Below are 288,358 nucleotides of genomic sequence, written 5' to 3'. Positions count from 1 at the left end.
CTCAAAACTTCAACTAAATGGAATAAATGAATACGCCGAAGGAATTTCTAGAAATATTTGTTTTAAAAATTTTATTATTAAGATTTTAAATACAAAATGTTTTGAAATCTAAAGAAAAAAATATGTAATCCTTGAAACATTTTTGGAAAGAAATCTATCCATATAAAATCTCTTAAAATTAATGGAGTGTAAATTAATTAAAACAGTTAGTGTACGGAAGGGTTAGATATACTGCGCACAAAAAATTACAGTCAGAAGATCAATTATTTAAAGATATAAATTAATTACATTAAAAGAATTTAAAATAAATTAACATCTGTCCAAATGTCAATGCTAACAGCAATAGCACGAATGAAAGTTATTCTTTAAATTCCGAACTTAGTTCATCCGTCAGTACGCAATGATTGTGTCTTTGCGATTACTTTTCTTATAGATACTACAAAAGGCCGCCAACGATGTAGCGGTAAAATCGTTGAATACTAATAGTTTGAAGCGGATTCAAATCCTGATGAATGGATTGCCTGCATACCAGTTTTAGCGAATGTTTGTTGCGCATGTTTAATGTGAATATGAGACAATTTATTTAGCTTTTCATGATGACGTGCCTTGACTACGAGTCCTCGCTCGGGTTGTGTTTGGTTTGGCTTGTTAGAATATTAAGCACGTGAAGGCGATCTGTCTAAGGGGAGGTATGCTTTCGTGACAGATTTTCTAAGGGAAACAATCTCGCACTGCAAAAAGTTAAAACCATAAAAACGCCCATGCAATCAGCTTGTTCACGAGGGTTTGAATGCAGGTCAAACTACCAGTATGTTAAGAGAAGCGATTCCAAGAATGTTTAATTATTTTATTTAGTTTGTCATAAGCTAAATAAAATAATTAAACATTCTTGAAATCTCTTCACATTACTGAAATGGCAATAACTTCGAATTATACTATGCTACTACTTTTCCTCTAATATGAAATTTTTCGTTATCGGACAGCCCACCAGGGACTAAGCGGAGTGTAACGGAACAACTGGTGGATCTGTCCGGGGTTCGAATCCCGGGAAACGAGCTGGTTGCCAGGATGATATTCTTAGTTTTCCATATGTGTAACATGTATGCAAGCTAATTTCCGTTAGGCAGTCCTCGAACGAAGGCATCCTTCACCTTAGGCAAATAACCATCGAGTACTTTGCCATAATCAAATAAACCTTTCTTCATAACATGCTTCAAATATTTTTATGTTGAAAAGTTCATGCGCCAAAGTTGGCCCCCGTTGAATGAAATATGTTGTTTATTTTTTCTTTGTTTTTTATAACAACAATGTTCTTGTTTTCAGAATCTGAATTATCAATAAAATTCTTTTAATAATATGCGATTCTCTTTTGTTTTTTTTGTTTAATGAAAAATTAATTTAAGCGACAAATCTCTTACATTTAGGATTTAGGATTTAGGAACCGGGAAGACGGGCACCACGCCTTTACCATTTGGTTAATTGGTTTAGCGCCGTCTTCCCACTACGTGATCCCAGCAGTTTATTGATATTAGCAAACAGATACATAATTTGAAATGAATACAAAATTTGCAATGATACATAATTGAAATGAATACATAATTTGCAATGATACACAGTTTGGAAGGTAAAAAAAAAAAAAAAAAAAAAAAAAAAAAATGCATCTCTTACATTTAGAAAAATTTTCGATTTTCGAAACGAGTTGCTGTCAAAAGCGCATCTTCTCGTTGCTGCATATATTTATTTAAAGCAAACTGCTTGGCGCGTGTGCTTTTATATTTGAAGAGATTCAGAGAATTTTCAACATGGAAATAAAGTTATTAATTTTACTGAATTTTGTGGATTCTTTGTGTTTTGAGGTAAAATTCAAACCATCAGATATGTGATAACCTGAAAATAAGGGTATATATAATCAGGATTTTGCGGCCAGACATTCCCAGCGAAATAAATTACAAAAAATTATCTATGTAGCATTAATGTATATTCCCTTTAGTATTTTAATTTATCAGTGTTATTACACATCAGTTTATCAGTGTAAGTTATATCGAGTTTTAGTTGTGTTCGATATAAGAATTTTATTTGGTTTATATAAATCCGATTCGTTTAATAATATTATATTTATTAAATACTATTTATTAGGTTTTCAAATCTGTCAAACCCAATCAATGGCCTCCTGGCTAAGATATCTGATTATTGCTATTTCGACTCGTATTCGAACCCAAACAAACGAACTGGTTGAATTTTGTGATTTCCCCTATGTGTAACATGCACATGAGTACGTTTTACTTAGAAAGTCGTCCATGGAGACATTCATTGCCTTCGGCTGATAGATCTCGTTTCCTTTGCCATACTCAAAAAATCTAAAACTTTTTCAAAAACACTAACAGATGCATATAACAAAATAATGTTTAGTAAATGCATATAAGAAAATAAATTAAGTAAATGCATATAAAAAAACTGAAGTAAATGTATATAACGAAAAAAAAAATGAGGTAAAAACAAATTTTCAATAATTTTTCAATACAGTAGTTTTTAAATTGCTTGTTTTCAAATTTTATTTCATTTTTATGTATGTACTAATATACAGTGTATGTGTGCGAAAGTGTGCTTGTTCGGCATATCCATATATATTAATTAAATAAATCTGATTTGAAAATGCATGCACTAATGCGCTATTCTCGTAATTTGAAAAACACTAAAGTATTGTCTGAGAAAAATATTTATAAAGAAAATTAAATTTCGTCTCCTTACTCGGTGCCGTGTAAAAAATTTAAGTAAGCTTATTAATTTTTTCTTCTTTTTTAAAAACAAATTAGTTTCTTTTCATCTATATATGAAAAATAACAAAATCTTGTTGTCAGAATGGAAATTCTTAAAAATATGAAGTTCGTTTTTTTCGAACAAAAGTTTCTGAGAAATTTCTCTAGGTCAGCAGGTAGTAACAGGACCACTGACTGCTTTGTTTGAAAAACCCGATGAAGTGGATGATTTTACCCCCAAAAGGTTTTCTTTAACAAAGCAGATGCGGTCCAAATGGCTTTTCTGAGAAGCGTTCGTATTTGAATAGCTTGAAGCATGAAAGCTTGAGTTGGAAGATGTTCCCGAAGTCAGACAGCAATAAAATTTGTTATAGATATTTCTCTCTCTCTCTCTCTGTGAGTTCTTGAAATCTTGGAATGGGTGAAAGTTTATTTTGTTTTACATATATAAGGAAACTGCATGTAAAGCAAAATAATTCAAGGCACCCATTGTATGTTAATCATTGTACGTCTCCTCAGCTCTTCGGTTGGGTATTAAGAAAAGAAATTCCTATACTGCTTTTGTATTACTTGTATAGTGAAAGATTTGAAAAAAATAGCTTCATATGAAAAGTTTTTCTCCGATGAACGAATACAGCTGAAACATGTTTCTGTCTTCAAGTATATCCACAAAACATGAAATAGTATTGTACTCTTTTGTATTCTAGTGCATTTTTATATTACTTCGTGGTAAATTTTTTTATTCTTAAATTTCTTTCTTTCTTTTCTTATAATACACAAGTACTCTTTCAAATATGGCTGACCTATGAACCTAAATTTTTATACTATAAAATTTTATATAAAAATTAGCCGTAATCATTAGACACAGCTTTGTGTATATTATATTCTTGAATACATGCCTGCAATTAATACTAAGAATACTATTGATAAAATTCGTGATATAATTAATAATGAAAATACTGTTTAAGCTAAAAACCGATTTGAATCTTTTTTTCATTATACGGTAACATGAGCCAAACAATTTTCGTTAGAAATATACAATTATGCTAACTTGACACATCAGAAAGAAAATATTTTATCGTCATCATCGGCTATGATAAAAGATTTATACGCTTAAGATTTTGGATTATGATAAAGCACACAGGACCTATTTGTCTTGTAGGGTTTATATTTAATTTAACTAACATTTATTTTAAGTTTAAACTATCTTTCCTGTCAAGCCTTACTTTCCCCTGGAACTGCCAATGCCAGAATATGTAAATTTTAGTAGAACGCGCAAGGATTCAAATTATCAGCGGAAGTATTATGATTTAAATAGAAGGAAACGAGTTCGGTGTGATATTCTTACTTAGCGAGCGCGGAGGTAGTTAGCGAGAATTGAAGAACCCCGCGTTGCGGCCTATGTGCTTGGCGGGAAGTAGTGGTAATCGTTCCAGTGAGCTTCAAGTCTGCTGAATTAGCAGCGGTATTGTAAAACGCGGTGAGTGAGTTATTTTAGAGAGCCTCGTAGTTAGAATCTTGTCTTTAGTTTCTTTTCAGGTTATTATTTTTATTTGACTGCCAAGTTGGCACCGTCTGTAAGCGTCAAGAGGACACAATTGTAATTTATTACGTTGAATAAAAAGGGACTTAAACCCTTTACAAGACTCTGTGTTTTATACAGCTTTCACAGTCACCTCTTGGTTGCGTGCAAGTTGGAGGCGCGCAACGTTATATTGGCGCCCGAACAATTATCGAACTGAAATGGCCGAAAATTGGATGGAAGCCGCTGGACAACACCAAGAAATGACAACTCAGTTAGAAGGATTTGGATACCTGGTCCAGACTTTGAGAGCATCAATCAAGCCAAACGTCCATTTCGACGGAAAAAATTCGGTGGCGGTATTTCTAGAAGGTCTAGAAAACCACTTTCAGCTCTACCCTGTGCCTGAAAGACAAAAAGTTGCCATCGCCACATCAGCACTAAGAGGACAGGGCGCGCTATGGTGGAAAATCATAGGCAAATTTTTACTAGGTGAATTTGGAAGCCAGACATATACATTTAAAAATTTCAAAAAATCGTTAGTAAAGGCCTTCCCCATAGTGAAAGATCGCGCACGGCTGGAAGCCGAGCTATATAGTTTCTATCAACGGGATACAGCAGAATTGACGGACTTTATTTTACGAAAAATCAAGCTAACGGATATGCTGTATGGGAAGAAACCCGATGCGGAGATTATTGAAATAATATTACCAAGATTGTTACCCGCTGTTCAAGACTACTTTGAAATTAGAAACCCAAGCACATTGCAGGAACTCTTCGAATTGGCGGTGAAGTTTCAAAATCGCAGAATAGCGGAAAAAGCGAGAGGGGAAACATATTCTCAAAGTACCCGAAGGAAGGAGGAAACCAGAAATGGAAATCGCTCTTATGGGGGAAAAAGCTATCAAGCTAACGCATCGAAACTCGAAGGTCAAGGCCCAAAAAGAAAATTTGAAAATAAGCATCCGCGTACCCAGAAGACACAGATTGAAAGGAAAGCTTTAAACGAGTAGAGGGGCCTGTGAAAGGGAGGGTCCAGACCCCGGAAGTTTTAAAAAAACCCTCAAATAGACATTTAAACACGGTCATCGTAAAAAACTCACAGCTACCAATTATACAAGTCCTGGTTGGCGATGTACCAGTAGAAGCCCTCATTGATACAAGAGCAGAAGGAAATTTTATGAGTGAAAATTTCTTCAAAAAGAATTTTTATAGGATACGACTATTTAAAACCAAAAATACGGAAATTATAGCGGCGCAAGGAAAAACATGTCACTGCATCGGGAAATTATCATTAAACTTACAGGTAAAAGAGGAAAGTCTCAAAGTATTAATTTTTGTGGTGAAAGACCTGCAACACTCTCTTATTTTAGGTATGGACTTTTTAAGGGCCACGAGGGACAAATTAAATTTTCAAGATAGTTCCGTGGTGTTGGAGATGGACCAGAGGGTGGTGGAACTTGTGGAGACACCTCAATTGGACCTTAGCCATCTGAATGACCATGAAAGTAAAGCAATACAGCAAGTGGTAAGTAATTTTTCTCATTTGTTTTCAGAAAAACCAGGAAACTGCCAAATCGTGACGCACAAGATTCAATTAAATGCCGAAAAACCTTGTAGGACTAAACCTTACCGCTATGACAAACAAAAAGACGTAATCATCGAGGAACATATTCAGGAGATGTTAAAGAATAAAATAATAACGCCCATAAATAGTGAGTACGCGAGTCCAGTCGTACTATGTAGGAAAAAGAACGAGTTTCCTCCTTCGGATAAAAGGGCTTGGAGGTTTGCTATCGATTACAGAAAACTAAATAGTATTACTAAATTTCCAGTTTACCCTTTGCCGGTTATATACGAGATCATTAGACAGATCAAATCAACAAGATATATGTCTACTTTGGACTTAACGTCTGGCTACTATCAAATAGCTATGAGACCCGAAGATATACATAAAACCGCGTTTATAACAAAATCGGGCACTTATGCATTTTTACGCATGCCTTTTGGGTTGTGTGGGGCCCCATCAACATTCCAGAGAGCTATGGACATTGTTATAAAGCCTGTCCTAGGAAAATCAACTTTAATTTATCTAGATGATATAATTATAACGAGTAGTACGTTGGAACAACACATTAATGACCTCGAACAAGTTTTTAAATTATTAAAAGAGGCCGGTCTTACAATTAACGCCTCAAAGTGCAAGTTCGTAACTAAGGAACTTAAATATCTCGGTTATAAAATTTCGCAAAAGGGTATAGAAACGCAAGATTCAAAAATAAAAGCTATTAAGAATTTCCCACCGCCCAACACCGCCAAGAAACTTTCTTCTTTCCTTGGGTTATGTTCTTACTATCGATCTTTCATAAAAGATTTCGCTAATATTGTTGAACCACTCTTAGTAATCAAAAGAAAAAAGGGTAAGTTTACGTGGACAGCGGAAGCTAACACAGCTTTTGAAAGATTAAAAGAAGCGCTTATTAATGCCCCTGTTTTAAAATTCCCTGAGGGGGACCAAAACCTGGAAATTGCAGCAGATGCGTCAGACTATGCGGTGGGAGCGGTTCTTATGCAAAATAACCATCCGCTGGCATTTTTTAGTAAAACATTGAATCAGACACAAAGGAATTATACAGCTACAGAAAGAGAAACATTAGCCGTATTAATGGCTGTACACAAATTTCGAGTTTATTTCGGCAAATCGCCAGTAACAGTCTTTTCGGATCATGCGGCTGTTGGTAGACTTTACTCGGGGAAAAACCTAACGCCCAGGTTAATAAGATGGGCTTTAAAACTCCAAGAATATAATATCACAATAAAATATAAACCGGGTAAGGAAAACAATGTAGCTGACGCACTTTCTCGTATAAAACTGGACGATGAAGGAAATGAACTTAAATGCGCTGTGTTGACTTCAATAATTTTAGATTCTAGAGATACGGTTATTACTGAACTGAAAGCTGATCCTGAATTTGGAAATATCTATGCTTATTTGAAAGACTCCGAAAGCTTTGAGCATACAGATATCGATGCGATAAGAAATAGAGCAAAAAACTATGAAATAATAGATAATTTATTATTTTATACGAAAACAACAAACGAAAATCTTGAGTATAAGCCAGTCATCCCAGCCTCGCTCCGATTAAGCATTTTGAAGGAGTTGCACGAAGAAAAAACAGCGGGCCACCTCGGGGTCAGAAAGACTATAAAAAGGGTACGCGAGGCGGTATATTTCCCGCAATTATACAAAATAGTAACGGCGTATGTCAGGTCCTGCAATCAATGTCAGTTAATAAATGATATTAATTACAGCCCGGCCGGGTACTTAAATAGCATTCGCGCTACATTTCCGAATGAAATTTTAGGCATAGATCTCCTTGGTCCCTTCCCCCAGAGCGAGTTAAATAAAAATCGTTTTCTTTTAGTAATAGTAGATCATTTTTCAAAATGGATAGAAATTGTTCCTCTTAAACGCGCGTCAGCCAAAACAGTCGCAGATGCATTCTTACACAGATACATTTTAAAATACGGTGCACCGATAAAAGTCATTAGCGATAACGAAAAACAATTCATTAGTCAAATATTTGAAAACATATGCAATGGACTTGGCATACGCCATATCAAAATGGTTCCGTATAGACCACAGGCTAACATAGCAGAAAGAGTTAATAAAAACATAGTAAAAATAATTCGCAGTTACGTGAGCACACATCACAAGCGCTGGGATGGCTACATAAATGAATTAGCTTATGCTTTAAGAACGGCACATCATGATACTACAGGAAAAACTCCAGCAGGATTATTTTTAGGCAGAAAGTTAATTACGCCTTTAGATAAATTATTCTTTGTGCAACAAAGAGAGCAGGAGTTTAAACAAAAAGATGTGCAAAAGTTGATTGATCAGGCGCTTAAAACCTCGGATACGGCAAGAAATAGGCAGAAACTATATTACGATAGAAAACGCCGGGAAGCAGATTTTAAAGTTGGGGATAAAGTATTGAAGCGAAAATTTTCTTTATCAAGTGCCCCAGACAATTTTATGGCAAAGCTAGCTCCAAAGTTTGAAGGCCCCTATGTAATTCAGGAAATCAAAGGAGTAGTCTTATATCTTAAGAACGAGAGAGGGGAAATCTGTAAAGCAAGTCCCGACCAGGTGAAAAAATACTATAATCCAAATGATTTTGAAATCCTTAAATGTTTCTTGCAGGACTCAAGTCTAAACGAAATAGAAGGGCCAGAGACAACAACTATTCCACCACCCAAGAAACAGAGAACTGAAGAGAGACCTAGCACTTCTACAACCCGGACGTCGGTATCAAAAAGAAAAAATAATTTTCAAACTCCAGCGTTTAAGAAAAACAAAAATACAGATGCACCGGGTAAAGAAACCGTGGTAAAGAGAAAAACACCACCTACAAAGGATGGCAGGAGAAATTTCACATCAAGGAGAACGCGCACACGGCCACAGAGTCAGGTGCCAGCAAGGCCATCGTTCCGGAAACTGAAACGCCAACAGGAGGCACAAAAATACGAGGAACAGAAGAAATTCAAGAAGGACTCCAGACCGGAGGACGTCAAGACCAGCCGTCCCAGGGAGAAACGGAAAGGCCAACAACCAGACGATTACTCCGTCAAGAGGCCAGCATGTAGAGGACGCAAAAGAAAAAGTCAGGTGGACGACACTCGGAGGGCAGTAAGGAGAAGATTAACATCCATGAAACTTCTAACTTGGGACCAATTCTGCCAAAAACGAATGACGGAGTTTCAAGCATCGAAAACTCAAAGATAAGTTAAAACCTTCTATAATTTTTTTTTTCTTTTGTTCCGAAAGGTTATGCATAAGTACGAAGTTCTATGTTTTGACGAAAGTCAATATGTCTCGGTTGAGACTTAGTTTTGTTTTACTTTATTTAGCTAAGGCAAAAGTATTATTTTCTTTACGTGTAAAAGCTAAAAACAAGCATTTTCTGTTGGTCGAAAGACTAATTCTGTTATGTTAAAGCCAAAATTTGGCCGAAGATAAAAATAACTTCGTATTCTTGTACTAATAAGAATTTTAGTTTTAGTGCCGCCAGCTTGGCGAAGAATGAGTAAAGTAAAAATTTATTTTCTCTTATTCATTTTATGGTAAATTGTAAAAAGCATATGTATTAAAATTTTGTAAATGTACGTAAATACTTGAATGTTATGTAAAAGTAGAATTTAGTCTAGAAGCATAAAATTGTAGATGCTAAAAGTGAATGCTTAAAAGCAATGAAGTCAAAATTTAAGTATTAAATTGTAGATAAAGTCATGCTTTAGAGCGAAAGCCTGCATGTTTAAAGATGAATGAGGGGGAAGTTAGAATGAATGTGTTTTGTAGGGTTCTCCACCTACATTTGAATTTTTAAGACTATTAAAGTAGCTCATTGAGTGGTAGAATGTCGAGTAAGGTGTGTCTATTTGGTCGTTGAATTCTAACAAATCATGGTGGTTAGGGGAAGTGTTGTAAGACTAAAACACGAATATTCTCGTTTGACACCACACATGGTGGAGAGCCAGGGTAAAGTTAAATTAATGCTTGAAAAATTGAATGAATGTGAAGTAAGCAATAACTAAGAAAAACGAATCGTTTAAAAACAAAAATTTATTGTGTCAAGAAAGTGTAAATTATAATGTATTTAGAAAGATACTGATACTTATTCCTTCCAGATGCTGGAAGGAAAGACCAAGATTGATTGATGAAGTCCAGGAAAATTTGCTGTAAGAAGAGAGAGTTAAAACGAGCAACAGAATACAATTTGTTACATAAGATTTTTTTTTTTTGTAAACGAGGTTCTCGCCAGTTAGTTCAGAATTAGAGAAACTTACAACAGGTCGTTTGTAGGACCTGCTTCCAAGTTTTCCAAATTCTGGCAGCGGCAAATGTAGGGTTTATATTTATTTTAACTAACATTTATTTTAAGTTTAAACTATCTTTCCTGTCAAGCCTTACTTTCCCCTGGAACTGCCAATGCCAGAATATGTAAATTTTAGTAGAACGCGCAAGGATTCAAATTATCAGCGGAAGTATTATGATTTAAATAGAAGGAAACGAGTTCGGTGTGATATTCTTACTTAGCGAGCGCGGAGGTAGTTAGCGAGAATTGAAGAACCCCGCGTTGCGGCCTATGTGCTTGGCGGGAAGTAGTGGTAATCGTTCCAGTGAGCTTCAAGTCTGCTGAATTAGCAGCGGTATTGTAAAACGCGGTGAGTTAGTTATTTTAGAGAGCCTCGTAGTTAGAATCTTGTCTTTAGTTTCTTTTCAGGTTATTATTTTTATTTGACTGCCAAGTTGGCACCGTCTGTAAGCGTCAAGAGGACACAATTGTAATTTATTACGTTGAATAAAAAGGGACTTAAACCCTTTACAAGACTCTGTGTTTTATACAGCTTTCACAGTCACCTCTTGGTTGCGTGCAAGTTGGAGGCGCGCAACGTTATAGTCTAAGGGAAAGGAAGTTTTCAGAGTAGATTTTTTTTGTGGGAAACAAACTGTTAATTCACAATCCATTGTACTTATCAAAAACCCCTAAGCCTCCCATGCAGCCGGTAGAATTTACCGGTGCTCAGCTATCTTACCGCTTGGAGACTAGTTGGCTTTCTGAACTTACGCAATACCTATCTGAATTTGAATATTTGCATAAAAAACGAGCAAAATAAAATGACACATTGTAAATAGTACATTTTACTGAAATCAAACTTTCTTTGAAAAAGGAAAATTAATTGTAAGGAATAAGATGGATGCATTTAATTAAACGGCGGGCAATAACAGCGCTGATCATATGTTTCGTATAGGAAATCATTTTCTTCGTGTTATCGTATAACGGAAAATATCCACAGATTATATTTTACAGTTTTTAAGAAGTCATGGGTTATCTGCTTTAAGAGAACACCTTCGTGGGCAATTTTCTAAATAAAATTGGCTTGAATTCACGTTACGCATCGAGAAAATCATAAATACCACAAGCAGCTAAACTGGTCGGTTGCCAACAACAAAATACCAACATCCAGCAATCTTATTCACTCAACTTAGTGAACTTAAACTAATGTTTGTATATTATTAGTAGTATTAAAATAACGAAAATATTTATTCTAATAAAAATTTTTGTTTGAATATTCTCCCTAGTAAGGTATTTCCTTTGGTTGGAGATTTGTCAACAATAAATGCTATGTTTAAACAAGACATTTATTTAGAGCATAATGCTTCAAAAATGTATGCTGGGATCCCTAGAAAAAAAAAAATATATCTCCGAAAAAATATTTAATTATTCATATTCTTATGATTAATTATTAAATAATTAATAACTTTTATAATTATTAAATGAAATGCTTATTTATACTTTACCAAATGTACAGCAACACTCTTTCTTTATAAAAATACCATATTGAATAAATTATATTGTAAGCTAATAAGTAACAACATTGCTTTGTTTAATTAAGATACAATAACAAGCCGAACAAACATTAAATTGGAAGTCAAACAACAAAAATCAGCGTTATATTTTCAAATTTTCACAATCTAATTTTCATTATATCTTATCTCGTTTATTTGCGCTTTTGCAGCTGAAGATGATGGTTCTGTAAAACCATAGAAACTAGTCCTGTGAAAATTTGAAAATATAACGCTGATTTTTGTTCTTTGACTTCCAAATTAATTGCTTTGTTTGTTATTAATATGTCTCATCCTTCCTATTTCAGATAAAATTTACTAGTGTTCCTTGGACAGGAAAGCAAGAATTTTTAATTTGAATCCATAAATTTATGATACACTGAAAACGGTTTCATGTTATAATTCCCTTTCTGAATATCTTGAATGTATATGAAAAAGTAAAATGCAAATTTAATATTAATATTACCACCCTTAAAAACACCCAAATATTTCGTTTATTACTCTCTTAAAACTATGTAATAATTAAGGAAAAAAGAAATTATTTAAAATAATTATTAGTTGCCTGCAGTTGAAGAATGTAGGAAAATGCAGAAGGTTTTAAAGATTTTTAATTAATGACAAAAATACAAAAAATCGGAAATAATACGAAATGTTTCAGCAATATCTCAGAAGGAATGAACATTGCACCAGATATTTGTCAGATTATAATTTTAGTGACAGCAGTTTAATCAATCTGCATTGAAATTCCTGTGATAATCAGTGACATACAGATTTATGTTACTTAGGTTAAAAATGCGTAATAATTTAAAATTTAACCGGGTAAATTTTAAAACTAATTTATTTGAAAACTATCAGCTTCGCTGCGAGCCTTCGTCTGGCTTTTAAATGTACCGGAAAAATGGCTGAAGGGAACTCCAAACGTTAAATTTAAAAACTGCGTAGGATTTTACTCTGCAGAACAACTTCATAAAAAAAGTTATTGCGTATAACAAAATTACAATGAAATAAGCAATGTCCCTTAATACAAATATTAATTATCCTAATAAATAAATTAACCAAATTCCCTTTGCAAAATCTTAAGAACTCAAATGGTATAAAGGAGGTTAATAACTTTGTTTCCTAAAAAAATCAGTCAAAACTTTTCAATATCTTAAAAACAGTGAAATGAGCAATAAATAAAATCAAGGAATGCAAAAAGTAAAAAATTCTGAAAAGCAAAGTATAATTAATGATATTTTATCTTATGTTTTCAAGAGAAAAAATTACAATGAAATAAGCTATATCCCTTAATACAAATATTAATTAGCCTAATTAAAAAATTCACCAAGTTTCCGTAGAAGAACAAAAATCATGTAAAACTTTTCAGTATCTTATAAACAGTGAAATAAGCAAAAAAATGACATGAAAGCAACTCAAAAAACATAAAATTCCGCGCAGAATTTTACTCCACAGAACAACTTTATCCAAAAAAAAAAAAAAAAAAAAAAAAAAAAAATCAATAAGAATATATTATTAGTCCAAAAGGATTTGAATCCCGAAGGACTATTAGTTTCGTTTTGGCATTTTGCGTCGGACTCATAAATGTCGGTTCACTTTTCAAACTTTTGCCACAAAATGTTAGAGTCCTGCATTATATTTGAAGAAATTAAATAATGAAAAATCTGCATAAATGTATGTATATTTCTCGTATTGTGATAAAACAACGGTACATAGAGTCATTGAATTTTGAATAACGTAATCCTCCAACGAATATGAGCATGTGGAAGACCAAATTTGAAATTTGAAATTTGTTTTATGATCGATTTCCTATTTTTTAAAACTTTAACGAATTTTTGATTAACAAACTCAAGGATTTCAAAGCGAGCAATGGCAACGTTGTGCAGAAAAAACATTTTTATCTCCAGCGCGTGAGTCTCTGTATCGGAAATTCTAAAGATATGCTCGCTTTAAAACTATTTTGCGATATTGCTGTTGCACTGGATCTTATGGTTTAAGTGCGAGGAACATGATATTTAATAAAGAAAGGTAACACACAAAATGTTAAAAACGCCCCTTTGGACGTAATTTAAAATCTGAAACATTTCAGATTTTTTTTTTATTTATATAAAAATGACAATGAAATATGCCAATCTCTTAAAAACAGTGACATAAGAAATACGATGAAAAATTGTTGCCAAACCCATATTTCTAAAAGAATGAAACTATTCAAAATGATGCGATTTCATCAAAAATCTATCAACAACAATAAGACAGGAAAATTGTTGCCCAAATCACATTTTTAAAGATGTGAGATGTGAGAAATGTACTCGGAAGCTTCATTTAAAAAATCTTTTAAAAATACAAAATATTATCATTTTTCCAAAATTCTTTTTGTAAAAGCATTCGCAAGGATGAAAGTTTAACGTGTCCAAAAATCAAAGAAAAATAATCTGTACATTTTTAAAAATAAACTTTTTTAGAAAAAATCCCATTGAAAAAGTGTTAAGCTCCCTTTGTTAAATAAATTCGTATTTAATCGATTTATTGAAACACGAAATTTATTTTAAGTTCGTAAAATAGCTAAGTGCCTACGTTTCATGACAATGTGAAAATGGAGTGTGTAGAGTAAAATCTCACTTTCCTATAGCACATTATGTTTCAAAATGACACGATTTCGTTACAAAACATGAAATAAAAAAATTCGAATTCGAATTTCGAAAAAATCGCTTCGAAGTGCACTGGCTCTTGTGTAGATGTGCCTATGTACCAAATTTCGTAGCCGTGGGTCTATTAGCTTACGCGCAGCGCGAACGAAAGGCGCGCACACACAGACAGACTCTTTCTTTTATTATATGTAGAGAAGATATGTAGAGATAAGATTGCTTAAGAGAAGGAAACTTTCAAGTTTCGCAGCTGTACCCCCTGCGGCATTAAGACGATCATCACGGAGAGTCTAGCCTTTTGCAATTCTCTTGAGAGCTCACAGGTACTGAACAATATATAGCAATCAATCTCACTTAGCGGAATCATTGAAGTAAAATTCTGGGAGGGATGGGAAAAAACAAAAGAACTGCTTGACAATTTTCAGAGGTTTAGGGTTATTTTCGCGACATTTTACGGGAAGTTCGGTCCAAAACTAGCGACAGTTTTAAAGAGATTCGCAGATAATCACTCGACAGGCTAAGGGTTAACTCTTTCGCATCGAGAGACGACCAAATCTATTTTCAACAAACATCAAAAACCCCCGTGTTTACGAATTTGTCTTGGAATAGTTTTCCTTTCCCCCTGAGGTTTCATCCATTGTGTACAGTTTCAGCTTAGGGTCGGACTGTACCTGCGAATGTCAATACCTTTCCGTATTTCTCCTTTATTTGCTTCAAAAGAATGATTGACATGTCTTTTAACAACTCGCGAAACCAATGAGCCATACACTAACGTGGAGGGGAAAGAAGTAGGTAGAAAATAAATGAGGCGTTGAGGCGGTTTGCCGTTCCCTGAATGAACGGGCGTTAAGGGCGACTTCGATGCAAAAGAGTTAATCGTTTAAGAAATTTAAAGTTTTTTAGATCAGTTTGTCCGATGAAGATAAAAATATTAGAATTAAAACGTATGTTTGTAATCTATTTGGAAATGGTAAGTTCTTAAAAAAATTTATATTTCTTCCGGATGGGCTTGGGTCTCGAGTCGGAAAAGGGATCTCGAAGGCTGGGGAAAAAATCTTTCCCTTTTCCGAAAGAACATTTGGAGGGGGAACGAGGGAAGGGTCCGCAACACCCCTGTTCTTGAATAGCCTACGGGTAGCCGGTGAAATCTCTGGAACGAGTAGGACGACCCGTTGTTCTACCTTTCTATGCCTAAAGGGAATGAAAAATCACTTTCCCCATGCTTTTCCTATGGGCGAAGAACGGGTCGTGAACAGAACAACATGACAACCCGTTGTTCGCTCATAGGAATAACATAGAGAGTACGAAAATTACTCCCCATGTTAAGTCTATGGGTGAACAACAGGTCGCGAACACAACAGAAGGAAAACCCGTTGTTCTATCCTAGGAAAAAGGTGAGAGAAAATGAAAATCGCTTTCCATGTTAAGTCCATGGACGAACAACGGGTCGCGAACACAACAGAATGAAAACCCGTTGTTCGCCGATCTGAAAAGCATAGAGGGAAGCAAGATTGCTACCCGTGTTTTTGTCTAAGATAAAAAACAACGGGTTGCCGTGTTTTCTTTTTTTTTTTTTTCAGTGGACAACCCGTTCTTCGCCCTAAGAAACGTATCGAGAAACAAATGATTCATTTCTTCCTCCTAGAAAGAGATTCTGAGAAGGTATGCGAGCATTTTTTCTCAGCTCCTAGAAATGTTTTCCAGCCGACGTGATCGACGAGACGTCAGCCGAATTTTTTTAAGAATAGACTCTCTGATATCGATGGAGGATTTTTTTCCCTGTTTCCCTTTCGTCGAGTCCCTGTTGTCCACCCACCTGGGTACAAGTGTTCACCCCTCTCAACGAAGCTTCCCTAGATCGTGTTGAGTGGATTCCTGAACCCTTTCTAAAAGATCTCAGAGAAAAATTGGAAACACTCGTGAAGAAAATACAAATGAGTCGTCTTTCGGAAAGGATGAAGGAGGATCATGTTGAAAGGTGTGAACACTTGTCTCCTAGATGGGTGCACAAGAGGGATTCGAGGAAATCGAAACGCGAAAATCCTCCATCGATATCTGAGGGTCTTTTCTTAAAAAATCGGCTGACGTCTCGTTGATCACGTCGGCTGAAAAACATTTCTCTAGCAGCTGAGAGGGAAAAAATGCTCGCATACCTTGACAGAATCACTTTCTAGGAGGGAGAAGTGTGTATCTAGGTAAAATACACAGCACAGACTGATTGAAAGTCGAAACTCGAGTGGTTTAAATAGATAAGTGTGAATTCTTTCTAGAAAGAATTTTGTATTGTCTTGCGAATAGGAAATCGAGACGGCTGGGAAAAAATTTCTGAGGGCTGGAAAAAAATTTTCTCTGGCTCAGATTATTAAAAAAAAAAAAAAAAATTTGTTAATTTTTATTATGTTTTTAGACATAATAAAAATTAACGATCTCCCCTATTTTGGTTCGTATCAGGTCTCAACATGTTTCAACATGCTTCTAAAGCAGATTTCCAAGAAAGCGATGCCCCATTGTTTTTCTAGGAATTCTATTTTTAGAAAGAGTGAGACATCATACTAAAAAAAGGGTATGCAGTTAATTTTAATGATGTCCTTAGACATCATTAATATTAACAAAAAGTTTTTTTTTCTTTAATAACTCAGCCAGCCAGAAATTTTTTCCTAGCCGACTCGATTTTCGATTGGCAAGACAATACAAAATTCTTTCTAGAAAGAATTCACACTTATCTATTTAAACCACTCGCGTTTCGACTTCCAATCAGTCTGTGCTGGGGGATTCGACCTGGATACACACTTCTTCCTCAAAGAAACACATTCTGTATAGGCATGCTAATATATTTCTCACCTTTTAGAAATGTTTTTTTCCAGCCGACTCGATCGACGAGACTTCAGACAATTTTTTATGAATGGATTCTCTGATATGTCTGGAGGATTTTCCTGTTTCGCTTTCGTCGAGTCCCTGTTGTGCACCCAATCTCTCTAAAAATAATTTTTCAGCCTATCTCAAAAGGATCCTCCCAGCCGACGTGATCATCAGCCGATGGAGTCCCTGTTGTGCACCCAATTTCTTTAAAAATATTTTTTCCAGCCTATCTCAAAAGGATCCTCCCAGCCGACGAGACATCAGCCCATATTTTTTTATTCCAATCTCTCAGAAAATATTTTTCCAGCCCCCATCTCAAAAGGATCTTCCCAGCCGACAGCATTCTAGGTGAAGAATGCAGTCCATTTTTGATTCCAATCTCTCAGAATATATTTTTTCCAGCCCATCTCAAAAGGATCCTCGGTTCAGGAATCTACTCAACAGGATCTAGAGAGAAGTATTCTGAGCTTCGTTCCAGAGGGCATGCGCTGCTGAAGATACCTACACAACATGGATATAATCGTTTCCTAGTAGTAGAAATAATGTTCCTGAACCCTTTCAAGAAGACTCTTCGACAAGTTTCGCGTGATCGTTTTCAAAATAGAGAGAGAGGAGGGATATTTGTTATTTTTTTTCTCTTTACAACTCCGTGTGGTATTCACGTAATGGAGCATCCTTTCCGAAAGACGACACATTTGTATTTTCTTCACGAGACGAGACATCAGCCCATTTTTAATTCCAATCTCGCAGAAAAATATTTTTTTTTCCAAAGTTGGGGGAGGAAATCTTGAAAAATATCCTCTATCCGAGGTCGAGTCTGTTTGAACGCAACGATGAAGTCATTTTATTTTGCATAGAAATAGTCTAGAATCTAACTCAAATGCCCGTTTTTTTTCAGTCTATTTCAACACCCATGAGTGTCAATGCATTCTATTCCTTCCGAGATCCATTTTTTGAGAACACTCTCTCATCCAATCTTGGAAAATCTAAACTCACCTCTTGATGAGTCCCAAATTGGGGATAGAAATCTTTAAAATTATCCTTTCCTGTCCGGGGTCGACTCTGTTTGAACGCAACGATGACGTCATTTTATACGGTGGAATTTGTATAGAAATAGTCTAGGAACTATCTCAAATGCTCGTTTTTTTCAGTATATTTCAATACCCATGAGTGTCAACGCATTCTATTTCTTCCGAGACACATTTTTTAGGGTCACTCTCTCATCCCATCTTGGAAAACCTAAACTCACTTCTTGATGACTCCAAAATTGGGGGAGGAAATCTTGAAAAAGATCCTTTTCTGTCCGAAGTCGACTCTGTTTGAACGCAACGATGACGTAAATATCCTCCACTTTAAACAAATTCAAATCGCTCTCCAGAAAATCTTGTATGCGGATCTGCATACTTGAACAGCTCACAGTCATCTGATGCGAAAACTGGGAATGTTGAAAAATGTAAAGAAGAGTCCATTCTTAAAAAAAATAGTGCTGTCTTGCCAATCGAAGATCGAGTCGGCTGGGAAAAAATTTCTGAGGTCTGTAAAAAATTTCTGGCTGGCTGAGTTATTAAAAAAAACTTTTTGTTAATTTTAATGATGTCTTTAGTCATCATTAAAATTAACTACATAGCCTTTTTGTTTAGGATGATGTCTCACTTTTTCTAATAATAGATCATGACTCACCCTTTCTAAAAATAGACCGGGACTCATTGTTTTTCTTGGAATTCTATTTTTAGAAAAGATGAGTCATGATCTATTTTTAGAAAGGATGAGACATCATTCCCAGACAAAAGGGGGAGATCGTTAATTTTTATGATGTCTAAAGACATCATAAAAATTAACAAAAAGGTGTTTTTTTTTTAAATCTCAGCCAGAGAAATTTTTTCCCAGCTCTCAGAAATTTTTTCCCAGCTGAACCGATTTCGTTTTTTTACTTTCACTTTCAATTCTTCTCTTTTCTATAAAAACATTACACGTTTTTGTTCAGAACAGTGTGGGCTGATGGAGATGTGACATCTCTCTCTCTCTACCCAAATCTGATGTGACCCGCGATGATCTTAAGAAGAATTCTTTGAGAATCTATTACCATTTCGGAACAATACAAAATTCTTTCTAGAAGGAATTCACACTTATCTATTTAAACCACTCGCGTTTCGACTTCCAATCAGTCTGTGCTGGAGGATTCGACCTGGATACACACTTCTTCCTCAAAGAAACACATTCTGTATAGGCATGCTAACATATTTCTCAGCTTTTAGAAATGTTTTTTTCCAGGCGACTCGATCGACGAGACGTCAGCCAATTTTTTAAGAAAGGATTCTCTGATATGTCTGGAGGATTTTCCTGTTTCGCTTTCGTCGAGTCCCTGTTGTGCACCAAATCTCTCTAAAAATAATTTTTTCCACCCCATTTCAAAAGGATCCTCCCAGCCGACGTGATCATCAGCCGATGGAGTCCCTGTTGTGCACCCAATCTCTCTAAAAAATATTTTTTCCAGCCCATCTCAAAAGGATGCTCTGTTCAGGAATCTACTCAACAGGATCTAAAGAGAAGTATTCTAAGCTACATTAGCCCATTTTTTTATTCCAATCTCTCAGAAAAATATTTTTCCATGCCATCTCAAAAGGATCCTCCCAGCCGATGTGATCGACCCGATCAACAACCGATTTTTTAATTCCAATCTCTCAGAAAATATTTTCCCAGCCCATTTCAAAAGGATCCTTCCAGCGGACATGTTCGACGTGGTTATTAGCCGATTTTTTAGTTCCAATCTCTCAGAAAAATATCTTTTCCAGCCCATCTCAAACTTATCCTCCCAGCTGACGTGATCGAGGAGACATCAGCCGATTTTTTTTCTTTACAACTCCGTGTGGTTTTCATGTAACGAAGGGGTGAATCTGGATCTGTAGAACGAAAATCACTTGAATAAAAAAAAAAAAAAAAAAAAAAAAAAAACAATAACCGTTTCGCTGGAGACCCATTTCAACGACTATGGAATGTTGGCGAGAAGAATAGCGGAACAGTCTCTCGTAACAGAAAAAAAAGCTAACGATGACACACATTTCAGCGACCACGAGATGTTGGAGAAGATATCCAAGAGAAACATCACATAGAGAGAAGAATAGAGGAAGATTCTCTCGTAAGAGAAGAAAGCTGACTATCCCACACATACACACACGCACATTTTTTTTAAGTCATTAAGCCTTTCGGGAAACGTATTTTCATTATTTATAGAAAAACTCATGTTTAAGATAAGAGGGGGATCTCATTTAAAATGTATAGGAAAAAACATACGAATCATGCCAAGTTTAGCCATCATATGACGAAATAAATTTTTTTTTAAAAGATTACACAAAATCATAAAATATTTTACTCGAACACTATATAAACTGAAAACATTTTTGACTACCCACAGAAAAACTCGAAAATGTTTAAAAGAATACTTTGAGTTGTAGGGTTTATATTTATTTTAACTAACATTTATTTTAATTTTAAACTATCTTTCCTGTCAAGCCTTACTTTCCCCTGGAATTGCCAATGCCAGAGTATGTAAATTTTAGTAGACCGCGCAAGGATTCAAATTGTCAGCGGAAGTAATCTAAGTTAAATAGAAGGGAAACGAGTTCGAAGGTGTGCTTTCTTGCTTCACGAGCGTGGAGGTGGCTAGTTAGAAATTGAAGAACCGCGCGTTTCGGCCTGTGTGCTTGCCTCGGCAGATTGTTAAATCGTTCAACGTAATATTCAGAAGTTTGCTGAATTATCAGCGGTATTTTAGAACGCGGTTAGGTTAGTTACGTTTAGAGAGCCTCGTAGTTAGTCATTTGTTATTATCTCTTTTTAGCTTCTTATTTTTATTTTACCGCCGTGTCGGCGTAGTTTCTGAGCGTCAAGAGCACGCATCTGTAATTTCTAAAGTTGAATAAAAAGGGATTTAAACCCTTCTCAAGACTTTGTATACTTTCCAGTTCATAGCAGTCACCACTATTGTTGCGTGCAGGTTGGAAGCGCCCAACATTATAGAGTCATTATTTTAAAAGCGAAATGTAAAAGCTGACTTACCTTTCATGAAAGGTATTTCTGTGTAGACGAAAGCGCGAAGAGATCTTGAAAAAACATTCTTATCCTAGAACGATGTCGGCTTTTGGGGCGCTCTGATGTTGGCTCAAGGGATAGAGTTTCCCCCAAAATCTTGAATGGGTGACATGTTCAAAATTCATAAGCCATTCCATTGGAATCTCCTCCTTTGATTAATAAATAGCTTCGAAATACGAAAAAGAAACATCCAGTTCATCTAAGGTTCCGAAATGGTAAGAGATTCTCAAAGAATTCTTCTTAAGATCATCGTGGGTCATCTCAGATTTGAGTAGAGAGACAGATGTTGTATCTTCAACAGCTCACTCTGTTCTGAACAAAAATGCGTAATGCCTTTATAGAAAAGAGAAGAATTGAAAGTGAAAGTAAAAAAACGAAATCGGATCGGCTGTGAAAAAATTTCTGAGAGCTGGAAAAAAATTTCTCTGGCTCAGATTTAAAAAAAAAAAAAAAAAAAAAAAAAAAAAAAAAAAAAAAAATAACGATCTCCCCCTTTTGTTTAGAATGATGTCTCACTCTTTCTAAAAATAGATCATGACTCATCCTTTCTAAAAATAGAATTCCAAGAAAAACAATGAGCTATTTTTAGAAAGGATGAGACATTATTCCCAGACAAAAGGGGGAGATCGTTAATTTTAATGATGTCTAAAGACATGGTACAAGCAGTATTACCAATTTTCACTGCAAAGATTCTGTCTTGGAGAAAGAAAGCAATGAGTCTAATACAATGATTTAGGAAATTCAACTTGATAAGTTTGCAAATAAGTCCCCGGTATTATACCTTATCAAAAGCATTCACAATATCAAGGAAAATGCCTTCGGTAGGGAATTTACAATGGAAACCGTCAGTAATACAGTTGATGACAGGAAACATCTGGTTATTAGTATTATGGAGATGACGGAAGCTAAACTGTTCTCCTGGAATGTAGGAGCTCTAGGGAATAATTTGATTAAGATGATATAGAATAATTTTTCAGCTATTTTAGAAAGTTGACTGAAAAGGAATATTGGGCGGTAGTTCTGCGGAAATGTGGAATTTTGATGCAGTTTTGGGAAGAGGACGATGATGTCATGTTTCCATATATTTGGAAAGTAAGTGAACTTGATGATAGAGTTGATTATTTTAGTAAGAAATGTGATAGCATTGATAGGAAGATGTTTCAGAGCTTTGGTAAATATACCATCAACACCTGGAGCTTTTTGGGGATGTAAGGAGCTAATATAATCAACAACTAGCTTAGATGTGGCGAGGAATGCAAAGTTCAAAAGACTTGGGATTTTTAAGAAGGTATTAACACTATCATTAACTTTGGAGATAGTTTGTTGTCCTAAGGGGTAGCATTGGGAGTAAACGTTTCTTCTAGTATATCAGCAAAGGTGTTAACTTCATCTTCGTCTGAATAAACCATTGTTTGCCAACAATTTTAGAAAAAATTCACTTTCAAATGTAGGAACATCAGCTTGGCGTCTCCTTGATGCTGAGCCCGCCACCTTCTCCCTTCCCCTTGGACCAGCTAGGTTTGTATAGCTTTCGGCTTGTGTTCGAGAACATTCTGGGCTAAACCGGTAAGAATTCGTTCCAGAAGGTTCTCCATCAGACCATGGCAGATCACCAAAGGTCGCCAAATTGTCGATTTCTCGCCAAATGTGACAACCCTGTCTTCCTTTGTCATTTTATGGCAACCCTAAAACTGCTTTGCGGGGAAGCCATCTTATCGCGCTTTGACATATCGTTACAGTATTTCCCACTAGGTAATCATAGATTATTCATAAGTTGCAACTGTATATCAGTATTGTGATTGACATGATAATTATAGAAATAGATTGTTTGAACTTTTCAATGAGTAGTGGCATCTGCAGTACTAAAAAAATCATAAAATTGTGAGGCAGTTGAATGCGAGGACTAAAGAAAGCATCCATGTATCTGATAGACAGACAGAAAAATTTTATGAAATGTACTTTATAAAGTATTAACGTTAAAATATTGCTGAAAAATTGAAAGAATATTTTCTTTCATAGATAGTAACCAATCAAAGCAGAAATCTAGGAGACAATAAAAGCTATGTTATAATTTTATATAAAACCATGACATAAAATGGGAGAAGCTGAATCATAATATTTAGAAAAACCAAAATTCTGAGGAAGGTAACCTCGGAGGAATATTCATAACATAATTCAGGGTTAAACAGGGTTCACCTCGAGTATAATTTTTCCTCACAATTTCTCTCCCTCCCCTGTAACTTTTTTGCGTTAGGTTCTGAAAATTAAAAAACAATATTTACACAATTTTCACCTTGATCTATTGTAAACAGTTTTTTATTCTGAGGGCTAGTTTGTTGGTAAATTGTATTCACTTGATTATTTTTGTTTTTACTCAATTTGTATTTATACTTTTGTATTTTATACCTTTTATTTTCTTTGCATTATTTAAAGCACAGTTTGTGCAGATTCTTTTTTAAGCGACAGATGCTCTCATACTTAATAAAATTCTCCAACATGTGATTGCACTTTACTTCTGTTATTTACGTTCTAGCTAATTGTAGCCCGATCTACTGTCTGTTTAGTCTTTCGAAACGCAAGTCTTTTGTTCTCTACCTTTCTTCTTCGTTATTCTGATGCTTCTCATTTAATCTGCCATCAAGAATCCTTCATGTGAAATGCCTCTAAAGCCTTTACAAGGTAAATGAGGCGGAGCGCAGCGTGTCCAGTTCAGTTACTTTCAGATATCGATTCAATATCCGTCAGATATTCTAATGCTAATACAACTATGTATTCTCATCGTAATTATATGTAATCGCAGTCTTTGCAAATTAAATTACTCGTATAAATTTACCCTCTCAATTTTAGGACGATAAAATTGGTTTAAAAAGGGAGAAAACGGGAAAAAGTACGGTAAGATCGCCTATATTTTCATAAGTCCTCTGGGATAAGATTCAGAGAGCAGTCTTAAAACCGAAACTAGCGAGATACAACTCATTATGTTACATCATATATTCCGTTCAATGGTTGTTATCGGAAGACGTACATCCCAGATGAAGAAAATATCTCCTGAATCAACCAGCGTTGACAATATTCTTTGCTCTACAAAGAAGCTTTTAAATTTATAAAGCAATATTATTGTAATCATTCCAATTAGAATAAATTTACTGGAAAAATTGGCATCTTAGGAATAAAATTCCATCAGAAAAAGAAATATTGAAATATCAGCATTTTAACGATAAAATTAATTCACTTGAAACTTCCAAGATCAAAAATATGTATAAATTTCGTTGTATTGATATCATCTTCTTTGAATTTAATTAGAATAAATTCATTGGGAAAATTGGTTTGTTAATAATACAATTAATTCTGTCAGTACTTTCAAGACCCTTAATGTTATAAAAATAACAAATATAGCTTTGAGTAAAATGTAAGCATAAGCATCTTAATCAAGCAAAATCATCTTAATTCTAAGTCTTATCATTACTAAATCTATTGTTGAAAACATTGCATTTAAGTAACTAGAAAAACAATTAGTCTTTCGAGAATTTCGTTAAAAGGATTTCAAAAAGATAAAGATTGGCTAAAATGATATCTTTCTGACTATATTGCCTATATCAAGAATTCTTAGCGCGGTAATTACTGACCCCTGGGGATCGATGAAATTTTAAAGGTGGAAAATGATGATCATGTGGTTGATTGGTGATCGATAGCCGAATATTTACTGGCAAGTAACTGATAACTGATATAAATCTAATCCATAAATTCATGTCTTATTCGAAATACAAGGTAAGCTGAGTTTACAATTTAAAAGTTATCCGCGAGAAACATCCCCAAATAAAAGTTATTATCGAATCAGCATTATTAACTTTTCCTTCTTTTTTACCTAGTAGAAGCTTCAGTTAATCAATAATTGACTGCGGAAAACAAGAAACTCGTTGGAAAATTTCTAATGGGCATATAAGGTATTTCTCCGGCCTTCTTAGCATGCATTTGTGGTGTAATGGTCAGCACGCTCGGCGCGTATCGTTTCGAGTTCCGACGAGGGCATTGCTCATTTTTCATGTCTCCTGCTTCGAAATAACCTAATATCTCTACAATGGCGCCCGAACTAAAGAAGGTGATGGATGATTCTCCACCATCAGAATCCCCTAATCCCCAGTCTCCCTTTAAAAGAGGGCGTATATAAGGTATTCCTCCCGCCTTCTTAGCAAGTATTCGTGGTGTAATGGTCAGCATACTAAACACGTATTCGAGAGGTCCGAGGTTTGAGTCCCTGCGAGGGCACTGCATATTTTTCATGTGTACTGCCTCGAAATAACCTAATGTGTCTACAAGCTTATAAAATTTGACCTATTTTGGTAGCATAAACTAAGTCCAAACGGGTAACAGAGTTGGAGAGAATTTCGCTTCATCTGAAAAAGAACTACAAAATCTTAAGAAGGTTTTAAAACAATTTTTTTTTTATTAAATCACAACTCGTTCTCAACAGGATCATCCAGCCACTTATGGCGATATAACTTAAGGTAACAGTAAATTCAAATTTAAAATTAAAACTAAGTTTAGTAGCCAAAGATTACACAATTTCTTTAACACGAAGTTGGCTCAAACTTCTCACTGGCGAAACAGTTTAACGACCGACAACTATATTGCACTGCCGTATAATACAATCTTTGCTGAGCTAGCTAATCTAGTAAACGTGGTATCCCGTCTTACTTTAGTGGAGATTAGTGTTATCATTCCATAGCACATAGACATGTGTTAATGCAAGAAGGAAAATGATATGCCTGGCTTAACTTTAATTAAATTAGAGAACTATATTAGTTTATTATATATGCACAAATAACAAAGATAAACATCACATATAAGTCAGCATAATCATAGAAAAATTATAGGTGGAATTCCACAGTGGTACTAAGCATGCTGGTTCGAAGGTCAGCCAGTAATATATGACATGAGCGACGTTACTTCGGTGCTTCACTAATACCTGCCACCGCCCAGTCACAAATTCACCCGTACTGGAGGAGAGGGAAAAGCTCGTAGCGCCATTTTTTGGATGTTACTGCTAAGAGTTCTCCATAGTGGCATCGAGAAGCAGAAACACGCGTTCTCTCTTAGAATTTAACATCCTCAATTTAAATACTCAGTCTAACTTCACTTGACGATAAAACGTAAGGAAGAAGTGACAGTAAAGATCCAAAACATAAAATAACTAGTTAATGAGAAATAGTAACTTTGCAAGGTGATTTAGGAATTAATTTGAGTAATTTTATGCCACATATTAAAAAAATAACCTCAGTACATCAAGCGCAGGCATGACGTTAATTATAAGAGAACTTTATAAAGATATATAATAGAATTCTAATGGAACTAAGCATATATCTTTTAAACCACTTTGTTCCTATTTTTAATTTAATTGTTATCTTTCATTTATTTACGTGCGAATACTTACGTTATGATTATGTTGTTAATAATTACTCCTGAATAGTACAGAGAAAAAAGTAAGGAGTCAATGATGAAAACCATTCTTTTAAAAAACCTTGCAAAGACATTAGGATTTTTTGGGGGAGGGGTAAGCCGGAGAGACGAAAAATTAGCAATCGCCTTCGCCGGGAATCGAACCACGGACCTCTGAAATACCGGTTCAGTGTGCTGACCACTACACCACGAAGGCAGGCTAGGAAGGCGGGCGAAATGCCTTATATACTCTCCTTTTAAAGGGTGACTGGAGTTTTTTAGGCGAACCAATTGCCAAATGCTGGATGTGGAGATTCATCATCCACGACCCTTTTAGTTTGGGCGCCACTGTAGAGACATTAGGTTAATCGGAAAAGCTGGAGAGATAAAAATTTAGCAACTGCCTTCGCCGGGAATCGGACCACGGACCTCTGGAATACCGGCCCAGCGTGCAGAACCACTACACCATGAAGGCACGCTAGGAAAGTAGGAGAAATACCTTATAATGTGTAAGGGAAAGATTAGGGATGCCCACACGGTACTTCATGTAACTATCTATCACTAATGCTTATAACCATTTACTGACTGTACTGTATGCACGAAAAGCTATGTACGGATTGTTTCGAATATTGTATATACTCTCTGCATTATCGGATTACACACGGCACTTCTCTGTATGTAATTACTCACCACTAATATACTACCATCTACGGATTGTTCTATAAGCACAAATAGCAATATACAGTTTGTATCGAATATTGTATCTACTCTCTACACTTGTTTGCACACGGTACTGTACTATATGTAATTTTGTAATTACTCTCTACAATTGTTTGCAGACGGTATTGTACTATATGTAATTTTGTAATTACTCTCTACAATTGTTTGCACACGGTACTTTACTATATGTAATTACTTACCACTAATATTTATCACTACTTTCTTATTGTAATGCATGCACAAATAGCTTTGTACAGATTGCTTTGAATATTATATCTAATCACTGCATTTGATTATACACGGTTTGTACTAATGTCAAACTTTACTTATCCGCTACTATTATACCTAATCAAGTACTTATGCTTAATGATCCACTTTTACATTATGCAATTATGTTCTATAACTTCTGAATGCACACTGTAGCACGAAAGTGCAAAGACGTTTATGTATACAAAAATTGTGCCTCTGTAACATTTTAAAAATTTTTTATGCATTAATTAAAGATTTTTTAAATTTAATTAAAGATTTTTTATGCGTTCCCGGGCTGCGTAATGGAGTTCTGTTTCCGCTGTATGAGCATTATTCTGATAGGTTTAACCTTAGGTCGGATGAAGCCCTTACAGCTGTGATCGGTCTATACTAAGCCAATCATCAATCGACACTTTTTGTTGTATTCATTTTTTATAATAAAATTAATCACGATGCTTTGCATGTTTTATTTCTTGATTATTTATAATATATTAAAATTTAGAGATGCGTATAAAAGTTGTTATACAAACATCCTGACCCAAGTTTTCCTCGAAATAAAAACATGTGTGATAAATCCTTAAACCTCTTTTTTTTTTCTTTTTTTTCCCACGTTTCTATTTTTTGATTTGTTATGATGCCAACAATATTTTAAAATAGTTAATCAATTGATATGGTATAGTATCAGTTTTATTAACTTGGAATGTTATTCCTTCATGTGAAATTACAACATATTTTAGACAATGAATTCTAAATTAGTTATGACAACTGAACTTCTAAATTTCGAACGGTAACCATTTCGAATATCAAACGTTTATATTTGGATTCATTAGATTACAGCAAATCACATTAGGATAATCTACCTAAGGGAAGGAGTGCTTTCGTAAAGGGCGCTTTAGAGAAATTGGCTAATATTCACATTATGCACTGGGAAAAACCCCAAAATAGCGCATGCAGCCAACTTATTAGGGAAGATTCGAACTCGAGTCAATTTACCAACGTTCAACGGTGGGGCACTTGATGGTTTCAATATAGTATATTTCTCATGTACGAAAATACACTGAGATCCAAAAATATTTTAATCAATTACGCAACTCACTGAAGGGGTTTACATATGGGAGAAGTATGTTCGAAGAGGCGTTTTAAAGTGAAACTGAATCCTGAAGGACGAACTTCATAAGAGAAGCAGGCTCGTATTCACATTAAACAAGAAGAAAGTCATGCAAAATCCCATGCAGACAGCTCGTTTATATAGATTTTGAACCGAGATCGAACCTACCAATGTCCAGTGCTCTAACCGCTCATCCTCTGTCGATACATTATCGTAAAGGATTCCTAAATTTCATCAATTTAGATAGGCCGTTCACATGAAGTATTAAAATAGTGTTGCGTTTGAAACAGATTGAATGCACAAGTGTTGTGTACAAAATTTGTCTGATAGCGTTATAAAAACTATGTGAATGATTTTATGATTTATGGAAATCTTAATTTTTATTTGATTATGAATTATTTATTTTAAGGCTTTAATTTTGGGGAAAAACAGATGCTTCTGGAAATATTATTTAGTTTAAATGAATGTTATTTATTTTCCTCTATTTGTAAATCTTGTACAAACTTTGATTCATTGTGAAAGAAGCAGGGAAAGGGAGGCAATTTTTTGCCAAGTCATGATTTCGCGCGCTTTGTCCTTTAGAATGTTCGAGAAAGAATTTTCATTGTTAGTTGACCTTAAGAGAGGAAAGTACGTGACAGAAAGGTCAAAGGTTGCTACTTGTCTTTCAATGTAAGTCATTCAGGTTTTTGGCGATTGAGGGTCCGGTTGTTGGCTAAGTGAAGAAAGGCGAGCATGCGCGATCACCCTTATTTCCGCATTCAGGGGTTGAAAACGAAAATTTTGCCAAAATTAAGGGGGCGATAAGTGAAGCCATAGTGGGAGCCCGCGTTTTGTGAAGGAGACGAAGGAAATTCGAGTTGGATTCACTTTTTTGACTCTCTCACTTCTTGGACTCGCTGACTTTCGGGCTTGCTGGACTTGTGGACGTTGCTCTTGAAAACCGGCTGGAAGGAGATAGACATCATGTAATTGAAGACAAGAAATGTTTTCCCGGCGGGGAGCGGCAAATATGCTCCCCGGCCGCGTTTTGGGTTAAGAGGCGAGACTCTCTTACTGACTGGGGACTTGTGGACGTTGCTCTTGAAAACTGGCTTGAAGGAAATTCGAGTTGGATTCTCTCTCTTACTGACTGGCGGGTGGAACTTACTTGAGACGTTACTCGTGAAGCTTGCTCTTGGAATGAGTAAGAACAGGCGAGCCGTAATTGCCTAGAAAAAACGTTTCTGGCCTGAAGCTGAAAACACTCTTCCTTGCGGCGTGCTGGTAAAGAGGCGAAATTTGAACGAGTTACCTGCGTGTTGACTTAGGACTTTCAGGACCAAGCGGATAGCCGTCCTGGGCAGCAGTGCTCCTGTTTCTGTTCTACAGTGGGAAGTGGCGTCGACATTTTTAGAACCAGTGTAAAGATGAGCCCGGCCGACGTCAACGCTTGTTAGGATACGAGTCCTCCACTTCAAGATGTCCACTCAAGATAAGTTTTATTTTTTTTTGGTGTGTTTGAACTTTAGGCAAGTTTTTCAAAAATGTCCTTAGCAGTAAAAACAACGTCGAATCTAAAATTTAACTCTCAGGCCTTAAATTGTTTCCCTTTCCTTTTTTTAAATTACCAGACAAACCTTAAGTTTTTTTATGAATTTAAATGAAAAAAAAAAGTAAATGACAAATTGATGACTTCTCCTTAGACTCTCAGATGAGGTTCAGATTTTTCTTATTGTGATGTAATTGAATAAACTGATATTTAATCTGGAAACCTATTACAGTATGTTTTCTTTATATATTTAATATGATCCTTTCCTTTATATCTTGTACATGTTTTTCTCATGTTTTCGATCCTCTCACGGCGCGGTCCCGGGATGCATTTTTTTCACAATGCAAAAATGCTGGACACGTTTCACTGTACGATCACTAAAAGCTTGTTAGTTGGCAAATTCTTAAGAGTTTAGTTTTCCTCCCTAAGAGGAAGTAGAAACCTTTCACGGCAAGTAGTTTCCTATTTAACATTTAACATATAGGAATTTCAGATATAACGTGGTACCTTGAAGTAAAGCTATTTAACCTTGGTGTCGAAACTTTAAGATATAACATTGGTGCCAGACGTCTTTACCAGATAAGTAAATTATTTTTTTTTGTTTGAACTTTAAATCCTCTCATGGCAGATATAACATTTGATGCCGAGAGCAGATAAGTTATTTTTTTTTTTTGTGTTTATTCGATCCTCTCACGTTGAAGTAAAGATTAAAATTTATTCTTCTCAAAAGAAATATATCAGAACTCTGTAATTTTCCTCAGTGTTCACAATCTCATGCAATATAATCAGTACTTATACTTGAAACTACTAAAAAGAATAAACGCAATGAAATCTCATCTGAAGAGAAAGCTAACTCGATTTCTCAATTCACGCGGAAGTAACAACTCCCAACAGCAGTAATGTTGCTTGCGTACGGGTTCGTTATGAAATCCTAGAACGCCCGGCGGTCATACGAAATAACCGCTGTTCTAGATATTATAAATTGTAATTGAAATGATTTATGCAAAGGTGTCTGCTAATTTAAACTGAATTACCCATGGCAGGCGGCGAGGACGACCCTTTGCTTCCTGCCTCACGGGATTTCCTCCTTCTACTTGCTTAATTGCTTAACGTAGAGTGAAATGAAGGAAACCACTGGCGGTACATTTCTTAAGAGCCACCGCGAGCTCAATCAATAAGGGTGATTTAACCCTTTAACTGCTTAACACGTGTTTAAACGTTTTTGGAATTTCTTTAAAAATGCTTAAGACGTCTTTACACGAATTTCAAATCGCACGAAAAATGCTTAAGACGTGTATACACGAAGCCCGAATTTCGCGAAGATTGCTTAAGACGTGTTTAGACGATGCGATCTGGTCTTCCTTCCCCTACCTTTCTGCAGGCGGCTGTCAGTTGACACAAAGCTCTTAATAGGGTGTGAAGTCTCTTTCAAAAGACCACTTTAGGAAAAAGTCCTTAGAGTGAAGTATCTTTGACAGACAACAGGTATGTATTATCTGTGTGCCGACTAATAGTTTGCGAAAAAAGATAAATCGTTTTACAACTGTTTGCCTTGTGGTACTTTATACAAATGAAAGTCAAACAGGATCCGACGTTGTTATAGTACATTGCCGAATTTTAGTAGAAACAAGAAAAAATAAGAATTGTAACGGAGGACGCCTTTATGCCTATATGTTATAGAATCAAATATTTTATTTTTGTATTGAAAAATGATTACAATTTCTGATTCGTCAGGAAAAAATATAAAATGTCGCAACCAGCTTTCTTGTTTGCCTTCGTATTTCAAATGCGCGTTATTATAATGGTATATTCTTCTTTTTACATTCTTAAATGTTAAAACTGTGCTTTCAGCATGCCTGAGTTTTGTACTCGTATGTGTGGCTCTATGCTCCGTAGAAATGGCGAACTGACATATAAAAATTATATGAATGTTGAAAGGAAGATATTCTGCTCGAAACTTCAACTAAATGGAATAAATGAATACGCCGAAGGAATTTCTAGAAATATTTGTTTTAAAAATTTTATTATTAAGATTTTATATGCAAAATGTTTTGAAATCAAAAGAAAAAATATGTAATCCTTGAAACATTTTTGGAAAGAAATCTATCCATATAAAATCTCTTAAAATTAATGGAGTGTAAATTAATTAAAACAGTTAGTGTACGGAAGGGTTAGATATACTGCGCACAAAAAATTACAGTTAGAAGATCAATTATTTAAAGATATAAATTAATTACGTTAAACGAATTTAAAATAAATTAACATCTGTCCAAATGTCAATGCTAACAGCAATAGCACGAATGAAAGTTATTCTTTAAATTCCGAACTTAGTTCATCCGTCGGTACGCAATGATTGTGTCTTTGCGATTACTTTTCTTATAGATACTACAAAAGGCCTCCAACGAAGTAGCGGTAAAATCGCTGAATACTAATAGTTTGAAGCGGGTTCAAATCCTGATGAATGGATTGCCTGCATACCAGTTTTAGCGAATGTTTGTTGCGCATGTTTAATGTGAATATGAGACAATTTATTTAGCTTTTCATGATGACGTGCCTTGACTACGAGTCCTCGCTCGGGTTGTATTTGGTTTGGCTTGTTAGATTATTAAGCACGTGAAGGCTATCTGTCTAAGGGCAGGTATGCTTTCGTGACAGATTTTCTAAGGGAAACAATCTCGCACTGCAAAAAGTTAAAACCATAAAAACGCCCATGCAATCAGCTTGTTCACGGGGGTTTGAATGTAGGTCAAACTACCAGTATGTTAAGAGAAGCGATTCCAAGAATGTTTAATTATTTTATTTAGTTCGTCATAAGCTAAATAAAATAATTAAACATTCTTGAAATTTCTTCACATTACTGAAATGGCAATAACTTCGAATTATACTATGCTACTACTTTTCCTCTAATATGAAATTTTGAACTTTTCCGTTATCGGACAGCCCACCAGGGACTGAGCGGAGTCTAACGGAACAACTGGTGGTTCTGTCCGGGGTTCGAATCCCGGGAAACGAGCTGGTTGCCAGGATGATATTCTTAGTTTTCCATATGTGTAACATGCATGCAAGCTAATTTCCGTTAGGGAATCCTCGAACGAATGCATCCTTCACCTTAGGCAAATAACCATCGAGTACTTTGCCATAATCAAATAAACCTTTATCCATAACATGCTTCAAATATTTTTGTGTTGAAAAGTTCATGCGCCGAAGTTGGCCCCCGTTGAATGAAATATGTTGTTTATTTTTTCTTTGTTTTTTATAACAACAATGTTCTTGTTTTCAGAATCTGAATTATCAGTAAATTTCTTTTAATAATATCCGATTCTATTTTGTTTTTTTGTTTAATGAAAAATTAATTTAAGCGACAAATCTCTTACATTTAGAAAAATTTTCGATTTTCGAAACGAGTTGCTGTCAAAAGCGCATCTTCTCGTTGCTGCATATATTTATTTAAAGCAAACTGCTTGGCGCGTGTGCTTTTATATTTGAAGAGATTCAGAGAATTTTCAACATGGAAATAAAGTTATTAATTTTACTGAATTTTGTGGATTCTTTGTGTTTTGTGGTAAAATTCAAACCATCAGATATGTGATAAGCTTAAAATAAGGGTATATATAATCAGGATTTTGCGGCCAGACATTCCCAGCGAAATAAATTACAAAAAATTATATATGTAGAATTAATGTATATTCCGTTTAGTATTTTAATTTATCAGTGTTATTACACATCAGTTTATCAGTGTAAGTTATATCGAGTTTTAGTTGTGTTCGATATAAGAATTTTATTTGGTTTATATAAACCCGATTCGTTTAATAATATTATATATATTAACCCTTAGCCTGTCGAGTGATTATCTGCGAATCTCTTTAAAACTGTCGCTAGTTTTCGACCGAACTTCCCGTAAAATGTCGCGAAAATAACCCTAAACCTCTGAAAATTGTCAAGCAGTTCTTTTGTTAATTCCCATCCCTCCCAGAATTTTACTTCAATGATTCCGCTAAGTGAGATTGATTGCTATATATTGTTCAGTACCTGTGAGCTCTCAAGAGAATTGCAAAAGGCTAGACTCTCCGTGATGATCGTCTTAATGCCGCAGGCTACAGCTGCGAAACTTGAAAGTTTCCTTCCCTTAAACAATCTTATCTCTACATATCTTCTCTACATATAATAAAAGAAAGAGTCTGTCTGTGTGTGCGCGCCTTTCGTTCGCGCTGCGCGTAAGCTAATAGTCCCACGGCTAGGAAATTTGGTACATAGGTACATCTACACAAGAGCCAGTGCACTTCGAAGCAATTTTTTCGAAATTCGAATTCGAATTTTTTTTTATTTCATGTTTTGTAACGAAATCGTGTCATTTTGAAACATAATGGGCTATAGGAAAGTGAGATTTTACTCTACAGACTCCATTTTCACATCGTCATGAAACGTAGGCACTTAGCTATTTTACGAACTTAAAATAAATTTCGTGTTTCAATAAATCGATTAAATACGAATTTATTTAACAAAGGGAGCTTTACACTTTTTCAATGGGATTTTTTCTAAAAAAGTTTATTTTTAAAAATGTACAGATTATTTTTCTTTGATTTTTGGACACGTTAAACTTTCATCCTTGCGAATGCTTTTACAAAAAGAATTTTGGAAAAATGATAATATTTTGTATTTTTAAAAGATTTTTTAAATGAAGCTTCCGAGTACATTTCTCACATCTCACATCTTTAGAAATATGATTTGGGCAACAATTTTCCTGTCTTATTGTTGTTGATAGATTTTTGATGAAATCGCATCATTTTGAATAGTTTCATTCTTTTAGAAATATGGGTTTGGCAACAATTTTTCATTGTATTTCTTATGTCACTGTTTTTAAGAGATTGGCATATTTCATTGTCATTTTTATATAAATATAATATATTTTTATTGATTTTTTTTTTGATAAAGTCCTTCTGTGGAGTATAATTCTGCGCGGAATTTTATGTTTTTTGAGTTGCTTTCATGTCATTCTTTTGCTTATTTCACTGTTTATAAGATATTGAAAAGTTTTACATGATTTTTGTCCTTTTACGGAAAGTTGGTTAATTTTTTAATTCGGCTAATTAATATTTGTATTAAAGGATATAGCTTATTTCACTGTAATTTTTTCCCTTGAAAACATAAGAGAAAATATCATTAATTATACTTTGCTTTTCAGAATTTTTTACTTTTTGCATTTCTTTATTTTATTTATTGCTCATTTCACTGTTTTTAAGATATTGAAAAGGTTTGACTGATTTTTTTAGGAAACAAAGTTATTAACCTCCTTTATACCATTTGAGTTCTTGAGATTTTGCAAAGGGAATTTGGTTAATTTATTTATTAGGATAATTAATATTTGTATTAAGGGACATTGCTTATTTCATTGTAATTTTGTTATACGTAATAACTTTTTTTATGAAGTTGTTCTGCAGAATAAAATCCTACGCAGTTTTTAAATTTAACGTTTGGAGTTCCCTTCAGCCATTTTTCCGGTACATTTAAAAGCCAGACGAAGGCTCGCAGCGAAGCTGATAGTTTTCAAATAAATTGCTTTTAAAATTTACCCGGTTAAATTTTAAATTATTACGCATTTTTAACCTAAGTAACCTAAATCTGTATGTCACTGATTATCACCGGAATTTCAATGCAGACTGATTAAACTGCTATCACTAAAATTATATTCTGACAAATATCTGGTGCAATTTTCATTCCTTCTGAGATATTGCTGAAACATTTCGTATTATTTCCGATTTTCTGTATTTTTGTCATTAATTAAAAATCTTTAAAACCTTCAGCATTTTCCTATATTCTTCAACTGCAGGCAACAAATAATTATTTTAAATAGTTTCTTTTTTCCTTAATTATTACGTAGTTTTAAGAGAGTAATAAAGAAATATTTGGGTGTTTTTAAGGGTGGTAATATTAATATTAAATTTGCATTTTACTTTTTCATATACATTCAAGATATTCAGAGAGGGAATTATAACATGAAACCGTTTTCAGTGTATTATAAATTTATGAATTCAAATTAAAAATTCTTGCTTTCCTGTCCAAGAAACACTAGTAAATTTTATCTGAAATAGGAAGGATGAGACATATTAATAACAAACAAAGCAATTAATTTGGAAGTCAAAGAACAAAAATCAGCGTTATATTTTCAAATTTTCACAGGACTAGTTTCTATGGTTTTACCGAACCATCATCTTCAGCTGCAAAAGCGCAAATGAACGAGATAAGATATAATGAAAATTAGATTGTGAAAATTTGAAAATATAACGCTGATTTTTGTTGTTTGACTTCCAATTTAATGTTTGTTCGGCTTGTTATTGTATCTTAATTAAACAAAGCAATGTTGTTACTTATTAGCTTACAATATAATTTATTCAATATGGTATTTTTGTAAAGAAAGAGTGTTGCTGTACATTTGGTAAAGTATAAATAAGCATTTCATTTCATAATTATAAAAGTTATTAATTATTTAATAATTAATCATAAGAATATGAATAATCAAATATTTTTTCGGAGATATATTTTCCGGCGATATTTTTTTTTCTAGGGATCCCAGCATACATTTTTGAAGCATTATGCTCTAAATAAATGTCTTGTTTAAACATAGCATTTATTGTTGACAAATCTCCAACCAAAGGAAATACCTTACTAGGGAGGATATTCAAACAAAAATTTTTATTAGAATAAATATTTTCGTATTTTAATACTACTAATAATATACAAACATTAGTTTAAGTTCACTATAGTTGAGTGAATAAGATTGCTGGATGTTGGTATTTTGTTGTTGGCAACCGACCAGTTTAGCTGCTTGTGGTATTTATGATTTTCTCGATGCGTAACGTGAATTCAAGCCAATTTTATTTAGAAAATTGCCCACGAAGGTGTTCTCTTAAAGCAGATAACCCATGACTTCTTAAAAACTGTAAAATATAATCTGTGGATATTTTCCGTTATACGATAACACGAAGAAAATGATTTCCTATACGAAACATATGATCAGCGCTGTTTTTGCCCGCCGTTTAATTAAATGCATCCATCTTATTCCTTACAATTAAATTTCCTTTTTCAAAGAAAGTTTGATTTCAGTAAAATGTACTATTTACAATGTGTCATTTTATTTTTCTCGTTTTTTATGCAAATATTCAAATTCAGATAGATATTGCGTAAGTTCAGAAAGCCAACTAGTCTCCAAGCGGTAAGATAGCTGAGCACCGGTAAATTCTAGCGGCTGCATGGGAGGCTTAGGGGGTTTTCATAAGTACAATGGATTGTGAATTAACAGTTTGTTTCCCACAAAAACAAAAAAGAAAACAAAAAAATCTACTCTGAAGACTTCCTTTCCCTTAGACAAATAGGTCCTGTGTGCTTTATCATAATCCAAAATCTTAAGCGTATAAATCTTTTATCATAGCCGATGATGACGATAAAATATTTTCTATCTGATGTGTCAAGTTAGCATAATTGTATATTTCTAACGAAAATTATTTGGCTCATGTTACCCTATAATGAAAAAAAGATTCAAATCGGTTTTTAGCTTAAACAGTATTTTCATTATTAATTATATCACGAATTTTATTAATAGTATTCTTAGTATTAATTGCAGGCATGTATTCAAGAATATAATATACACAAAGCTGTGTCTAATGATTACGGCTAATTTTTATATAAAATTTTATAGTATAAAAATTTAGGTTCATAGGTCAGCCATATTTGAAAGAGTACTATTATAAGAAAAGAGAGAGAGAAATTTAAGAATAAAAAAAATTTACCACGAAGTAATATAAAAATGCAATAGAATACAAAAGAGTACAATACTATTTCATGTTTTGTGGATATACTTGAAGACAGAAACATGTGTCAGCTGTATTCGTTCATCGGAGAAAAACTTTTCATATGAAGCTATTTTTTTAAAATCTTTCACTATACAAGTAATACAAAAGCAGTATAGGAATTTCTTTTCTTAATACCCAACCGAAGAGCTGAGGGGACGTACAATGATTAACATACAATGGGTGCCGTGAATTATTTTGCTTTACGTGCAGTTTCCTTATACATGTAAAACAAAATAAACTTTCACACATTCCAAGATTTCAAGAACTCACACAGAGAGAGAGAGAAATATCTATAACAAATTTTATTGCTGTCTGACTTCGGGAACATCTTCCAACTCAAGCTTTCAAGCTTCAAGCTATTCAAATACGAACGCTTCTCAGAAAAGCCATTTGGACCGCATCTGCTTTGTTAAAGAAAACCTTTTGGGGGTAAAATCATCCACTTCATCGGGTTTTTCAAACAAAGCAATCAGTGGTCCTGTTACTACCTGCTGACCTAGAGAAATTTCTCAGAAACTTTTGTTCGAAAAAAACGAATTTCATATTTTTAAGAATTTCCATTCTGACAGCAAGATTTTGTTATTTTTCATATATAGATGGAAAAAAACTAATTTGTTTTTAATAAAGAAGAAAAAATTAATAAGCTTATTTAAATTTTTTACACAGCACCGAGTAAGGAGACGAAATTTAATTTTCTTTATAAATATTTTTCTCAGACAATACTTTAGTGTTTTTCAAATTACGAGAATAGCGCGTTAGTGCATGCATTTTCAAATCAGATTTATTTAATTAATATATATGGATATGCCGAACAAGCACACTTTCGCACACATACACTGTATATTAGTACATACATAAAAATGAAATAAAATTTGAAAACAAGCAATTTAAAAACTACTGTATTGAAAAATTATTGAAAATTTGTTTTTACCTCATATTTTTTTTCGTTATATACATTTACTTCAGTTTTTTTATATGCATTTACTTAATTTATTTTCTTATATGCATTTACTAAACATTATTTTGTTATATGCATCTGTTAGTGTTTTTGAAAAATTTTTAGATTTTTTGAGTATGGGAAAGGAAACGAGATATATCAGCCGAAGGCAATGAATGTCTCCATGGACGACATTCTAAGTAAAACGTACTCATGTTCATGTTACACATAGAGGAAATCACAAAATTCAACCAGTTCGTTTGTTTGGGTTCGAATACGAGTCGAAATAGCAATAATCAGATATCTTAGCCAGGAGGCCTTTGATTGGGTTTGACAGATTTGAAAACCTAATAAATAGTATTTAATAAATATAATATTATTAAACGAATCGGATTTATATAAACCAAATAAAATTCTTATATCGAACACAACTAAAACTCGATATAACTTACACTGATAAACTGATGTGTAATAACACTGATAAATTAAAATACTAAACGGAATATACATTAATTCTACATAGATAATTTTTTGTAATTTATTTCGCTGGGAATGTCTGGCCGCAAAATCCTGGTTATATATACCCTTATTTTAAGGTTATCACATATTTGATTGTTTGACTTTTACCTCAAAACACAAAGAATCCGCAAAATTCAGTAAAATTAATAACTTTATTTCCATGTTGAAAATTCTCTGAATCTTTTCAAATATAAAAGCACACGCGCCAAGCAGTTTGCTTTAAATAAATATATGCAGCAATGAGAAGATGCGCTTTTGACAGCAACTGGTTTCGAAAATAGAAAAATTTTCTAAATGTAAGAGATTTGTCGCTTAAATTAATTTTTCATTAAACAAAAAAAAAAAAAAAAAAAAAAAAAAAAAAAAATAGAATCGCATATTATTAAAAGAATTTTATTGATAATTCAGATTCTGAAAACAAGAACATTGTTGTTATAAAAAACAAAGAAAAAATAAACAACATATTTCATTCAACGGGGGCCAACTTTGGCGCATAACTTTTCAACATAAAAATATTTGAAGCATGTTATGGATAAAGGTTTATTTGATTATGGCAAAGTACTCGATGGTTATTTGCCTAAGGTGAAGGATGCATTCGTTCGAGGATTCCCTAACGGAAATTAGCTTGCATGCATGTTACACATATGGAAAACTAAGAATATCATCCTGGCAACCAGTTCGTTTCCCGGGATTCGAACCCCGGACAGAACCACCAGTTGTTCCGTTAGACTCCGCTCAGTCCCTGGTGGGCTGCCCGATAACGGAAAAGTTCAAAATTTCATATTAGAGGAAAAGTAGTAGCATAGTATAATTCGAAGTTATTGCCATTTCTGTAATGTGAAGAGATTTCAAGAATGTTTAATTATTTTATTTAGATTATGACAAACTAAATAAAATAATTAAACATTCTTGGAATCGCTTCTCTTAACATACTGGTAGTTTGACCTGCATTCAAATCCCCGTCAACAAGCTGATTGCATGGGCGTTTTTATGGTTTTAACTTTTTGCAGTGCGAGATTGTTTCCCTTAGAAAATCTGTCACGAAAGCATACCTACCCTTAGACAGATCGCCTTCACGTGCTTAATAATCTAACAAGCCAAACCAAATACAACCCGAGCGAGGACTCGTAGTCAAGGCACGTCATCATGAAAAGCTAAATAAATTGTCTCATATTCACATTAAACATTCGCTAAAACTGGTATGCAGGCAATCCAATCATCAGGATTTGAACCCGCTTCAAACTATTAGTATTCAACGATTTTACCGCTACTTCGTTGGCGGCCTTTTGTAGTATCTATAAGAAAAGTAATCGCAAAGACACAATCATTGCGTACCGACGGATGAACTAAGTTCGGAATTTAAAGAATAACTTTCATTCGTGCTATTGCTGTTAGCATTGACATTTGGACAGATGTTAATTTATTTTAAATTCTTTTAATGTAATTAATTTATATCTTTAAATAATTGATCTTCTGACTGTAATTTTTTGTGCGCAGTATATCTAACCCTTCCATACACTAAGTGTTTTAATTAATTTACACTCCATTAATTTTAAGAGTTTTTATATCGATAGATTTCTTTCCAAAAATGTTTCAAGGATTACATATTTTTTCTTTAGATTTCAAAAAATTTTGTATTTAAAATCTTAATAATAAAATTTTTAAAACAAATATTTCTAGAAATTCCTTCGGCGTATTCATTTATTCCATTTAGTTGAAGTTTCGAGTAGAGTATCTTCCTTTCAACATTCATATAATTTTTATATGTCAGTTCGCCATTTCTACGGAGCATAGAGCCACACATACGAGTACAAAACTCAGGCATGCTGAAAGCACAGTTTTAACATTTAAGAATGTAAAAAGAAGAATATAACATTATAATAACGCGCATTTGAAATACGAAGGCAAACAAGAAAGCTGGTTGCAACATTTTATATTGTTTCCTGACGAATCAGAAATTGCAATCATTTTTCAATACAAAAATAAAATATTTGATTCTATAACAGATAGGCATAAAGGCGTCCTCCGTTACAATTCTTATTTTTTCTTGTTTCTACTAAAATTCGGCAATGTACTATAACAACGTCGGATCCTGTTTGACTTTCATTTGTATAAAGTACCACAAGGCAAACAGTTGTAAAACGATTTATCTTCTTTCGCAAACTTTTAGTCGGCAAACAGATAATACATACCTGCTGTCTGACAAAGATACTTCAGTCTAAGGACTTTTTCCTTAAGTGCTCTTTTGAAAGAGACTTCACACCCTATTAAGAGCTTTGTATCAACTGACAGCCGCCTGCAGAAAGGTAGGGGAAGGAAGACCAGATCGCGTCGTCTAAACACGTCTTAAGCAATCTTCGCGAAATTCGGGCTTCGTGTATACACGTCTTAAGCATTTTTCGTGCGATTTCGTGTAAAGACGTCTTAAGCATTTTTAAAGAAATTCCAAAAACGTTAAAACACGTCTTAAGCAGTTAAAGGGTTGAATACTATTTATTAGGTTTTCAAATCTGTCAAACCCAATCAATGGCCTCCTGGCTAAGATATCTGATTATTGCTATTTCGACTCGTATTCGAACAAACGAACTGGTTGAATTTTATGATTTCTTCTATGTGTAACATGAACATGAGAGCGTTTTACTTAGAAAGTCGTCCATGGAGACATTCATTGCCTTCGGCTGATAGATCTCGTTTCCTTTGCCATACTCAAAAAATCTAAAAATTTTTCAAAAACACTAACAGATGCATATAACAAAATAACATTAAATAAATGCATATAAGAAAATAAATTAAGTAAATGCATATAAAAAAACTGAAGTAAATGTATATAACGAAAAAAAAATGAGGTAAAAACAAATTTTCAATAATTTTTCAATACAGTAGTTTTTAAATTGCTTGTTTTCAAATTTTATTTCATTTTTTGTATGTACTAATATACAGTGTATGTGTGCGAAAGTGTGCTTGTTCGGCATATACATATATATTAATTAAATAAATCTGATTTGAAAATGCATGCACTAACGCGCTATTCTCGTAATTTGAAAACACTAAAGTATTGTCTGAGAAAAATATTTATAAAGAAAATTAAATTTCGTCTCCTTACTCGTGCTGTGTAAAAAATTTAAATAAGCTTATTAATTTTTCTTCTTTATTAAAAACAAATTAGTTTCTTTTCATCTATATACGAAAAATAACAAAGTCTTGCTGTCAGATTGGAAATTCTTAAAAATATGAAATTCGTTTTTTTCGAACAAAAGTTTCTGAGAAATTTCTCTAGGTCAGCAGGTAGTACCAGGACCACTGACTGCTTTGTTTAAAAACCCGATGAAGTGGATGATTTTACCCCCAAAAGGTTTTTTTTAACAAAGCAGATGCGGTCCAAATGGCTTTTCTGAGAAGCGTTCGTATTTGAATAGCTTGATGCTTGAAAGCTTGAGTTGGAAGATGTTCCCGAAGTCAGACAGCAATAAAATTTGTTATAGATATTTCTCTCTCTCTCTCTCTGTGAGTTCTTGAAATCTTGGAATGGGTGAAAGTTTATTTTGTTTTACATATATAAGGAAACTGCATGTAAAGCAAAATAATTCAAGGCACCCATTGTATGTTAATCATTGTACGTCCCCTCAGCTCTTCGGTTGGGTATTAAGAAAAGAAATTCCTATACTGCTTTTGTATTACTTGTATAGTGAAAGATTTGAAAAAAATAGCTTCATATGAAAAGTTTTTCTCCGATGAACGAATACAGCTGAAACATGTTTCTGTCTTCAAGTATATCCACAAAATAGAAGGAAACGAGTTCGGTGTGATATTCTTACTTAGCGAGCGCGGAGGTAGTTAGCGAGAATTGAAGAACCCCGCGTTGCGGCCTATGTGCTTGGCGGGAAGTAGTGGTAATCGTTCCAGTGAGCTTCAAGTCTGCTGAATTAGCAGCGGTATTGTAAAACGCGGTGAGTGAGTTATTTTAGAGAGCCTCGTAGTTAGAATCTTGTCTTTAGTTTCTTTTCAGGTTATTATTTTTATTTGACTGCCAAGTTGGCACCGTCTGTAAGCGTCAAGAGGACACAATTGTAATTTATTACGTTGAATAAAAAGGGACTTAAACCCTTTACAAGACTCTGTGTTTTATACAGCTTTCACAGTCACCTCTTGGTTGCGTGCAAGTTGGAGGCGCGCAACGTTATAGTCTAAGGGAAAGGAAGTTTTCAGAGTAGATTTTTTTTGTGGGAAACAAACTGTTAATTCACAATCCATTGTACTTATAAAAAACCCCTAAGCCTCCCATGCAGCCGGTAGAATTTACCGGTGCTCAGCTATCTTACCGCTTGGAGACTAGTTGGCTTTCTGAACTTACGCAATATCTATCTGAATTTGAATATTTGCATAAAAAACGAGCAAAATAAAATGACACATTGTAAATAGTACATTTTACTGAAATCAAACTTTCTTTGAAAAACGAAAATTAATTGTAAGGAATAAGATGGATGCATTTAATTAAACGGCGGGCAATAACAGCGCTGATCATATGTTTCGTATAGGAAATCATTTTCTTCGTGTTATCGTATAACGGAAAATATCCACAGATTATATTTTACAGTTTTTAAGAAGTCATGGGTTATCTGCTTTAAGAGAACACATTCGTGGGCAATTTTCTAAATGAAATTGGCTTGAATTCACGTTACGCATCGAGAAAATCATAAATACCACAAGCAGCTAAACTGGTCGGTTGCCAACAACAAAATACCAACATCCAGCAATCTTATTCACTCAACTATAGTGAACTTAAACTAATGTTTGTATATTATTAGTAGTATTAAAATAACGAAAATATTTATTCTAATAAAAATTTTTGTTTGAATATTCTCCCTAGTAAGGTATTTCCTTTGGTTGGAGATTTGTCAACAATAAATGCTATGTTTAAACAAGACATTTATTTAGAGCATAATGCTTCAAAAATGTATGCTGGGATCCCTAGAAAAAAAAAATATATCTCCGAAAAAATATTTAATTATTCATATTCTTATGATTAATTATTAAATAATTAATAACTTTTATAATTATTAAATGAAATGCTTATTTATACTTTACCAAATGTACAGCAACACTCTTTCTTTATAAAAATACCATATTGAATAAATTATATTGTAAGCTAATAAGTAACAACATTGCTTTGTTTAATTAAGATACAATAACAAGCCGAACAAACATTAAATTGGAAGTCAAACAACAAAAATCAGCGTTATATTTTCAAATTTTCACAATCTAATTTTCATTATATCTTATCTCGTTCATTTGCGCTTTTGCAGCTGAAGATGATGGTTCGGTAAAACCATAGAAACTAGTCCTGTGAAAATTTGAAAATATAACGCTGATTTTTGTTCTTTGACTTCCAAATTAATTGCTTTGTTTGTTATTAATATGTCTCATCCTTCCTATTTCAGATAAAATTTACTAGTTTTTCTTGGACAGGAAAGCAAAAATTTTTAATATGAATCCATAAATTTATGATACACTGAAAACGGTTATATGTTATAATTCCCTTTCTGAATATCTTGAATGTATATGAAAAAGTAAAATGCAAATTTAATATTAATATTTCCACCCTTAAAAACACCCAAATATTTCGTTTCTTCCTCTCTTAAAACTACGTAATAATTAAGGAAAAAAGAAATTATTTAAAATAATTATTAGTTGCCTGCAGTTGAAGAATATAGGAAAATGCAGAAGGTTTTAAAGATTTTTAATTAATGACAAAAATACAGAAAATCGGAAATAATACGAAATGTTTCAGCAATATCTGAGAAGGAATGAAAATTGCACCAGATATTTGTCAGAATATAATTTTAGTGATAGCAGTTTAATCAGTCTGCATTGAAATTCCGGTGATAATCAGTGACATACAGATTTAGGTTACTTAGGTTAAAAATGCGTAATAATTTAAAATTTAACCAGGTAAATTTTAAAACCAATTTATTTGAAAACTATCAGCTTCGCTGCGAGCCTTCGTCTGACTTTTAAATGTACCGGAAAAGTGGCTGAAGGGAACTCCAAACGTTAAATTTAAAAACTGCGTAGGATTTTACTCTGCAGAACAACTTCATAAAAAAAGTTATTACGTATAACAAAATTACAATGAAATAAGCAATGTCCCTTAATACAAATATTAATTATCCTAATAAATAAATTAACCAAATTCCCTTTGCAAAATCTTAAGAACTCAAATGGTATAAAGGAGGTTAATAACTTTGTTTCCTAAAAAAATCAGTCAAAACTTTTCAATATCTTAAAAACAGTGAAATGAGCAATAAATAAAATAAAGGAATGCAAAAAAACAAAAAATTCTGAAAAGCAAAGTATAATTAATGATATTTTATCTTATGTTTTCAAGGGAAAAATTTACAATGAAATAAGCTATATCCCTTAATACAAATATTAATTATCCTAATTAAGAAATTAACCGACTTTCCGTAGAAGAACAAAAATCATGTAAAACTTTTCAATATCTTATAAACAGGGAAATAAGCAAAAAAATGACATGAAAGCAACTCAAAAAACATAAAATTCCGCGCAGAATTTTACTCCACAGAACAACTTTATAAAAAAAAATCAATAAAAATATATTATATTTATATAAAAATGACAATGAAATATGCCAATCTCTTAAAAACAGTGACATAAGAAATACGATGAAAAATTGTTGCCAAACCCATATTTCTAAAAGAATGAAATTATTCAAAATGATGCGATTTCATCAAAAATCTATCAACAAGAATAAGACAGGAAAATTGTTGCCCAAATCACATTTTTAAAGATGTGAGATGTGAGAAATGTACTCGGAAGCTTCATTTAAAAAATCTTTTAAAAATACAAAATATTATCATTTTTCCAAAATTCTTTTTGTAAAAGCATTCGCAAGGATGAAAGTTTAACGTGTCCAAAAATCAAAGAAAAATAATCTGTACATTTTTAAAAATAAACTTTTTTAGAAAAAATCCCATTGAAATGTGTTAAGCTCCCTTTGTTAAATAAATTCGTATTTAATCGATTTATTGAAACACGAAATTTATTTTAACCCTCTGAGCGTTATGACCGGGTTTAGGCGGTCAAGACGGCCTACCTCGAAAGCGTTACGGACGCTTCTAGGCGGTCACTGGAAAAGTGTTGGAAAGCGTTACTGACGGTTCTAGGCGGTCAGTGGTGAAGATTCCGAAAGCGTTATGACCGCCTTAAAGCGGCCGTGCAGATGTCTCCTGCCCCCCTTATTTCTGGAACCCTGGGGATCTCTAAATGACAGTTCTCAGTAGGAGGCAAAGAGGGTTGCTCTTTTTCGTTTTAGACCGATATGTTTAATTGCCAGGAAAACGCTTGAGCATGTAGTGGTTTATAAAAACAAACAAACGTGGACATTCTTGGCGAAATAAAAAAGTAGCATGTAAGCATGTTTTTTCAATACTCTCTTTAAACAGATAACATTTTCATAAGATATCCTTTAGTTTTTAAATTGAATGTTCAGAAATATGCGAAATGCTCGTGAATTCAATTAAAAAATAACATTAGGAAATATTTAAACAAATTTACTTATGGATATATAGATACATAATTAAAACCGATAAGTTATAAATTTTAATTATTCGAGCGAAACGAAGCGCATTTAATTACAGCGTTTAATGTGAATTATATATAATTACATGTAAAGAATAACATAATTAAGCAATAATTCAAATAAAAATTAGCCATCAACAGTAATTTATAATAAGCGTATTTTGAACGGGTTTATGAAGCATAATCTAATTTGATAGTAAAAATAATAATGGCGAATTATTTATTTATTTTGGAACAATATTCGTGGCTTATACTGGTTTGATGAAGTTCTGTTCAAATTCATTTCAAATATTTCAAATCTTTTTATTTACATTGATTTCAATGCGATTTTTATTAGAAAAAAATTCAATGAGTTTGATTTTCTTACCTAATTGTAATTACATTGTTCAACGTAAAATAACTACAAGCAGAAAGGCAAAGGTGTGTTAAAATTTCTGTATTTTGCTATATAAATTATTAAAATAACCAACCTACAGCCTAACAACTGAATGTCCGAAATATAACCCGCAACTTTTCTAAAAGTAACAAATTTCAGTTAAAAAAAACCGCAGTAAATAAATAAAACGAAATACTATTAAGAAAAGAAGTACGAAAATTTATTTTTTTATATTTACTTACTTTATTTTTAGTTCAAAGGGGCAATTTGCCCTGAAGGACTTTTAATTTCGCTTTGGCATTTTTCATTGAAAACTATAAACGGCGAATCACTTTTCAAATTGTTGCCACTAAATATTATCGCTCTGTATTATACTTAAAGAAATTAAATATTGAAGAATATGCATGAATGTACGCATGTTTCTCGCATTGTGATAAAACAACGGTACCTAGAGCTATCAAAATTTAAATAACGTAATCTTCCATACAATATGGGCATGTGGAAGCCCTAATTTGAATTTGAAATTTGTTTTATTATCGATTTCATATTTTATAACACTTCAACGAATTTTTGATTAAAAAACTATAGGATTTCAAAGCGAGTAATGTCAACACCGTACGAAAAAAATCCTATTTTTATCTCCAGCGCGAGAGACTCTAAGATACGGTCATTTAAAAATAATTTTGAGATATTGCTGTTGAACTGAACTTTATGGTTTGAGTACGTAGAACATGATATTTAATGAGGTAACACACAAAACGTTAAAAACGCTCCTTTGGACGTAGTTTAAAATCTGAAACCTTTCATATTTTTATTTATTAGTCCAAAGGGACGTATTAGTATTTAAAACGATAGTCCGTGAGAGACTATTGTTTTAAATACTAATACAGTTTTCGTTTTTGCGATTTTGCGTTGAGTCACTAGAAACGGCGAATCACTTTCAGACTGTTGCCACCAAATGTTATTAGTCCTGCATTACATTTGAAGTAATTAAATAATGAAAATCTGCGTAAATGTATGTATATTTCTCGCATTGTGATAAAAAAAAGGTTTGAAAAAAGGCCATCCAAGTTTGAATGACGTAATCCTCCTACGAATATGGGCATGTGGAAGACCAAATTTGAAATTTGGAATTTGTTTTATTATCTATTTCATATTTCGTGAAACTTTTTTTTTTTGAGTAACAATCTCAAAGATTTCAAACCAAGCAATAGCAAAAATCTACGGGGGTGGAAACCTTTTTATCTCTAGCGCGCGGAATTGTGTACCGGAAATTCTAAATATATGCTCATTTTAAAATTATCGACATTGCTATTGAACTGAATTTTATGGTGTAAGTGCAAAGAACATTGTATTTAATAAATAAAGGTAGCACACAAAACGTTAAAGAAATGTCCTTTTGGACTTTTTTTTTTTTTTTTATTGTTTTTTGAATATATGTTGTTGGCGAATGACGCAGTAGTCGTGTATAATCTGAATATATAATAATTATTTGTGCTATTTTTTATTTGAAATGCATAGAATTCTCTAAAATAGTAGCATTCTTAGATTGAATATTGTCTAAGCAGGTGCAATGGTATTTTAACTTCATTACCATATCAAATACAGTTTCTTAATTTAAAAACTTCGGTCTGAAGCACCTTTTTGAATCATAGTATGAGTTTTAATAAAATTTGTAGTAGTCCAAATTTTTAAAAGTATTTAGAATTACTGAAATAAAAAAAGCTAACCTTTTTAGAATTTCTTTATCAAAGTATTACATCTTAGGCCAGCAAGACTTGATTAGTAAAATCTGGGAAAGGATCTATGATTGTTTAGTAAGAAGTAAAAAAGAAGTACTCTAGGTCTAAGCAGTAAAAAAAAGCTTGTCCCTCTATAGAAAATTGTCACGTATGTTAGAAAAGATTTTGCAAGACATTAATATTTTAGCTTAAACATGATTTTTTTTTTAATTTAGTCTCTTGTTTTGGAGATGGTGTTCAAGCATTTTACCATAATTTTATTTTCACATGTGCAGAATTTTTATATTTTTTATTGATTGCTGTATTTTTAACTTCCATAGCATAAATTAAAGAAATACACATAGCAACTTCAGCCATAAACAGATGACTTAAGAGAAATTTGTTTTGACATATTATGTGAAAGACTAAATAAATATTAAATGCTTTTGCATTTATGTTACATGACAGTAATTAGAAAACAATAACTGTAGATGCGCAAAAAACCTGTACTTATAACCTTCTGCATTTTTAAAGAAAGTACAAAATAGTTCAGAATAGCAGATGGCTTTCAGATCATTCAGTAATGTCATCGTAAGTATATTCTCTTCACGTTTCGGAAGAACTGCAGTAGTTCAGATTTGTCGTAAAAGACTAATTACACCCCTGGGGATTGGCGTACTTAGGGAACAGAAAAACAAGCTTTGAAACATACTCATACAAAAGTCCTACCTTTTCTTCCACAGATAAATGACAGATGTGATATTTGAACACACGCTTTCAATCAGTTGTTTCCTTCTAAAAAAGCGTCTTGCGCGGCTAGCAGGATCCTAGCAAAGTCTTGTAATAGTCTCTTGTTTTAAATATGCTGTGTTCGAACTCAGACTCAAAGACAGGCATTTAAAGATTTTATTAATGCTTTCTTTTACATTCGGCGATTCAATATTTATTAAAAAAAATAAACACATAAATAAACTTGCATAGCAGATCAAAATTATGTTGCTGTGGAAATGTTTCATCAACAGTTATTAGTAGTTATAACAGCATAACTAAATAAGCCCATTTCGAAATATGGAGATATTGCATTCATTATTTTTAATCTGAAACAATATCATGTTGTTATTACAAGATAAAATGGATTAAAATAAGCTGACACATTATAAGAAAATTTTTTAAAATGAAAATTGGATTCACTTTCTTTCACATAATTTATGACCAGCTCTTCCAAAATATTTTAAAGCTTACTTTACTACATAATAGAAATGTCTCCACGTTCGTTGTTTTTAGTTAGTTAGCAATTTTAATTGGGGCTGTTATATAAGAAGGCTATTTATCGTTGTTGTTGTGTTACAGTATTTATTTTATTGTATAATGCAAATTTTGATCAATTGGTTAATTTTATAATGTATAGAGGAACTTCAAAAAGAAAAAAAGTAATTTCCACCGTTATAATATGTCCTTAAATGGTTCCCCCAATAAAAACATAGTTAACTAAATAGTATACTACATTATATTAATTAATTTACTAACCAAATAGCAAAAACATTTCAAATTCGAAATTCATCTTTTTACTAAGTACTTTTTGCAAAGTAACAAAAATTCTAATCCCTTTGCTGTTTAAATTAAAGATAAACAAAAAATGTTTTTTTTTTTTTCCATGAAATGCTAATTTTATGTTATTTGATAAAAACTGGGAAGTGCAAAATCAAAATCCTGGCGAAATACATATATTTATGAATGAACACAGCACACAAACATTTCTTCACCCTAAGCACGAACACAAATAATATTTTAAACAGCTTAAAATGAATCCAATTTCAAGGTATTTAATTTGTGATAGATAATGACAGCTGAAAACATTTTCCAATATTACAAGATAAAATGAGGTTATTTCTCACATAGTTTCACAAATAAACTCACAAAATAAAGAACGCTTTTTTAAATTTTTAATTTGCAGTATGTTAAATGCTTTATTGAAGAATTTGCAATAATATCGTTCTGATTTTCATTTTATCCAAGATTGCCATTATTTTTTCCTGATGAGCAACTTGCTAATTATTAGTCCAATGTAGAGTCCTCCTTCTGTTTTCTCATAAAATCGCCTTTGTAAATTTAGAGTTTAATTTAGCAAAACGTTTTCCACCTAAGTGATAAAATGTCTTCGTAAAGGATTCCCTAAAGAAATCTGCCTTGTATTTATGTTGCATTTAGGGATATTTTCAAAAACACACGCTGTTAATTGTTATTTTTAATAGGTGAACAATAGAAATATATTTTTAAGAAAGAATATAACTTAACTGCAGCGCTATATCTTATTCCTAGATAGCGAAGCTTGATTACGAACTCAATTTTTAAAATACATTTAATTATCTTTATGCTTTAAAAAATGCCTTGTCTGGTAATTGTAAATGCATAAATCACTTGTTTTTTAAAACTAAGTGATTCACTCTAAGTTGAATAATTACAAATAGCATAATGTGAACGATTAATGAAGCTAGAACCGCCAGTTTATTCTTATGTAATTAATAAAAATTTCATTGTTTCAGCATCCTAGTATCTTTCTTGTTCCATACTAAAACTCACATTTAAGCTTTAGAAAGTAATCATATTTCTTTCAATTACCATCCCTCAGTGAAAACTGATGAATAATAGTTTTCATGCATAACAAAGGTGTTTTACTGGGTATTCGGATAGAAAAAAAAATTCTCGAATAATCTGAGTTGTTAATATATTTTTGGATAACATCCTGAGTGGAATTCATTAATAATAGTAAAGCCATGAAACAGGTAAACTCAAAACGTCCTTGGAAGGATCAAAATCATGATCGATTCAGTTATTTAAATAACGCAAAGCTGCGAGGGCTACCTGCCTATGAGAAAGGATGCCTTCGTGGAGTACATTTTGAGAGAAACTAGCATATTATACAGGGGGAAAATCACAAGAACCAAACATGCAGCCGGTCAGTTCGCTTGTGATCGAACCCAAAACAGGTCGAACTGCCAGTATTCAGAGGTGTATCTTAACCACTGATGAGGCTTGGATCACAATCATGATTCTTCAAACTTATTCATCTAGACGTGCTGTCAATTTACCTTACAAGGGCACCCTCCAAAAAAAAGATTATTCCTTATATTCTCCTCCCTTAAGGACCGGGATTCGAACCACAGATATTCCAATTTTACTAGCTGGATCTGCTACTACTTGCACCACCACAGGACGCAAGGTAAACCAGTAAGTCTTTATAAATGTACTAGCACGACAGCATTAATTATATGAATTGTTGGGCATTTTAACTTCGAAAATTAGATAGAATAGTATTTGAAAATGAATATTATGTTCAATTATTTTTAAGTTTGTTTGTAAACTGATCGTTGCCTTTCCAATTCAAAAAAATTTTCGAATCATATCTAGATGCTAGATATATCATTAAAACATTTACTTGATTTGGCCACCCACTTAACTTACACGTTGACCATTTAAATAGAGCACTACCAATTGGCACATTCGCATCTCTTTTCTGTTTCGCATCTCTTTCTCGGAAACAAATATACCTCTGTAGTAGATTAATGTATAGGTAGCAGACATTCTGTCACTGTCAGCCGAACGGTAAATTCGCTGAATAGTCGCAGAATACCGAGTTCTGACTTAAGTTCGATTCTAGGAGGACGGGCTGGCTGCAGGGGCGTTTTCATAGTTTTCCGCATATATAACATATATACGAGCAGTTTTTTTTAAAAAAGTCCTGGGGCCCACCAGCGGCCGAGCGGTAAAGTGCTGAACAACACTGGTAGTTCGGTCCGAGGTTCGAATCCCGCGAACGGGCTGGCTGCATGGCTGTTTTCGTGGTTTTCACCATGTGTAACGTGTATACGAGCCAGTTTCCCTTAGAAAGTCCTCCACGAAGCCATCCTTCCCCTTAGGCAGATAGCCCTCGAGGCTTTGCCGTAATTAAATAACCTAACCTTTAAAAAGTCCTCCACGAAGAGACCCTCCTCTTAGGCAAACAGCTCTAGCATGCTTTGATGTAGTCAAATAAGCCAAAACATTCTGTTGGCGAAAAAGCAAGATTGCATTTATCGTGAATAATTTCTAATGCAAAAGTTATACTTGTTACTAAGGAAAGAATTTATTTTTGTGTAAAATTCAGATTGCCTAAATTTTAACAATTCTCAGAAACGAAACACAAATAACAAAAAACTAAAAAAATATTTATAATTAATTAGGATATATAAACGATGTAATCATTAAGCATATTTTTAGCAAGAAAGAATATTTTGTAATAAATAAATGAAAAATATATTTAATATTAAAGAATCCTCTATATATCTCTACAAAGTATAAAAATTACAAATATTTTTCAAGGTGCATGTGTATATGTACCTGATAAAAAGATTTACATTGTTTATTATTCTAGCGATATTTTTAACCAGATGCATATTTTCCGTGAGGCATTTTCCGGAGATTTTTTTCACCGATATACATTTTCAGGATATTTTCTTGGCATTCGTTTTACTCAAGTGGTTAGATTAAAGTGTTATTTTGTATGCCGTGAAACCTAACTAGAATTTATTTTCATTCCATAGTTGCTTCACGTAAATTTTCGATTTCATGTAATATTCAGTTTCATAATGGCATTTTGAGATTTACTATACTTTTCAGTTTTTTTTTATTAAATGTCGTCTACAACTACTTTCAATAAAATACTGATATATAATAGGGAAATATAACATACACGCGCACTCATGCTCACAAACATACATCACCATATGTATACACAGTGTTTTGTTCTGTGTGTTTACATATATATATATAGTTTACATACAAAACCGTTTTAATAATTCCTACGAAAAATGTGATAAATTTTCACGAAATAAACTGCTTGCGCTTTCTATAGTTTAACATAGATGAAGATTTTAAAGTCTGAATTTAAATAATGATATTGTGTTTATATGTACTGTAATTACTGATGAAAGGATGTTTCTGAATTTAAAGCTAGGGTAGCTTAAATTACTAACAGACGGCAAATACACAACTTGAAATCAGAGTCTTTGGAAGAAGCAATAAATTTAGAATTTACGGTAGCTCCATTTCTCCTCATAGTTAACAAAAGGAACAAACTGAGAAAGATCAGAATTATAGATTGTCCTTGCACAAAGGTAATGGTCTCCCATACAAAGTAGAAAATGTACAAAGGTGGTAAGCTTTTAGTTCAGTACCCCCTGGAGGTATATTTACGTTGAAGTCAATTTGAAGATTCCGTTATTAGGTGTTTTCTTTGAAAAGGGTAATATCTTTTTCAGCACATAACCAGAAATAAGAGTTTATGTTTTCATTACTTAATCTTCAAAGCTGTATAATTTGGAGCATCTGCTTAGAAAACTGTTAACTTATTTTTCATCATTCATGAAAAGAATACACACCTGCGTAAATGTCTTGGAGAAATAATATCGTTAACAATTTTGCTACAAAGAATTTTTTTTTTTTTGGTTTCTATTAGCATCTCGATAATGCACGTAGTATATAAATACTTACATTGTAACTCTTATATAGTTAATTACAAGGAAATTGCATTGTAACTCAAACTATAAAATTCAGTTCAACAGCAATATCTCAAATTACATATCTTTAGAATTTCCGATACAGAGCCTCGCGCTGGAGATAATTTTTTTCCCCGTACAGTGTTGCTAATGCTCGCTTTAAAATCGTTTCGTTTTTTTAATCAAAAATTCGTTGAAGGGTTACAAAATCTGAAATCGATAATAAAATAAATTTCAAATTCAAATTAGGGCTTCCACGTGCCCATATTCTATGGAAAATTATGTTATTCAAATTTGGGTGGCTCTAGGTACCGTTGTTTTATCACAATGCGAGAAACATACGTACATTTATTGAGATTCTTCATTATTTAATTTCTTTAAATATAAGACAGAGCGATAATACATGGTGGCAACGATTTCAAAAGTGATTCAGCCTCTTAGCAAAATGCCAAAACGAAATTAATAGTCCTTCAGAGCCAACCTGTACTTTTGGACTTGGGGGGGGGGGAAACGACCGAATGGATGTAAAATGCACAATTTAAGGGAAATTTCCTTGCGTGACAAGGTATTCCAGATTACCTAAGCTTAAAGGTAATAATTTTATCAGATTTTAAATAATGAGAAAAGGGAATTTAGACTCCCAGGTATATGATATACCGATGAGACAAATAATATGTACGTATGTCTGATCTGTAACAGAACTGCTATAGGCAAATATTAAGTTGCATTATACATAAAGTTTTGCTTAATTTAATAACATATATAGTGAGACATCAGATAAATAAACAGCTAATGAGCAATATATCGAACAGCTAAGCAGTGAAGAAAATCACGTCATATCATATGCTCCCTTTTTAGAAGGTGGCTGAAAAACCGGCAAAAATATTTTGTAATTATGTTATTACATTAAAATTGCATAATTGAAACGGCGATAACCGAAGAATCGAATTATCGCAGTTAATTTTATATACACTTTTAATTTAGCTGTATTAAAATTTTTAATACTTATAAATTTCATTACATTATAAGATATTTCTCCCGCCTTCGTGGTATGGTGGTCTGCACGCTCAGCGCGTAATTGAGAGGTCCGGGGTTCGATTCCCGGCAAAGGCGTTGCATATTTTTCATCACTCCTGCTTTCCAAAAATTACCTAATTTCTCTACAGTGGCGCCCGAACTAAAAGGGTGTTGGATGATGATTCTCCTTCCCCTGGATTAGGCGACCTAAAAACCCAGTTGCCAAATCCCACCTTCTTGGTTGCCTTCGTGGTGTGGTAGTCTGCACGCTCAGCGCATAATTGTAAGGTCCATGGTTCGCTTCCCGTCATTGCTTATTTTTCATTTTTTCTGCTTCCAAAATACCTAATGTCTCTAGAACGTAAAAAATAACAAAAATTGTGTTTATGATTTCTCATTCATGAATAAGTTTTTTGATAAAATTATTCAAGCTAATTTGTTTTAAGTGCATTCTGCACTCTGATTTATCCCAGTTTGGAAAGTGTGTCTATAAGCAAAATATTGTTTGCATTTTATTCTCCTTCGAAAAAAGTTTCAACACTTCAAATGTATTTACTGCCTTTTTTATGTCATACTTTCTCTGTATATGTATATCGTACTTCCTCAGAACGATATATGTATATAGAGGACTGTCGTACTTCGTCGGTCCTACTTTTACATCGCACTTTATCGGAAGCTCATTTGATTTAACTGTAAGCGATGAAAAATACTAAGGTTATCTGCCTAAAGAGCGTAATGCTTTCGTGAAGGATTCTGTAAGGAAACCTACCTCACATTTGTACTCCCTATGTAGAAATCCACAAATGCAGCCAGGCATTTGCCATGATTCTGGCCCAGGTCAAAAACTCAAATTCTTTGGGCTTATCCAATCGGCCACCAGAAGGCCCAGTTTTATAGAAAATTACTTGAATCAAGTCATTGAGAATTTAGTAATTTGTTGTTACATAGTATCTGCTAAATAACTTAAAGATGACATAGATTTAAAATTCTAACATAGTACAGCGGTAATATCTCTGAACACTAGTACTTCGAGCCAGTGCCTAGTTCTGGCGAACAGGCTGACTCCATGGAAGCTTTCATGGTTTTCCTTATGTGTTAACGTCAGTGCCAACCAGTTTTCCTTAAGCAGTTCTCCACGAAAGCATGCCTTCATTAGGCAGATAATACTTACGAATACTTGTTTTGCCGCAATCAAATAAATAAAACTAAACTTAAAACCCTTATGTGTTTTTGCCACCTTTTAAAGGACGTTTTACACACAACATCCTCCTGTAACAGCAATGAGATAATTTTACTTGATCGCATATTTCATATTGATATATTTTACCCGTTCCAATATTCAAAAGGATAATTATAACACTATTTTGGCTGATTATAGAGTTAGAAATAGATTATAGAACAGATGGACATAGATGATAGAAATCGATCTTTACACAGAGCTTGTATCATTGTTACATTGTAGTTGAACAGACTGCTTATATTATATACAGGTAGATAACACAAATTTAAGCATACCAAATTTATGAGTAAAAATATTACTTTAGAATGAATATTACACAAATATTTTTCAGAAAAACAATTTAAGGTGGAAATATTATGCGATATGCATTCTAAAACAATATTTTCCTCCTTAAATTGTCTTTCTGAAAACCGTAACTGGTTTTATATGTAATATTTTATAAAAGGATTTAAAGAAAATTTAATCAGTTATTCTTTCAAATTTCAACTTTCCTTGAAAAGAAAATGTATTTAATATATTTCTTCTCAAGGTATGCTATTTAGATTATTTCTTGACTTCCTTGTAGAATATTTACAAACAAATAAAGCTGATACATTTGAGATCATTTGATATTCAAACCATATATTTATTTATTTTGAAACATCTTAAAAAATCTGATGCGGACACCACATGACTTCCTTGTACGACAAATAAATGAAACTCAATTTTTGCTAAACTTCATTTAAACCTATTTCGTTTGAAAATGAGATATGATCTTCCATTTCAAAATGCCCCTTTGGCACTGGCGAAAGCAATAAAAAAAAGAGGTGCACAATTAGATGTTATACAGATGCCCCATACAGAAACTTTCAACATTCTACGGTTAACCGTTTTTGAGTTATGCGATATACATGCATACATACGTACAGACATACGTCGCGCTAAAACTAGTCATAAGTCCCAAACATAAAATTTCAACATTTTATGTTAAGTTATGCGTCATACGTACGTGTAAACGTCATGATGGAACTATTCAAAATGGAAATTTCCTTTGAAATATGAAAATCGAAATGTTTCGCGATTACAATACTTTATTTATTTCTCACAAGTCAAAACGGTGTCATAAATAACTAACTACTAATAAATTTATGATGCAATCTAAAGAATCATTTAAATCTAACACTTTAAACTGGAATAAACTTATAATATTTGAAAATTAAATATAAACATAATACTAAAATAAGTTGCGAAAAATTTGTATTCGAAAAATTGGAACACGAGAGAAAAAAATTCTCACAAATTCCCTTTGTATATTAAAAAGTATTTCCTCAGAAAATAAGAATAAAAAAAATGCAAGATTAATTTTCACCATTATCGAAGCAATTCCTTAAAGAAACTGAAAATTTAAAGCATTTTACGTAGTTTCTCTTACTGATGTATATTGACTAACTTTCTGTATTCGGCACACATCTTGATTTAAGGTACGAGTAATATATAGCATATGTGTTAGTGTGCAAATTATAAAGTAGCCAAATAGAAGATAAAATACTATTTTAGCAACCAGTCTCGTGACGAAGATACCATAGGGAAAAAAACTAATTTCACTCGCTAAATTCAATGGAGGAGAGAATTAGCTTAATTATATCCACATGGTAAGGGGGGCCCGCTTTTGAAGCAGTTTGAGTAAAAATGCTTGAACCTTTTGCGACAGTCCTGGTAAGAAAACACGATTATTTTTACGTCGTTTTCTGAAAAAACCCGTAACGCTCGGGGGGTTAAGTTCGTAAAATAGCTAAGTGCCTACGTTCAATGACGATTTTAAAATGGAGTCTGTAGAGTAAAATCTCACTTTCCTATAGCCCATTATGTTTCAAAATGACACGATTTCGTTACAAAACATGAAATAAAATAAATTCGTATTCGAATTTCGAAAAAATCGCTTCGAAGTGCACTGGCTCTTGTGTAGATGTACCTATGTACCAAATTTCGTAGCCGTGGGTCTATTAGCTTACGCGCAGCGCGAACGAAAGGCGCGCACACACAGACAGACTCTTTCTTTTATTATATGTAGAGAAGATATGTAGAGATAAGATTGTTTAAGGGAAGGAAACTTTCAAGTTTCGCAGCTGTAGCCTGCGGCATTAAGACGATCATCACGGAGAGTCTAGCCTTTTGCAATTCTCTTGAGAGCTCACAGGTACTGAACAATATATAGCAATCAATCTCACTTAGCGGAATCATTGAAGTAAAATTCTGGGAGGGATGGGAAATAACAAAAGAGCTGCTTGACAATTTTCAGAGGTTTAGGGTTATTTTCGCGACATTTTACGGGAAGTTCGGTCCAAAACTAGCGACAGTTTTAAAGAGATTCGCAGATAATCACTCGACAGGCTAAGTGTTAAATGACCAGTTTTTAAAGCCTTATGTACCAATTGAATTTGCAAGAAAACCAACGAACCAACTTTAAAAGAATTGAAACACTGGAAAGCTACAGAATACCGTCAATTTTTACTGTACACTAGCCCACTTATTTATTTATTTATTTTTTTAATTTAACAAAAAGCTACATGACCATTTTTTACTACTTCATATTTCGATTAGACGCTTATGCAAAATACAGAATCAGACGGCAATTGATGAATACGCACAGTCTCTATTAAAACTCTTAGTAGTAAATTTTGGGCTTTATTATGAAAAACAGTATATTGCTCATAATGTTCACGGCCTACTGCATATTTGCGAAGATGTAAAAATGTTTGGGCTGTTAGATAATTACAGTGCATTTAAATTTGAAAGCTATATATCTTCTATAAAAAAATTGACTAGAAAATCTTCCGCTCCGTTACAGCAAATAGCAAGACGAACTCATGAACTGTTCAATCATATTATAGCCATGAATAATGATTCAATCAACGTAACGAGTTCAGAATTTCAAAACTTACACACATCTGGTCCACTACTTAAAGATAATTAAATGCTTAATTTTATTATTGAATTTTGAATACAAATTAAGTGAAGTCAGAACTGAATTTGTAGAATAATTTAATTATGAATATATCGAAGAATTCAGTTTTGGGCTATTGAATGTTAAAAATGATCGAAAGATTTTTAATATTTTAAAGTAAAATTTTCTCTTATAATATTTTGTATTAATAATTCACTTCAAGTCTCTTGCTCCGTTTTAGATATATTTACAAATTATTAAATAAATTCAAATTCAAATTCGAAAATAAATTGTATAAATATTCTTAAAATTTCTTATTTTTCCATAGTAACCACAGATGGAGGACTTGAGACTGTCTGTGGAAAATAAGCAAGTTTCAGGTTATCACAACACCTTCACACACTTTCACTGGAATATAAAAAAGATTTCTGGGGATATACTGGGATGTAACATTAAGCAGTTGAGAGTATGTATTTAAGAGGTTAAAGGGATATTGTAACTAGTATTTCAAATCCTGATAACATCCCATACGCTGTCGGTGGGACCTAGATAGAATGTCCTGAGGATATACTGGGATGTGACATTAAGCACTCGGGAGGATGAGTTTAGGAGGAAACTGGGTTATTACGGGATGTCCTGAGGATGTAGTAAGTAGGACATTAAATCCTAATAACATCCCATACGCTGTCGATGGGACATAGATAGGATGTTTTTAGGATATAATGGGATGTGTTTAGGAGGTTAGTGGGATATCCCGGGATGTCCTGAGGATGTAGTAAGTAGGAGTTCATATCCTAATAACATCCCGCACGCTGTCAATGGGACTTAGTTAGGATGTCCTGAGGATATCCCGGGATGTGACATTAAGCACTCGGGAGGAGGTGTTTAGGAGGTTCGCGGGATATTCCCGGATGTCCTGAGGATGTGCGCATATCCCGCGAGCAACATCCTCGGGATATCCCAAGGATGTTTTTGTGCTATGTGGGTCAGCTGACACTTCGTATCCTAGGAATGCAAGTTTAGTTTGACCGAATTTGCACTTTGCTGCATTAATGCACATACCATACTCGTTTAGTCTCTCAAGGACTGTTCGTACATGTTGTCGATAAGTTTCTTCATGGGAAGAAAGTATGAGAATGTTACACAAATAGCAAAATACGAATTCTAGTTCATTCAGCACCTTATTCATGAAACGTTGGAACATTTGGACCGCATTGCGTAAGCCGAAATTATGAATGGGAACTCCAATAAACCGAAAGATGTGAGAATTGTTGTTTTGGGTATGTCTTCCTCGCAAACCGGAATTTGTTGGTACGCTCTGATGAGGTCTACGGATGAGAAAACTGTTGTTTCCGCTAAAATGTAGTTGCAATCTGTTAAAAATGAAAAAGGATATCTTTCAGGAATCGTGACGTTGTTTAACGCCCGGTAGTCCCCGCAAGGTAACCAATTGCCCGATTTCTTCTTAGCAAGATGTAGAAGGCTCGACCAGTTACTCTCGGACGGTCTGCATAAACCCATTTGGAGCATAAATTCAAACTCCTTTTTAGCTGCTTTGAGTTTATTTTTGTTTTTATTTTATTTTATTTTATTCTTTTATTTTATTTTATTTATTTATTTATTTTTGTTGATAGGCTCCAAGCTTTAGCAAAAACGTGTGGACCTCTGGTTTCGATATTATAATTTTTAACTTTATTGTTAACAAAGTCCAGTTTTAGCAAATCCGGGAAATCGTTAATAATATTTTATATGGATCATGCACGTCAAGGAGTTCAAGTAATTGTTAACGATGTAGTGCCATTAATCAGCTTTCAATGTTTCGAATTTACCGAAAAGATAAAATTTGCAAGAAAAATCTGTACCCGTTATCGGTTTGTTCACTTTCGCAATTGTAAAGGGCCAACTGAATGATCGGCTATGTCCAATGTCAAGCTTGAGTAGTTTGCGTCCACATGTTTTGATTTTTGTGCCATTCGTAGCGAACAGTTCTAATTTTCTGACGATTCTCTTACCTGCAGATGATGGAGGAATAATGGATAGTTCTATTTATTCCTGTATCGATTAACCCTTAGCCTGTCGAGTGATTATCTGCGAATCTCTTTAAAACTGTCGCTAGTTTTGGACCGAACTTCCCGTAAAATGTCGCGAAAATAACCCTAAACCTCTGAAAATTGTCAAGCAGTTCTTTTGTTATTTCCCATCCCTCCCAGAATTTTACTTCAATGATTCCGCTAAGTGAGATTGATTGCTATATATTGTTCAGTACCTGTGAGCTCTCAAGAGAATTGCAAAAGGCTAGACTCTCCGTGATGATCGTCTTAATGCCGCAGGCTACAGCTGCGAAACTTGAAAGTTTCCTTCCCTTAAACAATCTTATCTCTACATATCTTCTCTACATATTGTTGCGTGCGTACGGGTTCGTTATGAAATGAATGCACAAGTCCGATGAAAAATGAACAAAAATTTATTATTATCACAACAAAAATGCTTAAATTTTCTCAAATTATCATGCAGAATTACAATATCTCACAGTAGTTATCTTTTAACTACTCAAATATCCAATAGAACGTAATTCAAAACAGCTAAAGAACGCTAATCGCGAATTCGCTACAATCAACAAGAGCAGTTTTCTAAGCAACAACAAACTAAGCAACTGCTACAAACTGAGATGTTTTCTTCCTTTTATAAGATTTTAAAATCACGCGCTAGAATTTTACAGTACTTTCTCGAAATCAAAAAGAGATATTTATTTATTTAATGCACGCGCTCTTGTATTTTCAATTTTCCGGCTTAGCTTTCTTTTAATATTCGTCACGCGCTGCACTGCGCGAGAAATAAAACCATTTAATTTATAATTGAACTAACATTAGCTTTTTAAATACTAAATTCGTAACACTGCCCCCTTCCCAAGGACTGCACGTCCCGGGCAGTACAATCCCTGAACAGGAAGCTAAACTTACGACTGTGGCATAAATGCAACTGAGGCATAAACATTACATTACAATATCAAACAACATGAACAATAAATGCAATAACTAACTTAAACAAATCAAATACTATCAAATACTAAATACAAAACAAATCAATTACACATTTAAAAACAAAAAAGGACCATGGTCTGATACTATTTACAATTATTTACATTATGTACTATGGCCATAGTAATGAGCTAACCTGTCGTAATGAACGACTTTAGGTTTAGAGTTCGAAGACTTACAAATCCGAACCACGACGTCATTCAGCCTGTTCAGGACTGTGTACGGCCCATCCCAAGGTGACTGTAATTTCGGACAAAGTCCTTTCCGTCGAGTCGGATTCCACAACCACACCTTGTCTCCTTCGTGGAATTGATGTTCAGTAGCTCTTGTGTCGTAGCGGGTCTTCATCTTCTCCGTCGCCAAGTTGACTCGCTCTCGTGCAAAATTGTGCATCACTTCAAACCGGGCCTGGAGATCTTGAATATATTCCTCAGACGATGAAGGAGCATCCGGAGGGCGGCCAAACAATAGATCACAAGGCAGACGAAGGTCACGACCGAAGAGCATCTGTGATGGAGAATAGCCGGTAGTCTCGTGGACAGCACTGCGGTAAGCCAGTAAAAAGAGTGGTAATTTCTTGTCCCAGTCCTGTTGGTTTCTGGAAACCACTAATGAGAGGTTATTAAGGATGGTTCGATTGAACCTCTCTACCATGCCGTCCGACTGGGGATGCAATGGCGTCGTTTGAGTTTTGTCAATGCCAAGTAGTTTGCATAGTTCTTTGATTACTGCCGAGGCAAAATTCCTTCCCTGATCGGAATGTAACTGAAGAGGCATTCCGAACCTGGAAATCCAGTGCTGTATCATTACCTCAGCTACTGTGACTGCCTCTTGATCAGGAATAGGATAAGCTTCAGGCCACTTGGTGAAGTAATCAATGACAACGAGTATGTATTTGTTGCCATCAGCAGTTCGTGGCAGAGGTCCCAGGATGTCAAAGGCGATACGTTCAAAAGGCGCACCTACGTTGTAACGTTGCAGTCTGCCTCGGCTGCGTTTCCTCGGTCCTTTCCGACCTGCACAGGCATCGCAAGATCGGCACCACTTTTGCACGTCATTCTTTGCATTATTCCAGTAAAAGCGCTCAACTCTCTGTAAGGTCTTCATAATTCCAAAGTGACCTCCTGTAGGGCTGTTATGTAGTTCTTTGAGGACATCAGGAATCCGGGATCTTGGAAGTATCAGTTGCCATCGGAACGTCTTCCCATCATCCGACTCGAATTTCCGGTATAAGACGCCGTTTCGAATGTGAAGTGAATCCCAGAGTGCCCAGTATTGTTTTGTTGTAGGACTACAGATAGAAATGTCCTGCCATGTAGGTTTTCTGTTTGATGACTCTATTAAATCAAGTATGGGTTTAATGTCGTGGTCTTCCAGCTGGTCTTTCCTGACTTCATCATCACTCCACGGGTCTCGATCAGCCGATGTTGATAATGTAATTTGTCTTGCGACCGGAGTCAGCAACTCGTATTTCGCTTCCACCCTGGAACAATATCGGCAGCTTTCTTGGCAAGGTCTTCTAGACAGGGCGTCGGCGTTTCCGTGTGATGATCCCTTACGATGACGGATAGTGATGTCATATTCTTGGAGTCTCTGTATCCACCTGGCTATTTGACCCTCAGGAGTTTTGAAATTTAAAAGCCAGGCCAATGAGGCATGGTCCGTGCGGAGGAGGAATTTTCTCCCGTATAGATAATGATGGAAATGTTCTAGAGCTTTGACTATGGCGAGCAACTCTTTCCTTGTGACATAGTAATTCCTCTCCGGTTTAGACAGGCACTTGCTCCAGTAAGCTACTACACGTTCTTGGCCGTCTATTTCTTGGGACAAAACAGCACCGACACTTTCATTGCTCGCGTCGGTGTCGAGAATAAATGGTCTGTCGAGCTGAGGATACGTCAGGATTGGAGCAGATGTTAAAGCTTCCTTTAAGTTGTTAAATGCATCCTCGCATTCCTTTGTCCACAAGAATCTTTGCTTGCTCTCTGTCGGCTTGTGAAGTGGTCTTGCGATGGAAGAAAAGTTCTTCACGAATCTCCTATAGTAGGTGCAAAGCCCTAGGAAGCTTCTCAGCTGATGGACATTTTCGGGACGCGTCCAGGATTTAACCGCTGATACCTTTTCAGGATCCGTGCGCACACCTTCTGCAGAGATGACATGTCCCAGGTAAGTCACTTCCTTTCGGAACAATTTGCATTTAGCGGCAGTCAGCTTCAGATTGGCCTCTTTCAGTTTCTGAAGCACCTTTCTAAGATTTTCTAGATGCTCTTCAAAACTCTTTCCGACGATGATGATATCGTCCAGGTATATCAGACAGGCTTCATAGGAAAGTCCTTTCAAAACAGTCTCCATAAGACGTTCGAATGTTGCCGGCGCATTACACAGTCCAAACGGCATCACTTTGAACTGCCAAAGTCCTTGTCCCGTAGTAAATGCCGTCTTTTCTCGGTCATCAGGATGGATTTCTACCTGCCAATACCCACTCTTTAAATCAAGTGTTGAGAACCACTTGCTTCCAGAAAGAGTGTCTAGAATGTCATCAATTCTAGGAAGAGGGTAACTGTCTTTCTTCGTAACCTCATTCAACCGGCGATAGTCAACGCAAAATCTTGTTGAGCCGTCTTTCTTTCTGACGAGAACGATGGGAGATGCCCATGGACTCGCTGAAGGCTCGATGACATCGCCTTCTTCCATATCTTTCAACAGTGTTCGCACTTCTTCCTGTTTAGCAAACGGTAGACGTCTTGGATGTTGCTTGATCGGGGGATGATCGCCAGTATCTATTCTATGTTGTGTCAAACTAGTTCGACCCACGTCAGAAGACGAGCGGGAGAAAACAACTTGAAGATCTTTAATGACGCGATCGGCAGCATTTTTCTCTTTATCGTTTAATTGTGCATTCTGCAATAACTCCGATGTAATGCTCTCTGGGGACACGGATTCTGGGATGTTACTCTTTCTTTCAACGCTGGTTACTGGAGTACATGTTGCAACCACTTCACCTTTCTTAATAACTCTCGACTTTTCAGTTACATTGGCGACTCTCACCGGGATAACCGTTCTGGATAGGTCGACAAGTGTTGAGGCTACTTGTCACATTCTTGCCACTAGGTGGCGGGCATCTCTTCCTTTTACTTTTGCTGTAATTAAGTTCCGAGAAGCAGTGGAGATTGGAACCGCTCTGAGGAGCGTAAAGACTCAGAACTAAAAATGTACTGTCTTAAAATAATTATCACCTACCTTGTAAATAGTGTATATTAGCTTATTATTTCAATAAATAATTAAAAGACAAGATGGCTTGTTAGCAGTAATAGAAACTCTTACTGAAAACGTGATTATTAGAAGCCTGGCGTCGTGAACACTGAAGATGCAGCAGGTAAGGAATTTTACATTAATTTTATTGTAAATAGAAGAACCTGATGCAACATTTTTATGGCGCCCGAACAGGGACGCCAGGTTTTTTGAAAAGTTCTAATACAGTGAATTCAAAAGCTGAATATTAAAATTGAAGATTTTAATACTTGTTCTTGAAGTATTCAGCAAAAGAATAATTTTCTTTTCTAAGTAAGAGTTAAATATTTGTTTTTCATGAGACGTATATTTTTTTGTGTAAATGTTTGAATCTAAGAAAGATAATGGCTGAAGTAGATAAATTAAAAAAGAAAAGAAGTATCTTAAGAACTGCCGTTACAAAACTATTTAAGAAAATCGAAAGTGAATTAAATAAATCTGAAGGTAGTATTAATCAGCTCGAAGAATTGTTAGAACAGCTTAATGCTAAAACCGAAACGCTATCTAATGCCGATGTGGAAGTTGAACCAATTCTGAGTGTAGATGAATTCGAAAATGAATTCGAAATTACAGAACAATATCGCGAGAAGATAACGTTATGGAAATTCAGGCTTAAGAAACGGATTAAGGAACTTAATCATGACTTAAATGCACCGAACACACAGCAAAATATACGAGACCTCGTAAAAGATACACCTAATGTTAAATTACCAAAACTTTCGATTCCCGTATTTTATGGGAACAGTAGTCAATGGCTTACTTTTTGGAATAGTTTTGAGTCCTCAATACATAATAACGAATCATTGAACAAAGTAGACAAATTTAATTACCTGAAAGCATATTTAGGAGGAACAGCTGCTAGCTGCGTTCAAGGATTTCCGTTATCGCCAAAACATTATGATTCAGCAATTCAAATCTTACACGACCGTTTTGGAAGGAGAGACATTCTTATTAATGCGCACATGAATAATTTGCTGAATATTGAATCATTAAAAAATGCGAATGACATAAAAACATTTCGTAACTTGTATGATAAAGTACAAACACAGATTAGATGTCTCGAAGCGTTAGATGTTGTATCGGAATCTTACAGTGCTTTGCTGTGTCCGATGATTTTGAAGTTATTGCCTTCAGAATTAACGCTTGAATTTCATAGAACACAAAATGTTGGCACAGATTATAACATAAAAGATTTAATGTCATTTTTACACGCAGAACTTTCATCCCGCGAACGCACAAGGTCAACGCTTTCGCAACAGCAAAAAGTATCCGATCGGCGACAGTCTTCTTTCCCCCCTGCAACGAAAAGCGCATATGGTCTCTCAAATAGACATAATAAACCAAAGATTCCGACCGCTACGGATTTGTTTACAAAATCCGAATGCAGAGAGGAAAATATGAACTGCGTCTTCTGTAATCAATTTCACAAGACTTATGACTGTAGTTTAGTTTCCGGCTTATCATTACAAGAAAAAAGGGACATTTTAAAAAGAAAATATGCTTGCTATAAATGCCTAAAATTACACCATTTGGCTCAAAACTGCAGAACAAAAATAACTTGTTCTATTTGTAAAAAACAACATGCAACTATTATGTGTAATAAACAAAATCCTTCTGTCGAAGTTTCGGAAATTAAAAAAGACAAACAGATAGAAAATAAAGTACTTTGAAATCAAGCAGGATGTTCAGAAGTATATTTGCAAACTTTAATTGTTCGCATATATGGAAGAGGGAATAACCAATTTGTTCGAGCGATAATTGACACCGGAAGTCAAAACTCATACATAAGCAGGTATGCAGCAGAAAGGTTACAATTAAGAAGCTTAGGTGAACAAAGTGTAACCCACGGACTTTTCGGTGGCATAGAAGTTTCGGAAAAACATAAACGTTATAGAATAAAATTGGGTAGCGTAGATAAACGGTATAATTGCGAAATCAATGTATTGGATGAAAGAAAAATATGTTCTTCGGTCCCTAAAATCAAAAATATACACTGGGTTAGGGAACTTAGAAGAAGAGGAATTTACGTCAGTGATGTTTTTGAAAATTGCAGATTATTTCAGGAGAACCCCCAAGAGATTCATTTGTTGTTAGGGGCAGATGTTGCTGCAAATTTATTTACAGGTAAAATCGAAGTTCTTCCTTGGGGAAGATTAGTTGCTGTAAGTACAAGACTTGGGTGGATAGTCATGGGGAAAGCGAACACTGACAATTATGAAATAGAAAATTCCTTTTCCACGCTTTCGTTATCTTTACATATTTCTGATGCCACGCTGTCAGAACTGTGGAGGCTTGATGCTATCGGAATAACAGATCCAGTTACAAAAAAGGCTAGAGAGGAAAGGGATTTGCAAGCAAAATTGCATTTCGAAAATTCTGTATCTCTAAACGAAGAAGGGCGTTATGAAGTCGCACTTCCGTGGGCGGAGAATCATGTACCACTTTCCACCCACAAGGATTTAGCGTTGAAACGTCTACAATCTACCACCCAGAAACTTTTATCTCAAAATTTATTTTCTACATACAATGCAGTTTTTAATGACTGGTGTAACTTAGGAGTGATCGAAGAAGTTAAAGAAAATATTGCGGTTGACTATGGACATTATTTGCCACATAGACCGGTGATCAAAGAAAATAACTCAACACCAATTCGACCGGTGTTTGATGCGTCTGCGAGGAAACAATCGTCTCCTTCTCTAAATCAGTGTTTGGAGTGTGGACCAAATTTGATAGAACTAATTCCTTCTCTTTTGTTGAGATTTCGGGAAGGCAAGTTTGCTGCTATAGCAGACATTGAAAAGGCTTTCTTACAGATGAGTGTAAGGCCTCAAGATAGAGACCGGCTTCCGTTTTTCTGCTGGAATGATGTGGAAGAAAGGAAAACGAAAATATTTCGTCATACTAGAGTAGTATTTGGGGTTAAGAGTAGTCCTTTCCTTTTGGCAGCTCTTATAGAATTCCATCTACAAAAGTACATGAAAAATTCTTCATATGATACAGAGATAATAGCTAAACTCTTGCGTAGCTTCTACGTAGATAACGTTGTTGCCAGTTTTGACAAAAAATCCGAGATGATCCAGTTCATCGAAAAATCTCGAGAAATAATGTATGAAGGAAAGTTTAATCTTCGAGATTGGTTACATAACGGAGATAACTTGAAACATGAAACTATTTCACCCGTATTGGGTCTGTTATGGAACTCCCAGAAAGATAATTTAACTTTGAATCTGAATTGGCTAGAAGATTTTGAAATGGGTATAATAACGAAGAGAACAATTCTCGCTGTAACACACAAAATATTTGATCCTATTGGTATTGTTAGTCCTGTTCTCTTGTATCCTAAAGTATTGTTGCAGAACCTATGGAAAACAGGAATTTCTTGGGATACTGAAGTCGACGAGAGTACAAAACAAAATTTTGTGAATTGGTATAAAAGCCTTTTTCTCTTAAAAGAAATATCCCTCCTACGTTGGATACATTCCAGCAAGGACAATAGGAAGTTCTGCAGCATTCACACATTCTGTGATTCCAGTAGTAATGTGTATGCTGCTGCAGTTTTCTTGAGAACTGTGACGAATTCTGGAGTTGAAGTTCATCTGTTGGCATCGAAGTCTAGGGTAGCTCCCGTGAAATCTATTACGATCCCTCGTCTGGAATTGATAGCTGCCACGATAGGTGCCAGACTATGCTCTTCTGTTTTAAGTGGTTTACAATGGCAAAATGTGGAAACGCATTTTTGGACGGATTCTACAACAGTTTTGACATGGATTCAAAGGGAAGAGATTGTCTGGGCTGTCTTTGTGGAAAACAGAGTCAGGGAGATTAGGAAACTGACGGATCCAAAAACGTGGAAACATATTGCTGGAACAAAAAATCCAGCTGACCTCCCATCAAGAGGTTGTACCGCTAAACAACTTTTAGTAGTTAGATGGTGGGAGGGCCCCGACTGGCTGAAGAAAAATCAGGAAGAATGGCCTAGACAAAGGGAAATACCGGACATGGAAATAGTGAATTCAGAAAAAAGGAAATCAGTCATTTCTGCACTAAATACGCAAAGGGTAGAACATGTTTTTGAGAAATATTCATCTTACCATAAAATGTTAAGAATAACTGCTTGGATATGCAGATTTATCAACAACTGCAGAAGACCAGATTCTAAAAAATCAGGAGAACTCACGGTCCCTGAAATAGAAACTGTAGAAAAGAAAATATGCAAGATAATACAAATAGAAGCATTTGGCAAAGAACGTAAAGTTAGCAACCTTTGTACCTTTTTTGACTCAGATGGCCTTATTCGGTTAAAGACCAAGATTACTAGACGAGAGGAAGAAAAACAGTACGTAAAGTTCTTATGAAGTGTGTTCGTTGTAGAAGATATAGCGCAAAGAATATAGAGACTGTTCCAGCACCTCTTCCTGAAGATCGAGTTCGAGATGCTCTGGTATTTAAAGTGACCGGAGTCGATGTAGCCGGTCCTCTTTATTTAAGAAAAGGAAAAAAGGCATGGATCTTGCTCTTTACTTGCGCGGTCTATCGCGCGATACATCTTGAACTGATAGAAAGTTTATCAACAAATGCGTTCATCTTGGGATTAAGGAGATTTATTGCCAGAAGAGATCGTCCAAGTATTATTTACAGCGACAATGGCACTAATTTCGTTGGAACTGAAAATCTGTTAAGATCGATAGATTGGAAAGAAATAGAATGTCGTTCAACTAGTATGAGAATACAGTGGAAGTTTAATCCCCCAACTGCTTCATGGTGGGGCGGTTGGTGGGAGAGGTTGGTACAAACAGTGAAGAAGATGTTGAGAAATGTTCTCGGCAAGTCCTGTGTCTCTTACGAGGAAATGTTGACTATACTTTGTGATATCGAATCAGTAATCAACTCAAGACCCCTTACGTACCTTTCAGAAGATCCAAATGATCTTACGGCACTAACTCGTTCAATGTTTCTACAAGATGTGCACGACGTCGGAGTGCCTGACTTAGACTACCTGGATACCATTAATCTGACAAAAAGATACAAGTTCTTGCAGAACTTAAGAGAACACTTTCGCAAAAAATTTCGTGATGAATATTTAGCTATCCTAGTGCAAAAACCATCTAAACGATCTACTCGGACTATCAACAAAAATGACTTGGTGTTTGTCGGCAGCGACAAGAAGAAGAGAATAGATTGGCCAATAGGTCGTGTTGTAGAACTATATCCTGGGAAAGACAACGAAGTACGTGTTGTCAAAGTGAAAACTGCAACGGGTGAACTCCTAAGACCTGTGAAATGTATTTATCCTCTCGAACTTGATAGACCTAACTTGTTTAGTGACTTCACCATGAACAGAAAAAACTCTGCCGATAAGTGTGACAGTGATATGAACTATCAAACTAGATATGGACGTAAAACTGTAAAACCTGTTACATATTTTTAAATTGCTATACTAATTTTTGTTTCTTTTCAGTATTTTAGAAATTTAATTGTCCTAACAGTAGTCAATTGGAACATGTTATCTGGATATGGTATGAATGTAATGCAGAAAATGTTTAGATGTGTAATCCTTCTTTGTAAGTATTAATTTTAGAGCATTAGTTACTTTTCATATTTGTGAAAGTTGTACTTGAATTTTTGTTTGATTATTGATACATTTTGTTTTGATTTTCCCATCTTATCAAGGTAAAATCAAAAGGTGGGAGGATGTCACATTCTTGCCACTAGGTGGCGGGCATCTCTTCCTTTTACTTTTGCTGTAATTAAGTTCCGAGAAGCAGTGGAGATTGGAACCGCTCTGAGGAGCGTAAAGACTCAGAACTAAAAATGTACTGTCTTAAAATAATTATCACCTACCTTGTAAATAGTGTATATTAGCTTATTATTTCAATAAATAATTAAAAGACAAGATGGCTTGTTAGCAGTAATAGAAACTCTTACTGAAAACGTGATTATTAGAAGCCTGGCGTCGTGAACACTGAAGATGCAGCAGGTAAGGAATTTTACATTAATTTTTTTGTAAATAGAAGAACCTGATGCAACACTACTAGTACTCCTTTTGGGATATTACAGTTATTGGGATATTCTATGATGCCGTAGCGGAAATTTCTGTTTTCGGCTATGGATCCAGGAAGTAAAATTTCTGTTCTTGCCGGTATTGCGATATAGTCTTGTGCTATGATTTTATGGACAGATTTAACTTCTTCATCATTAACGAGAAATAACGCTATGTCCTCAGATGTAGAATGCAATTCGTTATTTTTAAAATCCAAGGAAAAATTGTATTTCCTTAGAAAGTCCAATCCGAGTATGCAAGAATCAGTGATCTCTGCTACATATGCCGTGTGATGGTAAGCGGCACTTCCAAACGTGATGTTAACATTTACTTTTCCGACGATGTCGATCTTCTCACCGGACACAGTCTGGAGGGTAACGCAGGGCGGCGTCCAGATAAGTTTGCTTCCTCGTTGTTGAGCCAAATCTTTTCGGATGATGGTGACGTTGGCTTCTGTATCTATAGTCATATTGCACGGAACTCCATTAATATGTCCTATTATGAAAAGTCCATTACTGCCGCCTCTCACTGCAGACATCTGAAGCGCTTTAAACGGGGGCTTTTCATTATCTGGCATCCTCCGCCCCGCGAGATGGCCACTAATTAGTTTCCCTGCTGCTTGTTAGAAGCGGTCTTAACATCAGTACCCTGGGGTGTTTTGCAGTTTCGTCGTATGTGTCCTTCAGCACCGCAGTTCCAGCACTTAACGGTCGGTTTCTTCTCACCAATATTCCAACTCAAGGCGTTCAGTTGTCTAGTTAAATCGTCAAGTCGAGCGGTGACTTGATCCCCTGGCTCCTGGACTTGAGCAGCTCTGACTGGGTGGCGGTCTCGACGAGTGGCTTGCTGGGCTGCCTCAAATTTCATGGCGTACACTAGAGCACTTTTTAAATCTTTTACATCCGCCATTCGTAGAGCTTTCTGTATTTCAGTATCTCGGATGCCGTCGATAAAGTATTGCAAGGACAGGATTTCCCTTGTTTCTATCGGGCATTCCGAAAAGGCGAGATGGGACAGCCTTTCAACATCCGCGGCGAGCTTCTGAAGTGTTTCGGTAGGCTTCTGTTTACGAGATTTTAATTGGAGCCTGCTGTAGTCTTTTAAACACTTCTCCCCAAAGCGCAACTCCAAGGCGCCGGACAGAGCTTCGAAATCTAACCTTTTGTTTTCGGGAAGAGTCTGAAGGATATCCGCTGCGTCGGCTCTTAGAGAAGCGGCGAGATGACAGGCCTTAGCTTGGGAATCCCATCCATTCGCATCCGCCACGATAGAAAATTGTGTCTTATACACCTGCCAGGAGGTCTTCCCATCATATGTGGATTGCTTCAGAGGTGGACGAGCAGGCATTGGTAAGAATTTAAAATCATCACTCCTGCTCCCTGCCGACGATACGAATTTCTTTAAAGTATCCATTTCTTTGGCAACTGCAGAAACTCTCTCATCAATTTGTTGTTCGATTTGGTGTTGGACGGCACAAACTCTTCCTTCAATTCGTTCCTCCACAGCAGAAACTCTCCCTTCTATATGTTCTTTTACAGAAGAAACTCTTTCTTCTATTTCTTCTTTCACCGAAGAAACTCTTTCTTCAATATGATCTTTTACGGAAGAAACTTTTTCTTCAATATGTTCAACTTTATTTTCAACTGCGTCAATTCTGCCTTCCATAGCTTCAAATTTATTTTCTATTATGCAAGTAATTTCTCTTTTCATTTCTTCTTGACCAGATTGAACGGCTTTCATTTCGTCCTTAACGGATTCTTGGCCCAATTTTATTTCTTCCTTAACGGATTCCTGGCCCAATTTCATTTCTTCCTTAACGGATTCCTGGCCCAATTTCATTTCCTCTTTAATTTCTTCTTTAAAAGATGTTTGGCCAGCTTCCATCTTTTCTTGTACAGCTTTTATATCTTCCTTAACGGAGTTGACGGCTCCTTCCATCTTTTCTTGGAAAGCAGCAAATGCAGTCATCATTTGCCTGAATTCTTCTTCCATCGCTCTTGTTATTGGCATTCAAATCCCACTTCTGACACCAAAAATTGTTGCGTGCGTACGGGTTCGTTATGAAATGAATGCACAAGTCCGATGAAAAATGAACAAAAATTTATTATTATCACAACAAAAATGCTTAAATTTTCTCAAATTATCATGCAGAATTACAATATCTCACAGTAGTTATCTTTTAACTACTCAAATATCCAATAGAACGTAATTCAAAACAGCTAAAGAACGCTAATCCGCGAATTCGCTACAATCAACAAGAGCAGTTTTCTAAGCAAAAACAAACTAAGCAACTGCTACAAACTGAGATGTTTTCCTCCTTCTATAAGATTTTAAAATCACGCGCTAGAATTTTCCAGTACTTTCTCGAAATCAAAAAGAGATATTTATTTATTTAATGCACGCGCTCTTGTATTTTCAATTTTCCGGCTTAGCTTTCTTTTAATATTCGTCACGCGCTGCACTGCGCGAGAAATAAAACCATTTAATTTATAATTGAACTAACATTAGCTTTTTAAATACTAAATTCGTAACAATATAATAAAACAAAGAGTCTGTCTGTGTGTGCGCGCCTTTCGTTCGCGCTGCGCGTAAGCTAATAGACCCACGGCTACGAAATTTGGTACATAGGTACATCTACACAAGAGCCAGTGCACTTCGAAGCGATTTTTTCGAAATTCGAATACGAATTTATTTTATTTCATGTTTTGTAACGAAATCGTGTCATTTTGAAACATAATGGGCTATAGGAAAGTGAGATTTTACTCTACAGACTCCATTTTAAAATCGTCATTGAACGTAGGCACTTAGCTATTTTACGACCTTAAAATAAATTTCGTGTTTCAATAAATCGATTAAATACGAATTTATTTAACAAAGGGAGCTTAACACTTTTTCAATGGGATTTTTTCTAAAAAAGTTTATTTTTAAAAATTTACAGATTATTTTTCTTTGATTTTTGGACACGTTAAACTTTCATCCTTGCGAATGCTTTTACAAAAAGAATTTTGGAAAAATGATAATATTTTGTATTTTTAAAAGATTTTTTAAATGAAGCTTCCGAGTACATTTCTCACATCTCACATCTTTAAAAATGTGATTTGGGCAACAATTTTCCTGTCTTATTGTTGTTGATAGATTTTTGATAAAATCGCATCATTTTGAATAGTTTCATTCTTTTAGAAATATGGGTTTGGCAACAATTTTTCATTGTATTTCTTATGTCACTGTTTTTAAGAGATTGGCATATTTCATTGTCATTTTTATATAAATATAATATATTTTTATTGATTTTTTTTTTTGATAAAGTTGTTCTGTGGAGTAAAATTCTGCGCGGAATTTTATGTTTTTTGAGTATCTTTCATGTTATTTTTTTGCTTATTTCACTGTTTATAAGATATTGAAAAGTTTTGCATGATTTTTGTTCTTCTACGGAAAGTTTTTTAATTTTTTAATTAGGATAATTAATATTTGTATTAAGAGATATAGCTTATTTCATTGTAATTTTTTCCCTTGAAAACATAAGATAAAATATCATTAATTATACTTTGCTTTTCAGAATTTTTTGTTTTTTGCATTACTTTATTTTATTTATTGCTCATTTCACTGTTTTTAAGATATTGAAAAGTTTTGACTGATTTTTTTAGGAAACAAAGTTATTAACCTCCTTTATACCATTTGAGTTCCTAAGATTTTGCAAAGGGAATTTGGTTAATTTATTTATTAGGATAATTAATATTTGTATTAAGGGACATTGCTTATTTCATTGTAATTTTGTTATACGTAATAACTTTTTTATGAAGTTGTTCTGCAGAGTAAAATCCTACGCAGTTTTTAAATTTAACGTTTGGAGTTCCCTTCAGCCATTTTTCCGGTACATTTAAAAGCCAGACGAAGGCTCGCAGCGAAGCTGATAGTTTTCAAATAAATTGCTTTTAAAATTTACCCGGTTAAATTTTAAATTATTACGCATTTTTAACCTAAGTAACCTAAATCTGTATGTCACTGATTATCACCGGAATTTCAATGCAGACTGATTAAACTGCTATCACTAAAATTATATTCTGACAAATATCTGGTGAAATTTTCATTCCTTCTGAGATATTGATGAAACATTTCGTATTATTTCCGATTTTCTGTATTTTCGTCATTAATTAAAAATCTTCAAAACCTTCTGCATTTTCCTATATTCTTCAACTGCAGGCAACTAATAATTATTTTAAATAATTTCTTTTTTCCTTAATTATTACGTAGTTTTAAGAGAGTAAGAAACGAAATATTTGGGTGTTTTTAAGGGTGGTAATATTAATATTAAATTTGCATTTTACTTTTTCATATACATTCAAGATATTCAGAAAGGGATTTATAACATGAAACCGTTTTCACTGTATCATAAATTTATGGATTCAAATTAAAAATTCTTGCTTTCCTGCCCAAGAAACACTAGTAAATTTTATCTGAAATAGGAAGGATGAGACATATTAATAACAAACAAAGCAATTAATTTGGAAGTCAAAGAACAAAAATCAGCGTTATATTTTCAAATTTTCACAGGACTAGTTTCGATGGTTTTACCGAAATATCATCTTCAGCTGCAAAAGCGCAAATGAACGAGATAAGATATAATGGTGTTGGTGTATTTAATTACGGCAAAGCACACTAAGGCTATCTGCCTAAGGGGAGGGATGCCTTTCGTGGAGGACTTTCTAAGGGAAACTGGCTCGTATACACGTTACACATGGGGAAAACCACGAAAACACCCATGCAGCCAGCCCGTTCGCGGGATTCGAACCTCGGACCGAACTACCAGTGTTCAGCGACTTTACCGCTCGGCCGCAAGATATAATGAAAATTAGATTGTGAAAATTTGAAAATATAACGCTGATTTTTGTTGTTTGACTTCCAATTTAATGTTTGTTCGGCTTGTTATTGTATCTTAATTAAACAAAGCAATGTTGTTACTTATTAGCTTACAATATAATTTATTCAATATGGTATTTTTGTAAAGAAAGAGCGTTGCTGTACATTTGGTAAAGTATAAATAAGCATTTCATTTAATAATTATAAAAGTTATTAATTATTTAATAATTAATCATAAGAATATGAATAATTAAATATTTTTTCGGAGAAAAATTTTCCGGCGATATTTTTTTTTTTTTCTAGGGATCCCAGCATACATTTTTGAAGCATCATGCTCTAAATAAATGTCTTGTTTAAACATAGCATTTATTGTTGACAAATCTCCAACCAAAGGAAATACCTTACTAGGGAGAATATTCAAACAAAAATTTTTATTAGAATAAATATTTTCGTTATTTTAATACTACTAATAATATACAAACATTAGTTTAAGTTCACTATAGTTGAGTGAATAAGATTGCTGGATGTTGGTATTTTGTTGTTGGCAACCGACCAGTTTAGCTGCTTGTGGTATTTATGATTTTCTCGATGCGTAACGTGAATTCAAGCCAATTTTATTTAGAAAATTGCCCACGAAGGTGTTCTCTTAAATCAGATAACCCATGACTTCTTAAAAACTGTAAAATATAATCTGTGGATATTTTCCGTTATACGATAACACGAAGAAAATGATCTCCTATACGAAACATATGATCAGCGCTGTTATTGCCCGCCGTTTAATTAAATGCATCCATCTTATTCCTTACAATTATTGTCCTTTTTCAAAGAAAGTTTGATTTCAGTAAAATGTACTATTTACAATGTGTCAGTTTATTTTGCTCGCTTTTTATGCAAATATTCAAATTCAGATAGACATTGCGTAAGTTCAGAAAGCCAACTAATGTCCAAGCGGTAAGATAGCTGAGCACCGGTAAATTCTACCGGCTGCATGGGAGGCTTAGGGGTTTTTCATAAGTACAATTGATTGTGAATTAACAGTTTGTTTCCCACAAAAAAAAAAAAAAGAAAAAAATCTACTCTGAAGACTTCCTTTCCCTTAGACAAATAGGTCCTGTGTGCTTTATCATAATCCAAAATCTTAAGCGTATAAATCTTTTATCATAGCCGATGATGACGATAAAATATTTTCTATCTGATGTGTCAAGTTAGCATAATTGTATATTTCTAACGAAAATTGTTTGGTTCATGTTACCCTATAATGAAAAAAAGATTCAAATCGGTTTTTAGCTTAAACAGTATTTTCATTATTCATTATATCACGAATTTTATCAATAGTATTCTTAGTATTAATTGCAGGCATGTATTCAAGAATATAATATACACAAAGCTGTGTCTAATGATTACGGCTAATTTTTATATAAAATTTTATAGTATAAAAATTTAGTTTCATAAGTCAGCCATATTTGAAAGAGTACTTGTGTATTATAAGAAAAGAGAGAGAGTTATTTAAGAATAAAAAAATTTACCACGAAGTAATATAAAAATGCAATAGAATACAAAAGAGTACAATACTATTTCATGTTTTGTGGATATACTTGAAGACAGAAACATGTTTCAGCTGTATTCGTTCATCGGAGGAAAACTTTTCATATGAAGCTATTTTTTTTTTCAAATCTTTCACTATACAAGTAATACAAAAGCAGTATAGGAATTTCTTTTCTTAATACCCAACCGAAGAGCTGAGGGGACGTACAATGATTAACATACAATGGGTGCCTTGAATTATTTTGCTTTACATGCAGTTTCCTTATATATGTAAAACAAAATAAACTTTCACCCATTCCAAGATTTCAAGAACTCACACAGAGAGAGAGAGAAATATCTATAACAAATTTTATTGCTGTCTGACTTCGGGAACATCTTCCAACTCAAGCTTTCAAGCTTCAAGCTATTCAAATACGAAGGCTTCTCAGAAAAGCCATTTGGACCGCATCTGCTTTGTTAAAGAAAACCTTTTGGGGGTAAAATCATCCACTTCATCGGGTTTTTCAAACAAAGCAGTCAGTGGTCCTGTTACTACCTGCTGACCTAGAGAAATTTCTCAGAAACTTTTGTTCGAAAAAAACGAATTTCATATTTTTAAGAATTTCCAGTCTGACAGCAAGATTTTGTTATTTTTCATATATAGATGAAAAGAAACTAATTTGTTTTTAATAAAGAAGAAAAATTAATAAGCTTATTTAAATTTTTTACACAGCACCGAGTAAGGAGACGAAATTTAATTTTCTTTATAAATATTTTTCTCAGACAATACTTTAGTGTTTTTCAAATTACGAGAATAGCGCGTTAGTGCATGCATTTTCAAATTAGATTTATTTAATTAATATATATGGATATGCCGAACAAGCACACTTTCGCACACATACACTGTATATTAGTACATACATAAAAATGAAATATCTTTTTACTTAATTTATTTTCTTATATGCATTTATTTAATATTATTTTGTTATATATATCTCTTAGTGTTTTTGAAAAATTTTTAGATTTTTTGAGTATGGCGAAGGAAACGAGATCTATCAGCCGAAGGCAATGAATGTCTCCATGGACGACTTTCTAAGTAAAACGTACTCATGTTCATGTTACACATAGAGGAAATCACAAAATTCAACCAGTTCGTTTGTTCGAATACGAGTCGAAATAGCAATAATCAGATATCTTAGCCAGGAGGCCATTGATTGGGTTTGACAGATTTGAAAACCTAATAAATAGTATTTAATAAATATAATATTATTAAACGAATCGGATTTATATAAACCAAATAAAATTCTTATATCGAACACAACTAAAACTCGATATAACTTACACTGATAAACTGATGTGTAATAACACTGATAAATTAAAATACTAAAAGGAATATACATTAATTCTACATAGATAATTTTTTGTAATTTATTTCGCTGGGAATGCCTGGCCGCAAAATCCTGATTATATATACCCTTATTTTAAGCTTATCACATATCTGATGGTTTGACTTTTACCTCAAAACACAAAGAATCCACAAAATTCAGTAGAATTAATAACTTTATTTCCATGTTGAAAATTCTCTGAATCTTTTCAAATATAAAAGCACACGCACCAAGGAGTTTGCTTTAAATAAATATATGCAGCAATGAGAAGATGCGCTTTTGACAGCAACTGGTTTCGAAAATAGAAAAATTTTCTAAATGTAAGAGATTTGTCGCTTAAATTAATTTTTCATTAAACAAAAAAAAAAAAAAAAAAAAAAAAAAAAAAAAAAAATAGAATCGCATATTATTAAAAGAATTTTATTGATAATTCAGATTCTGAAAACAAGAACATTGTTGTTATAAAAAACAAAGTAAAAATAAACAACACATTTCATTCAACGGGGGCAAATTTGGCGCAGGATGCCTTCGTTCGAGGACTGCCTAACGGAAATTGGCTTGTATACATGTTACACATATGGAAAACTAAGAATATCATCTTGGAAACCAGCTCGTTTACCGGGATTCGAACCCCGGACAGAACCACCAGTTGTTCCGTTAGACTCCGCTCAGTCGCTGGTGGGCTGTCCGATAACGGAAAAGTTCAAAATTTCATATTAGAGGAAAAGTGGTAGCATAGTATAATTCGAAGTTATTGCCATTTCAGTAATGTGAAGAGATTTCAAGAATGTTTAATTATTTTATTTAGCTTATGACAAACTAAATAAAATAATTAAACATTCTTGGAATCGCTTCTCTTAACATACTGGTAGTTTGACTTACATTCAAACCCTCGTGAACAAGCTGATTGCATGGGCGTTTTTATGGTTTTAACTTTTTGCAGTGCGAGATTGTTTCCCTTAGAAAATCTGTCACGAAAGCATACCTCCCCTTAGACAGATCGCCTTCACGTGCTTAATATTCTAACAAGCCAAACCAAACACAACCCGAGCGAGGACTCGTAGTCAAGGCACGTCATCATGAAAAGCTAAATAAATTGTCTCATATTCACATTAAACATTCGCTAAAACTGGTATGCAGGCAATCCAATCATCAGGATTTGAACCCGCTTCAAACTATTAGTATTCAACGATTTTACCGCTACTTCGTTGGCGGCCTTTTGTAGTATCTATAAGAAAAGTAATCGCAAAGACACAATCATTGCGTACCGACGGATGAACTAAGTTCGGAATTTAAAGAATAACTTTCATTCGTGCTATTGCTGTTAGCATTGACATTTGGACAGATGTTAATTTATTTTAAATTCTTTTAATGTAATTAATTTATATCTTTAAATAATTGATCTTCTGACTGTAATTTTTTGTGCGCAGTATATCTAACCCTTCCATACACTAAGTGTTTTAATTAATTTACACTCCATTAATTTTAAGAGTTTTTATATCGATAGATTTCTTTCCAAAAATGTTTCAAGGATTACATATTTTTTTCTTTAGATTTCAAAACATTTTGTATTTAAAATCTTAATAATAAAATTTTTAAAACAAATATTTCTAGAAATTCCTTCGGCGTATTCATTTATTCCATTTAGTTGAAGTTTCGAGTAGAATATCTTCCTTTCAACATTCATATAATTTTTATATGTCAGTTCGCCATTTCTACGGAGCATAGAGCCACACATACGAGTACAAAACTCAGGCATGCTGAAAGCACAGTTTTAACATTTAAGAATGTAAAAAGAAGAATATACCATTATAATAACGCGCATTTGAAATACGAAGGCAAACAAGAAAGCTGGTTGCGACATTTTATATTTTTTCCTGACGAATCAGAAATTGTAATCATTTTTCAATACAAAAATAAAATATTTGATTCTATAACATATAGGCATAAAGGCGTCCTCCGTTACAATTCTTATTTTTTCTTGTTTCTACTAAAATTCGGCAATGTACTATAACAACGTCGGATCCTGTTTGACTTTCATTTGTATAAAGTACCACAAGGCAAACAGTTGTAAAACGATTTATCTTCTTTCGCAAACTATTAGTCGGCACACAGATAATACATACCTGCTGTCTGTCAAAGATACTTCACTCTAAGGACTTTTTCCTAAAGTGGTCTTTTGAAAGAGACTTCACACCCTATTAAGAGCTTTGTGTCAACTGACAGCCGCCTGCAGAAAGGTAGGGGAAGGAAGACCAGATCGCATCGTCTAAACACGTCTTAAGCAATCTTCGCGAAATTCGGGCTTCGTGTATACACGTCTTAAGCATTTTTCGTGCGATTTGAAATTCGTGTAAAGAACGAATGCAGCTGAAACATGTTTCTGTCTTCAAGTATATCCACAAAACATGAAATAGTATTGTACTCTTTTGTATTCTATTACATTTTTATATTACTTCGTGGTAAATTTTTTGGTTCTTAAATTTCTCTCTCTCTTTTCTTATAATACACAAGTACTTTTTCAAATATGGCTGACCTATGAACCTAAATTTTTATACTATAAAATTTTATATGAAAATTAGCCGTAATGATTAGACACAGCTTTGTGTATATTATATTCTTGAATACATGCCTGCAATTAATACTAAGAATACTATTGATAAAATTCGTGATATAATTAATAATGAAAATACTGTTTAAGCTAAAAACCGATTTGAATCTTTTTTTCATTATAGGGTAACATGAGCCAAACAATTTTCGTTAGAAATATACAATTATGCTAACTTGACACATCAGATAGAAGATATTTTATTATCATCATCGGGGCTATGATAAAAGATTTTTACGCTTAAGATTTTGGATTATGATAAAGCACACAGGACCTATTTGTCTAAGGGAAAGGAAGTCTTCGGGGTAGATTTTTTTTGTGGGAAACAAACTGTTAATTCACAATCAATTGTACTTATGAAAAACCCCTAAACCCCCCCTGCAGCCGGTAGAATTTACCGGTGCTCAGCTATCTTACCGCTTGGAGACTAGTTTGCTTTCTGAACTTACGCAATACCTATCTGAATTTGAATATTTGCATAAAAAACGAGCAAAATAAAATGACACATTGTAAATAGTACATTTTGCTGAAATCAAACTTTCTTTGAAAAAGGAAAATTAATTGTAAGGAATAAAATGGATGCATTTAATTAAACGGCGGGCAATAACAGCGCTGATCGTATGTTTCGTATAGGAAATCATTTTCTTCGTGTTATCGTATAACGGAAAATATCCACAGATTATATTTTACAGTTTTTAAGAAGTCATGGGTTATCTGCTTTAAGAGAACACCTTCGTTGGCAATTTTCTAAATAAAATTGGCTTGAATTCACGTTACGCATCGAGAAAATCATAAATACCACAAGCAGCTAAACTGGTCGGTTGCCAACAACAAAATACCAACATCCAGCAATCTTATTCACTCAACTATAGTGAACTTAAACTAATGTTTGTATATTATTAGTAGTATTAAAATAACGGAAATATTTATTCTAATAAAAATTTTTGTTTGAATATTCTCCCTAGTAAGGTATTTCCTTTGGTTGGAGATTTGTCAACAATAAATGCTATGTTTAAACAAGACATTTATTTAGAGCATAATGCTTCAAAAATGTATGCTGGGATCCCTAGAAAAAAAAAAAAATATCGCCGGAAAATATATCTCCGAAAAAATATTTAATTATTCATATTCTTATGATTAATTATTAAATAATTAATAACTTTTATAATTATTAAATGAAATGCTTATTTATACTTTACCAAATGTACAGCAACGCTCTTTCTTTACAAAAATACCATATTGAATAAATTATATTGTAAGCTAATAAGTAACAACATTGCTTTGTTTAATTAAGATACAATAACAAGCCGAACAAACATTAAATTGGAAGTCAAACAACAAAAATCAGCTTTATATTTTCAAATTTTCACAATCTAATTTTCATTATATCTTATCTCGTTCATTTGCGCTTTTGCAGCTAAAGATGATGGTTCGGTAAAACCATCGAAACTAGTCCTGTGAAAATTTGAAAATACAACGCTGATTTTTGTTCTTTGACAAATTAATTGCTTTGTTTGTTATTAATATGTCTCATCTTTCCTATTTCAGATAAAATTTACTAGTGTTTCTTGGACAGGAAAGCAAGAATTTTTAATTTGAACCAATAAATTTATGATACACTGAAAACGGTTTCATGTTATAATTCCTTTTCTGAATAAGGCCCACCAGCGGCCGAGCGGTAAAGACGCTGAACACTGGTAGTTCGGTCCGAGGTTCGAATCCCGCGAACGGGCTGGCTGCATGGGCGTTTTCGTGGTTTTCCCCATGTGTAACGTGTACACGAGCCAGTTTCCTTTAGAAAGTCCTCCACGAAAGGCATCCCTCCCCTTAGGCAGATAGCCCTAGTGTGCTTTGTCATAATTAAATACACACACACACACCTTTTCTGAATATCTTGAATGTATATAAAAAAGTAAAATGCAAATTTAATATTAATATTATCACCCTTAAAAACATCCAAATATTTCTTTTTTCGTCCTCTTAAAACTACGTAATAATTAAGGAAAAAAGAAATTATTTAAAATAATTATTAGTTGCCTGCAGTTGAAGAATATAGGAAAATGCTGAAGGTTTTAAAGATTTTTAATTAATGACAAAAATACAGAAAATCGGAAATAATACGAAATGTTTCAGCAATATCTCAGAAGGAATGAAAATTGCACCAGATATTTGTCAGAATATAATTTTAGTGATAGCAGTTTAATCAGTCTGCATTGAAATTCCGGTGATAATCAGTGACATACAGATTTAGGTTACTTAGGTTAAAAATGCGTAATAATTTAAAATTTAACCGGGTAAATTTTAAAACCAATTTATTTGAAAACTAACGCTGCGAGCCTTCGTCTGGCTTTTAAATGTACCGGAAAAATGGCTGAAGGGAACTCCAAACGTTAAATTTAAAAACTGCGTAGGATTTTACTCTGCAGAACAACTTCATAAAAAAGTTATTACGCATAACAAAATTAAAATGAAATAATCAATGTCCCTTAATACAAATATTAATTATCCTAATAAATAAATTAACCAAATTCCCTTTGCAAAATCTCAAGAACTCAAATGGTATAAAGGAGGTTAATAACTTTGTTTCCTAAAAAAAATCAGTCAAAACTTTTCAATATCTTAAAAACAGTGAAATGAGCAATAAATAAAATAAAGTAATGCAAAAAACAAAAAATTCTGAAAAGCAAAGTATAATTAATGATATTTTATCTTATGTTTTCAAGGGAAAAAATTACAATGAAATAAGCTATATCTCTTAATACAAATATTAATTATCCTAATTAAAAAATTAAAAAACTTTCCGTAGAAGAACAAAAATCATGCAAAACTTTTCAATATCTTATAAACAGTGAAATAAGCAAAAAAATTACATGAAAGATACTCAAAAAACATAAAATTCCGCGCAGAATTTTACTCCACAGAACAACTTTATCAAAAAAAAAAAAAAAAAAAATCAATAAAAATATATTATATTTATATAAAAATGACAATGAAATATGCCAATCTCTTAAAAACAGTGACATAAGAAATACAATGAAAAATTGTTGCCAAACCCATATTTCTAAAAGAATGAAACTATTCAAAATGATGCAATTTTATCAAAAATCTATCAACAACAATAAGACAGGAAAATTGTTGCCCAAATCACATTTTTAAAGATGTGAGATGTGAGAAATGTACTCGGAAGCTTCATTTAAAAAATCTTTTAAAAATACAAAATATTATCATTTTTCCAAAATTCTTTTTGTAAAAGCATTCGCAAGGATGAAAGTTTAACGTGTCCAAAAATCAAAGAAAAATAAACTGTACATTTTTAAAATTAAACTTTTTTAGAAAAAATCCAATTGAAAAAGTGTTAAGCTCCCTTTGTTAAATAAATTTGTATTTAATCGATTTATTGAAATACGAAATTTATTTTAAGTTCGTAAAATAGCAAAGTGCCTACGTTTCATGACGATATGAAAATGGAGTGTGTAGAGTAAAATTTTGCTTTCCCATATCCCATTATGTTTTAAAATGACACAATTTCGTCACAAAACATGAAATAAAAAAAATTCGAATTCGAATTTCGAATTTGGAAAAACTCGCTTCGAAGTGCACTGGCTCTTGTGTAGATGTACCTATGTACGAAATTTCGTAGCCGTGGGTCTATTAGCTTACGCGCAGCGCGAACGAAAGGCGCGCACACACAGACAGACTTTTTCTTTTATTATATGTAGAGAAGATATGTAGAGATAAGATTGTTTAAGGGAAGGAACCTTTCAAGTTTCGCAGCTGTAGCCTGCGGCATTAAGACGATCATCACGGAGAGTCCAGCTTTTTGCAATTCTCTTGAGAGCTCACAGCTACCGAACAATATATGGCAATCAATATCACTTAGCGGAATCATTGAAGTAAAATTCTGGGAGGGATGGGAAATAACAAAAGAACTGCTTGACAATTTTCAGAGGTTTAGGGTTATTTTCGCGACATTTTACGGGAAGTTCGGTCCAAAACTAGCGACAGTTTTAAAGGGATTCGCAGATAATTACTCGACAGGCTAAGGGTTAAGTGGTTCCATTTGTTAAATTCAGAACTACTCAATTTTGCATTGCTGAAACTGTTAAAAAATTTTCAACAAAAACAATAAACATAATTTTTTTCAGCAGAATTTAGCAACCTTTTAACTCTTTCGTTGTTTGGCAAGATTCCACAAAAATCTAAAAAAAAATCACAAAAAAGATAAATGTTGCACGAATTACTACGATTGCAACAATAGACACAAGATAAGGACTAAGCAATTTGTCGATCGCCTCTACGGCGCCGGCGTCTACCCTTACATATGCATCGGCATCACGTATTTTCGTTCACATAATATTTAGAAGATCTACTCAACTTATGTTAAAAACTGCAAAAAGCATTTACTGATAAAAATCAAAGCGATATAAATAGTATAGATCTTATGCATTAGGTGCAAGTTTTGCAAACTTTTGGAGGAAATGTGGCATTGACGGTTGAAAGTCTAAGCTACATTGTTGTCAACAACATAGCGGTGTGCAAAAAAGAATTTTGGATATATCCCTAGAGCATTTTTTTAATCACAGTTTGAACCTTGTAAACTATGCTGCGAACAACAATTTATTCAGGGCAAACTTATTAGATATCTAAATTAATTTGTTTTTAATTTTAAGATAATAAATAGTGTTCAGCAATATGTTTGGTATCTAATGAGTTTAGTGTACTGTTTCGCATCGCTTACAGTGTTACGTTTTCATAACATGTTATTATTGTTGCTGACTCACTTGTCTAACCTATAGTCAGCCCAAGCCCCCGAAACTCCTCGTGGCAAGGAACTCAAGATACGCCTGTCGTTGACAACAACCTTGAGCATCTTACAGGTGACAGTGCGATTTAGCTCAGTTTCGCCCCCAATTTTGATGGAGAGTATTCTGGGGGACGGGTTCGAGCGTCTCCTAATCCCCTCTTCCCCTACCACCGACCTTTTCAGAGGACTTTTGCCTTGCATATTTAGAGTGCCCACAAGCTACACGGACATAATACATTTGCAAACATCCATACCTCCTCCGAGATTTGAACCCGGGCCCTTCGGCACGGCAGTCAGCAACGCTAACCTCTATATCAGCTGAACGGCTTTTTATAACATAAATACTCCTGTCGGAATCTTCAATAAATATGTCTGAGTGTTGGTTTTAAGAAAGCACAAAATTAAGATACAATAACACGCCGAACACATATTAACTTAGAAGCCAAACAACAAAAAAATCAGCATTATATTTTCAAATTTTCACAAGACTAGCTTCGATGGTTATACCGAACCACCATCATCAGCTGCAAAAGTGCAAATGAACGAGGTAAGATATAATGATTAGATAAGATAAGAAAGCCTGGACAGGAAATAAGCTACTGACGCCATCTGTTGATGAAACCAGAAATAAAACGGAATTTCTTTAAAGGCTGAAGGCAAAGATGGATTGGAATTAGGGTCGTTAACTAGAACAGAAAGAATTTTTTGAATTTGAAATGCCTCTAGAAAATCCATTTCACCAATGGAAGAGATTTTTTTTAATAATTTTGCAAGCAGAAAGATTGAAAGTGTGGTTTTCGGACCAATAATGTTGGGCAACAGAAGACTTATGTGTTTTTTTTTCTAGCATATGCCTCATGTTCCTCAACGCGAAATTTTTAGGCTCTCTTAGTTTGGCCAATGTAAAATAAACACATTGGCAAGGAATCCTGTAAATCATTCATTCATTTGCAATTTTGCAGCTGAGGTTGATGGTTCGGTAAAACCATCAAAACTAGTCCTGTAAAAATGTAAAAATATAACGCTGTTTTTTTTTTTTTTTTTCCCATTTGGCTTCTAAAAAAGCACAAAATGTTTGCATACTTAGACAAATTAAAAGATAAAATGTAATTTTTTCCATTTTTCATATTATTATGCTAATAATGCTTCATTTTAAATGTTAACCATAAGCAATGTCCTTTTAATATCGTCACTGCATAAAGGCGCTCTCTAGACATTTGTACGACGGCACCGATTAGGCTTGGCACAGACCTGACTCTATCGGAAACAAAATGATGACTCAATAAATCGATGTTATCGAAGCGACACTACACCACTAATTCCAGATTTTTCTAATTTTCGTCGCAACTGTTGCAGTTAGGATTATAAAGATTATGGCAAAGTATTCAATGATTAGCTGCCCAAGGGAAGCGTTTTCGGAAAAACGGTTTGCATTCGCTTTACAATGAGAACTTTCATATAGTCAGCCTGTTCGTAGAGATTTGAGCTCAGATCAAACTATTAGTATTTACGATTTTAGATATTATGTTAGTTATCCAATGAGGGCAGATTTTAGTTTCATGTTAACCGCTTAGAAAAGTATAGTCTGTTCAATATCATTTTTAAAAACGTAACCTTTAAACATACTCGGTATGATGATACTTTCAGAAAAAGTTATTTGTGGCCTTTTTTAGTTCTTCAGTCTGATAAGGCTCTACCCTCTCTGATACGAAACGTCTAACAGGTAAGCTCCTATGACAACTATAAATAAAACCCATTGCTTTATCCTTTGATGTTATATAAACAACAATTTTTTCTGAAGTACTCAGGAAAAGTAGGTTGTATTTTTATGAATAGTAAATTCAAGATCATATCCCAGTTGTAAATAGTTCAGATGGTTAGTTTTTAATTTTACTGCAACATTTTATTAACTTATCATTATCACCGACATGGTTCTTCAGACACTGAAGTATGATCACTCTGTTCGCTAATTCATCTCTGACGCAAATACAAAAATACTACTGAATTTAATTTTATTCGTGAAAGTGTACTATAAACCATCTAAGTTTCATTTCGCTTGCGCGAACCTAAGTACTGTTTACCTACCCCCGTGTCTTTTAAAACCGCAATTTTTGTAAAGTGAAAAACTCATCCGTCTATTTCGATTCAAATATTTAAAATACCGGTATGTTAAAGCAACGTCCTAAAAATTGTTCCTTATTTATTTGTAGATTCATGTGAGCAGATTCAAAGACGGTACTTCTGGAATTTGAATAAATAATTATGATCCCACTCCTTAAGAGCGAATTTTGAGAAACAAATTTGGCAAATTTGGGTTGGAATTAGGATCGTTAACTAGAACAGAAAGATTTTCGGCTTTTAAAGAAATTATATTTTAGTTCTGGTTTCACCAACAGATGGCGCCACTTGCTTATTCTTGTCCAGGCTTTCTTATCTTATCTAATCATTATTTCCTATCTTGTTCATTTGCGGTTTTGCAGCTGAGGATGCTGGTTCGGTAAAACCATCGAAACTAGTCCTGTGAAAATTTTGTAAATATAACGCTGATTTTTGTTGTTTGACTTCTGAATTAGTATTTATTCGGCGTGTTATTGTGTTTTAATTAACGTTAATGGGTTGGAAGGCATTTTATTCACCTATAAAACGAACATCTGCATTTTTATCAAACTGAGTACGTAACTGAGTTATTAGAAAATGTAAGGAAATAATTCTTTTAATACTTATTATATAGATATATATATATATTACTCTTAATTTCAACACTACATATTCTAAAAACTCTTCTTTACTACTTCCTTACGTACGCATCTCATACAATTTGCTTTACAAGACCTTTTAACAGATTGCTTTTCAGTACGAATAATTCTTTTTAAAAGAATTTTATAAACATATTTGTCAACAGAATTTCAATTTATGCTTACAATTAAATGTTACGTTTAGATAATATTTATAATCGTTATAAATTTAGATGTATTTAATAACTAGATTTCTTCACAGTAACTTTTACAGGAGTGCCGCCAAGACGGTACAGTAGTTAGGGGAGCCCGACTGCGATACCGAAGGATCTGGGTTCGAATTCCAGAGAAGGCATGGTGGTAACTGTCCGTCCCTTCATAGGAGGCAATGGTGTCCCACCTATTAGGTGCCTCCATAATAAAGAGACCACCACATCTGCCCTTAGTATAGAGTAATGGAATCTGTTACAACTGTATCTTTTCACATTTCTTCCCGGGGATTGACTCAGGCGAATGCTTGGGAAGTACTGGTTAGGATCTGTACTTAGGCAGTCTGAATCACGGGGGCATATAAACACTCTTCACAGCAGGTCTGAGGGCTCTCGGGACAAAGTAAGGCTCGGCAGGGACCGTACCGGTACGCATATTTCACAAGTGCACATCTGTGTAGCCACCGAGGGTGTGGCTTGTAGGATGGACCAATGGGCATCCAGTAATATTTCTGTCATGTCCTTTCGCGTGCTTTAAGATTTAAGCAAAATGGTGTAAAATATTTTGCCACGCAATTTTCTGTACAAAATAATTAAAGTATCGTCGATTTCTTCTGAAAATTTTCATTGCGAAGTTAGATCAAATATAAGCAAATGTGAAGATTTCACTGCCTAGTTGAAAGAATTTGAAATAAATACAAACACATTTTGGATACTCCGCAAAAATATCCATGCGAAATATTACTCAATAAACGGTAAATAAGATGAAGAAAGGAATATGTGATAAACATCTGAGCCCAAATGCTATCTTTACCTAAAACTATGCATATGAGAAAAATATTTACACCAATTATATATGTAAATAGAAGTCAACACTTTTTATTGCAGTCTATATGAAAAATTATTTAAAAAAAAACCATACACTCGAATTTCCTTAATCCACAGGTGTTAAGTAAATGCATAATATTCGAAGCTAATTATATAGCTTGAGTCTTTTTTTCGATGTAAAGAGCCGTGAACATCAATCCAAATATTGTGATAAAAATCGTGAAAGTGAAATGTCAGCGATTAATTGAACTCGTGAAACGAATGCACTACAAGATTTTCTACTATGTCATACATTTTTTTACAGCGAAATAAATGCAAATTTAAACGTAAACGACATACGCTCACATGCATGAAGATTTAGCGTCACAAGAGCAATAGAAGCTCATTGGTCCATTTTCGAAACCCCTCCCTCAGTGGCTACGCTGATGTGCGCTTATGAAATATGCTACCGGTACTGCATTGTCTGGCCTTGCGCTGTGGGTCAAAACATGGTTGATTGATCACGGTGGGGCGGCAGTAATCCCGTTTGGAGCCACAATGGTTGCATAAGGTCGGCAGCCGTCTCGCAGCGTTGTATCTGTTCACAGTGGTCAATGGCCTGGCATTTGTTTAATAATTAAAACAAGTCTTAAGATCCATTCGCGGCCAAACGGTAAAATATCTGAAAATTGCTAGATCGAGCATTGTTCAAATCCTCAAAGAAGTTCCTGCATGGGGGTTTTCGTGATTTTTCCCATGCATAATGTGGATACGAACCAGTTCCATTGAGAAAGCCTCTCAGGAAGGCATTTCTTTCTTTAGATGAACAGATTTCATATGCTTTGCCGCCGTAACCAAAATAATCCAGTCCAAAGCAATGTTTAAAAGCTACAAACAGACAAGAAACAGTTTCACAGGCGTGAAAAAATTCGCCAAATTTCCTACTTGGCGAAAGAGGCAATGACGTTTTCGGAACCTTTCGGTTTGCAAAATATTTGAATATAATGGATGTATATGCACATTTTGTGCTGTAGAAATAACATTGTGATGAATGAATCATGTCATGGTGAGTCTGTAAATGTTACTGTGTTTCCTGAGGTAAAAAAATTAACCATTTTAATGCAGAAAAATTAAATGTTTTCCCCTAACGGATCCCTATCCTCCCAAATGGAGTTGTGGCGCCTCTATTTTTCAATATTCACACTAAGCGAAAAAGTGCTAATAAAACAAAAGTGATATTCAGCAAATATTTATTAATAATATGATAAAGTATGCCATTTTGTTGATTCATCATAATTTTGAGGATGTATTTCATGTAGCAGCAGACTTTCTCAGTACTTGACTACATTTTTTATGTGATAATACGTGGCTAAATTTGCTTATGTTGAAAGAATAGGCAGACATTCGTCAACAAACCGCCTTAATAACTGTTCCAGTTCTGAAACAGATGCCTCAAATAAACCATACGTTTTAACGTGTTTTAGCGTGGAAATACTCAACAAATCCTTGTATCTAACAGGTTGAAGGAGTTTAGAACGGAGCAAGATTTTGTTTTCATAAATGGCACCTACTTCAACTTTAACTATTAACCTTCGGGGAAAATCGTAATTCCGCAGATATTTATTTATTAGTATTTTGTATACGTGTATGACGGTTAAAAATAAGATAAGCTAAAAATTATTTTAGTATTTTTTCTTCAGTGTATGCAACTCCGTTAATAGCTATTGACCATTTTGTAGTTGGAGGTAATTAAATGACGTTTACAAACTGTACTCAGCGCTAACGAACATAGCATTGCACAGTTGGATGTTAAACATGGAGGTGCGAAATTTAATGCACTTGCGTTGATAGTGTACAGTCAGTGTGTGGTTTGTTTGTGCGAAGCTGTGTTTTATATCGCCTTGCATTCGAAAATTTATATGCTTTTGCTTTATTATAAAATTTCGCAATGAGTGTCGATGCATATGGACCTAGTTCTCAAACATTAACTTTCTTAGATCCTGAAGAAGGAAATGATCTTTTGGGTGCTGATACCCAGGGTTCAGATTTTGAATTCACTGATTTTTCGTTACCTTCGCAAACCCAGGCTTCACAAATCGAGCAGACTCAGAGTCAGTCTTCAAGGAGCCAGGTGAGTGATGAATACTCGATTTCTTTTACTTATTTGATTAATTTATGCAGATGTAAATAAATAGGCTTAAAACTATCATCTGTGCTAAAGTAAACATGGTTTATAAAATTGGAAGTCTGTGTTTACTTATAGCACGTACATTTTTAGAATTGTTGCAGACTTATCAATATAGGTTTAGCCGTCTCTTTAATATCTGTAATATTAACAATAATGTTTTTCTAAATTGGCGTTTAATATGTTTTTCTTCGAAAGTATTTTGCTGTAAACAAGAAGGATGATTCACGATCATCCTTTATGTATGTAATATGGCTGCATATGAAACACAAAATATTACATTATTTATTGTAATCACATTTGCACAGTGTAAAAAAACAAGGTACTTTTGTATTATATAACCTTGAAAGAAAATCGAATAGAAGAACTTAACATCCATAGATTATGAATTTCTGAATATTGCTAGAAGTATTAAAAAAATGTAGAAAGAAACAACTGTTGAATAGAAATATGTAAAATATCTGTTCAAAGCATTTAATAAAGTAATCTAAAGAACCACTTAGTGGTGAAGGCAAACAAAAGAAATAAATGAAAGTTTCTTTGTTTGGTATGAAAGTAACATTGGAAGGATTTACAGATTCAGCAAAATGCTGGAATAAGAAGCAAAGCAGCATAGCATAGAGTTGTACACTGCAAAAAAAAAAGGGGGAGGCAGTTCAATATCTCCCGTTCTACTGGGCTGGTTAATGGAATTCTACTTGCGTTTTTCGTCTCGAAACCATGACATAGGATATGTATTAGATTTATATATAGCATTGTTTTAATATAGGTATTTTGACACAAAATCTGACTATTCCTGAAATGACATGCCAATTTTTTTTCATTTTTCAATTCTGCAACTAAAATTATGCCAAACTGCCAAGTTGTGTAAAAATTGTGCGATTAGTTTTTTTAAAAAGTCAGCGTTCAAAATTTATTGAATTTGGTATATATTTGTTATCGGTAAAATCCTAGTATACGGTGCAGCCTTGGCGCGATTTTGAAAATTATCGCCAACACCAAAAATGATCCAAAGAACGTCTATATACTATACATTATGTGTGTAAATACATGGTAAAAGTTTACAATTGGGTGCCCCTTGTTTTTTGGAGATTCTTTTTTGACGGCAAGATCGGCGTCAGGAAGACACAATTTCAAGTTGGCCGCTACACAAAACCAAAATAAAAAGTCAAAGAATTGCATAAACTGTGTGTCCATGTACACATCGATCTGTTTTCACTTAAAAAAACATCCCAGAATTGCACAAACTAGGCATTGCGCACTGTTTAAATTTGTCCATGTACACATCAATCTATTTTTATTTTAAAAAAATCAGGATGCTAAAGCAAAGTTACACTATCATGGTAACCAGAAATACGATTTCATCGCCAAAATTTTACAAAAAATTGTTGCTAATCGAAGGGGCACCCAATTCTACACTAGAACCAAATACATAATATATACTATATATAACTATATATATTTTTGAATGACTCGTTTACTACTCATCGTTTATGTCCCGTTTTTACTGCTCATCATAAAGTCGCCAAAAGCAGCCAAATCCCGTGTGCACCGGATACTAGGATTAAACCTTGTTATCTCTTTTGATTAAACTTTTTTGAGTGTTACTTTCACATCTCGAAATTTAGGTTCATTCCAAATAAAATTTGTGCATTTCTCATGATTTATTTTTTAAATAATTTTTTGAAAATATTTTGAATTATAACCTGTAAAATATTTACCATCATCTTAAAGTAGATGCATTTCTAAGCATACCTGCAAAAAATTAAGAGATTTTTTTATTCAAAATATCCTAAGATATATGTGAATTTATATATATTGCCACGTTTTGAAATTTGGCATATTTATTACAAGTGATAACAACAAAAATGTAGTTTATGCACTTAAAATTTTTTAAGGAGTGACTTTTTTTCTGCTCAAGGACAAGGGAAAAAAGGAAAGGAAAATAGGTTGCTGTAGATTGTCACAAAGTGAATTGTTCTTGGCCTAAACTGAAAAGAATTGCACCGAGATAAATTTTTTAATTTCTCACCAAAAATTGCAAAATTTAATATCTAGGCATAATTTGAGTTGTAGAATCGAAATATGGAAAAGAATTGGTATGTTATTTCAGAAAAAGTCCGACTTTGTGTGGAAATACACATGTTAGAAGAATGCTATATACAAATCTAATATATATCCCAAATCATACTTTCGAGTCATGAAAAACACAATTTTATCAATTGGTCCTGTGGAGATATAGCACTCTTTTATCTTTTGTTTGTGTGTGTGTGTGGTGTGCATAGCTCAATTTACATTATTCCAGCACATAGGACAGGAAAACATTTTTAAATCCATATGACTGCAGTTACAGATACATGGTTATTGAAAACTGTGTGCAAGAAATTAAGTGGAATTGAGAAATTTTGTATCCAAGAAATGTAAATTCAATTTTATTACATTGTATTTTTTACTTAAAATTTTTGTTATTTCCGTGCATTTTCTGTTTAACGGTTTTTCCTATGCTGCAAATTTTGTGCTTAATGATTTTGTTTTCCAATGGTGTTTATAACAGGAAAGTATCAAAATAAATTTAAACAAAATTAAAATTGTATTGAATGTATGGCCCATTTTCAAATTTTTCTTACATATGTTGTCTCTTTGAAGAAAAGAAAGAAAATTCGGAACATCTTGAGTATAGGATCCCATTGGTGATTTTTTGCCTTGGTGACCAGAAATTTCGCCATGCCATGGAAAAGCCGTTAAAATTGAAAACACAAGTTAGAAAGCAAGTTTTAACCAGAAAAAATTTTAGAATGTATGTTTAAACAGCAAATTTGAAGGTACATAAGTAAGTAGGGGCACATTTTAAGTAGTAATATTGAAAATACAAGTTTAGCCTTGTAAAAGCAGTTAAAATTGAAAATAGATGTTAGAATGCACATTTTAACAAGAAAAATTTTAAATACAAATTTAGAATATATATTTAAACAGTAAAACTGAAAATAAATAAATAACGGCATATTTTTAGCAGGTATACTGAAAATGCAAATTACAAGCTGTAAAATTGAAAATAGGAGCTCAGAATACATGTTTAAATTAAAAATATGAAAATAGGAGTTAAGAATGCATGTTTAAATTAAAAGTAAAGTTTGAAAATACACAAGTACATGGAGGCATATTTTAAGCAGCAATATTGAAAATGCAAGTTTTAAGTTATCAAACTGAAAACAGGAGTTCAGAATACATGTTTAAATTAAAAATAAAAGAAATGTTGGAAATTTAATAAAGTTTACAAAATCATGGTAAATTTACAAAAAAAATCCTATACCCTGCCCAGTTTATGTCCTTTACAATTTCGAGAAATTTGTTGAATACATCAATATTTTGCTCCTTCGAAGAAAATGACACTTTCTGGTTTAAAACACACGGGAATGCGACAGGATTGCCAAAATGGAGTATTCTATAGTTTACTGGGTTACCAGAAAAACAACCGTCCAAAAAGTGCACCAAGCCAAAAATCGCCAATGGGGTCCTATACTCAAGCTGTACCGAAAATTCAAGATAAATTATGGTTAAAGTTTAATTTGAGCAATGCAATGCATAAAGATGACTATAAATATATTTCTGCAATTCAAAATTTTAAAAAAAATCAATTAAAATTTTGAGGAAAATGCAGAATCACCTACTGCTTCGGGAGTTTCTCACTAACCCATTCCGTATACGACAGCTGTTTCCTAAAATTAATTACTTAACTGGTAAATAAAAGACTGACCGTATTTTTTTCTTTGGAAATATGAAATTCTTCTCCACCCCGTGGTTGAGAACTCTTGTTATATACAATCAAATCCTCTCAGTATAGAACATTGCCAGCTGGTATTTCATTGAAAAAGTCCACCATTTTTAAAATCACTGTCAGAGAAGTGTTCATTCCCAACCCAATCCTTCAAATGAATGAATAGATGAAAACTGGAAGAAGCCAAGTCCAAACAATATAAGAATGATCAAAAACATCCCATTTGAACTGGTGCAAAACGTCTTGTGTCTACCGAGCAGTATGAGGGTGAGTGTTGTCATACAAGGACACAAACCCAGATGTCAGGACATCGCAACATTCATTCTTAATGGCTCTTCTCATTTTCTTGACAGTATTGCAATGAATTTCAAAAATCATTACTGTATCATGTTTCATGAATTCAACAAGGAAGATTCCCTTAGCTTTCCAAAAGACGATGAATATAGCCTTACTCAGCTTGTTTGGGAAATTAGGATGACACTATCATTAATTGTTGTTTCGTCTCAATGCTCACATATGCCACATAAGTCTCATCACCAGTCATTGCTCGTTAAAAACTCTTCCCCTTCTGTGTAATACCAGGAAAGAATATCTAAGGCACAGCTCATTTGATTGGTTTTGTGGATCTCTGTGAGAATTTTCAGAGGACTTGACAAGCACAGAATTTCTGGTACCCTAATTTTCGAATGACTGTTTCATACAAAACAGTCCGAGAAATGTTCAGAAAATTTCGAGATTGTGAATCTGTAGTTATCATGAACGTTGTCCTCAATATCCTTGACGAGATCATCACTCGCTATAGAAGGCTTATCACTCCTAGGCACTACATCTTAACTCGTATTTAGGTCATACATAGCACACACTTAAAGGGTACTGCAGAAAGACATATTGCCCAAGAAAATGTTATTTCTCCATGGACCTTGCACTAATAAGAATTTTCAATTGCAGCACACATTTTGTGACATTACAATTAATAGATGCACTACTGTTTAATTCACTAGTGCATTTATTGACCAATACAATTTTAATTCACTAGTAAAGCTGGAAGCCTACTGAATCAGACTGAGCAGTATAACAAAAGGTACACTCTGACCACTATTATCAGCACACCACAACACAATGATGCGTACTTCCCAATTTACCCTCACAGTTTCTAACAACTTCTAAAATTTATTATCTTACAGAAATGGCCCAATGAGATAGCTCACTATTTAATAAAATACAGAACTACTTTTTATATACGCCTTCGCTTGGTGACAAATTTCTCGGCGAGAAACTCCAGGGTGCCATATTACTATCTAAATTTTTGGTACTTTTCCGTTTCACTGGTGCAAATCTTGCTGACACACAGTATACTTTATTACACACTTTATTGGAGACAACACACAGTATACACATAACACATGCTAACAAATATTAGTTCTAAGAATTTTTTATTTTGAAGGCATAAACATTTTAATATCGTTTAAAATTTTGTAAAAAGGCAGTAAGCTGGTTCATATCACAATACCCCAAGTGATCTCATCTCACGTAAACTATGCTACAAAAATCTAATTCTCTTGGTAATTATCTACATTAATTTCAAATTAAATCTTAATAAGGAATACAAGTTTGATTGCAAGAACTGTTTCAGTTCATACGAATAGCTTACTCAGAAATTATGTAAAACTGCAGTTCTTTACTTCGCTAGTGCATTCTTATTAGAATGGATGAATTTAACCCTTGACTTTTCCTTTTCTATATTTTCGCCTTTGGGTGAGCAGTGTGATTGCATCCTAATTGACTTAATTACCACAAATGGCCTTAGGACATAAAATTGAGAAATCTATTAAAATTTCTGGTTAATCTTTGGATTATGGTAACTTGGCGAAAATTTGGCGACCAGCCCTGCTACAGCAAACTGCTAGTTTTTGTTTGGATGCCATTTGTTTTCACGAAGTAAAGGCATTTTTTTTTTTACTGAACATTTTTTTCCAACAACAGATAGCTTAAGAAAACATTCCTTTAGTAGATACGGTAAAATCCTAGTATACGGTGCAGCCTTGGCGCGATTTTGAAAATTATCGCCAACTCCAAAATGACCCGTTTAACTACTCATCGTATATGTCCCATTTACTGCTCATCTTAAAGTCGACAAAAGTAGCCAAATCCCTTATGCACCGGATACTAGGATTAAACCGTAGATACTTTTGTGGCTGCCATCATAATTTAAATAAGGAGAGAAATGTGTGAAAGTAGTTTTTGTTTTTCATGTGTATTTGTATTTTCCTTTCTGATTCATTCTTAAATCAAAAATGGCATAGTGTTTCATTGCCAAGATGAAAATAAATTGGAGGCAGTTCCCAGAGAATAAAAAATTGTCTGCAAACAATACTGGTATTTTCCCTTTTTTATTTTTTTAAAATTTAATATGACAAAATGATACCAAATATCGCTCGAGATTTTTCTGTTTGGTAGGATCCACATCCTGCAACCTTTAAAAAATACATTTGATAGAAAAAATTATGTTTATAAATATATCCTAATTCCAAAGAAGATTAAAGATAAATTTACAGCTCTTGATAACAAGACATTAGTAAAATAAGTAAATAAATATAAAATAGAATTTATTATTTTACATATATATTACTATAATATTGTATAAAAAAGGTAATATCTAATATACATAGCTGTAGTATGACACAATACTCAAAGAATCTAAATGAAACTCAAAGGAAGAGCTCTGATGAGGAAGTGAAAAGAGCAAATAATCAAGACTCTGCAGGAACCAGATTTGAAAGAGTGAATAATGAAGACTCCTTCGGAATCAGATCTGCAGCTAGAAAGAACGATAAAAAGTGCGAATAATCACGACTTCAGAGGACCCAGATTTGCGACTAGTGTCGGAGTGCTGACAGCTGGGAATCCGAGGAATTAGTTACTATAATCCAGGAATTTGAAGAGAAGGGCTAGTTCATAGAGCTTTTCTACTCTGAAACATGAAGTGAGTAGTGATGATGTAGTCATGTTGACACAGTGCAAAGATGCAGTTCACAGCAAAAGGGAAATGAACATTTTAAGTTTGGGGGGGGGACAGCCTTAAAAAATCTGTGCATGATAAATAGCTTTAATTTAGAAGAGAAAATGTTTTACCATATGCATTTCTAGCAAGTCAATGATACCTTTTTATTTTAAAATATAGATAAAATATACAATGTTTTCTTAAAAGTTGCAGGTTTGTGCATTTATCGTTAAAAAATGAGGGGAAAAAACTATGACATTCATTATCTTATCTTCATACTAAGTGGGAGAATTTCATTACTCTTTCTAATAACAGCTTTTTAAAATTAGACCTCTTCTTTCAAGAAAAGCCCTTTAGTTTGTCATCGTTTTGAATATACATGTTAGTTTTTTCCCCTGCAGCTAAAGAAGAGGAACTGGTGTTTGACTGCCCTTGAAATCAATAGTTATTCAAAATTTATTTTAATCTAAGATTGCTTTTTATACCTAATTATAAATTTTAAATTGGCATGTTTCTCTTCTGATGTGATAAAATAACAGATATTTTTAAAATAAATATCTAACTTATACTTACATCTGTACACATACATTAAATTAATACATTTAAATAAATATAAGATCATTGTCCTAAGTTTGACTAAACAACTTTGCTCACATTATCTAAAGAGAATTACTTAATCTTTCAAAAGGAATGCATAGGAAAAAAGTCTTTTTATGTGAAATTACTTTAATATTCTGAAAGTTTTGTACAAATTTTCAGTGCATTATTGTTTATTTTTTTTAGTTAAGGCATATAGCAATATTTGTGTCATCATTTGTGAATTCTATTTTAAAATTATTCATATCTTGTATTGTAAAATCATTTGTATTCTGTTTTATTGTTCTTATCATCATTTTCATAATCAATATCAAAATGAATTTTCTTCAAGCTTAATTATGTAGTCTTTCAAATACACTTTGCATTATTTTTCTTTTCTTTGCACAGTATTTGATTTTAACAGTTTCTTTTGTGGGAATCCAAACAAGTGATTTTTTATGTCATCTTCAAAGGCACTACATAGAAAACATTCTCTGCAAATTTGTGCGTCCTTCATAGAATCCTGTCTTTGACATATATATTCATTTTTTTCGATAAAAGCAAATTGTTCTTTGAAAAATATGAAATCTAATATCCCTATCTTTCTCATTTCCATGAATTTCATGGCACTTTGCTGCAATGCAGGAAGGCATATTACATAAAAAATACTTTACAACAATGGTCTCAAACTTACATTGCACACGAGCTAATGCAAAATTTGAAAGTAGGACAGGCAGCAATTAAAAAAAAGTAGAGGGGCAGGATTTTTCTTTAACAAAACAAAATTTGTTAATTAAATTAAAAACTATTTACTAGGTATTTGCCAAAACATAGGATTAAAAATGCAAAGAAAAATATCAAATTTGTACTTATATTTTGCTTGAAATCTAAAAGTTGGTATCTGCAAGAAATTTCTTTTGGTCACAGTTTGGAATTCAAACAGACAGTGAAATATTAAAATTTTCGGATTGGCATTTATTCAACTAATTGCAATATATTGAACTATTAAGTAATTTATTTTTAATTTATACTAAAATACATGAAAGCTTTTCAAGAGTGACATAACTTAAAAATAAATAATGATAACCTATTCTCTTTTTTATTTATTAGATTTTACTATGATGCTACTAGATGATTACTATGATGATATTACTAGAACAGAAGAAATAATATATTTAAGTAAATTATTGCAAACATTTTTATTTTATACTATACCTTTCAGCTACAACATACTCTGAAATTTCTATTTTCATAAACTTTGTAGTCTTGGGAAATACAAAAATGTATCATCGCAAAGTTTACCACCATGATAATTTTATCAAAAGAACAAATATTGCTCTTATCATCAGGCTGTTTGGTTATCGGTCATTTTTTCTGCAAAGTAAATCCGACTGTAAGCAACAAATCTCGTATTTTTAAGAGAAAATAGTCAGCAGTCCAGTATTGAAAGCAGTGAATAAAAAGCTGTTGCTCAAACCACATTTCTAAGAGAATGAAACTATCATCAGAAAGCAATAAGCAATTAAAATTATGCTTTGTGGATGACATAATTCAAAATATACAAACCTCTTTGCCATTAGCTAATAAAGAGAAGAGAGAGAAAAAGGAAATTTGTTCTGTTGTGCCTCGCGAGATACATACATGTCAAAATAAGAAGAACGAGATGTGCGTGTATAATTAATAATATTTTATATCATATTTTCAACAGTCAGCAGTGCAGTATGCAAAGCCTTGAATGAAAACTTTCCAAAACCACATTTCTAAAAGAATGAAACTATTCAAAATGATGTGATTCCATCAAAAAAGATAAAATAATAATAATAATAAATCTGATTCGAATATTGAAAAAATCGCTTCGAGGTGCACTGGCTCATGTCTAGATTCACCTATGTACCAAATTTCGTAGCCCTGGCTCTATTTGCTTGTGTGCAGCACGAAGACACATACAGACTCTTTCTTTTATTATATGTACAGATAGTAAAAGATTTAAGAATAATTAATTGGAGATTTTTTTTAAATATTTGTTTGTATTATGAGTATATATTTTCACTATGTTAAGAAGCTTACTTCAAAATTATAGTTGAACGGGCCTGATTTGTCTCTTCCAAATGGGTTGGACAGAGATGTATGTTCTGCTACACAGAGTCTTGGAGAACTAACATTTCAGGAGGAAGAAGAAGATCAGTATTATACAAAAGACTTGCCAGAACATGCCTGCAAGTAAGTTTTCATTTCAAATGGGAAGTTATTGATTAAATATATGTGTTTGTTATTTGTTTCGTAGAAAGTCACTCTTTATTTTCTACGTTCTTATATGTAGGTCTGTTTTTAACAATTTAATTTAGTTAAAAAAATTTTTTTTTTTATCTCTAGCTTTTTGGTTTTTGTTAACTCCTTCATTACAAGTCTTGCCATCATTACATTGTACGAAACTGCTTTTAAGGCTGCTATCACACATCAGTTTGTTTCGAAAGAACAACTGTTTGAAACAATTTTTCTGCTTTGTCACAGTGGCCAATCACCACAGATCGTTTTGGGGTTAACACAAGGGAAACTGGTTCTCCATGACAAACAAGCTGATTGCATTTGAAGCTGATAGCTGTTTGGTTGAAAACGAACAACTTGCAATGGGTTTCGAAAGGAAATAAAAAAAAAATCATGCATCTTTCTTTCAGCAGTAAACCAGTCCAGTTCAGTAGTAAAACTGTCCGAAACAGTTGTTCATGTGAAAGAAATGCCCATGACTAATTTATCCAATGCCTCATAAACAAGGGGATTTTATTATCTTCAGTTTTATTACACATGATGAGTTTTATGCCATATTGGTAGTACAGTCAAAAGTCGTTAATCCGGACACCCATAATCCGGATCTCAAAGCTGACGCATAATGCGTTGACGCATGCGCATCATAATTACACATGCACATTTAATGTTTAATGGACGGTATAAGCTAAGCTAAAATTATCTAATTATCTATTTCAGTTAATGTTGCAAATTGCGTTGTTCCTTAATCTTCGAATTGGAACCGGCTTATTATTTTTTGCAGACTGTTAGAGCAATTTTATAAAAGTAAGTTGGAACTTTCCATTATGTCAAATAGAATTTCTGATGCTGGATCTACAAAGGGAAAGCAAGTTTCGATGTCCATCAAACAAAAAGTGGAATTGCTGCAAAAAATGGATAACGGCTCCTTTGTTTCTCTAACCATTCCGAAATCTGTTTATCTATTTCACGCTGCTCTGTGCGGGGAAGGGGGGACGTCGCGCAATGAACTGGAAGTTGATCTGTCAGCACTATCCTTATCTTCAGAGCAGATGTATTTATTTTATTCAGCTTATAACGTAGTATTTCATCTGATGTACTCCGTCTTTGATATGATTTAAATCAAATTCCTCGTCATTATAAATATCACGAATACAAATCAAATAGTTTTCTGGTTGCAATTTTATAATTTCAACTATGCCTTATGTATGCTTTACACATGCGCACGTTGAAAGAAATGTTTAATAAAGTAAACAAATAAATATTAAGCTTTTTTTTTTGTAAATTTTGATACCCTTTAGATCATAATTGCTCTTTATTTCATAAATTACAGTTTCATATTTTTAATTTTATAATTTCTGCATGTCATCTTACCAGATTTAAACTGATGATCTATAATCTGGAAAAATCGATAATCCAGAATTGCCTAAAGTCCTAAGTAAGACTTTTGACTGTATTTGTTTTTTATAAATTTTCAAGTCATAGTTCTTTTTTGTTCAAAATTAGTGCTTTTCTGTTTGTCCAGCATTCAAATTTTTCTGTGAAATTTGCTAAAAGGATACAGATAAATAACGAAAAAAAGAAAAATATGAAAAACGTAAAACTAATGAACTACAGCAAAATCTACGTCTATTCTTTCACCCACACTGACTGTTGAAACGCGTTGAAGGGCAATTATGTCACTAGTATGTAATTGCCATCAATAAGCAAGTTGTAATTATTTGCCAAATATAAAAATTATTTCAATAAAATAATACATGCACATACAACCCCCTGCCAAAAAAGATTAATCTAATTAAAACATTAAAAAAAATTTTTTTTTCATATTTTTAGTCTAATTGCTATCTTTAAGTTATTTACAATTGTTTGTTTTATGATTATGCTATATACTGTACTATATAGAAAAATATAAAGGCATCAGTGAAGAAAACTGTTCTTTGAAATTGAGGTGGGATTCCCTGCTATATATACTAATTTGAAGGGAACAGTACATTGCAACAGTTTTTTGCAACATTTCCTGGCTGCTTCATTATTTTGTTGAAAATGGTCGTCTTGCTCAGTTTTTCACAAAAGCTATAATTACATTTTATTCAGCAGTCATAAGTTATGACTTCAAATTATTTTTAATAATTTATGAAACATTATCATTCTCATGAGTGTGGGATAACTTGACTTGGGTTGTTTGGTTAGTACAGTCAAAAGTCTTTAATCCGGACTCATCGGGATTTTGGCGATTCCGGATTATAGATCAGTTTAAATCTGGTAAGATGGCATACAGAAATTATAAACTTAAAAATATGAAACCGTAATTTATGAAATAAAGAGCAATTATGATCTAAAGGGTATCAAAATTTACAAAAAAAAGCTTAATATTTATTTGTTTACTTTATTAAACATTTCTTTCAATGCGCGCATGCGTAAAGCATACATAAGGCATAGTCGAAATTATAAAATTGCAACCCGAAAACTATTTGATTTGTATTCGTGATATTTATAATGACGAGGAATTTGATTTAAATCATATCAAAGACGGAGTACATCAGATGAAATACTACGTTATAAGCTGAATAAAATAAATACATCTGCTCTGAAGATAAGGATAGTGCTGACAGATCAACTTCCAGTTCATTGCGCGACGTCCCTCCTTCCCCGCGCAGAGCAGCGTGAAATAGATAAACAGATTTCGGAATGGTTAGAGAAACAAAGGATATGCCTTTATCTATTTTTTGCAGCAATTCCACTTTTTGTTTGATGGACATCAAAACATGCTTTCGCTTTGTAGATCCTTTGGCAGCTCCAGCATCGGAAATTCTATTTGACGTAATCGAAAGTTCCAACTTACTTTTATAAAATTGCTTGTTACTTTTCCGTTTGGCCAGCGCAAATCTTGCCAAGCAGACAACATACAGTATACACATAAAAAATATTTTTAAAAAATATTAGTTCTAAGAATTCTTTTTTTGAAGGCATAAACTTTTTAATATCGCTTAAAATTTTATAAAAAGCCAATAAATAAAGACAATAAATTTGTAAAAAGACATTAATTTAAGAATTTACTATGCTTTCATGGTTCAACATCCTGATTCGCTGGTTCATATCACATGACCCCAAGCGATCTCATCTTACGTAAACTACTCTACAAAAATCTAATGCTTTCAGTAATTATCTACATTAATTTCAAGTTAAATCTTAATTTGGAACGCAAGTTTAAATGAAAGAAATATTTCAATTCGTACGAATAGCTTACTCAGAAATTATGTAAAACCGCAGTTCTTTACTTCGCTAATGCATTCTCATTAGAATTGATGAATTTAACCCTTGACTTTACCTTTTCTATATTTTCAGCTTCGTGTAAGCGCTGTGATTGCATCCTGATTGACTTAATTACCGAAAATGGCCTTAGACATAAAACTGAACTATCTGATAAAAATTCTATGTAATTATATGCCACTATTGAAAGAAACAATCAATCTGATAAGAAAAAGCTGCGACTTGTTTTTAAAATGAGGCGTAAAAGGTTACCAGTGAGAATATTCCATTTGGCATCGGTTGTACCATTATTGGCGACTTTATTGCTTGCGCTGGCAAAACGGAAAAGTACCAATTGCTCTAACAGTCTGCAAAAAATAATAAACCGGATCCATTTCGAAGATTAAGGAACAACGCAATCTGCAACATTAACTGAAATAGATAATTTTAGCTTAGCTTATACTGTCCATTATACATTAAACGCGCATGCGTAAACGTATTATCCGCATGAGTGTAATGACGCATGCGCAGAAAGTTTGTAGCGTTGAGGTCTGGATTATAGATCATTCCGGATTAACGACTTTTGACTGTTTTGGTATTTGCACTACTCAGACTTATAAAAATTTTGAATCAGTGCATATCTTTTGAATAAAGAGCACATTCCTGTATCTGATAAATTAATACAGAATTTATTTTGGACGAGTAAAAAGTGTCCCAAATCTCAAGAATTTTTTTTTTTTTTTTTTTTTTGCACTGGGGGCAGGGTTAAAATTATTTTATAATTAATTCTTTCTAGTACACGAGAAAATACAGGACTGATTAAAATAATATTTTGTTATGAAATAGTAGTTGGCCAAAGGAGATACCTAGGTTAAGCACTCAAACAATAAAAGTTACATTATATTTTGATATAAAACTGTTATGGTGCGTAGGATGTTTATAATAAGGCTTAGATAAACAATGTTCTGTGAAAGATAATTTCTTCAGAGAAATAATTATAATTGAATAGCCTAGAAATATACTTCATGTCTTAATGTGCTTAAATTTTTATAACGGTTCAGTTACTGAAAATAATGCTAAGTTTAACACATATCATTAAATATTCTCTACCATCTTTCTTTGCGATAATAAAACCTTGCCATGAAAATATGGTCAACTTGGTCAGTAAGCAACATCACTGACCATTTAGGGTTTACAAGAGCAGTGTGAAAATAGTTATCTTATTGAATGAATGTACTTTGGAGAAGCAGAAAGCTGCAATATAATTTTTGTGTTGCTGTTCCATTTCGAGACGAATGAATGTGACTGCGGCATTGTGATGTTGCAGCTTCTAGGTGCAAATAATAGAAACTATTCGGGACTATTAAATTCTCCTGTAGGATAAAGAACTAAAGAGTTTCACAGAATTCAAGAGATAGCTTCTTCCAAAGTCTTTTATAGTCTGATGATAAATGTCTTGATGTAGCTGGAGGTTATGGGGGGGGGGAGACAAAACTGGTTGCTACATTAATATTTCATGCAGTTGTATCATATTTCCTGACATATCCCTTGCCTTTTTGAATAAATTTATTGCTTGAAAATCAAGAGGGAAAAATTAAGTAAATAATTTAATTTCTGATGGACAAGGTTACAGTAAGAAAATAAATGAAAAGTAGTTATGTATAAACTACAGATAACCATCGCAATTGCAATACGAATGTCTAGTAATATTAACATTATAATATCTAGTAAGATATCTTCATTTGTACTCCCTTGTAACTTTAGTCACAGCCATTCTTAATATTATCAGTGCTATTCCTTCGGTCTCAAATCAGCCATAAATAATCAGAGAAAATTATTATACTGGTAATTCAGTGAAATCATAGACTGCATGTCAGTTTGTGTTTGCTTCATTGTGATTCGTAGGTTTATGTAATAGGCTATTGTAAAATTCAGCTGCTAGAAGGAAAGGGTGAACATGACCTTTGCTGCTAGTTTGCAAGGGTGTATCTTTGTTAGTAAGATAAAAACAATCTGTGAATGAATTCATTTTAAAATTTAGGAAAGATCATTGAATGCATTGACGAAGGGGTAAATTACATGAATATTTTTTAAATATTTAGAACCTGGTGCTAAAGCTAGAAGGAAAATGTGCTAGGAAATAACGGTATTTCTGTAACTTATTTTTGACCACCTTAGTGTATTATTTTAGAAGTCAAACAACAAAAAACATATTTCCTGACATTAAAAAAACATATTTCCCGAGTGTTATATTTTCAAATTTTCACCGACTTCTAAATTAATATTTGTTTGACATGTTATTGTATCTTAATTACCTTAGTGTATATAAAGCTCATTTTGTTTCCATATTGATATTATTAAATTACTAATTTTAAAATGACAGACTGTAACACATTCTGATTTTTAAATTGCTAGAAAATTATTATAAATTCAGAAATAATGAATTGAAAAAGTATTACTGTGGTTTTAAAGCTTTTATATCAGAAAATAAAAACCTAATATACAGGCTGACATCTGTATCTTATGAAATTATCGACTTTCTGAAGTTAAAAGTAAATAATTTTTTTTTTATCTATAGGATTTTGGAAAAAAAAAAAAAAAAAAAAGAGAGAGAGAGAGATTTATATGTTTTAATTTTATGTATGTGTGTTAAATGTTTATCATCATAATAAATGTTAAATTTGTATTTTTAAGGTACTGTGGTATTCATGATCCAAGTTGTGTTGTTCAGTGCAACATATGTAAAAAATGGTTTTGCAATGGAAGGGGTAATACATCAGGAAGGTAAGTTATGAGTTTGGTTTTATTTCTGAAAAAAAATACTCTGCATTAATTCTGGAAAAATATATCTTCTAAAATTTTTTTTTCAGCCACATTATAAATCATCTAGTGAGAGCTAAGCATAAAGAAGTCACTTTACATAAAGATGGTCCACTAGGTGAAACTGTGTTAGAATGCTACAGCTGTGGATGTAGAAATGTTTTTGTGCTTGGATTTATACCTGCTAAAGCTGATTCTGTTGTTGTTTTGTTGTGTCGTCAGCCATGTGCAGCACAGAGTAGTTTGAAAGATATGAATTGGTAAGTTGAGGAGTTGGACACCCGGGTTTTTCCCCATTAGTTTAAAAGGAAGTTTTGAATTTTCCATCAGGAAAATTAATTCATTAATAAATATGTAGTCATTCATTAATAATATGTAGTTTGTTAATATGTGATTTTTCTCACATGTGTAAAAAAGTGAAAGCTGTGAAGTTACTTAAAAAAGAAGCTAATTAAAAAAGATAAAATATCTTTATTAATTTTTAACCTTCTTCTGAAAGTATAGATAAACTTTTAGAAGTATTATTTTTTGTTGTACCTAGCAGTTTTATGTGGTTGGTTATGTTTTCTAAGCTTGTTAAGATCATAAATTCTAATTTGTCTCTTATTGTATTTGAAAGTGGATCACATATTAACATATTAAACTGACAACTATTCTACTTTTTTTTTTTTTTTTTTGTGTGTGTGTGTGTGTGTGCTGTGTAAAATACAAAATATTTAATCACGTGCCAATTAATTCAACTTGTATCTTTAAAGGGAATCTGTAAACACATTTAGATGCTAGATGTTAATTATTATATACCATTAAAAATACATCATTTGTTCCATTCTGTCATAATTTAATAAAAGAAATTGTAGAAATCTTAATTGGGAGACATTTTTTTTTCAGTAAATGTAAATGGAATGGCAGTCCAAAACATTTAAGAAATGAATGCATTTATATGTATAGAATATAAAAAAGGAGAAAAAAGCATTATGAAAGCAAAAATTTAATGAGTTATTAATACATATACAGTCAAAAGTCTTTAATCCGGACTCATCGGGACTTCGGTTTTTTACGGATTATGGATCATCAGTTTAAATCTGTTAAGATGGCATGCAGAAATTATAAAATTAAAAATATGAAACTGTAATTTATGAAATAAAGAGCAATTATGATCTAAAGGTTATCAAAATTTACAAAAAAAAAAGGCTTAATATTTATTTGTTTACTTTATTAAACATTTCTTTCAACGCGTGCATGCGTAAAGCATACATTACGCATAGTCGAAATTATAAAATTGCAACCAGAAAACTATTTGATGTGTATTCGTCATATTTATAATGACGAGGAATTTGATTTAAATCATATCAAAGACGCATTACATCGAGATGAAATACTACATTTAGTAAGGAATTATAAGCCAAACAAAATAAAAACATCTGCCCTGAAGATAAGGATGGTGCTGACATATCAACTTCCAGTTCATTGCGTCCCCCCCCCCCCCCCGCAGAGCAGCATGAAAATGATAAACATATTTCAGAATGGTTAGAAAATCAAAGGATATGCCTTTATCCATTTTTTGCAGCAATTCCACTTTTTGTTTGATGAACATCGAAAGATGCTTTCGCTTTGTAGATCCTTTGGTAGCTCCAGAATCGGAAATTCTTTTTGACATAATGGAAAGTTCAAGCTTACTTCTATAAAATTGCTCTAACAGTCTGCAAAAAATAATAAGCCGGATTCAATTAGAAGATTAAGGAACAACGCAATCTGCAGCATTAACTGAAATAGATAATTAGATAATTTTAGCTTAGGTTATACCGTCCGTTATACATTAAATGCGTATGCGTAAAGGCATTATGCGTTAAAGTTTACGCATGCGCAGAAAGTTTGTAGCTTTGAGGTCCGGATTATGGATGTCTGGATTAAAGACTTTTGACTGTATATAAATGTCTTTGGAGTACCATAAATTACAGCTTAGCCTCTTATGACAACTATGCTGACTTTAACGTTGAATAACGTAGAACTTCTTTTCCTCAAAATGTAAATTACTTTAGTCTATGTCCATTAATAAATGACAACACTATGTCACTAAATATTTAAATTATATTGGACTTTTTAAAAATAAATTGAATGTCCTAGTGATTGATTCAGAACCATTTGAATCTACGATTCTCTATTTATGCATGGTGGTAAACATTGCTTTTTTTTTTTTAATATAATTATTTTCAGTTATGACTAAATTATTCCAGATTTATGTTTAAAACTGATAAAGCATACTAATTCCTCAAAGATGTTTCTTTAATGAAATGCACATCGGTGCTGTGATGATAATTATGCAGTGTTTTTCAGTGTGTGTACAAATAAAAAGTCTCACATTCTGTCACACATTTTCCGTTAAACTTTGAGGTAGCAGCACATAAATAATATACCTAACATTTGTAGCATTTTTAAGCATAAGGATTGTTGACTGATGTATATATGATATTTTAGTAAATTCCGTTTATGCTGTATATGCACATTTGTTTTTCTGTATCTCATATACATCATTTCTCACTCACTCTCTCTCTCTCTATATATATATAATATATAGCCTGCATAACCATCCTTTTTAAAAAGCTATCTCTGTCTTTTTCTCTCTTTATATTTTACTATTTAAAATCTGTTATTATAATGAAATACACTTTGTTTGAATGAAACATAAATTGTTTAACGCTATTTTGAATGCAATTTTATTTTTATGCTAGGGATCCAGATCAGTGGAAGCCTCTTATTAGTGATCGTAGTTTCTTAGCATGGTTGGTCAAAGTACCTCAGGAGCAAGAACAGTTGCGTGCTAGACAAGTAACAGCTCCTCAAATCAATAAACTAGAAGAACTGTGGAAGGTATGATTGGAATTTTATTATTTTACCACTAAATAATTATGTAAAAGGGAAATGTCTTAATGTATAAATGTGGATGTCTGCTTTTTTTTTCAATAGAGAATCAATTTATGGGTTACAGATTTTAGTACATTTAGAAAAACTATTAATTAAAAAGTTTTTTGTAAAGAAATTAGCATATTTATTAAATATAATTTTCATATTATATATATATATATATATATATATATATATATATATTAATTAATTTATACATTTTCTTTTTCCATATTACACCTTATAGCAGCAGTATTATAAATCCTATTTGCATAGAATTCATTAAGTTTCTCAGTATGACATAAATTATTGTAATTTTTTTTTTCAGGATAATGTTGATGCTTCGTTTGAAGATCTTGAAAAACCCGGAGTTGATGAGGAACCACAGCAAGTTCTTTTAAGGTACCATGTATTTTCACATCACAGATTCATTATTTTAATTTAGCAGGTATAACAGCTGTGGGAAAGAAATGACTACACATTTAATTTCCTACAATATTTTTCATATATCTGTATTTATCTATTGTTTTACTTAGTGAGCCTATATATATGTAAGATAAAAAAATTGTAAATCAGCTGTATAATCTAATTTAATCATAGCCTCTCAAGTCCTCATTTCTTATTTGGGTATTTCCTCTGTGTATTCTAAAAATATTAATAACTTTTCTGCTGTGTATCATTTCTAATGTCTCATGGTTTACGTAATGCTGATGACGTATATAATTCGGAACCTGAACTCAAAATTTCGAAAATTGAAACTTTTTCTCTTAATAAGCAACGTAAGTTTTCTCTTGGTGAACCTCCATATTGGATAGCTTTCTCTTGGTGAACCTGCGTATTGGATAATTGTTACCTCTGCTATTTCTGATGATGTTAAGATGGTGCTTCTGTACTCTTTCTATTGCAATAATATTAAAATTGTAAATGCTCCTGAATAAGCACGATTAGAGTGCCGAGTGAATTGCAGCCACAAATGTGAATTGAAATAAAAGTTAATATTTAATATGCCTCGACTGTCAAGTTTCATAGTTATGGATTCAACATTTTAGCATTCTACGCAATCAGAATTCTTCCTCTTTAGTATCGATCTGCGTTGTATGCTATCTACTATCTATGTGCTGTGCCTTCTGTGTTTGCGTCTGAAGTGTTTCTACACGAGTACTTCTACTACTTCTTCTTCAAGGTTGGCAGCTATCTGATTGTAACGAAAGTTTTCTGAAAAAGAAAAAACGTTTTTAAAGTTAGGGTGGATTATGCAGCAGTACATTTCGTGTGGGTAGTAATCACCCCCCCCCAATGTATGATTTTCTGCGTACATTTCGGTAGTTTTTCAAAGCCTTCAGTCCAGAAACTTTTATAGTTTCTCTCGAAATTTGAGCAAAATTATTTCATATTTGTTAATGATGCTTGTTTAAAAGCTGTCTGTGATAGTAAATTCATTCTGTTATCGTCCCTACAGATTTGGCATGTAAAGTCATGGGACTTTTTGTTTTTAATTTATGTAAGCGTACTGAGACTTTTAGTGAGGGACGTTTCCCTCTTTAAGAAATTAAAATTATTAATTTTTTACAAAAAGTATTCTATCCATAATATTGAAAATATTTTAATAAAAATACTCGTACCATACTTGAGAATCTCTGTATTTGGAAGTACATGTGTAGAATAAGTGTTTAAGGAAATAAAATCCATTGCTGAATGTTTTTTTAGACACACACACACATGCACATGCACACTAAGTAAAATATGAAATATGAAGCAAAATTATTCAACTTAATTATAATCAATTGGCAGTAGGCCTTAACTTCACAAATTTAAACATGCCCGCTTCAGAGACTTGCTTTGTATCATTTTGCATCACTCTTTAGCATGTTATGTCATTCTTTTTCTGCAGTTTCTCTGCAATGTGACATCTTTATTGCAATCGCTGTTCAGGATTAACATAATAGTTTCAGCCATAAATAGGATGTCTGTCTGCTTTGCCTTCTATCTTTATTGTCTAAAATATTCAAATGTCTAAAATAAAATTTTCAAATTGGATTCGATGCCATTGACTGAAAAAGAAGTTGGTTTCATCTTCCTCAAAAATTTCATTATACATACATTCATACATGTACTTACATATTAGAGCTGATTAGTGGTGTTTTACATTCATATATCAGTATCCATGGGTCCAGTTATCTTCACAATGGGGGCTAAATTCTTTTGAAATTTTAAAATGTACACAAAATAGCAAGCAGCATATGCCCGTAAGACAGTCACTGGTATAAACTAAGCACTATGTTCTCACAGTTATCACCAAAAAAAAAAAAAAAAAAAAAAAAAAAAAAAAAAAAATGCATGTTTTTAGACTTTCCTAACATATTAAGTAAAGGGAGGGGGGATGATAATGCTCATCCTCAGAGCCCTGTGCATTTTCTCAGCTTACAGGTTACTCCTCAAAACTGCACTTTTTTTGCATGCTGGCCATAAAAGTGTCAACAGGGAACATTGTCAAACAAGGTCAAAACATCTGGCTCCATGTACACAGATTCTCCCAGTAAATTTCTGCTTTTAAAACTTTAATTTCTTTCACCCACCAGCGACTGAGCGGTAAAGTCACAGAACACTGGTAGTTTGGTCTGAGGCATCCCACGAACGTGATGGCTGCGTGGGTGTTTTTCCCCATGTGTAATGCGTATACAAACCAGTTTCTCTTAGAAAGTCCTCCATGAAGGCATCCCTTCCCCTAGGCAGATAGCTCTCAAGGCTTTGCCGTAATCACATAAACCAAACCTCTCAGCTTCTCTTTTAACAATTTATGACGTTCAATATTAGAAATTTTTCATTTATGTTACAATGACTTCCAAGTATAAGAGCTGATGCTGCCAATGTTACTAAATTTAAGAGAAGGCATGATGTCTTATCCGTTAATGAGAACATTCAGAGTGTAATTTTTTCATGATTGTATTAATACAGTATATAAAGTAATAATACTGTATGGTAGATTGTATTATTATTCATTAATAATGATAATACTGTACAGTGCGAAATTTATCAGTTAAACTACGTCAAATATGTATATTATTCTGTTTTACCATAGCATTCACTGTTATTTGTAGTGTCATATATGCACAGTATGTTCTGGAACAAATTATCCATAGATGTACTTGTTACTTCTTGTTAAAATGGCCACTCACTTCCAAAACTGGCAAACCTCACATAAGTCTTCATTTAAGCCGGCATATTTAATCACCAGATGTAGTTTTTAATGTACCAGAATTTAGATAACCTCTTTCAAACATAAATCCAGAAGAAATGTTGATAACTGAGTCTACAGAGAAAATGCTACACACACACACACAAAAAAAAAAAAAAAAAAAGGGGGGGGGTGGTTTGACAGATTCTCAATGGAAACTAAGGCAGCAGCGTAGTCACCTCATAATGAAATTTAAACTGTGCAAATTCCTTTTTTCTCCCATGTAATCTTCAGACTAATTTTTCGTGAATAAATTCTCTTTGATCTGAAGTGTTTCTGTATACGTTCCTGCTAAAAAAAGGAGCAACAAAGGCAGAACGTAAAATAAAACAAACTATTGAATTGATATGCATGAAATTAATCCAAGAGGTTCATGTAGCGTTACTAGACCACATAGCAAACAGTGAAGCAAAGAGATTCAAAAACATATTATGACCATCACATTGTGAAAGACCAAATGGGTTACTAATTTTATCTGCGAGATTATGTGCACTTTTATTGGTAATTTAATATTCATTGTGTTTAAAAGCATTCTGACAAAAATTTTTCTTCCTTCCTTGTTGTTTTAAATATAATCTTAAAAACAAATCAAATAAAAAAAGTTCAAGAGTATAGCTTAATATTTAATTAGCTGTTCTGAATTAAATGCATTTTACCTTAAATTATGCATTTAACTTCAAATCATACTGCACAGTTTGCAAACCTCCTGTAGTCACTTGTCTGCATGGCATGGAAACCTTCCGATTTTTATATTTCAGATTTGGCAACTATGATATTACTTGTTTTGTATACTAGACCATTGAAACATGCCTTTTGTGTGTGTGTTATTATTACAACAGTCATTAGGTTTTTTTAGCAAAATATTCATGTTAACTTATATATTTTGTGTTCTTATTTCAAAAGCTCTGTAAAAAACAACAACCTATTGTCACATTTCTGAATTAGATTTTGAAGCATTAGATATCTGTTCAGAGTTTAGTATCAGTCGAAGTTGCTTTACACTATTGAAATTTAATATAATGTAGAGCAGGGATGGGCAGACTTTTTCAGGGTACGGGCTACTTCTAATTTTTTCAAGTTGTTACAGTCCACCCAGTGACGTAGGGGTGGTGAGCTAAAAAAAAAAGTCTACCATATTTATTATAACTTAATAGTAAATATGGAATATGTATTTACCTATCTAACCTAGAAAAACTTACTCTTTTAAAACCGCGTTTAAATCAGAACGCAAGATACAAACTTAATAATGATAGTCACAAATATAATAATTTCAAATTATGGCATTTCTTATCAAACAATTCAAAATACATTAAAAAAGAAATAATTGTCACGAAGTTCGTTCTTGTAGTTAGTAGAAGACTTCGTCTGTATACTGTCTGCTAGTCTTGAATATGTCGATACATAATACTAACTGGTAATCGTGCACAGGATTCTAAGTGATCGTTTGCGAGACGGGAATGATGTGTTGTCTTAATTATATTCATCATTGAAGATGCAGATTCACATAGATATGGAGAGCCAAAGAACGATGTTTAATGAAAAGTAACTTTTTTTAAAGTTCAGATACATTACTTTGGTCATTAGATTCCAAAAGTTATTATGTGCTTTTGAATTTATGTCATTTTGAAGGAGAAAGACTTTTTTTCCTCAAGAGATAAAGAGAATATATAATTTGTATTTTCAGTTATTTCTTCGACATCAGTATTGCCAAATGTAACACATGAATGTCACAATTCGTTCTAGTCTAATAAATTCTTGAAAACGTCTCTCAAATTCAGAATGAAACTCATCATAATATTTATCTCTGTTTAATGTACCTCCGTTTTTAAAGAACTCATCAGAAATTTTTTAGTTTATTCTTCATCAACTAGGGAGATATTAGCTTGCTTTTGAAAGTATTAACAAATCCAATCAATTTTACTATTGTGTGATTTTTTTTTTTTTCCCTTGCAATTGTAAGTTCAGTTCATTAAGATAGCTTTTTATATCAACAACAAAAGCTAAATCCATCAACCAAACGTCATCACTAAGTTCAATATATACTCTATCATTTGATTCCAAAAAATTTTTTACCTCTTATAGTAGGTCCCTGAATCTTTGCAAAAATATATATTTTGACTTAACCAGTGAACATCTGCATGATATAACAATTCTCTGTAATCAGATAATTTTCTTCTAATTGGGCCTGGAACATTCTTTTCTGAAGACTTCCTCCTCGAATTAAGTTCACAATTTTCATGCAGATTCCAATAACATGATGAATATTTAGAATTTTATAACAGAGGGCCTGCGTATGAATAATGTAATGATAAGAACGGAAATGCGGTATGTCATTTCTGATACACATAGCTAAAAATCCATTGATATTGCCGGTAATTGATGGGTCCCCACCAGTTCTCACTGATACAGCTTTGTGAATTGGAATTTTTTCCCTCCTCTATGTATTTTTTGAAGGTGCAGTAAACATCTTCACCTCGGGCTTTCTTTTTTAGAGGTAATATTATTAATAATTCTTCTTTTACACTCATATCCTAAATAATAATAATAATAATAATAAAACTTATAAAAGTGCAAAGCTGAGCTCATATCAACCATGTCCGTAGATTCACCAAACTGCAAGGAAAAGCAAATACAGTTGATAATATTTTCAGTCAGTTGATCAGCCAGATCAGAACTCATCCATTCTGTATGACGTGTGATAGTTCTATGCGAAAGTTGTATGTCTTTAATTCCAGAAATAATTTCATTTTTGTTCTTGAATACAATAATGAATCACTGGCTTCCAGAAACGCTTTTCCATCATTTTTCCATCTGTGAAAGATTCCTTATGTTTTGCCAACACATGACTCGCACAAAAAGATTCAACTGTTGCAGCATTAGATATACTATTGAGGTTAAAAAAAATATTATTGTCTGATTGTGATTTGAATTCTTTTAACATTTGTTTGTGCAATCTGCTTTTTAGCAGAAAATCTGTATCAAAACTTCCATGCATACTTTTGAAATGCCTTTCAACGTTTCCTTTTTTTGGAAGTGCCACACTTGCATGACATACATAACACACACATTTTGCATTCACCATTGTAAAGAGAAACTGTTCTTCTCATTCTGTGTTAAAATTGTATGTTTTTCTTTTCTTAACATTTGTTTTCGACATTGTATCCCTCTTTTAAAGTACGACAGATTACTATTTTTACTATAAAAACACAAGTAACGCAAAATTATCAAGTTGAATGAAAAACTTTAGCGACTGCTAGAGCTTGGACAACGAGCAGCGAATGTATGTGAACCGATGAATCTGAAACCAACATATGTACTTAAGTGTCATCATGCTCTTCTAATGAAGATATATGTATTGTCTACACATTCATTGAATCATATACTTAAGTAAACACAGTCACATCCATTGTGAAAGCCGATTGTCCAGTCTGTCTGACGTCAGTGTTCCATAAATATATTTCTTTTAGTATGTGCATCTTAGGTCTTAGTAAAGGTGATCATACCAAAAAGTTTTGGTGATCCACCAGTCGATCATGATTGACTTAATGCTTAGCCCTGTATGTTGTAGACTATGCATTAAAAATTGGATTTATGTTCTGCAGTTCTCCATATTAAGACACAATAACACGCCAAATAAATACTAATTCAGAAGTCAAACAACAAAAATCAAAAAAATATCGAAACTAGTCCTGTGAAAATTTGGTAAATATAACGCTGATTTTTGTTGTTTGACTTCTGAATTAGTTCTCCATATGTATTTTGTTTTGTAATATTAAGTTAGTGTATCTCGGGTAATTAGATGGTGCATTAAATATTAAAAGTAAATATTTAAAATTTATATTCCTAGATATGAAGATGGTTATCAATATCAGAATATATTTGGCCCTCTTGTAAAAATGGAAGCTGACTATGATAAAAAGCTGAAAGAATCTCAGACACAGGATAACATAGAAGTGCGATGGGATATTGGCTTAAATAAGAAAATAATATCTTATTTTACTATAGCTAAGTCTGATACAGGTATGTTACAATAAATCTAATTTTATAACTTAAGTTATAATTTTATTTCTATGAACATTTTAATTTTGATTTTTAAAGATTAGTACTGAAGATGAATTTATATGTTGCAGATATGAGATTGATGCACGGAGATGAATTAAGACTTCGTTATCTTGGGGAACTGCATAAACCATGGTCTGGTGTTGGACATGTTATCAAAATTCCAGATAGTATCCTTTGATTTAAAAAAAGGGTTTGTTTTAATGTTCATCATTAATAATGTATTTTTTTAATGCAAGTAAACTCAGTGACATAAAACAGTGTTACAAGAATCTTAATAATCATTAAAGTATGCAATCTTTCGCTTTTAGTTAGTTATGATTAAATGGTTGCACTAAAATTAGTAGTTGTTTTAATCCTTTCTTTTCCCCATCATTTTATTGCATGTTTGAATTTTAAAATATTATTTTAGTGTTGTCATCTAAGAAAAACAAAATTTATATTTCTTTTACTTTGAAGTTTTTGTCATGAAATTGTTCTTAACTTTTTAAAAGATTACAGTGAGGAAGTCGGAATAGAAATGAAAACAAATCTTGGGGTTCCTTCAGACTGTACATCAAATTTTGTTGTTGATTTTGTTTGGAAATCAACATCATTTGACAGGTAATTGTTAATTCTTATTATCTCAAAATCATTCGGCAATATTTATTCTTCAAATCTCTGAATTATTGTGCATATGGTTGCTATTTCCATGTAATAATTAATAAGCTTTTAATGTAATAATTTTCTGTGTATTAATTAGCTTCTTAAATTTGCAGCTGGTTTATAAAGGGTCATGCCAGTTTTAACGTGATTATATCCTGTGGTTCCCAGAAACCATAGCATTATATTTCACCTAATCACTTTTCTTATTTAATAAGAGTAATGCGAAATGTGTTGATATTTTCTAAAATACTGAGCTAACAATATCATTTACATCTATAAAGTATCAGTTTTTCGCTTTCAGTTAAAGTAATTGAAAAGGATTAAAGTGTCTCCAAAATTTGTTACCATTTATTTCTGAATTATTTAAATGTTTTCTAAACATTTTTATGTGCCAGCATTACAGGAATGTTTATCTTTTGCTCATCTAATTTTAAATTATCTTCATTTTAAGTTATTATTGATAACATAATTTGTTTCATATGTATATAAAATATATTTCATTTTAAAATTTATTCAACAGGATGCAGGCAGCTTTGCGAAAATTTGCAGTTGATGAAACATCAGTTTCTGCTTACATCTATCATAAACTGTTAGGCCATGAAGTAGAAGATGTAGTAATGAGATGCCAGTTGCCAAAGCATTTCTCTGCTCCTAATTTGCCAGAACTGAATAGGTCTCAAGTGTATGCTGTGAAGCATGCATTACAGCGACCTCTGTCATTAATTCAAGTGAGTTCTTATCTTTTATGTGTGTCTGTGTATATGTCTTCAAATATTTAACTTTTGAGTATCAGTTATAACACTTTGATAGATATAAGAATAATACCTGCTCCACTTAAAAAAGAAAAAGCTGATGTGTACACCACATGACTTTCATGTATAGAATATTAAATTATACGCATTTTTTTCTGAATTTCATTTAAACTCACTGAATCTACTTCGTCGATAGCGCATAAACCAGGATAGAATACATGCACTCTTTAAAATTTACTATATTTACCATAGTGACGCTGCCACTAATTTCACTTAACAGCATTACATCTCATTTATTTTATAACTCGGAATGTACAAAAATTATATAATCTGTAGAATTATCTAATCGTTGCCGCATGTTCTATTCAAATACTGTAATAAATCTAAAATGTTGTATTAAAGAAATTAAATAAAAAAGAAAGTTTTTCACAGACGATTCAGTGCCACTTGCCTAATGTGCATGCACTACTCGTAAGCATTCTCCTCTGGCCAAGACAGACTGGCGACTCGTTTTACTGCTAACAGGAAATACTTACTTCCTTGAATTTCATTAAAGGTATATTTCTCATTCAGTTAATTCAGTTTTCACTTCGCGGCAAGGCAAAAATATGTACAAACTCAAGATATTTTCATTAAAAATTGAAAGATATAGGAAAACATAAAGTAACAAGCACATTTAAAAGAGTTAAATTTTTTTTTTTTTTTTGCTAAGTTTCTAATGTAAACAAATAAGGCTACTATGGTAAAAAGAAAGTTGGGCTTAGCTGCATTTAAACAAGTTTTAAATTGTTGATAATTCTTTAAATATTGCATGCAGATTAACTAAAAGTATAAAAACCTTAACCAGAAGATAAGAACAACATAATTCAATCATTTTTAAAATTTTTTTAAAAGCAAAAAATTTCCAATTTACAAACATAAGAATAAAAAAAAAAAAAAAAAAAAAAAAAAACTGAGCTCACTGAGCCAAGAAACAGAGTGGGTATATATGTATTTATATACTTTTGGTACGGTCGATTGCAACCAAAAAGGGAGGTGCACATCTACGTGTTATAGGAGTCCTATGTACAAAATTTCAACATTCTGAGGCTGCTCGTTTTTGAGTTATGTGAGATATGTATGTACAGATGCCATGAAAAACACTCATCTGAATCCATTTTAAATCAGTTTTATAATTTGTTTGGAGAAATAAAGTCCTTTATTCTATCATTGCATACAGATGTCATGCAAAAACATTGTTAAATTACATTTGATAGCGGTCAGAATGAATATTTTCATTGAAGTATGGTACCCAGAATTTTTCGTGGTTACAATAATTCCTTTACTTAGTACAAGGAAGTTTAAAAAAAAAAAAAAAAAAATTAAGACTTTACATCACACACAAAGGAGTATTTCTTTTAACATTTTGTGTGTTACCTTTATTTATAGAAGGTCGTGTTCTTCACACTTAGGCCATAAAATTCAATACAACAGCAATTTCGCAAAATAATTTTAAAATGAGCACATCTTTATGATTTCTGATACACTGTCTTGCAGGCTAGAGATAAAAACTTTTTTTCATACAGTGTTGCCATTTCTCACTTTGAAATCTCTGAGTTTAAATCAAAAACTTACAAATACTTTACAAAATATAAAAAAGAAAAAAAGATTTAAAAGAGCATATCTTTAGAATTTCCGATACACAGTCTTGCTTGCTGGAGGTAATTTTTTTTCTTTCTTCATACAGTGTTGCCATTGCTCGTTTTGAAATCTTTGAGTTTCTTAATGAAAAGCTTATAAATGCTTTACAAATTCTGAGATAAAGCAAATTTCAAATTTTATTTGGGTGGAGTTTTTTTTTTTTTTTTTTTTGTTTTTTTGGGTTATTCAAAATTTGATATCTCTAGGTACTGTTGTTGTAGTATCACAGTGCAAGAAACATGCATACATGTATGCTTATTCTTCATTGTTTAATTTCTTTAAAACTTTTGGCACACTACCTTTTAAAGTTGGAATTTTGACAAGGTGAAAAAAAAGGTAGGCAGTCTAATCAGGCCTGAAAGACTGCCTACCTTTAAAAAAAAAGGATAAAAAACACTAGATTCTGAATAGCATAGCAGATTTAGTATTACCCAGGGTGTGACAGGAAGGCCTGCTACTCTCCCCCCTAAAACGCTGTTCTTGGTTATATGATGATTACTTGCATATAAATGAAAAAAAAAAAAGTAACTTTGGTATATGATTGTTACATTATTTACATTTCTTATTTACACTTTCATCTGTTTCCCCCCCCCCCTCCATAGTGGTACTTTTTGAAGAAAATAACACCACCTTTGAAAAATCACAACCTAACATTACATATTTTGCACATGTACCAGGATCCGTATCAGATTCACTATCTGAAGGCAATTTTTGTAGCCAGCATATCTGAAGGCAATTTTTGGTCAGCCCTTTCTGATCCATTTAGAAAATAATTAAAAATCTGAAAAAAAAAAATAAACCAGTATTATATCTAGAATTATAAATTATAAAATAAACGTCTACAACTCAAAACTATCAAAGTGTAGCGCTAACAAAAGTTCTTTGAACTAAAGCAAAAGAGAACTGCTCAAGTGAAAAAAACCAAACAGCTAAAGGATAAAATTACCCCTGACCTTTAGAAAATCACTCCAACAATTTCTTCTTTCTTCACTCCAACACAACCAAACCTCCCCTAAAAAAAAAGGGGGGGAGACAGAAACAAAAAAAAAAAAAAAAATGAAACACAAATGTGGATTCACCTTTTTATTGTGACTATGCTGACTGATGAGCTGCAGAGAAACATAGATACAGTTGATGTTCTTGTCCTGGTCTCTCAATGAGCCCACGCTGGGCTTACCTGATGTTCGCCATTCAATTTTAGGCAAGATTTCAAAGTAGAAATTAAAAACTAATGTTGAATAAGAATAAGGAGATTAACATGCAGCCAAGAAAATAACACAGAAATTTATTTTCAAACAATTCCTTTTATATCCTAAAAAAATCTAGAAGATTTTTTTGAAAAATGAGACTCTTTAAAAACTAAACATGGCTAAAATATATGGACTGGTTTGTGTTGGGCTGCCATCTTCTATAAATAAAGAAGGATCAGAGTAACGTATAAATCCTTTTCCATTCAATTTTTCTGTGTGTACAGGAGGAAATTTTTAGGTGTGCCCAAATGCCAAAACGAAATTAATTGCCTTTCTGGGGTAATTGTCCTTTTGGGCAGAAAAATTGCTCATATATAAGACTAATGAATTTTTAATTATGTCGATTCTTGAAATACCGATGAATACCAGCAATTTTATAATCATTTACAGCTAGGGTAAAAATATATTTCAGGGTGCCCCTTGGCAAAAATTGGTGGTTGGCCAGCAAGGCACAGTTTCAAGATGGCCGCTACACAAAACCAAAATAACAAGTCAAAAAACTGCACAAACTCTTGTGTTCATGTGCACATCAATCTATTTTCACTAAAAAAAAAAAAAAAAAGAAAGAAAGAAAAAAAAAAATTGCATGAACTCGGCATTGCGCGCTCTCTTGACCTTGTCCATGTACACATCGATCCATTTTCACTTAAAAAAATCAGGAGAATGATGATGTCATGTAATCTTAAAACAAAGTTACTCATCACCAGAATTGAACAAAATTTGTAGCCAATCAAAGCTCAATAAATTGCATTTTAAATTACGCTGTGAAATAACATAAAAAAGGAAATACATGTTATCTCATATACACACTACAAAAAATAAATAATGACTTGCCATATTTAGAAATTTCTGTGTTTTCAGTCTGTGACACGCAAAATTCCTTAACAACATCGAAAAACTTTCTAAAATTATCTGAATTACGGTATGTATACTGCCATCACCACATAAATTCACAAAAGTAAGAGTAAAAAATATCCTCCGCAGTGCCGAACTGTCAGTGGCATTTTTTGCATGGATCTTTCTTCCAACAAACACATTCAACGCCGCTGAACGATCTGTGCGTTCAACGATACACATTTTCTTCGTACAAACAAGTACATTTCCTCTATACAAACAGGGCACACACTTCGTAGAAACAGGACGACTTCTAAGTAAACCTTCGTTTATACAACCAATCAATTAATGCTTTTTTTCCCCCTTTCCTCCCAAATCGTACAGAAACTTCAGAATTATCTCATCACATACAGCCATTTTACAATGTAAATCACTTCCTGACTGACATCCAATGCAGAAATAAGCCCATACAAATATTTTCCCATTAGTCAAATCCATGACAATCCTGCAACCAATTATGTCAGAATAGGGTTTTCATAACATTCAACTACTCAGGTTACCATAAATGAAACAACAACCTGGCAAAGATTGAAGGGGCACCTTAAAATATAGACTAAGCACAGCTAGTTCAAGTGTGTGTAAAGTATTCAAATTAATGATTTTGTTTACAAACAAAAAATAATCTGTGGTTAGAAAATAAAATATTTGTTATTTATTTACTTAGAAATTTCTGCACACATTTTTTTTTTTAAAATTTAAAAATGCATAATATTCTTAAAGTTTTGTTTACTTTAAAATATAGGGGCCACCAGGTACTGGTAAAACAGTAACATCAGCTACAATTGTATATCATCTGGTACGTCAAAGCAACGGGCCAGTCTTGGTTTGTGCACCTAGTAATATAGCTGTTGATCAGCTGACAGAGAAAATTCATCGAACTGGGTTAAAGGTAAAGATGTAAATAATTCTTAAGTGCATTGCTATAAAATATAAATGAGATTTATTTAATTTAATTTTTGATAAAATAGTAAATTAACCAGTCTGGAATACAGAAGACAAAGGAAATGAAAGGTTTAAATATTTATAAAAGCTTGTTATGAAGATGTAAAAATCCATTTTTAAAAAATTTAGAGGAGTGATGATGAATTAAGTTTTTAATCATCCATTTTTTTTTTTTTTTTTTTTTTTTTTTTTTTTTTTTACAGTATCATTGATTGCTTCATTTAAAAATTTCGTTATTTCTTTGTTTGATAATTAAATTAAGCCATGGAAAATATGTTTCATGTTAAAATACAGGCTATTTTATCTTTCAGTTTATATTGAAAGAAATTTTGGTGTCAAAGCAGCCGTAGCACATGATTTAGCAAAATTTGGTGATATTTAAAATTAATTTAGCAAATACTAGAAAATATGGCAGCCTTCAAAAGAGGAAAAACACGCTTTGGGAACATCATAAATAACATTTATTTTTATTGAATGAAAAATAATATTTATTTACATCTGTTGCCAAATTATGGCTTCTAAATAGAATAAAATTTTTTATCTCATCATATATATTACTGCTACATAAATTCACCATTCATTTTTGTCTCCCCTCCTTTTTTTTTTTTTTTTTTTTTTTCATTTGGCTTGCATTAGTGTAATTCGATGTGGATATTTATGCCAGACGTTGGACCTACAAATTTCTATTTATAATTAACTGTCAACTACTGAAAATCAATCTTTTCCGATTCTTCGCATTAATAAGCAATGCCAGCTATTGAAATATATAATATTTCCTTTATTTACATATTTTTTTAATCATCTCCATTAGAGTATTGGCACTTGTTCTAGAATTTACACAAAGAAATATTCATTCATTTTCCTGCAGATTCCTCAAGAAATCAATACTTTGGGTAAAATTCTGCTTAAAGAATATATTTTCTTTGATCTCGTGTTTTTTTTTTTTCAGGATCTTGTGTTTCTACCAATTTTATTAAGAATATTTCATCAAAAACAAGCAACAAACTTCTCTCGTACAGTTGTTTCAATCAATAGCTGTCTTTTTACTTATATTTAACTGTCCATTTTACTATTACTTGGAAGTTCTTCAGCCCAGCAATATATGAAGCACAAAGCAGTAAGAAAAGGAATCTTGGAACCTTCAAACCAGTTACCCCCAAGATCTTTTTTCCCATGAGTTGTTTTATAACTCCAAATAATCTGCTTCCCTATAAAAAATTTCATTTTCTAACCGTTTCCTTGGTATACAGAATTCAGTACTGTTGGAAGAAAATCACTGTTTCTTTTTCAATAAGTTAAATATGGTTAACATTTTAGAGAAAACATTGCAATGAGGAATACAAAAGAATGAATGAACAAAATATCACGAAGAACCTAATGTTTATTTTAAAATTGATGGAATGTTGGAACACTTCAAAGAGAAAATAATTAATGATAAAATATTATGTGTTTAAAAATTAGCATGAAAGTATAAAATGTAATTTATTATAAATATAACAAAAAATTTACTGCTGCTTTTTAAAATGCCAAACATTTTAAAGAAAACATACAAACATTGCAATTGAAATATCCTGAAATCAAATCCCTTCTAGCTTGAGAATTGAGAGATTAAATTTACCATGCTTGGCAATTAATCTTTCGATTTTGGTGATTGACTGATGTGGCCAAATATAATCCTGAAGTATCTATTAAAATTAATTTGATTGAAGATGCATTGAATTTCACATTAGTAGACACTCACAGGAGAAGGATTTTTATCCATTATTATGGAATATCTGCTAAATTGGTATATAACACCCAAAAATGAATTTGTTGTACACGATCTTAAAATTACTGTGATGAGAATGCAGTAATATAAGTAACACAAAAAATAATTATATATAATGAATTAAATGTTAGCAAATGAAGTATAAAAATGAATAATAACTACCTCTTTTTTAATAAAGGAAATGTAGCCAATTATTAAAAATAATCTATATAAACAGTTTGTTTTGCTAATATATATTTGCTGCAATAGTTTTTCAAAGATGAAATGATTTAATTCAGTAGTTGCACTGATTACATGAGGATTTCTATGGTTGAAGAACTATTACCCTATACAGTCTTATAAAGTCCATGAAGGTAGAGCATTTCTGATTTCATAAATTTGTATGTTTCTTTCAACATCTTCTTTTCACATATTTAATTTTTCTTTTTGTAATCTTACAGATTTGGTTCTTTGGTACTAATTTCAGTTGTGCATTATAAAGTTATGGCTGCTAATATTTTTTCATTCCTTAAAATTTTCTTATAATATTTTTAATTTTTATATAAGTATTTTAACTAATGATTTATTTGAAAAGATAAACAGATGGTCACTTTAATCAATAGAATTATTGATTTTGTTGATATAGGTATAAATTCTGATACCCAGTATGCAAGGCAATTTAACTTTTTTTTGGGGAATATTTGTTTAATTTAAAGCATTGATTTATATACTAATGTTGTGAAGCTGAAAATTGCGGGTTGTTAAACTTTTACAACTGTAACGCAACTTAATACATGGTATCAGATACACACACACACAAGGCAATAAAATTTTAAAGATACACATTTATTGATTTCTAGAATAATATTATATTACTACATATTAGATAACTAATCAGTCAATCCTACCACATATTTAACTATAAAAAAGTAGCATATAATGTCATACACAATTACACCTTATAATAATTAATAAAGCTTACGATGAAAAATAACACATATCTCATTCCAAAATTAACATACTCATATTAATTTGTAAGTTACTATTTTTGACATTCAATAGCTCACTAAATTAAGCTGGTAAACAAATCTTAAAAAACTTCACTTACAGACTTTAAATAACAGGTAATTAACTCAAACTTCTCTAATTGCCTCTCAGTTTACAATATATTACAAATGATTACTACTTAATTCCTGTATATTAATATAATTTAACATTACTTAATATGGATATATTTGTAAACAGAAAAAAAACAAGACCTAAAAAAAATTCACTCACAAAGTGAAGTTCATACATCTGACTCCAGTTTGTCAGGAAAGCCATCATCGACTAATTAATACGGAGTTTTAATAGTTCAACAGATCGTCAACTTATTTCGTTGATCTTCAAAGAAATTCACAAAACCTGGGAAAAATGTGGGAACTAGACCCCCCCCAGCTAACAAGCGGAAACTAGCGATAAAAAAACCTCAGTTACCTAAGCTTACAACAACCCGCACTGTCTTGAAGGAAAAAATTGCAACTATAACAAAGCGAAAGCAAGTGAACACGAAAAAGCCGATTTACGACCTTCGGCCCAATTTAGTAAAAGCCCCAGCGAAAAAAGCGAACTATGCCCTAACTGCTTCCACTGTTAGTAAAAGGCCATAAACCAGGTGTCTCCTTGCAACCATTTCCTGTCTTTGTTACACTACAGTTTTAAGAATAACTAGCAAATAAATTGTTGGTGATAGTTCCGTTCATAATATATACAAATATAATCTGTAAATATTATTTAAAAAAATATAATGTAACTAGCTAAATGAAGCTTTAACAATTTAAGAATATAAGGAACGAATATAAATAAAAATACATGAAGAAAGGATACTTAAAAAAAATATTAATATAATTAAAATTCGCAACATAACACTAAAAATATGGCTTAAATATATAATCGCATGCAAATGTATTAATAAAATAATATTGGAGTGTATGTGCTTGTGCAAATTTGATAATATGTAGAGGGTGTCCAGGAAAAAAGTTCCTGATTTCAAAATTAAAAATCTCGAAAACAAAGATCGATCGAGAAATACAAGTGGTATATTTATTATGAAAGTTGTAAGATTGTTCTACAGAAGTTCCGAAATAATAGTTACAAAAGTTGCCAACAGATGACACTGTATGTTGTATGGCTTGCATCAACATACATAAATAAGCTCATCCTCTGCAAGCAGTCTTTGTAATTGCATCATGATCTTTTCAAAATGTCCACTACTCACAATACTAAAGAGTGGGTGCAAATTTGCTATCGCATCCTGAAGTGTCTCAACGAAAATGGATTCAAATGCCACACAGATCGACGTTTCAAGTTTGTCCAGCATGATATGGTTCCAGTAAAGTGTCTTTTAGTGTGCTGCACAAACTAGGCACATGGAATCAGATTAGGTGAATATGGAGGCCAATCCATGCCCTGTGCCAGTAAATTTGGAATAAACCTACGCAATGGACTTTTTCAAAGTATTCTTCAAGAAAGTGAAACACCTTTTTGGTGCGTTGTGGTCGATCTCCATCTTGCATAAACCTATCATTGCTTGGTTGGATCCTCAACAGCTAAACTGTGTAGTGACAAATTTTAATCTTCATTAGCATAAAAAAAGGACCAATAATGCTGCTCCTGCTTACTGCAGCCCAAACAATAAATTGGGAGGTTGCAATGGTTTTGTTTCACACAAATGAAGATTTTCAGAACATCCAAATCACCAGTATGAATCTATTCAGGTAAACGTGTGCTTCATGTGTGAACCAGATGCAGCAAGCATCGAATCCTTCATTATCAATCATTGTGAGAATCTGGTTTGCAGATTCAGCCTCTTTGTCATTCGGGTATTGCATGGTGACTTTATATTTTGAATGGAAATATGTCTAAGCTGTTCTCAACATTTTCTGTGTACTAGAACACTTCAAACCAGTCTCTGCTGCATAATTCTTCAGATGGATTTCCTTGGTTTTTGCTGAATAATTCCAGAAACAGTGGCGACATTTTAAGGAATAACTATGGTTTGCCTGCGACCAACATTCTCTACAACGCTGCCTATCCATTAGAATTTGGCGAAGAGCTTGCGAATGCTTTTCACAATTGGTCTTTTGGGAACATAAAATAGTGTTTGAAAACAATGCCTTGTTGCCATAGGACTGTGTTCTAACCTGTGGTATTCCAGGACCAGAAACACACATTATTCAGCGGAATACATGATTTCAACCTCTTCTTTTGGTATGCTAACCTACTTCCACTTTTCAACAGTGGAACTGATCGTTCGTACGTCTTTCTTTGTACATAGTGCATATGCACTACGTGTTGCGATTACAGCGGAATCTGTTGGCAGCTTTTGTAATTATTTCAAAACTCATGTACACCATTCTTACAGCTTTATTAATAAATATACCACTTGTTGTATTTCTCTATTTTGAAGATTTTTAATTTTGAAATCGGGGATTCCTTTGTTGGACATCCGATAGCTAGACCTTGTTTAGGAGTGTTGGATGCTGTTACAGTAGCTATGTGTTCATTTAAAGAGAACCTGATTTGATTAACTGATGGTATTTATTAATGTTAATACCTTTATATAATTTGTTTTCTTTAATCATAATTTTTGTTTTAGAATACTTTTCTGAGAATTAGCTGGGTATTTAGCAAGGTTATTGAAATTTTGAATGTTGAAGGTATAATATTGTTAAAAAATATTGCATAAGATGGCCTGTCATCGATAACTGAAATATTAGAATAGTTGTGTTTATTTTAATCATTAATTGTCACCAGAAATCATAGTAACCTTTTTTTTGGAGGGAGGGGGGAGAAATTTAGAATCTGGTAATTATTATCAAGAAAAAATTTTTCCCGTTTTTTTATGTTTTTTTCTGAAACCTGTAACCGGATTATTTTATAGGTTTTCCAACAATGAAATATTCTTGGATTTCTAGCTTTTTTTCTTGCCCCTGCTACAAATATCTGTATTCTTCTAACTCTTGATAGATGCTAGTTTTCATCTACACTGCTGGCCATTAAAATTGCAACACCAAGAAGGAATGATCTGACGAATGTCAAAATCACATGAAAGGAAGAAGAAGTTGGGATATGCAAATGATTAGTATTTCAGCGTATTTAGACAATGCAGGAGAGAGCTGTATAAAAGAAAAGTTGTGTAGTGGACTTCTCATTTGAAAAGTGCTTTGTAACTTTGGAATTTACTCAGAATATCATATTATGCCTTGAATAAGAAGAAGAAATGCATATCACAGGGTTGCCACGCTACCTGGAAAACCGGAAAAAGTCAGGGAATTCGGAAATTGACCAAAAAATTCAGGGAAAAGTCAGTGAATTTAAGTCTTTTAGTCAAAATCTGGAAAAGTCAGGGAATTTCATACAACGATCCCGCCAAAAAAGGCAAGTTTTGCGCCGACGTCGGAAGAGATCACTTTTTTGGCGAATTGTGTATCACGTGAGTGTCATTCGGGCAGCTGGCATAGAGCCAATTTTCGCAGCTCCAATTTGATTCTTTATTTGATTGATAGAAAGGCAAAGCAAGTTTCTCGCAACTTTTGGTTTCCAGTAACCTCGAGAATCGCATGTGCAGTGCATGAACTAAAGAAAGTACCTGTTCTTGTATAAAACAAAATGGGTTTAATCCTAGTATACGGTACCATGAAGGTTAGAATTAAAAAAATATGTATTGTAAAGAAGGAAAACCTCTCTGCAACAGACGTGGCTCGGTTCCATCATAGCGGGAAATAGCTGTGCATGCGCGATATATCTGTCGCCAAAAGCTCGAAATCGGTGTCGAAGTTCGAAGGTCACGTTATCAAGAGTTCATAAAATGAATATCGTTTAAAATGTCTTTAAACTCTAAAGGAAAAGAAAATATTTTTTGGCACAAGTAAATTAATTCATGGATTAGTTATTTTGAGGGGGGGGAAATCTACAAAAATCCGTTTTTAAAATTATTGCGAAAAAATCAAGAAAAAATGTTCTTTGATAAAACGTTTCTTCTTGGATTTTTCGCAATAATTTAAAAATGGATTTTCGTAGTTCTCTTTTTTGTCAAAGAACGTTTCTTCTTAACATGTGTTTCTCAATTTTTTGTACACATCGCGGAGAGGGAAATTCTGGCCGTTCCGTCTTCTAATCCCTTGACAAATTTTCCCTCTGCTTTTTACATAGACGTTCTTTAGTCAGAATAATCTCCATGTATGGTACAGCGGGATTTGGCGACATGATGATGAGCAGTAAACGGGTCATTTTGTTCTTGGCGACAATTTTCAAAATCATGCGAAGGCCGTTTTATACTGCGTGGCCGTATCGTATACTAGGATTTTACCGCAAAATCTTTTTTTTTTTTAAATAAAGATTTTGTCATTTTGCACTAAAATAAAAAAATAGTAATCAATCATCTAGGATAACCATGTAATATAACTATATACGTTAAAATATCGTTGATTATTCTAATTAAATTTTTAAGTAATTATCTTTATTTTTATGTTATTCATATCATTTAATGTTCCTTCTTCCCTCTAAATTTATTTATCATTAGTAAATAATATTTCCAAATTTCAGGAAATTTTCTCTGGCATAATCCTGAAATTAATTCTAGCAGTATGATGACATCACGAAATTTAATGCACATATTTTTTCCATATGTATGCTGTGGAATAAATATAAAATACCTCAATTTAGTAAAAAAATATCATTAAATAGATTTCTTTCTTTCGTTTAGCTGCAGAATGTCTGCAAAAAAAGCCTTATTTTATTCCAGATTGGGCAGATTCTAATCTCAATCTTCAGTGGAGAAAACAACTCCTATTATAATTATATTTGTGTTTTCAAGTGCTAAGGTGCCTTTTAAGAATACACCTCACACAAATTAGATTTACCTAAAATCTAACCTAACTTTTAGCATTGCGTTGTGATTTATAAGAACCGGATTAGCCTCGTGTTGAACTGGGGATGATCATGAGTAATAATTAAATAAAATGCACAGTTGTTATCCAATGTATATATCTTAAATTTTATTAAGATACTTAAGCGGAAAAGTAAACAAAATTATCAAACAAAGTGTACCAAGAATAATTAAGAATAAATGTCCTCTGGGATTTATTGAATAATTAAGTGAATTTGCTACACAGTACAAGTAATACCATAATTAATTTACCTCTTAGCACAGCCAACGTACATTACACGGATAGACTGGAATTTTCTCGAAACATACCTGAAAAACCTGGAAAAGTCAGGGAATTTCATTCTCCTGTTTGAGTGGCAACCCTGATATCAGTAAGTTTCAAAATTCGATAAAGGCAGAATCGTTGCCTATCGGAAGTACAGATTATCATTCCGTGATATTGTCGATCGCAATGGATGACATCCAACCACTGTCATGCAAATATGGAATCAATGGATTGCTGATGGTCACACTGAACAGCATGCAGGATCTGAACGGCCCCCCCCAACTAATGCCAGAGAGGACAGACATATTGTGAAGTCAGCTCTGCAAAACTGTGCGAGTACATCAGGGACCATTAGTCAGGAAATGGGTATATTTGCAACATGCCCAGTATCAGCTCTTAAGGTGCATCGATGTTTGCAGCAGCATGAACTATCAAGCAGGGGGACCATTACTTTGGCTTCCCTTGAAAATGCAGCATAGAGAGAGAGACGATGACTCTGGTTCACCAGACAAAAAAGCTGGGTGCAGGAGTGGCAAAATGTCGCATTTTCAAATGAGTGCCAGTTCTACGTACACTGTCTTGATGGCCGTATACGTGTCTGGTGTGTACGAGGAAACCTCACGTCACCTGCTTGCATTTGATATAGGCATTGGGCCCTGCACTTGGTGTGATGGTTTGGGCAGCCATTGGGTACACAACATGCACATCTCTATTTTGAATCAATGGTAAAATGAACACAGGTACATTTCTTATGTCCAGTGGTTGTGCCTTATCTCCGAGGCCTCCAAACACCATGTTCCAACAAGATAATGCAAGACCACATGTTTCACATCCCGTTCTGCCCTTTCTCGATGCACAGGGTATTGGATTGCTGCCCTGGCCTGCATGGTCTCCAAATCTGTCACCCATTGAAAAACATCTGGCCATGGGTTGTTGAGAGACTGCCCCAGGGCCCATCTCCAGCGAATACGTTTGATGAAGTGTGGCATAGACTTTAAACAGCATGGAATGAGTTGCCCATTTCTGTCATCCAAGCCCAGTTCGACTCCATGCGTAATGGGGTAAGGGCCGCTTTAGCTGTCAGGTGTGGCAGCTGTTTCTATTAATTTTGCACCATCTAAACATCTGAAATGCTTAGAAATTTAATCATTTTGTCTTTATGACATATTTGTTTATGTGCAGTAATTTTTTTTTTTTTTCATTTGCTTTCCTTCATGGTGTTGCAATTTTAATGGCCAGCAATGTAGAAGTTAGTCTGCTTAGACTAGTCTTCCATATGTTCTGGCATTTTATTGCTTGTAATTGTTCAGTATAACCAAGACTAAAAAAAAATTATTTATGATAAGATGAAGAGAGTTTATGAGTAAGGTTTCTAATTTTAGGTAGTTCGATTGTGTGCCAAAAGTCGTGAAGCAATCAACTCTCCTGTGTCTTTTCTTGCACTGCATAATCAGATTCGCAACTTAGAAGGGTGAGTTCAGATAATATTTATGTTAATAAAATTTTACATTTATAATAAAAAAAAATACTTAATATTTTTTTCCACCTGTTTAGACATTCTGAACTACATAAACTCCAACAGCTGAAAGATGAAACTGGTGAATTGTCATCTGCAGATGAAAAACGATACAGAATGTTAAAGAAAGCATGTGAAAAAGAACTTTTGGAGGTATTGATGTAAATTCATACAGTTTTATGTATCCTCTGAATTGATAAATTTCTAAAATTGTTTATGCATTAAAAATGTAACAATTTGCAATTATTTAAAAGTATTCATAATGTAAACAGTATGTCTCAGATTTAGAAAAATGTAGTATTATAGGAAAAATTCAGTTTATTTTTTCTGCTGGTTTTCTTTCTCTTTTCCTGGCGGTTTTAAAGATTAATTAAAATTAATTTGTATAGGCTGCAGATGTTATATGCTGTACATGTGTGGGTGCTGGGGACCCTCGTCTTGCAAGATTTAAATTTTATTCTATTCTGATCGATGAAAGCATGCAGGCTACTGAACCAGAATGCATGGTACCAGTCGTTTTAGGTGCCAAACAGGTAAATTTAAAAATATTTTTTTTTTTATTATTACCTTCAAGTGAGCAAAATATTTAAAATATTGTATTTCATCACAGTTTCAAAAAGTATACTTAATGCTGAATACAAGTAGAATTGCGTATATACAAGATATTTTTTTTTTTAATTCACAGTTTAATACACACATCTGTGTATTACAGTGAATCATGTAGAGATTTACATACATCTGTGTATTGTGTGTATTAAATCTCTGCATGATTCACTGTAATAGCATAACCGTTGGAAATATTATCTTATAACCTTTATTTCTTTCATACATATTTGAAATGAGATGCAGAATAAAAGTATCACATTTCAAGTATACATAGGTTATAAGAAAATCATTTGGCAAATGTGCATAAGCAAATGTGCATAATGTTTTTGTATAAGAAAATCACTTATCTTTAAATAAAAGCATTTATTCTCATTTGAGATTTATCATATCACATGTAATGATTTAAGTTTTTGGATTATTGATTGGGATAACAGGTGAGCAAATTGGAATTAAATATTGATTTATTTAACAGATATTAGTAAAAGTTAGGAAACTGCATGACAAACTGAAATAAAGCACAGAAATGATCTTCTTCTAGATCTATCTGCATTTGTATTAATGGCTGTATATTATATTAATATTTAACTCATAATTAGAAATTTAAAGTTTTTTACAGTTCTTTATTCAGGTTTAAAAGAGTAATTAAAAGTTAGCTACTTAATCTTTGAAGAGTTTAAATCTGTTAAAATATGGTTTTATTTTGGTGTTTGAGTCCTTTTGTTTAAAAAATTCATCCCATTTCCTTTATGCATTGAAAAGTAAAATACATTTATTGTCTGGTTTATTACAGAATCGTATTGTTGCGTGCGTACGGGTTCGTTATGAAATGAATGCACAAGTCCGATGAAAAATGAACAAAAATTTATTATTATCACAACAGAAATGCTTAAATTTTCTCAAATTATCATGCAGTATGACAATATCTCACAGTAGTTATCTTTTAACTACTTAAATGTACAATAGAACGTAATTCAAAACAGCTAAAGAACGCTAATCCGCGAATTCGCTATAATCAACAATGGCAGTTTTCTAAACAACAACAAACTAAGCATCTCTACAAACTGAGATGTTTTCCTCCTTTTATAAGATTTTAAAATCACGCGCTAGAATTTTCCAGTACTTTCTCGAAATCAAAAAGAGATATTTATTTATTTAACGCACACGCTCTTGTATTTTTAATTTTTCCGGCTTAGCTTTCTTTTAATATTCGTCACGCGCTGCACTGCGTGAGAAATAAAACCATTTAATTTATAATTGAACTAACATTAGCTTTTTAAATACCAAATTCGTAACACTGCCCCCTTCCGAAGGACTGCACGTCCCGGGCAGTACAATCCCTGGACAGGAAGCTAAACTTACAACTGTGGCATAAATGCAACTGAGGCACAAACATTACATTACAATATCAAACAATATCAACAATAAATGCAATAACTAACTTAAACAAATCAAATGCTAAATACAAATCAAATCAAATACACATTTATAAACAAAAATGGACCATGGTCTTATACTATTTACAATTATTTACATTACGTACTATGGCCATAGTAATGAGCTAACCTGTCGTAATGAACGACTTTAGGTTTAGAGTTCGAAGACTTACGAATCCGAACCACGACGTCATTCAGCCTTTTTAGGACTCTATACGGGCCATCCCAAGGTGACTGTAATTTCGGACAAAGTCCTTTCCGTCGAGTCGGATTCCACAACCACACCTTGTCTCCGTCGTGGAACTGATGTTCAGTAGCTCTTGTGTCGTAGTGGGTCTTCATCTTCTCCGTCGCCAAGTTGACTCGCTCTCGTGCAAAGTTATGCATCACTTCAAACCGGGCCTGGAGATCTTGAATATATTCCTCAGACGATGAAGGAGCATCCGGAGGGCGGCCAAACAATAGATCACAAGGCAGACGAAGGTCACGACCGAAGAGCATCTGTGATGGAGAATAGCCGGTAGTCTCGTGGACAGCACTGCGGTAAGCCAGTAAAAAGAGTGGTAATTTCTTGTCCCAGTCCTGCTGGTTTCTGGAAACCACTAATGAGAGGTTATTAAGATGGTTCGATTGAACCTTTCTACCATGCCGTCCGACTGGGGATGTAATGGCGTCGTTTGAGTTTTGTCAATGCCGAGTAGTTTGCATAGTTCTTTGATTACTACCGAGGTAAAATTCCTTCCCTGATCGGAATGTAACTGAAGAGGCACTCCGAACCTGGAAATCCAGTGCTGTATCATTACCTCAGCTACTGTGACAGCCTCTTGATCAGGAATAGGATAAGCTTCAGGCCACTTGGTGAAGTAATCAACGACAATGAGTGTGTATTTGTTGCCATCAGCAGTTCGTGGCAGAGGTCCCAGGATGTCAAAGGCGATTCGTTCGAAAGGCGCCCCTACGTTGTAACGTTGCAGCTTGCCTCGGCTGCGTCTCTTAGGTCCTTTCCGACCTGCACAGGCATCGCAAGATCGGCACCACTTTTGCACGTCATCCTTTGCATTATTCCAGTAAAAGCGCTCACGAACTCTCTGTAAGGTCTTCATTATTCTAAAGTGACCTCCAGTAGGGCTGTTATGTAGTTCTTTAAGGACATCAGGAATGCAGGATCTTGGAAGTATCAGCTGCCATCGGAACGTCTTCCCATCATCCGATTCGAATTTCCGGTATAAGACGCCGTTTCGAATGTGAAGTGAATCCCAGAGTGCCCAATATTGTTTGGTTGTAGGACTACAGATAGGAATGTCCTGCCAGGTAGGTTTTCTGTTTGACGACTCCATTAGATCAATTATGGGTTTAATGTCGCGGTCTTCCAGCTGGTCTTTCCTGACTTCATCATCACTCCACGGTTCTCGATCAGCCGATGTTGATGTTGTAATTTATTTGTCTTGCGATCGGAGTCAGCAGCTCGTGTTTCGCTTCCACCCTGGAACAATATCGACAGTTTTCTTGGCAAGGTCTTCTAGACAGGGCGTCCGCGTTTCCGTGTGATGATCCCTTACGATGACGGATAGTGATGTCATATACTTGGAGTCTCTGTATCCACCGGGCTTTTTGACCCTCAGGATTCTTGAAATTTAAAAGCCAGGTCAATGATGCATGATCGGTGCGGAGCAGGAATTTTCTGCCGTATAGATAGTGATGGAACTGTTCTACAGCTTTGACTATGGCGAGCAACTCTTTCCTGGTGACACAATAATTCCTCTCCGGTTTAGACAGGCACTTGGTCCAGTACGCCACTACACGTTCTTGGCCGTCTATTTCTTGGGACAAAACAGCACCAACACTTTCATTGCTCGCGTCGGTGTCGAGAATAAATGGTCGGTTGTGCTGAGGATACGTCAGGATTGGAGCAGATGTTAAAGTCTCCTTTAAGTTGTTAAATGCATCGTCGCATTCTTTTGTCCACAAGAACTTTTGATTGCTCTCTGTCAGCTTGTGAAGGGGTCTTGCGATGGAAGAAAAGTCCTTCACGAATCTCCTATAGTAGGTGCAAAGCCCTAGGAAGCTTCTCAGCTGATGGACATTTTCGGGACGTTTCCAGGATTTAACCGCTGATACCTTTTCAGGATCCGTGCGCACACCTTCTGCAGAGATGACATGTCCCAGGTAAGTCACTTCCTTTCGTAACAATTTGCATTTAGCGGGACTCAGCTTTAGATTGGCTTCTTTCAGTTTCTGAAGCACCTTTCTAAGATTTTCTAGATGCTCTTCAAAACTCTTTCCGACGATGATGATATCGTCCAGGTATATCAGACAGGCTTCATAGGAAAGTCCTTTCAAAACAGTCTCCATGAGGCGTTCGAATGTTGCCGGCGCATTACACAGTCCAAACGGCATCACCTTGAATTGCCAAAGCCCTTGTCCCGTAGTAAATGCCGTCTTTTCTCGGTCATGAGGGTGTATTTCTACCTGCCAATACCCACTCTTTAAATCAAGCGTTGAGAACCACTTGCTTCCAGAAAGAGTGTCTAGAATGTCGTCAATTCTAGGAAGAGGGTAAATGTCTTTCTTCGTAACCTCATTCAACCGGCGATAGTCAACGCAAAATCTTGTTGAGCCGTCTTTCTTTCTGATGAGAACGATGGGAGATGCCCATGGACTTGTTGAAGGCTCGATGACATCGCCTTCTTCCATATCTTTTAACAGTGTTCGCACCTCTTCCTGTTTAGCAAACGGCAGACGCCTTGGAGGTTGCTTGATCGGGGGATGATCGCCGGTATCCATTCTATGTTGTGTCAAACTAGTTCGACCCACGTCAGAAGACGAGCGGGAAAAAACAACTTGAAGATCTTTAATAACGCGATCGGCAGCACTCTTCTCTTCATCGTTTAATTGCGCATTCTGCAATAACTCCGATGTAATTCTCTCTGAGGACACGGATTCTTGGATGTTACTCTTTCTTTCAACGGTGGTTACTGGAGTACATGCTGCAACCACTTCACCTTTCTTAATAATTCTCCCCTTCTCAGTTACATTGGCGACTCTCACCGGGATAACCGTTCTGGATAGGTCGACGAGTGTTGAGGCTACTAGTACTCCTTTTGGGCTATTACAGTTATTGAGATATTCTATGATGCCGTAGCGGAAATTTCTGTTTTCGGCTACGGATCCAGGAAGTAAAATTTCTGTTCTTGCCGGTATTGTGATATTGTCTTGTGCTATGATTTTATGGACAGATTTAACTTCATCATTGACTCCAAATAACGCTATGTCCTCAGATGTAGAATGCAATTCGTTATTTTTAAAGTCCAAGGAAAAATTGTATTTCCTTAGAAAGTCCAATCCGAGTATGCAAGAATCAGTGATCTCTGCTACATATGCCGTGTGATGGTAAGCGGCACTTCCAAACATGATGTTAGCATTTACTTTTCCATCGATGTTGATCTTCTCACCGGACACAGTCTGTAGGGTAACGCAGGGCGGCGTCCAGATAAGTTTGCTTCCCAGTTGTTGAGCCAAATCTTTTCGGATGATGGTAACGTTGGCTCCTGTATCTATCGTCTTATTGCAGGGAACTCCATTAATATGTCCTATTATGAAAAGTCCATTACTGCCGCCTCTCACTGCAAAAATCTGAAGCGCTTTAAACTGGGGCTTTTCATGATCTGGCAACCTCCGCCCCGCGAGATGGCCACTAATTAGTTTCCCTGCTGTTTGTTAGGAGCGGTCTTAGCATCCGTGCCCTGGGGTGTTCAGCAGTTTCGTCGGATGTGTCCTTCAGCACCGCAGTTCCAGCACTTTACGGTCGGTTTCTTGTCACCAATATTCTGTCTCATGGCGTTCAGTTGTCTAGTTAAATCGTCTAGACGAGCAGTGACTTGATCCCCTGGCTCCTGGACTTGAGCAGCTCTGACTGGATGGCGGTCTCGACGGGTGGCTTGCTGGGCTGCCTCAAATTTCATGGCATACACTAAAGCGCTTTTCGGATCTTTAACATCCGCCATTCGCAGTGCTTTCTGTATTTCAGGGTCCCGGATGCCATCGATGAAATATTGCATGGACAGGATTTCCCTTGTTTCTGTCGGGCACTCTGAAAAGGCGTGATGTGACAGCCTTTCAACATCCGTGGCGAGCTCCTGAAGCGTTTCGGTGAGCTTCTGTTGACGAGATTTTAATTGGAGCCTGCTGTAGTCTTTTAAACATTTCTCGCCGAAGCGCAGCTCCAAAGCGCCGGATAGAGCTTCGAAATCTAGCCTTTGATTTTCGGGAAGCGTCTGCAGGATATCCGCTGCGTCTGCTCTCAGAGAAGCGGCGAGATGACAGGCCTTAGCTTGGGAATCCCACCCATTCGCATCCGCAACGATAGAAAATTGTGTCCTATACACCTGCCAGGAGGTCTTCCCATCATATGTAGATAGTTTCAGAACGGAACGAGCAGGCATCGATAAAAATTTGAAACCTTCAGAATTGTTTCCTACCGTCGCTATGCACTTCTTTAGGCTGTCAACTTCTTTGGCGATGGCAGCAGAAACCCTATCATCAATTTGTTGTTCGACGGCAGAAACTCTCTCTTCTATATGTCCAACTTTAGTTTCAACCGCGTCTATTCTGCCTTCCATAGCCTCAAATTTATTTTCTATTACGCAGGTAATTTCTCTTTTCATTTCGTCCTGACCTGCTTTCATCTCATTTTTAAGAGATTTCATCTCTTCCTTAACGGATTCCTGGCCCAATTTCATTTCTCCTTTGAGGGATTCCTGGCTCAATTTCATTTCTTCTTTAAAAGATGTTTGGCCAGCTTCCATCTTTTCTTGGAAAGCAGCAAAAGCAGTAATGAGCTGTCTCAATTGTTCTTCCATCCCTCTTGTTATTGGCATTCAAACCCCACTCCTGACACCAAAAATTGTTGCGTGCGTACGGGTTCGTTATGAAATGAATGCACAAGTCCGATGAAAAATGAACAAAAATTTATTATTATCACAACAGAAATGCTTAAATTTTCTCAAATTATCATGCAGTATGACAATATCTCACAGTAGTTATCTTTTAACTACTTAAATGTACAATAGAACGTAATTCAAAACAGCTAAAGAACGCTAATCCGCGAATTCACTATAATCAACAATGGCAGTTTTCTAAACAACAACAAACTAAGCATCTCTACAAACTGAGATGTTTTCCTCCTTTTATAAGATTTTAAAATCACGCGCTAGAATTTTCCAGTACTTTCTCGAAATCAAAAAGAGATATTTATTTATTTAACGCACGCGCTCTTGTATTTTTAATTTTTCCGGCTTAGCTTTCTTTTAATATTCGTCACGCGCTGCACTGCGCGAGAAATAAAACCATTTAATTTATAATTGAACTAACATTAGCTTTTTAAATACCAAATTCGTAACAGTATTTTTAGTTTCACACTGCAGTAAAAAGTGGAAAATTTATAAAAAATACATGCATGAGTTTGTTAAATAATTTTTTGTTTTAAATTTTTATTTCGATAATTCTGCTTTATGTATGTAACTCTGTTATTATTATTACACCAAACTGCATGGCTAGGTTGAAAGTGAAAAGTTAAATATTTTGGCCATATGCAAATTTTAAGCATATTTAAGTTGTTTAAAAAGTATAATATAATTTTAATTGAAATATGTAGATTTCACATTTTTTTAAAACTTAGTTGGGGGTAGGCAGTGGATAAAAATAGGTGAAATAATGATTAGTGGCTTTGTCTTGATAATGCTTATATTTCCTGATACAGTTGTTGATAGTGCTGTATTTCCTGATAAAGTCAAATATGATTTTCAGCATTCAGTTAGGATAATTTTTTGTTAAATTGAATGACATCTGAATTCATCTAGTGCAGATAATAACTTTTTAAAAATTAGGAGGTATTTAAATTCAGAACATATATATTTTAAATAGAAAAATTGCTTTAAAGTGTTGCAGTAATTATTTCTAAATTTATGATATGCATAGAGAATTTGTGCCTTATATGTGAGTACTTAATAATAATAACAGAAACTGCATTTCCTCAACATCTTATAAACTGCTTGTCCAGGATATTTTAATGAGGGTTCGTAAAATTGCCAGAAACTTGAAATCCCCGCCAGTATTGAGCATAAATAATTATTGGCATAATTATGAAGTATGGGCTGAGCTTGATGAATTTATATTACAAACCTTAATGTGATTATTTATTATGCTTCACTTATATGTTCTTATTTTGTAGTTAATACTTGTTGGTGATCACTGCCAACTTGGTCCTGTTGTGATGTGTAAAAAAGCAGCACGAGCTGGTCTTTCGCAATCCTTATTTGAAAGATTAGTTGTATTAGGTATTCGTCCCTTAAGATTGGAAGTTCAGTATCGGATGCATCCTCAGCTCAGTAAATTTCCCTCAAATTTCTTTTACGAAGGCTCTCTGCAGAATGGAGTGTATGCAGGTTAGTTTAAAAATTATATATGTAAATATATATATTGTTTATTTTGACTGCTCTCTGTTAAAGGGACACCAGTTGCCAAATGTGTGTCAGAACACCAAATGTGGTAGCCTATTTCCATCACATAGGCAATAGCATCATTGTGAACAAGCGAGTAGAATGAACATCAATTCAAAAATTTTCTGTCCGAAATTTTCAGTAGCTTTTGAGTTGAAATGCAAATAGCTGTTCTTTGTTGAAATTATGCCCGAGGCTAAATTTATGCAATTCTTTTTTTTTTTTTTTTCTTTCTCTCTCTCTCTTTTTTTTAAAAAAAATCAAAACTGATTGTTGCGTACATGGAATGACAGTTTTATTCAGCCTATGTACTCAGCAATCTTTTATAACACTTGAAAAATGCAGAGAATACACAATTTGGCGTTGCTCACATTGAGCATTAAGATGGTTACCACCATCTAGTTAGATTTCATGCCAGTGTTTATGTTTGGTTAAGTGGTGCCCTGTTAACAGAAATCAAATGTTTCAATTGTGTAAATTTTTTTCAGAACTATATGAATCCACTAAGGAGAGTCCAATGTCTGTGTTTACATTAGAAATGTATATTTACATTAGAAAAGCCCTTAATAGAGTGTTTGAAAAAAATATGATGTTAATCTATTTAAATTTGGAATTTGGTGCACCTTACTCTTGTGACCTCTGAATTGATTGGCAGTGTCCACAGTGACTAATCCATAAATCATTAATGTTTAGCTCATTTGAATGACATTGGTGCCTTTCTGTTAAATCAGAATTTAAAAGTTTGTGCAAATTGTCCACACTGTCTCACATTAATAATCTGTTACCTGTTACAGACTGCTATCCTTTAGGTCACCAGTGGTCAATAGCTTTGACTGACACTGGTGTGCATTGTTTTAATTAATTGCATTGATTATTTAAATTAACTGCGCTAACTCAGACTAGTGAACAGTTAGTTATCATTAGTGATCTTCATATTGTAGGTCATCAGTAACTGGTTGCTTTCGTTGGCAACATTATCTTTAAATTAACAAATTAATTTATTTGTTTTGAATTGAAAAAAATCTGTGCAAATAAGCTGATGATCTGTTGACCTGTGAGTTATTCCCAGTAACTGTCAAACTGTAGCTTCACCAGTGGCCAACACATCCTTAAGTTTAGGTTTTTAACATTAAAATCCTACATAAAATAACTGCACTTACCCACACTGGTGACTTCTGATTTGACCTCAAAAGACCATCAATGTTTGTAAAACTAGTTTACTGGTGACCAGTATCTTACATCATAATTTTTTAGCTTATTTTATTAATTTGTCTAAATATATCTAACTGATACATTTTATGAATCATTTTGCATTATTGTATTTAATAAAATATGTTTCCAATTCTATATATTTTATACTTGGTAAAGTTTTTTTTTTTTTTGAACCGTAATGTAATGCCTTCTCATTTACAGATGAGAGGAAAATGAAAGGTGTTGATTTCCCATGGCCTCAACCTGATAAACCAATGTTTTTTTATGCTTGTCAAGGACAAGAAGAAATTGCTGGGTCAGGAACATCTTATCTGAACAGGTGTGTACAGAATTTTATTTTTAGCTGCATTAACAAAGTTACCATTTGACAGTGTCACAATTCCTTTAGCATTCGTATTTAATATGTATTACATCAGTAAAACACAAATTTTAATATAATGCAAGAAAATAACTCTTTCCTTCAGTTTATGTTGTAGTAAAGATGCTTGGGGAAAACAGAGCAGTGGTAAAGGTTAAGTCTATGCTCAACATTACGGATGCATTGAAATGACCAGTTAAGTATAAGTGTAGAATGTGTCAGTTGTATTTTAGCCTGTCCCATTTCTGTCATTTAATTGGAGGCATTTACAAGCAGTATTCCATTCTTCCTTAGTAAAATTTATTTCAGTGTAAATAATATCAATTTTTAATGCTTTCAAACATTTTTTGCATCTTAATTTAAAGAAGATATATCAGTAGGCAGAGCCTGACTCAGAGACATTTTTGTCTTGGCAAAGATTTTCAGTTTAATATTTTTAATGTGATGAAATCTCTTGTTTTAAAACACTGCTTAAGTTATCTTAAAAAAAAAAAAAAAAAAAAAAAAAAAAAAAAAAAAGTAAAAGTAAAATGGCTGTGTAAGATAAAAGAATAGGCAGTGTATAAAATATAGTTGGAATGCTATACATATAGGGATTGGGCAATGAAACAAATATATACTTTGCTAATATAGCATTACAACTTTCAAGCCAGCATATGTTTTTTCTGGTTTGAACCCTGAATGATTTGAAATTTTATTAACAGGAGGAGTGTTCTGTTTGTACTTTCAGCAGTATTAAAGGTACCGAGTTCACATATTAACCCTTTCAGCCGCAAAAATTCTTTTCATTCTTAAAATCTAAAGCTTATGAAATATACCTATTTAGTAGGGTTTGGTAAGCTCGATGATTTGATGCTCGGTTAAGCTCGAGCTCGAGCTTGGTTGTTTTTTCGTACTTTCGAGCACTTGAAGTTGACATACTTACATTATCAATGATTATCAATGATTATTAAGCTCGGTTAAGCTCGAGCTCGAGCTTGGTTGTTTTTTCGTACTTTCGAGCACTTGAAGTTGACATACTTACATTATCAATGATTATTAAGCTCAAGCTCGAGCTTGAGCTTGGTTGTTTTTTCGTACTTTCGAGCACTTGAAGTTGACATACTTACATTATCAAAAGACTTATAATGGACTTATAATTAAAATATTATTTTTTTGAAATTTAAAAGAAACTTTTTCTGTACTTATGCATTTATATTAATGAAAAATATTTTAAAAACACCAGTGCATGTAGTGAGTAATTTATCTGAGAGCTTCGACCCAATTTTGGTGCAAAAATTGTTGGCCACGGAAAATGCCCTCTCAGAATCAATTGACGTTGGTTTTATACTGTAAATAGCTTCGAGTAACAGCTTTAAATATACGGTCAATTCACCATTACTTTTTGACAAAGTAAATTCTTGGCTTAATTTTTTAAAGCGGTCACCTTCTGGTACTTTGCTGGTTGGAGCTTCTAATAGTACTCTAAGTTGTTCTTCAAGAGAAACACCAACTTTGTTAGTTGTTTCTGCTTCACTGCTTGATTTTTCATTTGATGAATCTGGTGACGGAAATAAACGCTTCATCAAAGCAGCTGCTAGTTCTATAAGCTTTTGATGGCGTTTTAGTTGTTTAGTCAAATCTATCATGTTTTCGTTGATCCTGCTATTGATGTAACAATCAATATTTTCAGAAAGAGAACTACTTATTTCAGATTCTTGTTCACTTAACTTCTCTCCCATAAAGTTGATAGAAATATATGCTGTTCGTAAAGTGGCTTGTTTTTCACTTACAGTGTTAAGTGCCGCTTAACCAGATCCAAGTTCAATGAGTGCATCCTTTGTAACGTCATACAATTTTACAAATGTTCCAAGCATTTTCAGCATTGAATTCCATCTGGTTTTACAATCCAGGGAGAGTTCCTGCTCTATCTGTAATTTTTCTCTACATTTAGACATGAACAAATCTGAACACACAACAGAATTTTTGAAAAAAATTCCAACTTGTCTCACAATATTTATGTTTTCCTTGAACGATTCATTCTGTAATTCAATTTCATTAATGCTCAAACCATTATCAAAATGATCAGTCTCTCCTGAACTTTCGTCTATATTTTCTTCTGTCCCTGATTTTTCTTTATAAAAATTTTTTGTAACAGCCATATGCAAGGCATGCGCAAGACATGTTTGATAAAAAGCAGGTGATTCTTTTCCGAACTTGAACATAACACTGGCTCCATCTCCAGTAGTGGATACAGTATTGTGCTTAAATGATAGACCAAAAGATCTGAGGTGCTCTTCTGCAAGTTATTGCATTTTTTTTGCATCACAACTTCGAAAAGTTTTTACCAGTCCAAGACTGATGCCTTTTTAGAAGGCAGTATGCAGATTTATGTTCAGGAATCTCCAGTTACCGATGCTGGTCCATTCATCCATGGTAATGGAGAATTTCTTTGATTCGGCAATATCTTTTTTTAATATCATTTTTGATTTTTTGTTTCGCAGTTTCCATGTGGTAATGAATAAGAACCATTACAGATTTTTCGTTGGCTGGAAGCTTCATACCCCTTAAGGCCAATGACTGTCCAATAAACTCTGACTGAGTGATTTGACGAATTGATAAACCATCTACTGCAGTCATTTTTGCAACAATCTCTTCAATTGATGTTTTGATTACGAAATTATCCAAAGTTTTTGTTTTTTTACCTGTCGTCGTTTCTTCTGCTTTGCCAATGTCAATGTTATGAACACTGCTTAGATGATGACACATTGTTGACGTATTTCCATTTAAAATGAAAATTTTTTATTGCATTCATTGCAGCATGCATAATTTTGGTCTGCCTTGGCGAAATGACTCCAAACGGTTGATCTTTTGTTTTCCAGCATTATTTTTACTTCCTTGTACGAAGTAAAAAGGAAGTATTGTAATCGTGAAAAGTTTCAGGCAGCATATTTCAACGAAAATATCCATTTTGACCGCTATCGAATGCAATTAACGATGTTTTTGTGTAATATCTGTACGTAAGGACAGAATAAAGTACTCTTTTCCTTCAAAAAAATTATAAAACTGCTTTAAAATTAATTCTGAACAGAATTTTTCGTTGTGTGCGTACGTACATATCTCGCATAACTAAAAAAAGAGTAGCCTCAGAACGTTGAAATTTTGTATATAGGACTGCTATAACATGTAGATGTGCACCTCATATTTTGGTTGCAATCGGCGCACCAAACGTATATAAATATATTTATATATATATATATATCCACTCTGTTACCCGGCTCAGTGATCTCAGTTTCTTTACTCTTATATGTTTGTAAATTGTACATTTTTTGCTTTAAAAATAATTGTATTATGTTGTTTTTATCTTCCGGTTAAGGTTTTTATGCCTTTAATAAATCTGTATGCAATATTTTTAGAATTATCAACAATTTTAAAGTTGTCTAAGTGTTGCTAAGCCTTTTTTATATGGCGGCCATTGATGTTTACATTTGAAACAGAGACTGGTGGATTTGTTGCCAATCTAGAGAGACTAAGCTTCGCAACAACAAAGATAACGCATTCATTTATTATTGCCAATTAAATCATGCTTAATTCTTTCTGGAATTTTTTCGAGGAAATAAGTGTTCAAGATTTACTTCGTAATATTTAATATAGATATTTTGAGTTTTTATGCATTTTTGCCTTCTCGAGAAGTGAGAACTGAATTAATTAAATGAGAAATACTCAATCGTCTGTGAAAAACTGTTTCTTTTTTGTTTTGTTTGCTTAATTTCTTTTATACATCATTCTAGCTTTATTATAGTATTTGAATAGAACATGTGGCAACGATTAGATAATTCTATTCTTTAAATGATATAAATTTTGTGCATTATGAGTTATAATGTGAACGAAATATATAAGTTAACTGTTATATAATTATTGGATTATATAATAGTTAACTTAGTTTCCGTTATATAATTATTATATAAGTTAACTGTCATATAATTATTAATAATGTTAAGTGAATCTAGCGCCAGAGTGTCGTTATGGTAAACAAATACTAGAATTTTAAAGAATGCATTTATTCTATTATGGTTTATGCGCTGTCGGCGAAGTAGATTTAATTCAATCCAATAAGTTTAAATGAAATGCAAGAAAAAATGCATATAATTTAATATTTCGTACAAGGAAGTCATGTGGTGTACACATCAGATTTTTTTAATTAAAAGTCAGAACGAATCCAAATGGCATTGGGAATTAAGTGGTGAACAAGTCAAAGTGGAATTGGTGCCATTTGGAATCAATAAGGGGTTGATGCTAAATAATTTAAATATATATATTTAGTATATTTTAAAATATAATGTGGTTTATAAAAAGGAAATAACCAAGTTTAAGCTTAATAGACATAATAGCTAATGCTAAACAACATTTCGTTAAAACTATTTCAATGCCTGGATATTATTTATTTTGTATGAAAAGCAGGAAAAAAATTGTTTCGAAGCTTTTCATGTCAAATGCTTATTATTTGACACAGTGCAAATTTTTTATGCCACACTCATGTTGCTTGTTTTTGAAATTCTGCTTTATTCTATTTCGACCCTTGGATTGTATTTTAAATTCATCAACGTTGATATTTTCTTCTTTATCTAATTTTATGTTTTCATTAAGTGCATTTATCAGTGGTCTAGGTGTATATAGTCTGCCATGACCTGTTTGATCATAGGGGTGTTTTTTTATTATTGTTCACATAAAGATATTGTCTCAAAATTTGAAAATGACTCTGAGACATACATTGTCTACCGTCAGGAAATCTTGTAGCTGCATGCAGGCATTTTATACCCAAGGTATTTATTCATTTGAATTTTGAATTTCTTATTTTCTTTCTTTCTTTCTTGTGTCTTGCTTGTAGACAAGAATATTATGATTGTCTATTATGATAACTTCTAGTTTTATATCTTCCCCATGATTTTCATATATATATATATCCACTCTGTTACCCGGCTCAGTGATCTCAGTTTCTTTACTCTTATATGTTTGTAAATTGTACATTTTTTGCTTTAAAAATAATTGAATTTTTTGCTTTAAAAATAATAAAATCATCATTTTTAGCTAAATTACTTGTAACTTTTTCACCAGTTTCCTTATCTGATTTTTTTTCATACTTTTTCTTCATAATTCTCAGTGATAGTTTTATGATGTTTCTTCCTATTATTAAACACTCCTTATTTTTTAAACCTAAACTTACCACTGTCAAAATGTGATTCAGAATCGTAATGGATAGGATTAAGTTTAATAAATGACATTTTATTTTACAATTGTTTATATTGTTTTATTTTATTACAGATTACTCATTATGTAAAAGTTGATTATCTTAAATTTTAAATTAACCAGTTTACTTAATTCTTTAATATTATTAAGTGTAATTTAAATGTAATGTATTGTATAATTAATATTTTTCATTCATTTTCTTGATTTTTTTTAATGTTGTTTTCAGAACTGAAGCAGCACTTGTTGAAAGGCTTACCACAAGGTTTTTAAAGTGTAGTGTAAAACCTGAACAGATAGGCATAATTACACCATATGAAGGTCAGAGAGCTTATCTAGTGCAATATATGCAGTATAATGGTTCATTACATGCGAAACTCTACCAGGTAAGTAAGCTTACATTTAATATTCAAAATTAAAATTTTTAATTGATTATGTATTATTCCATATACAATAGCAGTTTAATTTTCCAGGTATAGATAAGTTTGAAATAAAAGTTGTTATTATTCTGATGAAATTCATGATTCATTTTGGTATTGTTATGATATTTAGTGATAGCTTGGATTTCAGCTTAATATATATTAAAAGCATGAAAATGCGTGTGTCTTATTATAATTTGTACTTATATGAACATTTTCCAATTTTTTATTTATAGGACATAGAAGTAGCAAGTGTTGATGCCTTTCAAGGCCGAGAAAAGGATTTAATTATTATGTCCTGTGTTCGTTCCAATGAACATCAAGGAATAGGTTTTCTTAATGATCCTCGCCGTTTAAATGTAGCTCTAACTAGAGCAAGGTAATTTAGCTTATTATTATGGTTGTTGAGTTTAAAGTATTTCTACAATTTTTTTTTTTTTTGGTTCATTGCAAAATTTTTACATATAAATGAAATATTTAATTTTATTGGTCACAGTGTGCTTTAAAGTAACCCATTTTACAAAACTATTAAATTTGGTTCATGGAATTCAAATAACATGTAAGTTTTAGGTGTTGCATTTCTTGATGTGGCATGATGTTATATTTAAAATGATTTTATATTATGTTGATTCCTATTATTGGATCATCCAAAAGGTTTTGTGGTGGTTTTTTTTTTTTTTTAAATCATAAATGCAAATAAAGGAGTACACAAACCTAAGAAACTTTCATTGAATAACATAAGCACAGCATTTTATTATATGACTTTTTGCCATTTCTCAGACAGCTGAAATCGATGAGAGATAGCATCTCAAAGATTGGTGAATTTTGGGTACTTTGCTTCAATTTACAACTGCCATTTGTGCTTAAACTTGAGCCAGCATGTTCTACTCTGTTAAAGTAAAGGGTAACAATACATTTTAGCTGCTTATGTACCCAGTTTTCTTCAAATGATCATATACTGTACTTTTCAGAATATATAGTCTGTCTGATGGTTCTTGAACTGCATAACTTGGATTTTCAACTGTAGTTTCTTTAATAAGTCCTTGTTCGCAGTGAGTGGTTATGTAGAATGGGTGTAATCTTGGAGGCTGAAATTTTGATGCTTCTAAAATCACCGTCAAATTGTGTTATCAGAAGCATCACGTTTTACATGGTGTATGAATTTTATGAGCAGTCCAACTAGCATCCCACCCTTTGTATGTATCATGATGAAAATGACCTTTTGGATACTGCATTCTTTAGCACTGTGCCTTTATATATATAAAAGAAGACCTTAAAAATAAATAAATATGCTAAAACACATGCTAGAATTATGTAATTTTTTTGTGTTTCAGGTATGGCATAATCATTGTGGGCAATCCAAAGGTTTTATCTAAAGTAAGTATTTTTTAAATTAAATAAAACTGTAAATTCCTAGCATTATTTTATTTGCAGAAGTAAAATGAAATAGATCTGATTATGCTTTCATACTTCTTTGAGTTTGCACACTTCTTGTAGAGCTCAAAATAGTTCGACAAACACTAGAGTATTTCTTGAAAGTGTATTTGTAAACTAGTTAAATGCGAGGGGGCTTTAGTGTATAACTCATGTATGAATTATTTTTATGTATATCATGAACAAGTAATTTGGAACACACACACAAAATGTGGTAGGAAGGGAAAAGATATTAAAGGGGTAAAATTTGATGCTTTGAATATTAATGAATTGAAAATTTTATGCTCTGCCTGTTTAGTTTCTAAAATAGCCTAAAAGTTGCTTTATTGGTCTTTTTGTCTCCTTTCCAAAATTGTAGTAGTCAGCATATGATGGACTACTAGGATACTTCTTTCATCAATTGGCTACCTCTTTTGTAAAGTTTCTACTGTCCATAAACAGAAGTTATGTCCTGCAGTTTTATGAATTAAATAGGTACGAAACCTAAAGAGAATTAATTGTGTGACTAATGTGTTATGCTGTTCATAGGAAAGGAGAGTGGATGAAATATTCATAAGTTTGCTGACCAATTAAAATACAGTTTTGTTTGTGCATTAAAGGGAAATATGGCTTTTTGGATATCACTTTTGTTAAAAAAGCACTTACATCAGTATTGTAAGCAACTACCAAAAATTGTCACATTGCACTCCTAATAATTAAGTGAAGTTATGTTTGTGAAAAGCTCATTCTTATGTATAAAATTCTGGAGCTTTGCTATGTGAAATTTTCATTACCGTGGGTATGTGAAGTTTAAAAAGGTATGTACATATGTATATTTTTACTTTGTGTTCTGAGAAGCAATATATTTTGTTTTTTGAACACACAGTGAAGATTTTCACTTAAAGTGAAAAATCTTTTTGAACTTAACCTATAAAATACCTTCTTGTAAAATGAAAATTTTATCAGATAATTATTTCATATATTTTTAATAGTTTATAAACATGTAATACGAGAATACTTTTTATAATAAAGTATTTTACATCATTAAAGTATGATATTTTGTTCATACATTTCATATTATATGTATTTTTATGTTAAACCCATATAAATACTTTGTTTTTACAGCAAACACTGTGGAATCATCTTTTAACTTTTTACAAAGAAAATAAGGTTCTCGTAGAAGGGCCTTTGAATAATTTGAAGGAGAGTATGATCCAATTTAGCAAGCCAAGAAAACTTATCAACACTATTAATCCTGTAAGTGAAGTAAATTTTCAATTGAAATCTAAAAATGTTTTTTCTTTCTTCTGTTTGAGAAATATAGGTGCTTACATGTTAATTGAATGCTCGTACTTTCATTAATGTTATCTATGTATTTTGTTAATTATTGTGTAATTTAAACATTTTAATAATGACCTATGGGGTTGTTTTCAAGAGTGCTAGGTGTGAAGAAAAATTATGCCCCTCTCTTAGATGGCCATGTTGTGTACGTTCCTGTGTTAGAATGGCACCGAAATGGATGGTGTAGTTTCGATTTTAAATATCCTTAATAAATTCAACCATTCTCGGTCTATTTAAACCAAACTGAATACATTTAATAAAAAAAATTATACGTAAACATCTAGTAATAATTCAGCAGTACAGATAAGCTTTAAAATAAGAATTACAGCCGTTACAGGTCAGCTATGCTTTTAGCGACCAAATTGTATGAACAACAAATCTCAAAAACGTGTTGCCAATGCAGGGCAACGAGAAGGTGGAAATTAATTCGATAGGCGTGGAAATGAACATGCTCCCACTCTATCAGGTTTAGTCCTGATACACAGGCAAAAGTGAAAGTTTATTAATTGGTCTTTTGAAGACACCAGTTTTAATTTTGACTGTAGCTACGCGAACTAAGCCATCCTTGCCTGGATGGACATCGATGATCCGTCCTATAGGCCAAGCTAAAGGCGGAGATCCATCTTCAATGACAAGAACCACCGTGTCGACCTTCAAGTTTGGTTTAGTATGCTGCCACTTAGATCTTTGCTGAAGAGAACTCAAGTATTCCCTTTTCCAGCAATTCCAAAATCCGCGTCATAGATTCTGTAAAAGTTTCCACCTAGAACTCCTTGTGTGAACAGACTGATGTGTCTCTGGAAAGGAAGTCAAAGTATGACCTTTAATAAAATGGGAAGGGGTTAAAACATTACTAGAGTCAATATCAGAATCGTTCACGTAAGTTAGTAGAGGCGAATTCAAAATAGCCTCGATCTGGGTAAGTAGCGTTGACAACTATTCGTAGGTCAAGAGACTCTTTCAATACTCTTCTCAGATGAAATTTCGCTGAGCGAATGCCGCCTTCCCATATTCCTACGAAGTGGGCTGAAGCAGGTGGTATAAAATGCAATTTGTAAGAGAAAATCTTTATCTACGAATGGATATAGAGAATGTAATTGGCTCTTCTTGGGTAAAGGTTTATTTTCCTTAATAAATTGCAAATCATTTTCGAAATAATGATCCTGAATCCAACAAATAATGAACTTTTCTGCTACTCTAATCTCTAGAAATGTTAGCAGCTGGAGATAATACCACTACGTGAAATGTTCTGAGTAACATGATGCTTTTTGCAATTAATAATAAATCTTTGGCAGTAAGCCAGCATACGAACAATTCTACAACGAGGAGAATAATGCTCGAATAAATTAGCTAATAAATCGTTCGATTCACATATACGAGAAATAAAAACAGGATCAGATCTTTGTTCAGCCTTTACTTCAGTATCATCTTCAGATCTTAATTCATATCTAAGCCATTTTTCCTCTTCCTGACACAAACATGGTGGACCATTCCACCACAAAGTAAAATTTGGTAGAAGTTAAGATTCAATACCATGAGTAGCAATGTCTGCAGGATTTTGTTTAGAGGGAACATGATTCCAATGTTTAATAGGTATCACTTCTATGATTTGAGATGTTCTGTTTGCAGCAAAAGTTTTTCCACTTACGTGGATGAGCGGATAGCCAAGACAGAACTACCTTGGAATCCATCCACGCTTAGATTTCGAAATCTTTAAAACTTCTTTAAAATGTTTAGTAGAGATTGCATTAATCTGGTCAACAAATACACAGCACAGAGTTCTAATCGAGGAATGGAAACTTGCTTTATAGGCGCAACTTTATTCTTTGATATCAAAAGATTAACCTTAACCGTACCATTGCATTTTTGACGAAAGTAAATGGCTGCCGCATAGGCCTGCGAAGATGCATCACAAAATCCATGTAGTTGGATAACACTGTCCGTTGTAAGTATGACACATCTCGGAATTTCACAGTTATTGATTTGACTGAATGTCTCTTGAAATTTAAACCAATCATCTGAGATATGCTGGGGAACAACTTAATCCAGTCGCCTTTAAGTAACCATAGCTTTTGATAGAATATTTTAATCAATATAGTGCAAGGAGATAGGAGACCTAAAGGATTGAAAATGCGAGCAGATTCTGCCAACATGCATCTCTTTGTTATAGGTGCGTTGAGTTGCAGTGTAGCTTTAAAACTGAAGGTATCAGTAGTTGAAATTCCATAAAAGTCCTAACACTTTCAAACTCAAATTAGGAGATATCTCGAAATCAGAATTCAGTGAACAATGTTCCTTAAATTCAATTAAGAATTCTACAGAATTTGAATTCCACTTCCTCAAATCAAAACCACGTGCGTGTAAAATTGTAGATACTTTCTTGCAGACGGATACTGCATCATCAACTGTATTTGCACGCGACAATAAGTCGTCCATATACATATCCTCTATATACGTATCCTCTATATACGATATACATCTGATTCCTCTTTAGAATCTAAAGCTACCTGTTTCAGACATCGAGTTGCAAAAAATGAAGCAGAGGGAAGATCATACGTAACTGTATTCAACTTGTACGTGTACATTTTATCACTGGAATTGTATCGCCAAAATATCAATTGATAATTCTGATCTTCAAGGGGCTACCATCACCTGACGATACATCTTCTCCACTTTGGCTGTGAAAGCAATTTTAGGAAATCGAAAATTAATCAAAATTTCAAAAATGTCTCTTTGTAATTTTGGACCTACCCCTAAAAGAAAATTCAGTGATATACTGTTTTCCAGATTTACATGATGCATCAAAAACTACTCTTAATTTTGCCCTTGTGCTAGAAGGTTTAATGATCGCATGATGAGGAAGATAAAACTTTTCTATGTCTGATCTGTTAGATAAATCATCATTAATCACAGTCATATGTCCTAAGTGTTCATATTCATGTATAAAATCTTTATACTGTTTTTCAAATTCCAGATTATCTTTGAATTTTCGTTCCATGGAGCGCAACCTAGAAATTGCTGCCGGTTTTGAATCACTCAACTTCAAATGCGATTTATAAAATGAAATTTTACAGCAAATCGCCCATCTGCATTAACAGAATGAGTGTTTTGAAAATGTGATTCACAAAATTGTTCCTCAGGTGTCAGAAATTCCTTCTTTCCAACATCAATATCCTCTATTTCCCAGAAATGCTTAAGTTCGTAATGAATATTTATATTATCTTCTAGCTTTATGAAGTGTGAATTTGCTGTTTTGGGACCTTCCATATTATTTCCGACCTTCCCAGCAATCACCCAACCGAAAATTGTATTTTGAGCTACAGGCTCATTTTTCGAACCATATATTTGGCCACATCTTACAACGGAGAAAAAATAATCAGCTCCTAAAATCAAATCAATTTCTTTGGGTTGAGCAAAATTCGGATCTGCTAACAGAATAAATTTAATGTATTCTATATGCTTTACATTAATGACTTGTTCCCGCGATGGCAAAGTTAACTTATCCAAAATGTATGCGTTAACATCAATTATTTCATTATTTAACCTTGACCATACTTTTATACTAACAAAGCCGCAGGTCTTGGAAGCTGTCACTCCGCCAATTGCACGCAAAAGTAACCTTCGATACATTCTTTTTAACCCTAATCTTCGAACAGCTCGTTCAGAAATAAACAAACTTTCACATTTGGAATCCAGTAATAATTTAATTTCGATAGTTTCGCCACTGGCTGAGCTGCAATTTTGAATCGTATTACTGACAACTACCTGACCTTTACCCTCGCATGATTCATTCAAAATTCTCTCTAAAGTGCTTTCGTTTTCATTTGGCGCTGTTAAAAGCTTTAATATCTTCATGCAACAAAATATTATGCGTTTTTGAATTACACAAATTACATTTTAACTGTGAATTACAATTTTTGATTAGATGTGACTTTAAACATAAAAAACACAATCCTTGTTTTCTTACAAAGTTCTTTCTAGCAGTAACATCCAAATTCTTAAATTTAACACATTTTTATAAAGCATGAAGTCCGTTACATTTCGAACATTTAGTATTACTAAATTTAGAATTCTGTAATGTTTCAGAACTAACATTACTATTTTTATGAACGACTTTAGCTTCTGCTTCTTTATTTATGATAATTTCGAGAGAAGAACACCTTAAATTTAAAAAGTCAAAAAATGATTCCAGTGTAGGGAAATCATCTTCCGCTGTTTTCTGTGCCCATAACTTTCGAGTTTCTGAATCTACCTTTTGAAGCAACATAAATATTAACCATGGATCCCTAGAAGTTGCTTCGTCACCAAGAGCTTTTAAACCTCTGATAACTTCATCTGAAGTATCAGGTAATTTGCGTAAATTAACATTATCAACCTGTGAAATACAATTTTGATCCAGAAATGTTTTAATTAACAATTGTACAATTTGCTTCTTTTTATCGTACCTAGCAAGCAATTTTGCCCATGCTTCTTCATAAGAATTATTTGATAACGGAATATGTTTAATTATAGAAGCTGGTTCATCAGCAAGTGATCCGATTAAATACAGAAATTTCTGTATATTCGATAAAGAAGTATTATGCACTGTTGCAACAAATAAATCTTTAAAATTCATCCAGTCATTAAAGTTACCCGAAAAAATAAGAATATTCAACTTCGGTAACTTAAAGTTACTAATATTAGAATTCCCTGAAACATTTGGCACATTAGCCACATTCAATACATCTAACAAATTTTGATACTGAAGTTTCAAACTAAAATACATTGATTCAAAATCTTCAATTTCTGACTGCTCTTCTGGTAATTGGGCATCAAATTTATCAAAATCTGAATAAATCCTTTCCAAGCGCTCTAGATGCAAAATTACTTCATGTTTAGATAAATCGGAAGTAATACTATTCTGAAACCTCGTGAAGGCCGCTTTTGCCCTACCATGCAATCTAATTACAGTATCTTTATCCATAATAAGTAATCGAAGTATTCAAGTTCAAAATGAAAATCAATACAAAATATATATAAAACTTCAAGAATCAAATTCAGATGTAAATCGACATAAAAAGCACTTATCTGTACTTGAACTGCTGACGAATTCCCAATCTCGCCGCCGTGCCTCTAAGAATGGCGCTGAAATGGATGATGTAGTTTTGATTTTAAATATCCTTAATAAATTCAACCATTCTCGGTCTATTTAAACCAAACTGAATACATTTAATAATAAAAACATTATACGTAAACATCTAGTAATAATTCTGCAGTACAGATAAGCTTTAAAATAAGAATTACAACCATTACAGGTCAGCTACGTCTTTAGCGACCGAATTGTATTAACGACAAATCTCAAAAGCATGTTGCCAATGCAGGGCAACGAAAAGGTGGAAATTAATTCGATAGGCATGGAAGTGAACACATGTATTGGAGGGATTCTGGTCTTAGAGAGGTGAAATTCAGTACATAAATATCTCAGTATGATGTCATCAATCTGTTTTATATTTTTAACACTATTTAATACCAAAATACAAATGCAGTAGGTAAAATATATGCAGTGCAAAAATAAAGTATTATACATGATACTGTCCATAAATGTTTTTCTGCTACAGAGAGCAAAAGTGATTTTTTGATGTGTTATAATGTCTCTGATCTTTGATAATCAATTTCAACCCCATCACAACATTAGTTGATTTAATAAGCATTTTTTTTTTTTTTTTCATAATCGTAGAGGCATGTATGTGGCAAACGGTATGTGGTGGCCTATTTCTGGATGCGCGTTCCATCCTCATGCTTTTCAGCAAGCTTTTTTACTTGTATGGTGATCCTACAAATTTTCTTCATTGCTTGACTCTTTGCTTGACTTTTCTAAAATACATTTTTACTGAATTTGCAAAAAAACTTGTGAAAAAACACAAAATCACTTGAAAATTTAGAGTTAGAATGTAGGCTATTTATTGAATAGTAGCAACAGGTGTACTGATGTTCATAGACAGTCATAATGTTGCTTTGAAAGAGGTTAAACAAGTGTAGTATTCACAATTGTAACTTACCAAACTGGAGCTGTATACCAAGGATATATTTCTATGTGGACATGTGTCAAAGTACCATTGTACTATTATATATGTTCTTGGAAATACTGGTCATTTTAGAGAGGGGCTCATTGCAGCAAGGTTAATCTTATTTCGAGTATGAAGATTAATGAGTACAATAAGGATTACTAGAAAAAGATAAACAACAAGAATGAGCATATGTTTGTAAATTCTGCAGGACTAGTTTTGATGGTTTAAATACAGAACCAGCTTTCTTCAGCTGCCCAAGTGCAAATGAACAAGATATAATATGGTGAAACGATAAGAAGACTGAAAAGAAATCAAGTTACTGTCACCATCTATTGATGAAACAAGAAAACTAAAATATAATTTCCTTAAATGCTGAGGGAGATAGCTTGGAATTAGGGTTGTTAGTTAGAACAGAAAGATTTTTTTGAAAATGAAACTCCTCTAGAAAATTTATCTCACCTTACAGTATCAGTAATGGTTAATATGTACTATAATGGTTAATATTCACCAATAAATTTTTGAAAATAGAAAAAAAAGGGAAGTGATCATATCATAATAAAGCACAAAGTCAGCAAAACAAATTATTTCTTTGTTTATGTTCATCATTTTGAAATTATATAATATTTCATTTTGAGAGCAACAGGTATAATGTGTCATGCTTGTAGAAAGGAGTAGTAGGTCGAGTAAATCTACCTTTTATCATTATTTTTATGTCATTTAAAAATTGTGTTCCCAAAGAATGTGATAGACAAGCAATCCCGATCGTAGGATTGTGACACTGGCAACTGATGAGTGCGTTGCCACAGAATAGTTTTAGAAGTTGCGTGTGCATGCTCCATGTTGATCATTTTCATGAGGACTAGCTTTTCATGTTTTGTATTTTAAACTTGAATTTATTGTGTCAGTATATTTTGCTTTGAATTTTTTCATGTATCCCAAGAATGCTTTCATGAAGGTGAAATAAAATATAGCGCCAAGAGTTAAATTATTTTTCTTATAAGAATCACTAGAAAATTAAAATTTCTTATGACTGACTGCGTTAGTTAACAGTATGTCTGTGGCAGCTATGAGAACAGGTGAAAATGGATTAGTCTTTCTGGCATAGAGCCAACCCAGTTCGAGCATCTTTTTGCTCCAAAAACTCGATTACGCTCAATGGTTCAATGTCTCAAAAGAGGTAAAGTGTTTCTTTTGAATGTTAGGGAACTAACCTTGCCACTCTAGCCCATTGACAGCATATCTCTGTAGCTTATGTATTTTCATTGAGTCATAATGTGCATGTACAGAAAGGTCATAAAAACAAAAAAAAAAACTTCTCCAGTATATGAACCCGTAGTGGCCTATCTGCTCATCTAGTGACAATGAAATATCAAGTGTTGTTATTTACTGGTATGCACTAGAGATTGTGAAGATTTAAAACAACAGAGCTCTCACAGTTACAGGGACAGGGAAAAATTTCAAATTTTCGCAACACCCATTTTTTTTCTGCGCAAGTTGATCAGCACATTGAAAAGTCATAAATGGCATTGAAATGATACACTCGCGATGAAAAAAATCGGGCACAAAATATTTGAAAAGAAGAGCATTTTAATGGTCTGGGGATAACACAAGAGAGGAAAGGGGAAAAACATCTTTTGGAATTAAGAGTTTTCAATGTGCCCACCTTCACAGCCGATAATGCATTGCATGCAGAAGATTGTTGACAGCTATAATGAACATTTATGGAAACTTCATATTTTATGGCACATTTCAATTCTGACAGATATGGTGGATTTAATGTGGACACCTTAGATTTTAGGTAAACCCAGAACCAGAAATCAATCAGAGTAAAGTTGGAGGATCACATGACCAAGAAGCAGCAAAGTTACGGGAAATGACGCTATCTCCAGAATACCAATGCAATCTTGGAATTACTGTCTTTGAGATGAAAATCGAGTGGACATGCTGACCACTCTGGTCAGCATCAAAGACAAAATCCATGATAGGAATAATGTTAGTTGAACTGCAAAATAGTGATACATGGTGGCATGGATCTAATTGGTTATTGCAGAGTAACGATTGGTGACCTAAACTCCAGGAATCAGTAAAGGAGATAATGAAAAGCTTGAACTTCGAAAGGGAGCTGTGGTAAACTCAACAGTCTCAGGTAAAAATTCCATTGAGAATGAGTTCATTAAAAAGTAGTTATCATTTAGTAGATTGCACTTGCATAGAGTTACTGCTTGGTGTGTAAGATTTGTGAGTAATGCTAGAATCAGTGGCCTATTAAGAAAAGAAAGTTGCTGGAGTGCTTCTGAATTGCATGATGCAACAAAGGTGCTAGTCAAATATGTACAACATTCTGAGTTTCTATCCGAAATTAGGTGCCTCAAAATGACCAGTTCTAAGTAGTAGTAAGGTTTCATCTTTTAATATAGGAATAAACTGTTACAAGTTGGTAGGAGATTGAGTCTCTCCAATCTTTTAGAAGTTCAGAAACATGAACTTCTTTTACTGAAAAGACACCATTTCAGTGAATTACTCTTAGATTATTATCACAACAACACACACACACAAAAAAAGGGGGGAGTTCAGAAACATGAACTTCTTTTACTGAAAAGACACCACGTCAGTGAATTACTCATAGATTATATATGTATATTAAAAAAATAGGTTGTTCAAACAGCAATTTCTATTGTTAGACAATTATACTGGATACATTCCAACAAGACAGAGTTAGATGTATAATAAATAAATGCATGAGTTGCTGTAATGCATGACTTAAATACACTGTGCCATTATTATCTTTGTACAGCTTCATTATTTCATAAATCACTTTTTCATATTTTTAATTTTATGATTTATGTATGTGATATTATTATATTTAAAATGCTCACACTAGATCTAATATCCAGAATTGCCGCAAGTCCAGATTTTGGAATTTGTACTCTATTGCAGATTTCAAATCGAAGTTTAGTAAATTTTTTTTTCTTTCAACATGGTACTCAGTAGTTTAAACTTAATGTTGTGTCATATTTTCCTGTGGATTAACTCTGTAAAACTATGTTTGTACTATATTACTGTACTATATTTATTGATATATCACAATCTCTTGTTATTGTCCTTTTTAGATGAAAAATCTCAAAACTTGGTTTTTAAAATATTGGATAAACTGGGGGGATGGGACTTTAAAGACTGGAGAGAGTATCAATTTCTCAGTTGTTAGTTCAGAAAATCCATGAGAGCTTCGCTTTTTAGAATTGCATTGTGTTTAACAGTCTTCGTAGTTTGAAGTGGAACTACGAATTGAAGTCTGTGAATGTGAAGAGCTGTGCAAATACTTCTGTGGAAAGTTCCAGAACTGTAAAGTGTTCCTTTTGATAAAATAAATTTTATCAAGCTATCATCAATTCACTGTGCTTCAATCTATTTATGAACCAATATGCATGCAACAACATGTATTGCCATGATTCATCTTACAGAAGTGATGTTTTCAGAAGTTGCACCTGCTGGCGTGGGAGAAATTTATGTGGAATCCTAGTATCCAGTTTAACATTGTCCATAGGGTGATATGCCAAGTTTGATACTGACCTCGTATACCACTGATGTTGATTTTTCATTCACTTTCTGCCTTGAATATACTGTATTGCACACATTTGGAAACTTGAACTGCTCCTGGCTTCTGATCAGTCTCAACATTATCAGCTTTTTACAGAAGTTTGTAAACATACTAGAAACAAATTTTCTCTTAACAGAAACTGTTTTGGACATAATATATTGAAGTTAGAATTTATGCTCAACCTCTAATCTTAAGATTAGAGCTCCTGGGTTGCTTCATCATATCGCAAACTGGTCTGATGCCTTCAAAAACTAGCTCAATCCATGTGAAATTAAAATTTTCTCAGGGCTAGTTTTGATGGTTCGGTAAAACCGTCGTAACTAGTCCTGTGAAAATTTGCAAATATAGTGCTGATTTTTGTTGTTTGACTTTTAAATTAATATTTATTCAGCATGTTATTTTTATTTATTTTAATATTTCTGAAGGGTACTCATTTTATGAATACTGCTATGTACGATGCTCGTGAAGCCATGATTCCTGGAAGTGTGTATGATCGATCTTCTCATATGAATGGTGGTAAGCATTTGATAGCTTTATTTATTTATTAATCATTAATCTGAGTTAATCTGAAGTAAAAAATCTCCTGTTAGTATTTGTGCGATTAATAAGCTAACATATTATATAAGTATACTAATGTTTTTCTTATATGAAAATAGAATAATATAAAATTAGACAGTTAATCTTTGGATTATGGTAACTTCACGATTTTTTGGCGACCAACCCTGCTACAGCAACCTGCTAGTTTTTTTTTTTTTTTTTTTTTTTGCACGCCATTTTGTTTTCACGAAGTAAAGGCTTTTTTTTTTCCTCAACATTTTTTTCCAAAAATCTGCTAGCCGAATAACGCTTATTCTAGAACTTTTATGGATCAAAAATGCTTAATCATGACGAAGCTTAGGTGCGAAATTGGGAGAAAGTGCAGAATCGCAAACTGCTTGCCACGTTTTTAAAAATTGCACATGCACGGTATCCATGAACACGTCGACCTATTTTCACTTAAAAATACCAGAATTGCACAAAAATGGCATTGTGCACACTCTTGACTTTATCCATGTACACTGCTAAAGTCCTAGCTAGTAACCTTTATCGCCTTACCAAAATGTCACCAAACTACCTGTTACCATATTCCAAAGATTAGCCAATTAGACTTGAGGAGGTCCTGGTTCAGCCATTGAAAAGAAATATATATATATATATCAGAAGAACATTGTGACATTGTAGTGACATTGCCCGTGGAATCTCACCTCACCATCCTTCATTCATATAAGTCCCTTAATTTATTGCATTAGTAGTTATGTGCTTCTTACAATTTTATTCTTCAAATGAATGTGCCCATTGTTACATGTTTACTTTATCATTCATGCATGTGGGAAAACTGAATTTTTGTATATTTATAAAACTTATAATATGCTTGACTAACTGTTTGGCACATTTCCTATTTAATGCTGAAATTGCTTTTCATATAGTGAAACCTGTCAGGTGCAGCTACTTCAAAAAGTATTACTTTTGAAATCAGTTTGGAAATTTGAGTCATAAATAACTACTGGTATTGAAGATTACCTTTATTCATGTTCTCTAAGGTAATCATCTTCACAGAAGTTGAATCATTTTGAATTGTGAGTTGTTTTAAGTTTTCAGAACACTTCCATGCTGTAATTTTATATGAGATGGAATTTGAATTCTTAGCATAGGTATTTTATTTTCTGGTTATAATATGATTAAATTTGAACAATTTTGCACATTGAAGTCTACCCCACAAATGGCTGAGTGGTTAAGAGTGGTGAATATTGATATTTCAGCCTTGATTTGAACTCGGGCAAATGGGCTGGCTATACCTGTGTCTTGTGTCATGAATAATGAATATGAGCCACTTTCGTGTAGCATGCTCTTTGCAGAGACATCTCTCCTCTTAGATAGATAGCTCTAATTTGTTATAATAACTTTACTTAATTATGTATTAAAGCCATCTGTTACATCTACTTCATCTGGCTTCACAGTAAGGTTAAGTTGTTATTCAATGATTTACCAATAAAGGCAGCATCACTTTGTGTTTCCTTATATATTTATAAGCTGTGCTGTAAACTTTATAAAGAAATATTTACTTATATGAAATTACAAAAAAATGTTTTTTATATTTTTAGGTCCTGCATATTTTAACAGACCACATGACCAAATATCATATATTAGCCCAGAAAGAGCACAGAGTGCTGTTGCAAATCTACCTGTACCAGTTGGTATGTTCTTAAACATGGCTCACATACCTCCACGATTCTATAACCAGCATCAACAGGCCTTACAGGGTAAATTAGTGATAGTTTTTTTTTTTTTTTGTTGCTGTTATTTTTTATCTATTTAAAATAATTTTTTTTAATGGAAAATATTTGCATTTAATATTTAGCTCGTCAGAATCAAAGGAACAGAAGTGCCACCAGAAAAGGAGGTGGAGGAAGGCAGAATATAAATGGCAGAAATGTATCAAATGGAGCTTCTTTGAATTTATCTCAGACTGGTTTTAACAGCCAAGCAAGTCAGGTAATATTTAAATTTAGCAGTTCATTTATTGAATCACACAATAGTAATTGATTTTTATTTAAGAGAAATGAAAGCGTTGATAAATGGGAGGGGGGGAATTAAGCGAGTAAAGTATTAGAGAACCGAGTTTAAATATATTTTTGAGTGTTATAGTTTTGTGAAAATTATTCTAATGCATTATGAAATATAGCATTTTAATGAAAATTTTGTATATATTTATATTCACTTTTTATTTTAGCATCATTAAAGTTAACATAAATTATGGTTACAGATCTCTGTTGATTTAATATTTTAAAAATATAGTACTAGCCATTATTTTTTCAGTGCTACAAATGTCTTTCGAATTTTATGATTTATTTAATTTTTAGTTAATGAAACAGTTTACTTTAATTAAACCTTGTTGAGTGATTAAATGTTTACTTTCTAAGCCGTACCTTTACATTTGAGTACCTTTTCAAATCTTACCATTGTAACTGAGGTATTAAACAATTCACAGTCGTTTTATATAATTTACAGTTTTAATACCAGTCAATTCAAACCAACAATAATTTACATTATTTAATACCAGCCAATGCAAACCAATAATTAATAAATGTTTGAATGTGGTTTGAAATACATAATAGTAAATACCATAACATGTTAATATTAAACAGACATTAACATTTACAAAATACGGTACAACTCTGATATACGCCCTATTTTCACCAAATGTGGTGATATGTGTTCTGCACTGGTTTTTGGTGCGATTGCGTGTTGTATGGCAACCCTGCTGACGTTGAAAAGTCTTTCGCTGGAGCTCGTTGGTTTGCGTCATGCTGTATGTCCGAGAAGATAAGGGGGAAAGATAAAAGATAAAATGGTGGAAGTTGTTGAATTGAAGTTCGGCAAAAGGAAATATCATCGTGGCCTCCTGTTGAGGGGCAGTGGATATTTGGAGGTGTGGAAAGAGGGTCTGGAGATTATTTTTAGTGGCTGTGCATGATAGAAATAGGGATTTGTGATTTTATTTATTTGCGAACCATAGTATGAATTTTCTGGATAGCGTGCCTGGCTGTCATATAAATATGATAGTGATTACGTGGCGGCATGTTAAAGGCTATATGAAATTCATATTTCTGCTGTTCGAAAAAGCATTAATTCATGGTAAGTGCATTTTATTTTATTCTTGTTCTTATTTTGTAGAATGTTATGTTCATTGTCTTTTGGTATGAATTTCTATCATTATTGTTATTTTTGAATTGTTTGAAATTTATTTTAGTTTATTTTGTTGATTAGTGCGTAGCGTCTAGATTGCACAATTCGTAGATGTTTTTTAAAGTTTAAACAGGATGCTGTGTACATGGTATTCTTTGAAATTTATTGTTGTTATGTTAATTTATTAAAGCAAGGTGTGTGTAGTTCGTAAATTTATTCGTTTCCTAAAATGCATCATTTGTAGATTTTTTTTTAAGTTAAAACATATCACTGTGTACATAGATTCTTGTCAAATATTTTTGGTTAGAAACTTTACGTTTTTTGCTATCTAAATTTTTTTTTTATTTATTTTTTTTATTTTTAGCTTAAATTGTGTGTTCAAAACATGGTTTTTGGAGACATTTTAGGCTTTAAATTCGAAATGTAGACCAAAAATTTAGGTAGTAATATGGCAGCGTGAAGTTTCTCGCCAAAAATGTTTGGCGACTTGAGGGTGCATATCAGAGTAGTTCCCAAAATACATAATAAATTACATGTAATGCTATGTTGTGTTATTATTATATATGTTTAATAACATACTAGTTTATATTGTTGCATTAATAATAAACATAAATTATAATATTAAGGGTAATTAATGTATGTAATTGTAAATTATGTTTAAATATTATTATTTATAAATAATGTAATAATTTAACATAATTTAATGCATATTAGTTATATAACTATATTGAATCATACTATAAACATATTATAATTATCACTATTATTAAGAGAAACTGGATAGTAGTAATAATAATTTTTATGAGATTTGAATCATAAGTAGCTGCCTCCTTAAGCTGGCACTACTTTTATCAGCCATATTTCGCTAAGAATTTTTTAGTGTGTCAAACTTTTATCACCAGTTCTGGGAAACTTGCAGTGTACTGCGCTAAAAAAATTTATTGTTTATGAAAAAAAGGTAATTCCAGATGAAGGTCATAGCTGTGAATGCTTATATTTCAATAAGTAGTTGTTATCTGTATGTTTTGCTTGGTAACTGCATCAAGAGCAATTTTTTTCACTCACTCGTACATTCATTCTTCTGTTCAACATGTTACCTTCTGAAATAATGTGATGAAGTATATCAAGAGCAAAGCTGTTTTTTATAGCATTAATATTTTCTTTAAAGAAACGTGACATGATTTTGATTTAAAACAAGAATTGAAATAATTATATGGAGAAAAATTAAAATTGCTGATTTTTTAATAACTAAAATAATTTAATAAATACTTACAACGTAATTCATCTTTTTTAATTTTATTTACAATTTTTATTTTTATTTACTTTTTCAAATTAGCTGTTCATTTATTTAACGGTTCATTATGAAGCATAAAGTCTGGTTATGACCTATACCAATTGGATAAAAATCTATAGATATTTAAAAATCTAAACACTGACAAAGAATAACATGTGAAGTAAAACTGACTTGGAAAACCTACAGAACTGATGTATATTTTATTCTAGTAGAAGCCCTTTCTGCAATCCAGATATTATCAGCTTCTTCTAACTCACTTCAAACACTAGCGTGACAGCTTCTTCACACTTCTTTTAAATGCTGAAAGCATTTCTGCTAAAATATCAGGTTTTAACGAAAATTTCTGCCACCACAAATATAATATACGGCAACAGTTTGCGTTGGCGTGTTTAATCATATTTTATCAAACGATTTGAAATCAAATTTTTGGCATTTGAAAGAAAGAGACTTGGCTTTGGAACTCTGCATTGTGAAATTTGTAAAAAAATATTATTAACCGTTTGTGTCCCAAGCAGCGCGATCACACTGTTGAGATTTATGTCGAGAAAACCTAGTACATTTCGAACATTGTGGACAAAATGAGAAACACGTAAGAATACGTCTGATCACTTTGCAAATTGCAATAGATGTGATGGCTCCTTCGGACTTCTACCTTTTTTCACACCTGCAGCTACATCTTGCTGCTGCTATCTTCCATTCTGCACAGGGTGTCCAAAATGAGGTTGATCTTTTTTGGACTCTCAGCCACCAAGTTTTTGGGTCGAAGGCTTTAAAAAACTACCAAAACATTGGTAGAAAACCATAGATTTTATGGTGATTACTACTCGCACTAAAGGTACTGCTTTCATAATTCCCTCCCCTAACTTTATGAAGAACTTTTTTTTTTTTTTTGGCGGAAAACTTTCATTACAACCAGATGAAATCTATGGCAGTTATTTTTTTAAACTGAATTTAATCAAAAATAAGAATACTTTAAAAATGTTTTTAGTAAAAATTAGCCCTGAATTTTCAGTTCAGTGGTTAAATAAAATGATAAGTTATTTAATGATGCTAATATTTGACTTGCATAATGTAAGTAATTTTACTCAACTGTTTAGACCAGGGTTTCTTAAACTGTGGTTCGCAACCACCTTGGAAGTCACCAAAAATGTTAGCAGTTTTGATATTTCTTTAACTTATTATATAAATTTATAATTATCAAATATTTTTACACAATATATCTGAAAATAGATAAAGTTAAGACAATACAGAAAAAGAAAAACATGAAAACATTTCGACGCATTCTTTTTATAATATAAAAGTTCCTTTTCCTTGCTTTGCACGTGACGCTGTCATTTTGTCTGTTACTTATTTAAAATTTTCACATTTTTCTGTTTTAAAATTATAAATTAAAGTTAATGACCTAAAACTGCAGTAGTAAATTATAGTACAAGTGAAAAAATTAACAGTTTCACTCAAGCGTGTGTCGAATTTGCACGACACTTACTGGTTTCCACAAAAGTTTTGTAAATATTATGGGGTCCTGGGGGTCAGGAAAAAATTTCAGTGATAAAAAGGGGTCATGACTGAAAAAAGTTTAAAGAACCCTCGTTTAGACTGTTAAAGTAGCAACTTTACTTAACTGTGTAGACATGACTATCCAATGAAGATGATGCAGTTTATTCCTTAATTTAAAATATTCTTGCCCATTTTTATGTGTAGGATATGATGGGAGGATTTTCACAAGGACCTCTTACTCAAGGTCAGTTAAGCATGAGTCAGATGAGCCAGCCAAATTATCCAGGTTTATCCCAGCCTGGGTTATCTCAACCTGAGTTATCACAAGTAAGCATTTTTGAAATATTATTAATTCTAATTTTTTAATCTACATTATTAGGGAATGCATTTATCCTACTACACTATATCTTCCATGGCTTCTATCTCTTTCTGCACAGAGCTTTACTAAAATACCATAGTTTGAAAAGATTCCTCTATAAATTATTTAGGCTTTCAAAATATGTAGAAAAATCTTGCATCCAATTCTAAAAATAATAAAATAAATGCAGCCCATTTGATATAACAAATCTGCCTGCTATGTACTAAACCGGTAGACTGAGCAAATGACAAAATGAGACATAAAAGAAAAAAATAAACGTAGAGCTAACTGTTAGTAAAATGTCACTAATCATCTTTAAATCATGTCCAACTATTATAAGTGTAAAATATTTAGTGCTGTTTGACAAATTTTTCATAGTTGATATAATTCTCAAATTTGTTTTATGATTATGTTAACCCTTTGAGTACTGAATTATTTGAAAATTTTTATGCCTGTAAGACGGATATAATTTGTCGCTATATGGATTAATATGTAAAAGCAATAAATTTTATTTGGAATATACTTACATTGGTGATATAAATATATTTTTGAAATAGCATTTTAATTACAAAACATAAATAAATATATAAATGAAACAAAATAGAAATATTTATATAGAACTTTCAGTCCAACTGATTTCAGCTATTTCTTAAAATTATTTTATGTCAGCAAGATTTTCATTTTCTTCCCAAATCCTTATTTTTGCAATTGTTTGATAGAAGATTCACTATCATTCTATAAAAGCTGCATGCATTTTCGATGTACTGGTATTACGTCACTATCACTTTCTAAATCATTGTCATTTTCACTATCCAATTCACTGTAATCACTGTCATCATACAACTCTAATTCTACTTCATTGGAACTATCATTTTCACAGTCATATAATGAATTTTTTATTTTAGACATCTTAGGATAGCATATTAAAAAAACAGGGTAGCTTACAAAACTTCTTGAGTAGCTATAAAAAATAGATTCGCTTAGAGTAGACTTTTTTTCAGTCATGCAGCCGGTGATCAATTTTTGCAATGACTGTTGTTTCACTAGACACTTGTATATGTTTCAGTAGCTAGATGTACAAGATTGAAGCTCCTTTTTTTATTGATGACTTCAATTATCTTCCAATCAATTTGATTGAAATTTTCATATACTGCACAAAAACAGGTTTGAGTGTACCTAAAGAAACCTTCCTCCTAGTATATATATATATATATATATATAATAGTTTTAGAGTATGTTTCTTAATAATATGTCGTCTGTATCTGCTGCATAAAAAATGGGTCATTTTTATATATGCATTTTTTCCATGGTATCCTGGAATGGTTAGCTTGATTAGAATTCATAAGGGTTGTAGCATAGGAGCTGGGTTTTTGTGTTATTGTCATTATATTATAGTCTAATCAAAAAATAAATGAATAGATTGAAAATATGTTATTACTTGGTGTTTTGCTTCCTGAAGTTGTATTTTGCTCATAATACAGTCTACTTTCATTTGTTTTCTTTACCAACAGACTGCATGTCTCGCAAATTATCCATCATCTATGCTTTCATCACCATCACCTTTCATTTTCCTTAAACCTTTCACGTGAGATAGAGAGACTTGATTTTTTTATAGGGTCTAGCATTTTCTGCTCTACATTAAGTAGTAAATTTTAAATCTCCATAGTAAATTAATTTTCTCTGTGCCTTACTTAATGTATTAAATGTGACATGTATGTTCCAGTCCCTAGGGGAGGTTAATCAGTTTGAATATAGTTATTGTCATCAATGTTTTCATTCCATATGTTTATAAAAAATTTGAATAAATTGTAGATTTTAGCTGAGATTGCTATAATTAATAATATATTTGGTAAAACTAGTGGATTAAGAAAGGTTATGCTTTCAAATGCTTAATATTCTGTTTCAAATTTGAAGGTTAAACACAACAGAGTTGAACAGTATATGTCATAGTAAATTATGTTGTGCTTAAATAAATGTATCTCCATCATTATTACCCGTCAGGGGGCTCACTTTTGTGAGTATGGGTGTGGCAATCCCGAGGTACCCTAGCCCTTCAGGGTATCATCTTCTTGATGAGACGGGTGTGACAATCCTGGAGTCCTAGTGATCTATCCTCTTTTCCGTCTCCTCTCCTCTTGGCTGGAACTTTTTCCCTTCCCTTCTCCCTTGTGGTTTCTCTCTACGGAGTTTGGGGCTCGTCACGGGAGACTGGAACAGACCTTGTCTCTAGTTTTCGAGTGGCGAGAAAACTGACCACGTGTTTGCCGTGCATAGAGACCCGTGTTGCTGGAGAAAGGAGGGTCCTGGTAGTTGAGGGGCGAGGTACTGTCCCCAACACACTGCTTTGGCCTCTGCTTCAGCTAAACGGGAGGCACCTTAGTTGTCCTCACGGGTGTCAATCGGCTGGTCACTAGTCCTTGTGTCAGTGGCTTGGGGTCAAGCTCTCGGGAGTACCTGCTTTTGGGAAAGCCGACTGTGGGGCTTCAGTTTGTGTATAGGTCCGGCTAGCCCTATACACAAACACAGATTCCTGTGTTCCCTTGTTGGGCTCCGTGGTGGGCGGGGCCGTTGGACCCGAATTTTTTCTCTTTCAGTTATGGCTTCTTTATTTATTCTCAAGAAACCCGAGTCAAATGAAACGAACCAAGAAATTGAAATTGTTGACAAATCTATTAACAAGAAGATCCGTACTGAAGCAAATACCAAAGATACTGAGATTATTGACAAATCCATTAATAAGAAGATCCGTACCAATGCAAATGCCAACGAAACCACTGAAAATCCTCGCTTCCTTGTTGTCTCTAGTCCTTCTGGTGAACTGCAAAAGATGTCTCCTTTTCTCATAAGCAAATATATACATTCATGTATAGGTGAGCCAAGGAACATAAAGCATCTTCGATCAGGAGACCTGCTTATTAATACGATATCGGCCACCCAGTCTGCTTCTCTTTCCCGACAAACCGAACTTGGAGAAATATCTATAACTGTGTCAGCGCACAAAACATTCAATTATTGTAGAGGTGTAATCTCGGAGATCGACCTTCTGTGTGTCTCAGAAGAAGAGCTAGTCTCGGAGTTAGCTGACCAAAATGTCTGTGGTGCTAGGCGGATCAAGATGCGAAAGGAAGGCCAGTTGATTGACATGAAACACGTGATCCTGACCTTCAGTATGCCTGATCTGCCTAAGAATATTAAGGCCGGATATTTAAATTGTCCTGTAAGACCGTATATTCCAAACCCTATGCGATGCTTCCAATGTCAGCGTTTCGGCCATTCTAAGACGTCTTGTTGTGGCAGCCTCACATGTGCCCGATGCTCACAGATTGGCCACGATTCTGAAAATTGTACCGCTGCGCCTCTTTGTATAAATTTCAAGGGTGAGCCCCCAGCATTTTCACGCCTGTGCCCAAAATGGAAATTGGAAAAAGAAGTGCAGACTGCAAAGGTTACGAGGAACATCTCATACGCGGAAGCCAGAAGATTAGTCCAAAGCACACAGCTACGACCAATACATCTTACGCCAATGCTCTTAAAAGATCTCGTACAGTTGCCACCCAAACCTCAGTTGGTATGCAGACTCCACCAAACAAAAGTCAACAGACTACAAACAACAGGAAGAAAGAAAACCCAACCCATACAGTACAAAAAATAGAAACTGTTATTCAAGCCAAACCTAAAATTAAGACACAGAAAATAATAAATAAAAGTAGAAGCACCAGCAACAGCTCTTTTGATGACATGATATCTGAATCTGCGGATTCAGACAGTATGGAAGTAGAAGAGGGTCTAGAAGTTCCCAGGCATCTACTTCCACGCAAAACAAAAGAACAGCACAGAAAGAACAAAAATCATTCATAATGGCCAACCTCGTCTCATGGAACTGTCGCGGTTTCCACCGAAATTTGCTCGACATCAAAGCTATAATCAATGTTTATCATCCTGTATGCTTCGCAATATAGGAAACAAATCTAAAACCGGAACAACAGGCAAAACTTCGGAGTTTTTCTTTCGTCAGGAAGGATAACCTTGCAGGTGAGCGTGCCAGTGGAGGTATAGGTCTCCTCACCTCACTGGACTACCCATCAAGTTCCTTTCCTTTGACGATACCCCTCCAAGTTGTCGCTACTCAAACAAATTTTGATATTGTTACAGTCGTTTCTCTGTATTTGCCTCCAAATGAGCACATTGATCAGGAAGATTTAAATGGTCTTATAGAGCAGCTGCCTGAGCCTTTTATAATAATGGGAGATTTTAATGGCCATAGTCCACTCTGGGGTAGTAAAGATACAAACTGCCGAGGAAGACAAATTGAGCAGATGATCGAAGATCGTAGCCTTTGTCTCCTAAATAATGGGCAGGATACGTACTTCCATGAGCCTTCAAGGACATTCCATGCTCTCGACCTTGCCATCTGTTCACCATCTTTGTTGCCATTTTGCACTTTTAGTGTCAGAAATGACCTGTACAACAGCGATCACTATCCCATTTTTGTGTCTCTTGCACGAAGAAGAGCAAACCCCATGTCGAGACTCCCTCGGTGTATACTGGACAGGGCAGACTGGGAACTCATCTCTTCCATTGCAGAGCTCACAGAGGAAATGGTAGAAGATGTGCATATCGATGACGCTGTTGAAGCTGTTACTAATACTATTATTCAGGCAGCTATGCTTTCGATTCCTAGAACATCAGGAAAAATACTAAAATATTCGAAACCGTGGTGGAATCGTGACTGTCATGAAGCACTGAAAATAACAGAAAAAAGCATGGGGTATTTTTCATAGATATCCTACTCTGCAAAACCTCATAGCCTTTAAAAGAACCAAAGCAAATGCACGAAAAGTAAGAAGGCAGAGCCAGAGGAATTCCTGGATTTCATATGTGTCGTCAATAACATCCTCTACGCCTAGTAAGCAGGTTTGGGAAAGAGTTCGAAAAGCATGTGGAATGTATAAAGACCACTCACTTTCCTTTCTAGAAAAAGATGGCTGAGTGATTAGCTCCATAGAAGAAATTGCGAATACTATCGGTGAGACATTTGCTGCCGTTTCTTCCAGCAGAAACTATTCACCTGCATTTCTCTCTATCAAGCAGCACTCTGAAATAAATCCCATCGCATTCAACTCTACCAAATTTGGCCTTACAATAGAGCATTTACTATGCTGGAATTAAAGAGAGCTTTATTGCAGACACATAGGTCTTCTCTGGGTTTTGATGGCATAAATTATGAAATGCTAAAACATCTGTCCTGTAAGTCACTGAATGCCCTTCTCACTCTTTACAATAGTGGAAGGAGCATATTTTCCCCAGTGCGTGGAGGAGAGCTATTGTAATTCCTATTGCTAAGCTAGGGAAAGACCCAAGAAATCCCTCCAACTATCGGCCAATTGCCCTTACCAGTTGTGTATGTAAACTGTTTGAAAAGATGGTAAACAGCTGCCTAGTCTACTTCTTGGAAAAGAATAATATTATATCGTCTTATCAAAGCGGTTTTCGAAAGGGGAGAACAACCGTAGATAACATGCTCCTCTTAGAGACATCCATTCGAAAAGCATTTGTAAGAAGAAGCCACCTTGTCTCGGCATTCTACAACATTGAGAAAGCTTATGATACGGCATGGAGGTACGGTATACTTCGAGATCTTCACGAGAGTGGCTTGTGTGGCAACCTACCAATTTTCATTCAGAATTTATTGAACACTAGAACTTTTCAAGTAACGATTGGCTCTGTTTTTTCGGATGTTTTTCAACAGGAAGAGGGTGTGCCTTAAGGCTGTGTGCTTAGTGTAATGCTGTTCAGTTTGAAAATAAATTCTGTATTAACCCGCGAGCACACTCGGCGGGTATGTCATACCCATGTGCATTTTTCTTTTTTGTATATTTCTCGCCCATTATTTCATAAAAGGTCGAAACTTGGTGTAGCTGAGGTCAAGGTCACATACTTAAATGGGGGAAATTCCTGAGGTGGCAAGTGCAACGGTTTTTTAGGAACAGCATTGTTCGGGCATGTCATACCCGTGCGTGTACTCGAGTTTCTCAGTGAGTCACTTCGCACTTCTCGTTTTCAAGCTATTAGTATAGGTTTTTCTTGAGTCGTAAGCATGACGCCGTATATTCCTTACGATGAAGAGATGAAAAGATTGAGAAATCTCCTTGAAACAGTTTCTTTTGATGAGGATTCATTTAGTGAAGAAGAGGAAGATGTTGATGACGAAGAATATAATAGTAATCATGATTCACCCATAGAGAGTAGTGATTCAGATACAGAAACAGAAAATAAAACTCTAGAATGTAGCAATGAGTTTTTATGTTGTAAAAAATGGAAAAAAATAAATTCCGGACTAATGTTAGAATTAGCGCCAAAAATATTATAACTAAACTCCCTGGAAATACAAAGTATTCTAAAGACTTCTCAACACCTTTAGATTCCTTGTCATTGCTTATCGATGAAGATATGTTAAAACATGTAGTTGACAATACAAATATTTATATTGATTCAATACGAGAAAATTTTACTCGTAAACGGGATGAGTACTTTTCTCAAAGCCTTAGGGATGCAGCTAATAGAAAATGTTCAAAATGAACGACGGCGAGCATCTGTGGTTCCTGATTTTGGACAAACACTGACCACCCATGAACATGTTAACAATGAACGGTCTCCCAAAAAACCTAAAATAACTTACAAGAGGTGTACAGAGTGCTCCAAGAAAAAAGATAGAAAGACTAGATTCATTTGTGAAAATTGTAGCAAAAGTATATATATAGAACATATGACCTCATTTTGTAAACAATGTTCATGAAGTAAGTAAATAATTTTTCCTCTCCTTATTGTTTCCTATTTTGTCTAAAATGAAGTATTAACTTGGTTTTACATTTAATTTCTTTTAAAAAAAGATTAATTTTTTTTTTGACAAATTTTTAATTACAATTTTTTTATTCGGGTATGACATACCCGGCGCGTGTTATCGTGTTCGTCGGATCGGTGCGTGTGCTCGCGGGTTAAAAGAACTTCCTCCCACCATCTTGGGATCACTATATGTAGATGATTTACAGATTAGCTGTTGAGGGGCAGACATGAGATACATAGAGAGGCAATTGCAGATGGCTCTGAATAAGATCCGAGAATGGTCAGACAAACAGGGATTTACTTTTTCGAAACAGAAAACTGTGTGCGTGCACTTTTGTAGGAAGCGAGGTCTCCATCCTGAACCTGAGTTATATCTAAACGGTACAAATTATTCCAGTTGCACCCGAAGTAAAATTTTTAGGAGTGACGTTCGGCCAGAAATTGACTTTCCTTTCTCATGTTTAAACCTGAAAAAGAAGTGTTTAAAAACACTAAATATTTTAAAAGTGTTGGCGAACACCTCCTGGGGTGCAGAGCGTTGCTCTATGCTTCGCATTTACAGAGCGCTTGTTCGCTCTAGACTGGACTATGGCTCAGTTGTTTATGGATCCGCTCGGTCATCAGTTTTGTTAAAACTAGATCCTGTTCACCATCAAGCTCTGCGGATTTGTTCAGGAGCTTTTAGGACTTCTCCTGTCCAGAGTCTGTATGTTGACTCTAACGAACCTTCACTTTATCTGAGGCGTGATCAATTGTCCCTTTTGCAATAGTTTAATATTCTATCCCAACCTGAAAATCCCAATAAGCTGTGCTTACTTGATAATGTGTGTAACATTTTATTTGAAACATGTTCATCCTGTGTTCCTACCTTTCCTTTAAGAGTTCGCCCTGTCATTGAGGAACTTTCCCTCTCTGATATGCACCCCCAAGCAGTACAGAATTTTGAAATCCCACCTTGGGAAAATGTACGGATTCAGCTTAATGTTTTTAAGCATCTAACGAGATCATTTACAGACAACTCTTCGCTGAGCACAGGCACAAATATAGCAGTTATCTTCCAGTCTATACAGATAGTTCAAAGTCAAAAGATCATGTCAGAATGGCATTTGTAATTGAAGATCACATGGAGGGCAGATGCTTGAACCATGCTTTCTCTGTCTTAATATCCAAATTAACTGCGATATATTATAGTCTTTTGTACATCTCAAGGCTCTGCTACAAAAAGTTTATAGTTTATACAGACTCCTATAGTGCGCTTAAATCATTAGAAGCTTTTATTAATACCCAAAATCCAGTAATAGTGGATATTCTCAAATTACATATAAACTTAACGAGTCGTGGATATGAAATCCTGTACTGCTGGGTTCCCGGTCATGTGGGAATTAAAGGGAATGAGCTGGCAGATATCACGGCGAAATGTGCTATTGAACTGTCCAGTCGCCTCATCCCTTTTGGAGACATCTGTTGTGTTGTAAAAAACAAGATCCGAAAAAAATGGCAGCAATGTTTGGGATGTTCAGCGTCAAAACAAGTTAAGACATGTAAAGCCTAGAATTGAGCATTGGGATTTTGCTGGAAATCATAAAGAAGTTCTTTTGACTCGCCTCAGAATTGGTCACACTAGAGTGACACATAACTATCTTTTAAAAGCTGAGAGTGAGCCTGTTTGTTCAAATTGTAATGTTTGTCTATCTGTCCGTCATATTTTAATTGAGTGTCCATATTTTAATAATCTTCGTCAGAAACATTTTAATAGCTGTGACTTACCTCTCGACCGTTTAATCGGAAGAGAGGCTAATTGTAATTTATTTTATTATTTAAAAGAAACTGGATTTTACTACCTAATGTAATATATTTTAAAGATTGTGTCTTGGATTTTATTGTGTGCTTTTACCTTGTTTTTATATGACTTCATCCTCTGGATTTGGTACATTTGTCCACTTTTTTTTATTTATTGTATTTTAATTTCGTCATTTGTAATCATCTCACCCTGTGTTTGGTGCGTCATAACCATCTTTGGTTTTGTGCCAAAAACCTCACTCACTCACCCATCATTATTAACTTATAATTTAGCTGTGCAATCTTGAACTAAAGTAAACTGGTGGTAATCTTGAACTAAAGTGAAATTCAGCTGTAGTTCAAAAAAGGTTGTTAACTCATGGTTTGTAGCGGTCCTTATATAATAAAATAAAATATAAAAGCCCTTACAGGTGCTTACTTTTTCTCCAGAGCACTTATTTTTTTTTTTAGTGCTTATAATTGCGCAATAACATTTGCGATATTTTGCAGAGATAAAAGAGTTTTATTGTGCTTGCTGAGCAGATTATTTTTCTCTTCCATTTCACTATTTTTTATATGATGCACATATCGAAATGTCGAAAGCATTATTTAGCTGAAAAATCTAAAGGACGGCTACAATATACCCCCTTCCTCTTTTACCAATTACTCTCGGCTTTTAGTTTTTTTAAGGAATGCACCTTTTTTCCCCGTAGGAAAGACGGAACTAAATAAACAACTTTTCTTCCTTATGTGGAACATCAGATGGTGAATCATACTCCCAGAAACAGCTTTTTGCCCCCTTTCTCTGCATTAACATAACTTTTGGTGTGCGTGAGTACAGGCAGGTGAGGTGCACGTCGTTCTATTGGTCAAAGAATTGCGATAGCGGTAGAAAATTCTGATACATTCCATATTCTTTTGCTCCCACCCAATACTACACACATTTGAATTTCTATCAAGATTTTAATAATTTACATTCTTGTTCCGCATGGTCAGTTCATATTCACATTTATTATGATTGGTATGCTTATATTATGAGCATATGTATAAATATTTATACAGTCAAAAGTTGTTAATCCAGACTCCTCGGGACTTCGGCGATTCCGGATTATCGATTTTTCCGGATTATAGATCATCAGTTTAAATCTGGTAAGATGGCATGCAGAAATTACAAAATTAAAAATATGAAACCGTAATTTATGAAATAAAGAACAATTATGATCTAAAGGGTATCAAAATTTACAAAAAGAAAAAGCTTAATATTTATTTGTTTACTTTATTAAACATTTCCTTCAATCTAAGTTGCTTCGTTTCATGTGATAATACTTTCTCTTTAATTCTATTAAACAGATATAATTTCTTGTTTAGTTACAAAGTTCTGCTGTTCAAGTCCTATAATTGCTGTGTTGAGAATACCGACTAATTTGTCAATCGAAATGTTTTCGTTTTCAATAACCTCTGGGTCACTTTCTTCACTATCGGAAGCGAATTATAATGACGAGGAACTTGATTTAAATCATATCAAAGACGGAGTACATCGAGATGAAATACTACACTTAGTACGGAATTATAAACCAAATAAAATAAAAACATCTGCCCTGAAGATAAGGATAGTGCTGACAGATTAACTTCCAATCCGCTGCGTGAAATTGATAAACAGATTTCGGATTTCAAAACATACTTTCGCTTTGTAGATACAAATTACATATTAGTAAATATATATCGGAAATTCTATTTGACATAATCTTTCTAATCTATCATAATCTAATAATGACGTTTCTGCCCCCCCCTTCTGCCGCAGAGCAGCGTGAAATTGATAAACAGATTTCGGATTTCAAAACATACTTTCGCTTTGTAGTAAATATATATCGGAAATTCTATTTGACATAATCGAAAGTTCAAGCTTACTTTTATAAAATTGCTCTAACAGTCTGCAAAAAATAATAAGCCGGATCAATTCGAAGATTAAGGAACAACGCAATCTGCAACATTAACTGAATTAGATAACTTTAGCTTAGCGTATAACTCCATTACACATTAAACGCGCATGCGCACAAACATATTCGCAGCTGTAAGGGTCTTACGCGCTCTCGTAAACGCCTGTGCGCATGCGTGAACGTGACGCATGCGCAGAAAGTTTGTAGCTTTGAGGTCCGGATTATGGGTGTCCGAATTAACGTCTTTTGACTGTAATAATATATTTGTAGTAACTGAGTATAGATAAACTTCAAAAATGGGTAAGTGTGTTTTAACACAGATTAGTTTTCTAAAGCAATTATTTCATATTCATATTCGGAATGGCATAAATAAAGTGAAAGTAATCGAATAGTCAAAATAATTTTTCTTTTCTTTTTTCGGCCTATGCATTATACAGTATGGAAGTTGGGGGTTCTCTTTCTCTGCAAAATCTGTAATATTGAAACCATTGCAGTTTGCAGCAAATCAATCAACAAACCTTTTTGGGGGGGGTCACTTTCCTACCTGGATTGAATAGGACTAAAAGTTCTGCGGTCTACCAATCCAAGCAAAGAATGATTGATTCTATTCCGAAAATTTAACGCAGTCTGTTCAAAATTAGAATGAAAAACACCCCAGATTGGTAAATCTCTATATTATTAATCAATACGTGTATGGTAGAGATATCGCTCGGAGTGCGATGTGTCCTGTTCAATGATAAATATGACACATGGGCGCATGACAGTGAAAATTGCATGAAGCAAAGGGGCGTTTTCCTTTATTTAGTTATTTATTCTCCAAATACTAGCAGCTGTTGATTCCGATTGCGTAATATAATACCACATGCGAAAGAATTAAGGCGCGCAATTATGCAATAACGTTTGCTATATTTCGCAGAGATAAAAGAGTTTTATTATTTTTCAGTTCCATTGAGCTATTTTTTATATGATGCACATATCGAAATGTCAAAAGCATTATTTAGTTGAAAAATCTAAAGAACGGCTACAATCGACCCCCCCTTCCTCTTTTACCAGTTACTCTTGACTATCTGGAATTTTCAGATATTCGGCAATTTCCGAGTATGTCGGTTGGTTAAGCTTTTACTGTTAAAGGATGACTGCATGAAGCAATTTCCCATCTTCTGATTTCAGAAAAGTTCCTTTTTTTACTTAAATTACTCTGCTTGCAATATCTGTTAAGGGAAAACTGTTATATTAGGGGGACCGGAAAGTAATGTCGCTTTCTTACATTAAATTCAAACGAATAAATTTGTAACAAGTTTTTATTTTTAATCAATAATATAATCACCCTCGTTATCAACAACCTTTTGCCATCTAGTATGCCGATTTCAATCCCAGACTGATAAAAATCAATTGGTTTTTGAGTAAAATATCTCGAGATGGCATTTTGGACATCATCCAAATTTTCAGTCACTAAGAAAATGTTGTAGGGATCGGAATAAGTGGATATCCAAGGGTGCGATATTGGGCGAATATGGTGGGTGAGGCAGTACCTCCCACCCAATTCTTTATATCTTTCCAGTGTTCGTCTTGCAGAATGACGCCTTTTCCGTTGACAATCGGCAGTTATTTTTCATAAAGATTGGTTCACTAGATCCAATTGTTCACAATAAAGGTTTAAATTAACAGTTTTTCTAGGTTTCAGCAATTCAAAATGAACAATTCTGCGAATACTCCATCAAACAACAAGAAGCGCCTTTTCGGGATGTAAACCCTATTAAAACTGCCTTTTGAATTTTGGATTATCATATAGGACTTATTTTTTTTGTGTCCACTAATCAAACGGTCAAAAAACGGTTCTGTATAAGGCCATTGAAGCAATAAGTTGCATGTGATAAATAGTTGACTTTGTTCTTTTCGGACAGATTATGGGGGACTCAAACACCTGCTTTGCTTATTTTTCCATTCTGCTTTAAATGTTCTTGGAGGGTTGACTAAGGTTGGTTAAAAGTGTTTGACATGGATTTGCTTCCACTTCTGCCCTTAGCATGTTGTTGTCAACATGCGCAGAAACGACATTACGTTCCGGCCACCCTATTACAATGAAAATTTAGAAATTGTTCAGAATTTTGATTTAAGTTAAATTATTTAAATATAATTATGAGTGGAAAAATAAGTTGTATTTATTTTTAGGTGCCAAGTGAATATAATAAGTATGGCTTATTATTATTTATTTTCTCTGTTTTGAACTGAAATTTCATCATTAAATCTTGTAATATAATTTAGTTTTTTTCCCCTCTTATTGTAAACTAGTTCTGTAAATTAAACTGTTATTTAAAATTTAAAAAAAAAGAATGTAATTGTTTTCCATGGTTGAGTAATGCTCATTCTCTCTTAATAAATACTGAATTTCTCATATTTTAAATTACAAGTCTAATTTTTCTTTTAGGGTTATGCAGTTGTGTATAATGTAATTAGACAGGTGCTTATTTTTTTTCATTAAAACGTGCTTGAAAAGTGCTTATTTTTTTAACTAGAATGTGGCTACAACCCCTGTAACTGTAGTAATATAAAATATCTTATCATAATTTTTTAATATGTAAGCATAGACTCCAACCTTCAGCAAACCTTGTCAGTAGTCAATGCGCGAACGACATTTTTACAACTTTGAAAATGTGCGCGTAGCGTATGTTGTAATTAACCATTCATTAATTTTAAATTAATAATTAATTTTAATAAATTTTATTACATTTAAAATCCATATACATATAAAACTGAATAATTAAAAATATACCTTGTAAATTATATGCACATTTAATTAGAAATTTTCTTTTAACTCCTCAAGCATTCACTAATAAAAAGTACTTCAAATCACTACTAATCATAGAAAAAATCAGAAGCTATAAATCATATCTTTATTCTGGATATGATTTCTACAGGGAAATAAAATTTAAATAACCAAGAATGATACATATAAGTATTAAACAAAATACGCATAATTTATGAATGCAAAGATTTATATGTAGCATGCTTAGCAAGCTTAAGTTCTGATTTTGAGAATGTTTTTTTATAACACAGTTCTTCATTTGCCTGCATATTTATTTTTTCAATCAAAACTGCTTCAAGAGTTTTAAGACCTAAATTTGGTCGAAATTCCATCTGATTTTTTTTAACAATAGAAAAAATTCTTTCGCAAGCTGCATTTGAATGAGGTATTATTAAGACAGCAAGCATTACAGAAGGCAATACTTTGTATTTAATACACCCATTCATATTTTTTAATTTGGCAATTTCTCCCCATGCTATATCAATACGCAAATCTACAATTTCTTTCAAATCATCTACTTGATACATGGAAAATTCAATTTCTACTTGATTAAGACATTTTTCATCAATAATGGATGGAAAAGTATTCATCAAGTAAAGAACAGATGAAAATGAGACTTCAGTTCTCAAGTTGATGTCAGCAACTTCAGCATGTTTTAGAAATAGATCACTCAGTGGAAATTTATCAATTATATATGAACATGCAGTTACAAAAAAAGCTCGCACAGAATTGAAAAATGATTTCACTTCACTTTCATTCAACTTGGCATTTTTTAAATATAGTCTTGTTTCCGCACCAATCACTAAATTTTCATTTTCTTTTTGTTTACTATACTTCTGAAATGGAATAGACAGAGTAACATCTTCATTTTCTTTAGAAATTACTGATGGTTTTACGAATCTAACAAATAAATTCATTAAAAGTTCAAAAAGTTCTCTTCTCAATTTATGTATATAAGGAGCTTGTTGTTGCAAATTAATATTTACTGTTATAAACAAAGATAAAGTATTTTTCAAAAATAACAAGTACAATTTGGTGGTCGGTGACTGTAAAATTTTTTTTAATGTTTTGCAATCTCTTTCCTTCATTCTCACTGTTATCTGGTTTATCTCCAAAAAAATTTATCACAGCATCCCACTGTTCCAAAATCCTTGTTATAGATTCTAAAAGAGACAACCATCTCGTACTGCAATATTTCAAAATTTTATGAGATTTTGCATTCTGTCCCAAAATTTGTTGAGCAACTTTGAAGCTATGATTCCGTTTCGAACTTTTCTCCAAGTAAAAATATATATCTATTATCAACATTTCAATTTCTGAGCCAATTAATTTTTCAGTAGCTTTTTTTGCAGCTATATGCAAGAGGTGGCACGGACAACCTCAGGTGATTATACTTGGTTGATGCATTTTGATAAATGATGCTACACCTTTAAACTTTCCAATCATATTACTAGCATTATCTGAAGAAAATGATAAGCAATTTTTCCATTCTAAACCTTTGTTTTTAAAGTTTTCATTTATACAATTAAAAATACCTTCTCCTGTATTATTCGTGCATTCTAAAATAGAAATCAATGAAGTAATTATCACTCCCTTTTCTTTACTGTAGTATGTTATAACCAATGGGTACAGTTTGTTACCATTGTTATCATTACTTCCATCAGTACTTAGAGAAAATGATGTACTGCACACTGAATTTATAATATCAGCAACAGTATTTTCTGCAAGCGTTTTCACAATAGCAGCAGTTTTGGTATGACCGCAGCTAAATTTTTTTGCTATGGCAGAATCCGGAAACATTGCTTTGAAAAGCTCTTTGGAATGATCCGAAACAGAAAGCGGTAGATTATGTTCAATTAAAAAACGAACAAAATAGCATTCGGCTTTTATAGGATCTGTTTCATCATCTTTTATTAAGAAATTTGTTATTTCTTTAGATTTTACGGTGCCAAGTTCTATATGCTTTTGAGAAAACACATGCCGTTTACAGTCATCTTTTCCGCCATGAGCAACTGAGAAGTCTTTGTTGCATACACTGCAGTGTGCGTGATTCACAGAAATTTCGGACGCTTTAATGCATGGAAATTCTGAAGAATATGAATCTTTAAACTTCTGCTTTGATAATTTTGGCTTCTTCGTTCGAGGCAGCATTATGATTAAAAATCTTTCACCTGATTCACAGTTCACAAGACACACGCTAAGCTCTCGCCGTAAACTACACAATGCAGCCGAATGCAGCCTAAACACGCATCAGCGAGGAACCTGGGAGACAGACAATTGGGTGGAACTATTGATAAGTCGTTAACGGTTGGAGTTACTGATCTACGATTGGCTAATTCTTCAAAACTAGGAACGCACTCAACACGTGATATATGATAACATGAGTATTCAGCCAATCATCGGATGAATTAGTTGGTTCCGTTTTGCGTACTGGTTCTCCTGCTCTTGTTTCTGTAAAATCCGTAGTTTTTTCCATACTTTTCGTAGCTCGTAGTTTTTCATGAATTTCCGTAGAAACTACGGAGAATCCGTAGTAGTTGGAGTCTATGTGTAAGTTAAGAATAAAAATAAAATGCACATGACAACAGCTTGAATGATGTTCAAAATTATTTGTCAAGTGATATGTTTATGTTTATAACACAAGCTGTTTTAGCATTAAAGGCAATCATATGTTTTTATGCCTGGCAAAAACTGTAAACAACAAAACACTGTTAATTTATCTGAGGTTCTAATTTCATTTGGTTGAATGTACTGGCTGCGAGAGGTTTTTCAAATGTACACAGCTGTATGACATTTTCTATCAGAAAGTCTTTTACGAAGGCATACTTTTATTTGGTGGATAGCCCTGGTGTGTTTTTCAACAGTTAAATTAATAACATATGAAGGCTGGAGCCTTCATATGTTATTAATTTTTTCATGTCAGTACTGCTTATACATATAGTTTCTCTGCAGCTTATTATTAAAATTTATTTCAAATGCAACTTTTCTAACAACATGTAATTCTTTCTTTTAAATAATATTCTGAATCAAAATATGCATAAATGCTATCTCAGATATTGCAGTAACTAAAGTGACCTCAGAACTTCAGCGGGAAACTGTCAAATCAGTATTTCAAAATTATATTTACAAATTACATATTAGACTTTCATTTCCTTTTTATGGAAATTTTTTTTGAGGGGAGTAAATGTTTTTAGTAATTAAATTTGTTTTATAATTTTGAGTATGTAATTCCTTTTTTTCTAGGATACCTACCTTGTTGATGAACTCCGCTCCCAAACTGAAGGGATGTTGTCCCAAGATTCTACCTATCAGGGTGACAGGGCCTACTTTGCTGCATCCCAGGGAGGCCAATTTTCTCAACCGTATTGAAGTCATGGGTGAGCCTAGATCAGTGGACCCGCAAGCCACTGGTTCCTAACATGAAGCAGCAAAGTAGCTCATATCTGCTACAGTCGAAAGAGAGAAAAAAAAAAAAGCATCCACACTACCACATGAAACGGAAGGCGTGATGTTGGCCTCTTATTGACGGTGTTGATGTGTCCAGTTAAGATTCCTGCCGGCTGAATGGTGTCTACTATAGCCTGATGTGGACCAAGACGAGCGACCGGAGCATAGTGCATTTCTCAGGTGAATGATCCTGAAGTGTCTCAATTCCTCTGCATTGCCCAGAGGTGCAAGCTGAGTTGCCTTTCCGTCGCCTCTATTATATAGCAAAATGCTATTGGAAAAATTTCACTCGCTGGCATATTTGGTAGGGGTCTGGACATAATCACACAGCAGATGGTCATAGGCCTGAATCATCTTTACTTGAAAAATGTTTTCCCTTCCTCCATTTACATTTGTTATTTTTTCCCTATATTTTGTAAATTGCTTTTCTCCCCTTTTCATTTCATTCCTTTAACTTTTAGTATCATGTAATTGATGTAGTGTCCATTTAATTTGCTTAGTGTCTCAATGCTGTCTAAAAGGAAAATTAGTAAAGGAGTTGGCAGGGACCACTGGGCACTAAACAGTAGGACAGTGCTCTGTTCTAGCCATTTCATATTTTCTGGTTGAATGGAGCCATATAGCTATAATAAGTGCAGGCTTAACTCTTTGGGGGAAAAAAGATCTATAACCCCACGTGTGTACATATATATATATACATAAATGTATAATGATCTTTGAGATAGCACTTCTGTTCTAATTACTTCTAACACAATAGTGTGATATTTTCCAGTCAATAGTGTTAAACTTGGTAAAATATATTTGCACAACTGCGGTAAAATTTAAGAATATTTAGTTGTCACTATTGTTAAAAGACATTTTGGCAAATGAAAACATTATTTTTTTAAGTACAAATCTTTTTGCGAAAGTGACTTTTTTGAAGCGTTTTGGCTTTGTTTCAGCTTAAGGATCGTAATATACATGTTTAAGCAAAAATGTGAGAGATGTGCCTGTTTTTTATATTTTGATTTAGGAGTGCTAAATATCATAAATAAAGAGTATTCTGTAAATTTGTAATGAAATGGTATTTTAATTATTGTAATCTATTTTTTTTTTTGACGACAAGCAGTATATAAAAATCGTACAATCATTCAGTTATGTTGCTGAGCTTAATTTACCATAAAATGCCCCGAAAGTATTTAAAAAAATTTATCTACTAAACAATCGTTTGTTGCTCATAATTAACAATAAAATGTAACGTACCAAAGTTTTGCACAATATGTTTTTAATAACGCACGTTAATTCATTTTAATTAGCATTCACGTTCATCATCTAGAACATATTTTATGGCAAATATTCAATTTTAGGAAGTTTTGATGCTGAGTTCATAGACTTTAAGTAATAAGCGACAACTTTGATGTTTTAGTTAATTTTATGTGCTCATATTTTTTTAAGAAATATAGACTTTTACAGTGTGTCACTGGAGTGATTTAAACAATAGCTTTTTTAAAAATAATTCATAATAATTGAATTTCTGGTGTGAAAATTTTGCAAATACAAATATTTTCAAAGTAATTTGTAATGTTAGTAACATTGTTTTGTTTATTTTATGAAACATCTCAAGACATTACGTAACTGTTCTGTTTTATTTGAAGAGAAAATAAATTTTCTATATGGTGCCACTTACTTTGGGTTGGTTCCATTTCTTCAATTTTTATTGTCTTTTTTTTATGATGCTTTAACATTAGTGCTAATGAAAATTATTTACATTCTATTAAAAGTATTACCAATATTATTTCTATATCTACAGACTATACTAGTAATGGGGAGGGGGGTTATATGGAATTCTTCACAATTCAAAGTAAAAGAGAGTAATTTTAGTTAATAATTAAGTGGGAATCAGCTATCTGAATAAAAAAACCCGAAACACTATTTGTTGCCATTTTTAAAAGGGGGGAAAAAAGTGTTAAGTCTGTAGGTGTTTTACATTTGAGATTTGGATACTAAACATTTTTTTTTTTAATAAAAAGCTTGATTAGAATCTTCCAGAGATATTCCTGAGAAATTTTGTACATTACTAATTGTGCTTTGGATTAAAAACTAAGCTCAGTGTAAGGTACTTAATCATTTTACTGATATTTTAATATAAAATAGGAATTTAGAAAAGTTGTTACACATGGCTTTATTGGAAAGATCAATCCAAACATGTAAAACAGCTCAAGTATCACACAAGAATAGTGATAAATAATAATAATAAAAAAAAAGAACACTCTGCATTCATGATGCCCAAATTGCAAATTTGGCATATACTAAATGGAGATGCCAATTTTATTAAGATGATGTGCCATGTAATCGTGGCTGTTCGCAGTCTGAAGTTTGCCACAGTCTCTGCACGGGGCTTTTGACAAAACTTTTTCTATGTGTTTTGAATGTTTGGCCAGGATTTGCCTGTTGATTTTGCTGACTGGTCAGATTTAAGAGTTTCCATTTTCTCAATAATATGCTTTTTAAGTGACTCTGGAGGGAGTAGTTTGCTGTCTTGTGGCTCAAGTGTTCCTTTCTTTACTAGTGAGTATGCTATTTTGTTACCGTCGATACCTACATTGAAAAAAAGATTGTTGTTTTTATAAAGAAATTTCAAGGTTTGTCTTATTTCTGAGATATCTGGGTATGTGTTTCAGGATTTATAACTACAACCTTAAATGGCTGCTTTGGAATTGACTAGAATAACTGCTTTAGAGAAACATTCAATCTTTATCTTGAGATATTTTATAAAAGTAAATCTGCACTTTTTAAATAAATTGATTGTACTTGTCTACAAAATGAAAATTGCAGAGTCATTAAAGTAAGATCAGTCTACTTTTAAATAGTGTTATTTTCAAAATCTGTAGAGACAGACTGAAGTTGAAAATGAGGAAAAAACTGTCGAGGTTTTCTTATGAGTGAACAGTATTGGGAAATTCATGCTGTACCTAGTTCAGCATATCCTTTATTATGATGTCCACCAAAATAGCAGTGTAGATTTTGATATGGTATAAATATATCTGTTAGTATATACTGGGGATTCCTAACGTAAATTTAAATAAATGTTTATATTTATCTCTGGTTTAGATGTCAAAATCTGCAAAGTACATCTAAAGGGAAAACATTGATAAGATATGGAGCATTAAATCATTCTGAATTGCAGACTAAAGTCTTGAATGCCCTTTGCAAATAGTGAATGAATTTTATAACATTGACAAAAATTATTTGTATTGTTATTATGTAGCTGCAAGTTTATTTCCTGGCCTTTCTTTTGTATTCATTTGAACTAAGATATCTAGTTTAAGATTACATCTGTTATAAAAATATGTTAATTTTATTTTAATTAAAAATATATTTAATCAATAATTTATCTTTAAAAAACTAAGGAAATATAAAAGGAATCACTGCTTTTAAATTGGAATTTATGAAAAAAAAAATGATTTGCAAGTAAAATATGTAATGATGTGTTTCCTATAAATTTTGTAAACTGTGTTTTTTTTAATAAACGTAATATATTATTGATTTTATTGCATTCAAAATTACTGTATATACTATAATTTCTGGAAGAAATGCCATGCTGTTTACGTATTTAAAAGTTAAATTATCCATGTGGCATTTTACTTAAATATTTCCTATGATGTCATTTCACATAATTTGTTACCCATGTGGCACTTTACTTAAATATTTCCTATGATGTCATTTTACATAGTTTGGATGACCTTGTCATTATACATAATTTGATGCTGTTCTCGTTCAAAAGGCCAATCAGTTGCTTTTTGCAAACTTTATTTTGTTTACATTCTTTCCCTTGAACAGATGTACTTATTCACCTTAAACAGGTTCTCAGAACATTCCTCGTTTTAAATCAGCATCTCACTTCTCTGCCATTGGATGAATCTTAGATGAAATTTCGTTTCGCCATAAATTTCACTTATAAGCGAATTTTTAGTCGAAATTACCATTCCCTTCCCTTGTTGCTTCTTTATCCAGTCTTATAGCATCTTTATAGCAAGGTTGTCCTCTAGATTTGGCCACCTAACAGTACCACTTCTTTTGGCTAGTTTTGCCATATTATAGCTTCTGTGCTGTTTAGGTACCATTTTCGAAAATCTTACTTGAAAACTATCCCAGAAAAATTTATTCGTGCTGAAGGGGAGGGCCTTGCTGGTGTACCAGATTTATGAAAAGAAAAAATATTTCTGTGTGAACTAGAAAAACAATCGAGCAACAATTGTCAATGGACCAGCAGAATAAAAAAAAATCTTTTCTAAAATATGTGACAGATTTTATTGACAAATAAAAACTTCTTCCATCACGGATAATAAATATGGTGAAACTTCATTAGCCTCCTGCAAAAACTGTATCTGTTCTTACGACGGGGGCCTGAAAGAACATCATTTACATGTGTGTTAGCTTGTGCCGCAACGGTAATCATTTTTAAAACTATTCCGAAGGGAGATTTTCCTAATGACGTAATTATTTGTGCAAACGAGAATGGATGTGTGAAACAATCATGCATGAGTGGGTACAGAAAATTTGGCAGTGGCGTAAGGGATCCTTTTCCAACCAAAAGGGTTGTTGATGATGGATTCCATGCATTCTCATTTACTTAAGTCAGTCAAAGCCAGATGTCAAAAACTGCCTGGTGGTTTGAGAAAAATGTTACAACTATTAGATTTGTCAGTTCCTTCAAAGCTGTGTCCAAAAGCGGTGTGGGAGTGTTGGATGAGTGAAGGATTGCATACGGATACCAAATGTAGCATAATGCATACAGCATCTTATGAAGAAGTTGCAAAGTGGGTAGGAAGTGCATGGAAATCAGTGAAAACACCATTAGTAACAGCAGGGTTCAAAGAAGCTGAAATTATATCTTCAGACTATAAACCAAGAGGATGAATGTGACTTGGACTATTTTAAGTCAGGATTTGCTAAATTTTTTAAATTCAAATAGTAAAGAATCAGATTTTGATGATGTGATGTACAGTTTCTTTAATGATACGAGGGCTGTAAATTAAGTAATGGCAACATAGGTATAAATCAATTTTTAATGAACTTACAAGTACAATTGCATTACATTCCTTTTATGTAATCACCAGTAAAGCTTATAACCTTTTGCCAAATATCGGGAAGCCGTTGTAGACCAGTGGCAAGGTGTTGATTGTTGATGTGAATGACCGAGCGCCATACTGCGTGGAGTACAGATGAAACGTCATAAAATCAGTGACCTTGGAGGGTTTTCCTCAACATTAGAAACAGATCGAAGTCACAAGGGTTCATGTCGGGTGAGTGAGGAGGGTGTTCCAAGATTTCCCACTGCCACCTTTGCAAAAGGAGAGTGACATTGTTTGCGACATGGCAACGAGCGTTAAGGAGATTGTTGTGCAATAAACGTGGACGTTTGTGCCGCATAGCCGGACGCAGACGGTGCTGTAGAAATCGACAATGGTAATCTGCGTTGACAGTTAGTCCTTCAGGTACAGCATGTGTAAGAATCACACAGTCCCAGTGATATGCCATAATCAGCATAACCTTCACCCGACTGGGTTCCTGTCGAAATTTCTGTGGATGCGGCAAATCTTGGTGACGCCATTAATTTGATTGACACTTTAATTCAGGCTCATAGGCTCGTGCCCATGTCTCATCAATGGCGACAATACGCTGCAAAAATGTGTCTCCTTCATTGCGGTATCTCTCCAAGTGGGTGCCAACCAGTGCATACCGGTGCCATTTCTGTACTTCGGTTAGTCGCTGTGGAACCCAGCGGGAAGCAATTTTCCTCATGTTGGGAGATTTCTTCATTATGCACCACACCGTTTGATGACTCAGACCAACCTCTATGGTAAGGAGACTGCTCCCCAGATGTCAATCTGCTCCTGAGGAATGGAGGGCCGTCCTGTGCATTGCAAATCCGCAGTCTCATTCTGACCCGAACGAATTGCTTGAACCCATCCTGTACGGTAAAGCATTTGTGCCACAGGCTTCCACTAATCCTCGATAGCATTCTGTTGCATTTTTGCCAAGGGCAACCTCGATTTTAAGCCACGACCGCTGATCACCAATTTGAAAATGCTTTTTGAGTGATGGAAATGAAACTCCTCACTTTAACGTCACACAACAACTACCCTTCTAAGTAGATCGACTGTTTTTTTGCACTCTATACATCGACAACAGCACAACCTCACCGCTCCCATAACCTATTTGCGCATGCCCGCCCTTCTGCGAGTTTTAAGGTTAAGTTGCCACTATTTAATTTACAACCTCTGTATGTACTGTATCATATCGTAAACAGTTTGCTTGAATTCTTTTTGTAAGTAAAATTCACAATTTCTTTCTGTCATCCAAATTTAATATCTTGTTGTTGTGATATTTTTTATAATATAGTACGAGTATTACAAATATGGACTTCTTTAGTGGGTAATATAAGTATATTCGTGAACGTAAGTATATTTTCAAAATTTCTTACCTATAATTTACTTTTGAGTTATGGTTTCATTTCATGTATTTTTCTTAACTGATATGTCATATATCAGTTATCAGGACATAGGTCAAGATTTTGTGTCTTTAAGGGCATGACAATGTTGCAATTTAATTTATTGTGGCCTGTGTAATTTTAGTCCCCCCCCCCCCACCATTTTTCTTGAGTGCGGCATTTACACTGTGTGGCCTTTCTTCTGGAAATTACGGTATCATCTTCAAGATTAGTAAATTAGAGTAGTGCTATTAAAGGCCTCATCTCCTATGCAAGCACTGAAGATTATACTTCTTTAAAAAAAGAGAAATTTAATAAAAAAGCGATATACATTAAGATATAATTTTACACACATGCATTAAACCTTTTAAATTAAAAGTCTGAATTTTTTATCAGTGTATTAAATCATTAGTGTAGAAATTTTCTTCCTTAAAAACTTGCATATTTTAATTTTTGTTTCTATTTCTCTGGACTTTTGCTGAGCTTCACAAAGTATGTCTTTTGAGATTCCAGCTAAAGCAGCTACATTTATTCCATAGCTTTTTTCACTAATTCCTGGCACCACATTATAGAGAAATGTAGCAGTATCTATATCTTCTTTGTCATCTGGAAATAAAAGACTAGTGTTATGCTACATGTTAGTTAAAAAATTTATAAAATTATCAGGAAAAGTTACTTATAATTCTGGATGTTAGATAAAATTTTTTCTTATTTACAGTTTTAGATTTTGGTTTTGTTTATCTGATTGTGGTAAAGCCTCCAGGGCTATCTGCCTAAAGGACTTTGTGGAGGACTTTCTAAGTGAAACTGGCTCGTATGCACATTAGACTTGGGGAAAACCATGAAAACACCCATGCAGCCAGCTCGTTCGCGGAATTCGACACTTGAACTTCAGCAATTTTACCACTCGGCTACAGTTTGAGAAGTACAGTCAAAAGTTTTTAATCTGGACTCGTTGGGACTTCGGCGATTCCGGATTATCGATTTTTCCGGATTATAGATCATCAGTTTAAATCTGGTAAGATGCCAGACAGAAATTATAAAATTAAAAATATGAAACCGTAATTTATAAAGTAATGAGCAATTATGATCTAAAAGGGTATCAAAATTTACAAAAAAAAGAAGCTTAATATTTATTTGTTTACTTTATTAAACATTTCTTTCAACGCGCGCATGCATAAAGCATACCTTACACATAGCCGAAATTAGAAAATTGCAACCAGAAAACTATTTGATTTGTATTCGTGATATTTATAATGATGAGGAATTTGATTTAAATCATATCAAAGATGGAGTACATCGAGATTAAATACTACATTTAGTAAGGAATTATAAGCCGAATAAAATAAAAACATCTGCCCTGAAGATAACGATAGTGCTGACTGACAGATCAACTTCCAGTTCATTGCGCACGGCGCAGAGCAGCGTGAAATTGATAAACAGATTTTGGAACGGTTAGATAAACAAAGGATATGCCTTTATCCATTTTTTGTAGCAATTCATTTTTTGTTTGATGGACATCAAAACATACTTTCGTTTTCTAGATCCTTTGGGAGCTCCAGCATTGGAAATTCTATTTGACATAATCTAAAGTTCAAGCTTACTTTTATAAAATTGTTCTTACAGTTTGCAAAAAATAATAAGCCAGATCCAATTCGAAGATTAAGGAACAACGCAATCATCAACATTCACTGAAATAGATAATTAGATAATTTTAGCTTATACTGTCCGTTATACATTAAACGCGCACGCGAAAACGTATTCTGCGCTTGCGCAGACGCTTATGTGCAGTCGTAAATGTCTTGTGCGCACGCGTAAAACGCTTATGCGCATGCGCAGAAAGATTTTAGCTTTGAGGTCCGGATTATAGATCATTCCGAATTATGGGTGTCCGAATTAACGACTTTTGACTGTATTAAATAACCGAAGTATTATAAATACAATTTATATTAAAATATATGTTGCAGTAAACGCAAATTAATTTTCATTAAACATGTTGAAAGACACAGACAGTGTTGGAACATATAATTTAATATTTTCTCTTCTTTTGGATTTATCCATTTAAAATTACAATTTCTAAATCTAATTTTGCAGTAACTAATTTAGTTTTGTTTCCTGTTCTTTCTGAATAAAGATACTAATTTTCTATTTTTATTACTGTTATGAACTGAAATTCAGTCAAAATGCCTGACATTATGAACAGGTGGGCTAACTTACATAAATACACATGGAATTTTGTTAAATAGGGTAAAACTTTTAAGGGAAAAAACTATGAAATAAAAATGTAGTTCTCGTACAAAAAAGTATTAAAATAAATATGCTTCTTATAAGTTAATGATAAAAAAAAAATTTTAAAGTTGTAAAATTTAATAAATTCATCTCATGACTCAGTGCATAATAATTAAAGCTAGGAAGAAATGAAAAATAAAAATCAACTTTAGTAAAATGAAATCTAACACATAATTTTAAAAATATAAAATTTTTATACAGACGACAAGAAGTAAAGGATGAAGATTCTCGAACTTGTTACAGCAATACAGATTTCAGAAGGTTTTTCTACATTCTACAGGTTTGCAATTACTATTATATCCCAAAGTTATTTTAGGTGGGATTGACAAATTCACCTAAATGGAAGTCTAAAATTTTAATTAAATAGGACAAGAATGTTCTAGAAGAGAAAAATACTCAATTCTGTTAATATCAATGCAAAATAACATTAAACTAAATAGGCTTCTTAAAATGGATGTGTTATTAATCAACATTTTCAAACACAAATGAATTACTGTACCTTTGAAAATTACAAAATCTTATTTTATTTGATGCCATTTGCAATACATTAAATCTTAGAAGAGAAAGAAATATGCTATTTTTTGAAATTGTCCTGTGTCAGAATTCCAATATACATTAGTGCATGTAATATAAAAAAGAAGGGAAAAAATTGTTTTATACAATTGCAATTTAATATTTGTTCCTAGTCATTTCAAATAAATTTATTTTGCTATTTATGTTAATGGCATGAACTGAAATTTAGTTTCTGGATCTATCTGAATTCACAAATATGAAAGCGGATTTCACAGTAAACAAGAAAATGTATATAAAACCAAAAAGAAAAGAAAAAGGTTATTGCATTGCTAAAGTTATTGAGGCTAGTTGAATTATACGGAAAATCAAATACTTAAATTGCCAACATAGCAGGGCTATATATAAATGAAATCTATAACAGAACATGCTTGGTTGAGTCAGATAAGGGGTATAAACGAAACAATGAGGAAATCGCTAGAACTTTATCAAAAAACTATGATGAATTTATTAAAAGGTAAAATTAAAGGAAAAATCTAATGCTCAAATATTTATTTGGCTGGCAGAACATGTGCAGATTTTACTGAAGTTATTATTTTTGATTGATCAAAAGATGAAAGATCAAGCTGTATGTGTCTTTTAAGAGTTTCATAACACCTTTGGTGAAAGTGGTTTTATGCAACTATCTGACTAACTGTGTGGATGATAATATTAGGGTTTAAATTAATTAAACAGCTTTTTCTTTAATATTTAAATATTTATTGAGTAATTAAAAAAACGTAACTGAGGGTTTGATGAGATGATGAACGTTTTGTATTTTAGGTTTTGACAAATTGTTTAATTTCAAAGCTTTTTCAACAGAGATTAAAGTTTTAGGAAAAGGAAATGAGTTGTTGAAAAATTGAAATTATATTAAAATACATTCTTATGTTGCTTATATGCTGACACTGGAGATAATAACTACAGTATTAGTATTTACTGGAATCATGTTTTCAGAATTTTTGGAAGCCATAGTACAGAGAAGAGAGAATCTTTTATGTTATAGTTTGTTGCATTAATATTGTAATAGTTGCAGTATGTTTAAAGTTTACAAGCTTACTTTAGTTTTAGGTATGAATCTAATAAATTTAGGATCTGAGTTCACGAAATCTAGATAAAGATAATACAGTTCATTTTCAAGACTGGATACCTGCCAAACTGAGAAAGCCATATTATGCTGTTAGTATCTGTGTACCTAGCTCTCCCAATTTGCTGTCCAAATAGTATTGGAGATCATTTTTGTTAGCTGGCAGCAAATTGAATACAAAATGCAATGCTGAAGTTACAGCTGATAACATATAATCACTGCAACGTATTACATTATTTACTTATTTTCAGTTAACCAAATAATATTATTTACCTATTTTCAGTTTTACTTGACATGACATTCTGTCCTGTTTTCCAAGCTTTGCTATTCAGAAACAGTGGCCAAGTAACATGCAAGATACTTAATGCATAATGGCATATAGAAAAGCACTACTAAGGAAAATTACCTGAATAAAGGAATCATTGCATCAATGGGTCTACACTCTACGCAAAACAAAAACACTTGTAAAACTGCTGCAATTCCAAGATTTTCTATAAAGATATTCCAAGATGCTAAGATTTTATTGTATTCCTTGCTTGATAAACTAGTTCATGTGTGAAATGTTTTTTTAAGAAGTAGAACTCATACTAAAGGTTATTTAATTAAAATAAATATTTACTTACCTTTATCTTTCAAGATATAAGCCATGTGAAAAGTAATAACATACTCAGGCCAGATATTTTTTAATTCCATTACAGAAGGATAATGGGTGACAAATAATGTAAAACATTTAATCTGCAATAAAATTATAATAATTTCACAATGAATAGATATTATGAATAAAAACTAAATATTTTTTGTCAATAAATTGCATAGTAATTAAAATGGAAAACTTTTATTACTTCTGTAATTAGATAGTCTAATGTTGCATATGCAATAGCAGCACCATCATTAGTACTGGTGCCTCTCCCTAACTCATCAAGAATCACAAGAGATTTTGAAGTAGCTGAAGCTAAAATTTCTGAAGTTTCACTCATTTCAACCATAAATGTACTCTTTTGTTGAGCAAGATCATCATCAGCACCAATCCTACAAAAGAAACAAAATAAATTTAAATCCATTTAAATCAAAATTACTGATAGATGAAAGAAGAAAAAATATAATTTCTAAGAGTAAGGGCAAAAAAATATCAATTTTATTACTTCTGTGTTTCTGAATGTCTGGTTATATTTTACAATGACATTTTTAACTGCTGTATTTATTTAAAATGGAAATTGATTACACACAGATTTTGATTATAAAAGAATAAAAAAATTATATAGATAGCAAAAATTTAACAAAATGGGATGATCCAGATAATTCTGAAAACTTGTTTCACTGCCAAACCATGATGAATTAAGCATAAAACCTGTGTCATCAGATAATAAGAATTTTTATTTAAAAAATATAGTTTATTTGAATTATGTGTACACAAACTAAATACTCTGCATCACAATTATGTAAGAGAAAATATTTTTTCACTTAATCACAAGCTGATTTTTATTGCATTCTCTAACTAATTTAACAAAAAACACTTTAAAAAAAAGTGAAAAGAAATTATGTACATGCATGTAGTTAATATGACATTTTTCTAAGCTATCGTATTAGGAAAAAAGTGATACATATAAGTCAATGATCTTTCAAAAGAGAATAAGTTTCCTTATTCTGACAGATAAATAATGTCAATAAGAAACTTATTTCAGAAGAGTTGAAAATTTAATTACCAGTGCTACAGGCAAATGCAGATAAGGTAGTGCCCTTGCATACTTGAGTAATTCCTTCCGGGACATAGAGCAGATATGCGAAACCACAGTTAATGTGGATAATAATTAATAGCACAGTTGAGTGCACATTTTTTACATATTCAATTCATTTCTACTATGTAACATTGTCTGTGCAAGGAAATGTTTCACTTCATTACTCCACTCTGTATTTTCCATAGCAATACTCATTATGTTGTGGTTGATGTTATCTGTGACCTACTCATTAAATAGAACTGGGAAATGCTATCCATACTCATACTTGCCAACCTATGACACTAAAAAATCAGGAGAATTTTTTAAGAAATCGGGAGATTTTTCACTATGTTAAAAAGACTTTTTAAATGATGAAAATATAGTTTTTAATAATGAATTAACTATAAATAGTAACTAATTCTTAAATGCAAGCAACACAAAAATACCTTACACATAAAAAACATTTTTATTACTTGCATCGTTTAAGGAGGAAATAAAAAAACACTTTAATCAGTTTTCGTACAAATGTTATAAACAGTGGCAGATTTTGCTTTCTTTAAGAAAGGAGCTTTCAAAATTTTGTTCATAGCAATTGCCACGTAGGCCTGCTTTCGCTAATAAAAGTCTTTTTAATGTACCATCACTAATATTAGATCTAAATTTAGTCCTCATTTTCCCAACAACACTGAAAATCCTCTCACACTCTGCATTACTATGGGAAACTGTCAAGATTGCCAACATAATTCTAGACAGTTCACTATATTTTAAAATTCCATCAGCATCTTTCAGTTTTCCAATTAAACTCCACTGGGTGTCAATCCTAGCTGATTTTATAACTTCATCCAAGTTTTCTAACTGTAAACTGTTGTTATGCAGCTGTTGGAACTGTTTCAATTTTTCCTTCCTTTTAGAACTCCTTTCAAGATAATAATAAATATCAACAATGTGTTCATCCACATTGATTGGTAAAGAAGCTGCCCCTTTTACAGCTGCTAAATTTAAGAGGTGACAGGTGCACCTCATAATCTGCAAATCTGGATTTTCCTTTCTCAAGATGCCTGCAACACCAGTCTTCAAGCCTACCAATACTGGTGCATTATTGGCACCAAGGGCTAAGCAATTATCCAGAAAGACTGCATTTTCTTTTAAAGTTTTAATAATTAGTTGTGCTATATTAAATTAAACTGCACTTAATTTCTGAAGACTCTGGATTAAAAAAAGAAACAACAGTTGGATACAGTTTTGAATCAGTATTATTGCTTCCATCCGTAGAGAGGCAGAACGGAGCTGTTTTAATGCAATCAATAACTGAACTGATTTATTTTTCAAATCCATTTCTTTAACAATTGTACCTGTTTTGGTTCTTGCACTTGAGTTTCTCTTAGCGATTTCACTATCGGGAAACATTTTTCTAAATAAAGCTGCAGCGTGATCCGATGCATTCAGTGGCAGGTTGTGCTCCAGTAAAAAGGCAAAGAACAGGCATTCTGCATTAATAAATTTTTGGTCCTTTGTTTCCGAAGAAAAATTTAATTTTTTGTTTTTTTTTTCAAAACAACTCATGTTGTCCTTGTGTCTTTGTATACGCACATGTTTGAGAACATCCGCTCTTCCACCATGCAAAATCGAAAAATCGCAACGACAGGTGGTACACATCGCAAATTTATTACATTTCCTTGAGGAAATAATGGAAGGAAAGTCAACTGTGTTTCACCTTTCTCGCAGACATAATAAAAGATGATAATTTCTAAAACTATTTCCTGAAGGCATGTGTACTCACACAACTCAGAACAAAATGACCGAAATAACTAAAGAACATCCAAATAACAGCTTGCTTTGTCCTCATTGGCTAATATATGCCAGATGACACGCAGTGGAGCACGATCCCCACTGGAGAACGACGTTTCTGGATATGTATATGCTCTCACTCACAAAGCAGAAGTTATCTAATTCACAAGGTTTTGTTTTAGATATAATCTAGAGAAAATTCAATTGCTTTCAGATGTCCAAAATCACTTTTTTTGTTCATATAACAAAGTATTAAGCCAAGTTCCATAAAAATCGTGAGAAATTTTAAGAATAAGAAAAAGTCGGGAGAAATATATTGTAAATCGGGTTGGCGGGTGAGTGGTCGAAAATCGGGAGAGTTGGCAACTCTGCATACTCTTATATCTTAGCCCACACGACTTTCATTTATTTTCTAAACTCAAAGGCACCCCACATCATTTCTAGATGGTTGCATGCAATATAATATTCCATTATTAATGTGCACAAATCTGATGGTGCAGCATTTTGAAGCTACCATATCAATGAAAGGTCACAGACAAGTCTGGACTGTATTTTGGGAGACTGTAAATGAATTTGTGCTCATCTGCACCATTCTTAAATATTCTTGTATATTGATAATAACTGAAATATGCCAAAACAATGATATCACAAGTCTGTTTCATATGATATTCTTAGATGCATGTTGGATTACATTCAAAAACACAAAATCCATAACTTTAAAAAAAGACAAAGAAAGCTATGCAGTATTACTAGCCAGAAGAATCTAAATTCTGAAAGCTTGACATAATGAAGTTTTGTTAGTCTAGTGACATATTTTTCCATTTTGAAAGCTACTGATAGTGCTCCCCAATATCTGTTGCATGCATGAAAGCATCATTACACACCACATTTTTGCACAGCGATTTCTCATGAAACTACTCTTTTTAGATGACTATGATTTCTCTCAATTCTGAAAGCCACCACTGATTTCATATTTCGGAATACATTATCATATGAACAAAAGCATCTGATGAATTAGTAATCATGGAGTTTTCATAATCTTTTTATTCTTTATTGTATGAAGTTATATACAAGCTTAACTATACTCTAAAATGAAAACTTTCACATAAATGATTTTATGTGTCAAAATAGTCTGCTTACGTCATTCAAATTCTATTGGATGCCTTGCTCGCTGCCGTCAAAAGGTGTTCTGAGCAAGCAAGATGGGTTACTATAACATTTGGCTCGTTTCAAGCACCACTATAAATTTAAAATATTCCACAACATCATCATATACCATCTTGCACAATCACATATACTTGCTATCTACATGCATGCATTTTTTTTTAAATGCCAAATATTTTCGGGGAGGTTGAATTTTAATAGAAATTTACAAATTTAAATTCAGCTTTTTCTGGTTTTAAATTAATAGATGAAAATTCTATCTTAGTGTTGATTTCAAATGAATGTTTCTTATGATTCATTAAAATTGAGACTGAAATGCATTTCTTGTTTTCGTTATTATAAGATTCATTTTTATTTGGTTAAAGAAATACATTAACTGACAAGGTTATAATTCAAGTTTTAACAAAAAACAGATTTAAAAAAATCTAGAAAAAGTGAAAAAAGAAGTTTACCTTACATATATACCATCTAGAAGAGGTAATATGGCAGAAGTAGCAGGCACATAACAACCAATATGAGACATTATTGCAGTATGGGCTATCTGACGCATATATGTACTTTTTCCACCCATATTAGGTCCAGTCATTATCATGCACCTCTCCACATTCTGAAGGACAAGGTCAATCAGAAAGACAAGGATGGATTATATATATATTCTAAATAAAAGTAATTATATATTTTAAATTACATACTAAATTCCTCAAAGAACTAAAGAAAGATACTAAACAATCTTACGAATTACATAATAAACCTCATTGGAAATAAAGGGTTACTACTGTCTACATACAAATAAAAGTAACATTCACTGAATTATTACTTTATGATATATTTCCTTTCAATTAAAATTTCTTTTGACAGTTGAATGAGTAAAGCGATACTTATATATATATTTTTCAGGAAAACGGGTATTGCACAGGGTTTTTTAATTTTTATATGTTGCAGATACTGTCTTATTTATTTTGGCAATGCCAAAATCATATGATATTTATATGATAAATATCATATTAAATTTATATAATATGTTACAGTGAAAGACCGAAATTGGAGAATGTTGACATTCACCTGTGAATGTCAATACATACCAAATACGTCGGTGAAAGACCGAATATTTGGTTATATTCTTGTACATTCGGACCATCACCAGTGTATGTCGACAATCAGATATACTGCGGTGGAGGTCGAAAAGAGAAGTCGAGTCCAACAGAGTGCCGACCATGTGTCGCCAAATCCTTTGCTCTGCTGTGATTGAAGTTGCATAGCATGTATTTGTTATACTCTAAAACACTGTTTGTCAGTTTTATGCTAGATTTGATGGTACGCACAACGTTTTCTTAATTTTTTTTTATCCGATACCCTGATTTACGTTAAATGGATACTGCAGGGAATCGCGAACTTTTCGTTGAAAAGTTAAATGCATTAATTGCGAGTAAATGAGAAGACAATTGTTTTTATTTTTCTCTCAAACACATCTCTCCTCACTGGGATTGATTACTCCTTATGAAGCTATGTTTGGCATTAAACCAAGAAGAGGCATAGCATCGTTTTTTTTTTCCTGGCAAACAAATCACAAATATTGCAAAACAAATTGCTAATACTTTTGAAACTGAAGAACAGCTTAAAGAAACTGTTAATACTTTTGAAGAAAATTGGAGCAATGGCCATATTCCAAAGAAAAATATTGAGGAGGACCTGCAACTTACCACGTCTTCGTATCATGCCTGGACTTAACAACAAGAGTTATTTTCTATAAAAAGATTGGCTGCAAATGATAATCTTTTACTGCAAGCAATGAAAATGTTATGAACCTCAAAAAACAATTTTCTCCTGCTCAAATTGGTGATACCATACGAATACAAGTCCCTGATGTCGACTGTGGTCGAAATGTGTTGGCAGTTGTTGTTGGAATAAGACTCCGGATTTTATAAACTAGCAAATAAAAATTACACCTTCAAGCAGCTTTAATCCCATAATCAGGCTCATAATATGCAGAGAAAAGTTACTTTCCTTAGATGAGATTCCTTCTCAAGTAATGTCGCTGAGAGAAGCAGCTGCAGCTAATTCAAGAAGGCAAGGCTATACACGCTGTCACTGCAAAAGGAAGTGTTCCACAACTAAATGCAGTTGTAAAAGTAAGGGACTCTTGTGCAATTCAAAATGTCATAAAAGTTTATGTTGTTGCAATAAATAAGATTTCATTCACATAATAAATACTTTATTATGTGATTAAAATACAAAAGTGTTTTTTTTTTTTTTTTTTTTTGTATTATTTTCTTTTCTCATTTAGAATGTATTGTTTAAGTTCAAAAGTTTACTTACATATGATGTTATTTAAGCTTTTTCATATTTTGACATATAGGGTATAAATGCAAAAGTTAAAAAAAAAAAAAGTTCTTTATTGGCTAAATTTAAAACTAAATGCTTAAAGCACGATTGCTGTCATTATTAAAAAGTCAAGTAATATTGAGTAGCCCTTCTCACGTTAGAATCAAAAGCTACATGTCACGCAGTGAAAAACGCTTCTATAGAGTTACAAACAATTCTTCTCACCAGGGATTGGTTACGCCTCTCAGCAAGACAGGCGAAAACGTTACGTCACCCTTGAAGTTATGCAAATCTCTGACGTATTCAACATTCACCTTTAGTGCATGGTGAATGTCGACATTTGCCGGTGTAAGCCATAAATAAGGATATTTGGCAAATACAGTACAAAGTCTTTAATCCGGAATGATCTATAATCCGGACCTCAAAGCTACAAACTTTCTGCTCATGTGTTAATGCATGTGCATAATACCTTTACGCATGTGCATTATACATTTACGCATGAGCGTTTAATGTATAACGGACGGTATAAGCTAAGCTAAAATTATCTAATTATCTATTTCAGTTAATGTTGCAGATTGCATTATTCCTTAATCTTCTAATTGGATCCGGCTTATTATTTTTTGCTAACTGTTAGAGCAATTTTATAAAAAATAAGCTTGAACTTTTGATTATGTCAAAAAGAGTTTCCAATTCTGGAGGATCTACAAAGCAAAAGCATGTTTCAATGCCCATCAAAAAGTGGAATTGCTGCAAAATATGGATAAAGGCAGACATATCCTTTGTTTCTCTAACCATTCCCAAATCTGTTTATCAATTTCACGCTGCTCTGTGGGGTTGGGGGGAGACGTCGGGGCACAATGAATTGGAAGTTGATCTGTCAGCACTATCCTCATCTTCAGGGCAGATGTTTTTATTTTATTCGGCTTATAATTCCTTACTAAATGTAGTATTTCATCTCGATGTACTCCGTCTTTGATATGATTTAAATCAAATTCCTCGTCATTATAAATATCACGAATACACATCAAATAGTTTTCTGGTTGCAATTTTCTAATTTTGCCTATGCGTAATGTATGCTTTACGCATGTGCGCGTTGAAAGAAATGTTTAATAAAGTAAACAAATAAATATTAGGTTTTTTTTGTAAATTTTGATACCCATAATTGCTCTTTATTTCATAAATTATGGTTTCATATTTTTAATTTTATAATTTGTGCATGTCATCTCACCAGATTTAAACTGATGATCTATAATCCGGAAAAACACCTCACCTGGAATTGCCGAAGTCCCGGCGAGTCCAGATTAAAGACTTTGTACTGTATTTCGGACATGCGCCAAGCGAGTATGTGAATTTTGACATTCTCCAAATCTCGGTCTTTCACAGTAACATATATATCATAAAATTTATTTTCACGTTTCTTTATCCTATAAAAAAGCAATAAACTGAAAATACAGTTTTTCTTCATATGCTTCATTTAATTTTTAAGTACTAAATTATTAATTATTTATAACACTTTACACTCTTCAAATGCTTGATTTATTTTCATAGTTAATTGAATTAATAATTACTATTTATAACACTTTATATTTTATAAAAAGTAGCATTAAAAACATACTTTTTGGCGATTACTAACATATATTGATTGAAACTAGATAGAAAATAATTTTTTAAAAAAAGTAACAAAGTAGAAATGAAATTATTAAATGCGTACAGCAATGGTCAAGGAATGAATAGAAAAGAGGTATTTATGGTAAAAAAGGAGAAGAAATTTCCAAAGTGCTTCATTCTGCAAAACGATACAATGTATTGCATAATTTTACATATCCTAACCTGACTCAGGATCTTTTACCGTCTTTTTCCGAAAATAAGACACTGTCTTACTTCCTTTTTTGGTCCAAAATATGCGCTAGGGCTTATTTATGGGCAAAAATAAAAGTATAATTATATATTTTTATTTAATATTTATTTTACACAGAATACAGAAATTTAAATTTATTCAATTACAGTCATGTCATCTTCTGGAAACTTGTCATAAATAAAATTCTGAATTATATTCTGATTTTCTTCTAAATCCATTTCCTGTTGAATCATTGGTCCGAATCTCTCACGTCTTGCGATATAGCTATCGTTAAATGAATACTTCTTGTCTAAATAGCCTGTTTGTTGTGCATTGGAAACATCACTATCAGTTATTTTGTCCCATGAATTTTTTACCCAATTCACAACTTCTTGTAAGCCTGGTTTTACAAAATTACCTCGATGATTTCTCACCATTCTGTTTTCAATATATTCATCGATTTCCATCCGCAAAGGATCCTTGAATGGCTTGTTTATTGCAATGTCAAGTGTCTGGAGGTAAACAGTCATTCCTGCCAGAATCATTATTTGATCGTTAAGAATTGAAAAGATAGCATTTAAATCCCTTTGTTCATTAATAGAAAGGGAGAAAGCTGTTGTGGATCTCATAATATATGTTGAGGGGGTAGCTACTCGAAGAAAGTGTCCCCATCGATTTCATATTTGAAAAACTTTAACGAATTTTTGTTTAACAAACTCAAGGATTTCAAAGTGAACGATGGCAACATTGTACAGAAAAAACATTTTTATCTCCAGTGCCTGAGACTGTGTATGGGAAATTCTAAAGATATGCTCAATTTAAAATTATTTTGACATGTTGCTGTTGAACTGAATTTTATGGCTTAAGTGCAAAGAACATGATATTTAATAAATAAAGGTAACACACAAAATTTTAAAAAAAGACCCCTTTAGACATAATTTAAAATCTGAAACTTTCTGAACCTTTCAGATTTTTCAAGTTTTTAAATTTTAAATCTCTTCAAAATAAAATATATATATATATATATAACTGAACAAATTTCAGCATGCAGCCATTTTCTCACCTTTTTACATTTTCCTCATTCTTTTATAACACCTTTATTTGTTTTAATTTTTGACTATTTTAAGTATTGCTTTTCAATTTTTTATTTTGCTTTAAATTTTATTATGTTTCATCATTCTAATTCTTTGGATTTTTTTTTAACACCCAAATTGGATTTTTACCATCTAATTTGGATAATACTCAGTCATTACAGTATTTTGAATTTGGCTAATGACTATATTTCTATAATTTTTCAAGATAAAGCTGTATTGGAGGTAGAATTATGCAGGATAAGGCCGAAATTCATTTATTATTATTATTTGCCATTAAAATGTTTTACCATGTCATGCGTAATTTCAGAAATATAGCTTTTATTTTTATTAGATTAATTAAGAGTTTAGGAATTGACCATTTATTTTGTCAAGTTTTATTTTTTTAATTTTTTCATATGTACACACACACATTTATATATATGTGTGTGTCTGTAGGCGTGAGATAAAAATATGTAAAGCAAACCTCTACTTTTAATTAATAATAGGCTCTTTTTTTGTCCTTCATTTTAGTTCAGGTATTTCCCCATTCTGTCTTAAATATTATAACTATTTATAATGTAACAATCTGAACTGCAATTTATTTAAATTAATCCTTTTTATGCCATCTTACATAACACTGTAATGCAAATATGTTATAGCCAATCTTTTCTTTCTTTTTTTTTTTTTTTTTTTTAATGAAACTTTTGAATCTTCTTTTCTTCATTTCCTCATTTTTTTCTGACTTTTCATTTCTGCTTTGCTCTGCTAACAACTTGTTGCTGCTGCTTGCTGCCTTCAAATATATACTTCTCAAGTTTATCAGTACTGCTATAACATGTTCTTTGAGAATTAAGTACAACTGCATTCATTTCATATATGTTCGATTAATGAAAATTGTGTGCCAACCATGAATAAAAAGGAACTAACTGAATTTGCTCACATTTGCAAGTTTCTTTCAACTATTTTCACTTTATACTACCGAGTTTATGGTTTCACTTAAAAGTATAGTTTAGGGTACCCCTTGGTGAAACTTGGCGATTTTTGGCGGTACATGGATACCGATTTTGTGCAATTCTTTGACTCGTTATTTTGGCTTGCGAAGCGGCGATTCTTGCGCCAAAAATCGCCACTACACAAAGCCAAAGTAACAAGACAAACAATTGCACAAACTCGGTAGCCATGTACACATCGACTTATTTTCACTTAAAAAAAGTCCCCGAATTGCACAAATATGGCATTGCGCACTCCTTTGACTTTGTCCATGTACACGTCGACCTATTTTCACTTAAAAAAAATAAAAAAAATCCCAGAATTGCACAATTTTGCATTGCGCACTTTGTCTATGTACACATCGATATATTTTCACTTAAAAAGTCAAAGGAGCACCAAATTCTACAATATAGGAAACAAAAAGTACATAATCACAATAAAATACATTTTAAACCAAACAATAAAATAACATAAAAAAGGAAAAACATGTTATACATTTAAGCACTACCAAAAGCAAATATTCACTTACCATGATTTTCGAGTTCGCTTCGTACACCCAGAGCCACATAAAAATCAAAATATCAATCACACTCAAATGACTTTTTTCAAACCAGGTACTCTTTCTAATCGAATGCTTCACATAGTGACTATCTGAACCTTTCTTCCTACAAATCCCTTCAAATCCATCTAAACGGTTTTTACGTTCGACTAGACGCATATCCTTCCAACATACAGGACACTTATAATGGCTACTAATTAAATCTTCATTTACACACCAGTCAATTAAAGCTCTTTTCCCCTTTTGCTCCAAATCGTACAGAAACTTCACATTAATCTTACTACATTCGGCCATTCTACCGTCTAAAGAATCAAACCAACACACACCACAAAAATGCTTACAAAACATCCCATGATTCAAAATTTCCCAGAATCATGCACCCGATTATGTCACAATAAGGTTTCCATAACATTCAACCACTCAGGCGACCATAAATGAAACAACAACTTGGCGATAAATCAAACAACAACTTCGCCATAATACAAGGGGTACCTTAAAGTCTACTCTACCCCACTTTATTACAACAAAGTTATCATATTGAATGAGGCAGCATCTAGCTTATATGGAAAATGACCCCTGCTTGGTGGAAAATTGGTCTGTGGGATTAAATTGCAAGTTCAAGAGTTTAAAGTTGTTTTTAACTGAAATTCTAAGTCCTTCAATAGCAACATCAAGAAGATATATATATTATATATATATATATCCTTTCTGCTGTGTGTTCTTAAATTTATAATCTACCACAGTAATTACCTATTCAAAACTAGTTATAACTTAAGTTGCAATCAAAATAAAAAACTATCCAGCATAATATATCAAAAAGTAATTTAAAGTGCTTAGGCAGATGTTTTTCATCTACTTCCATTTTCAATATAAAGAATATAAGGTCATCAATCTTCATGTTGATCTTTATTACCCTGTGGCAACTTTATCGGCTAAATTAAATCAAGTTTTGTTTCACAGCTGCAACTATGAAAATTATGTTACAGATTTTTAATTTTACATCTAAATTTAGTGAAACATTTCTGAAATTTGATTGTACCATTCCGAAAAAGCAAAAATTATTGTTCAAGAAATGACAGTATAATAATTCAATGTTTCCTTTAAAGCGTTTTGAATTTATAAATTTTGGGAGTACATTTAATTCCATTTTGCTATAATGTATGCTAAACGTTCTTTGTTACCAATGAAGTAATTTATTATTCAGTTACAGCAAATTTGAAATTTAAACATATAATGCTATTTTTCTTAATATATGTACTAAATTAAAATGTAACAGTGTTTTGTGAAAATAATTGCAAATTAAGATTTTATGGTATTAGAAATTTAAATAACTATTTTGAATTAATTAATGAATTTTAAGACTTTATTCAGGAAAGATTAATAAAATTTTAATATGCTTCAAAATTATATTTTTTGAAGTATTATAATTTTTTTTAAATTAATGTTAAGAGTTTTGGAATTATTTTGTGAAAAATTTATTAACTAAAAATTTGAATTTTAAGAAGTTTTTAATTATATTGAGAATGAGATGTATATGAAATATGAATGAAATAATTTTGAATACCAGTAGAGAAAAATTATGTTTCGAATTATAATATTGAAACTATTAAATGTTAAGAGTGGTGAGTATTGTTATAATGAATATAGAAATACTAATGATTTAAGAAATTGAATATTAATTATAATAAAATTGATCACATGAGTAATATAATTAAAATATAAAATTAATAGAGGAAGTAATTTGAAATCATGGTGAATGAATATTATGTTGTGAATAATATTATGTAAAGATAGAGTATACTGAGGACGTACTGGTTCAAAAAATGAAGTAGTTCTGTATAATTGTTCCGTTTACCCGCCTCATACAAAATAAAATTGAAGGCACCCACCTTATGAAAAAATGTAATCTTTCATAAAGAATTATTATTTTGATTTTTTTAACAATGGAATGTGACTTTATTACCATTTTTTATAATGGAATGTTTAGTGCAGTTCACAGATGCCAGTTACCTTATATGTAAGGAATGGAGGCCTTTAAAATAACTGCTAGAGCACTCCTTATCCACTGGTGAATTAAGATATCAATTAGTTAAACCTTCAGCGGTTGCGAGATTAAGTAGTTCTTTCTTCCCAAATACATGCAATATCCTCTTAAATTTGTTATGCGAACTTGTTCGTTTTCACCAACTGTAGTACATAACTAGAATGCAATCTGAGCTCATTCCTGACCATCAAAGGGTTAAAGTGGATATGCCCACATGATGGAAATATTTGAATTTGAAAAACTGTGGATTTTTTCAGTTTTGCCTAAAATAAGAAAATCAGAAACATAATAACAACAGTGAAACCATAATTTCAGTAAGAATATTACATTTATGATGTTAAAATCTAAGTTATAAATGTGAAAATTAATGTGTTATAAAATTTTAAGATTTGTTATAATTAATCAAGATAAATTATGTGTATAAACGTTTTATATTTGCAATTTCGGTCCTGAAGAATCATCATTGTCATGTGGACTTCCCCAAAACATTTTTAAATTTAACTGAAAATATTGGTAATTAAAGGACTCTAACAATTATTTTTGAGAAACAAGAGCTTTTTCAAAACTGGACTCAAATCTTCTTAATAGGACTCTAAATACTACATTTATTCTATAGCTCTATAGCTTTTAGTGTTCAAGATTTGTGTTCTATATTATTTAAAAAAAAATCATATATTTCTCTTATTTTGCTACTCTAATGTTTTTCTTCTCAAAATTATCACTAAGCTTTTATCTCTTAAAGGGGGGGGAAGAGAATCTGTGAGATAAAAATAAGTAAAGTATACTTTAATTGTCAATAGCCCCTTTTATCCTTCATTTTAATTTGGGTAATTCCCCTTTCTGTCCTAAAAATAGTGACTAATCATAATATATCAATTTAAACAGCATCATTCCAAATTGATCCATTTCATGCCATCTTACATAACACTGCAGTGCAGGTATGTTATAGGCTGACTCTTCTCTTCCATATTTTCTTCTGAATGCATTACTTTTTGCTTCCACTTCACTTTGCCAACTTGCTGCTTACTATCTTCAAAGATATGTTTCACAAGTTTATTCATAGCAATGTAAAATGTTCTTCGAGAACAAATCACCCATTTCATTTAAGCTGTATTATTAAAAATTGCATGACAATCATGAATAAAAAGGAAATAATTGAATTTGCCCATGTTTGTAAGTTATTTCATCTTTATGCATCTACAACATCATCTATTTCCTTTTTATTACAATGAAGATATTACATACACACATAGTTACAAAATCAAACTATTAACCAATATATTCAAAAGTTTACATCAATCTTTTTTGTCAGTTGTTAAACGCTTCGGAAATATCACTTTTTGGAAGTTTTGCTGTTAAATGTTAGTATGCAGTTTTTATATGCTGCCTCCAGACCTGCTGCCTATAGAGCATGTTTGGGATATGTTGCACAGGCAAATTCAGCTGTGGACAACTATGTCCCAACCTGTTGAGCAGTTGCTCCATTTGAGGCACAATCTATCGCAGAAGGACATTGGCAACTTGACTGAGTCCATGGCCAACTGAGTATCAGCTTGTATAGCTGCCAGTAGTTTTCTTGTATAGCTGCCATGTAAAAATCAGTCGATGACTTTACCACCGACTGATTTTTACATTCTTTGTATTGCTACTCATAAATAAAATGCTTTTTTATCATTTGTTTATTTACTTGAGCAAAGTAATTAAAGTTACATTGACGAGTTTCATATTTGTGATTCAATTCTTTCTGGATGCGTATAGTATTTTGCAACAGAGTGTATTTTAAAATAAAGCAAAATGATGATCTATAGAAACAAGCATTAAAATGATATGAACTACTTCCACCTCACCCACAAAAAAAATTTGCATCTGATAGTATCTACAGAAATATTAGTAAGAAAAAAAGTAGTTGTTTCAATTGCCAATGTCATTAGATATTTGAATGTATACAGTATTTCTGAATCATAGCACAAACTTCAGAATGTATTACAACACATCAAAACAAATACATTTGTAGTATAACATACGGTGAAGAGAGACTATTACAAGGGAAGGCAAGGTTAAAAGAGCAAACAGCTACCATAATAAAAGCCCAATAAACTGATACATTGATTATCATCGATTCTTGAAAATACCAAGCATCAATACACTGTAGTAGTAGTGAAAAAACGTCTGACTACAAGATTCTCAGTAGAGCGAGTAAGACTTCTTGTATACACAAGATTCTTCTTCAGATTCCTATGAGAAGTTCCTATGAGAAGAAATCCAGAATCATTTTCAAACACTTTTCAAATGGTGGCCAGTTCTATGCAAAGAAACTTTAGTTCTTTGATCCTCAAAAGTAACATTAAAGCTAAAGTGTACTTTCACAATAAAATGCAATGCAGAGGCCCCAGCATGCTGATATCACATTTGATGTTAGACAAACACTAGAACATATTGCAGCAACTCTAGTAAGATTCTTCTAGAAAAATATGGTAAAACTTTCCCTTATATCAATTTGATAAGAGCTAAGGCTCAATAAAAAGTTTGTTAATGATGCCAGTCTAAATGCTATGAATGTTAAATTTTCCTTTCCATGTCAAAGTAGCTTCATTCATGAAAAGCATATGTGCAAGAAAATCTATGCACAAACAGGGAGCAAATTTATTGAAGCAAAGATAATCCTCAGCTCTCAACGCATCAAAACTAAAGATTATGACACATATTAGCCTTATTCACCTTTCTCATCACATGTAAATGACAAAAAACAGTTCTGCAAACTATGCCAGATATTTGAATAATGTGACAGTTTTTTTGTCAATACGGTCAAAAGTCTTTAATCCAGACGTCCATAATCTGGAATGATCTATAATCCGGATCTCAAAGCCACAAACTTTCTGCACATGCATCAACACATAATGCGTTGACGCATGTGCAGAAAGTTTGTGGTTTAATTTTGTTTGAAATTTATTTAAATGGTTTAATTTTGTTTGTGGTTTAATTTTGTTGAAATTAATTTAAATGGTTTAATTTTGTTTGTGGTTTAATAAGTTTGAAAGTTTGTGTGTTTAATGTATAACGGACGGTATAAGCTAATCTAAAATTATCTAATTATCTATTTCAGTTAATGTTGCAGATTGCATTGTTCCTTAATCTTCTAATTGGATCCGGCTTATTATTTTTTGCAGACTGTTAAGCCTTCACAAGAGCAGATTCGACCGGTAGCGAAAACCGGTTCTTCCAACGTGCCCCGTACACATGGGACAAGTATTAACTGCCTCGCCGAATTGGAGGTAGAACTTGGTTGAATGTTCCTTACCTCTCCGGAGCAGGGCAAATGGGGAGATTTCTTGTACGATACTGCGCAGTTCACTTAATTTTAGTTACTGCTCACTGGACTGTCAGCGAAACAATCGTGCTGATAGATGTCTGGGGATGTGATAGCATCCCCCCCCCAAAATTAGATAGAACTGTACAAGATACGAAAATTATAGAAAAATACAGACAAGGTTATCTGATGCTAGGTATTCCATAAATGTCGTTCAAATTAAAACTAAAGTTAAGACAAGTGCATATCGGCTTCAACGTGACAAGGGACTCGGTACCTTTTGAATGATTTTTTTTTTAATTAAGCATTTTCATCTACTTTTTATGAATATTATTAAATGGTTTTGTGAGACAAAATAATTTTAAGCTGAAAAAAAGTTTTTGCTGGTAATTTTTTTTTAATTAAAATTTTTGAGGAAAAATTGTACAATTAAAATGTCTTTCTTCTTCTAAAATTTTCTATGTCTCCCCCCAGTTTTTTTATTGTATTTATTAGAGTGTTCTTAATAACTTCAAGGAATGATTTTGCAATTAATGAATTCGTTTCTGAGAAAAAAATAAAAATACACTTTTATCTAAAATCTTTAAAACAAATATGATCTCAGTCACGTTTTCATTTCAAATAATTTTTCCTTTCAGTATTTTGCAAAACCCATCTTTGTTTCTATAAAGTATATAATTTTCAATAAGCAGTAAAAATAATAAAAAATTTAGTCCATACCTGTATATGTTTTAGAACTTTAAGTAAAAGGATTTATTGAAAAAAATGCAAAAGGTTTCTCAGTTTGCATTTGCAGTTTAAAGAATACAAACTGTCTGAATAGACATTTAATCATTTCAAATCTTTAAAATTTTATTACTGAATTTCAATACACACATATGTATGTAAATCAAACCTAGTGCTATTTATTCAATTAGTAAATATAAACATAAATTACAAACCTTTTTTTAAAACTTTATGTGGCTAGAAAAATTGCAAAAACTCATAAAACGCAAGCAGAATTTTTCTTTACCTGTTTTTGTTTTGTAAAACACGTTCAAAACAATTTTAATACATTAATTAATTATAATATTGTTGCGTGTGTACGGGTTTGTAATAGATTGATAATAATTTGTGAATGATTGTCATTGCACTCAAATCCGATGATAGCTTAATTAAATTTATTTTAAGACACAGACATTTTAAGAACTTTGAAGTGTTTATGTTGATAAATTTATTTTATCAACATAAACACTTCAAAGTTCTGGAATTTTCCACGGAAATACTTGTACAAGTGTTTAGAATATCACTAAGTATAATCAGTAGTTATGCTTCAATCTAATAAGAACGATAAACACAACGGAATGCAAAATGCATCTTAAGAGAAAGTTAACTCAGAAATATCTCCAATCTCACCCTGAACTAACAACTGGCAACAATAATAACTTATATCGCATAAATAATGTCATAAAAATAGTGTGGTATAAGGAGATTATTACTTTGAAACCGATGTTTTGAATTAATGTCCAAGAAGAACCAATATTTCCCATTCTGCTTCATTGCATATCTTTCAAAAAAGTAAAAAAATCATCCAATTAATTTCCTTTATCATTTTTTTTAAATGCGAAAAGTTTGTTTTATAATCTGCGAAAATGTCGGAAGATTGTAACCGATATATTTTTAGATATAAAATTTTAAAATTAATGTCAAAAAGCCTAAAAATATGAATGATTTTTAAAAATTCTCCCAAAATAGTTTTTAAAAAAATTACGCTAAAAATTTCATTTAATTTTTTTTTCTCCACAGTGTGTTATGGTGCAAACTATAATATTCTGAGATTCTCAGTTTATTTGTTAATATTTGCAAAAAGTCGTTTCAACTTTAAGTTTGAAAAAAAATCTAATCCTCTAAAAATCAAAAGCGTGACACCACATCCACAAGCAGTGTACGTACAAAGTTTGAGTTCTACATCTTATCAGGAAGCAACTTAAAAATCCATGACCATCTTTTAACCATAGCGACAAGCACCAAGAGTGAACTAAGTAACAGCTTATAAAATAATAATAATAATAATAATAATTAAAAAGCATATATTTTTCAGGAACCATTACGAAAGTTCAGGTACCAGTTGCGAAAGAACAGATTACAAAATTAACAATGGTAAACAACGTTAAAAATGTGTAAACAGTATTAGAAATCTGCCAATTCGGAGATGTGATTGTTCACAGAGGCTTAGGTGTAAAGGGGAAGGAAGACGGTGGTCTTCTGAACGGGTCCTAAAGACGAAACTCTTTCATGTCTCCTTTTTCTCCTCTTGCTAACGGCAGCTGTGCGAAGGAGCGTTGCATGTGAACGGGGCTTTAGAGCAATTTTATAAAAGTAAGCTTGAACTTTCGATTATATCAAAAAGAATTTCCGATTCTGGAGCTGCCAAAGGATCTACAAAGCGAAAGCATGTTTCGATGTCCATTAAACAAAAAGTGGAATTGCTGCAAAAAATGGATAAAAGCATGACGAAAGTGACAGAGAGGCGATTTGTTTCTTTATACATTCTGAAATCTGTTTATCAATTTCACGCTGCTCTGCGGAGAGGGGGAAACGTCACGGAGCGCAATGAACTGGAAGATGATCTGTCAGCACTATCCTCATCTTCAGGGCAGATGTTTTTATTTTATTCGGCTTATGATTCCTCGTGTTTCATCTCGATGTACTAAGATATAATTTAAATTAATTTCCTCGTCATTATAAATATCACGAATACACATTAAATAGTTTTCTGGTTGCAATTTTCTAATTTCAACTATGTGTATGTATGCTTTACGCATGCGCACGCTGAAAGGTATGTTTAATAAAGTAAACAAATAAATATTAAGCTTTTTTTTTTTTTTTTGTAAATTTTGATACCCTTTAGATCATAATTGCTCTTTATTTCATAAATTACAGTTTCATATTTTTAATTTTATAATTTCTGCATGCCATCTTACCAGATTTAAACTGATGATCTATAATCGGGAAAACTCATAATCCGGAATCGCCGAAGTCCCGACTGGTCCGGATTAAAGACTTTTGACTGTGTTAGAAAATCTATGACATTTTAAGCATTTAAAGTCCCATTAAATGAAATCATAAATCAAAAACTTCAAAAACTCAACGTATACATACTTACGTTTAGCATTTTCTGCACATTTAAAGCAATCATGCAGAAATCTGTTTAATGTAAACAGTCTCACGAAATGAATGTTTTCAGAAAAATAATATTGAAAAGTACAATAAAATATTTTTAAAAATTGAATAAAATTATATAATTTAAAAGATCTTAGCATTTTAAATTTTCATATCAAATTTCACAAATCTGTTTGTTCACTACAAAAGATTTCTTATGTGGAAGAAATTCAGCTGCTTACATTTAGTTTCAAATCATTTGCAACAAACTGATGCTCTTCACCCATTAATTTTGAGATAACAGGATGCCAGCCCTGTTCTACCTGGAAGTTGCGATCATCTGCCTCAGACAAATGTGGCCTGTCAGCAATACATCAAATTTAAAAGTTATTATAAATGAGAACAAGCAATTCAAATTTAGAGTTGAAAAATAAAAGGAACTTTTTTAAAATAGATGTTATTTGAATATAAATAATTACAAACTCTAAAACAAAATGTTGATGTTGACAGTTATTAATTTGCTTAATGGCTTTGGTGTCAAACACAACAGCTTTAAATACCTTACTCCTTAAAAAGACAGAGATTTGATTTAAAAAAAAGTTTCTACATTTCACCATGACCGCCCGGTTGCGAAGTGGCTGCGCATCAAGCAGCTGCACCACAGGTTCGGGTTTCAAATCCCCGGGCTGGGCACCTTTCCCTTAAGTGGGTCAATAAAATGAGTACCAAGTTCGCTTGGGGACTAAACACCGGGGGGGGGCTGTCCTGCGACAAGCTGACTACTTGTCCAGGGCATATGCTGATGCTCTACGGGATCCAAAAGTCAAGATAGCAGAAAAAGAGCACTGCAGGCCGTGGCCCACTAGGGCTGTTGTGCCACTAGTTTAGTTTAGTTTATACATTTTCATCATGCATTTACAAACTGCTCATTACCTGATAATAAAAAATACAAATTTCACTTATACACAGATCTTTAAATTTCCTCGACTCAGTGCACAATTATCATCTACAGTGGTAATGGCTTCAGAGTATAACTAAAAAAACTTGATTTTTGTTTGCAATCCGGTTGAAAAGTTTCAGATTTCAGCTGAAAATATCCAAATGGACATTAATTTTAGCCACTTCTTTCATTATTAGGAAGCAGAATCTACCTAGTTTATACTTTTTCTTTAATTGTATTTAAAAATTTAGTAGTGCACTGTTATGGCAAATATTGCCATTTATACAACAACTTGCAGTTAAAGTCCATCTGATCTCATTAAATTAACATTTAAAAAAAAAAATATTGCAGTAAATCCTACGTTTATTGCAGTCACAGAGCTTGCATTTATAGCTTTATGATAGCAATCAGCATTAGATTATTGTATAATGAATGAAAACAGGTATCTCTCAATAATATTTCAAAATAATAAACAGCTCTGATTTCTACTTATCAGCTTCTTGAAAATCATAGTATTCACCTCTATTACACACATTTTTCATATACACCATCATTGTCTTATTTCCACATGAGTTATATTAATTACTCACCATCATCTAATTCATAATAAGATATTCACAATTTATTACATTTTGATTTATCTGAAACAATTACAATAACTTTAAATGTTTCAATTCTAGCTTTCAAAGCTTAGACAATTTGATAGGCTGAACAACCCCTATCCAAATTCCTTAACTTTGACAAAAACAACAAATTTATAATATATAATTAATTTTTACAGAATAATTACCTTAAAATATGGCACTTCAAAAAATATCAAATTTGAAATTTAAGGTATATATATTTTATACAGGTTGTAAATACGATTTTCTTTTTAATAAATACTTCATCCTGTAATGCATACCAATTGGGAATCAGATATCTATATACAAAACAGTTATGAGTTAAAAAGCAACCAATGTAAATATGAAATTAACTTGTTCCCTCCATATAATGCATAATATTTCTATGCCATAGAATTAAAACAACAATATCCATTTATGTTCTATAGCTCAATTATTTTAAAATTTAGTTCCAGGCTTTAACCATTAGTACTTAAAATTTAACTCATTCCTTACATTTATTTTACATTTATATTTTGAGATTTTGTTAGTTGTAAAACGAATGCAAAAAACATTTAGTTACCATTAGTATCATACTAGTATACCATTAGTATTTAAAATTTAATTTAACTCATTCCTTATGTTTATTTTTGTAGAATATTTTACGGTAAAAGCTGTAAAGCTAGCTGTAAAAGGTACGGACAAATGGGGGGGGGGGAATATATCTTCCTATAAATAACAATGATATAAAATTAGGCAAAACAACAGCCCTTGTGCTTATGATAAAATAACACATCGAACAAGTATTAATTTAAAAATTAAACAACAAAAACCATCACCTTTATATTTGTAAATATAATGCTGATTTTTGTCGTTTGATTTTTAAATTAGCCTTGTGCTTGGCATACATTTTAATTAAGACTCCATCCATTTCAAAGGCAAACAGGTTCAAGTCCCTCTTCACCAGAAGCAACAAAATCTGCTTCAGATGCTTTGTTTTGGCAGATTTCTTTGCCCCTGATGAAAACAGATCTGTACCTGTTCGTCCTTGAAATCAATAGAGTCTCAACTAAAATCTATACAAAACACAAGTTTATTGCTTTGCTTAATTTTATATGTTACTTCAGTATTTTTCTCTTCTCTTTTGAACAATGATATGAAACACATGTATCCTTATTAATAGAATTCAGGTTTTTGTATAATGAAACTCAATGCAACAGTCACAAAAGCAATATAAAACTCAGACACTTAGACAAGCTTGGTGTTTTTTCTACGCTTTTTCTCTACCATCTCAAACATTTAGAAACTTTAGTCTCCTTGAATTGTTTGCAGCTTTCAGATACTTATATCCTCTAAGATTCTGAATTAAAAAACTTTGGTCTGCTTGAACTGTTTGCAACATGCAGGTACCTATAAGGTTGTTCTAATAGTCTGGCTATAGGACCAAGTTAAGCAGTTAAAGTAGGTGTTTTAAATATTTATCTTCGTGATTGAATTTGCTGTTCTGAATATTAATGAAACTTGTTTTTTCATCCTGAAGGTGGGCAAACCCACTTTGTTAAATAAAAAGTAGTTGTTTTAACATTTTGCAAAAAGTTTTTTTTTTTTAATTTTTTATTTATTTATTTTTTTTAATATGTGTTCATGTAATAATATATATACATGAGAAATAATTTTTAGAAGGGACAACAATACATGCAACATGAAATCCTCTTATTTTATTTTTAAATAAATTTCAGAGATAAAAGACTTTAAAATAAAATTAGTAAAATAAAAGTTAAATTGACAATAAAAGATAAACTCTTTAATTTCATTTCTTATTATTAGTTTTATTATACGCATGATTTTAAAAATAAAGAAATAAATAAAAACTGATATTTTAGTGCTGAAATGACGTAACAACTTACTGTGCTAAATAAAATAAAATTTTAACACACTCCTTATATCTAGTCAAGAGACCTTTTTTTCTTCTCAGAGAAACATTATTTACATATTTAAAAGTAAATAATCATTAAAAGTTCAAACCTGCAAAATCTTTCCTCCTTTGCCAACTTCGAGAAACTCGTGTAACAATCTAATTCTGCCAGAAATGATACTGCTCTTTTATATTTGTAAAAGTTTTTTCCAAATTCACTAAATAAAAAAGTTTGACAAAAAAAAAAAAAAAAAAAAAAACCCTCTTCAGTTATGACTTTACATATGCATGCAATAAATACATTTAGAAATCAGGATTTTACAATGCTTCTAAGTTAAAAAGGATAATACAGTCAAAAGTCTTTAATCCGGACTCGTCGGGACTTCGGCGATTCCGGATTATCGATTTTTCCGGATTATAGATCATCAGTTTAAATCTGGTAAGATGGCATGCAGAAATTATAAAATTAAAAATATGAAACCGTAATTTATAAAATAATGAGCAATTATGATCTAAAGGGTATCCAAATTTACCAAAAAAGAAGCCTAATATTTATTTGTTTACTTTATTAAACATTTCTTTTAACGCGCGGATGCGTAAAGCATACCTTACTCATAGCCGAAATTAGAAAATTGCAACCAGAAAACTATGTGATTTGTATTCGTGATATTTATAATGACGAGGAATTTGATTTAAATCATATCAAAGACGGAGTACATCGAAATTAAATACTACATTTAGTAAGGAATTATAAGCCGACTAAAATAAAAACATCTGCCCTGAAGATAACGATAGTGTTGACAGATCAACTTCCAGTTCATTGCGCGCCGCGAAGTGCCCCCCCCCCGCGCAGAGCAGCGTGAAATTGATAAACAGATTTCGGAACGGTTAGATAAACAAAGGATATGCTTTTATCCATTTTTTGTAGCAATTCGTTTTTTGTTTGATGGACATCGAAACATACTTTCGTTTTCTAGATCCTTTGGGAGCTCCAGCATCGGAAATTCTATTTGACATAATCGAAAGTTCAAGCTTACTTTTAGAAAGTTGCTCTTACAGTCTGCAAAAAATAATAAGCCGGATCCAATTTGAAGATTAAGGAACAACGCAATTATCAACATTAACTGAAATAGATAATTAGATAATTTTACCTTTTACCGTCCGTTATACATTAAACACGCACGCGAAAACGTATTCTGCACTTGCGCAGATGCATATGCGCAGTGGTAAATTTCTTGCGCGCACGAGTAAAACGCCTATGCGCATGCGTCAATGCGGCGCATGCGCAGAAAGATTTTAGCTTTGAGGTCCGGATTATAGATCATTCCGGATTACGGGTGTCCGAATTAACGACTTTTGACTGTAGAACATTTTTATTATTACATATAAAAACTATAAAACCATTTCAACAACAATCATTTCAAGAAATAAGCTAAAATACATCAAATAGGGAAGAAAACATTACAACCTGGCAAAAAACACAACTATTATAAGTCCTGAAATATAATAATAAATCAAGAAAATTTCCTGTAAATGTAAGACATATATTAAAGTAAAAAATTAAATTAAAAACTTATGCAGTAATAAATGTAGAGGAACTATATCATGTTATATCTGATATCACAAAATTAAGAAAATGTAAGAAATAAAAACATTTTATTAGATATTAACTTAACCATAAGTAAAAATACATAATATACATTGCAATGAAAGAACAAATTATAAAATCAAACTTTTTATTGCACACTTATTAATCCAATATTGTTACGGGGTTCGTAGATTTGGAGTGAATAACGATGACACTTGATGAAGCATCAAAACACTTATTTAGCCAATATTAATCAGGACAGCTTCCAATAACACTTTACAGTCGTCGAAGATCTACTATAAACACGGTGGAACAATCAGTGACACAGCCTTCAGACTGTCAGGCAATAACAGTGGAGACAGCTTCCTGCAAAGCACCCAACTCTGCTTTCCAAAGTACAACTCCTGACTCTGCTTGGTCATTTTCGGAACTCCACGTACTCTCGAGACTCTCCGCACTACAACTCGCGATGCACTCGACGACACACGAGCACAGCTCCCGACTCTTTGGTTCAGTCGTTCCCGGAGCTCAACACGCTCTCTCGATGATGTACTCACCACGATAAACTACGAGACTCCTTCGGTGAACTCAACGACCCACTCAGCACTCGCTGCATGGCTGTCAACTTGATTGACTCGATAGACGAGACACATTCACACTCTAACTAACTGACTGCGGACCAGCAGGGTTTATATAGCTTTCGGCTCGTGTTCGAGAACATTCTGAGCTAAACCGGTAAGAATTCGTTCCAGAAGGTTCTCCATCAGTCCATGGCATATCGCCAATTTTGTCACCAAATGGGCAATTTCTCAACAAATGTGGCAACCCTGCCTTCTCTTGCCATTTTATGGCAACCCTAAAACTGCTTTGCGAGGAAGCCATCTCACCGCGCCTTGACATTTTGTAAAAATATTAAATAACCACCATTTCATAAATTTGAAAAACAATAATTTATGATTGTGAACATTTGATAAGTTATTCTTAGAGAACTCTAGTAAAAGGTCATAACAAACCTAATAAAAACATTTAAACAATAAGATTAAACTATGTTATTCAATCAGCATTTGACAATGAAATGACTAAAAACTGTCACTACTCTGTATATGGTACACTGCAGATTAAGAAAAAATAACTAGTGCTAAGAAGTATATGAAATATATATGTGACCATGAAAGACCAAAATTGGAGAATGTCGACTTTTACCGGAGAATGTCAACATTCACCAAATATGTCAGTGAAAGATCGAATATTGCATTACATTCTTGTACATTCGGACCCTCACCGGTGCATGCCGACAATCACAGATATGCTCTGGTGTAGGTCGAAAAGAGAGAAGTATATGTATACGCTGTCATTGCAAAAAGAAGTGTTCAACAAATAAATGCAGTTGTAAAAGCAAGGGACCCTTGTGCAGTTCAAAGTGTCATAATAGTTTAAGTTGTTGCAATAAATAAGATTTGAATCACATAATTTAGTAAGTTTTTAACTTCTAATATTTTCCTTTCTCATTTTGAATGTACTGTGTGTTTTAAGTTCTTATGTTCTTATTTTAAGTTTCAAGTGTGTTTTTTTGCGACTGAATTACAAAGAAGAAAATATAATATTCTTATATGTTCAACATTCACCATTAGTACATGGTGAATGTCGACATTTACCGGTGTAAGTCAGAAATAAGAGTATTTGGAAAATATTTCGGACATATACCAAGCGGCTTTGTGAATGTCCCTCTCCTGTCCTAAAAATAGTAACTGTTTATAATATATGAATTGAAAATGCATCATTTCAAAATTAATCTGCATCATGCCATCTTACATTTTACAATCATTACTTTACATTTTTATTTTATTTTACATTATAAAATATGGAAACACACTTTTTATCTTCAATTTGTCATTGTTTATTCCTCATTTTAATTTAGATACTTCCCTCTCCTGTCCTAAAAATAGTAACTGTTTATAATATATGAATTGAAAATGCATTATTTCAAAATTAATCTGCATCATGCCATCTTACGTAATGCACAGCAATGCTGATATCTTTTCTCCAATCAGATTAAAGAAACTTTTGGCTTTATATCTCACTTTTTCTGAATGCATGCTTTCCTGCTTTGCCTCACTGCTGCTAAAATGCATTGCTCGTTTCTCTGTGCCATCTATAATCTAAAGATGACCTAAATTGTACAAAACTGTGCAGTGTATATCGCACTCATGATGATGTGTGAACAAGAATATGTGTATCAAGAATTAGTTGCCCTGCAATAAACTATGTCTTGTCTTCAGCCAAGTTTGTTTGCAGTGTCATAATTATATCTACGCAGTAAACTTCTCCAACCCATTACAGCTGTATCTCTACTGAACCTATTACAGCTATCAAGATATTGCAAATTATATTATATATATGAACACAACGTCCAACAAGTAGTCTTGTATTATCTTGTTGGAAGATTGCGTTTGGCAGGCCTCAAAGACAGACCACAACTACTGGAAGTAAGATACCAGAAATGTAACAATCTGCATTCAAATTATCGTTGATTCAAACTAGAGATGTGTTTCTCATGTACCCAATGGCATCACACCAGGTGTAGACCCCCTATGCTGATACTGAATGCAAGCAGGCAATGTGCAGTCTCCTTGGAACCTCCAGACATGTATACTACCATCAAAATACTGCACGCAGAACCGGGACTAATCTGAAAAGACAACATTGTGCCACTCCTGTATACAGCTTTGTCTTTCGGCGCACCAGAATCACCATCTCTCTCTAGGCTGCACCATTATGGGAAGTCGTAGTAATTGTCACTGTGCTCATAGTCCTAGCTGTTGCAAACCTACCCATTTCCTGACTAATGGCCCGTGATATAGTTTTACAGTTTTGCAGGGATGACCTCACAGTATGTTTGTCCTCTCGAATGTTGGGAATAGGAGGGTATTGAGATCCTGCGTACCATTCAGTACGACCCTCAGCAACCCATTGATTCCATATTCACATGACAGAAGTTGGATGTCGACCAGAGCGAGAGGCGATATCATGGAACGATAATCAGATTCTATGCTATTTCTTCATCGTATTGGACTTATGCGTATGTGGATTACTTCTAAATTGTGTGACTTTTGTGTGCAGTGAATAGTGATATTTTGCCAAAGATTAGTGACCACATGCTATGGTGGGGAACGAACTCCCTATGGCTAAAATGGATACATCTGTGGTTAGGAACCATGTGCTAGAGTTAATGGATGAAATGCATCGTTTTAGGGATGATAAATATCTAGGAGATAATTGGGGTGTGTTAATAAATGCGGAAACTTTAATATTAGAAGACTACTTGTGTGTGTTACAGAACATTGAAAAGTTAAAAAATAGGATTACGCTGATCGATATAGACTTGGAAACAATGAGCAACTTTGAAGGTGTTGAACAACATATTCAGTTTCTTCGAAACTTGTAAACCAGGGAACGCGGATTCGCTGATAGACTATTAAGGATATATAATGGTAAGTGCGAGTTTTTTGGTGCACATAATCCTGACTGTGTCAATTTAAGTGTTACTGATATTACTCTAAAAGTTATGGCTGGTAAACTTAAAAATGTTACAACTAATACAGTCAAAAGTCGTTAATCCGGACTCGTCGGGACTTCGGCGATTCCGGATTATAGATCATCAGTTTAAATCTGGTAAGATGGCATGCAAAAATTACAAAATTAAAAACATGAAACCGTAATTTATGAAATAAAGAACAATTATGATCTAAAGGGTATCAAAATTTACAAAAAGAAAAAACTTAATATTTATTTGTTTACTTTATTAAACATTTCCTTCAATGTAAGTTGCTTCGTTTCATGTTATAATACTTTCTCTTTAATTCTATTAAACAGACATAATTTCTTGTTTAGTTACAAAGTTCCGCTGTTCAAGTCCTATAATTGCTGTGTTGAGAATACCGACTAATTTGTCAATCGAAATGTTTTCAATAACCTCTGGGTCACTTTCTTCACTGTCGGAAGCGAATTATAATGACGAGGAACTTGATTTAAATCACATCAAAGACGGAGTACATCGAGATGAAATACTAAACTTAGTACCGAATTATAATCCAAATAAAATAAAAACATCTGCTCTGAAGATAAGGATAGTGTTGACAGATCAACTTCCAATCCCCGGTGTGAAATTGATAAACAGATTTCGGATTTCAAAACATACTTTCGCTTTGTAGATACAAATTACATATTAGTAAATATATATTGGAAATTCTATTTGACATAATATTTCTAATCTATCATAACCTAATAATGACGTTTCTGCCCCCCCCCCTCTGCCGCAGAGCAGCGTGAAATTGATAAACAGATTTCGGATTTCAAAACATACTTTCGCTTTGTAGTAAATATATATCGGAAATTCTATTTGACATAATCGAAAGTTCAAGCTTACTTTTATAAAACTGCTCTAACAGTCTGCAAAAAATAATAAGCCGGATCCAATTCGAAGATTAAGGAACAACGCAATCTGCAACATTAACTGAATTAGATAACTTTAGCTTAGCATATAACTCCGTTACACATTAAACGCGCATGCGCACAAACATATTCGCAGCCATAAGGGTCTTACGCGCTCTCGTAAACACCTGTGCGCATGCGTGAACGCGACGCATTCGCAGAAAGTTTGTAGCTTTGAGGTCCGGATTATGGGTGTCCGAATTAACGACTTTTGACTGTACTTGTAAGAATGTTGATTTTAATGTAGAAAATTTCTCTGAAGTAACTGTTAGCAATTCTGAATCTAATATTAATGATAATGTGGATAATATTAATGCTAAGCCCAAGAGGCCATTTAAAAAGAATAAGAGGTCAGCTGCTGAAATCACTGATCCTGATTGCTTTGTTTTGCCGAAACATCCAGCCAGGTCAGCTAAATTGATTAAGTGTAATGTGGAAATCCCAGTTAGCAATACAGTAAGACCCCGCTTAACGCGGGGATACGTTCCATCAAAGTAGAGCGTAATGCGAAACGGCGCTAAACGAGGCTATCTTAACATGTAAGTAATGGGGTTAGGGAAAGATGGATAGAAAATTGGTTAGGTATTAAATTTAATAATGTTTTTTTAAATAAAAATAAAACAACACATTTATTTCTTACAAAAATAAAAACAATATAAACGAATATACTTATAAAAACAAATAAAATTATAAATCAGTCAGATAATTCAATCTATTCTGTGTTTCCAATTTTCTGCCTTTTTGTCAAGAAGGCATTATGATAGATTGGCTTAATGGCATGTTGCGTTCAATTTCGTCGTCAATCCATATAGACAGTTGTTTTTCCATTTCCTCTATAATGTTATTTCTAGAACGGGTAATTCTAGTTGCAGAGCTTGACGTAGTTGCAGTTGCCGATGACAGTATTTTTTCTTTATTCTTAAGAAATGTCCTTATTGTTGAAGTTGCCAAATTCAATGCAGCACTAATTTGAGATTGACGTTCACCAGAATCTAATCTTCTAATCACTTGCATTTTAGTTTCCAGTGAAATGCTTTTTCTGGTTGCTTTCTTTTCTTGTTTTTTATTATCACCCATGATAAAAACTAAAGATCATAATATTTGTCACTGTATTAATCATTATAGTATTATATAAATTTATACTTAGAATAATGTCAACAAATGTTTCAAATGATAAAAATGCGTCCGTACATCACCGCAACATAACTATAAGAAACATAACTACACCAATTCGGATATGTTATTTGGAAATCTAGCACTGCGCACAATTTTGGGGAATCCCCCGGTTGAAATAATAGAGCACTAAACCGAAACAGCACTAAACGAAACAGCGTTAAGCGGGGTCTTACTGTACATTCAGTGGCTTGAATGCAAATGATAATAGTAATGACAATATGGATCAGGCTGAGCCTGAGATTACTGAAATTGAGCCCCCAAAAGTTAAACCTATTACAGTAAAACCGGCAGAAAAATTTTCCGATTCTGTTAAGAAAATAAAAAACAACTTAAAACTAGAATTTCCTGCCAAAATTAACCCTCTGACTGCTTTTTTTGTGAACCGAAATCGCTTCCAAAATTGTGTAATTTTTTTCCTTACATATTTTAATCTATATATATTGGATAATTGAAAAATGCACTTTTTCTTTCTAGAAAATATTTTTTATATAGATTTTTATCATGAGAAATTAAGTTGCTAAAAAATCGATTTCAGATGTTATCACCAAAAAAAATATTTTTTAAAAAATAAATTTCAGTCAAATTAAAGTTACTTTCTATTTATTGCATAAGATGAAAAAGTAAAATGTATAAAATTTAAGAAAATATAAAGCACTGAGGGAAAAATACCTTAGAAATGCAGTTTAGTGTGATAGAGTTCAAAACAGGGTTCAAGGCAAAGTCCAACTTCACAGTTTTTGCGCAATATTCAATAAATCTAATTAATAATCAATCTAATTAATAATTCAATAAAATAATCAAGATAATTGTTGAACGTTTTCCAGCAGCCATTTCTGTAAGAAAAAAGCGGCAAAAAGTGAAATTTGAAAATACCACGTGCCTTCAAATGCTGCAATTTAGTGGACAACTAATGATATCTGTTGGCTAAAACGTAAACTAAACGCCTAATATTGTATATAATTTATTTCAATGGTTAAATGGGGAAAAAACGCGATGCGCTCCTCGATAAAGGAAGAAAAACATATGCCCACGGAAATCGCGGGATAAGCAAATTTTGCTACATTTAAGTTGCCCGTGGAAATCGTGAGATGATCAGCCAGAGGGTTGATGGCGAATTCTTGAAAGTTTTCCCGAAAACTGAAAGTGACTATAGGGTAGTTACAAGGTACCTGGAAGATAAACAAATTGATCCCTATTTGATATTCAGTAAAGTGGATAAACCCATTAAAGTTGTTTTCAAGGGCCTTTCCCTAGATTGTCCCAAGGACGAAATACAAGAAGAGTTAGTTGCTCTTGGTTATAAAGTACGCAGAGTTTCGCAAATGCATACCTTAAAAACAAAGGTTCTGATGCTGTTATTTCAAGTACAGTTGGAAAACGTACCAGAGGTGGAGGAAATTCATAAAACTTATTTCATGTGTTTTTATGTTTCTGTTACCCCTTATAATTCTGTCGGAAGTGCTGTGCAGTGTCATAACTGCCAACACTTCCACCATTCATCAGATAACTGTAAATTAAAGCTTCGATGTGCAGGACCGCACAAAACTGAAAATTATAAAGCCAAACGTATAGATAATATCATATGCTGTAACTGTAGACAACCAGGGCACACGGCCAATTATCGTGGTTGTCCAAAGTTTCCCATTGCTAGGAACGTCAAAAGAGCACAGAGTAATGAAATAAGCAAAGTTAATGTGTCAAATGAAGGAAATAATGTTAATAGAAGTTAATGTAATGCCAGGCGTTACCTATGCTAATGCAATTAGTGGGAAGTCTGCTACTGTAAACAATAAATTGTCGGATTATAGTGTGAAAAATGCAACTGTTAGTACTAATTGTAGTAGCAGGGGAAAACCTACTGAGGTAGGTCAGAAGGTTTTTACTGATATGTTTAAATTTATTAAGGAACTTGTGGACATTTTTAAAGGTGCCAATATTAACATTTGCCAATATTATTAGAAAAATTACAGATAAGATGCCTGAGCTTCAAGCTGCACAGCACACTATTGATAAGATGTTTATCTTGTTTGAAATATTCGAAAATATTTTTGGTTTTAAATGTGTTGCTTAATGTATAGTATTGTAAACAATTGTATCAACATCATTACATGGATTGCAAATGGTTTATCTCATAAGATTAATGAATTGCGAGATTTTATAAATGAGGACAGCCCAGATCTTTTCTTCCTACAGGAACACAGACTTGACCCTTCAAACCCAATTTATGTTGCAAATTACTGTGTATACAGATCCAACAGAGATATAACTGCTGACAGGAGGAGAGGAAGTGGCACAGCTCTCCTTGTTAAACGCTGCATTCCTCACTATCAAATAACAATTCCACAGCTTTCTGTCATTGAAGCTACAGCTATTTCTATTATAACAAACACAACATACACATTATAGCACCATCAAAACTCCGTACAGCTGTTGAGGCTGATCTCAACACATTACTCACACTTGGCACACACATAATCGTAGGTGGAGACCTGAATGCTAGACACCGAGCATAGAACTGCTATAATTCTAACACAATTAGCAATTTTATTATTCAATTTGCCTCACAGGATCCCTTTCCAAATAGCAGCTCCAACTACCCCAACACTGTATACTACTAGATCTAACGGTATCTTGGACTTCTTTCACCTCAACACAAGTGTTCCGCTGGATGTTTCTGTGTTGGACAAATTATCTTCCGACCACAATCCAATCCGTTTGGTACTGGGTATCAGTAGTTATACTACACCAGTCAAAACAGCTGTTAAAACTGATTGGCAATATTATGCCAAAGCTCTAAACAACATCCAGTACACTATCCCAATGATACACTCAGGCAATGATATTGATAGTTTAATCAAGGAGTTTAGTGCAAAATGCTTAAAAAAATGCTCAGAGAGAAGTGAAACAGCCTAAATTTGTTAGATCCAAAGAACTTAACCAGCTCATCAAAAAACGCAATTCTGCCAGGAGGCAATTTCAGAGAACGAGATCCAGACAAGACAAAATCATCTTCAATAGGCTGTGTGATGCAGTCAAGTCTCGCACTAATTATTAGTAACAATTCCGCTTCGCTAACTACCTGGAGTCCCTCTCTGCAGATAATAACTCTATGTGGTTAGCAGTCAAAAGTAGCAAAAAATGCCACAACATTCCACCCCTTAAAGGCCCTCAATGGATCCACTGCACAGAAACTGAGAAAGCAGAACTTTTAGCACAGCATCTGGAATCTCAGTTTCACACAAACAACATTTATGATCCCACAACAGAGCAATTAATTATTGACTTTCACAACAACTATATGACAAGCGCACACACAGACAACATAATCTTAGTCATGACATCGAATCACTGCTCATATGTAAAAAAGCTGAAAAATAACAAGAGCCTTGGGTATGATGCTATTAGCAACAGGATGATCAAAAGATTCTCAGTCAAGATCTTACTTTACTTCACAAAGATTATCAACCTCTTATTTAGATGGCAGCATTTCCCGGAATGTTGGAAATTGGCTCAAATTATGCCAATTCTGAAACCCAAAAAGCCGGCAAGTTCACCAGAATCCTACCATATGATAAGCCTATTGTCCTCACTTAGCAAAATTATGGAGGTGGTACAACTCAACAGGATCAACCAACATAATCCTTGCTGGGGTCCCTGAGGAGAGTCTGCTTGAACCCACTTTATTCAATATTTACGTGAACGACATTCCCGCCACACAGAACACAACACTTGCAATGTATGCAGACGACTCTGCGATCCTCTCACAAAGTGCATTCATTAGCCCAGCAATAGAACAATTACAAAACTACATAAACATACTCGAGACTTGGCTGTCAAAATGGAAGATCAAAGTTAATGAAGATAAGACTCAAGCAAACCTTTTTAGCAAAAAGAACAAATTCAATAAAAACATGCAACTTTACGGAGAAGATATCCCATGGGCCAAGCAAGTCCTTTATCTTGGGGTGATCCTCAGTAAACTCTCTCATGGTACCCACACATAACATCTATCCTTAAAAAGTTTCAAGTAAAGCTACACTTCACCCCTTAATTTCTCGAAACAGTGTACTTTCAATAGATAACAAGTTGCTTATTTATAAAACTGTATTGTGCCCCATACTATGTTATGCCTGCCTGGTTTGGGCATATTCATGCAAATCATATAAGAAAAACTTACAGCAGGCATAAAATTGTGTCCTAAGACAGATCAGCAACTCACCCTGGTACATTCAAAATCAAAAACTTCATGATGAATTAGGCATTGAAGAACTGAAATATTTTTATTGCTGGCTTGCCTGGAATTTTTATGTGAACTTCACAAGTATCAACAACCCTGTTATAAGGGTCTACGATTATGATGTAAATGACCCAAATAATTGTAAATGGCCTATGGCCATACTTAAAACTCATATTGTTTAATTTGACTTACTTTACCTGTACTGTAGTTTGTGATTTATGCTATGATTTAAGTGCACCAGTTGACTCATACTATCTGTATTGTATGTATGTATTATATGTATCTCTAGGACTTAGGTTAAAGCCAGCTCTTTTCCCCTTTTCCAGCTTTCCCAGATGGCATTTTCAGGTCTTTACTGGAACTCAACGCACACTTTATTTCTATTAGACTATCTTATTATCCCATTACTCGAAAATATGAACATAATTTATAAAAAAAAATTAAGAAATGTATCTTATGTTAGTTACTCATGACAGCATTCAAAATAACCTACTTGTTCGACAAGGGGTAGGATCCTTGACCCAGGCACCCTGGTGTTACACCGCTTCTAAGTGTGACCGACCGGAACGATAATACACACTCTCGGCATGCAATAATCCTGCCTCTATTGAATTCTGACATTTGATGGTAAGCATTTCTTCTTCTCATTCAAGGCATAACATCATATTCTGAGCAAACTTTGAACTTACAAAGTGCTTTCCGAATGAGAAATCCAATACACAACTTTTCTTTTACGCAGTGCTTCAAATGTCATTTCTCCCTCTTGCATCATCTAAATGCGCTGAAATACTAATCATTTGCTTATCCCAACCTCTTCTTCCTTTCATGTGATTTTGACATTCGTCAGATCATTCTTTCCTGGTGTTGCATTTCTAATGGCCAGAAGTTATATACATTACAGTTGTACAGGATGATCAATAAATCATTTAACCTGAAATTAACACTTTCACTTCTTTTCGTTCGGTGCATAATTTTTTTTTTTTTGAAAAAATAACTTTACACATAGATAATTAGCCCCTAATACAATGTTATTTCATGGGGGAAAAAAACACAGGTAAACCTTTAGGTTAATTCATGACATGATGGGATACTGCTTGTCCCACTGCGCATCTAGAGCAGCAAAATGGTATCTTTGCCTCAGTGTAAACTCTCCTAACATGCTTATCTAAAGTGCTAGTTTTAGCAACCAAATGTAAATTCAAGATATAAAAAACATTTTTGAATAATTATCTAGAAAATATTGATCATATTCGCAAAATAAAAAATATTTTTTCAAAAAGTTGTTGTTCAGAGGATTTAAATTGCATTAGAAATAAATAAATAATAAAATTAAAAAAAAAACTGCTTCAAAATTAGACCTGCAAGAATTTTTATTTTACATTATTTCCATTATTATTACATCTTCCAGAGTTTTGGGATTACCAAAATATACTTGTTTCTTTGGCTCATTAGTGTCCAAGTGAATAAAGTGGCTTAGCAGTGATTGCTTGATTTGGGTTCAAATCTTGTTGAATGGGCTGGCTTTATGTGTTTCTCATGATTCTTCCAATTTTTCTTACTCAGTCCTCCATGAAAGTACCCATCACCTTAGCCCTCATGTTTTTATTGTATTTGACTATATATTGGGCATAAAAGATTTGAGATATTAAGAATATTTCTTCGTTACCAAAAAAAGGATGCAAGTGTTATTTTGCAAAACTGGTTAAATGGCTTGTTGCATCATTCCAATGAAAACATGATATGTTAGATCATTGTAGAGAACTGCTCAGTTATTTCCTGATATGCCGCTGGATTCCAACAGTAAAATGGATTGCTTGGATTATGCTAACATGCTTGAATAAAATGAAACTTTCAGTTTGCATCCTTGTTATTATGCATCATAACTAAATAATTCATTTGGTTTTTAACTAGCCTGCCAGAGAGCAACACCATTTTTATGAAAACAGGCCTCCCAAAACAGAGAACAATATCCAAATTAAAAAAAAATTTTCTGCCATTTTGAAATCCTTATACCAAACACAGAACTGCAGTTGTTTGTCTTGGTCAAGTAGCAGAAGTTTAAGAACCCCTTGGATTTTGTAAGATCTTGTTGTCTTTCTTGATTTTAAAGGCCTAGTTACAGAATCATATCAAGTTCAGTTTTTCTGTGATAGTCTTCATGCTGATTTCTTTGGAGTTTTTAGACTTTGTCCACAACTTCAGGAGTTACTAGAGAAGATTATAACAAGCGAAGGTTGGAATTTCTCTCTTTGGATAAATTAGCCGTAGCAATTCTTTTTTTTCATCCCACCTATTATAGGAATAGAGGTATCAATTATATCAAAAGGAAAATCACTTACTTTAAAAAAGTAGACCATGCTGCTTTTGCATACTCTATCAATTTCTCTTGACAGCGTTCAAGTTCATTGCAAAATTCAATTACTTCAGGTGATCGAAACCGAGATACTTGTTTCGTCCTACATGAAAATATGTAATTCTATTTTACTTGTAATAAATATATTAATAATAAATAATTATTTATATCCTATAAAATATATCTGATTACACATAAACAGTAATATACATTTGAAGAAAGCAAACTGATTAAATAAATGAAATGTTGAAAATAAGTTTCACTTCCTCTTCAGATATTCTCTTCAAAAATGATAAAAATATTTAATGAATGCAATAATGATACAAAGTAATGTACTGCTCTTTTTTTTTTTTTTTTTTTTTTTTTTTTTTTTTTGTAGATGACGCTGTTAAAATTCAGTCTGTCTTAAATTGTTGTCTCTCTTAAATTTTTCATTTCATTAAATTTAAATTCCTTTCAGTTTTACAAAATCAAAAGATGAACATTCTGGATGTCATGCAGCATGGCTAAAAAAGTCACCACTTTTATTAATGGATATTGATCATCAGCTCCGAGATAATGTGGAAGCAATTGTAGTGTGGTTCTTCAAATATCAATAGCCTCATTCATTACAAGAAAAATTCAGTACCTTTCATAGTCAAAGGTGCTATAAAATGTGGGAAAAGAAGTAACTAACTAAAAGAGACAAATTGCTTATTACCTCATTACCAAGTTTTAACTCACAAGTGAAAAAAATTTAACTGCAGTTCTAGTGCGAATTCTAAATTATATATTCTTTGGATACCTGCTGCCAACAGATTTTATATAGATCAAAGTTGGCAGCTATGGATAATTAGATTTGGAATATCTGATTATACATAGATGCCAACCCAAAAATATACAAAAATTTGACGATTTTCTCATGAAAACTGGGACTTTCTCGGAGGTTTTCGTGCTGCATGTTAATGCCATTTCAAAAAGCCTCCAAATTGGCTTAAATTCACTTTCGAATGGAACGGTAACTCAGGCTTAGGTTACTGAACTACTTATAAACCTGATGTAAAATATATAATTATCTAATTAGATATTCTAATTTTATAACTTTTGACTAGCATTTTCAATAAATTAGAATCTTTTGTAATTTTCTTATATTATTTATTTATTTACACTGACAAAATCCTGAGCAGGAAGTGAGAGCTTTTATTTATCAAAGTACTTTAAAATACAGTGAAAATAAAACTAGTAATTAATGCACAGAGTATTATGTAGATCAATTTACATTGATTTAAAAATCAGATATAAATATTAACTGATTAAAAATCATTGAGTCATTATAAAATGTTCTGCAAGTGTCTACAGTAGTTCACTTGCGCTAAGACTAAACTTCACGGTTGCGGTGCCGTGCGCTACAATATAACAAGCGGTACAGTGTCTCATTTACGCCGCTCTGCGTCTGCGAGTGCAATCCAGAGCTGTAACTCGAGAAATAAACAATCTTGTTGTTAGGCGACGTGTGCACCAAGTTATTTTCATTTTTGCAATAAATGCCTATCGATGTGGTGTTCACGTCGCTTGCGGTTTGAGACAAAAGCATCTCGACATGTGCGGCACGTCTTTTTAGCGCAAGTGGTTAAGACAATTCAAATCAAATCAAATTTAATCAAAAAATTACGCTGAAAATCATTATGGGTTAGTGGATGGAATATCCCAAATTTAAGTTTCATTAATGCAATGAAATTTATTTATTATTGGGAAAAATTTTCCTTTGTAAAAGCTAAAAATTAAAAACTGGGAGATTCTCAGATTTACCAGGAGACAGGAAGATGAAATGAAAAATTGGGAGTCTCCCATTAAAACAGGGACATTAGGCAGCTACATATGTGATCAAATGTAATTGAAATTATATTAAATTAACTGTAAGAAATTTCATATTAGTGGAAGCAAAAAAAGAAACGCATTTTTTTAATGATAAATCAAAATTTAAATGTAAACAGAAGCAACAAAATCCCCTCCCTACATGTTATAATGTTCTCTCTCTCACTTGCTTCCCCCTTTATTTTGTGAGTGTTATAACTCTAACACGTAACTAGAATTTATATGAGATTACATATACGTATTAGCAGTTATACCAGAGAACCATTAGAAAGTGACATAAAATGTAAATAATAAAACTTATATTATGTCAGTTTATTTTTTATTTTCAAGTAATATTACTAACACTAAATACAGAGCAATCATAGTCTTATATTGCAAATAAAAGAAATGCAAAGTGGGTCAGTGCTTGAAAATTAAGTAGCCAATGGTAGTACATTACTAAACATGTGCCATTTAAAAATTTTTATTGATATTTAATGATGTAAACACTTTTTGCTATGCTAACTACCAATTTTAATTTTGTGTCTGCTCTTTAGCCTTGTATTTTTTTAGTGCTATGTATATTAATTAATGTTATTTTTTATATTAACTCTGGATTTTATTTGGCCATTAAAGAACCAATAAATATAACTACTTTTTCCTGGATCTGCTTTTATTTCCTTTCCTCCCCCCACCCTAAAGGGTTTCAGGCAGGTGCCTGAAAATATTTTTAACTATGGACCAAAAAAATCTTTTTTAAAACTTTATACAGGCAAAGGTGTGATGGTCTTTTGCGGTGACTCTATAGCAGTGGTCTCAAACTGGCAGCCTCTGAAGCAATTTAATGTGGCTTGTGAATATATTTCCCAAAAATTAATTAGCATTGTTATGACAAGAACTTGAATTAATATTTTAATTGTTTGGAGTCTAATTATACATTATTTCCATTAACAAAAATGAACGTGAGCAACTCATCGGAGAATCTGGTACTGGAGTTAATCAATTTACATTGTGATTTAATTCTTATGCAAAGATTTAAAGATATAAGTTTGATTAATTTTTATTAATAACTGTCAAAAGATAACTACCCTAAATGTTATCATATTTTTTTTGGAAGTACATTTACACATGAACAGTTTTTTTTTTAGCTCAAAGGTGAATTTGCCCAGAAGGCCTATTAATTTCCTTTTGGCATTTTACGTTGGTTCATTATAAATGGCATTTCACTTTTCAAATTGCTGCCATCAAATATTAGAGACCTGCATTTTATTTAGAGAAATTAAAAGATGAATAATCTACAGGAATGTATGTATATTTCTCGCACTGTGAAAAAACAACAGTACCTAGAGACATTAATTATTGAACAATGTAGTACACACAATGCCCACTAGAATATGGGCATCTGGAAGCCCAAATTTGGAATTTGTTTTACTATCTATTTCATATTTTGTAAAAACTTAATGAATTTTTTATTAACAAAGTCAACAATTTCAAGGCGAACAATGACAACCCTGTACAAATTTTTTTTTTTTTTTTTTTTATCTCCAGCACGTGAGACTGTGTATCGGAAATTCTAAAGATATACTCTTTAAAATTTATTTTGTTATACTGCTGTTGAATTAAATTTTATGGTTTAAGTGCGAAGAACATGATATTTAATAAATACAGGTAGCACACAAAACATTGCAAAATGCTCCTTTGGGCATAATTTAAAATCTGAAATAATAAATCTATGAAAAGAAACAGACTGCTGATGAGTATCTATTATGCACTATCTAGGAATGTTCCTTCAAGGATACAAACCTTATGAAAATTGACATGCCACAAAGGGTTGTAGCTGAAAGATGTAATAAGAAACAAAGAAGTTTAAAATTATTAAGTTATTTAATAATTACTTGTATACATTATGATTATTCATTAATAAATATTAATCTGAAAATTTTAATATTTAGCAGTCAATACCTTTGAATTATGAACTGCGTTCAACAGAAATTTCTTTCATGTACCAAGTTTTTGATTTCATAGATTTCAAGCAGAAAATAAGTATAAATTTGAATTTTTTTTCCATCATTTCTATATCTGTGTTTTGACAAATATGTAGCAAAAAGTTTTAAAATTTAGTTAACAAAACAAAAAGTTCTTTTTTCTTTCTTTTTAATTGCTGCCCATCAGCTACTTTCAGGTCATGCATTTAGCCCATGTGCAATTTGAGTCTGAGACTACTGCCCTATATTGTGTCAGGACGCAATGGTGGGAGAGGGGAAATATTCCTTCTACCCATTAAAAATATTTTTTAAAACAAAATTACAATTTAAAATAGAATTTTAAGCATTTAATTTCCTATTGTCTACTTTTTACAGCAATATTCACATTTCTTTTTTAATTTCTAAATTAAAGCTGCTAGAAATGATAGAACTACATTCTTTAGTGGATGCTCATACTTTCTAGTATATTTAGAGTTCTCAGCTTAGTTGACTGAGAGTGTAGTTGAACCTATATATGCACATATACACCATAACAACAGATCTGCACTCATGCTGCTGATTTCAGCAGTTTGCATAGAAAATCAGGCAGAAAAGAGATGGAAATTTTGTTCGCAGAATTTCATAATGGGCCGGATTAAGCAATTAAAAGGGCTGCATTCATCCCGTGGGCCGGCTTTTGTCAACCGTGGTTTAAGGGATGGAAAAAAAAAAAAAAAAAAGAATAAATAAATAAATAAATAAATTTAATTTAAAAAAAAAACAGGTAAGTGGAGATAAATAAAAAAAAAGTTTGAGGAGAAAGCCCATCTGATATTGAGCTGAATGGGGAAGAAATAAGCTAAAATGTTTTGATATGGTTTTAACAGGAAAAGTACCAAACCATTATTTAATTAACTTATCATTTTACAATATACTTTAAGTATTACATGTATTCATCTATTCTCAATGAATCAATTTTACATAATGCAACCTAAAATTAATCAAAAATAATATACTAGGATTTCAAACAAAAATCTAAAATTTTTATGACCTGGCAGTTTTTATACTTTAACAGATATTCACTCATCATATTAGACAACACTGGAAAATATATTTTTCTATATTTTTTATGAAAACAAAGAAATTTTGACATCTGGATATCATAAAGAAGTAAAAAAAAATCTTTTAATAACAGATTGCTTTTTGAATAATGAATAGAGCCACATATAACTGAGAGAAATTTTATTTTACATATATATTTGTGCTAATTTGTATTTTAAAAAGAAGCATCATATTTCCCAAATCTTCATATAGGAAATTCTATGAAACTTTATATACTTACGCACTTATTTTTAACCAGTCATTTGGAACTCCACTGATGTAATTATTTGGAATTTCAATTAAGTACTATGGGAGAAAAATAACTGAATTAATTTGTGTACTCATATAAGAAAAAGGGTACTGTTCAGTTTATCGGGACCGGATTTAGAAATGTATGTATGTAAGTGCATATATGTGTGCATACACATACATTCATACATACATGCACACATAACCACATACACCATCCATAAATGCAAATATACATACATTTCTAAATTCGGTCCTGATAGCAGAACAGTACCAGAAAAAATTATAAATGCAAAGTGAAAGAAATAAAAGAGGAGATGAAAACTGCACATTTCTAAATACACTAAGAACCAATATACAAGAAATATTTGTGCCAAAATTTAAGAAAACATAGACACACACATGCATTGGTTCTTAATAATATTTTTCAGCATTTTGAAATATTTTTGACCTATATACTGCAATACAGTACATTATTCAATACTACTGCAATTGCATTGCATAAAATTTTTGAATAGTTTAGTAAAATAACTATAAATGTATGTTAGAAATTAAAATGAAGGTAAATAAAAAAAAATAATAATAAATTTATAGCATTATCAATGAGGTAAGAAATTGAATTGGTTTTGATAGTTAAATTTTTCAATAGCTGGCTAATGTTATGCATTAATTGTTTATTACTTTCAAGCTTTAAGTTGTTTGCTTACTTATTTCTGCTTGCTCAGTAATTGAAGTTGTTATTTTTTGCTTTAGTTGTTTATAGTTAGTTGTAAGTTTTAAGCTGTAAACTTTTGGTAAATTTTAATTTAAGTTGGAAGCTTTAAAAGTTTTCTTAAAGTGAAGTTGTTTAATTTTAATTTGAGTTTAGGGACTTAAAGTTTTATTTGTTTTTGTAAAGTTTGTTTTGACCCTTAAAATTATGTAACTTTTAACTTTAATTTATTTAAAAGTTTGTTTGTTACACATTTTTTGGTCTGTTATTTTTTTTTTATTTTTTTTATTTAGAGTTTGGTTAATGTCTACCCCTCTTTCTGCTAAAGTCTTTTGAATCAATAATTTCTGGTTGTAAGTTGTTGAAGAAATATTTTTTATTAATATTAATTAAGGTTTTAATCAGCTTTTGTGTTTGCTGAATTTTATTATTTTTTTTTTAAGTAAAGTTATTTATGTTAGTCAGTTTGTATAACTGTGGTAAATTTGGATAATTCAAAATAGGTTTCTTGGGTTGGATTCTGTGTTAAAGACACTTTAATTTCAAGTATTTCTTGAGTATTATCTCAATTTAAAAATATAAATTATGAATTTAACTAATGGAAATTTTTATGCTTTTGTACAGAAACTGTACCTTTCTGGTGAAATTATAGGTCTTCGCTTAGCTTAATTACTTGGGAAGTTATTTGTAATTAAACGTACATTTTTAGCAGAAATGGCGCAGATTTCCTGAAATGTTCACTTAGAAGTGCAATTTTTAAGCTTCCAGAGCTGGGTTTTGACAGGTGATGAATGTTTACTCCCACCCATTTCCAGAGGGGTTAGTCTTCCAGTGAAAAAGGTTAGTTGCCTTGGCATGTTTTTTAGCAAGAAAATTTAAAAGGTTGAATTATTCTTGGAAAAATTTAGAAATTTTTATATGGTTTTATTCTTGGCGTGGTTGCAGATTTTTTTCATCTCTTTTGAGGAGTTTTTGGGAATGTGGAAGTTTTCCGATTTAAAAACTCTTGCGAGCCTGTTAGAGGCAGATTTTCCCCTCAAAATTTCAGAGCCAGTGGAGTGCAGAAAACGAAAAAGAAATGTTGCAGCGAATTTGTTTTCCCTCTCACTGGTTCCAACGTAATTAAACTCTAGTTTTTAGGGAGTTCCTTATCAAGGAAGATTTTCACACAAATGTCTGAGCCAGCTTTCCAGAGCCTGTTGCCTCGAATTTGTTGCGCACCACCTGAAACCCACCTGCTTCCATCACAATTAAATCCAGCTTAGGGAGTTCACCACTGACGGAGACTTTTGTTTCGACCTCTTAAAATTGCCAATGATGGAGCCTATTGTATCAAATCATCTGTCACCTATAGAAAACTCTTTGCGCAAAATCCAGTGAAGTTCACCGACGTGTCACCCCAGCAGAGTAGGCCTAGTGTGGATGGACAGAGCACAAAATTTCTGATTTTTCCCTGCAGTGCAACGGCCGCGACTCGCCGTCAAATGTAGTTGATCTGAGCGTCCTGTTTTCGGGACAGACTGTACCAGAAGATGTCTACACACCGGGAGGTAGCATTATTTAAATTTTCCTTTAGAGATGGGGACATTTGCAACCAGTGCCAACCTCTGTTTCTCGGTTAACCACCAATAATTTTATTCTTTTACTGAGAAACATTATTAAGTGCTTGATTAATGAGTTAATCATTATTGTTATTTTAAAATTTTAATTGATTTCTAACTTCTAGTACTCTGGAGGATATCCTTGTCTAATTGCAATGAATTATATATTTAATAAATCAGCTTACCTACTATTTTAATATGATAATTATAATACTTACTACATACACTTTCTTAACCAGGACGGTTATTCTACGCTACGAGAGTCGACAGCAAGTTGTGGGCAGCCAGATGTCGCTGCTAGTAAAAAACAGGTCTGCCCAACATCCTATATTCTCTGAGTACGGAAGTTGTCGAAAGCGCGTGAAAAAATGTTGCCGCGTCGTCAATCAGGGTTGTCCAGTTGGCGTACTAAGTAGACAATGACTTTGTATGCGTTTTCGCCGCTGATTTTTTCATATTTAAACGAAGAATACGGTCGTAGATCTCTGAATCGGTGGCGAATTTATAGAAAATATGTTGATGCTTTTGCTCTGCCAAAAGATGTTTTCATTGCGTATTTCAGATTCCCAAAATTTATAGTTATTTTAATTTGGGGTGAACTGAGAGAGTATTTGGAGCCACATTCAGAAAACAAGAACGCAATTTCTACTAAAAGAAAGGTTATACTATTCCTGAAATTATAGATATAAATTGTAATTGTACGCTTTAAAAATGTAGAAGATAATAAGTTTATCAAGCACATAAACCTTCTTCATTTAATACAAATATAGACATCCGATAAGCTTCTACTCGATTTATGTACAGCAAGAATTACGTTTACTTTAAAATCTAACAGTTGAATACCTTACGAATAATACTGTGAACACAAAAATGTCGTTCATTATTACGCGAAATTCACACTACTGTAAAATAAAATTTAAAAATAATAATAATAATAATAATAATAATTATAAAACTATAAAATAGATTTATAATATTTTTTTCAGTAATTGTACTACTATTAGTGTGATACTTTTAAAAATAAGTTTTAGCCCATAGGGGCTATTAATTTCGTTTTGCCATTTTGTGGCGTTTCACGATAAATGGCGTTTCACTTTTCAAATCGTTGCCACCAAGTATTATCGCACTCTATTATATTTAAAGAAATTAAATAATGAGGAATCTGCAGAATGCATGAATGTTTCTCGCACTGTGATAAAACAACGGTACCTAGAGCCATGAAATTCTGAATAACGTAATCCTCCATCCTAATAGAGGCATCTGGAGGGCCAAATTTTAACTGGGAATTTGTATTACTATCCATTTCATATATCATATTTTGTAAAGCATTTATGAGTTTTTGATTAAGAAACCCAACGATTTCAAAGCGAGCAATGGCAAAAAACATTTTCATCTCTAGCGCGCGAGACTATGTATCGGAAATTCTAAAGATATGCTTTTTTTTAATTATATGATATTGCTGTTGAATTGAATTTTATGGTTTAAGTGCGAAAAACATGATATTTAATAAATAAAGGTAACACGCAAAACGTTAAAAAAATGGCCCTTTGGGAGTAATATAAAATCTGAAGGCTTTCATTTTTTTTTTTTTTTTTTTTTTTTTTGTGTGTGTGTGTGTGTGTGTGTAATTTTAATACGTTTTAAAACTGATTTTTAAGTGAGGACTTTCTAAGGGAAACTGGCTCGTATACACGTTACACATGGGGAAAGCCACGAAAACGCCGGCCAGCTCGTTCGTGGGATTCGAACCTCGGACCAAATTACCTGCGTTCAGCGACTCTACTGCTCGGCGGCTGGTGGGCTTGTTAGCAGAATTATACTGTATTATTATTGTATTATGCTATAAAGTAACAATGCTATAAGACTGAGGGTTTGTTCATGGAATAGTACTTTTGTAACCTATTATAGTATTAAAAAATCATTGTTTCTTTGCAAACTTAAATAAATAAATAAATAAATAAATAATAAAAATACTGTTCATAGCATTCTTATTTTTATATTAAAAGAGATATTGATTATTATTAGTTTTCTATTTAAAATGTGTCGAAACGCTGGTTTGAAAAGGAACTTGAACTGCAGGAGACCTACACTGATTATTTTTACTTTAGTACTTCCATTGTGAAAATATTACCATCTTTTAATTATTTTCACAGAACAAAATCTTTTGAGAAGGAAGAATAATTAAACTGAGCAGTTCTTATATATATACAAAATTAAAATAACAGCAATGTAATATTGAAAAAAAGATATTAGTAATTGTGTGACAAAAATTGCAAAACGAATTAATCACACATACAGGATAGAATAATTTTATTTTGGTTATATACTTTATATTGAAAAAATATTTTCTTTCATGTTAATTATAGAATAAATTATTTAAAATAAAGCATTTTGATGCGTGTCTGATAACTGAATGCAGCAGCAATCGGCCATACTGTAATAGCGAATGAATTTTATTTCTTTTCCTGAAAGAAATAATTTTCATAGAAAAAGAAAATAAAAAAAGGGAAGAAATATTAAGAAAGAAATATTTTCTTTCTAATTTCTTATTTAAAGAAATATTTTTCAAATAGTAACTGTAAAATAAATTGCGGGAAAACAGTTTTAATGTAAACATGGAAAAAAAAAAAAAAAAAAAAAAAAAAAAAACTTAGTTTGCTATTAGATTGTAATGCAAATTAATCATATTATAAATTTAAATAATTAAAATGGTTTATTTCTAAAAGGATTTGAAGTAAGCTTAATTCATTTACTCTTATCTATTACCATTGCTTTCGTGGTATCCCATATCACTCTTTATTTTTTAGCTCTAAATTCCTGCGTTAACTTTCCCATTAAAAAACGAGATTTTCTTTCACATAACACAGCAGCATATTCAGCATGTATTGGTCATAATACTGTTTTGTGCAATTTTTTCGAACTACAAATGCAGCGTGTGAGTTAGTGAAATAATAGGAGAATATTCCTAGAACTTCAGCCAGCGCGCGTTATAAATTTCGTCACTCGGTCTGTACTGCGATTGGTCTAAAGCTCCTTGAAGCCTTGTCCCCTTCCAGTAAAGTTAAATGGACCCACCCGCCCACCAACTGAGGACCACAGAATGGCTTTCTCCGATAAGTTGGGATGGCTGTCCATACCGGTTCTTTTGAGTCAATGTTGTTCGCTCAAGTTGTAGACAGATCCAGTGATCATAGAATAAGCGTCCAGGGTTGTAGCACATTTAGATTACACAATGCAATAGTTTAACTTTTCTAGGTTATTTTGATTTTGTTGTTCTTCTTAAGGTAATTAAAAGGCAGGTTGTTCATCACTTTCAGTTGATTTATTTTATTTAAGAATGAGGAAAATTATACATCCACAACACTAATAATGGGAGTAAAAAAACAATAAAGATTGCTTAAAACAATGAATTGGAAGAAAGTTCAAGAAACAGCTAACACAACTCGCAACTGTAATGAAGGAAAATCAGCAGACATTACCATGTCTTGGAGGGATGAAGTGTAGAAAAGCATTACAGAGCTGTTTGAAGAGAAGCAAGAATGGAGAAAGTTAGAATTCTTCTAAGAATAAAAACTATTAGCCAACGTTACACAGCTTTCTTCAATTTAGAAAAATTTAAATAAATTTTCATAAACAACTAGGAACAATTTATATGCGTATACCAAAAAAAAAATAATGATATAAATATATTAAAAATATGGACATTATTAAAAATTCCTTGACAAAATATGGACTGAACAAATGAAATTTTTGTATTCAGAAAGGTAAAAAATTCTGGAAGTGAAGGGGTAAAGTCCTGTTAGGATGGGTAATATGAATGTGGCAAAACCACTGGGCTATCTGCCTAGGAGAAGGGATACCTTCACGGTATACTTTCAGGTGGAAACTGGCTAGTATTCATATTACATAAGGGGGAAAACAATGAAAACAAACCATGCAGCCAGTTTACCTGGGATTGAGCTCAAACCAGGTGAAACTATCAGTATTCAGTAACCACTTGGTCATTGGTGAGGCCTGGATGCTTATTCTATGCCCCAAGAGTCATCTTCAGTTTGTAGGCCACCAGATATCGCTACTACTGAAAATCAGCTTTATCCAACATTGCATATTCAGCGAGCACAGAATTCGTAGAAAATGTGGTTGCTGCACTGTCAATCAAGTTTGTGCAGTTGGTGGTAAGAAGCTGATCACAGCTCTGTATGTGTTTTTGCTGCTTATTTTTTATATTTAAACAAAGAATCTAGTTGCTGATATCTCGGCATTGAATTTATCAAGAAATTGTAAATGCATTCGCTCTTCCCAAAAATTTCTTTATTGCAAACTTTAAACTGGCAAAATTTATTGTCATAATAATATACCCTGAGCTGAGATAAAATTTGGAGCCATATTTAGAAAGTATAAACGTACTAAAAGAGAGACAGGCTTTTTATACTTTTTCATATATATATAGAGAGAGAGAAAGTACGAAGTTTAAAACCTATTTTACACAAGGACCAAAAAAATGAAATTCAAACCTATAAATTTCAAAATATCCTATAAATATACAAAATAAGAATTAAAGAAATGTGAAATTAAAACCTAAAAATATATATGAAACCAGAAAAATAAATAAAGAAGAGGGATTCAATTAAATCTGATGTAATGTTATCAAGAGACATCAGACTCAATTACAGTCCCCCCTCCACTTGAAAACTCTTGCATTTCTGTATTCAAAGTCAGAAGATGAACTATTCTAAAGTTTTTTAATTCATAACAGTTCATCTGAATTCAAAACTTTTGGATGGATGGATATACTTTACGAAAAACTGAAAATATTCAACATTAAATGAAATTCAATTTTCCATAAAGTATTTTTCTACCATATATTTTTTCATCAATTAATAATATATAAACATCAGAGAAAATCTAACTAATTTATATACAATAAATGCTAATTTAAAAATATAACAGTCCACTACCTTATGAACAATTCTGTAAATGGAATAAGTAATATCCTAGCAATAAAATATAATTTTTTTAACTAATATGATAATTATTATTTGTATTCTTATCTGTATTTATATTTATTTTTATTTGTATTTTTATTAAATTTTTTTTAAAAAAATGAAATAAATGGACTGTAAAAATAAATGGTCACTATATCTTTCAAACTGATTCATTATTTATTACTAATAAATTACTAAATGATTAAAATTTTTAACAATGAGAGATGCATGAGTTTCAAAAATCGATTATGATTATTTGACTTCTAATAAATGAGATTTATTAATAGTAATGAATTACAGAAATATCAGTAAATTTCAAACTTGTCAACTGATTGAAATACACTGCTGTCAACCGTAAATGCAACACCCTGAAGGAAGCATGCAAATAACATGAAATTTACAACATGCATTAGCGGAGGTGAGATATGCAAATGATTAGAACTGCAGTGCAGACGCACATCACGCGCGCCTGTGACACCACTTCAAAGCGCTATTTAAGGCTTGGAGTTTTCGACGATTTCAAGTTCAGCAATTGCGTTTTTCTTGTTTTTTCAGAAAAATGATCAATTATGCCTCTTAGTAAACAGCAATCATCGTTTGATCAAGTATCCAAGTTTGACAGAGGAAAGATAGTGGCCTACAATGAGTGTGGATTATCTTTCAGGGAAATCGGTAGTCGTGATGGATGAAACCAAACAACTGTAATGTGGATATGTGACCGTTGGATGCAGGAGGGTACAACAGACCGACATGTTCGATCGCATCCACCTCAGTGCACCACTCCACGTGATGACAAGAACATTGTGCACATGGCAGTGACGGATCGCTCAGTCACAGCACGAACCATAGCACAGCACGTTCAGTCTGTAATGCATCATGCAGTGTCTGCGCATACCATTCAACACTGTTTACAGCAAAATGGTCTGTCCGCAAAGATGTCCATTGCTTCGTCTACCCTTGACACAGAACCAGACGATTGTGCCACCAATGGTGCAATGAAAGAAGGATGTGGATGGCAAAATGGAATGAAATTGTCTTTACTGATGAGTCACACTTCTGTCTGCAACACCATGACAGTCGGATTCGAGTCTGGAGACACCGTGGACAGAGGATGCTGAACAGCTGCATTATGCACTGCCACACTGGTCCTGCACCGGGTATTATGGTATGGAGCAGTCTTGGATATCACTTCTTGCACTCCTCTAGTACGCATTGCCAGTACTTTAAACAGCCAGCGCTACATCTCCGAGGTGTTGGAACCAGTTGTCCTTCTTTACCTTCAGGGTTTGCTCACAGCCATATTTCAACAGGATAATGCGCGACCACATGTGGCACGCATTGTCCAAGGGTTCTTCATCAATCACCAGATTGAATTGCTTCCTTGGCCGGCTTGCTCTCTGGACCTTTCGCCGATAGAAAACATGTTGTCCATGGTTGCTGAACGATTAACCCAGATTACATCACAAGCTGCCATACCAGATCAACTTTGGCAACGTGTGGAAGCTGCTTGGACTGCTGTACCCCAAGAACACATCCAAAGTCTCTTTGAATCAATGCCGAGACGTGTGACAGCAGTGATCTCCAACAACGGCAGCTACTCTGGCTACTGATTCTAGAAGGAACCACACTTCACAGAAGTCTATAAATTTAATCATTTGATACTTGGTCAGCATGTTATCTACTAAATAAATTTTGTTGTGATATCTCTTGTCTTTCTTGGTGTTGCAATTTGGGTGCCCAGCAGTGTAGCTACCTATAAAATACTTTTATATGTAATTTATAATTGTATAACTTACTGTTAGGTGCTAAGATTTTTTAACAAGATATTACATTACTACTATTATTATTATATTATAGTGTAACAATATTTCAAGACTGAGGGTTTCTTCACCAAATAGTATTTTTTAATTTATTAGTATTAAAAAAACAATTGTTTATCTAAAAACTAAAAAACTTGTAAATATAAGAAACAACTGTGTATAGTATACTAGTTATCAATTTTATTTGCAAAAGAAATGTTTATTATTTCTATTTTCTATAATATCATTAAATTGCGGGTTAAACATTTGTCTTGCTTTATAAAAGTGCTGATTATACCACACTTAATATATTATCTGACAATCATACGCATAAATGATATGTGAATTTATATGTTGATATCCTTCTATTCATTTGCATAGCCAGAGGAAAATTTAGTAAAATTTTGCAGTTAATTATTGGTTACCTAATATTTTTGCTTTGAAAATAGTGTTGACAATTTCATAAAGATTATTCAAAAACGTAAGCGGCCATATAAATAAATAATCGTAAAAATGTTTTTTTTACGTAAATATATTTCTCCAATAATAAATAATGTATAACCTAGTAATAAATAATAAATAATCTTTGGATTTGTTCAAACAGGAAAATTCAATCATTCCGTTATCAGAACTTGATACACAAATCTTCCAGTTGCCAGCTGAATATGCTAACCACTTACACCATGAGAGCATGCATGGGTGAATTTGATAATTCTTTAGATTTGTCCTACTTAAAGGGTAAGTGGGAAAAGCCATTAGTTCTATTTGACTAAATCTGACTCAATTTAGTTTGGGTGCAACGATTAAGTTATATTTTTGGTAATATCCATAATGTGAGAAATCAATGCACTTATGCTGAAAATAAACCATTAACCGTTCAATTGCCAGATAGATAGGATAACTACTTATTCAATGTATAGAAGGATGCAATAATTCCTTGGAATTATTAATATATAAGATCACATGAACAAATATGTCATACAAAAAATTTCCTTGAAATAACTTATGTAGAACAATACTATACATTATTAAATTAAATGAATTTTATATACCTTTTCATAAGTAATACACTCTTAGACAAAAAAAAAAAAAAAAAAAAAAAAAAGATGCAACAAGAAGGAGTTATCCAAATGGGACGAAAATCGGTAGAAGTGATGTACATGTCCAGAAAAAACAAATAAGTACAGTTTGAGAAAAATTGGATGATTGATTGGAGTGATGGAGCTTCACAAAGTGAAAAAGTCAGTAACATGTTTGTCCACCTCTGGCCCTTATGCAAGCAGTTATTCGGCTTGGCATCGATTGATAGAAGTTGCAAATGTCCTCCTGAGGGATATACTCCCAAATTCTGTCCAACTGATGCGTTAGATCGTCAACATCCCGAGCTAGTTGGAGAGTCTTGCCCATAATGTTCCAAACATGCTCAATAGGAGAGAGATCTGGCGACCTTGTTGGCCAAGGTAATGTTCGGCAAGCAGTAGAAACATGTGCAGTGTGGAGGCAGGCATTATCTTGCTGAAATGTAAGCCCAGGGTGACGTGACATGAAGGGCAACACAACGGGCCTTAGAACTTCGTCAACATACCGCAGTGCAACGGATGACAACCAAAGGGGTCCTACTACGAAATAAAATGGTACTTCAGACCATTGCTTCTGGTTGTCAGCCTGTCTGCCGGAAGACAGGTTGGTATCACACTGCTGTTCGGGGCATCTCCAGATTTGCCTTCACTGGTAATCGGGGCTCAGTTCATCACTGAAGATTATTCTACTCCAGTCAGTGACATTCCAGTGCAAATGACCCCAACACCGCTGCAAACGGGCTTGATGTTGTACAGAGATCAAAGGTAGTCGGCGCAAGAGGCGGGCACCGTGACCTCAACCCCTTTCTGTGAGCTGTCTAAATGGTGACAGCTCACAGAATTGAAGTCACTGAAGCACTAGTTGCAAGTACAATTGATGATAATGATGCATCTGGGGCTGTGAGTGCCGCTCTAGCAATTGCTCGGTCTTAACGTTCTGTCATTTCTCTGGGCCTATAGCTTCCTTCTCGACACTGTGTGCGGCCATGGTTCACTCATTCCTGCCAACATTGTCTAATAGTGGCATCACTCCTGCTCAAATGTCGAGCTATTCGCCAATAAGACCAACCGGCTTCTTTGAGCCTAACTACATGACCTCTCTCAAATTCTGACATCTGCGCATATCGTTCGTGCACCTGTATGAGAGGCATAGTTACAGTCTACCAGAGTACACAGAATGAAATTCGGGAAGAATTTATAACCTGGAATCGTAATTTCTCCTCTTAAATATCCTGCCAGTTGCGCAGATCAGATGTGCTGTAGCGATAACCATTCATTCATTGGCAGCCAAAATGTAAAATTTTGCATTTTCCATCGAAACCTGTGTGCATATCAATGTGTATCCAATTTGCTTTATATCTTCTTGGTGCGTCGTGGTGCTTTTTTTTTTTTTTTTTTTGTCTAAGAGAGTATATAATTGTCATAATTTCAGGTACTTTCTGCCTTACTGTGTTTTGCTTGTGGATCATATTAGTAGTCCACAGCAAATGATTTTTGCCTGGCAGTCAGTCAGCCTACTGTTAGCATAGCAGTTTCTAATGTTATGTGGAAGGTCAGTCTTTTTAAACTTTAACAGTTTATTTTAAAATACAATCTCCAGAATAAAGCTTCAGATATTGCAATACTATTTCCAATTTTTCTTATGACTGCTGTAAACACTGCTGACTGTGAGAAGAGTTTTCTAAATAAAATTTAAAAAAATTAGAAAGTATTTTAGAATAATAAATATTTGTTTTGCATTGAAGAAATATTTAAGAATTATAAATGTTTGCAGATTTAAGAAATTTTTCTTCATTTCTGCCTACATTACAAAAACTGGAACAATCAATAGACTTTTACAATGCCATTGAGGGTTTGAGAATTAAAAAAACAAGCAAAATAATACTGTAATTTTAAAATATTGGAAAAAAATTTTTTTTCTTTAAAATAAACATAAATTTATTTCCCTATATGCCATTTTGACATTTTTTTTTTAGTTATTTGTTTGTATATCAAGATGGGTGGTAAATTCGGTGAGCAGCCATTAGCAGCAAAAGCTACGCCACTGAGCTCTACAGCAAAACAATGGGGGCAAAACATTCCTAAAATTTTGGCTGCCACACACTTAAATAAATATTCCTAGAACTTTAGCTGTCACATACTGTAAATTATGACCATAACTGGTCTAAAGGTGGCTGAAGGCTTGTCCCCTCTCTATGAAGTGAAATGGACCCAACAGTAAATGATACTGGTTTTTTTTTTTTTTTAGTCAATATTGTTTGCACAATAGATAAGATGCAGAATAGGCATCCTGTGATGAGAGGGAAAAAAAATTGCCAAACAATCCTATCCAGAAGTAATTCCTAATGAAAATACTTTTAGTGGAAACCATAACAAGAAATCTACAATTTACTGGGGTAGAGTTATTTTAAATCGCTATAAATGGGATTTATTCTAGAATGTTTTTTTTCCCCCATATGAAAAATAAATATGAGGAAATCGAAAGTAAGTACCATATATGCTAAAATATAAGATGCACCCCTTCTTGCAAAATGGCATGCATCATACATATCATCTAGATTAAATTATTTTTTTTTAACAAAGATAGCTGAAAACACACTAATGAGATCTTGAAATGCCTTTAAAAAATGGGATGTGTCTTATATGATAACAAATGTGATAATTGCACAAATTAGCTATTCAGAGTTAAAAACAGGCTGAAGAATACTGTTGCTATTTTAATTTGTAGGATTAATGTTAAAGCATTTGTAGTACTGATGCTTAAATTTGTAGAATTAATACTTGGTTATCGTGTAAATAAGATTTTATTTCATTTCACCCACTTTAACTCCATTAATTGATGTTTAATGGATGACCTGATTAAAAATGATTTGAATTACAATTTGAGTTTAAAAGTTCTTTATTTCAGAGGAAATTTCTAAAAATATTTTGGATATTATGTATGAGTACTATTTTAGCATAAAACATTATCAGTTATTTCTGAATCTTTTTTGTATGCAATTTGGTGCTATGATTTTAACATAGAAAATATATCTGATAGGAAGCTGGCACAAGGATAGTTCCAGGCAGATGGCACAAAATGGCACCTTTCTAAGGTACGTTTTTTGATAGCTTAATATATTTATCATACTAATTTTCATGCAGATTGTGGAACAGCTAGGCACTGTGGAACTGGCACATCCATCACCAGCTGAGATTCTCATTCGAAGATTTTCCATATGCTGGTGAAATTATGCTTGCTTAAAGATGACATATTGCAGTACAAAATGTTTACTTCAATTTAATTTCATTCTCATGGTTTCAGTGCATGGTTTTTTTCCTGGTTAAGTCTATTGACAATTTATTTTATATACTGGCAATTTCTTAGATCTTATGAAGGGAAGCAATGAAAATGTCAAGTGCAAGTCACATATTACAAATCAATGTGGTAAATGTAGTGTTGAACTCCGTGTAGAATAATTTGTATAGTGGCATAAAAATAATTGTAACAGCCAAATTTCCTAAATAAAGATCTAAATAATTTTTTAATAAAAAATAGGATTACTAACAATAATTGATTCTTTTGGGGAAAATATGTTTAAAAAATTTGGCATTCAACATATTAACAATTTAAAATTTTATATACTTTTCAGAGAAGCCAAACTTAGCAAATCAAGAAAGAATGGAGGCAAACTATTGAAGAATTTGACATTTGATTCTTCTTGTGGCAAATTATATATACATTACATCATGCGCTACAAGTGATCTTCCATGTGGGCAGGAACATGCTGATGAAAAGAAGATTTTTATAATTTGGTTCTATGATTTTAACAAAGATCATAGAAAATGTATCTGATAGGGAACTAGCATGAGGATACTTCCAGGAAGATGGCACAAAATGTTACAACTTTCTAAAGTACATTTTTGATAGCATAATATAATAATTATCATACAGACTGTAGAACAGCTAGGCACTTTGGCACAATAGCACATCTATCAAAACAGAGAAATATACTACACATCTCAAGAATATAATAATTTTTTTAATGATTGCAGAATCAACAAGAATCTGCAGTTACTGTGATCATCCTACTTAAACAATGCAACTTTTTTTTCAAGTGTCATTTTGAGATGATGATTTTCATAAGAATACATTGACAGTCAAAACTTTTGCAAGAACAGTATTATGGAATCAAAACATGTGATTGCATAACCCTATGTCGAGTTATTAATAATAATATCTGGTGTAATATCAACATGTGCCTAATGAAGGACTTTCAGTATTATGTGATACATCAGTATTCGATATCAGAAGAGGTAAATTTCAACATGTTCTCAACAATAATTTCTGTCTATTCATTTCTAGTCAACAAAATTCTGGGCTCAATTCCCTATGAATCATTTTGTTCAATTTTTCTGATGTTTGTATATACTAAGCATTATACTAATTTATAAGGTTGATATTATTATTTTACATAACTAGTTACTGTATGACTTAAATCTTTACTGTCACTTTTCTTTTCCATTTCCCTACCAGAAAACAAAGCAGGTTTAAATGTATTTAAAAGGTTAATATTATTATTTTACATAGCCAGTTACTTTATGACTTAGATCTTTACTGTCACTTTTCTTTTCCATTTCCCTACCAGAAAGCAAATCAGGTTTAAGTGTATTTAAGGGCAGGTTTTGAGATTGTAAGAAAGAATGTGTTTCTGCCTTTTGAGGCCATGTTGCTTTGTTCATAGCCAACTCTGATACAATTTAATTTTTTGGCTTTGCAATATAATTGTTGACATTTAAATGGTAATGCTGGTGAGAAGTTTGAGCCAACTTCAAGTTAAGACAATTGTGTAGATTTTGATTATTAAACTTAGTTTAAATCTTGAAACTGACTGTTACTTTAAGTTACATCACTCTAAGTGTTTGGCTGATTATTGTCCAGCACAAGACACATATTTATGTTCCATTTTGATTTCATAAAAAGGTTTGTTAAACCTTCTTAAAACTCTACATTTCCTTTTCAGACATATCTATAATTCGCTCTACATCTGCACAGTGTCTGGATTTAGTGAATGCTACCAAAGAACACCAAACTTGTTAAATTTTAAACTAACATAGTTAATCTTTGCTCTGGTCTTTTCCTCTCTGTATCTTAAAAATAATTAATAAATAAACCATTACCATTTTCATGAAAACTTATGGTATTGCAAATAACACACAAATTTAATTTCAACAGAAAAATGAAGTTTGCCAACATAACTTTTTTTTAAATTATTTTGCATTTGTGTGTGACTGAGGTTTTAACTATCTACTAATCTTCCTCTTTCATTTACAGTTTTCAGTTCATTAGAAATATGAAAAAAAAAAAAAAAATAGCAAGCACATCAAGCAATAACATCCTATATTACATACACATTATAAAGACATCTATTAACAGATATAATTAGTACTTATAAAATAAAATAAAATTATTACCTAACTAAATTCAAAATAACACATCTACTTTAATGTTTTAATATTTGTCTCTCTCTTAAAGTACTTACTCTGATATATAAATATACACTACAATACAATATATATTCTAATACATACTACAAAATATGTATTTACACACTGCAAAGAATATCATCATATACAGTACTTGTATACAGCAGTCATATATATAAATAATATGTACCTTTTGTCCTGCAACAGTAACATATTTAAAGCCAGGTAAACAAAGAACTTTGCATATTTTAGGCCTCAAATCATCTAATTTCTTCTCAGCAAGGATGATCTCATGTTTACATCTTTCTAAATCAGGATACATAGAAGTGGAAAGGAAAATGTTGGCAAAGTCTCCTTCTCTGCCCAAAGTTTAAATTTTAAGACATAATTATCTTTAATTAAATGTACAAAACAATGAAAATTATATAAAATAATTAAAGCATAAATAATAGGTTGTGTGCTTTCCTGACTTATATTTATTCAAATTTAACTTCTTAATTATTCAAACACATATTAATTTATTAAAAACAACATTTAGTTAAAAACAAAATTTCCAGATTGCTTTTTTTTAGATAACTTCAATTTTAAACAATTTTTTATTTTTTTTTTATTTTCAAACATTTTTGAAATAATATCTTATTTATGTATTATTTTTAATGAGCCAGAATTTTGCAACTGATTTAAAAAGACTATGTAATTATGTCAAATACTGGTTTTATAAAAGCAAAATATCTATCTCAAAATAACTAAATATTTTACTAAGGGTGTCAAATTCTTAATTTCTATTCATCTTTGAAGATTTGTAATTATACGTTTAAGCAACAATTATTAGCATGATGCAACATTAAACTGTTTTCTAATATAAGCTATAAAACAAAAGAGGTGTGTCAGATCAAATAAACAACAAAATTATAACATTAGAAATGAACATAAAACTATATTCATGATACAACATCTGATTAGTAGATTCACATTTCTATCATTAATATATGTTATTATTCATGGAATAAAGATAAATTTACTAATTCTTTTTTATCCTTTGGAGAAATGAAAAGAAGAAAATAAAATTTATGAATAATAAATTAAAGTGAAAAATGTTGTAGAAGTTATATCCATAAAGTCTTCAATGGTAGATTATATAAAATGAAATATATTTAGTGTTGTTAAATTAGGACCTCATATAAAAGACAAAAAAAAAAAAAAAAAGGCAGTTGATTTTAGCAGTAAAAAATACAGTAGAAACATCTTGAAGCTTTTAAAAAATAGAAGAAATACATTGGCTTTATCCAAAAATGTAGGAAACAATGGTAAAGTAAAAGATTAGCAGTAGTGTGTTAGCTGACAACAAGACAATTTCATAATTCTTAGGTAGAAAGATTTAATAAAGTAAACAAATATTTTTTTAATTGCCAGATATGATAAATGGTGAATTTCCATTAAATGTACTTCATTGCTATACAATTACCTCTCCTTCTTCAGAAAAAGTTAAATCCTAAAGATTCCAGCCTAAAAATTTAAATTGATGAAATTATATATACAGTATAAAGCCTTAGATCCGGACGTCCAATATCTGGAATGATCTAAAATCTGGACCTCAAAGCCACAAACAACGCTTTTTTACATGCTTTACGCATGCGCATTTTATCCCCCTCTCCCCCTCCCACCTCACGCATAATAAAACATGTGGAGAGTTCCGATTCTTAATTTCACTTTGCACTAAATAAAATACCTCGTTATTGAAGAAAGAATCATTTTAGCATAAATTAGTATCATAAATAATTTGGCTCTGTGGCTGCCAAATTGCCTGCTTGGCCTACATCTGAAACCGAAACATATTACATAGACACATTGTTGAATTTCCACCTACTAATATTTTATGTCCTTGACGCCAAGCTGGCGGATCATTATTTATTATATTTTTATATTATTATATTTTTATATGTTTATCAACACATGACAACTTGAGTAATGACTCATATAGCGATGCCTAAACAATTTGTTTTATGTTAGTAATTGAATAATGAAGAGAATGGTAACCTTTTATGTTGACATTATACTTGCCTATGATCACAGATTTAAATTAAATGTACTAAGAAATGTTAATGAGGGAAAATTTCTATCCATATGGTAAAAACATATTTTTGTTAATGATACTCATAGACCAAAAGGTTACATTTAGTGCTCTTTGAATTAAGAATAAATAATTTATTATTCACATAAACTCGTATGTGAATAATAAATTAATGAAGCAGTGTCAGGTCTCGTATGGCCGTAACGGGCCGCAGAATTTACGACCCGCAGAGATTGCATCAGGCAGTAAGATATCTAGCGCGGGACCTCCATAAGCCATATAAGTACATGAGGGAATTTATTTATTCAAGACTAAGATAAGATAGAAGCAAGATAAAACTTAGCGGAACAACTTGTCTTTAGTCGCCAATCTCATGATACATAGCCAAATATGTACAGTGAGCAACAGCTGAACTTTATGATGGTAGCCGCGAATTTTAAAGGTTTTCCAATATCACAAATCAAAGGTGAAATTTTCCTATTAACGAATTTTGTAAAGAAATGTGGAGAAGAGGTAATAAATGAAGTTTTTCATTGTGATGACAATGCTCCTCAATCATCAATCAATTAACAGATGGCAAAATTTCTAGTATGGTTCTAGATCCAGAAAATACCACTACCGATAGTGAAAAAAGTGACAGGTTACTGAAAACGAAAAAATTTCGATTGACAAATTAGTCGGAATTCTTGATATACCAATTACAGGACTTGGTATACCAATTACAGGACTACAGGTTGTTTCAATAGAGTTTCTACAGTTTTCTAAAACCGTAGCAACTATCTATCTAAAAAGGTTGATCTACTAATAATGTTGGTAATAATGAGAGCATAAGCCATAACTGGAAATTTATGTCTTGCCCCCAGTTAACACCAAAGTTTGAATAAAATGAGAAATTTAAGAAAATTATATTTATTTAATAAAAAGTGATTTTGTAATAATTTTGACAGACTTGAAAATAGCAATTTTGTTGGTGAATTGCTTAATTATTGATAAAAGAAATCTGATTAATATAAAATAACATAAATGGTCATAAAATTAGTTTGTAAAAATATAAATTAGCATGGTCACAAAATTATCTTTTTTGCTACCAAAGAAATAATACAGATTTTAAAAAGTAGTAAAAAGAAGTAACCGGCTTTGAAAAGCAAAAGTAAGATGAAGAAAGAAAAAAATTATACACAACATACTTGGCAGCCTTAGGGTTTATATTGTCATAATACTCTTTTATATCATCCAGTAATCTTGGAATATCCAATAAAATGTTTCTTAATTTTGGTTGTTTTACTTCAACAGTTATTTTATCAGTAATACCAAGAAATTCGGTTCTAATATTGTTCAGTGCTTGAATAAGCTTGAATAGATCATTGCAGCTACACTAAAAAATAAAATTATTCTCATTATTTTATGAATTAAATACTATTATACTATATTTTTAACTATAAACAATACAATGGATATAATCATATGAACTATTTTATTTCATTAAAGTACAAATTAATTATGTTTAGTAATAACATATAATAGTAAAATATTTAAGCCTCATTCCATTTCCTCATACTTTATAACACTAACATTAGCATTTCATTAGCTCAAAACTGAATTCAATTCAAATAATATTTGACATTTAGGATGAAGAAAATTTCATATATTTGGCATTCATAACAAAGAAAGTTTCATAGCTGAGCAAAAATGCTTTTGCTAGGCATTTGAATATCTTGTACACATTTTTCCTCTATACAAAGAAAAAGCTCATTAAGAAATGCAAGAATATTAAAAACATTAATATTCAAGATAATAAACATGAAGAAAAATCAATAATACGGAAGTCACATATGTAAGAGTAATGAAAAGCCAAAATATTGAAAATTATTTAAATGAATTTTAATATCACTGACAACTTGACTTTTTGAAAGGGGATCGTAACTAAATGATATCTCTCTGAAACACTTATGGACTAGTCATTCCAATTTTCAAAAATGGATCAAATAAAGTAGATTTTCTGAATGTGATAATTCTGGTTATAGTAAGTACAAAAAACTTAAATTTTTGTAAATTTCTCACAGAAAATACTTTAGCGAAAGATTGTTTTTAATAGTTGAATTAGCGAAACAAAACAAAAGCTCATTCTCATGTGGCTGGATGAAATCTGAAAGGGAAAACTGAGCATCATGTTTAAATATTATAAAAGGCAGTATATGTAAATTTTATGTAAATACACTTTCAAATGCAGATTTCTAAAACATAGCTTTCATTCCACAAAAATATGAAGATATAAATGTAGGATTATAATTTCCTTTTGAAGAAATATTAAATTTCAAATTTTTGATCAACCAAAATTCATGTTTCAGAACTTTCTCTATGCTACAGAATCTTTCCCTCCTTCCCTTAAAAAAAAAAAATAAATAAATAAATAATAAATTAGCAAGCCAAAAATAGTTTATTATTTAAAACTTTGTCTACAAATACAAATAGCCTATTTTATTCTTTTTTATTTTTATTGCATTAAAAAACATCACATGACAGAAAGTCTCATAGAGTGATAGATTACCTCATTCGATTCCTTTCTTAAATAAAAACTATAGATTATAAATTATTAAAAATATATTTAGTCCACCAATCTTTTTAAAATATCAAGTGTACAATAATTCAGTCAATGAATTTCTTACATGCTGTATATTAAATTAACTGACACATGCAGTTTAACTGCCTTGTCACATAACCTCTTTAGAAGACAATCTTATAGATTCGTACCAATTAAATAAAAACAATTAAAACTTTTCATGCTATGAATGGTGATTAACATGCTGCATACTTTGTATATTAGTGGTCTAGCTATGTTTCATTTCAGTTAATGAATAAGCATCTTTCAGTTACTGAATAGGCATCTTTTAGTAGAAGGCATTTGGTACCCTACAAAATGGGGTAATACTCATCGATTCCCAGCTAACATATAAGCCATATCATATTTGACCTCACAGTAAAGATAATTTTTAGAGATAATTCAGAAAATTAAAATAGCTGAAGTTTTGATAAAAAAGAGAGTTTAAAATAATCAGAATAAAAACCATTTATAATTTATCTTAAAGTTGAAAGTAGAAAGGCTTATCCTTACCCTATGATAAAATGCCCCACATAAAATCTGCTCTAAATCAGGTAATTTGCTAAGCACATTTTGAATTATTCTGAAAATAACAGATTCTGAATGCATAAGTTCAGTCACAATGTTCAACCTATCTTCTATACACCTAATATAAATAATAATATCATTAGACATTATAAATTTTATATAATTTTTCATTTATTAAATTTATTAATTTATTAAATATTATAATACAGAATGAATCACATGTATCACATGAATGAGATTTTCCTACCAATACATTTGTATGTATTAGATCAGTTTACATTACTTTCTTAAATGCAGTTGGGGTTATTTTAGTCAGAATATATTTTTTTTCCCTTTTCTTATAGACTCTACCCTTATACAATACTCATGATAGAAAAATATTTATGTCAAATATGATAGAAGAATTCCATAACAAATTAAAAAAATAAATACAGTATTTCATTATTTTAGTCTTTCTTATTAAAGCACAGATGATAATTATGTTATTTTAGTTTTTTTTTTTTTTTTTTGATAGATAATTTAAAGCAATAAAGTTTAATTCTTAACATAAACAAAATCACTTACTGCAAATTTTTTAGAGGCTTTGCAATCCATAATTTTAGCATTCTCTCCCCAAATTTTGTTAAGGTTTTGTTCAGAATCCATAAAAGGCTTCCATGTTCAGTATAGTTTGAATTACTTTTGAGAACTTCTAAACCTTTTAAAGTAGCTGCATTCAGAACCATACACTCATTTGTTGAAAATTCTTTCATATTTCTGTAAATAATATTTTACAAAAATTTAAATAACATACTAACAACAACACACACACTCTGAATGAAATTTATATAATTTATTTGATTGGTAGATATACACATCTCTCTGATTTTGCTGGCAGAGAGAAAACCTAAAATAATATTACAACTTGGAATGTAAATCGTAACTGCATATATTTGAATACAATTTAAAAACCATTTCAAATATAAAACAGTTAATAAAAAATTTGAATTTTTTTTTTAATCAGAAAAGAAAGAGTTTAAAAAAGAAAGAATTAATTAATTATTAATATCATAACAGAAATGAAGAAAATTCAGTTTAAACTGCAAATGTAATTTGCCTGGCATTTTTTAACACTAATTCTTTTTTCAAAATAATAAAACAATATTTATTCCATAAAATTTATCCAAATATTTGATATCAAAATCATAAATTTTATGTTCATTACCAGATGAAGTAGATTCATTTTCATACTCATGAAAGTTTAACTGGTATAATTATTTTATAGTTTTATTCTATTTTTTCTAAAAATCTTGAAAAAAATTTTCATAAATTATAATTATCTTGCCATATAAGCACTTTTATTCTTCTGTATAAAAAATATTTTTCTTTTCCCTCCTCTCCACAATTTTAACATGTATCTAGAACTTATGCTTTAAATTATTCTCTTCTTGTGCATAAAAAAAAAAAAAAAAAAAAAAAAAAAAATCTTTTAAAATCTATGGTTAAATAGCTTCACATACTTGAAAATTTTCATTACATTTTCCAACTTGAAACTAGATAGATAAATTACAAGTGCAGACAGACATGAAAGAACCAACGGAGGCAAGCTCAGAACATCTTGTATATTATCAAGGAATTCACCAGACGAGACTTGACATGCATCCTGCGATGTGAATAATTTTGAAATATTGTCCAAAGCAAATGAATGATCAAATACTTTATTTTCAATGTACTCCATTCTGGTACCTCTAAATAAAAAACAAATACAACATGAAGTTTTAATTTAGAAATATTTTAAATTTTTAACTGTAACAGTGAAATCAATTCTCAGATTACAAGCTATATAAAACTTTGTTAGAAAATGTAAATGTTAGCATTATTTTTAAAATTAAGATTAAAAATGTTTGATAAACTTCATTATAATGCAACTTCATATATCATGATGCTTGATATTATGCAAGTGTTGTTTAAAAGTTACATGTAAATAGCATAATAAAAAATTAAATAAATAATTTCCTTTTTCTCTTAAAATAATTGCCAAATTATTATCAAATAAATTTTACATCATGACATACAGCTCAATATGGATTAAAATGAAACCAACACTAAAAATTTTTGAAACATTTCTTTAAAAGTAATTTTTTCCCAAATATACATATATCATGTAATTTTCATTTATACACCTATACATAAATATGGCACTTTTTAAAACTTTTTCTTTATTATTTATACAATCTGCTGAGTGAAACATAACATCAAAAATTATTTTTGAAGTATATGATGTTATTCTGTACTACTTTATTACATGCAAATGTATCTTTTTGGAGGATGAAAAAGAAGCTTTCAATATTGATTAAATAAAGATTTAATTTATGCATCAACATCTGCGTTATAATATAACATTGTAGTTTTAGTTACCCTACTTAAAGATAAAAATACAACTATTAATCATTAATTATCAGAATTCCCACTTAAAAACAATAATGGTATTTACAACTATTCATTCAAAACCTAAACTATCCATGCAATTACATGCATTTAACATTAGAATCCATAAATGAATTAATTCAATTAACAAGTTTCACAATGCTATTGTTATATTCTGCCTCAAATGGCATAACAAAATATTATAAACTAATAACCCCCAACAAAGCTACAGTGAATCAAATAAAGCAAATGCGTGAGCCTGACTACGGTATGAATTGCATGAAAATGAGAGAATTAAAAAAAATAAAGGAATAAGTCTAACTTTAAAAGTTGTATAATGCATTTTTACACTCTGTGATAGGATTAAACAGAGATTAAATGATGATTAAACAAAATTAAATAATAAATAAATAATGTTAAAAAAGGGTACTTGCATATTAACGCAACCAGGCCAAAATTCGCATAAATCGGCAAATTTGGCGACCCTACTTACGGCAACCCTACGTGTTATGGGGCGTGTACTACCACAGCAATGGGTTTTCGGCGGAATTTGCCGAGAAAAGAAAGAGACTTTTTGGGTTACTGTACCTAACAGAAGCGCCGTTACCCTCATGGAAAAAATTTATGAAAATATCAAGGAAGGAAGCATCATTTATTCGGATTGCTCGAAAGGATGCAATACAAGTGAGTTCGAAAATGCTGGATTTCTGCATGGAACTGTTAATTACAAATATAACTTTGTGGATCCCAACACGGGCGTTCACACACAACATGTAGAGCGCATGTGGGGCTCAGCCAAATGGCGCAACAAAAAACAGAGAGGAACAGCCCGTCATCATCTTGACTCATACCTTATCGAATTTATATGGCGCCAAGTTCAAGCTGTTAATGGCGAAGACGGTTTTCAATCAGTGCTAAAAGCAATAGCCAAAAGATTTCCGCCGAAAAAATAATTGTGCAACTTATTCAAATTCGAAACCGGAAGGGTTTAATTGCTATTTTATATTTTAAAACAAAATAATATAAAAAAATGTATTAAAAATTATCTGTAATTAATAAATGTACATTTTCTTTCTATTCATACTTTTTTACTCAAACTTACAAATTGCGCCAACCTGGTTGCGATAATACGCAAGTACCTAAAAAAGATTAAATGAAGGTGGATCAATTATTTTACAACATAATTCAAACTTTATGCTACAACGAGCAGTAAAGCTAACAAAAATTTCACTTTGGACTTTTTTTTTAAACATTAATACAATTCCTAAAACATAGTAATAAACTGTGGCAAATTGAATGCTAAAGCACACTACATGCAAATAGGGGAAAATCTGACCCCTCCTTTATATAATGGGAGGACAGGAGGGAAGAAGTTTTTCCCTTTGACCTTGTAAGATCAGCTGAGAGCATGGAAGCCTCTCTCTTTGCCTTTTCTAATATAAGGTTAGAACTGAATGAATGCTGTTGAATACAATAATGTATCTTACAACAAAATATAATAAGCCATTATTGAATGAATTCTGCGAATTTGCCATTTTCATCTCCAGCTATATATAACAGAAGCAATAATTTTAAAATAATTTAGTAATCTTATTTCCCTTCCTTTTTTACTTAGTTTAAAAAACTAATTTCTAAACCTCATAATAGAGTTGCAAGCACATTCAAATACCCAAAAATGAAATTATGAATACATAGATAATTTTTTCTCTACTTTTAAATAAAACTTAATGTAATAATGATAATATATATATATACAAGATATTCACCTTTCATTGCAGAAACTTGTAAGAAAATCCTCTGTTTTCTTATTCAAATTAGTTGAAGGAAGCAACACCTCTGATGGATTTAGATGCGTCAGACAACTTTCAAGTTTATTTCTTAATAAATTATCTTCAAATGAAGAGTAAACTACATTCCCAGAATTTACACATGCAGCCTAGGAAAAAGTGGTAAAATGCTTGAGATATTCACAATTAACCAGAAGCTTAAATTTAAAAAAAAAAAAAAGGAGGGAGCAAAAGACAGCTAAATAAATAATAATAATAAAAAAAAAAAAGAAATGAAGAAGAAGCTGTAAAGATTACATGCATCAAGCATGCTGATAATAAATTTTAAATTATGCAGAAATTAATTTTAAATTTGCTTTTACTTTCTAGAAAACTATTATTGCAAGGAGGACATAGCTACAGCATTCCTCTTTATCAACAAAGTACAAATACTATGTGCTCAGTACCAGACCAGGGCTAAATCAACTAAATAGGTCAAATCACTATTATTAAATGAACAAGTTCATCTCGAAGACTGAATTCTGAATTTATTTCTTATTTATTTCATATTTTAGGTGATTTTAATCAATCTTTTATGTTGACAAACTTAATGATTTAAAAGCCCCGCACTGCCACTCAGTAAAGCATAAGCTATTTATCCTTTAAATTTAATTAGAAAACTCAGCAATTTAAAAGAAATGTGTTGCCACTATCCGAAATAAGATATTTTTATCTTCCATGCTCTGGTTCCACTTTCAAATTTAACCCATCTGCTACTTATTAACAAACTAAGTGATCTAAAAGCAATAAATGCTATTCTTAAATATATTTTTTATTTGATTGCTTTAAATAAAAATATGTTTAAGTCATGGTGTATCTAATTAAAAACATTGATAAAACCATCACATACTGTTTCTTTTTTAAAATAACTATATTATGTAGCTGGCCTGTGCAGGTTAAAGCAAATAAAAAATGGCAATTTAGAGTAAGGTGGAAAGTGAAAAACTTGTAGCATACCCATCAAGCAAAACAGAAATCAGCTTATATTAAGCAATATTTTATTACACATTATGCAACAGTTATATGTAAACATACAAGAAAAAGCATTACAAGAAAAAGATATCAAATGATCTAAGATAACTGAACATGAAGATTCACACCATACAATTTGAGCACTGCCATTCAAAATTAATGTGTTCTAAGTATACTTGCATATTAGTCAAGAACTCTGTAATGAATATACTTTTTGACTCAAAGTCCTCTTTTTCTTGATAGTGTTTTCAGGTTAGTTTAGGTTATTTGAATATGGCAAAGCACATAAGGGCTATCTGCCTAAGGAAAAGGATTGATTTGTAGACAAGAAAAATTGGCCCATATTCTTATTACACAAGGGGGGAAATACAAAACTCAACCACATAGTCAGCCTGTTTGTCTGGATTTCAAACTACCAGTACCCAATGGTCATAACAATTCAGCCACTGGTGGGGGTCAGCCCTTTCAGGTAAAGCACTCTAATTGCATTCATATACCAGTGCCATTAAAGACTTCTGCAATTTAAGAATTAATCCGCAGAATTGATTCCCAGAAAATATAATAAATTGCCTATATTAATTTACAGATGTCATGGAAGCTTCTAGAGGCATTACTATCTTGAGAATCATAAATTATCATGATTTAAGTGATTTTGGATATGGTTTAATAGCTGAAGCTCATAATATTTTGAAGATAGAGGTGAGGTTTGGATTTCCAAATAGGATTCCCAAGGCTGCAGCTTCATTACTAGAATTTTGGCAAAACTTTGAGCTTTTGATAGCACTGGATCCACAGACTCTAGCTGCAAATCAGCAACATTAACTAGCAAGGATCATTCAGGCAAACAATACTAACTCAAGTAACAATGGAATTCAATGCTGTTGACTGAACGAATATTAAAGTGAGGACTATATGAAACATTACCTCCATGACCTGAGTGCACCTGATAAATGCACAACACCAAGCTATGCTTGCTGCCTGGAATTCAGAAATTCTGTAACCTAATACTGAATGGAAATAAGTAGACCTGTCTGACCAGTTTGATTTCAACTATTTCAAACACATGCAAAATTCTAATGTGAAGAAAACCCCATCATGTCATGGATCCTATAATAGATTTTACAGATTGTGGTGGCTCTAGGTGAAGAATACATACGCATTCTTTCTGATGAGTTACACCCTTGTATGTCCTAAGTTAATTTTGATACGTTTGGTCTCTTCTAACAAGATGATGCACCATTATACAAGTTCATAGATGCCAAATTATTAGAGGAGCACTCATCTAATTTGGGTTTCCCATCATGGTAATCTAAGTCACTGATCTCCAGCACGTTAAACACATCCGGAATGTCAGGTTATGCACTATGAAACACAAAATTCTGTATCTCTTAATACAACAGAACTGTGGACAGTTCTGCAGGAAATATGATACTCAATGCATGCAGAATACTTTCACAAACTCATGAAATCTAGTCTCATCATATTTCTGGAGGTCTATACTTCTATGAGAAATTTATGAACTATTAGACTAATTTTTTTTTTTTTTTAATATTTTTTATTGGGCACAGAGTATATATTTCCTTCTATAATATTAAGTTGTGTAAAGATACGTTTGAAAGTACAAATAATGATGGTTATTTTCAGATTTACAAAACAGCTTAAAAGTTATTTGTAAAATTACCATATTTACTTACGATAGGGTCTTATAATTGGGTATTTTAATATATGAAATTGCAGAATGATATGAAGGAATTTAATCATCATACTATATAGAACAATTACATTGTTTAAATACTAAATAAATTATACAGGTAACTACTATACATATAACCTGCATAACTACTGCTAAATTATAATAACCACATCTAGCTCAGTGATTTTAATTTAGACCTGCATCCACTATGCTGATTATTGGAATGTCTTTCAAATGCCTGAAAATAAAGAGTTGATAATGTATCATTATGTTTTCCTAAATTTTCTTTCTATACCTTAGTAAAATACTATATTTAATTAGATAACTTCCTTTCTTTCTAATCACAATAAATAAGTTCTAATCAAATTTATTAGCTTATTAAATATATTTAAATATTCACTTACATTTATATTTTTTTAATTTAACAAAAAATGCTTCTTGTATTTCAGGAAGTCTTATTTTTTAGTAAATATGGTACACAAACATATCATTTTTGAATTTGGTACTTTCTGATTATCTGCACACTCAAGTCATTGGCAACATCAATTGGGAGAAAATATTTATTTAGTTAATTTTATGGCTAACAGGTACTGCTCTATAAAACAATAATAGAAACAAGTATTTTAAAGACATAAATTTTTTTGATTCAAACAAAGATCTGTAAGATCAATATTTACCTCCTAATAGCAGGTGGATATTTTTTTTTTTTTTTTTCTTTCTTTCTTTCTCATGTCATAGAACCACCAACAACCATCCAGGTTAAAATCTCTAAACATATTATATCCCTATCACTATTGTATCATATAATACAATAATGATAATAAGTGCAGCCGAATGAAGAAAAAGCTTTTAACGCTGACTTCAAAGTAAGAATAATTACTGAATGGAAAACTGAACTTAAAACATAAGCTCTGGTGATTGCAAAAGTATTACTATATTTTTTATTATTAGTTTTAACACTTTTTATGTTTACCACAACTACTTTGTACTTCCTCATTTTTCATATGTGAACATAAAAATTATACCAATAATTTAATTAAAATCAATGAATGATTTCTTAAGATCTTTCAAACTATAAATCAAATTATCTTATTTTAGTATGGTCAAACCCAGTTACTTAAGTGAACAGATGGACCAACATAGTTTTTTTATCTGAATTAAATGACCTCTCCAAAATGTGATTTTTTAAAACCTATTAAGCTATTTCATAAAGCTGTGTATTACTTATCAAAATTAATTATTTGAAAAAGAGAAGGATAAAATATGTATTCAATGATCTTGCCCCTCTCCCAAAAAAACCCTCAAATATTTTCAACTTCTTTTCAATAACAATGTATATAATAGCATCTTCAAGTACGTATCATGCACATAAAATTCTTTAACTCAATTTAAAACAAAATGATAATTCTTTGTTTACCACCTCTTAAGTTGATACTGAAAACATTTACTTATAAATTAATGTTGGCACCTAGAATTACTATTAGAAAATTCTGCAGAATGCTCTATGGAGCTGATTGATTATAAATGAACAAAATTACATTATTTAATGCTGAATATAGGTAGCCTATAGTAATGTCTTCCTGCACAATATGTAATATAACTATAATTCATTTGGCAGAATACATTTATAACCTCTTGAAAACTAATTTAAGTTAATATTCATCCTCAGCTTTTCTTGATGAAGTGATTTTTATTACAAAAATGCAAATTTTGAAAAGTACTCGTATAATTTTTTATTTTCATACACATGCAATTAATATTAGCTACCCTTATTTAAATGTTACAATTCATTTAACTTTGGAATTGTGAATATGTATTAAGTCACTTAATCAGTCTGATGAGTGTTCTAATTAAATAACATACTATCACAAATAAATTAAGAAAATTCTGGGAATTTTAATACAGTGCAATTTTTCTTTAAAATGTGTCCAAAATAAATAGTTTTCTAATTAATATGTTGCTGTATTAATGGAAACCAAGCACATATGCTAAACCCCAATTATAAATTTGCATTATTTCAGCCTTACATAAAAGATTATAATATACCTTACCACAAAAGCAATATTCAAATTTTCTTTGTCATTAATATTTTCATAAATGCATACTAAGTAGCCAGATCCAAAATCAAAGTCATCTACTATTTCCATATCATCAAGACCATTGTCACAATCAGCACAAGTAAACTGTGTAGTTAATTAAGAAAAATTTCTCATTACTATTTGAAGCAATTTTTTAAAATCATTCTCAGCATATAAATGATTATGTGTATCTGATATTTTTTCTTTTTGTTTTATAATATATACAAGTACATTTTGAAATACGACTATATTTATAATGTTATGAAGTTGGTTAAAAATTCAAAATTTTTTCGTCTAAAAATATTCCTATTTTATAATAAAATCAGTGTCTATTGATTAAAATGTAGTATCAAAATTACCTCAATGTCTTTTAATTATTCAATTAGCCTATGAATTACACTGCTTAAATATTAAAACTGCTAAATTAAGAAAAAAAAAAAAAAAAAAAAAAGAGATGCACAAATTTTAACAGAAAAGTATATATAGTCAAAAATCTTTAATCCGGACCTCAAAGCTACAAACTTTCTGTGCATGCGTCAACGCATAATGCGTTAATACATGTGCATAATACCTTTATGCATGCGCATAATACGTTTATGCATGCGCGCTTAATGTATAACAGACGGTATAAGCTAAGCTAAAATTATCTATTTCAGTTAATGTTGCAGATTGCGTAGTTCTTTAATCTTCTAATTGGATCTGGCTTATTATTTTTTGGCAGACTGTTAGAACAATTTTATAAAAGTAAGCTTGAACTGTCGATTATGTCAAAAAGAATTTCTGGTTCTGGAGCTACAAAAGGATCTACAAAACGAAAGCATGTTTCGATGTCCATCAAACAAAAAGTGGATAAAGGCATATCCTTTGATTCTCTAACAATTCTGAAATATGTTTATTAATTCCACTCTGCTCTGCGGGGGGGGGGGGGGATGACGCAGCGCGCAATGAACTGGAAGTTGATCTGTCAGCACTATCCTTATCTTCAGGGCAGATGTTTTTATTTTATTCAGCTTATAATTCCTTATTAAATGTAGTATTTCATCTCGATGTACTCCGTCTTTGATATTATTTAAATCAAATTCCTTGTCATTATAAATATCACGAATACACACAAAATAGTTATCTGGTTGCAATGTACTAATTTCAACTATGCATAATGTATGCTTTATGCATGCGTACGTTGAAAGAAATGTTTAATAAAGTAAACAAATAAATATTAAGCCTTTTTTTTTTTTTGGTAAATTTTGATACCCTTTAGATCATAATTGCTCTTTTTTTCATAAATTACAGTTTCATATTTTTAATTTTATAATTTCTGCATGCCATCTTACCAGATTTAAACTGATGATCTATAATCTGGAAAAACCTATAATCCGGAATAGAAGTCCCGACGAGACCGGATTAAAGACTTTTGACTGTACTTAAAAACATTTTGGTTCAGAAAGATTTGATACTACTCTTTAATTTACTTTCTTATTTAAAAAGTATTATAATATACCTATACATTTCAAAATGTTCCTATATCTATGCATTTAGAGCCAAAAAAATAGCGGGCAGCTTTCATTTTAAATATAAACATAATTAAAACTGGATTCTTTTCCTGCATGAAAATTATTTTCTCATTTGCATAAATAATGCATAACTGATGCTTTTTCCAAAGCTATTACACATTATTAAACATTTACAATGAAAAGTTTTATTAATTAATCTGCTACTAAAAACATTCTATATATTGTAATTTTAAAACTTTCAAATTTAATTTGTAGAAAGCATTATTTTTAATTTATATTTTATTTAACTAAAATATTCATATTAAAATTTGAGTTACTCAAAAATATATCCTATCCAATCTGTAGTGTCTACTATAAAATATCATTATATACAACATAAAAAATGCAAGACATAATTTAAAATTTGATTTCTTACCTATATGCAACCAATAATGAAATATTAATAGATGCTTAAAGATTTGAGATAGTATTCAAGCTAAGTTATTAATTTTTTACTATTAATAAAATTTTGAGATTATCTTCTATTTAATCTCTTTTTATTCTTGTAAAATGCAAAAATGAAAGGTTATTCCTATGTGAAGCTCTCTTATATTCAAAGCATGATATAATAGGTTATATTATATAGCAGGGGTGGTCAAGCTCCTTGATAGCCCGAGCCATTTTTCAAAATTTGAAATTTTTCGCGAGCCACAATTTAATATTTAAAAGGTATTAAAAAAATTTTTATAGAAAATTATATTTATTGAAAACATATAAATAAAAGTACAAAATATGTACATTGAATTTAAATATTAAAAATTAAACACATTTATTTTATTTCTCTTGACAATTCTTTAGAATTTGGTGAATAGTTGGTGACAGCACATCTTAGTACAGTCAAAAGTCATTAATTCGGACACCCATAATCCGGACCTCAAAGCTACAAACTTATAAGACCTTTATGACTGCAAATATGCGTGTGTGTATGCGCATAATACGTTTACACATGCGTGTTTAATGTATAATGGACGGTATAAGCTAAGCTAAAATTATCTAATTCAGTTAATGTTGCAGATTGCGTTGTTCCTTAATCTTCGAATTGGATACGGCTTATTATTTTTTGCAGACTGTTAGAGCAATTTTATAAAAGTAAGCTTGGACTTTCGATTATGTCAAATAGAATTTCCGATATATATTTACTAATATGTAAAGGATCTACAATTCGAAGTCCATTAAACAAAAAGTGGAATTGCTGCAAAAAACGGATAAAGGCATATCCTTTGTTTTCCTAACCATTCCGAAATCTGTTTATCAATTTCATGCTGCTCTGCGGCGAGGGGGGGACGCCGCGGCACGCAATTAATTGGAAGTTGATCTGTCAGCACTATCCTTATCTTCAGGGCAGATGTTTTTATTTTATTTGGCTTATAATTGCCTACTAAATGTAGTATTTCATCTCGATGTACTCCATCTTTAATATGATTTAAATCAAATTCCTTGTCCTTATAATTATAATTCGCTTCCGATAGTGAAGAAAGTGACGCAGAGGTTATTGAAAACGAAAAAATTTCAATTGACAAATTAGTCGGTATTCTCGACACAGTAATTAAAGGACTTAAACAGCGGAACTTTGTAACTGAAGAAGAAATTATGTCTGTTTATAGAATTAGAGAGAAAGTATTATCACATAAAACGAAGCAACTTAAACAACTTACATTGAAAGAAATGTTTAATAAAGTAAACAAATAAATATTAAGCTTTTTTTTTTTGTAAACTTTTAGATCATAATTGTTCTTTATTTCATAAATTATGGTTTCATATTTTTAATTTTATAATTTCTGCATGCCATCTTACCAGATTTAAACTGATGATCTATAATCCGGAATCGCCAGAGTCCCGACGAGCCTGGATTAACGACTTTTGACTGTAATTCTTTGAGATGGTGGTTAGTTAATACCGATTGGCGTTTGGAACTCACAAATTTTAAAATGGAATAAAATGATTCACATAAGTACGTCATTCCTAATATTGAAATAATTCCGCCAGCAGCCTTTTTTAATTCAGGATACTTAGACTCTGGTACAAATTTCCAAAATTCAGTAATCGGCATCGACTTATATCTTAATTGTAGAGCTTGATCTTCTTGTATTTCTATTAATTCTACTTTTCCAAATGCTTTTTGGGTCATAATTATATTGGAAATGGAAAAATCACCTTGAATTATGTTAATTTCAAATGGATTCAAAAATCACCTTGAAGTATGTTAATTTCAAATGGATTCAGGAAAAAATCAAGAGACGATTTAAAATATTTCAAGTCTTGAAATCTATTTTGGAATACCGTCAATATTCCTTCTAGCTTTTTTACATACTGGTAGAGTTTTCCTTGTTTAATATTGAAACAAATTTTTTTAATTCGAGGAAAATGACAAAATGTTTTATTTTTAATGTCCTTTTGAAACAGTTGTAATTTAGTTTGAAAACTAAATATATATACTGTGAAAGGTCCGATATTATTTTATCCTTCCCCTGCAATTGTAAATTCAGTGTTTGCAAATGTTCCATGACATCAGTCAAAAACATTAAGTCTTGTAACCACTCGTCATCATCTAATTCTGAATAGGTTATTTCCTTTTCTTTTAGAAATGCAACTATCAGATCAAACAAATCTACAAATCGATTTAATACATTATAGCTAGATAACCATCTAACCATGCAAAAGAAATTAATGTCATTTAAAAGTTCTTCGTCCTTTAATTCTTCAAGGAAATTTTTTAAATGTCGATGATTTTTTGCATTGGTGTGAATGTAATTTATAATGTGTAACATTGTTTTCATAACATCAGAATATTTTAGATATTTTGTAATGAGATGTTTTCGATGAATTACAGTGAATTGGTATAAATTGTGGAATTTGAGAATCATCTCTTATAAGCCCAATAATACCGATTTTTTTACCTAACATTGCAGGAGCTCCATCAGTTGCCATGCTGACAAGTTTATTAAGAGGCACATCAAAAATTTTCATTATAGAATCTAATGCATTTTTAATATCGACACCACGGGTTGACTCTTGAAGTGCGACTAAATCTAATAATTCTTCTTTAACAACGAAGTCAGGTGAAACAAAACATATGAAAACTGCCAATTGCAGAAGATCTGTGATATGTGCAGATTTGTCAAGGGCTAAGCTGAATGCAATACAGTTCGTCAAATAATTTTTAAAATTATATTTCAAGAGATGTATTAATTGCAGTTATGCGTCATTCGGTTGTGTGTCTCGAGATGGGAATTTGCAAAACAACTTTGTGCAATGCTTCATTATTTGGATCTAAAACTAAGTACATCTTCCAAGTTTTTATTAATAAACTCTCCCTCTCCATATGGGTGTTTTGCACAAGCAATATTAGAGGCAATAACAAAACTGGCTCCAGCCACATTATTAGCTTGACTGCTGAAGGTCATCAAAATTGACTGTTGTGTATTTAAATTTGATTTTAAAGAAGCAAGTTTATCTGATCTTAATTTGGAATTTGGTGGATACTGATTAGAAAACTGAAGATGATTGGTTTCGTAATGTTGGTGTAAATTGCTAGCTTTATAATTTTTGACTGTAGAATTACAAATAACACATAATGCTTTTCTGTTATTGTGGAATGTTAAAATGGAATAAAATGATTCACATAAGTACGTCATTCCTAATATTGAAATAATTCCGCCAGCAGCCTTTTTTAATTCAGGATACTTAGACTCTGGTAAATTCTTCTCTCTCATTATTAAAACTTCTATTTTCTTTTTTTATTTTCATTCTCTGTCATAATATTTTTAAAAGAACTGGAAATAAATAAATAAATTTAGAAAATACAAGTTTTGTGTTATTAAAATAATAACAACAAGTGTTGCATACTATGAAGCAAATTATAGTTAACTTACCAAAAATCCCAGATTAAAAATCATATCCGTAGCCAGTGATACAAATTATTTCCTCCAGAGCACCATGTGAACTGTCCGTTGCAATGAAAGTTCACAAATTCAAAATCGGTCTGGAGTCGCATTCAGACATTGGACTTTGGACACCCCAAACACCTGAATATTTCCTACCTAGTGCTTTCTCCCCATCACGTTACTACATTGCTCATTGCTTTCAGCTGTTGTTAAATGACAAGTCAATAATTCTTTAGAAGCAACTAAAAATAGTTCTGTTATTTTAATGCCCCTCCTCTTTCCTTTGTTTACTGTCAATGTTTAGCTTTTGATGCCCAAAGTTGCAATCCCGTCCCAAGGGGGAAATTCACACAGAGTGAAATTATATTCAAGAGATGTATCATGTGAAAGCATCCAATAAAGAAGTTCTCACTTTACTTAAGTAGGTTATTGTTAGCGCTGTAGAATATTCAATTTGTCATAGGGGGAAGGAAAAGCATTCCAGGAGAAATTCATAGACACAGGTGTTTTCCATTTTTGGGGAAAAGAGATCTCTCAATGCGAAAGAGTTAACTTGGACAGAAATGAAATTTGTTACAATGTTGCACTTAATCTTTCATATTTGTTGTCAGTAATTTAAAAGACATTTTGAAACACATACAGAATGATAATATTTTTTTTAATATAATAACACAAAAATGAAAAGGGAACTCGGGTACATTTATCAAAAGCCACAAATAATCCTTCAAAAAGCCGCAGGTTGGCCACCCCTGTTATATAGTACATTAAGTTTTTGTTAGACATGTTAGAAAACAATATTGCTTTACACGCATTTCTTTCTCTATCATTCTTAATAGTAAGGTAAAATCCGGTATATACTATTTAACAAGTTTTAATACATTTCAACGGATTTAAAAAATATATACATATAATGAAAATCATATTTCCTCTTTCACAGTCACATTACATATATCCATATAATGGGCAAATCATAAATTTAGCACACATTTATAGTACACTCGTATACACTTTACTACAAAAATGAAAATAATTCAATCATTCTTGTTTAAAAGTTTTGCCTACTTTGCGATTTTAAAGAGAAAATAAATATCCTATTTTATCTCATTTATTAACAGTTCATGAAAATAAAGATTTTAAACACAAAACCATATTTTATAACCCATAATTTTCCTTCATGCATACATGATTAAACATTAAAAATATCTCCAGGCTTTAAAATTAAAAATATACTGGAAATATATAAAATAACAGAAACACCTACTGAATAACTAACTATAAACGAAATACACATATAAATTTTCAGAGTGGTACTATTTTATATGACATAAAATATAAAAATAGGATACGAAATTATATTATGGCTGATTCACATTTCACTGAAAAATAAGTAACTTTGCATAATGTTATTGAAAAGTATCAGTCTCAAAGATTTTTCAAAATGACATGTGATTGACACAGGTATCAACATGACTCAACTGGCTTGAAAGCATTTTTCTCTTTGGATCACTTTTCATAAATATCACAGTCACTAATATATAAATGCCACTCATTGGCTAGTTTTCCCCCAGAATCTTCTGCTAAAACCAGGATAAATTTTGTTAAACAATTATTTTGTCCATATAAATGTCATATTTGTAAAATTACTAATACAGATATCTCTAGGTCAATGTTTCTATTATTTTGTACGCATACTTCAGCAGACAAACTAAAGCTATTATATCATCGCCAATAAGAGTTTTAAATTCTGCAATTAAAACACAAAGAGCATTAAAAAAACGTCCTCATTATTTTAAAAAGGCAAACTTCCCCAAATTGTAACAGATAAAGGTAAAATAATGTTTCACAATGTATATGGGAGGCTAGAAGAAACAAAATGCCAGTGACTATCATTTCATTTCTGGTCAGGCAGAAGGAAGCCCATTCATATCTGTCAGTAACTTTGGCTGAAGTGTAAATGTATGGTCAATTAGTTATTAAACATAAGAATTCCTGTGAGTTAATGAAATTTTCATACATATCAGAAATATTATGAAAGTTGCATACATATCAGAAAAGAGATTATGATATATTATTTACTATGCATAGTGAGAGATGAAATATATACTATGATATAACTATGATATAACAATATTTATTTATTTACATTACTGAACAGGATAGATGATAGTATGTTCCTACAGATATTGTAGAGATATTAGGATTTTTTGGAAGCCAGAGAGATGAAAAATTAGTAACCGCCTTCGCCGGGAACCGAACCATGGACCTCTGGAATACCGGCCCAGCGTGCTACCGTTACACCACAAAGGCACGCTCGGGAAGTGGGAGAAATACCTTAATAACTCCTCTTTTTAAAGGGCGACTAGGGATTTAGGGGACCTAGTCGCCAAATCCTGGGTGCGGAGAATCATCATCCACAACCCTTTTAGTTCGGGCACCACTGTAGAGATATTAGGATTTTTTGGAAGCCAGAGAGATGAAAAATTAGCAACCGCCTTCACCGGGAATCGAACCTCGGACCTCTGGAATACCGGCCCATCATGCTACCGTTACACCACAAAAGCACACTAGGGAAGTGGGAGAAATACCTTATAATATCACGTGCTGTGTCCTACATGATGCACCTCATAATAAGTGCTCAGACTGATTACCATTCATGTCAATAAAAGTAACCATACATCTTTAGATTAATCTAAAACTTTCAACGATGTCGGATGCTGTTAAAATGTTCTTGAAGGCTGATTGAATAAGTGCAATGAGATTCTCTGTGGTGTTCAATAACTCTTTGTATACAAATGATTTCATATTTGCAAACAGAATATTTTCATATTCTGTTTATGATTTCCTCATAAACAGAAAGCAATAAATCTGGTAATCAGGAAGCTGACAGGACATTACTAAAAATATGTTATGTCTCCTTCCATTTGTCCAGCTCAGTGAACTGTCAGATGACTCTGAAATCGCATATTCCCTGAATATTCATTCAGTTGTAATAAAACCATTCAAATGGCATTTGTTTCTTTTAGCCTCACAAATATCCTATGTAACATTATAATAATTTTTCAAAGACCTATTGTAAATGCTACAAGTTTAACTTTAAAGGATATCATCGCCAATAAGAGTTGATTTTGTATATAAAGCTTCTAGCTTCCTGGAAAATAATTCATTCCGATTTTCTCCTGCAGCCTTAATAGCAGCAGATTCAATCTGTTTTATAACTCCAACTTTGTAACCTTTTAATACCAAACGACGAACATGGAAATGCAAACGTGTCACTGGAATTATTGCTGACATGAAATTATGGCTTTTGTAACAACCGATGTTTAACACTTTAGATGCAATCTGGAAGGAGGGAAAAAAGGATAAATATACATATATATAGATCACTTTGTATTCATTGCACAAAGTATCATTGTAGGAAAAGTTTATTTTATAATTTACTTACAATACATCATAAAAAAATATATGAATATTTCTTTCCAGTTTTTGGTTATGTAAGTCAGAAATATTACTCAGATTAATATTAAATGAAGCCTATAATTTTCTCTATAAAAAGTTCTTTAAAAATCAGGAAGTAATAGCGAAGAGGTCAACAATATTAATTGCAGTGAAAAAAGATTACAGCACATCTGGACAAGTCAATTGGGAATTTTTATATAAACTCAATTGCCTGAGCTATTTTAAAAAATATGAAATAAGAAAAATAAAAACTAACTGATAACCATTGAAAAATCACATAAAGAGATTGAAAACTATTAAAATGACTTTCCAATTGGATTGCAAAGCAGTTAACATGAAAGCTACAAGAATATTAGCTCCCAGAAAGTAATGTTATAATTTGAAGGATATAAGACCATTCTAAACAATTTTAAGCTTCTAAACATTATGGCAAAAATCTGGTAAAGGCTTTTACTTCTATTTCCATAATATCATCAATCAAAAAACATAGGCATAGATAAGAACCATACCCTGCATATTACAATTTCATCTCTCTATGTTTAGTTTTGGTGTGTGTTTGGATTTTAGTTTTCTGTTTGTACAATAGAAATTTGAAAAATTCTCCAAGTTATAAAAATTTGTGTATGCAAATGGTGTGGTTTTTGTCATTATCTCACGAATTTTTTTTTAAATTTAATTTAATTTTTATTGTATTAAGTTGGATAAACAATTCATGCACTCATCTTTCATATATTTCTCTGTTGCTTGAAGCAAATTAAATCATTACTAAGATGTTTGCTTACATCTAGAATATTCTGTACTGACCACCATTAACTGACACTGTATTTGGCTTTCACTGATAAACAGCTGCAAATAACAAGTTAACCTTGGTGAATTGCACATGTCTATAAATGACAATGTCACATAGAGATAAGATTTAATTTTGAATTACATATACATTTATTATCATTAAGACTTAGAAGATCAGAATACTTTTTTATTCACACAAACTAGAGAATTGCAGCAATTCAGGCTACCCTTGCAATTTTGACCTAGAAAACATTCAACTAAGCTCCTGAGAAACCAGACACTGAAAGTATTCATGTGAAAAAAAGCCCATTGGTAATGTGACAGAAAGTAATATAGAGGAAAATTCCTCTTCTAGGCCAAATACAGCAGCAGATTCTAATGTTGCCACTAAATGGAAGGGCTTCTTTTAGATTCTTCTTCAGAAAGGGTTCAGTTTACGTTGATGTAATGGATCATGAATGCACAGACAGGCTTTCAAAAGGAGAAGCATATATTTCTATAAAAAAACAGTACACGAGGTAGGCTTCGAAAATTCCCAGAGTAAGTCTATAACGTTAAAAATATTCTGAATTAAATTTCAGAAACACATCCTCCTTTGAACATGTGCAACAACACACATTTGCCAGCGCATGTAAAGTTCATTGAAGCATGTCTGGAATTCATTTTTGGCCACATCTTTTAAATCAGCCTGCTATGCACATTTAACTTCATTTGAAGATTGAAATCAACAACCCTGCAAGCATCTTGCCAGTTCAGGAAATAGGAAGAAATTGCAGGGTGCGAGATCAGGTGAGTGAGGAGGATGAGGCAAAAGAACAATGCAACTCAAAAGCTTGCATTCTCGATAACGTTTCACTTCTGTACATATGCTTCAATGTTTCGAAAGTCTCCGCAACACTCTTTCCCAAGCAAACATAAAATTGTATCTTGATTCTCTGCTCAACTGATGCCATTTCTTTCTATCGTCGGTTACTAAGTGCGCTTGCCTACAAAAAAACGCTGTTGCCGCGAGCTTTCAACCAGGTGATTTGGGACAACCACTTTTAGAAAAGGAGGAGAACATAGAAACACTAAACTGTTCTTGTAGTCACACTACTGCAAAAAATTTTTACGTTACAGACTGTGTCCAGGAACTTTTGAATCCTATGATGTACATACACACAGTCTCATCACACATTTTACATCTCAAATATGGCATGTAGTGACTATTGGAATTCCATTTTGCAACTGGGAGTTTTAATGTTATCTACATGTTTAGTAATGACTCAAAATTTTGGTTTTACTATATAACATTATGTTATACTAGCACACCATTTATCAACTACACAATGTGATAAGCATAGTTGTGGCAATAGGTAAAAAATTTTACACAAATTAACAGATTTAAAAAAAAAAAATTATGATTTAAATTATAATAAATCCAACTGATAATTTTTATGAACATTTGCATTATCATTGTAATAAGAATGTTTCTAATACCATAAATTATGCACTTCAAATAGCATCTCCTTCTCCAGATGCTTAGCTTATCAACTTAAGCTTAGCAACACAAATTTTTGAGGAGAAAAATAGATACATGTGTTGGGGAAAGAACATTAAAGACTAAATTCTTTTTCCACTTGCTCATCTTATGAAAATTAATAAAAGAAAAATACATTTTAAGAAATTTATACAAACTATCAATAATTAATATAAATTTTACACATAAGACGGGTGTTCACAAGAGCAATTGTAATATACATAATTACAACCAGAAAATATTAGAACATCAAGAACCTTAATGCAAAATATAATAACTATCAATATTTTTTTACAATATGATGAATGCATATAGGTTCCAGATTTGTACAAACTTAAAATCTTTCCAACACACTTGAAAACACTAACAACAACTTGAACAACTACATTTGGAAATTCAATTACCTTTGCATCTTCACCAAAAAATCTGTACTTATAACCACACTCTATGAGAAGAACTGCATCTGGATAGTCTTTCTTAAATCCTAAATATTGTTTCTCTAAAGGTGTATACCTAAAACAACAGAGAAATATAAGTAGATTTCTATACAACTGCTAATTTTCTGAAAAAAAGATACATAAGTAAAAATAAATTAAACAAAAATTGCTTCGGAAACAATTTTAAATATCTAATATATTACATATTTTACTTTGTTATTATTTTAATATTTTTCATATCAAGTTTATTGAAAAATAATATTAAAGAAATATGATTGTTTTCAAGAGCACAGTACAACTATGTATGCCCTTATGTTCATTATTAACTGTGATAAAAGCAATTTTTTAACATTGAAGGAATAAATGTTTCACAAGCTACAAAAGACAACCATAAAGTAAATATAAATCTACTGCAAAAGCATATAGTAAAATTATTTATTTAGTATGTACAGTAAAATTTATTTATTTAATGATGTTTAATTTATACTGTATATAATTTAACAATTAATCATAATTTATATACATTACATGAATGCTATATTTCACATAAATCGGATTATTATCCATTTTTGAAAAGCATCAACTACAGATACCGATAATTATAACATATAAGTATTGAAAGTTTCAAGAAGTAAACTACTAAAATAAAATTCATAAGTCAGAATATTATAACAGACTACCAAATTTTATCATCTTTAACAGGATTTTACTATTATTTTTATACTTTGAATGCCACAGCATGAATTACATTCACTTCAATAAAAGTATCAGTAATTCAAATCTCTATTAGCAAAGTATGCTGAAATGCAAAAATTTTTTTTGTTATACGTTACACATATATCGATAATCTTACACATACAAATAATCTAATACAAGATTATTTTTGCTGACAACTTAAAATGATACATATATATGAAAACCATGTAAAATACTAAACATAAAGCACTGTTTCATAGCAGTAATTATTAATTATTATTTTATATAAATTTATTTTCATTCAATGCACAACTGAATACAAAATTTAACAAAAATCTATCTCTCCGACTCTGCATAAATATAATATTCATTCAGTTTTTTCAAAAGTTAACTTTTTTTTTTTTTTAAACACAGTTGATTCCAATTTTACACATAATAATATTAAAAATTTACTTAATATCAATTTTGGTCGATTTAACTTCCAACTCATTTTCGTTAATTATTTCATCACCATCAAGTTCTATAATATTATCAGCATCTAATTCTTCTGTAGAAAAATTACTGAAACATGAGATTTGATTTTCTATGTCAGCATTTGGCAATGATCTTTCAGTTACTTCTTTCATTTTAAATAAAGATTGCTTGAATGAAAAGTTTTGCAACTGTGAAATAGTGGATTCACAGAGTGTATGTTCACAGACAGTTTCATCTTTAGATACTGCTTGTTGTTTCTGAACCTTCTTTGAAGGCGATAAATTATCCTGAAAGAAAAGAATTCATAGTTTTAAACACTATGCAGTTCTCATAATTGTAAACATTGTATCAAAAAAAAAAAAAAAAAAAAAAAAAAAAAACTCTAAATTAGAAACAATGAAAGCTCTTCCTCCACCAGCTGTACGCTTCTGAAACATATCTGGAAGGCTAGTATATATAAAGATTTTGATTCTAACAACAGGAACGTAATTATGCTTATATTAAAATTAAAATTCGGTTGAATGAAAGTAACGTAAAACTCACGACAGTAACACCCGGTCTCTTTCTCTCATTTGGTTTTTTAATACCTGATGAAGAAAAGTACTTCGAAATTTCGGTCTGATTATCTTCAACAGATATATTTTGAGTTCTGATTTTTTTATTTGATTGTCTGGGCATGCTGACTGACAAGACACATAAAATCATACTAAATTCATCTAATATGCCACATTATTTTGAAATTCCCTTATCATTTAATTGGAACAAAATTAGAGAAATTTGAGACAGAGTATCCGCGCGTTCATTTAAAAATTAAAAACACAAACATGCAACTGCAATATATACACACAATTCGATTCAACAATCATGCTACATGAAGAATAAGATTTTAACTTCCCCACCAAATATTGTTGCCAGACCCTGTCTAAGCTCCTATGTAATGTTTAGGAAGTCGAAAATTTCTAAAATTTTCGTCTTCCAAAGTGAAAGAGAATTTATCTAATATGTGGCTATAGAAGTTTGAAGGAAAATTTCTAAAATTTTCGTCTTTCAAAGCGAAAGAAAGTTTATCTAATATATGGCTGTAGAAGTTTGAACCTTTCATATATCTACAGTGCTATGCTAAATGCCCATTTCTGTAAACCTCAGTAATAGCAGAGCGTCGGCATCGCTGCAATTGTCCTCAAACATTACTTAGAACAGCAGAACCTTAGCTTTAAGTTATTTAGCATTATCAAGTTCTTCTTTCACCAAACACCAGTTTCTTAACCCCATCACTGGATCAAGGAATGATGCACAAAGAATTTAAATATTCAATAAAAAATATAAATAAATAAATTAAAAAAAAAAAAAAACACTGGATCAATAAAAAAGTTTCAAATCCTACTATGTGAGCCATGTTTAGATCTCTGCAAATGAAGCATTATATGAAGGTAGCCACGACACACTAACGGCTGGATGAAGGTAGGCAAAATACACAAACGGTATTTTGGAAACAATTCGACATAAGTCGCTGAAAAGAAATTATAAAACTTGCATGGGAACAAGTGAATTCATCAACAAGGAGTATTTGCTGGCATCAGCGCTGAACAGAAGTTGTCAACAGTTTTAAAGGACTTCCATCGATTGAAGAAGAACGCCAAAAAAATCGTACAAATAGAAAAAGCAATAGGCGACGAAAGAGGAATCAAACGTGAAATGATAAATGAAGAATTGAATGATCATTTAACACTAGATGACAGTAAAAGCAGTGATAGTGAAGAAGGTAAAGAGCTTTTCACGTACAAAAAATTAAACTAATTGTTAAAAGGAATTTTCTGCTTTTGTAATGGAGATTGAGCCAAATGAAGAAAGAAAGACATTTTATGAGGGGTATTGAAAAACGTTGCACCCTTACTGAGAACCGGTTAACGAGTTGCGCAGCTTTTGTCCCAAATAAAAGCCACCTGCTATTCAAAAATAAATAAATAAATAAACAATTGTATCAGTGGACTATTTAAGCAATAATAAAAAATCCTTCCAATTAACATTTGTTCTCTTCTTCTCTTTTAATTACAATAATATTTAAATTTGCATAAATTATGCATACTTTCTTAATCTGAACTATGCCTGACCTTTTTTTTTTTTTTTTTCCATCGAAACAAGTTTGTGGAAGGCATTGTACCCTCGTTCGGCAGGATTTCTGTGAAGTAATCACTTTTTGTGTTAGACGTTATTTGTGCATCTGATGTTATATCTCAAGTATTGTAATTTCCAATTATGAGATAAAAGGTGTCGTGAATGACGCACGCTCTGCTCTTGGGGAACGGATTGAGCCTCCAGACCAACGAGAATCGAAAAAGAAAGAGTTTTTTTAGAACTGCCAATGATAAGTATATGCTTTTAGAACAGTGACGCAGTAGAATAATGCAGCTTTTAGATATGTAGAACAATGATGCTAAGTAGTTAGAAGTGTTTTTGATGTTGTAATGATTTAGATATTGTTCCTCTTTTGTGTGAAATGTCAAATAAAGTGATTCATACAAAATAGTGCGAATTTAGATGAGTTTGAAACCAAATCGGAGTCTACAAAAGCGGCGGACCAGAATCGAAGAACGCGGGTCATAAAGGTAAGCAACCTTTCTTCATGTTCTTATCTAGAATTTTGAATGATCTGTTTTTTTCTCAATTGAAATGATATAAATATTTGGCGCCCGAACAGGGACCGCCGAAGTGGATTATATTGAAGTGAAAGATTTAGGAATGTTTGAAAAATAGCTCCTTTTGATTTGAGAAGTTTATTTATGATTTGAGAGTACTGATTTGTAATTTGAGATATTTCCTGTCTGAAATATTTAAACATGTTTACTAAAATAGAAGAATTAAAGAGAATACGAACTGTAGTTAGGAGTATGACAACAAAGTTGATAAATAACTGTAAAGAATACCTCCAAGAAACAGAATACGATTTGTGTATTCATAATGAAAATATTGATTTATTAGGTTCAAAATATAACAGCCTAAAAGAATTAGATAAACATATACAAGAATTAATTGAGACTACTGAATATGAATCGGAATTTGAAACTTGTGAAGTTCATTCCGAGAAAATAATTTCCATGAAATCAAAACTAAGAGAAAAGGAAACCTGAAATTCCTGTTTCGAATACAATTGGTAATATTGTGAATGATATTTCAAATATTTCTGTATCTCATTCAAAAATTAAATTGCCCAAATTATCGATCAATAAATTTAATGGCGATCCTGTTAATTGGTTATCATTTTGGAACCAGTTTCATAATGCGATACATCAGAATAGTGATTTAACATATTCAGACAAATTTAATTATTTGATTTCATTTTTATCAGGTGCTGCTTGTAATGCTGTTAGTGGTTTTGCATTATCAAGTGAAAATTATTTTGCCGCATTCGAGTTACTTAAAACACGCTTTGGTCGAACAGATTTAATTATAAATGTACATATGGGAAAACTGTTAAATTTAGAACCTCTTAGGAATACTAATAACGTATTTGCATTATGTAAGTTGTATGATGATATCGAAATACAGATAAAAAGTTTGAAATCACTTAATGTAACTTCTGGCACATATGGCACTTTGTTGACACCAGTTTTATTAAAATTAATTCCGAATGAACCGAATCTTGATTTCCAAAGAAAAAGGAAATCGAAAGATAATTTCGATGTAAACGAATTATTAGAGTTCTTAAAAACGGAAATCGAATGCCGCGAATCTATGCTACAAATTCAAGATAAAATAAACAATCACAATTCAAACGACTTTCTAAAAGAAAAAAGAATAAATAAAATTTCTATTCCAACGGCTGCTGTCTTAAAGGTTTCAATTAACAGCTGCCTATTTTGCGAGGATTCAGAAAAAGAAAAACATACTTCCGATGTTTGCCCGAAGTCTGTAGCAAACAGAAATTCGTCACTTCAAAAACTCGGAATATGTTATTTATGCCTTAAAAGGGGTAACCATTTGGCAAAAAATTTCTTTTCGAAGATAAAGTGTGATTCATGTGGTTGGAAACACAATAGTTTAATCTGTGATAGAAATAGTTTACATGAGAAAAAATCAAATAAGAAGGATCTCAATTTGACGAACAAATCATGTTTAGAGAAAGTTTTATTACAAACTTTAGTAGTAAAAGTGCATGGCAATAGACCAAAAAAATATTGCTGCTGTTTAATTGATTCTGGGAGTCAACGAAGCTATATATCTAAATTCTTAGCTAATGCTATGCAGTACGAATGTATTAACGAAAGCAGTGTGATTCATACTCTGTTCGGAGGAACCGAAGTGGTTGAAACTCATAAACAGTTCGTTGTACGTTTAAGTAGTATTAAAAACGATTATCAGTGTAACTTCAAAGCTTTTGATCAAGCGAAAATTTGTTCTGATATTCCACAACTGAACATCAAGCCTTATTTAAATGAGTTAAAAACCCATAACATATATTTTGAATGATGTTGAATGTAGGCATAAAAAATTGCTGTTCGAGCATTCTCCTTCTGAAATTCATATCCTCATAAGCGCGGACATAGCGGGAAAATTCCCGTAGAAATGGAAAATAAATATGATTGTTCTTATATATTTTCTATGTTAGTATCAGATAGTAAAATTTCTGATTTATGGAAACTTGATACTCTTGGGATATTATATCCTTCAGAAAGTCAAAGTAAAAGAGAATTAGAAAAACAAATAATAGCACATTTCTGTCCAATGTGAAAAGAGATGAAGAAGGAAGGTTTCAAGTTTTTTTACCTTGGATTGAAAATCATTCTCTACTTCCAAACTATCGAGAAATAGCAAAAAAGAGATTAAAAAGCACAGTGAAGAATTTAAGGGATGGAGGATTTTTAGAAGATTTTGACGCAATTTTTAAATCTTGGGAAGATGATAAAATAATAGAGATTGTTCCTGAGGAAGAAGTTAATAACCTCTCTCATTATTTACCCATCACGCTGTTATTCGAATGAATTCCACCAAGACAAAAATAAGACCGGTTTTCGATGGATCCATAAGAACTAAAGGATTACCTTCCATAAATGATTGTTTGGAAAAGGGTCCAAATTTGATTGACACTGTTCCAGCTATAATAAATAGATTTGGACTGGGAAAAATTGGTGTGAGCGCTGATATTAAGAAGGCTTTTCTGCAGATAGCACTTAGTCCTAAAGACAGAGATTATTTAAGATATTTATGGTGGGAACAGGGAAATTCTGAGCGTTTGAAAATATACAGGCATAGAAGAATGGTCTTTGGAATAACCAGCAGTCCATTTCTCTTAAATGCAACACTAACGAAATTAATGAATGAAGTACCAGAAAATTATCGTGCGAGTGCTAATAAATTAGTAGAATCCTGGTACGTTGATAATTTAGTTACAAGTGTGAAGGATGAATCAGAATTAAAGAAGATAAGAAATGATGCCACTGAAATTTTGGCAAGTGCTAAATTTGAATTACAAGAGCGGGCATATAACTATCCTCGAAATGAAATGGATGCATTTGTTGTTGAACCCATTTTAGAACAGTCGAAGCTTGATAAATTAAATGAGAAGGAGTTTTTCGATGATCCTTGTGAAGCTAAAACGGTCAATATTTTGGGACTTCTTTGGGATTTGCATGATGACACATTAAGTTGTGATATTAAGGGATTAAATGAATTGAAAAATAAACCTGTTACTAAAAGAACAATTTTGTCTGAAATTCATAAAATTTATGACCCTATTGGATTCACCTGCCCTATAATTATAATTCCTAAAATTCCTAAAACATACTTCCGATGTTTGCCCAAAGTCTGTAGCAAACAGAAAGGCGTCACTTCAAAAACTCGGAATATGTTATTTATGCCTTAAAAGGGGTAACCATTCGGCAAAAAATTGCTTTTCGAAGATAAAGTGTGATTCATGTGGTTGGAAACACAATAGTTTAATCTGTGACAGAAATAGTTTACATGAGAAAAAATCAAATAAGAAGGATCTCAATTTGACGAACAAATCATGTTTAGAGAAAGTTTTATTACAAACTTTAGTAGTAAAAGTGCGTGGCAATAGTCCAAAAAAATAGTGCTGCTGTTTAATTGATTCTGGGAGTCAA

General features: G+C 32.6%; 2 protein-coding genes across 6 annotated transcripts; one reads left to right on the top strand and one right to left on the bottom strand.

Moving 5' to 3' along the window:
- Positions 1 to 92,954: 92,954 nt before the first annotated feature.
- Upf1 (Upf1 RNA helicase) lies at positions 92,955 to 190,376 on the top strand. Its single transcript, XM_035375232.2, has 25 exons — positions 92,955 to 93,465; positions 102,952 to 103,091; positions 109,077 to 109,166; positions 109,253 to 109,462; positions 111,932 to 112,070; positions 112,432 to 112,505; positions 119,186 to 119,358; positions 119,469 to 119,567; positions 119,892 to 120,000; positions 120,563 to 120,770; positions 125,361 to 125,507; positions 134,884 to 134,972; positions 135,056 to 135,170; positions 135,407 to 135,550; positions 143,286 to 143,499; positions 144,967 to 145,084; positions 150,576 to 150,732; positions 151,002 to 151,144; positions 152,100 to 152,142; positions 153,304 to 153,435; positions 163,590 to 163,680; positions 165,306 to 165,464; positions 165,563 to 165,696; positions 169,886 to 170,008; positions 186,648 to 190,376. Exons 1-25 carry the CDS (start codon positions 93,283 to 93,285, stop codon positions 186,771 to 186,773), a joined length of 3,360 nt encoding a protein of 1,119 aa, XP_035231123.1. The 5' UTR covers positions 92,955 to 93,282; the 3' UTR covers positions 186,774 to 190,376.
- Positions 190,377 to 193,614: 3,238 nt separating this feature from the next.
- LOC118202991 (DNA mismatch repair protein Msh3-like) lies at positions 193,615 to 283,831 on the bottom strand. 5 transcript variants are annotated; one of them, XM_035375227.2, is made up of 19 exons: positions 283,642 to 283,831; positions 282,237 to 282,544; positions 281,055 to 281,163; positions 277,991 to 278,225; positions 269,426 to 269,559; positions 264,650 to 264,819; positions 261,977 to 262,204; positions 261,042 to 261,233; positions 260,463 to 260,595; positions 258,538 to 258,725; positions 255,470 to 255,638; positions 239,630 to 239,694; positions 234,477 to 234,593; positions 220,756 to 220,863; positions 217,431 to 217,548; positions 202,368 to 202,522; positions 198,091 to 198,277; positions 197,872 to 197,983; positions 193,615 to 193,929 (listed from the first exon to the last, which is right to left on the bottom strand). In XM_035375227.2, the coding sequence occupies exons 1-19, from the start codon at positions 283,651 to 283,653 to the stop codon at positions 193,724 to 193,726; spliced, it is 2,946 nt and encodes a 981-aa protein (XP_035231118.1). In that variant the 5' UTR covers positions 283,654 to 283,831; the 3' UTR covers positions 193,615 to 193,723. The 5 variants fall into 5 exon arrangements, with proteins under 5 accessions (XP_035231118.1, XP_035231117.2, XP_035231119.2 ...); XM_035375226.2 differs by lacking the exon at positions 283,642 to 283,831 and adding an exon at positions 282,801 to 283,170; XM_035375228.2 differs by lacking the exons at positions 277,991 to 278,225; positions 283,642 to 283,831 and adding an exon at positions 282,801 to 283,169 and having other exon boundaries at positions 269,426 to 269,557.
- Positions 283,832 to 288,358: the final 4,527 nt, after the last annotated feature.

This window comes from Stegodyphus dumicola, chromosome 2, assembly GCF_044657685.1.
Source record: "Stegodyphus dumicola isolate Sdum_Otavi_A_Nest chromosome 2, ASM4465768v1".
NCBI lineage: Eukaryota > Metazoa > Arthropoda > Arachnida > Araneae > Eresidae > Stegodyphus > Stegodyphus dumicola.
This window is presented reverse-complemented; position numbering and strand designations above follow the sequence as displayed.

Excerpts from the sequence above, each read along its gene's own strand:
- Upf1 (XM_035375232.2), top strand. The coding sequence starts at position 93,283 with ATGAGTGTCGATGCATATGGACCTAGTTCTCAAACATTAACTTTCTTA. Across the intron at positions 134,973-135,055 it reads CAGATTCGCAACTTAGAAGG|ACATTCTGAACTACATAAAC; the intron begins GTGAGTTCAGAT and ends CCACCTGTTTAG. Across the intron at positions 143,500-144,966 it reads GCAGAATGGAGTGTATGCAG|ATGAGAGGAAAATGAAAGGT; the intron begins GTTAGTTTAAAA and ends TCTCATTTACAG.
- LOC118202991 (XM_035375226.2), bottom strand. The coding sequence starts at position 282,962 with ATGATTTTATGTGTCTTGTCAGTCAGCATGCCCAGACAATCAAATAAA. Across the intron at positions 269,560-277,990 it reads ATCAACTCTTATTGGCGATG|AGTTTACTTGTGCTGATTGT; the intron begins ATATCCTTTAAA and ends AATTAACTACAC. Across the intron at positions 261,234-261,976 it reads AATGTAATGAAAATTTTCAA|AAATATGAAAGAATTTTCAA; the intron begins GTATGTGAAGCT and ends TATTATTTACAG.